Here is a 224,691-nt window from a genome sequence, read left to right as displayed (position 1 = left end):
ACATAAATCGTGTAGAACAAAAAAGTTGCCTGATGTTTGACAATCCTGTCTGAGTTTCTGAGAAGGTCTAAAACAGTTGATCTATTTGGAGTGGAGGGGAACCTGCAGGTCGCTGTGTGTCAAAATAGTCCCCCAACTTATTTATTTATGTATTTATTTTTATCAAGTGTTTAGATTGTATTATTATTATTATTATTATTGTTGTTGTTGTTGTTGTTGTTGTTAATATTAATACTACTACTACCACTACTACTACTACTACTACTACTACTACTAATAATAATAATAATAATAATAATATATTTTTATTGTTGTTGTTATTATTTTAGTTTTTATTGTCACATTTTAATTAATTATTTTTTTATTAATTTACTACAGTAAACATTTATACAGTAAAGAAACCTCAAAAGTGAGCAAGCATCTCACTGAAGAAATTGACATGAACTCTTCAGGTCTTTCTGAATGCCTTTGTTTAAAACTAAAAAATCTTGACTATAATTCTCCTTAAACAGGAGGAGAAATAACATTGTAATGCTTGGGAGTTTGCATTATTATTATTATTATTATTATTTTTGTTGTTGTTGTTAATATTAATACTACTACTACCACTAATAATAAGTAATAATAATAATAATAATAATAATAATAAAAAGAAAAGGCAGAATTGTTGCACAGTTTAAATATTTCAAGTGGTTTCTATGATGTTGCTAAGTGTTTGCTAGGCAGGTATTTGCTAAGGTATTTCAAGCAGCTGCTAGGGTGTCTCAGGTGGATGCCAAGTGGTTGCTGTGATACCCCATGTGGTTGGTTGGGTGTTACTAGTGCATTTGTATTATTGTGACATTAGAAGGGTGTCAAAACCTTTGCACCCCTTTCATTACTATAGGGGGGAAAGATCTTCAAAGATCCATTTCTACATGGAATCCGTGCATCAGATCGAAAAGCTGTAGATTTGACGCAACAAAAGACACATAACAGACTTTTAAACAAAAAGAGAAAGAACGGCTCAGATGTTTTGTAATGATCGTTGCTCCAAACCAAAAACACCAACAGACAACCGGTGTGTGAGTCCTCCTGTGGCTGTGATGACTGCCTCACAGCTCTTTGGCCTGTTTTGCTGTGATCATGTGAATGAGCTCTCAGTGGTGTTTAAAGCTGATGATTGTGTTCTCCCTGACATTGCCTGAACTTCCTCACGCCTCATCCCACTCCATCACTTCATGGACGGTGTGGCAATTTGCACCGTTTTGTTATTTACTGGTCTTAAGCAGAAGTACGCCAGCTGCACAAACACAGACAAACAGGAGCAAACACAAACATCTGGCTGGTGGGTTATACTGGTGTTTGATTGTTGGGAGAACCTCCAGTGTTCTCACCTCCAGTGTTCTCTCCCCGTTCACTCTAGATCATTCTGTTCGGGTTTGTTGGTTCTTTTTCTGGTTATTGCAGAATGCTGATCTGTGTTAGTGTTCTCTGCCCTTTACTGATGAGGATAAAAAAATACTGCATGATAATATTTAGTTTGTATTGAGCAAAAATGTAGAATTCTCAGATTTACACGTGTAAGTAAACTTTCTACTCTTTTATGTAAGAAATTCCCTGGAAATCATTTTGAACTTTTAAACATACAACTGAATTTCGTCTCTCCAAAATGATGACTTTACAGGAGAAGGCAAACATTTAAGTGGAAGTCAATGTAACACATGAGTTTATTCCAAGTAATTTTGAGCAATTCTATTGGTCTATTCAACCAGAATTGTTTAGCCAGTGTACAGAGCAGCTACAGGGTTCAAACCATGGAGAAAACATGGAGATACATGTTTTATTATTGGAAAACAGTGATTTGATGTTATACATTATACATACAACCACTAAAACTGAATTAATGCTAGTAAAAAGTGCATAAATATGTAAAAATAAATATGCATGTGTACATTAAATTCATACAACACAAAATACAACTTTTATTAGAACTAAGACATTTTATTCGCTGTAGTAAAAATGTAATTTTAAATGAATTTAGTTACTTTTTTATTTTATACATCATTATGAATAAAATATTTTATTTATCATTATATTGTATTGTTAGCATTAACACATTTTCCAGTCCTTTATCTACTTATGCATTTCGTCCAGGTCAGGGTCGCGGTGGGTCCAGAGCCTAAATCTAAGTGAACACATCCTCTACAGAGAACATGTTGTCCTCTAAAATAGAAAAAAGCCACATTTGTTTGCTGTAGAAAATCACACAAAACACGTCATTTGACAGGTTGTACTGTAAATACTGTATTCAGTGTCCTTTTTGTCCACATTTGTGTGTGTGGAATGATCAAATATTTAGCATGTAGTGTATCCGTGTGATGGGCACTGCAGTAAACGGCACAGGGTAGAGGTACCTTTGAGCTCTGAATTTGAAGCTTTGCGCTCTTTCATGTAAAGTATTTACCTGAATGAATGAAACCAGGCAAGTCACTCGTTACCCTGTGAAGTTCAACTATAAAATGCCTATTCTTTGCACAGGTGATGGTAATGGTGATGGTTATGAGTTTGAGTGTTAAGGATGAGGTTCGTTTTGCTAGGAATGCTTCAAAATCGCAAATGTAATGGTTCTCACTCAAGAACTGGAGGCCCTATAAAACTGACACAAGGCAGCAGGAGTAGTGCTTGAAAAGTGCAGATTTATTAAGAAGCATCATTTAACCAAAAAATGTCGAAGGTGGGGGTTCCTCACATATGCCTATTAAAGACTTCCACAGAATTTCACACAGAGTAAAATTTGGGGGAACAGCTGTGAAATCTGTGAAGTTGTAGAATCTGGAGGAAGAATGAATAAACGATGGCACACAATTCTAACAAAAGGCAGAGTTGATAAAAAAAATAAAAAGGTTCATGTATACCACAACTGGCAAGGGGCCTATCTGAGCAGTGGAGTCGCCAGGATCAGCACTGTGGAAGCGGATGGAGGAATTGGCCCATCTGTATAAACACACCCGCGTTTCCTTGTCTTCATGCTGCTTCATCAGCTGGATTCTCGCCACAGTCTGATACCTGCAAATCTGCCTTCCTCGGCTCATTTCATAGCCTTACAGGAAACGTTTGATGAAAAACGATGTAAGAGGTAAGGGGAAATCTGTCTGCACCGAATTATTGCTTTAATTAGTTGATTTTCTCTCCCTTTTCTCACTAATTCAAAATTGTGAGACTTTCAGCATTAACACGTGTACTATAGGTGCCCGGAAATACCTCTACATGAAACAGCAAACCCAGACCAGAGCCTTTCTCTGTGCTTACACTAACCTCCTCATAAATGGCCCATTACTCCACCCCCATCTTCTCTATGCTGCCTTACTCCACCCACATCTCCTCAGCGCCCCATTACTCCACCACATCTCAACGTCCATGCCCCATCCACATCTCCTTAACAATCTTATACTTCATCCACATCTCCTCAACACCCAATCACTTAACCCTCAGTGCTCCATACTCCACCCACATGTCCTAAACCCCCTATTACTCCACCCATATTTTCCATCTATTTATCTAGAAAGTGTGGTGGATTCAGATAAGCTGTACTGTGAGAAACGTACATGCTATGCTGCCACAAAAACTCAAGAAAGGTGCTGCAACAAGGCCAACATTGGAAGTGCTTTTCCAAAATGGAGATCATAATTACATGTGAAGGGGACAAAGTTGGACACAGAATTAGCAATGTTCCTCTTGGACAGGTATGTAAATGTAATGCACTGAACTGTTTGAGTGACAGACTTTACGTCACTGATTTGAGACTTCAAAATCTCAACAAAATAAAGCTCTGAGTGAACCTCCTTCTGAGACATACATGTAATACTGTTCAGCTGCAGCTAATGATGCTAACTATCAAACGCCACCACTATACCAAGAAGTCTCGGAATGGGTGTAGCACGTTTGCTCTTGTGTTCTTGGCCAGGAATGGAAGGTGAGCCCAAAGAGTAAAAACTCCAGTGTTCCAGCGTTGTTGTGGTCATCTACTGAACCTACCGTGTTTCTTGAATGTTAAGTAATGCACCAAAAGAAGTCATAATACTTATTCAATTTCAGAACATAGATCTATTCATAAAAAAGTACAGCAAACGTACAGAAACATGCTCTTAGTCACATATAACATTCATACAGTACAAAAACAACAGCCATCAAACTTCACAAAGTAAACAACTGGCACAGAATAAGTGCTAGGAGGTGTAATGCTGTTTCACATTCATTGCAGCCAAATAGACAAACAACCAAACAAAAACTGACCACAGTTACAATCATTCACTGACCATATCATTGATGCTGAAATGACAATGAGTGACATTCCAATGTCAATATCAGTGTCTTTAGCTATAACAACACTACCTGGGATTGTGATTAGCCATTGGAAGCAACCCTCCAACTTCACAACCATTGCTACAATTTGCACCTCATCAAAAGTCTGCCATCTGCTCAGACAGTTCATCAGTTAGCTGATTGATGGTAAACAAACCACAAGTGTTCACAGAGTGCCCCAGGAACACAAGTGGAGCAACACCTCATCAATCCACCATGCCTAATGGAATACCCGATTTGCTGTAAATGTTTCATTTGTGTTCTGATGTCAGATCATCTTTCCACAAGTCTGTGGGATGTTCATGACCCTAGAAGGTCTGTGGAGTCCTTGGTGCTGTGATTCTGTAATGAAACTGGTGACAGAAGTGGACACTCCTCTGGGCCCAAGATCTTGTGTGTATCCACCACTCTAGAATCTGTGCAGAGGGGTGGTGACTGATGAGCTTGTTTGCTTCTAGCTAACTCTACTGTCTTTCTGGCCTTAGAATCACCCGGGGACACAGGAACTGGTACATAACTAGAAGAAACCTGATTGTAGAAACCAGACGTAAGGTTACTTTGATAACAAAGCTCATTTGTGTCCACTGTCCCAGTTACAAAGTCCTTACAGCCTAGAGAAGGCTCAGGGACAGGTACATAAGTAGTAGATACATGGGTGTAGCAACAGGACTCTTCCTCAGAGAAAATGTTGCTTGTGCAGAGAAGATCAGTTGAATCTTTGGCCTCCGTTCCAAAATTGACATAGGACTCAGAGACTGGAAGGTAACTGCTAGTCGATATATTGGTATAGCAAGAGGACTCCTCTAATCTTGATTTAATATTCTTTTTATAGATGAGGTCTATTGCATTCATTCTAAGGGAGAAATCAGGGACTGGTTGACCTCTAGAAGATGATGACTGGATCTGAGAACAGGGGTCTATTCCTGGCACACAATTCCTTTGAAGAGGCTTGTTTACTACATCAATTCCAATATAGGACTCAGAGAGTGACAGACTGCTAGACGATACTTGGGTTTGCGGACATGGCTGTGGTTTTGCCACCGCTTTACTCTTACAGTCAGGATCAGGATCTTCAGGGAATTTTTCAGCATTTAGTTGACTGGATGTTTGTTCAGCCTCTCGCTGGTCTGTTTTGGTTAGAACTGGCCTTTGGAAAATCACAAGAGATTTACTTTCATGGCTTAATGACTTGCTTGGTACTGACTGGTAGCTGAAAGACCAGACTTGGCTGAGGTCATGGTGGTGTTGGTGATCATGGTGGCCAGTTATTCCTCCCAAGTAGATGAGTTCAAAAAGAGAAGGGGAAGGTTTGAAGTCCATGATGGTTAGCTTGTTCTACAGGGCACAAAGAGACAAATATTCAGTTAATTCCACATCAAACACGCCTCACATTTCATTGGTGTTAATTGGCCATTCATCATTAGACTGATTAACTATCTCTAACCAAGGAAGTCCTGAAGAATTATGATGCCGGAAAGGTCTTCTACTAGACTTTATTTATTCATCCAAGTTAGCATTAGGATGAGTGAGGTCAGGATGTTGGATGATCACCACCCACCTCATCCCCAACTCATCCTGAAACTATTAGATGGACCACCATCATTCAAGAGAACACAGTCCTACTGCTTCACAGCTCAATCCCGGGGGCTTTATACCCCTCTTGTCCATGCCTAGCATTGTTCAGGTTTATCGGCTCCAGTGAGTCCTATTCAACTGGATTCCCCTGCATTTCTACAGGGACTAGACAAGTCCTGTGTGTGCACATTTGTACATCTGTTTGGTTATAACTTGAAGTAGTTGAATGCATTCATTAGAAGGAGTGTCCACAAACATTTGGACATACAGTGTATATATTTGCTCTGCAACACCCCCCAGCGCTCAAGCTGCAGAACAACAAGATGGAGTGCTGATACTTCACATTCACACACACTTTTATACATGAATCTGGCAGTTGTCATTTTCTTTGGACCAATAGAAATGCTCAAAATTTACATGGAATAAATTCATAAGTAAAGGTTTTTGCATGACAGCGACAACAATAAGATAACAGTAACATTCAGAGATTCTGGAAAAATCCAAAGCGAAATCTGCTCTCCCATTCTCCCCTCTGCTCAATACAGGTGCAGAAACCTTTACACATTTCTGACATTACCTGACTGGGAGAAACGGGTGGCCAGGTGGACAGGCTGCTCTTTGAGGGGTCAGGGATGGCCGGACAGAGGTGCTGTTGAATCCTGATGGAGGACAACAACAGAGTACACACTGATCTCAGCTGCAGTGGTGTGGAGTGAGCTGAATGTACAGTATACACAGCCCTCTTACTGTCTTCTAAATGTGACAGTTATATAGGGAAGTTGATCTATGAAGGGCAGGTAGGTTGTGTATACATACATATACATGATTTATGGATCAGGCTAATTATTTCATGAATGACACAGGGCGTGTGCCTAATGTTTATGTACATTATGTACATATTTAAAGGCCTTTGTATTTAACAAGCTTTCAGCTGTTGTTGACTTACCTTTCAACCTGGCTTAGCAAGATTACCAAAATCAACAAGGTGCCAGCAGCACACAGCAGAATGGCCGTCAACTGGATGTAATCGTTACCTGTTAAACACACACAGCAGCAGATTTTCAGAGGAAGTGTGGAAGTCCAACACTCAGGTTAACATTTGTGTCATTTGTGACTGAAGCCAGAAGATTTTTCTCTGAATGTACCAACGGCCACAGTCACCCACGGGCCTTCAGCGCCCCCTGCCAGAGTGTGGGCCTTCACACAGATGGCGTACTCTCCAGCCGACAGACCACTTAGGGTAAACTCCTCCATATCGCCCCCTAGCACTCGAGCTGCAGAACAACAAGATTGAGTACCTTTCAGACGTTTTGAAGACCTTTCTCCATTAAGAACACGTGAACAAATGCATTTTCCTAATTCAAGTTGCAACCATTGCTCACATTGATGTGCAAATGCACACACACATATATTCTAGTCCCTGTAGAGAAGTACTACTAATAGAATAGGACTCTCTGCGGCAGATGAACCTACCAGGCTTGGGCTGTGGAGCAGTGGAAGTGGCAGTGTTCTCTGAAATGATGGAGTTCCATCCTATACTTCTGAGATGAGTTGGGGAGCTGGGAACAGAGTGATCATCCAACCTTGTGACCTCACTAACACACACACGCTCTTGTCATTGAATTATTGTTTAAACAATCTCTTGATATAAGATTTTCACCTCAACACCTTTCCTAACTTGTCTCTAAGAATATTCCTCTTCAGTAGAAAACCTCTAAATATTTTACTGCTAATGTATGGTGGGGAGAACTCGTCAGGCCTGCTGCAGGCCGCATATAAACTAGCACTGGTCATTAACCTTGCAGTGTTTAAGCTACTGCCTCTGAGTTAATGAGCATCTAGAGCTGCTTCTGAGGCTGTGTGGATGGAATCACATGTTTTTCTGACCTCTCTGGTGCATTTAATTGACTACAACCCCACCTGCCAGCATACTAGATGATGGTGGCCTTGAAGAGAAATCCATTTCTTATTGAGTGGAGCTTCAAGCTTTTTGCAAAAAGACCACATGCTTGGAGTTTGGACTAAATTATGCAACATCAGAAATGATCTATACAAACACACGAGTTCAACAGGGCCATATCTCCATTTCTTTTCACCCTATAAACAACAATTTGTACAATCCGCCGCCAAACTTCTACAGAGGTTTTTCGAAAATATTTCCAATCTTTCTAAGAATGACAACATCTCAGTCTATGATTTCTTTAATGAAATACACTATATGGACAAAAGTATTAGAACACCTGCTCATTCATAACTTCTTTTAAAATCAATATATATATATATATTTATATAATTATAAGTTAATTCTGTTAACTGTCTCTTCTGTCCAGGGAAGACCATCTACTAGATTTTGGAGCATTGCTATGAGGATTTGATTGCATTCAGCGACAAGAGCATTAGTAAGGTCAGGATGTTGGAAGATCACCACCTCACCTCATCCCCAAAGAATTGGATGGAGCATCCAGTCCACAGTTTCACTGCTTCAGAGCTCAGTGCCTGGGGGGGGGGGGGACTCTCTAGCCCATGCCAAGCATTAGGCATGGTGCCAAAAGGTTCATGTTTATCTGCCCAGGGAGTCCTATTCTATTGGCAATTCTTCTCTACAGGCACTAAACAAGCAGTGTGCTCTGAATAGAAGTTTTTGTTAAATATGTAGCAGGACCTGACTGCCAGCCAGCGACCTAAGTCTAATGCTCTAACCCTAACCTCAACCCAAAAGCTAATCCTAAATGTCATCCTGACTCTAATCCTAACCTTAACCTCAACCCAAAGCCTAATCTCAGTCTCTTGATAATCTACTGAAAGTTCAGATGCTGATGGAGATCCCTGGGATGTTGCTGATCTGTTACTGTGAGTCTGATTAGTGTTTGCTACATCTTAAAAGAAACCACTCCAAATAAAGTGCCACTGAACATTGTTGTGAGGACTTTAAAGCATTCAGCCCACAGGAGCATAAGTGAAGTTAGGTACTGATGTAGGGTGATTAGTTCTGGATAATGGAGCTCCATCACTCCAGAAAACACAGTTCCATGCTACTTTCTCAGCAATGGATGCACCTTAAAGTAGCCAGATTCAACTATTAGAAGAGGTATTTAATACTAATAGAAAAAAGAGAAAAGACTTACATTTCACTTTGCCATTGGTTCTGTATAAAAGTGTGTAGTTTTGGATAAACCCATGCAGCTTCTCCAAAGGAACAGCTTTCCACCTCAGAGTGACACGGTTGCTTGCTATTTGTAGCACTTCCAGATTTGGGCCACCAGAGGGCACTGAGAACCAAACAGACAGAAGAAAATCCCACAGGCCATGTTTTTAATCTCATCTAAGATCAGTTTTGTGATTTGTGTATCGGTGTCATAGTTATTTTCCACATCAGTATGAGGGGAGAGATTTATATATCACACAACATAATATCCTGGTAAGTGCAAACATCTTAAATATGGCTGTAAAAACATCAGGCGTTTATTTACCTTATTTATAGACTTAGTTTAAAGGCACAATTTGTTGAATTAAAATGTAATTAAACTGCTGCATCAAAACTGAAACATCACTGACAACAGATCAATCAGGGATGCTCAATACACCATATGTCCAAATGTTTGTGGACACCCCTTCTAATGAATACATTCAGATACTTTAGGTTGCACTCGTTGCTGTAGAGACTCATACCTTTTTGGGTATGAGTCTATCAGCATGGCACATTCTTGACATGGCAAGGTTTGCCCACTCTTCCTTTCAAAAGCACTCCAAATCTGTCAGATTGCGAGGACATCTCCTGTGTACAGCACTCTTCAGGTTTACCCACAGATTCTCTATGGGATTCAGGTCTGGGCCATTCCAAAACCTTTGTTGATTTGGAGGTATGCTTTGGGTTGTTGTTGTGATATTTGGAACTGTTCATTATTTCCTTCCACCTTGACTAAAGCCCCAGTTGGCAGTGTTGGCTTTGCTCCAAAAAGGTCAAAGGTTTTGCCACATACTTTTGGCAGACTTAGTAGGTTGTGGCAAAACATATCCAGGCTTGGACATATGAAAAATATGGGAGATATCACATGCACTACACGACCAGTACTTCCTGCAGCTCCTTTAATGCTGTCATAGGCCTTCTTCTTGTCTTTTCATACATTTTTGAGGGACGGCCAGTTGGTAAAGTTACTGTTGGGCCAAATTGAATGCACTTCTTGATGACGGTCTTCACTGTGTTACATGGTGCATCTAATGTCTTGAAAATGTTTTTGTACCCTTCTCCTGACTGATGCCTTTCAACAATCAGATCCCTTTCATGCTCCTTATGGGCCATGGCCTAAAATGCAACTGAAAAAAAAAGTCAGGAAGATCCTACTAGAGCAGCTGACATACTAAGTGATCTAAATCACTTTTAATCATGGCAGCTGTTTACTGGCAACTATTTAACATGAGTTTAGATATAATTGGATTATAAGCGAGTGTCCACACTTATGCAACCACATTATTTTAATTTTGTTATTTGAATTTTCCACCTTTGAAAGATTTCAGTTTGCTTTTCAATGGAATTGTACAGATTATGGGTCACATTGAAGGTGGGAATAAACCTGATTTGACTCATCTTGGTCAGACAACAGGGTTGTGTATGACTTATATCCACTTTATTCTCCCCAGACTATCCATGGTAAGAAAAGAGCCAAAAACCTATTAACTCCAAACACAGAAGCTCTGTTGAAGCTACAGCACAGTATATGGTAACATTTCACACACTGCAGTCACGTTTAAAGCAGAGTAGGACAGCAGAGTGAGATGCTATGAGGTAGACTAAAGAAGCATACGTCTAATATCAAATGTCTTGTCTTGGTAGACTGACTGCATCTGTCTACTGGATTGAATATATCTTAAATACATATGAATATACTATAATACAATAAAATATAAAAAGCCCTTCAGTACATCTCTTGCCTGCTTAATTATATGATGCCAACATTTGATAAGCTGTTAATTTGACAAGTGCCGGATAAAGTTAAAGCATTAGTGAAATGGCGTTAGTGAAACACAAGTCATAATGAGCATCATAACGTTGTTATTTAATTGATGCTTTCATTGAAAATGTGCTTTGTTTCTCACCTCCTTCCCTGGTGAAGGCAATGACAGATCTTGCAGCTCCAACTGCCTTTTTGTAAAAAACCTGAACAGACACATTATATGGGACCTCAGGAAGTACACCATCTGTAACACACACACACAACTGCTAACTCAGTGGCAACGAATGATTCATCATCAGATAGCATATTTTCTCAAGAGTTGGGTTTTGCAGCTTCACATGAAAAGAAAAGCTGTGTGATATGGACAAAATATCATATTGCAATTACACTCGCTCTGATTGTGTTTGCAGTATGCCTTGCAATATATTAAAAGTAGGGATGTAGCAATTTAGCATATCAAGGCTCTTGATTCAATTAACACAGATCAGATAGGGTGACTGGCATTGCCTAGTTTGTGGTCTTAAATCATGTCTTTGTTGCTTTGGCAGTTTGCTTGGAATTAGAAATTGTCCTGCTGTAATATGAAGCACCATTTGATTAAAGGCATTTTCCTGAACTGGAGCAGATACAATGTTTCTGTACCTTAGAATTAATTTTGCTACTGCTATCAGCTGCTACCTCATCAATTATGAGTGGGCCAGTACCTGTAGCAGGCTGAGGCAGCCAAACAAGTCCAGGCCATGACACCCCGACCACCATGTTTAACAGATGATGCAGTACCTTCATTATAACGACACTGGGTCTCACGTTGATGAACAGCAAAATAGTGTTTAATAGTAATAGCAAAATAGTGTTTAACATAGCGTTTAATATGTTTTAATTTTAGATAGCATTTCCTTCTCCTAAATGATTGTGCTAGCTAGCTAGTTCTTTTACTATGTCATAGTAACAAACTCCACTCACTGCACAGCCTGCAGTTCCTTCTCCAGCTCCTTCCACAGACTAACACATTAAACTCTGCGTCCCAGTTTTGTTTCGTTTTAGCTTTCTCAGGGCATTTAGCTAGCTACGTTACTTCTTAGTTCATTAGCTAGCTATATGGCTTAAAGCATGGTCGTTCAGTGGAGTAATACAGTGTTTGTGGAAACAGCACGTTATGACAGCATGTTTTTTCCACAAACACTGTATCACTCTGCTGAGCGCCGACACTATAAGTGATATAGCTAATGAACTAAGAAGTAACATAGCTAGCTAGAGCGCTTCTCAACCAATCAACTTACTTTTATGTGAAGCTGAACTTCACATAAACTTCAACTCCGTTTTGTATTTCTCTGTTCTGTATTCTAATAATCCGTTCTGCCTTAGGTGGTGCAGCAGATCATGCTCCCTCTGATTGGCTGAGTTGATTCTATGTCTTAATCCATACTATGTACCCTACCGCACGAATATGATTTTATGAACTCATTATAATTAATTTGGCTGTCTTTTACTTGTATAATTATAGCTAACTGTGCTGCTTTCTTATGGCTGGTGTCTTGTAAGCGCTGGCGTCGTTGCTTGGTTAAGTATGTATGTGGCGAAGTAATACTCGAAGAGCTTTGGTCATAGTGCCATTATCTATGGCTAGGTACTCTATCTATCTATCAATGCTAGGTACTCTTAAACGTCTCACAGCCAATCACACTGCGGGGTTGGGACTAACTGTAACATAAATATAACATTAAATATTTAGCCATTTATTAAAAGGCTTTCTTGGATAATGCAGCCCTAACAGCATTGCAGAGGTCAATACTGCACTAACAAATAACTAACAATGCACTGTCCAGCTACTCACCTTTGATAATAAAGCTTCGCGCAGACCCATTCAGTATCTTCCAGTGTAAACCACTGGCCGTGTTGTCTGGTATAGGATACCACTCCACTACAAAGCTGGCCTCTGACTGGTACACTGCAGCTTTCCATTCCACCTTCAGTTGGAAGTCGTCCAGTTTGGTGACACTGAGGTCTACAGGAGGTGGGAGCACTAAGACATAACAGTTTTAAATGAGTGAAACTTTTACTAAACTGAGAACAAAAGACGCATTTATTTATTAAAAGTGTTTAACAAATTTGCATGAATTATTTGTGGCTAATTTATCCAAAATCCATTCAAAATGACTATAAAGTGTAGTATAGCATACTATTGGTTTTTGTGCACACAATATTCAACCCCCTTGCAAATTAGGTTTACAAGCAAAATTTGAAAAGTAAAAACAGACCTGCAAAAACACTGATCAAAATATACCCCAAAAAGTTCCATTCTGTTCTATGGAGCGATTAAACAAAACTGAAGCTATCAGGCCTATGGATCAGTGGTATATCTGGAGGAGGAGAAATGAAGCATATACTGAAAAGAACACACTGCCTACAGTGAAACATGGCAGTGGCTCAGTGATGCTCTGGGGATGCTTTACTTCCTCTGAAAGCTGTAGCGGAAAGCTGCAGCGTGTGGAGGGCAAGATGGATTCAAGCAAGTATCGGGAAATCCTAGGAGAAAACACTATGCCTTCTGTGATAAAGGGACAAGACAGTGATTCCAAGCGTACCTCAAAAGTCCACCAAAGCTAGGTTTTAGTGGGATTTAAGCAGCAAACCCAAGAATATTAGTGAACTGGAGTTAAGGCTGGGCGATATGTTAAAAATACTACATCACAATATTTAAAGACATTTTTCATGCTACATGATCTGCTGCAGTAAATCCAGTCTAATTACACTGTTTGTAATTAAACATGCAGTTAATCAGTGTTTATTAGACACCAACAATATCCTTAGTCTGCCTAGAAAAGCATATTGTGTATAACGCCAACAAAATGTATCTTGATACAATAACATATCGTTACATTGCCCAGCTCTAATTGGAGGCCACTGCCCATGAGAAATGGTCACCTGCCACAGCTGGTGTCTGGCTATGCATCACATTTACAGCAGGTCAGAACAGCAAAACAGTGCTCTACTCTTGTGTTAAGCTGTTTAAATTGTCCTTGTTAGATTGGGTTATTGCAAACAGCTTATCAATATATCAAAGCTAATAAACTTAATTTGCAATAGGGGTTGAATAATTTTAAGAGCAACTGTATTGTATTAACTTAAAAATGAACATTGTCACATTATTGCTGCTACAGATGCACAAGGCTGCTTGTTGTTGGATACACTATGTTTTTCTGAGCGAGCATGTGAGCATTTAGAGTGAGTTTGGTGCATTTGTGTGACCTATACTGCTTCTTTTCTTTTGTTTTCACAGGTAGTTTTGTTTGTAACCTGCATTAAATCAATGTCCCTACATATTAATTAATATCCAACAACAGCATTTAATAATATTATTAATAGAAAAGAGAGGATAAAACAGCAGCCTTGTCCGTAAAGGGTGAATATGTTATACAATACAATTGAATAATTCAATATAATTTTGAATGGACCGTGAGAACATGCTCAAATATAATAAAAAGATTGGGAAAGGTCAGGTGTAACTGTGCAACTTGATAATAAACCTTGCCAGCCTCTGATGTCCCTGTCTGCAGGTATGTAAACATGAGCCGACGGCGATGTCCCAGCAGAGTTGGATGCAGTCAGGTTGCAGGTACACGGGTGTGAGGAGACAGCAAGAACGCAGGACGTCTTGGATGAGTTCAGGTAACCACAGTCATGGTCACTCCAGCATGAAGCAGCATAGCTCAGAACTACACCATTACTGTCAGGCCATTGGAGAGGCTGAGGAAGAGAAATTTGAGCATATGATTGACAGCTATGTCACGTCATAATTTGTCTTCAAACTTAAAATATATTCAATCAGCCAATACACTGGCACTATTGAGCAAAAACGGCAACTTTACATTAGAAGGAAAAAACCTTCTTAACCTTTAATGGAAATCAATGTTAGTCTTTTTGGAGCATTTCTATTGGTCCATTCATCATGAGATTCTGACACAATGTAAAAATGCCAAAAAATATATATTTAGTGTCTGACGTTTGCCACTTTAATTCTGAACTGGAGAAAAAATGCTAATGTAGCCAACAAGTGCTTACAGCTAAAGAAAACCACAATAATGAATGCTGTGCAAACGGCATACCTCAATTATTACACATTCCACAGGGGGTTTCCCCTCAAACAGACTTTGTTTATGTGGTTACCACCACTGTATCAATTAAAAATCATTTATCAAAGCTACAAACAACCAAAACATGGCTAGCAAGCACATATTTAAACAGTTATAAAAAAAATAAAATTGTAATATAAAATAATGTTAAATATACATTTTTCATTAAAACAAGTGCTGGTGTTATCTTTGTTGTTGCATGTTGATATATGATTGTGTTATATGCTGCAGTGTTATAATTTTCACAGGTTGGAATTTAGGGGTTAAAATCTAGACAGTAACTTAATGCATTCAATGTTTTCGATTTCTAAATTATTAATTCACTATGCATTAGGCTTCATTCATTATACACTTTGTTAGTCTATAACTGGAGGTATGCTTTAAAGTAATCATTAATAATTGCATCATTATTTATATTTTTATATAGTAATAATGCACAATAAACACTATGTTACCACTATGTAATGCAAATAATTGATGGCATGATTGAATGAATTGTAAATTGTAAATGTAAATTTACAACATTTATAACATTTTTATTTAATGTTATTAGTGTGTTGTTAATTCTAGTTAATGGCAGGTTTATGGTGGCTTTAGAGTTGGAGTAACTATCTCTACTGTCTTTCTACTAGATTTTGTAGCATTGCTACTTCTCTTCACCCCCAACTCCCCAACCCATCCCAAAAGTATTGGATGGAGCACCATCATTCCAGAGAACACAGTTCCACAGTGCCACAGCTCAATGCTGGTGGCCTCTTTACTTTTCTGTTGGCAGTACTTCTCTACAGAGACTAGACAAGCTCTGTGTGTGTGGGTACATTTGCACATCTGTGTCAGCAATGTGTGCAACTTAAAGTAGCTTGTATGCTTATTGTGCATTATTACTAACTAATAATGCAATAATTTATAAAACTCATGAAGTATTAAAGCTTCATGAAAAATGAATAAATGTTTTAGATATTTAATTCAGGCTTTATTAAACAAGACTTGTTGCTGACTTTATGCTTTCGATCTTCATGCAAAAAACAGCTCTCGTGGTGTGTTAAACTGCAGTACATTTTGTACCACTCTTCTGCCCACCATGGGAAAAAAACAACACTCATATCTGTCTCTAGTTACTTCACTCCACTTACACAACTTAACAACCTGAGACCTATTTCCTGCTGTCATAATCCATATTCTCACTTCCTTCAGAAACAGATTGAGCAATAACAACGCAAACACCAGCACAGATTAATCAAGCACAGCCCCACATGGAGGCCCATTAAAAACTTATTACACATGAGGGCTGAGGTGTTATTATTATGAGTGGGAGGACGCTAATGAGATGAGACAAGTGTGCTTAGGTTAGGTAATTGTGCTTATATGAAATAATCAGCAGTGATAATCATACATGCATCATACTGGTTAAAAAATGAAGACAGACAAGACAGCAGGGAGATCGACCAAGAAGGAGTGTTTAGTAGATACACTATAAATCCAAATGTTTGTGGACACCCCTTTTAATGAATGCATTCAGCTACATTTGGTTGTACCTATTGACACTGACACAGATGTGCAAATGAACTCACACACAGCTTGTCTAGTCCCTGTAGAGAAGGATCGACTCTCTGGAGCAGATAAACCCCCAAGCATTGAGAAGTGGAGCAGTGGAACCGTGTTCTCTGCAATGACAGTGCTCTTATCCAATACTTTTGGGATAAGTTGGGGAGTTCTGGTTGAATTTGGGAGGTGATCATCTAACATCTAAGAAACAATGAATGAGCAGGTGGCCCAATACTTTTGTCCATATTCACACATATTTACATCAAAACCATCTTCATGTTTTTAGACTTTTATTTTCTACATCATTTGAGTACAGCAGCTGCTCTTTACACTGTCTGGACAGTTCATGGGGATTGGACTGAAAATTGCCTAATATTATGGTGCTAGGTTTTTAGGACAACAATATAGATCTTCTTGATGCCTGCTGGAAGAGCATCCACAGGAGAAGCTCCTTATAAAGCTACTTCAGAGACGCTGCATCACTTTGTTAAGTAATCTCTGACTTCATATGACACTGACACTACACATGCTGTGTAGCTTAACTCAGTAACAGCAGTAATCTGAAGGGGACCTCTGTCTCTACTTAGGTCCAATATTATAAATAATGAGTCAAAACCACAGATTTGAGATTACATAACAACGTGATCCAGTTTGAGACAAGTGTGTGATGTTGTAACAGTATTGCAGGAGGCTCCTGAAGAAGCAGGAAAAATAAGCAAGAATAAGGATCTGCACATTTCTCAGTGAATCTTTTAATCATTTCTTTGCAGCTGCAGTGGCTGTGCTAAAGCAGGAAAACTACTAAACTGCACAGGGTAGGGTTCCTTCAGAACCAGGCTTGAGAAACACTGGGCTAGACAACCAAAATTGCAGGTCCTGGGAAGGGAATCTCCCCAAGATCTCAATCCGATTAAGCATCTGTGAGATTGACAAACTAGAGTTCCACTATGCTGTTTAGTAGGTTTGGGTGTTATAACGGTAATACTGTCTACTGTGGTATTTAAAAATGATGACGGTATCTCAAAATGAGGATGTTATTTCAAAAAGACGTGTCTGATGTGTCAGATTTGGATCTAGTACACGACCCAAATAGCTCCTTCATTCATGTGCATTCAAGAGAGCCACATGGTGGGGTGCTGGGGGAGCTCACCAATGTCATGATGAAAACAAGTGTGGAAAAAAACCCAAGCAGCAGACCTGGATGAACTGCCAATTCACTCCTATGACCATTCGCTCGATTTGAGGCTTCATCTTCTAAATGTGTGTGATTTGAGCCTCAGTTAGTTGGTACATTGCCTGTGCCGTGGCGTTTAGACTGCTAACAGCCTGCTAGCTAAGCTATCTGATGTGAGCTCTGTGTATGTGTAGCCGTGCTACTTAAGCAAAGGATAGCTTAGCAAAGGGGCTACAGAACCAACACCATGGAAAAAACCTTAGCCACATACACATAGAACCATCTGTGCTACTTACGCAACTTACAGTAATATTTTGAAACAGTATGACGGTATTACAAATAAGCCACAATTCTATGGCCCTCCACCAAAATGATTTCAGCCATGGCCTGGACGTATCTAATGCGGTGCAATCTGACAAAGAAACTCTTCCTCAGCATTGCCACATCCTGCTGTGGTTTGCCCAAGGAAATAAAAAGACAAAGTGGTCTGGAGACAGGTTTTACATGATAAAACAATCTCTAAGAACTAAGAGAACACTAAAGTGTACTAAACCTAAAACACACTCAGGAAATCCAAAATCACAGTTCCTCTTTCCCCTAAATTCGAGTGTCAGGTTTAGTCAACCCTCCTTAGCTGTATTTCTGCTCCATGTTGCGTGCCAGCTCTTGTTTTGGATCTCTGAAGGCTTTTGTAGTCTTCTTTTATATCATTAAGCTAAATAATCTCATCAGCCAACACAGACCTACAGTAACAACTTGAACAACTAAAGCAAAGCTGCTTTCACATTGCTGCTTCCAGGTTGACACACATCAGTTTGAAACCAGAAAAGATGAGTTAGATGAGGGGGCAAAATGAATAACCAAGGGGGCTCAGCTAACTTAGCTTCACCCAATGAATGGCTAGGGATATACTAATATCAGGATAACAGGCTAACCTGCTGGGATTGGCATAAACATTATGGTATGTGTTTGATGATATCTCATCAAACACATAGAAACACTTATGTAATTACTGTAAACAGCAATTAGGGCAACAAGATAAATGCCAGATGATGAAAGATAAATTAAAGGCCACTAATGATAAACAATAACATGTATACTATCAGATGGTCTCAGTGGTAGCACCGGACATCGAACTCTTTTTAATACCCTTGATTTCGGAAGAAAATCAATCAGTGAGGAGGTGTCCTAATAGATTTGTCTATATATATATATAAACAAAAGAAACTTAAGCTGGATCTGTAATGGTAATTATAGTGGACTATATTTAACTGTAATTGAGATCTGAAAGACTTTGGTGATCAGGGATCAGTCAGATTTGGTCTAATTTGTTCATATTTTGTGGAGGAGAAAAGCTGCAGATGACGTTAGCTGTTCTTTTTTACACTGCTCCAAACAACATATAAGGAGTGAATGACTTGCTTTCAATACCCTTTTGATCGTTTTATTTGAAGCTTTTAAAACATGTCCCCAGGTGTGTTTTTGTTGCTGGATTATTTAATAGCAGCTTGCTTGTCAACACTTGTCTCACAATTAACAAAGGTCTGTGGCTGTGAAAGGTTGCAAGAGCAGTGGTCTTGGATTTACCTTCCAGAGCAACGTAATGTGCCTCTGTCCTCTCTTGTCTGATGGCTGGATATGACGCCATAGCTCTGGGGCAGCCGATGGAGCTGAGGAATAAAAAAAACACACAAGATATACAGACAAGTCAGAAGAGTATAGCTAATACAGTGTGTCTAATATGCTGCTGGTCATCTATGTGTCAAAAAACCAAACAAGACCTCTGAAGGTGCCCTGCCCCTGAGGTATAGGGTGGTATCTGGTATCTGATGTAGTGTAGTGGATAACACCAACATCTTCCCTGTTGCAAACACCATGCTACATCAATAATAGTCCTTGGGCTAGACTCCTAACACTACCTGTGTAACATGAGTCAAATGTATAGCACTCTAGATCAGAGTATCAGCCAAATGCCATAAATGTAAACGTAAGACTTTACAGATACTTTAAGTCATACTGTAATTTATGAGGTGGATCTGCCGTCTATCAAACTTGTTGTTACAGAGCTTCCCAAAAGTAAACCCTGCACGTGTACCCAGCTGTCCACATGTTGTGAAAGGAAACAGGGGTCATTTGACCAAGGGATCTTCTTTCAGCACTTTAAAGTCCAGTTTTGATGTTTGCAGGTCCATTTTAGGTGCTTTCGACAGTGGACAGGGGTTTGCATGGGCACTTTAACAGGTCTTATGTGCCGTAATGGGGCACCTTTTTTTATTATTCGATTTTCCACCTTTTTCTCCCCAATTTGGACTGCGCAGGCAAGCCCTTCATTTTTTGAACTGCTGCCGAAGCAAATCTTGCACATCAATAAACACTGAGAGCCCAAAACTTTGTAGCTTGTTGGCTATATTTATACAGTTGAGACCAGAAGTTTACATACACTATATAAAAAGACACATGCATTTTTTTCTCACTGTCTGACATGAAATTATTTATATTTGCTAAATGCCAGAATAATGAGAGGACATTTTTAAGACAATTTGTATTACTTTCTTCAAAGTCAAAAAGTTTAAATACACTAAGATTACTACATACTATATACCTATATACTATGCATATGATGATGTTATGTTTTTGGAAGCTTCTGGTAAGTTTATTTGCAACATCTGAGTTCATTGGAGACACACCTGTGGTGCTGCAGGAGGGACTGGTGCACTTCACAAAATAGATGGCATCATGAGGAAAGAACCTGTTTTGCTTGGGCGCAAACAGGTCTTCCAAATGGACAATGACCCGAAGCATACTGCCAAACTGGTTACAAAGTGGCTTAAGGAGAACAAAGTCAATGTTTTGGAGTGGCCATGACAAAGCCCTGATCTCAGTCCTAACAGCCAAGAAAGCCCAGCAGCGTCTCTACTTCCTTTGGAAGCTAAGAAAGGCCCGTCTCCCTCCACCCATTCTCACCCTCTTTTATAGGGGGACCATAGAGAGCATCCTAAGCAGCTGCATCACTGCCTGGTTTGGGACCTGCACAGCCTCTGACCACAAGACCCTCCAACGCATTGTGAGGACAGCTGAGAGGATCATCGGAGTCTCTCTCCCCTCCGTTATGGACATTTACACTGCCCGCTGCATCCGCAAAGCAACCAGCATTGTGGATGACTCCACCCACCCTTCACACAGACTGTTCTCCCTCCTGCCATCAGGTAGAAGGTACTACAGCATCCGGTGCAACACGACCAGACTCTGCAATAGCTTCTTCCCCCAAGCCATCAGACTTCTCAACTCAACTCAACTTCTGACCTGATGTCTTTTCTGCTACATGCACACTCTCTCCAACCATTTACCCCAGATAAAATGGGAAGCATTTTTTGCATAAGCATTTGCACTAATAACCTTACTACCTCACTGGACTCAATATTTATACACACTGCAGAATTTGCACACTACCAGCAATTATTTATTATTCTCTGTCTGTACTGTGTTGTGTTGTCTGTCCGCACTTATTGAGAATTTCCCCACTGCGGGACTAATAAAGGATTATCTTATCTTATCTTATCTTGTATTGTGTTGCACTTGTGTTTTGTATGCACTGTCTATGTTGCACCATGGTCCTGGAGGAACGTTGTTTCGTTTCACTGTGTACTCTGTATGTAGTTGAAATGACAATAAAACCCACTTGACTTGACTTGACTTGACTTGAAAATATAAGCTGAAAAGGCATGTGCGCGCAAGGCGGCCTACAAACATGGCTCAGTTATACCACTTCTGTCAGAGGAAATGAGCCAAAATTCCTGCCAATTAATGTGAAAAGCTTGTGGAAGGATATCAAAAACATTTGACCAAAGTCATACAGTTTAAGAACAAAGGTACCAAATACTAATGAAATGTGTTTAAACTTTTGACTTTGAAGAAAGTAATAAAAATGCCATAAAAATCATTATTCTGGCATTTAGCAAATAGAAATCATTTTGGTAATCCTAATTGACCTAAAACAGGAAAAGTTCATTCTGATTTCATGTCAGTGAGAAAATGTAGATGTTTTTTTTATATATATATAGTGTATGTAAAGGTCTGTATATATATAACCGTGTAATGTGTGTGTGTATAGTTTCTCTTTTTTCATTGCATCCTCTATCTCTCCCCAGTTCCCAAGCCCATCCTCACCAGCCTCCACTGTGGTGGCCTCTCTGACACTGCTCCAGGAGCTCCAGTGCTTGGAGGCTGTTCTGTCCTGTGCTCGGGCCCTCACATAGTGTTTGGTGCCAGGATATAACCCACAAAGCTCCATTTTCCAGTCATGAAAGGCAGTCCTCACTGTCCAGGCCTGGTCCTGAAAATGACCACAAAATAGGACTATTATAGCAGGCTACTACTATTTATTATTATTATTATTATTAATTTAGTGGGTGTCAGTGTTCATATTGTGCCCATAATTAGCAACTTCAGGACTGATATTCTGAAAACACAGCCAAACCTCAGCCATGGTTGACCTTGTAAAAATCCAGATAATCTAGAAAATCTAGTTAGGAATTACTAAGCTTAGCATTGGTTTACTTGCATCACAGTATAACAGGTCATTCTGATAAACATGCTTTCTATAAGGAAATTAAATGGAAAAATTAATAGCTGAGGTTAAACAGAAGATAACACACATTCACACACAAATGTGTTTCTTTGTCTTTGCTTTGCAGATTCCCTCTCATATAAATGATCTGTTTTATAAAACATTTGTTTTACTTCTTTAACATGATAGACCTGGTTAACTAGCCAATGTTGGCTAACATTATCTGCCATAACTACATCTCATCAGCTGTATAGTGTACTGGAAACAGTATATTGCCTAAAACTGAAAAGGCTTTGTATAGTACAGTGCTGTATTGTTCATATGCCCATCCGTCTTTTCCATGGGTCTCTCATTTACTATATTTTGTGGAAAAAAAAAAAGATGATGGAGCGAGGATTAAGGAAAGAGAGAGCGGCTCATGCTCTGAATGCTCTCACTGATATGTTTCTTATAAATTCCAGCGGTTGTTTTTTCCTGCATATTTTGGATTTTAGTGAGCTGATCAAAGATCTATTTGAGAACTTTTATTTAACTGAGCCAGTCTGTGCAGTTCAGGTTTATGGCTTTGCAATCTGAGTACAATGAAAATGCTTGTAACATCTACAGCATTTAGAAATTTAATCAAAGCTCAAAAATTGGATCAAACTGGTAAATCTGTGTATTGTAGTCGGGCATGTTCATGTTGGTCATGCTGCCTTTGTTGTTGGATTTACTACATCAGATTAACAATAAAATGTAGTGGAAGAGTGAACTTTAGTTTAGTCCTACTCATCGGCTTGCAGCTCAGACTTACGTTTGGCCTTGGTAAACCACACTTATCAAAATAAATGCAACAACAGCATTGAACAATCACATTATTAAAAGAGAGGTGTAGTTTAAAAGACAAAAAACCTGTCGCTAACTTGAAAGGCTATCTGTACATGCCTGTAATGTCATCTCGTTTCTTCACCCAAAAGTTTGAAAAGCTCCTATGACAATGTTTTGATAAAAGCCACACCTTCCATGACAGCAGCCAGAAATGCCTGCCATTCTTGAGCCATTACTGCACCTATAATTGCTCTGCAGGCAGTGTAATTAATTGTTCAATAAACCCCTGGGAACTTTTCAGTTGGCAGATTGTGACTTTCCTTTGCATTTCTTTACATTTACAACCCTTTGATCCACTTGTCTGCAAGCATGATCTGAGATGTCATGCAATACTTGGACGCTCACCTCCTGTTTTGACAATACACAGAAGATGGTGTGTATGGTGTGTACGGGGCAGTGGTGGCTCAGCGGTTAGAGCGCCGGGATATCGATAACAGGGTTGTGGGTTCGATTCCCGGGCTCGGCAAGCTGCCACTGTTGGGTCCTTGAGCAAGGCCCTTTACCCTCTCTGCTCCCCGGGCGCTGGAGTTGGCTGCCCACCGCTCTGGGTGTGTGTGTGTACTCACTGCCCCTAACACATGTGTGTGTGTGAGTGTGTGTTCACTACCAGATGGGTTAAATGCGGAGGACACATTTCGCTGTACAGTCCACACTGTACAGTGACAAATACGTGCACCTTACCTTACCTTACCTAAGATGCTTAGGTGCTTAGTGAGCAGGTATTTTTGTGGCGGGATCATACCTGATGAGGAGTGCTGCACTCTATCTGCAGGACGCTGTGTTCCTTCTTAGTTCGCAAATAGACCGACGTGTCTTCGGTCCACTCCACCCTCAGACAGTGGGCTTTCCTTGGTATCGGGATAAGCTTTGTGATCTGCGGAGGGTACATCTTAACTGCTCAAAATGAAAACAGTGAGAGATTAATTAGTGGTCATAAAAGACAAGACAAGTCCTCTCCACTGCTTCAAGATCATACATGTGGTGCAAGAACCGCATGGAAACATAGCCAGTGGGGCAATAAACAAAGCTGTAGCATGTACAGTATCTAAAGTGCTGGAGTGGAAAGGCCCATAGTTTGTATTCAACAGAAGGCACTTGGCTTTGAGATCAAAGGAGTACTGTGAGACTGAATTTCAGATTTTATTTTCTGATTATTACATCTAGATGTGTTAGACAACTTAGAACATGGCAGCACCGATGGCAAAATACCAACAGATAGTCTTACATCATCTAACATTTAATATTCTCGATCTCTCTGTAAACTGACAGAATTTTCCTATAGACTTGTGACTTTATTCTGCTGCTACCATAATGAGTAGCATCATCAATAAATATTAGTGGTCCTGTTTCAGTCTTCCAAAAGCAGCCGTGCAGGCCCAAGCCGTGACACTACCTCCACCATGCTTGACAGATGAGCAGATCATTTCTTATCCACACTTTGGCCTTTCCATCACTGTGGTAGATTTTATTCTGGGTCTCATCAGTTCATGACCCTGTTCACACCTGGTCACTGCATGTGACTAGTATCTAGATTGTACATGACATTTTAGCCACATGCATTTAGACTCTGCAGTCAAATGCATCTCTGGTTATTCAGGCTGAAATCTGATTGCTGTGTGGGATGGGATATGCAAATTTACTTGATGCATGGAATTATTACTGGTGTTTGGATTGTACTGGGAGGGGTTTGGTTGTGGAATGTGTCTTGGTGAGATGGTTGTGTTTACACTGGTATACTATTTGGCTTAAATGCATCTCAGACCACCTCCTGAAGTGGTTTGACTGATTGGATTTGTATCTTTTTAACCATTTTAAAATGAGTCTTTACAGTGTGTTTACATTTTGATGTGGCTTGACTTTAACCTTTATCTAGATATAATATACATGTTTCCAAATTCACTTCTGGCCTTCTAAATTGTTACTGCTGATGAGTGGTTTGTCTTATAGTGATACCTTCATCCCTGTCCTGTGAAGGTTGTTGGTAGTGTCACTGACTGACCGAAGTTCGAAAACACATGCAAATACATGCATTTAGACAAATTTAGTTACACACACAGTGTTTCTTAAAGAACCCTTTAATGTATTTCTGATTTCTGAAGGATGAATAAATTTCTCTGTACACAGAAAAGAAGAGAAAACATGCTGACCATTAACTTCTGTGACTGGAATCAGCAGGTTTTCTGTTCTTTTACAACATACAAGTAAGAAAACCTAAATCACTGCCCAAGGTGATCTACACATCTAACACTGCACATAGAGATTAGGTTAAATAACCATCCATATAAAGTAGAGCTACATCTGCACATCCATAAGCTAATTCACCATGGATTTATCCATACTGGTAAAAATATTACTGGTAATTACCAAGTTTGTGTTGTCATGACATCACTTGGACATAAACCCATCTCCTGATGATATGGCCAAACCCTAATGTGCTATTGTGTAACTATGTATCATCCCCTGTTTAACTGTATAACATCAGAACAGACTCAACTAGGTAATCTCACAGAACCCTTTTAGCACATTTATATTTTTTAGAGTGTGCATGGCGTTGTTTGGAGGGACCCGTACCTTCATTGATGCCGATGAGGCAGTGACGAGCTGATCTGACAGTTCCAGAAGGAGAAGATGCCAGCACATCCACACAAAAGCAGTGAGACACTGATCCAATGTTCACTGAACACTGAGTATGTGTTGTAGTGCAGAAACCAACAGACTTGTAGTTTGTAGAATTCAAACAGCTTGTCCTGCAAAGAATGGGAATTGATTACTTTGAAGACTTTGTCTTGAGCAGTCCAGGCTCAAGCAAGTCAATCAACCAAAGTTGTTTGAGAGCCTTTCATTAAAAGTTAAGTAAATTTAATCTACCTTAAAACTTTATTGAAGTAAATCTCTTTTTGGATTGAGGTCAATCAACCATAAAATTAACTTTTTCTCTTTTAACTTAGATCAAAGTAAAGTAAATAAAGAAAATAACAGTAACTGTTTTATTTTAAAATGAAGTCAATCAACATCAAAGTGAACTATCACTGTTTTAAAATTTACTGTAATTGTTTTATCTTAAAATATGATTAATCAACCTCTAAACAAACTTATATGTTTTAATTTAGAGTGAAATAAATCTGTTTTATTTTACATTTACGTTTGAACTTAGGTTAAAGACCAACAAACAAACAACAAAATGAACATCTAATTTTTAAAATGGAAACTGTTGTATCTTCTCTATTTAACTGTTCAAAATGACATACTGGTTTTATGGACATTACTAAACAATTCACACTATTCACTGAATAACCTTTTTTGGTGGGACTCAACTCAGCAGGACGCTCAGTCCTCCATGCTGGTCCACCCATGTTGTTTACAATCACATGCCTACTAACCACCTTCACTTGTTCTTCACACCTGCTGCTCAGGCATCAATTAGTATGTGCAGTACTGTGCACACCCTCTCTCTGTTCTATTTGCTGATGGCTTTGATGTGGTTGGAGGCCTACATGTTTCCTGTTTGACAAGTTTGCTCAAAATGTGCATAGATCCTGATGTGCGTTGTGTATTCTGACCTCATCAAGACAACCATAATCACATTTGCGTGTCTCCACATTAACCCATTCATGCAATGAACACATACATACACTATAGAGTAAACACATGCCCGGAGAGGTGGTCAGCCATCGCTGCAGTGCTCTGGGAGCAGAAGCGGTTAGGGGTGATTGCTCAAGAGCCCAACAGTGGTGGCTTGCTGAGCCAGGGTATCGAACCCACAACCCTGTCATCAGTAGCTTGCTGTTCTAACTGTTGAGCCACCATAGAAACACTTTTCTAGTCTCAGATAAAGCCAGTTCATACGCAAGTCCTCCCTTGTCCTCAGGCCTGAATGCTGTAGAATGTTGCTTAACCAGATCACAGCTGTCATAAAACACTGAACTTAAACATCCCTCCACAACTTAAGGAGTCATATCTCTGCTGTAGGCTGTGACCACAGAAGGGGCTATTGCTATACACATAATCTTCAGTCCACATCACACACCTTTTTAATCTTCTTGATGAAATGGTACGGCAATTGATCTCCAACAGTATGGCAAAATAAGCTGCATAATTTGACTGTTATGCCACACATAGAGTGCTGATTTACCATGACATTAAGACATCTAACAGTTGATTCAGGTTTTCCGAAGCCGTTCCCCTGCTTATATCCTGCTGCCTGCCCCCTCGTCTTATCTAAACAATTATTTGCATGTTGTGGAGCTCGTCCTCTGTTATGCCCTTACAGGTGTTCGACAAAGGCATGCTGTATAGATGCATCATTGCTGGGAAAAAGTATATTCTGTTATGCTTTTCTGAAGATATCATAAGTACTTATGGCACTGAACAACTTTATGGATCTTAAAAATGTAAAGACAGATTTTTCAGGCTGTCCAATTGTGGACATCAGTTGTGTCATGTTACATAGATGATACAGTTTGGTTCACACCATTGTTTGAACCTCACAGTTTTGGTATGAGTTTGGTACAACAGGAAAAAAGCAATTTAAGCTTTATTTAGACAGCATCAGGTTACATGGGGAGGTAACGGACTGCGCACTCCGACATCCATAAAAATTACGCTGCCTTTTACCTTCTATAAAGCAAGCTGTAAAAATTACCCCAGGATACATTAATCCTGTGCTAACTGACATGTGGGTAACTATTTCAGCATATCCTGTGGCAAAGGAGTTTTCCCACCCCCTTTTTCTCAAGTATGGAGGCGCTCCAGGAGGCATTTAGTGTCATCATGCAAGGTACACATACCTCAGGTCGCTCAAATCTGCAAAGGGACTCCTTAGAGGCACGAAGCTTTTATCAGCTTTAGGAAAGTCATTGGTTATCATCACATTTTTTGAGTAGCCACGTCCTTCTTGGTCATTTATGCCGAGATTTCTTATCCCCTGTCAGGTCATGAATTTTATAGAAAGTACATATAGTCCTATAGTACAATTATATTACTCCACCTCCCCATGATATGTTACTAACTTGCTAACAGCTTACTGCTTAAGGTTTCTGGGTAGAGCTTTTCAATTTTGGTTCTGCAACTTCGCACAGTCTTCACAATCTATGCTCCCACATATTCGCCTGCATGCAGTGAACTGTAATGTGCATATTTTTCCTGTTCAGGACATATACACATATGGCCACACACCCAATAGACGCCTAATGTAATGATAGTAACCAGTGTATGGTTACTGCATAAACTGCATGGTAACAAACAAATGGATGGCTGCCCATTATGCTATTTTTTTTAACTACACTTCTATACAAATTTCTTTTATTTGTTTACCCCCTTAAAGAGCCTATGACCCACCAGTGGACAGAAAGTGTTATTACAAACTTCTATTACCAAAGAATAGCCCCACCAGCTGTACAGAAGTCCCTGTAGTTCCTGAATAATACACCTTATTGTGTAATAAGCCTTAAAGGGTCAATTTCCTGTCATAAAAGTTAGCTATGCACAAGTTATTCAGTTTTCAGGAGGTTTATAATCTGGATTTTAAATAATTGTTAAAATCAATAGATAAACAACAACACAATACCTGGTAGAACAAAAAAAGATGCCACATCGGTTAAACAGCTCTTCAAACGTACTTCTTCATAAGAAAGAGGAGGTAATTAGTTGTTTCTGTGCATTTTTTTCCCTATGGGAGGATGATTCAACCCTCTGGGTCTAAAAAAGACATAGAGCTGACCAAGAAGTCAGAAGTTCCTCCTTACTGAGGAAAGCAAACAGAAGAACATTTACAAGTAAAACCGTTGAAGCTGGTGATGTTCTCAGACAATGGACAGAGCATCCCAGAGCTTCTGGCAGTACTCTGTATCTGGTAAATGTAGTGCTTTCTAACTTATATCGGAATTCATCACATGAAAATGTCATGAAATGTAAAGTGTTCTTATTTTACTCTAGGGCTCAATCACCCACCCTTACTAGAAACCACAGACAGGAAGACCATTTCCAAGTTTCCTGTTACAACTTCCTTCTTTTAATATACATATTATATATATTATGTGAAGGATAATATTTGTATTGTTTGTACTGTATATCTACACTGTACAACATCAAATCAAATCTCAAAATAACACTCGAGCAACACTTATGGATTTCAGTAAAAATGGGTTTGCTAAGAGCATGTTCAACATACTTGCTGCAGCTTGATGTTTCATACTTTGAGTTTTAAGTGTGAAACCACAGCATCCTATGTTTTGACACCTACTATCACTAATGCATCATAATCTTATGAGAAGTGTTAAAGTGTTTAAGTAAATGTCTTATTTAAAATAGCAACAGTAAACACTCGTGAACATGTCTCATCATCTTGTTTGTTAGCTGTATTATATAAATGTCTGTTGTTTTGATGTTAAGAAGTAAGTAACCTGGTTGGTCTGTTATAGTAAGCTAACAGAGCAATAGTCTGGGTGAGTTTGATTCTGTTTATTTACTTATTTTAAGTTGTGCTTTCTCGGACTCCGGCCACTGGTGATGGCACTCGGGACCCCCTAACTCAAATTTAACTGACTCAAACTTTCCTTAACCCAAACGTGGTAAATCAGCCAAAACATATTTAGTGTCTGAGGTTTAGTTTTTGTACTGGCTCTACGAAACTACAATGTCTAAGAAATAACGGACGCTCATACCTTATCAATCAGCACTGTGAAAACAGATCAACAACTCCTCATGGTTTGAGGTAAGTGTGGATGCTAACCGGATGTGGTAGAAACTTTCAGGTTGGAGGGGGGGGGGGGATAAGAATTAGTAAGCCTATGAAAAAGCATGGTAATCATCGCATACATAGCTTGATGCACACATAGCAAACTATGAAAATGTTTGTAGACTGTTTCTTACATGTTGACCGATAGCGTGTAGCTGGTGCTGTCCGAACTGACCGCTGTCCAGTAACACGTGATGTTTGCATGCTCCAGGAGTTCACACTGCATAACAGAGGGTGCAGAAGATGAGGCTGAAAAACAATGAAATGTTATAAAAATGTGATAAAATGTATAGAGTTACTGGGATGAAACCAGCGCAACGCACACTATCACACCAGTACCACCATGTCAGTGTCACGGCAGTGCTAAGAATGACCCACCACCAAAATACTACCTGCTCTGTGGTGGTACTGTGGGCCCCTGACCATTGAAGAACAGGGAGAAAGGAGGCTAGCAAAGTATGCAGAGAAACAGATGGACTACAGTCTGTAATAAGAGAACTACAAAGTGCTCCTAGATGGTAAGTGGAGCTGATATAATGGCCAGAGTTCATTCCAAACCAGGGGTGCTCATAATACACTGATATAACTGTATTTATCATAAGTAATTGTGAGTAGAGAAAAAGAGAACATGACCTTAGAGCGCTCTTGCTATGGATCGTGCCATCATGATACCACTCACTTCAACAATTAATAGAAAACCAAACTAGGACCCCGTATACACCTGGTCACTTCATGCGTCTTGAGAATCAGGCTTATCACTTCAGGCCTGAGACACATTTGAGACACATGTTATAGCATTTTAAACACATCTGGCTCTCATAGAAGCCTTTTCTAGTACAACCGAAACACCAGTAATAACTGCAGTGCAATTAGCTCATTTGAATAATCCAACACAGCAATCGGGTTTCAGTCTCACTAACCGGAGACAAGTTTGACTCCTGAGTGTAAATGCATTTGGCTAATATCCAGATACTGTAACAGGGTCTCTTACCATGTTTTAATCCTCTGCAGCTGTACATAGTACAAATGTGGGGGTGTCCTCACTTTTTCCTCTTAAGAATTTCTATGTATTAAATGATTAAGTCATTTTTTCAGCTGTATGTGTTTAGTTATATTGCCACTATCTCTCAAGACTATTCAAAGAAGGTTCAACTCTCCTTATGGTTAAATATGTTAAAAAGACAAAGGGTTTCATTGGGTGTTCTAACTTTTTTTTTTTTTTTTTACATAACTGGATTAACAGCAACCACACATAACCCACATATAGTGGGTACACCCACATGAACGTTTAGCCCAAAACCACCAAGGCTGGAAAAGACAAATAAAGAGCGTTCCAAAGGTCCAAAGGAAGTAGACATTAGACATGGCTACACGTTACAGCTTTAAAGCCAAACCAAGACATAACACTCCACAAAAGGGTGGCTACACTATGTGGAATTCCTACAAATACATGTACATTCATTAAACCATCTTGTTAAGCTGGTTCTCGGTGAGAACTAGACTTTTGCACAGCCAATGAACTGAGGCTGAGGTTCAGATTTGGGTGAAGTCACCCAACCGAGAAGAACACTAAAGTCCACCAGATCTAACACTTCATTTGGGAGCTGTCTGAACCTCTGAACACAAGCTGGTGCATGAAACTCTGCCCTATGGGCTGTGTTACACAACAATCTGCAGTGAAGAGCAGATCATATGAGCGCTCTGACAGCACAAGTTCTGTTTCAGCTACTGAGTGGACGATTCATCCACACCGCTGTTCACTCTCACCTGAGCCCAGGATCATGCAGACCCCACACATCCAGGAGAAGAAGCCGGGCAAGGTCTGGATCTTGTTCTCCATCGCTTCTCTCTTCAAAAGGTTTGTAGAGCCATGAGGGCTGGAGTAACCCCATAAATCAGCACTGAGAAGTTCTCATCCTCTGTTGCTTGAGCTCATTGTGTTAGCCTGTTGCTACCTGTCCATCTTGGTGCCTCTCTTGGAAGAGAGCTGAATCTCAGTGTGACCCACTTTAGTGCCTAAATGATAAGTTCATATGAAAATAGGCTGATTCCCCAAAGCTCCTTCTTGGTTGCTTTGCTGGCTTTGGTAGACGTTTGAGGAACCTCCAGCACATACATTCAGTGCAACAGGTGACCCGTCTGCCTGGTGCTGCTACCATCCACATGCACTTGTGGACTGCTTCTGCTATCAGACTGCACGCCACTGATCCCACGCACACCTCCTACTTCTGCTTCCTTTAAGCCCTCCCTCCTACTACAACCAGTTCATAACACAGCACACGTGAAGCTCTGGGCAGATCCGATAGGCTGCGCCAAGGACTTTCGTTTTTAACGCGCTGGAGCGCAGAGCTGCCACTCTCCTGCCCAATTGGAGACGCCTGAACTTTCCTGCGTCGTTTCTGGTGGCCTGGAGGCGCACGGATTATTCCCTGAACAGCTCGTGGCATCATGCGGGATTGCTTGCCTACATTCCTTCAGGTTTCCAGCGATTAATCCAGAAGAATTGGGAATTGGGAAGGTTCATCATGATCACAGAACTGAGCGTGGATCCCAGGCTAGCCGGGTTTAGCCTAGCTTCTTCTAATTCTGTATGCTCAGCAGATGGCAGGACGGTGTGGGACATGGTTGGGGACAACAGTGGAGCGTCCAAACTTCTTTGTTAATAAAGCTAAAGCCTTAAAGGGGAACTTCACTGATGTTTTCAAACAATTTCACATGAAATTCTTTTAATGGAAACTTTTAGGTGTTGTTATTCAGGGTGGTTTGCAATTAAAGCCTCTGTCCAACTATTGATTATAGTTGTGATGAATTTACTCTGAAAAATATGATATTGGTCTTTTCTGTGGAGAGATTTTACAAACTATATTTCTGTAGTTTTCTTCTGTTGGATTTTATTTGGGCAGTCTGAGGTCAGGTCGGCCAAAGAATCAACAGTCAGCAGTATTTCACCCTTTACAAATGTCACCTACCTCAGTTCCACTAGATATGTCCACTAGTTCATCCAACCTGCTTTCCCCAGCAGGCAGCGTGTCCCTACACTGTTAAAAGTATAAGATCCTTGAAGAACTTTTGAAGGTTCTTCAGTTTGAAACTGTAGAGGAACCTCTTAAGGTGCTTTGAGGAACCTTGAAGGAACCACTTTCTTTTAAAAAGCTTTCTCAAAGGTTCCTCCACCGTTTCAAATTGGAGAACCCCCAAAGGTTGCTCAGGGATCTTATAATTTGAACAGTGTAAAACAGCAACATGTAAATCAATGTGTCTCAACATACTGAATGTTTTATGTGATTTTCATGGTAATTCCTTTTTTCCATTTTCCACGCAATCTCAGCTTCCTGTTAATATACATATTTTTTCATACAGAAAACGTTTCTATCACCTCATTTCCCTATAATTACCCTGCTAAAGTCATTAATGCTATCCAAGTATCTTTCCAATACATCTGATGGGAGCATTTTCTGATATGATGTTTTCTGCCAATCGAAAAATCCCACCCACTGGTTTATTAAGGCAGCTTCATCTATAAATACTAGACTCCACAAGCCAAAACTATCAGCAGTGTGCTCTAAGAAGCTCTTCTGTGGGATCAGACCAGAAAGGTCAGCCTTTGCTGCCCATGCACATCAATGACACTGTTTACACCTAATAATTATTATTAATAATAAGTATTAATAAGTGTAAGCAAACCCAAGGCGCATTTAAAACAGATGCTAATCTGATCACCCAGTCCACTCCAGGAGGTAGTCTGAGACGCCTTTGAACCACATTATGGCAGTGTAAATACATCCATTTCTCCAAGAAGCATTCTACAACCAAAAGTTCAAAACTCTCCCATTACAACCCAAACACCCATAATAATAATGCAGTGCAATGAGTGAATTTGCACATTACATCCCACACAGCAACAGATTTCAGTCTGACTAACCCAGAGACGCATTTCACTACCGAGCGTAAATGCATGTGGCTAAAGTCTCATCAGGATACAATCCAAATACTAGTCACATGAAGTGATCAGGTGTAAACGGGTTCATAGAGTCATAGGTTAGGTTTAAGACCGGAATTGAACTCCAAGACGGTAGGCTTTAGTAGCAGGATTGGCACCACTATTTTTTACTAAAGTATGTAGCTGTGGCTTTAAGCTCAATGAAGCTGTCATTTTGATTTGCATTGGTGTGGACAATGTAAATGTGTGCTAAGCAAATAGTTCTGTGACTAGGTGGAATGTAAACAGGGTCAACGAGCCTTGGGACCCCATCAGTTTAAACTCACAACAATCTAAGAGACTGATATGGAATGACAGGAAATTATGGATGGTACAGATCATGCAAGTTAGTGGTTTTTAAAAGGAATGTCTTGTTTACAATGTTACATATTAAATAAATGAAATAATATTAATAATAATATTATATTTGTGTGATATGGATTGACATGTTTTTTTTTTTAGATATTTTATGATCTTAAGGGTTTCTACACAGGGGTTAAACCTTGTCCTAAAAAGCTATGCTTTGTATGATGTGTGGTCCAGGTCTACTCTAAATACTATTTCTAAGACTTCTTAAGGGTCCACAGGAGGCCTGCTAGCTAAAGTTGCCTTATTGACTTATAAAGACCTCAGTGAAGTGCTTTTTGGCTTCACTAGTGCTTCACTAGGTTCAAAAAGAACTTGATTTACCCTCAACCCTGTAGTTTCTTATGCACAAGCGGCTTGTTATTTACTTTACTGATTGAATATATTTGATTCTTGTTCCATCACTAGGTGGAAGCTTATGAGCTTTGCGTTGTTTCATAAACTGCCTTACCAGCATGAGTCAAAGGACTGAAAATATAGTCAGGTCTTTAAGTGCTGATCTTAAGGGGTTATGAAGCGCTCAAATGTACCACCTGAGGTAGCATCTGTACTTTAAACCTAATCATAAGCAGAGTTTAAGTTATCAGATTGATGCTGTGGGGGGTTAAAGCAGCTCGTTCCTCATTATGTTCCAATTAGCAATCACCTCATAAACACTAGTGGCATTACCTTCTCATTAAACAACAGAGAACAATTGGTTTACTCAAAATACAAATCACCCTGCTTAAGCTGCTGGTGGTCTCAGAACAATGGGCTGACCACCCCAGAGTCCAGATCTTAAAAAATCTGTTAGAATAAACTTTAGAGTTATGGAAAAAATCTCACAGCAGATTTTGGAGTGAGTATCCTTAAAAGAACGTAAGCTGTATGTAAAAAAGGTAAAGGAAGACTAAATAATAAAGCATTTGCTGTTTCAGCTGTTTTGAGAGTTATTATTATAAAAGTTATGTTTTTGAGAGTTAGTATTATACTACATTATTTATACTCTGCCTATTTTAGATAGACCAACGCTGAAGGAACTTTTCAGGTCTATAGATCAGCGATGTGGCTAAAGGAAGATGTTGAATGAATATGCTGAAAAGGACTTGGTGATAGTCTAGGGCTGCTTTGCTTCCTCTGGCACTGGAAACCCTCTGGAGTCGCCATCACAGTTGCCAGACTTGAACCACATAGAAAATCTTTTACATGATAAAGAATTTGTATATAGTTCATAAAAATCGTAGTTCCTAGATCAATAAATAGAACCTAATTTTCCTTAGAGTTTAAAAAAGGCTGACTAAATAGAAAAAAGTTACAGATTGCTGACATGACACAAGACAGTGACTGCAAAATTATAATGATCATCGTGACCAGGAAATTAGAATATGCAGTGCTGTGTGTTTCAGAATTCGTGCTTATGTACCACATAGCCTAATGACTATTAAATAATTCAACATTATTTGTAAATAAAATTATCCCTGTCCCTGATCTTCTTTCTAGGTTTTCTACGACCACGAGAAGTCATAGACCCCATTAACATTAGGTCACTTCATGCATATTGAGTATCAGGATTATATCTAGATAATGTCAAACCGCATAAAAGTGCAAATGTAATCGCACCCAAGACGCATTTAAACCACATACAAATCCGATCACTCAAATCACTTCAGGAGGTGGGAGTCCTTCCAAGATGCAATTTTTTCAATAACCAAAACCCTTCCAAATTAGAGCTGGAAATTGATATCAGATTTCAGTCAGACTAACCTGGTGACACATTTGACTACAGTATGTAAAATGCAAGTGGATACAATCTCATCAGGATACAGTCCAAATACTAGTCACATGAAGTTACCAGGTGTCATAGAGTCATAGAGATGGTTTTAAAACTGGAGGTAGACTCTGCAAGAAGGTAGGCTTTGGTAGCAGGATAGCTACCACTGGCTCTTAAAAAAGCTATAACAATGTAGCTGTGGCCTCAAGCTCAAGTAAAATGTCTGGTATTTTGAATTGTATTGGCATGGACAATATACATGAATGCTAAGTATTTCTTAAGCTAGAACATAGTTTTGTTTGCATGCGAAGTGGCTGAAGGTAAAAAAAAAATGTTGTGACAGGATCAGACCACAAAGAACTACAAGGTGAACATACAAGCTTTTTGGAATGTGTGTTAGGGCACAGAACACTACAAATGAAAGTATGCATTGCACCAATAAATAGTTGGTGGAACAGCTCAACAACTTTGTTAATTATGAGGGAAAGCTAGCTGGTCCGGTTCTAGACAATCATGCAGTGCTAACTTGCACTTGCTAAGTGAACCTTTACTCACTTACCCAATGTTATCCAGGTAAACCCTTTCCTTTTTTTATTTTTTTCATGTCCACTACCTTGGACTTCCTCTGTGGAGTGGGGGGAATTTCCTGAACTCTGTAGCCAACGTACACTATATTGCCAAAAGTATTCACTCACCAGCCTTCACAAGCATATGAACTTGAGTGACATCTTATTCTTAATCCATATGGTTTAGTATGATGTCAGGCCACCCTTTGCAGCTATAACAGCGTCAACTCCACTGGGAAGGCGTTCCACAAGGTTTAGGAGTGTGTTTATGGGAATGTTTGACCATTCTTCCAGAAGCGCATTTGTGAGGTCAGACACTGATGTTGGACGAGAAGGCCTGGTTCGCAGTCTCCGCTCTAATTCATCCTTAAGATGTTCTATTGGGTTGAGGTCAGAACAGTCAAGTTCTTCTACACCTAACTTGCTCATCTATGTCTCTATGGACCTTGCTTTGTGCACTGGTGCACAGTCATGTTGGAACAGGAAAGGGCCATCCCCAAACTGTTCCCATAAAGTTGGGAGCATGAAATTGACCAAAATCTCTTGGTATGCTGAAGCATTAAGAGTTAATTTCACTGGAACTAAGGGTTTGAACCCAACTCCTTAAAAACAACCCCACACCATAATCCCCCCTCCACCAAACTTTACACATGGCACAATGCAGTCAAGACAAGTACTGCTCTCCTGGCAACCGCCAAATCACTACTCGGCCATCAGATTGCCAGACAGAGAAGCATGATTTGTCACTCCAGAGAACACGTCTCCACTGCTCTAGAGTCCAGTAGCGGCATGCTATACACCACTGCATCCGACGCTTTGCATTGTATGTTTATACTTTTGGCAATATAGTGTAGCTAGCTACTTGTTTAGCTGAATTATATTTCAGTTTACTGTTGTTTTACTGAGGTGTTGGTAAGCTAACAATATTTATGTTTTATGTTATTTGTGTGTGTGTGTGTATATATGTTCAATAATGCCTGGTTTGGAACAAGGCATTTTACAAATGAAGGGATGTATGCTGATTTCAATTTGAACTCATTGTTTTTGGATTTTCCAAGTTCCAAGTAGCAAATTTCAACTGAGAGATTCACTGAGATTCACTGAATTCATTCTACATGCTCTTCACACAAAGCAAAAGAGCGCACACTGTACTGAGCCAGTCCACAGTATCTTATTATCTACTAGCTTACTCTATTATATCCTATTCTTTTATAATCTGGCTGGATCACCTGGATTTTGTACATTTTTACTCCACATGTTGAATGTAAATTCTTACTTTGCCTCCTGCTGGAGTACGTTACTCACATAGTGACAATATACGGTAATAATTCAAACTATGGAATGTGCTTATCTTCAGGGCAAAAACTACTTGAATCCGTTTCACTTCATAAACCATGTAGTTACATTTTATTCAGTGTTATTGGAACGGTAGCATTTGGCTTGTGTAGTAGTAGTGTAAAATACACATTTATAATCAAATGTATCTTTAGAAGAATATATTTTGGAACTTTACAGATTAATTTACTCTTCAGATTTTCATGCTCATCACTTTAAATATAATTTATAATTTTACTAATGCGCCTGAATCATTTACCATATTCACTGTATAGTATATGCCTACGCTAACATGTTTAGAGACAGTTTACTGACAGTCTAACAAGTGTTACAGTCATAAAGCTGGCCTTGCATCTTGGTCCACAGCTCAGGAAGGATTGTCTAAAAGATCTTGCCCTTGTTCTTGTCCTTGTTCTACTGTTAACAACATCTTCGTTGCCTGATTTCATATAAGGCATTTTTGTTCTCACAGGTGTGCAGTATTATGTCATTTACAGCTGTTTGCCCATGTTTTAGTGCTTTGTTTGAGTTAGACCTTGTGAATTCTGCACCTGCGGCAATTGTGAGTTTTAGTCCAGAAGTATCAGATGTTTTGAATGTGCACTGTCTTGATAGCCTTGAGATCTGATCAAGTAAAGTTTCTGTACTTGTGAAAAGGTTGAATCCGATATCTTACAAATGACAACTCAACTTTCTTTACTAACTCATATTAGAAAAACAAATAAAGTTCTAGAGACTTTTAACAAATTGCCAAACAGTGGGCCGACCTGCAGAGACAATCAGAAACTGGCAATTGCTTTTATTTTCAGTTTCGGCTTTCCTCCAAGTATCGCAATGGCAGTAGAACACGTTTTTAAGTTTCCAAAGACGCTGCAGTGCAAAACTATTAAATGATAAGATAACTGTCACTTTAAGAACTATTTAAGTGAAGATAAGCATTTGCACATGACTACCAGGCAGCTTACAATTATAAACTGATAGTTTTAGATACTGGAGCACATTTGAAGCTGCTGTAAAATATGTTTTATGCATAAACCTATTAATTGAGTAGGTTTATGCATATAACACAATTGTATTTAATTTGTTAAGTATTAAAATACAATAATCTTCGACTGTAGTGTTTCTTGGCAGGGTGGGCCCACTAAATCGGTTGGTTGTTTATTTTGTTGGATGTTTTTGGAGTTAATCCTTAACTGTAGTGTTTAGTAGTAGCTTAGCAGTCATAGTTTACTGTCAATGAACCAAACTTGTAGAACTTGTATACAGAACAAAAACAGCCATGCTACAGGCTTGCATACATTCCATCAATCCATCCCTTCTTCATTTTGTCCTGCACCTGCGTGTTGGGGGCAGGGCCAGCTCCTGTAGCCTGGGGGAGGCAGTAGCAGCACGAGCAGCTGAACTCACTTTGTAAGGGTCAAATCCCTCAAACAGAGGTTTCCGGGGTTTGGGCGTAGCTAGCATCTCCAGCCTCTCACTGGCTACAGCCTCCAGAACACACCTCGTCACAGGAGATGAAACAGGCCTGTCTGGAGAGTACTGTGGATGGTGCTGTTTAGGTTCTTAGAAAGGGATAGAAAATTGGGGGGATAGGAAGAGAAAATGAGGAAAAGAGACATACTTCTGGGCTTCAGAATATCATTCAAAAGAGGTAAAAAAGTGAAGTCAATAACACTGATTATCTGGTCACTATAGCACATTTTAAAGAGTGTGATATTCTGTGATATTCAGCAAGTGAGCAATTAATTCTTGAAGTTGATGTGTTGGAAGCAGGAAAAATGGGCAAAGATCAACAAAGAATATTGTGTTGTCTAGACAGGCAGATCATATGCAGTGGTCAATACCTACCAAAAGTGCTGTCAAGTCAGCTTAAAAAATATTAGATTGAGGTACTGTAGCATATTTAACTGTGACATGAGATTTATAAACAGGTCTGAGTAGTTCTATCACATCTTAAGCAACAGCACAATGCCTTACACGCCTGTTAAATTACTCTAATTAACTGAGGGTAAAGACAAGAACTCACTTGCCAGGATGTGCGTGCGAGAGGAGGGCTTGGCAGAGGACAGGGAGATTTCAGAGCTGCTGCATGTCTGAGTCATAGTTGAACATGACATCTTGGGTTGTGCTAACTGGCAGATCCGGGTGTTCGCCATAGCTGTTTTTACTGTCTTATTTAACTGTGTGTGTGAGAGAGAGAAGGCTTGAGACAGAGGTGTACTAAACTGCCTATACTATGACATGATCAGAAGTAATTATTTAAATCAATTTGAGAAACAGATACAGTTTCAGGACCCTGAGAGACAGTGATAGTGAGAAACTGACAGTTTTATCAGGAGAGGGTTCATCAGCGTCCACTTCAGGCAGATATGTGTATGGGTATCAGAAGCTCCGGGACTGTGAGAGAACGTCACACCACATACAAACAAAACGCATGGGGGCAGCAATGGTTGGATTTTATGGCTTCATTGTGTAGTCTGCATGCAATCTGGTACTACAGCCATCTTCAGCTGCTGCTTGTTTTGGGGTCTAGTTTTTGCTTTGTGAAGCATTTTCCAGTGATATGGGGGCCCCACCAGTCCACGTCTGCCATTAGGGCACGTCTGACTACAGGGTCATGTTTGTCTGCTCCAGAGAGTTCTATTCTATTGGCAGTACTTCTCTACAAGGACTAAACAAGCTGCGTATGTATCTGCATATGTATCTGGGTCCAGCTTAAAGTTGCTGAATGCACTCCTTAGGAGGGGTGTCCACAAATATTTGTACATATAGTGTATATTAGTAAATATTAGTATTAAATATTACTACTTTACTACTCACCTCAGGGTAACAGTAAACAGTAACAGTACTCACTATGGGCAGCAGGGGGCGATCAGGCTGCCAGCCATCTGCAGGCATGCGGGGTAGAGCAAGTGCACACACTCGTTCAGAGGGACAAGCTTTTAATGCTGCTGCACTCACTTTCCATTCAGGAGAGCGGCTGTAGATGGATGGATGGATGGATAGATAGATAGATAGAGAGAGATAGAGAGATATATAAAACAATTGCAATACAGTGTGTCAAATTAAAAAGCCTGTTCAGAGGTGTGTATTACACTTAGAATGGTATTACTCCCTCTCTGCCAATGGTCTGTTGATGACAATCTATAATGGAAAGCAATGCCCCTAATTAAAACAAGGCATTTGGGTGCATCCTATCAGAGTGAAGTTAGAAGGTAAATGGGAGGGGCTTATGTTCTGCATGCACCCAAGCTCAAATGACCTTTTTGTAATTAGAGGATTCATCCGTGGGAATTTAATAGCCTCAAGTAATGGAAAGAAATCACAGCATCACACCATGCACCATGCAAAACGTTGGGCAGCCCAGGAAATTCGATAAATTAGATCAAAACCAAGATCCCAGGTAATCAGGTAATTTTTAATGACAGTAGAAAACATGAAGGGTTTCATTCCCTTCCATTCTATTAAAACATAGACAGAATTGTCAAAAAGAGTCAGCGCAGTAAAGGCCAGAGTCTGAGCCAGACTCGCCTACTTATTTGGTAGGCCCGTCCCTTTCTCCTGGACCAAGCATGTCTCAGACCGCCTTCACTGAGCTTACAGTGCAGACGCAACAAAATACCCCAGGATTCCCAGTTTATCTAGTAAGCAGAATGTTTCAACAGTAAAAGTGCAACTCATGTAAGTTCCACTACAACTCAGCTATGCGGGTTTGTTTTCTACATGCATTTATGTTTATTAATCTAAATTATTTAAATGAATAAACTGATAGAATATATCAAATTGGCCAAATCTAATCATCCATCTGATGCTGAAACTCTGGTAATGCTGGCATTATAGGACAGTTACCTGTTGTCCAACTGAGTACTGAGCTTTTTACTCTGTGTAAGCTGGAACCATTGTGGAGTCAGATCTGCAGAGAAACACAGATAACCGGCATATAAAACATCTTTTATAGACGTCTTTTAATATATGGGTCATTCTAGAATTGGGGTTAAATTTTGCATCTCTCAGATAATTTTTGTGTATAATAATATCTTTATTGAATCAGTTTTGATTAATAATACTAATGACATTAAATGTTCACTATTAATAATGCTTGATGTATATTTTAGGCACAATTTATACACACAATATTAACTAAAGAGCTCCCACCACACAATATTATTAAGTATCTTCGCCTCCTGATTCTGACATTCACTTTAAATTTTACATTAAATAATTAAGTCTAATTTTATTTTTTTGTGCTTACTTTATTAAGTTATGGTCAATTACATATAATAGCGATTTTCTCTAGAATATGTAATTTCAGTAATTAAAATTTTAATTTAATAAAAATATGAATATATATATTTTACTTCTGATTTAGAACTGCATAAAATCCACAAACAGTTCTAATTATAAACATGTCCCACACTCCCAAATTAAGTAAATCTTCCATTTAATTTTAATTCAAATGATAATGTGTAAAACATCAATCTAGTCAAATCAATTTCCTTAATCAATCTAGTTTGAAGTTAGCACATAGACTTTAAGTTCTTTAAAGACATTAACTAATTTAAGACTAAACATCACTGTTGATCAGAATCCTTTAGGGTAAATCAGCCATTTGTTATCATTTTAAAAGTACCTTAAAACAACCAAGAGTCATACATTCTCAGTGTGGCTAAAACAGTGTCATGCTTTACGTTACCAAAGGCAGTGGTGGAGCTGTTTGACTTAGCTGGAAGCTGATCCAACCAGTACACAGAGCGTCTGCAAATACATGAGAGAAACCACATAATAAGCATGCCAGAAGGCAGATTCCTTACGAATACTGTTCCAACAAGTCACTGAATCCAAGAGATGCACTCTAAAGGCTGCTGCAGAGGTTTGACTGGTGCATAAAGTCCAAAATCTGTCCCTTCATTTACAAATTTATAAAAGACCAAATGACCCCAAACTCACACAAAATGTAAAGAGTAACATAAATCAGAACAGCTGAACCAAACCTAAGTGCTTCAGGCACTGCCTCGGGTGCTAAATGCTCCAGTTTATTGTCACTGAAGCATGTATACAATTATGCATGTATAGCATGTATACTCATTTTTATGAGTACCTGGTGACCAGTGTTCCCTGCTACTGCAGAAGCCAAATGTCCCCTTGAGGAAATTAGAAGAACAACATCGGTTGTGTTCTGATGAGTGTAATGGCTGGTACAAGCCTATACTGCTAACTCTCCCTGCTGTCTGCAAACAAAGCTTCTCTCATGCCAACTTGCCCAGGGCCTCCCCAGGGCCTATTTTCCATGAAAAAAACATTTCATTAAATTTGATTAAAGTAAGCCAAGACAACCATATTTACCATTTGTGACACAGATGGAATTTGGCTTCTGCCTTTAACCCATCCGTGCTGTGAACACATACATACACACCAGTAAAACATACACAGTGGACAGTGAGCACACATGCCTGGAGCGGTGGGCAGTCATTGCTGCGGCGCCTTGGGCCTTGTTGGGTCTTGCTCAAGGGCCCAACAGTGGCAGCTTGCCGAGCCTGGCTAACAAACCCACATCCCTGTCATCAATAGCCCGGAGCTCTAACCGCTAAACCACCACTGGGTTTAGAATTCCAGAATTCCAAAGCTGTGCTCCAAAAATGTTGCTCCATCAGTTTTTAAATGATGCTATAAATATTGAAATGAAGTGTTCACTACACCAAGTTTCAAGTTAAAGTTTCACTGTAAATTAAAATTTTTATGGTGTCATGTTTGACAGGTTATTGACTTTATTACACACCAAACATACTATTTATGTCAAATTATGCAATATTAAAATGGTAAAACTTGCATTTTTGAGTTTCATGTGGTACTCCTACTTCTACTACATGCCTACTTTCTACAAATTACTCATTACTGTGGATTTCTGTAGGCAATACTTTAACCTTTTTATTATACTAAAAATCAATTTATTGGCAGTTAACCCTATATTTGAACCACTTTAAAGACTAATGTTATTTCATTCAAACTCCCTTTTGACCCTATCAGGTACTGCACAGGGCCTGTGGTCATGAGCCTCGGGGCGTCTTTTGGACATCATGTCACTGCCAAGCCTTTCAATGCCATCAATGTAATATCTATACAACTAAAAACACACTTAGAACAGCTTGTAGTCTGATAAGAAAGGCAAAGCAATGGACCCCTTTCAGACCCGAAGCCATTAAGAGAAAGAGCAATGAAGCAGGTAAAATCACATTCGGTTAGCCTGCCAGGAGTTTACAAACATGACCGTAAGGCACATGTTGTCTTAGGGACCTTCCTCGTATCTCATTTCTAATGTGTCCTATTTCTATACAAATATTAATCAATTGTTCGCTGTAGCAATTTGACAGAACACCAGCAATCACTGGAAACCTCCACCCTTCAAACAGCCTGGATCTATTTAGATCTTAGCAAGTGCAAGGCTGCTTGTGTTGAGTTGTGGCACTGAGGAAGACAGTAAAACACCTTACAGCTGGACTGTGCCATTTGTTTTGGTTAGGCTGAAAACGAAATTACCAAAAGAAACCAACATAAGTGAGAACCCGGAAATCTGAAAAGGGTCCATACCCCCTCATAAAACCTGAAGGAAGATGGTTGACATTTTCTTAAACGGGGAGTGGTTAAAAAAACAACTACAGCGACGACTGGAGGCTAACCTGTCAGGGAACTTGAGCAGGTTGGGTTTAGGCTGGGCGAGTCGGTCAATGCGGGTTGCCATGGAAGAGCAGAGGCCTGCAGTAGGGCCAGACACCTGAGAGGAACACACACTGAATTAAGCTGTATGCCTTACCACTAAGACTAATCAAAGCAAATGAACCCTGAAACATGTACTCTGGACGGCCCAGTGGTTTAATCAGGAGCCCTCTGAGCTTTCAGACACAATGTTCTGCAATAATTGCCCTGTAATGGAGGAGGTGCACAGCAAATCAATGTGCATTATTAAAGGTGGTCCGTTTTGTCGAAAACTGGAGGTGGAGTTTGAATTGATTTGGAATTGATCTGTGCAAATAAATGTGTGGGTTAAGTTAGTTCATTAAACACTGACTAAATAGTGGTAGTTTCCTCAATATTACATTGTACAAATATTACACAGGAACAGGCCTGATGTTGATTTGGCGTGTTTTTGAGGTCTGAACTGATGTGAACTGCTGCTTTTGTTTGTGTAGACTAAAATACTGTCTCATACAAAGCAAATTTGAGCTAAATAATGATTTTAGGTTGAACAAACAGACGTTTTATGGGTTACATAGCTACTTAGCTACACATACTTACTCTGTACAAATCACAATAATTGAATGAGCACAAGAATCACACAAAGTAAATCTAGCTAAATGGCTATAAACTAGTTTATAATATTACCTTACCTTAGTGGAAGTAGGCTAGCTATATTACTAGTTAGCTAGCTAGCTAGCTTCTTTAGCTAGAGTGTCAGTCCGCAGAGGGTCACAGGTAAATATGTAGCTAGCTAGTGCTAGCTATTTAGCTAACAAGTATCTGGCTAGCCTAAATAAAATTAAGTCTTCGCATGTAAACAAGTAATATAGTATAAACTAGCTACGTTTTAAACTTCTTCGGAAACCGAATCACTTCTCCATATTTCTCTGTAAACAGTAGTTAGTGCTAGCTAGCCATGTTGTATTGTTAGCCTGCCTGCTAAGGCGAGTGGGGGTACGGTCACTCGTTACCATGGCAACAAGAGACGCGGCGCGTTCCATCGTGGGGTCGACGATGGTTCCGTCTCAAACGAGCCCCTACTTCCTACATAGTGCACTATAAAGGTAGGCCATAAAAGCTGCAACAGCCAAATGCTGGACTATATATATTCAATATCGCGCCATGCAATGTTCAGCCATCAACGAGAAGACAGTATCATAACACCACTGATGTGGTGTAGGGGTCCTTATTTCCAGGTCTGTCTAGTACACTCTGTGCACTATAAGACGATTTGAGATGAAGCCACGATTTAAGTTCTGGCTCCCTGTGTTATTTTATTGAATAGCAAAATAATACAGTAGTAGGAATATTTCTGTTTTTAGGCTCTGGAGTTTGGGATTTCTTTGTCTGCTGAGATCCGCCAGGCTTCTGCTGACAGTTCTAAAAATAACTTTATATATATATTTTTTATTTATGTCTGTTCTTTCACACTCTTTTGCGATTTATTATTTTATTTATTTATTAGATTTATTAGTCTGAAAGTATATACACGAAAAGAGATAATAATAATAATAATAATAATAATAATAATAATAATTTTATTATTTATTATTATTATGATTAAAAATCGGGCTTTGATATTAATATTAATATTATAACCATTCTTCCATCCAAACGCAGACAAGCCCATTGAAACGTCTTTGCGCCATCCACGCAAGCCATGCCAGTCACGTCCACTAGAGGTGACTGTACCGAGATGAAACGTGAACGCGGGTCAGTCTGTCCTTCCCCTATCCATCAGTCGTGCTGCTCTGAGAACACACACACACACACACACACACACACGCACCCGCGGCAACAGGACACAGCGGCAGATGGAGACCGGGGCTGGGCCTCTATAATGATATTACAGGCCAAAGGGCAAAAGTGAGACAGTTAAAACAAGCTCAGGGGAAGGTTAGTCAATGACTGCAACCCACACTGACTGAACTGAGATAGCGGGGCAGATCCACACCAGCTGCTACGGGCACTGAGTCACTGTCTCCACTGGACCCTGCGGTTGATGGGGTGATGGGAATTGTCTTGACTGGTTTGTGGCTGCTTGGATCTCCCCAGTCAGTGTGGAGATTTCATCACCCGAGAACTTGCTCAAATGACCTGCACTGCTTGGTAATATCCTCTGATTTGTTGAGGCGCTAGAGGGCGCTGCCGAGCGAGTCCAAAACATATGGCTTCAAAAGGAGCATCAGGATCATGCTGATGTTTATCCAGATGGTTCTGCACAGAAAAGGACAAGTTTTCATAGAGTTTTTATTGTAAGGGTCTTCAGAAATGGATCTTCGATTTTTTTTCTGCATTTATTTTGGCTCAGAACTGGGAATTGGCTTGGAGTTCAGAATGACATTATTTAATATGCACATTTGAGAAGGATGAGGAAAATATGGCTATTGTGTTTGCTTTGTCTAAGCAAGAAAACTTACAGACATATGAATAGACATATAAAACAATAAACATATTGTGCACCAAAAAAATAAAATAAAAGATATATATATATATATATATATATATATATATATATATATATATATATATATATATATATATATAACTATAATCTCATTTAAAAGTGGAGAAGTGGTCCATTACCACCATTTGACATCATACACTCAAAGCTCAAAACACTATCCTGACTTTCCGATCAGAAATGTAGAAAGTTAGGAGCTCTACTGGAACGCAGCAATAGATTCACACTGCTGGCTTTTAAGTGTGTGAAGAGAGAAGTGAGTTAAGACACACAAGTGTAGTTTTGTTGGCTGATCTAGCTGACGTTAGCATGTTGGCATTTTTAGTTAGCTACAAAAACGCAGGCTCTGTTTGAAATAGACTAGCCTACATACTGCTCACACACAGACTGGGCCCAAGTAGTAAGCAGTATTCAGGAGAGATGTTACAATACCCAGAATCCAAATTTAGATCAAATAAGGTTGTGTGTTGAAGAGACACACTTCTTATATATGAATGTTCTCCATTTCCACAGTATTTGAACCAAGAAAAAGCCCAACCCTGAGAATAAATATAGTCAATGGAGTTAGTATAACATTTACAGTAGCAGACGCTGTTATCCAGAGCAACTTACAAAAGTGCTTTGATATTTAGTCAAGAAAAATCTCAGCTAGTTTGAATAGACTAAAAATTCACCTAGTTACCTCTTAGTTTAGACACAAGTCATAAGGAGGCCACTCTGCTATTCGCCCAAGGACTCTCTGAAGAGGAGGGTCTTCAGTCTGGGTTTAAAGACAGCGAGCGCTGGACTCTGCTGTTCGGACAGCCAGGGGAAGTTCATTCCACCACTTTGGTGCAGGACAGAAAAAAGCCTGGATGCTCGTCTTCTTTGGATTTTGAGGGATGGCGGGTTGAGCCGAGCCGTACTTGAAGCTGGAAGGGCTCTTGGTGCAGATTGGCTTTTGACCATTGCCATCAAGTACGGAGGGGCTGGCTGGTCCAGTCTTGGTTTTGTAGGCCAGAGTCAGGGTTCTGAATCTGATGCGGGCAGCAGCTACAGGAAGCCAGTGAAGAGAGAATGCAGCAGGGGAGTGACATGGCTGAATTTAGAAACATTGAAGACGACCCGTGCCGCTGCATTCTGGATAAGTTGCAGGGGCCTGATGGTGCTCAGAGGGAGACCACCCAGAAGAGAGCATATTATACATTTATACCATATAAACGTATAACACTTCATTTTCTGGGTTCTAGCAATTGCTAATCCAAACATCAGCGGTTGTCCATGCTAGATGAGCTAAATAAAATCAAAAGCGCTCTATAATTGCTTTCTAACAAATATTATCTGCCACAGTCAGATAAAGCATACTTTCACTCTATAACAGATGCCATAATTTCTTGCCACAAGAAAAGCAATTGCACTTTAATCATCTTACAAGATAGGACATGTCATACAGACTATGTGATGGGCCTGGAAAACCTCACGTTTGGCTGTCAGGAGCTCTGGTAACCTACATAATTCATAAGGTAACTTTTTTAGATCTTAATAGATTATAGAGTTGGAGGTTTAAGGGTATTTTAACTGATTAGAACACAAACTCATGGGGTAAAATGTAAGATGGACATCAGTTTTATTCAGTAAGCTGATAGCTGAAGGCTAGTCTAAACCTGCACTCTCAAATTAAACTTTAACATGATTCAGCCCTTACAAATACTAAATGTTTGGGCTCTAAAGTTCACTTCTTTACTTTACAACAGGAGATGTTAGAAAAGCCACCATCCTCATCTTCATGAATACATGCTCGATATCTGAACCTCTTTCGATGTCTGTCCAAAACACCTCGGGTGTGACAGCAGGTCGATGGTAAACGTATAATATGCTCAGTTAGAAGGTGTTACAATAACTGGAAGAAGAGAAGAGTGCTGTGAGGCACCATATAACTTCAATCCACCGCCTTCCTTCCTTCTGTGGTTGAAGGCACTAAATTTAAAACACCCACCTTAAGGTACATTCTGTTGTTATCATTTTATAGAGGAGGAACCAGCACCAGAACATCCTTACCCAGAGAAATGGCTCGGTTATGAAACACCCGACACGTCCACTTCACAGAAGCTTCATAACCAAGCCATTTCTCTGGGCAAGGATGTTCTGGTGCTGGTTCCTCCTCTACAACACGGTAAGACAGATGTCTTCCACCACATACGCATGTCCACTTCTTCTTTGGATATGATAGCACTAACTCACAAAACTCTGATCTTTTCGTGTTGTGTTGGAAAGGTAGTTAACTCTGCTCTACATAGCGTTAAGCGGCCTGTTGGCCGGTCACTTTATGATCAGTGTCCACAGCAGTAGACTGCATTCACTTTGAATGCATTATGACCATCGACCATCGACACAAAAGCTGAAAAAACAAACTCTTGAAAGTGGGCACGGCGAAATAAAGTGGATATAAAAGGACCAATACAAACGGCCCAATGACTTGACCTTCCTCGAACCACGTTTTTCCTCTTATTCCCCGACAGTGGCCATAAAAAAAAGTACTGCACTTGTAAGCTGCTGTTTACATGTTCCTCTAAGACATGAAGAACTCCACTGTATGCGAAGATTGATGGTTATGTTTGGGAGGGTGAGTGTAGGGGGGCTGGATCCTGTTGAGATGCTGCTGTTGCCGTGGCAACTGCTGCCGCTCCCGTGGTTATTTTGGAGTTTTCTGTGACCCGTCACTGATGAAATGTTCCAGCTCTTTCTGCTTCAGTGCTCTCCACCCCTCACACCTGCTCTTGCGCGGCAAGCCGCCAAAGTGTGCGCGCACACTCTCACGCACATACAGTACACAGAAACATGCACCCCCCATGCTTCAGCGTCCGTCTCCCTAAAGCTCAGCAGAACTGCACAACCGTACGCTGGGATTAGGATCTACTTTGTCTTGGCCTTTATGTTCCGTCTCAACAGCAGAGATGTGAACAGAGTCCAGGACACATTTACGATCACACAATACGAGGATGCGTCGCACATCAACAATTTATATGAGCACTCAGACAGAGCGGTGCTGCCAGATGTTAGCTTTAGGTGGCCTGTTTGGAAGAGAGGAGAGAAAGCAGGCACGTTTTTCTACAGCTCTATACACCAACTGTTCACAGAAACCCCTTTAGACACAACATTGATATGACAGAAACCAAGGGAACATTAAAAATGTTTAAAAAGAAATAAAATAAAGATAGCATGTTAAAGGGGTTCTAGTATAGACAAACTGGATGAACTATATTTATCTTGGCATAGTTGATTAAATAGATTTCCAGACATGGAACCTCAAACACTGTTGTTCTTCCTACGTTCTTCAAAAGAACACCAAACTGGGATCAGTGTTAGGCTAAAAGCAAATGCTAGCCAAGTGGCCTTCCTATTTCTTCTCATCATCGTCCTCTCCCTTAAAAAATAAACTGGACTACCTCAGCTGAACCAAACTACAGCTAAAGAAACATCATAAGAGAAAGTACGGCCTATTTTTTGTTACAGGTAAGACTTGAGAAAACCAAGCCTGGGGAAGCGAGTGAGAGCAAGGCTAAAAGCTTCCTGGCTCCTCGTCAGCTTGCTTACAGCACATTGTGCTGAGAGGACACAGTGAGCGTAACGGTGGACAGTAACACTATCCAGTAAGAGCCAGTAATAATGACAATGTTAATGCTATGATATAATATGCAGCGTCTGTGAGCGGTTACAGTGCTGTAAACCAGACAATAAAAGCAGAGCTTATTGTTTATTTTTCCACAAACCCTCTGTAAAAGAAAGAGTTTCATTTTGGTACCAAAGGCTTGTAAAACTGCATCTGAGCATTTTTCGCCCCAGCCAAATTTACATCTCTGATAGCAAGAGGCCTACTGACTGCAATGCTGACGGTCCATTGTCATTTTGCTCAGTGTTTGTTGGGAGGCACACCGGAAGTGAAGCGTAGTATTTAACAAAAAGCCACTTTTTATCGCTCATACAGCTTTGTTTTTAACGTTGTAACAATAACACTGTTCTTTTTTTGGGGGGATAATTCCCCAAGTCTTATCATAGTGTTGGTGTCCTTGTCTCTGCATGGTGTGGGGTAGAACTGAGATTGAAGCTTGGTTAGCTATTAGCCTAGCATCATATCTAGCTTGATGTAGCAGACCAAATAATTAAAGGACCCCCATTTTTAATTCATCACGATTCAGATGTCACAACCATGAACACACCCTCTCAGGACGGCCTGTTCAGACTAAGGCAACAGAAATGCTCCAGACTGACTTGGAAATAAATCTTTTTTCACTGACTTTCTATGAAAGTTCTGTTTTTTTCCCCCTTCACCTGTTAAACTGACATTTTGGAGATTTTGGAGGAATCACTTGCTCGTAGGGGGAGCTTGTGAACAGCCTTGCTGAGGAAATTGAAAGAAATGGGACACCATAAGCCTACTAGCATAACTAGCAGGGTACAAGTACGAGTAATGGTAATGGGACAGGGCCTTGATGACTAATCCACGGTTAGACATTTTTTATTATTGTATTAAATTAACTCATTACAGTATCATCCTAATAGGTTTGATATTCAGCTTTTCCAATAGTATGCTTACTGTCAGCTTACTGTTTGTAATATGCAAATTGGTAGCAAATTTCTAAGTGAGAAAAAAATAATACACCTCTATTTCTCTCTCCAACACACACACACACACACAAACCCCATTAGCTCCCATATACATCATACCACATATTGGCTCAGTGGCATGTGGGAGCCGTGACCTATTTTTTCGGGCGTTTTGTTTGGAGGCTTGAAGGAACTGTCTCTGCTTTTCGCTGAGCTAAAGAGAGAGAGGGGGAAAAAAAGGCAGAGAGCTAGCTGCATTTGCCCCGTCTGCTTCATGCTTCGCTTCCCCCCCCGAGAATGTATTTACTCTATAAGCTCTGGGTGACATTCACACCCACCCTGCATAGCAGAAGAATGATCGGCGCTGGCTTTATTTCTATTTTATAGAAAAGAACAAATTTTATTCAAAGGAAATAAAACATTTAAAAACAACAGTACAGAAAGTCAGTCAAATTAGTTATTACCAATAACCAGTCGTCATCCTCAAAGACTACAGTGTAGTTGTCTAACGTTACACTCTGCGACAGAGTTGGCTGGGGCTTGCTATGCTGCTAGTGTGCACTATGGGCCTAATAGCTTTACTTAGAAGCGGTGAGGACTTGTGGGGCTCTGTCAGAAGCATTTCAATGATGCAATCTCACATGGCAAGCAGATCTGTTAACTGAAGGTCTCTCAGGTCAGCCATATCTTCAGAAGCGTGCAGTAAACTGTGTCCTCCTTGCCTGATATAAAGCCTGTTATTTCTAATAGACTGGGATAAGCCTGTCTGGGTCTGTTTTACTTTACTGTAGACCATAGAATGTGCTTGGAAAACAGTGTACCCTCTTAAAAATGAAGGTGCTACAAGGGTTGTTTGAACAATGCCACATAAGAACCACTTTTGGTTACATAATTTAAGATTTGTTTGCATAAACCGTGTTTTTAAAGGTGATATATATGGTGATATTTTGAATATACATGAATATAGCCACAAACAACTCATTTCTATGTAAAGATACTGTAGTGGAGTAACGACATTCTGAGCAGAGAATGAAGCCACACGTCCTCTATGTGCTGTGTTTGTAGTTGGTCAGGCCACATGTGCATGTTAGTCTCACCATGTGGAAACATTGGCCCTCCCCATGAGACAAGACAGTGACCGTCCGACACAGCATTGTATATGCAAGATGGCAGAGTGCAGTATGAAGCGTTCAGGTGAAAGGGAGCGTCCAGATATTCCTTCACAGAAACTATATGCTGATATAATGCACTGTTTTGAAAGTTTGGAGCAGGTCACCAGCGGGTTAGCCGTGATGCTAGCAGCTAGGCTAAGCAGAGCTGAAACAGGACAGGTGTGGGAGCACAGCAGTCAGGTGAAAATTACAGGAAATTGCATGACACAGAGTACACAAGCAGAACACATAGGGAGAAGCGGCAGTCACGGAGACACACTAGAAAAAGCGTGAGTGTGAAAAACCTTAAAAGTGGCAAAGAACCTCTACTGCAAACATGGGCCTTTTTTAAAGCCAAAAGGGGGTCTCCTACGGCATCACTAAAAGAACCCTTTGTAGCAACCCTATTTGTTTTGGGGAGGGGGGGGGGGTCTCTTATCTTTCTTGTTCCAATAAACTCTCTGCAGAGTGTAGTAAACTTGTGTTTTGGGTGCCATGCTGTTTGAAGGCCTGCTGTAACCACAAGTTTACTACACTCTGTATTAGAGAAGCCCTTCAGGCTGTTCCTGACTTGGGGGCTTCAAATCTAAATAATACAATCAAATTTCCGATCAACACAAAATTGACAGCAGGGATCAGAAAACAGGTCGACGTAGCAGGAAGTCAATCATAGTTGTTTGTTTGTTCGTTCTTGTAATAAAGATATAAAGCATTAGTATATTTCTTTATTCCCATCCTCACCCCCCCAAAAAGTCTCTATTGCTTCTATTTACAAAGAAATCCAACTAACTCATGGAAACCCTACAATCACGAACAGAGAAGAGAAAAGTGTGAAAGTGTGCTTGACAGTTCAGTAGTTTCGAACAAAGCAGTGCACTTTTTGTCTTGTTTTCAGCTGCGAAAAGTGACTGGTCTCCCGACATTGCCGCAGTCACCTCCGATGAAGTGCAGCCCTGTGGAAAGGGCGGCTTCCTCTCTCCTGCCAGAAAGAATCGAAGTTGCTGGGGCAGAGAGGACACGGGCGGCCAAGTGGAAAGAGCTTGGCTGTGGAGAGGCAAGGGGGCTTTCTCTTCCTGTTTTCACCTCTCTCTCACCACACTCATGTCTGAGTCACTGGCTCCGGCACAATCGGTGCTGCTTTCGGCTGGTCAGCTGCTTCAGGGGAAGACATTCTGCACATTCCATCGCTGCTGCCCAATTTCCTTAAGACAGTCCACTGCTGTTCAGCCTAATCTCAATCTGCTGCATCTACATTGTACTGCTGAGGATCTCTGACAAATGCCTCAAAGCAGTTAAAATAGAAAAAGGCAGTTATTTAGAAAAAAAAAAAAGAAAGAATGTGTGGTAATTGACTACAGACAACAACAGATGGATCAGATAAGAGATTAGACTGAAAAACACAAGAGCATTCCTTCATATCAAGACATTATCAGTAGCCACAATGGCTACAAAAACTCCAAGCTAACTGTGACTGATGGGGGAAAAAAAAGGCATACCTCATTATTAAGCGAGTAGATTTGACCATGCTTGTCCTTTCTGACAATGTACACTCACCAAGCACCTTATAAGACTCAATTAGTTGTAGCAAGGATTGACAACACAGGTCAGGTCCATGGATTCATGCTGTTTGTGCCAAATCCTCATTAGTCTAGTTTTGCTGAGCCGGGGCTCACTGCAGCCTCAGCTTTTCCCGACATGGTATTCTGCTGTTGCAGGCCATCTCTGGTTGGACATGGTGTGCATCCCGAGATGCTTTTCTGCTTATCACAAGTTACTGTAGACTTCCCGTCAGCTTGAATCACTCTGGCCACTCTTCGTCAACCTCTCTCAACAGGAAGGCCTTTCTGGCTGCAGAACTGACGCTCACTGGATGCGTTTTCTTTATTACACCATATTGAGTGAACTCTAGAGACTGCTGTACTCCCAAGAGAATCCCAGAAGATCGGCAGTTCTACAAATACTCAAACCAGCCCATCTGGCACCAACAATCATGTCAAGCTCAAAATTTGATGTGAATATTATCTGAAGCTGCTGGCCTGTATCTGCATGATTTTATGCACTACACTGCTGCCACACGATTGGCTGATTAGATGATTAAATGAATGAGTAGGTTTACAGGTGTTCCTTATGAAGTGCTCAGTGAGTGTACATTTGTCCTTTCTAATTTGTGAGCCTATTCATACTTTGGCAGGTCCTTTTCGACTAAATTATAGATCCTAAAGGTACAGTACAAAGAGCTACAGCTAAACGATACATTAGGCATTTTCAACATTGCAGAAATCAGTGTATTATTTGTATGACAGAACAGCAGGGAGTAAGTGGCAGCCTCCGTCAGGTTAGCCTAACCTGTGTTCCAAAGATCCATTAGTTCAACTGAATATTGTGGGCAAGTAAAAAGGAGGAGAGCACTCGCCCGACTCACGTTGCGTCACAGGTGTCATACAGTTGTAAACTTCAAAACAGTCCAACACCTTCAAGCCCTCACATCCGTAATCACGTAAATACTAAACCTCACAGCAAACTGCCATTCAGAACGGAATCAAATACTGAAAGATCAGTGGTGGCTATTTCTACAAACCCACACAAAGTTCTACACTTCTGATCAAATACAAAGCGCTACTGAGAGTTGATCAAAACCAGGCCCTGAGTGTGCATATATATATATATATCTATATCTGTGTGTGTAAGCAAGCAGAAGTCCAGGCCTGTGTGTGTGTGCATGCGTAGGCCAGTGTGTTCTCAGAGTGTCTGGACCACCACAGGAAAGAGCAGGGAGAGGTGTTCTGCACCACGGATGGGCAGCTTGTGGGTGGTGTAGTAGTGGATGACTTCTGGTATGGTGTCGAAGGGAGGGCTGTTCTCACCAAGGATGTATTTTCCGTCACGAGACAGAGAAAACTTCATATGCATGAAGCCGTGGCAGCTCCTGCAGAGACAGAGGGTCAAAGAGTAGCAACTATTAGCCTACAGTATTGATCACTTCAATCATCAAATGCTTGAACACCTTACTAACCCATACTTGGTAACTTCCCCTTTTGGCAGATCTCACAGTTCGTAAACACTTTCTGTAGGCAGCTTGGAGTCTTTAAATTTTAGTTCTAGAGATGTTCATGTTCTGTAATATATATGGACTGTGTTTATGATATACTCACAGCTTTGAAGGGAAGTCCAGGAACCATGTGAGCCAATCAAAAACACTTTTTGTGTACTGAAGTATTTTAATAGTGGATTTAATTAATTTAATTAATTAATTTTTTGTCCTCCAAAAAGTTCAATTGAACATTTAAAATTAATTACATTTTTGGCAAAACTGTACATAAAAGGTTTACATATTATCCTATTAAACCTGCAGGTTTAAAACAAGAACTTCAGCATTACAGTCAGAAGTGCAGTGGGGTATTTATACCCCTTATCAAAGTGTACGTGGTCTACTGTATGTATGCTATTCCCTACACAAAGAAATGTGCTCAAAATTATGGCTGAATAATGTAATTAGATAGGGTTTGTATCATCAAGCCCAAAGTGCATAAATAGTGCAGAACACACTGGCAACAGTAACCAGCTAAATGGTGTTTGATTGTGTTTTCGTTTAGAGGGTGTTGATATTGGGGTCTGCTGTGGTTGTGGGGATGCTGAAAATGTGTAGACATCAATATTTGAAATCAGACACATCATTTTACCATGGATTTTAATTCCTTTTTTTCAAGGACTCTAAAACACTTCAGTTCAACAAATGCTTTTCCTCATTAACACTAAATAACTGCTACTGAGGTCAATCGTTCTGGCTCCAGTTCAGTCTCCATTCAAAACTACAGTTTCAAAAAACAACAACTGGAGCTGACTTTTTAAAATATGATTAAGAAATAAAGCGTTATGGGTCATCAAAAAAAAATAATAAAATAGAATTCACATACATTTATGCAAATATCAAATATAATGTGATCCCCTGAGAAAAGGAGGCCACCTTGTCACTTCACCTCCACCCAGTTATTTATGCAATTCCAAAATACTGGTGCCGGTTTCCTTTGTTCCTCGTTTCTACTGTGCGATAAAAGAGCAGCTTCCTGCTTTGTGTTTGAACAACTCTGGCGTACATGATCGCCAGGGTCGGTGGAATGTGAGGTATTAACATCAAGCACTAGGTATAAACCAGCCTTAAACATGAATAGACAACAGTTACAGTCGCTTTGCCGTTTCATGTGGCCCATCATCTAGAACGGCACCTGTGTGTTAACTCTTCAGCTGCTCATGCATCATGCGAATGCTGCTTTCGAACCACCTTTTTGTGTTGTGCTAATTTCAGATTCTCTCATACTTTCAATGCCGTGGTTCTGAGTCAGACTCTGCTACAGCCCCGATTGTTTTTTAAAACTGTAGCTTTGAATAAAGCCGATCGGACTGGAGACCAGAAATGAGTAACCTTGTGGAGCCATGTCATTAATAATAGAAACATTTTAAAATATTGATGTACACGCATCTTCAGCGCCAATGTCATCAACTATGGTGACTAATCACAGCAGATAAATACACTGTTTGGAAAACATAAGAACAAGCGTCAGGCATGTCTGTTAAATAATAAAGACATTACACACTGCCTTAGGTCTCCTCAAAAGAACAATATATTTAATTCAGTCCAATTATGCAAGCATAATCTGTGCACAGTTATGAGAAATCAGTTCAATTATGTGCAGGCTTAGAAATAACCAGTGTAGCGCTTATGCACCCAAGGGAAAAAGGAAATGATAAAAGTGAATGCTTTCGATATTGTTCCTCATCTCTGAACGCTGGATCGACTGAGCTAGTCAGTCTCCATGCAAACACACAGAGGAACAGCTGTGCAGGATTAGTCTTTTCATAGAGTGCTAGTGGCGTGGACACAGAGAATGAGCATGGTAGTGCAGAATAGAGGAAGAAGAGGAGAGAGGAAGGTCAAAGATGGGGGGTGGTGGTAGAAAACTGGATGGATTTAATCACTGAGGATTTTATTGAGTTTAGCTCATGGGCTGGCATGTACTAATACTTAGGACATCACCACAATAACCAACAACCACCATGTTTGTTGTAGTTGCTATTACTATGTCACTATCCTACTTGTTTCAGAGTGTGATTAAACCGCAGCAATGATGACACGTTTGGACAAAAGTATTGGGACACACCTCAACCATTAAATTTAAGAGTTTCTTTCAGTCCTAATTCCACAGGAGTATAAAATCCATTTTTGTGTGTGTGTGTAAAGACACACTACATGGCTAGGTGGTTGGTGTGGTGCAACAGATAACACCACCACCTACCATTGTGTTACAACAACACCATGTGGGAGACCAGGGTTTGATTCCCGGTCTGGGTGACTGTGCTGCGCTACACCAATAAGAGTCCTTGGGCAAGACTCCTAACACTACACTGGCCCACCTCTGTAATACCAGTAACCTTGTAAGTCGCTCTGGATAAGAGCGTCTGCTAAATGCCATAAATGTGAATGTAAATGTAGGTGCTCGCTTTTATACTACTGTGGCAATAGGAAAAGAAAGCTATAACATGCTGTACCTCTGTGGGCAATCTGAGCCCAAAAATGTACAATTTTGAGTTAGTGTAATGGTTCTTTGCACTGTATGAGACCCTCAGGAGGTATAGGCTACCATTTAGGATGAGGAGTGGGCTGCTGCACTTGTCTAGGTTATTGCCTCCTAGTCCTACTGCCACAGGTGTATAAAGTCAAGCACCTAGTCATGCAGTCTGCCTTTACACACATTAGCGAAAGAACGGGTGGTTCTAAAGAGCTCACTTAATTTCCAGAGTGGTTCTGTAATAGGAGCCACCGTTGCAACAAGTCAGATTGTAAAATGTCTTCCCTTCTAGAAATTCTACCATCAACTGTAAGTGGTTCTACAAAGTGGGAGCATTTAGGAACCACAGCCACAAAGTTGCAGACCATTTGAAGTTAGAGAGTAGGTTCACTGAGTAAACAGTCTCAATGTAAACAGTCCAGACCTAGTATGTGTATATAATACTTAAAGACCAGTTATCAACAGGCATGGCTGATAAATGATAAAGACACTGCACACTGTCTCAGGTCTACTGAGAAGAATAATGTAGATCAATACAGTATAATTAAAAGCAGTCATAAGAAGCATAATCTGTGTGCAGGAATGAAAAATCAGCTCTATTATTACGTACAGAGTGAGAAGCGGTGTAAATCTTTACTGCAGACATGATGGATGAAATCCTACACCTAAATACTCGCATTTAAAAGCACCATAGACTCTAGGGGCATTAGACATTCCCGCATTCGTGCCGGAAGCAGGAGTTAGGGGCTACTATTTCAGATGAGGAGTGGGCTGCTTTCGTGCAAGACATGGTCTTCCCAAACAGGAACGACTCGTTGCAAACAATGCCCCACAAACAATCATCACATGTTCTGGTCATGCCAAGCCTTGTACATTTTTAAGCTCAGACTGCCCACGAAGGAACAGCATGTTATTGCTTTCAGCACTTTTTTTGGCAAGACGAGTGATTCTGCTTAACAAGTCTGTCAACAATACATGTATGTATTCTAGTTTTTCACAAAAAATGCATTATAGCCACGAGCCCCCTTTATTAGAGGCCTAGGGGTTAAGATTCTGGGCGTGTGGGTGAGTGAGGTTAATGTATTGAAGAATTTGAATGGTAGGTGAATACTTTTGTCTGTGTTAAGTTTACTTTTCACTGCAGGTCATATTTCCCAAGTCTGGGCTTCAATTGCAAAATCCAATCCAATAAAAAAAAAATTGAAAACCAATCCAGACACCAACTATAAATGTATCTAAAATGTGCTGCTTCCTATATGGCTGAGCATTATGCCACCTGTGTTTCATAGCGCATAAATGCGAGAGTATTGTCGAGCCTTCTGCACGGGTAGAAAAGTGAATCAGTCATGTCTGAAAGTCAATATCTGATCCATTTAACTATATTGCGTTTTGTATCAGTACCAAAACCAATGTATGAGTAAAGAAAAAAAAAATTCAACAAAAGTAATAAAAAATAATATCTACACACATTTGAAGTCATGCACCAACCCTTAGAAACCCACACCATCAATATAACCACATCTAATAAAAGACTTCAAATGCCAAACACACAGTCATGGTGCACAACAAAGAACAAAGCCAGTCTGAAAAGTCTCCAGATGTAGGAGTCTTACTGTTCCGTGACTGTCTGAGCAGGCTTAACCAGAGATTTAGCTGAGATACCGTGATTAACAAGCATTACCCACAGGGGTCGGGGGCTCAAGAGCTGTGCGAGTGGATCAATAAGAGGGAGAGAGAGCACGCGCGAGAGCGAGCAAGAGAGAGAGCACAAAAGATGTTATTAAAGTACCCAAGTAAGTGTGAGGGAACACGTTATTGCATTTGCTCAGCGAGTGGCAATATGAGTATGTAACTGTAGCACCTGAAAGACTGTATTAGAACCTGTGTGTGTGTTCTTATAGCCCTGAGACACTGTAGGGTCAGGTCCAATATCAGGATGTTAATCTCTGACCTCATGCATTTGAAACCAATAAATGTGACTGAAATACCAACAGCAAAATCAGTGCATAACATATATATATGAAGTAGTTCAGAGAGATGCAAGGTGCAAGGACATGCAGGGCTTTGAAGGTTAGCAGCAGAATTTCGTAAAACACACGTTGCTGGTAAGCCAATGTGACTGCTGAAGGATGTGAGCAGACTTTCGTGGGAACTAAGAATAGGACTGGAGAGGGGAAAGTGACAGAGTAGGCCATTAAAATATATAATTATAACATATTATTATTACATATATTATATTATTTTTATTATTATTATTATTATTATTATTATTATATATTACAGCCACATTTAGCATTTAAAAAAATACAACTGAATCACTGTCTGGAGATCAATGCATTATAATGTCCTGATGAATTTTCACACCACTACTGCAGCATGTAAGTGTGTATGTATGTACGTAGCTGAGGTGTTCTGCGAGAAGCTCACTGTAGTACCTGAGGGAGAGAGAGTAGTCGTTTCTGCTGGTCTGACTGTTCCTCACCAGGTAGCTGCACTCTTTACACAATGTCAGGAGAGACTCTGCTTCGGAACGCGTCAGTGCACCATGGTACCACCTAACACACACACACACACACACACACACACACACACACACACACACACACACACACACACACACACACATTAACAACATTTACATTTATCTCCCCAGCTTAGTCATTTCTAATTCCCATCCACTAGTTAGCACTCCCTGTGTCGTACAATGCTACCACTTTTGGGAGGGTGAAGGCTAGCATGTGCTTCCTCTGAAGCTTTTTGAACTTTTCTGTGTACTGCTGCTAACAGTTAAACACGTTTGGAGGATAGCATTAACCCTCAATTTGGTTATATCACCTAAAAGCTGTGTCATATATATATATATATATATATATATATATATATATATATATATATATATATATATATATATATATATATATATATACACACACACACACACACACACACACACATACATACATACATACATACACATACACACACACAAATATTTGTTTGTATATTTGTATATTTATACATACACTTGCTGTTCCAACGGTAGGTTGGGATCCACTCTCTCTCCCAGAATGGTGTGAGGGTCGCTGGATTTGCGCAGGCTAGTGGCCTTGCTGGAAGGAGGGCTAGTTCTAGAGGCTCCGGCTCTCCTCTGCTGCTCCATGTGGGGCAATGTGGACCGGTCCCAGTCACCCCCCTCAAACTGAACTAAAACACAAAGACAAGATCCACTACATTTCAACCAGGTCAGATTTAAGTAAAGCGGTCCAGAACACCTGAAATGGAAATAGCCATGTAGCATGACTGACTGGCAGTCTGCATTATTTTTGCAGAGTGAGCACTGCTTTCATTGTGCTGCAGCTCACAGCAGTTATCAAATCACTGCAATCCAGACTAGCATTGCTTGTGAACGCATTAATTTGAGTGGATGATCGCACACACTCGGCCATCATTGTTACACGTCTTCATTCGGCTGACAGGATCAACAGGGGGGCATTCATCTATACAGACTGACAGCAGGCTATCAGTTAAATCCTATCTGCCTTTTTCTTCTCAAACTCCTCCCTAGCCCCCACTGCCCACCCATCCCCCAATTCTCTCCCTAGAGTGTATATATTGGTTTCCCCTGTAGTATCCTTCTAGCTGTCTGTTTTTTTTTTTACTTTATCTTTGCTTCTTTCACCAAATCAGTCTCCCTGTCTCCTGTCTCCCATCCTCCCTTCCCCCTTCCTGTCTCCCCATCTCTTTATAGAGACATATGTTTGCATTATTTTTTCAGTTAAATTCAATTAATAGAAAATTACTATACTTCCACTTCTGGTTACTGGTTACATACATATTACTGCACCATGGTGCTTTTATTTAAAGCACTCACACTATAATGTCCTAATGTTTGTGGACACCCCTTCTAATTAATTTATTTACCTACTGCCTGTAGAGAAGTACTGCCATTAGAATAGGACTCTCTGGAGCAGATAAACATGAACCTATTGGCACGATGCCTAATGCCAGGTGTGGGATAGAGGGGTAATAAAGTCCCCTAGCATTGGACTGTGGAGCAGTGGAGCTGTGTTCTCTGGAATGATGGTTCATGTAGTACTTTTGGAATGAGTTGGGGTGGGGATTATCCAACATCCTGACCTCACCAACCCTCTTGTTGCTGAATGCAATCCTCATAGCTCCACAATCTAGTAGGAAGCCTTCCTTGCACAGTAGAGACAGTTACACCAACAAAAGCAGGATAAACTCTTTTTTAATGAAAAGGTGTCCCAATACTTTTGTCCATAGTGTTTCACTTTAATGCTCTTTTTTTTAAAGCTGTATTTTGCCCAGTTGCCCAATTTACAACCTTAACAGGATACTTCCATGAGGTAGGAGAATGTGGCAAAAGGACATTTTCTGAAGTGTTTAGAAGCCTTACAGAACAGATAAATAGCACTAGTTGTAGGTACCTAGGCACATTATGTAAAAGCATTTCTCAGCAACAAGAGAGCTTGTGCTTAAAACTCCATATCACATTAAAACAGATGCATAAATACATAAATACAATAACAATGAATCATTTCTCATTTTAAAGAAAGTAGTTGTGATCTTTAGCAAGTTTGAAGAACAGGTTCCAGGTTTCTACTAGATGCCCCCAGCCATTGCGTGGGTGTGTTCAATTTCACCACAAGCTCACCTGATTCATCATCATTAAGCACTGATTTACCACACCACGTGTTGGATGATAACTATAAACACTACTAGACTCCCATGAGGAGAGCTTTGGAGATGGTTTAAAGAACACAGTGATGGAAAACTACCGAAAGAACTACCAGTCCTTTTTACTTGCTGTGTTTGTTTCACTTGCATGTGCACACAATGTGACTTTATACCGCTAAAATGTAATTAACTAAACATGATCATGTTGGCTTTGGGTTGAGCTGTTGAGTTTTAAACTTACACAATCAGAAAAAATGAGAAAAAGGAGTAGCTATCCTGCCTAAATCAAGTGTGTAACAGAGCTTAGGATGAGTGGATTTGACACGCAGCCACTTGAATTTTGTTTATGCAACACTGTTGGATTTTGGAGTTGTTGGCAAGTGACAATCAAATCCCAGTCTGCTCCATGAAGGGAAGTGGTGTTGCCCACTGAACTATCACCTGCATAACATCTGATTTACAAACCTCACAAAAATTAACAGCTTTTACTAAAAATCACTAACTGTAAAATAAAGAGTGCGCAAACGTTACAGTAACCCAGCCTTTAACTTAAAGACTGTGAATTGAACATCTCAGCTAAAAGCAATCCCTGCACAGTTCCCTTCCAGCTCTCGCCATGACTCACCGCCCTGCAGGACTGTCAGACTAATTTAGTATCTGATAGACGCGCCAAGGCTGCTCCTTTAGACAAAAGGGGAGCATGCATGGGAGCAGGAGATGACCAGGACCATGACCAAGCGCCTGATGGGCCCGATTAGCAGTTCTCATTAAATTATGAAAATGGTTTACTGGTAAATGGTTTACTGTAAATGGTAAATTAGGCAAGACTGTTCTTTTTTAAATTAAGTGGCCAACAAGACCCACTGGTAAGAGGCTGCTGGCATACTAGGCTTGTGTTTTGCTTCATCTTGCAAACAGACAGCTTAGCCCATATTTTATTAAAGGTGGTTGGCCTTCCAGGTGATTGCAATAGCGTTACTAAGTGGTTCCAAGGTGCTATAATCAAATGTGGTTGCTATGGTATTCCAGGTGGATGCTATTGTGTTACAAAAAGTGATTGCTTAGTGGTTGATCGGATGCTGCTAGACAGTTTCTATCGTGTGCCAGGTAGCTGCCATGGTGTTGCTAAGTGGTTAGTATAGTATCCCAGTTCGTTACTATGGTGAAGCAAAGTAGTTGCTATAGTGTTGCAAAACGATTACAAAGGGTTGCTAGGCAGCTGCCATGATACCCCAGGTGGTGGTTGCTAGATGGATGCTATAGTGTTGCAGGGTGTTTGCTATGTTTTTTTTAGGTGATTTCTATGGTGTTGCAGAAGTGTCCCCATGAAGTAATAAGAAGTATTTAAAAGCCTCAATGCTTTGTGATCATACAGGGCAACCCAATCAGAACAGGGTTCATTTACATATATCAGTCTCAAAAGGCAAATCAGTGACCAAGAAAGGAAGCAGTAAATTGCTGTTTACATGTACACAGATTCATCATAAACGGAAAACTGGAGAGAGACACTCATGACAGATATGAGCTCTTTAAGACAACTCCTGCCAATCAGTGAGAGTGAGAACAACGTGACCCCTGGCACTAACACATTGCCTGCGAGTGTGTGTGTGTGTTTGTTCATGTCAGGGCTGGTGCTGAGGCTGCGTGCTTTACTGTCATTTGGCATTCTCTAATGGATGAGGTGTATGCATGTTCAGACAGACCACTCGGCAAATACACAGCGAGAAAGACAGAGACAGATGCACAGTACAGAGAATGTAGGTTTCCCACAGCACGACCGACTGCAGCATGGCCACTCCCCCTTTCTCCTTCCTTTGTACCGCTTTACTAGGACAGGGATCTGATGGGTTCTGGATGGTTTTAGAGACCCCATGCTCTGCATATCATGTTATTCCCCCTACTCCAAGACCCCATTTGCATCAGGTCACTTCATGTGCTTAGTATGTGGATTGTATCCTGCTAAGACTTTAGCCACATGCATTTACTCTTGGTAATTAAATGCATCTCTGGTAAGTCAGACTGAAATCCATTGTGCTGTGTGTGTTGTATCTTGGAGAGGCAGAGGTGTTTACACTGCTCTAACATGGCTCACAAGCGTTTCATACCACTTTTATGTGACTTGGCCTTAATCCTAATGCATGAACTGACCAGGAGTAGCAGACATTTGTACCAGCACATATGGAGCTTGGTCATTAGCAAGCACTGAAACACATGTATGTGATCAGATTTTTTTGAACACACTTGATATTGTCAAAATTACATCTTAGTGTGACCATAGCCAGCCTTGGTAATGTAACTTACTGGAATATACTAGAATGCACTGGGAGCCCTATTGATAGGTCTTTAACGTATGGTTGTACTAAGATAGAGACTGTTTGCCTGCAGAAAGGGTGGGAACTTTGAGAGCATGCACTGGAGACCTTGTCAGCTTCCACTTTGAACCAGAAGGCCAGACTCCACTAGGCTGACAAAGGTAGAACTAAGAGATGACACTGGATCCACCTCATTCCACCACTCCCACTTTCAAGAGTCCATGTTTGTGTTAGATTTTTGATCATTTCATTTCAAATGGTTTATGGTTGTACTGTGTTCAAAGTGAATGCCGCCTGACGTAGGCTACTACAGTGGACGATCATAAAGTGGCTACCTGTACTAACCCAAAAAACAAAACAACAAAAACAAAACCACCAAAACATCCATCCATCTGCCCTAACCATTTTGTGGAGTGGATAAACTGTGTTATGAACCTCTGGTGAAGTGGGTGCATCGGATGCTTGTGAGGCTTAAGAGTTAAGAGGTTAGCCTATGAGCCAATATACCTACCCAAGAGCCTCACAAGCACCCGAGGACTTTGAGTTGAGGTGTGCTCAACTTTTAGCATCTGTATTTTCCTCTTTCAGTGAAGTTCTGTAAATGTCTGACATTGCTTAGCTGTTTCAGCCCTATTTATAATTTATCATACATACATGAAACTTGCTGGGAGCATGAAAAAAAATTAAAAGACAAAATTATAGGTAATTAAATATGACACTGCACTGTTATGTAAAAAAACTAACAAAGAAAAGTAAAATTACAGGGTTAATCCACTTTAAGTCCTGCATGGGGTTTTTCTTTCCCTCTCAAATTGCACATCCTTCCAGTCACCTCTATTTTGTTCCCTTATCCTCCATCTTGAATCCACACATCCACACCCCCACCCCCCATCCTGACAGTTCATCTCATCTCCCACAATTCCCAGCAGGGACACTCTAACCCTCCTATAATCTTCGCTAAGATACCATCTAAAAGGGAGCAGAAAACTGCAGCACAGCCAGACCATTCTCTCCCACCCAGCCAAGTATGAGCCCCGACTGCCCCATTTAAACAGACATGGTTACACCACAGTTCAGCTCCAATGTCCTGGCTAAACAAACAGGTTAGCATGGGCTGCCTGGCCATGTGAAATATGTTGCAGTCAGCAGTCATGTCAAGCTTGTTTACAACAAATGTCCATATATAGTATAACTCTGGGGGCTACTGACTGAGACTGTATACCTATCCAGGATTGGACGATAATTCAGCAAATTCTTATTACTGAGACTCTGGCAAGCAGTTAAAAATGTGAAAAAAAAATATATATATATTCACCAACTAAACCTCTTTCGTTTCTAGTAGAAACTCTGAGACTATGGGCAGGTATGAATACAGTAATCACACCTGGATGCGAACCAAAAACCAACCGCACCAAGACCCTTGCGAGGACGTGGTCTCAGCCTGGTCCAAAATGAACTCGGTTTGTTTGTGGTGAGAACGTATTGGGTAACTATTGGGTGTTAACCTGGTTTACTGCCTCGATAATTACTGCAGCTATGAACAAATGCCATTTCTGCTGTTGCTCCATATTAAACTGCACAGAGAATCTGCACTAGTCCATAACACAGAACCTTCTTCCTTTGTTTACCTTCTTGCTCCTGCTTTTTTGCAGCTTGCAGCTCTAAGCCTAGATAGCCAGCTGTGAGTCCAAACACGGCAGTCTCGGGTCCTTTTACGCTCTGGCAGACACTAATTGTTATCAGCAACACTTGTGTCAGTAGCTCAGCAGACAGTCAGCAGCACCTGCTCTGGGTTGTCTGATATTCTGTGTATCTACAGCCAAGCTAACTAAACAAAGGCTAGCTTAGCACGTGGGCTACAGATCCCCTCTACAAACAATACAAATAAAATAAAATAATAAAATTACACACACACACACACACACACACACACACACACACACACACAACATGAGACTACAGAAACAAGTATTAATACACTCTGATCAAGTCAGAGGCATCCATCCACAGCTCACCAGCAAAGGCTTTGGAGATGTTCTCCTTCTTCCACTCCCAGGGCTGGTCGTACTCATCTGCAGGCCTCTCGTCATCCTGTGGCAAGCGGCTCTCTCGCTCATCATCTGCTGGGGCGGCCCAGCGGCGGCTTCGCTCCTCATATGGACTATCATACAGCTGGGGGCTGCCCCGGGAGCCAGAGCGGCTGCGCTCTGAACTGTGCTGCAGCTCTACAGTAGGAAATAATAAAAAAAACAAAACAACAACAACAACAGGATTTTAGATTAAGCAGTCTGGCCCCGTTTATATCTTATTGGCAGGGGTAGAATAATAGGCAGTAAACTGTCCATTTGCAGCCGAAGGAGTATAATCAGGGAAAGATTAAGTGCTTTATTAAGTTGTTATAAAGACCTACTAAAGCTTCCAAGAACTGAAGGGCACTATTTAAAGTAATTGTTCGCTTAATACACACCCTTTGCTGAGAGCTGGAGCATTGTGAGAAGCTACACTGTGCCAACATGCAGAATTGTTTTAACTGGCAGCAGTTTTTTTTGTTTTTTTACTTCAAACTGCTTGAACAAGGTTGTGTGAACTAGATTTCAGCTTTTCTAATCATAGTTGGTGCTGTTCAGCTTAATCTGCCCAAATCTGATGAGAGAGGAATTAAACACCTCCAAAGCTTCCTAAAAGATTACATTTTTTATTGACCAATTGATCTGATACAGAATTACTATATTCTCCTACGGGTTAAACACACCACAGGACCATTGTTTCTTAAGTAAGCAGTGTGGAAGAAAAACTAAACAACAATGTACTTAAAAAAAACAAAAAACTAAGGATATTAGGCTTTAGAAATGTTCACAGCTTTCATTAAAACAAGACAGCGCTTTTCCAATAGTCAACTGCGTTAAATAAATGCAGTGCAAGGTTCATTTTCGCATTTTAGATAAAATAACAAGCTGATGGCTATCTCCAACAAATACCAGCACTCCGGCTTTTATTTCAGAAATGGACCTGGCGCTAATGCTGCAAAAAGCTCTTCGTATATAATTATATGCTCTGTATGGGCTTTCTCTCACACTGAAATAACCTACACTTGTCTTCATGGGTCTCAGCAGAGGTCCTCCTGAGTGAATGCTCTTCTCAGTAATGCATCCCTGTTCTTTAAATGGCTTTGCTAATGCAGCTCTTGATGCCCTCCATTCATCTACTTGCATCCCCAAGGCCGCTGTGCAAAGAACCTCACCAGTAATGACTCTCTGGGCTTCAAAGGGCTCCATGTAGCTGCTGCTGTTCTCCACAGAGCTGTGATCCCAGCCTGGACGGGCCCGCGGGTCTGGGCGAGCGTCAAATGGGTCTGAATAATCTGTGTCCCCCACTGCTGGAGCAGAAGGAACCACCTGGTGAGGGGTGGGAGGGGAGAAAGAAAGAGGAGAAAGAAAGAGAGCAAGAGATTAAGGACTGTCTAAGGACAAAAGATGGATGGGCAGAAGAGGAGGCTGTGGGCGGAAGATTAAGCACTGCCTGGGGGTAACAGAACAGAAAAAAACAAGCAGTCTTAGTGCTTATTACTGACCTAGAAACAAAGAAATAATGACTGAGCAGGAGACTTATACAAAGTCTCATTTCATTTCAAAAATCGCATTTCAATTCAAATACCCTAAATGAAGATGCCCAACTGAGACATGAGAGTTGACTGTTTACATCTTTAGTCTTGCACTGGCATGACAGGACTAGGATAACTAACAAGAAATGGAAGCTTAAGAGACACCAGTTGAGCAGGTCTATATCAGTGCACATCTGCCTGAAACTGTGAGGAATTCTTAGATAATCTCAGATAGGCTAGTGTATGTGGTTTCTACTGTTTACTAGGGGTGGGAATCTCTGGACAGCTCATGATTCGATTCGGCTATGATTCAGAGGGTTGCGAGGTGTGATCAATTTTTGATGTATCTTTAAATACTTTATTTAGAAAGCCCAATTAACCAATCCCTGTTCATATGAACTCTACACTGATTTTCTAGCTCTCGTTGTAGAGTGTGGAGATTGCTGTGTCAGTAAAATATCTTAGAGACAGGAAGCTGCTGTATATCGGCTCCAAAGTGTGCAACATGGCGCGAGAGCCTTGGTTGTCAACGACTGAATATGGACACACATCCTGGGCCCTTTTCAATTTGGGACACTTTGCTAAGGTGCTTCTATATGCTACCTTTTAATGCAGATGATGCCAGTCGTATTTCTCATATAGTCATCTAGTTTCATACAGTGTTACAAACCACAAAAACAAGTATTTGAGATTAGCTAATCTGTCATGGTTTGATGCAGTTTTGACGATTTATGCAAGCAGCTTCCACAGTGCTAAATTAGTGGCTAAGGGAAGGAAATACTTGAAATGAATAATTTTCTGGAGAAATTGTGTAAATGTGATTTCCCCCCAAAGGACCACTTTACCACAGCTCACGAATAAAGATCAGAGGGAAATAAAGATTGCAGAAGGCACATGCGAGTCAGGAAAAAGAGCTGTTCAATGCTCTGCTTGCCTGAGGGAGACTATTAGGGCTTTACCAGCACCACACAGTCCACAGCAGTCTGCTATAACGTGGGCAATGCTGCTTCAACTGAGGTCGGCTGAGTTCATGGCCAGTTTTAACCCACTTTTTAAGTTAAGTACCATGTTTGTTTGCTTTTCCCCTGCTGCTGATGCTGCTGCTGCTCAGTGAGGACCGTTTCTGTTCTAGCAGTCACGTCTCGTTTAGCATGCATGCATGAATTCTGATGTTTGAGGCAGAGGGACAGAGGCAGAGCAAAGGTCAGGGCCTGGCTGACCTCACTGTGACCACTAATTAGCATCAATCAGCTTTGAAAACTGACAGGAGGGGGAGGGAGAGAGGGAGCAATTCTGGCCTGAACAATATATGAGAATATATTGTGGGAATTCTGGGGTGCTATTTTAGCAGCAGCTCGTTTATGTCCTGCAAGCTGTGAGGGGGCCATTAATCACATTAATGAGTCTCGGCTCAAAAGAGAGAAAGACCCGGTCACCAGTTCACTGGTTGTTCCTTCATTGGATCACTTTTGGTACCAGAAACACACTACAAGACCTGTCTGATGTTTTGGAGATGCTCTAATTCAGTCCTCTGGCCATCACAAAATTCGGCTCGTCATTAGTAAAGGCAACCGACCTATACAGATTCTTTACCTGTTAGAGCAACAAAGGTCCTATATACAATATATGTCCAAATGTTTGTGGACACCCCTTCTAATGAATGCATTCAGCTACTTTAAGCTGCACCCATTGCTGACACAGATGTGCATATGCAGGCATCCGCACACAGCTTGTCTAATTCCTGTAGATACGTACTGCCAGTAGAATAAGACACTCTGGAGTAGATAAACATGCACGTATTGGCACCATGCCTAATGCTAGGCGTGGGCTAGAGGGGTATAAACCCCCCGGCATTGAGCTGTGGAGCAGTGGAACTGTGTTCTCTGGAATGACGGTACTTCATTTGATACTTTGGGACAAGTTGCAGAGTTGGGGGTGAGGTGGGGTAGAGATCATCAAACATCCTGACCTTACTAAGGCTCTGGTAGCTTGAAGCAATCAAATTCTCACAGCAATGCCCCAAACTCTAGTAGAAAGCTTTTTCTGGAAAGTAGAGACAACAGAAAGAACTAAAGCACTATAAACTATTTTAATATCCTTGATTTCAGAAGACAATCAATGAGCAGGTCTATATAATTTTGTTTATATGGTGCAGAACCTTTTAAAAATGCCCCATCTACAGCATCATACAGCATTTATCAGATTCTGGGAAGCCCTTGTTCAGTACTAGATAGAACCCATGTAGCTAGGAGCATACTGATGTAGATTCGCATTACGAAATGAATTAAATGCAGCTATTTCAGTGCAGTAATCGAGCATCACAAAGATTTCAGCTTGAAATATTAGTCAAACCCAAAGATCTGTCTAATGCTTAGACCCTCCTACTTCACTGTTTAGAATTCTATATATTACCGTTTGGGTGTTTGTAAGCTTGAGCACTGTTGGAGACAGTCAAGTCATCATTATTTGACAATTATCCTGTCTACTAACTAGGTTAGGCGCTTGAGAGCTCCATGGCCTTAGGTTCATGAAGGGATGTTAATACTCTCTAATCAAATGGTGGCTGCTTAAGCATGAGAAAGCTGTGTGTCTAAAATCATTGCCGTTCCAGCAGGCACACGGATTACGCTCTGCCCCTGGGTTAATGAATATAAATCTCCCTCCCTGTCGCTTCAATATTGCATTGCCTCCAAAAGGGTAATTACAAAGTAATGCACCATGATGGTTAACTGCCATCGTGTCATGCTCTTCAAATAAAGCATGAGGGTGTGTGTAATCTTTAAAGAGAAAGACTAAGAAGCTATTTTTTTCTTTCATGGGTCACACATATGAGTCTAAATCAATTCAAAAACAAATCTAGATATTTAATCCAGAAATTGAAATAAACAAACATGCCAAAAGAAGCACCTGCACTAATCCAACATAGCCCCTAACAAAGCAGCAATTTTCTATATATTTTCTATATACAACCCTGTTACGGGCTCACAGAAGACGCATAGCATAGCCTTACTGTAACAAATACACTGCAATTATTCCTGAACCTTACTGGATAGTGTTTGTTGTCCACTGTGCTGTTAGCAAGCTGAAGAGATTGTAGCCGGGAAAATCTTTCTGCCTTGTATCCACTCAATTCCCAAGGTTTGCCTTTCTCTAATCTTAGCTTTAAAAAAAGGTCTGAGGTGTGTTTGGCTCCCGTTTGGTCCAACTAAGATAAAACTAAGGTCCAGTTTGAGGTAGTACAGTTTATTTTTAAGGGATCGGACGATGGAGAGAAGAGATGGGAAAAGGACAGAGTTTGGGAGTGTCAATATAATGAGCATACAGGTACATAACAGTTTTGGGGTTTCGAAATTAGTCGTTTTCCAGCTCTGGTTATTCCGGATTTTCTTTGGAACGATTTGTCACTTCCACTCATTAAAGTATTTAAAAAATCTATTCTAGTCTATGCTGATTAGAAAGTAAATAAGTAAATAAATTCCATTAAGAGTTTCCCGACTTAAAAGGTGCACATGAACACCCCCTTGTCGTAATTTCTAGTGAGACATTCTGAGATCACTTTAATACTCCAGAGAGTTCCAGAGTTGAGGTAACCTTCAACCTTTTAACATGGCGTAAAGAATCAGCATTGGACAGTACATAATTCCTTATTTTTAACAGTGCCTCTGCTGTTAATGGTTGTTTGTGCACATTCTTTTAACAAGTGCAAGTTATTAAAGCTACATTAGCCGCAATATTTCCTGTCGCTTCGATAATAAAGCACTTTAACGTGACATGCTTCCAATTCTGACTTCAGGAGTGGGAAGTTTTAACACAGGAGTTCGTTATAACACAATGTCACAATTAAGCCTCCCCAGAGAAAGAACAGGACATATCCATATCCCCAAACTGTGCTGGAAGCAAAGTTTACATTTCTATTTGTACCAGAGATGCTGGTATTAATCACTATTATTCAGGCTCAGAAAAATTATTTAGCCAAACCCAAAAAGCTGTGCCCCACTATCCCACCAACCTAACACACAGCCTACTTGTAGTGCATGCAGTCAGCACACTGTTCTCATTGAGATCAATGGAAAGAGACGTTCGTTGATGGATACCAGAACGCTGCCTAAACAAGTGAAAGCTATGACATTCCTTAGCACATTTTGTGTGTGCATGCCATGAGAACCTACGCTGTTTTGTGATGCGACAATAACGAGACAAGCAAAGCAGTAGCTCTCCAAGCCAGAAAATCTCTATTCACAACATTCAAAGGAAAGCGGCTTAGACAGAAAAACAAAGAGCTCTTCACAAGCAGTAGTCTTCAGCCCAACAAAGCCACGACACAGACTTAGATACAGATTTGACTATACAGATCAATGGCAGTGTATAGTAGCAAGGCAGACATGCATTGGTGCTCCAAACCCATTTATACAGAGTCTGTTACAGCAGCTGTAAGTGCCTGCTTTGCAGTAATGCAATTTATAGACCACACCAAGATGTTTTGACCTTAGTAATACTATTGTGTTACCATTAGGCTGATGTACACTGGACCCAGTGTTTGATTCATTTATGAACTGTTCAGAGCAAATCCATGTATTTTCCAGCCTATTAGCCTGTACAAGGACTGCATCAGCAAGGAGTTTAATGAAGTGAATGGAGGACTTACAGGGGCATGGGGCTCCTCAAAGGACACAATGCTTAAAGGGATCTTGCAGCGTCCAAATTCTTGAGATTCCACTTTTATCAGTCTGTGTTTAGGAGACACGATCTTGACCTCCACGCCGTTGGGCAGAACCGTTCCAAAAGCAGGAAACGGATCAGCTGTGGCCTGACCGTTCTGCGCCCGGTTCTCTGAGGGTTCGTACGGGTCCTCAAAGTCCAGTTCTTTTTGGACACGGTAGGCCCGGAGAATTTCGCTCTCTGTGTAGTCTGGCTTGGGTGGCTGCGGAGGTCCTTTCCTGCTGCCAAAACTCAGGTAATCTTTCAACCACTTTGCCATGGGTCTGTTAAAGGACAGGATTATGAGAAAAATTGCAGGACAATGGAAAAAAAAAAGTGTATAAAAAAAGCATTTTAGTTTTGCACTAGTGCTACAAGACTAAAATAGCCAACAAGTAGACACTTACACCCAAGCATTACGTTATACAGTGTCAGGAACCACGTTTGTTTATTTTAGATTACTTAACAGCTCAACATGCTATGAGGCAAAAGCGTGATGACTCAGGCGTGCAGCCTGCATGGTGCTAATTGATGGGTATTGCTTCCAACAGGTATGAAACAATGGATTGGGAGCTGTGGGAGCACCCTCGGGGTGGTCCTGGAGGGTATCCAAACTCACAATCAACACCAAGTGTTTACTAAAAGCCTTCTAATAGGGCTAAAAAAGTGGATTTTAAAACTTGTTTGTTGTTTTGTTGATGTGAAAAAATAAACTAATGGAACAGTGAATGAGCTAAAGTGAAGGCTTTAGTGATGAAAATGACAGGGGAACGATGCTTTGCATCAGTGACACTGTGTGCCATTACTCATTCAAAACAACTAAATATTTTGTCTTTGGAAATTATTTCTTAAATTTTTTTTTTCATTTTATACATATATATATATTTTACATATATTTTATTAATATAAACAAACAAACAAAGTCTATACATGCTTTCACTATCTCTCCATCTCTATTGGAAAGATGAGAGTAGTTTAACAAAAGACAGCTGAGAATGCAGTTTAGTGTAGCTGAGAATATATTTTTTATATATTTAAAAAATATATATATGATTTTATTGTGTATTTTATGGTATTCTTATTTGATCATTATGTTCCCCTGTATATTTGATGCTATTAAGCACTCTATAGCCAAAGCACTGCACAAATAGAAGATTATTATTTACAGCTTACAAAAAGGCAAACATATTTTAATTAAATATATATTTTTTAGAGATTGCGTAGAGGAACCAGTGGGTGGTGTATGAGTTTGCAGTACATGTCAGCTTCATCGCTTCAGTTTACAACTAAAGAAGCTATTTTTACATTTCATATACCGAAGTCATTATCCAACATTTATTATATATATATATATATATATATATATTTTTTTTTTTTTTACAAATATATATACACATACATACATTTTACCCCAAATCTTGTGCCTCACAATAATCTGCACCCTGAGACTAAGGCGTGTATCTGTATCTGATCCTGCAGGGTTGATTCACAAGCATTCACACTGAAGAGGATCACCCTGCAGTTTTATGGGGCTATATCTACATCTCTGTGAAATCTGACCAAAAAAAATACTCCATACCTTTAATAAGCCCGAATCATTGATGCCTTAGAAGATCTAACTCTTTCCGTCTGTGATTGTCTAGAAAAGAAAAGAGGAGAAAGACATCAGGAGCTTGAGGCCAGTTGGCGAACACACCAACACCAACTTCACTTCCATGGACTTGGATCCATAAAGGACAACGCCTCCATATCCCGACCTGCCCAAACGCTCTGCATTCCTTCATCTACGACCGCTTCACATGTCGCCGTCCGCGGTTTTCTCTCTACTACCAGCATGTAGCCAGCTACCTTATTTTACCTCTTAAAAAAATAAGCCCTGATATTCGTGCCCCAGCTCCCAGAAACTTTCCTCTGTGATCAGCGGCATTAATAAACACTACTGCTAAAAGCAGCTAGGCTAGCTAGACAACTTATTTACTTTTATGGTCGCTAGCTAGCCACTTTGTATAGCATGAGCCTCCACAGCAAGATTTCTCTGACTAATAAAAACTAAAATTCATCTTCAGTCAGTTTGGGCTTCTGCTTTACTTCATATTACAGCAAAACTTAACTTAACCTAGCTATAGCTATATCTACCTTCAGCGCACGGTGTGAGGCTAGCTCGGCTGTTGGTATAAGTAGTGCTGTAGTATTCAGACGGACCGCGCTAGCTAGCAACAAGCTAACCAAGGTAGTTCTCGCTCGAATTAAACAAAACAAAAAAGCGACAAGAGGAAAAATGCATTTTAAACTGTTAAAGGCTGATGCCAAAACCTATCTTCGTGCCTAAATATGTATTTAAAAAAATTATTTCAATTTTCGAAACCGAACTACTCTCAGCCATTGTGGCAACCCACATAACCCCCATCACCAAATTCCCAAATCGCTGTTCCTTATCCCACAAAGCAGACCCACATCTCATCTAGCTACCATAACCTGCAGATCCTCCTGTCGCTCCACTCACCTCCAAACGCCTCGCCGAGGAAAGGCTAAAAATAAGACACTTGTGAATGAACTCTGGAGCCCATCTCTCTCTCCGGAGCAGAGAGCTGCCTAATCCAAATGTGGGAGCCGATATGGCAGCCAGCTGGTTAAAAACACAATCAGCAGTGAGTTGTAGGAGAAAGCCCACAGGCTTCTTCTCTCTCCTTTGTTCTGCATGGAAATGTCATCCAGCGCAACACATCGCCCCAGTTTCCTTCAGCTCGCACTTCTAGCTCATATTAAGGATGCGGGTTCATGAGGAACAACACTGTAGTGTAAAATGTAAAAGTTACAATGTTTTTAAAACGAGCACAGAAATAAAACTCTTAAACATTTAAACACTACATTCTCAATATGCCAACTTCTACTGGTAAGGATGATATTTTAGTATGTAAGATTTCAGGTATCAGCATTACTTTTTGTAATGGGGGAGCAATTTGTGATGAGCTCTAGTTTTAACAAGATGTGCAACTTCTTTTTTTAACATTTACAGGCCCACTTTATATTGCCTTATATTTGAAGAATAGACTAATAGAAATTTTGCAAATTCACTGAAAATGAAGTTACTGCCATCATTGAAGTGTTAGTGTTACAGTAATGATTACCCACAGATAGTCATTTACTGCAATAATATCTAAAAGAAAAAAAAGACAATGCCACTGAAAATGTGCAATAGAAAATGGCCAGCGCAAAATAAGATGTGATAAAATATAAGGAAAAATCTAATAAATATTCCAATGTATTCCAAAGATTTTTAATTAATTACTCACAATTTGATTTTACTCACAAAAATAGAATCATCCCATGTTAAAATATAATTCACAAAATTCACAAAAAGCTAGTTCTCGTCCATGCTAAAATTTAATTTCTTGTTTAATTTCTAGTTTCTGATGCAAAAAATTGTGCATTAAAAGCTGAAAAAGCTTACAATGTTACAAAACCCCTTTCGTGTAACGCAGTGGCAACTAATGGGGGAATTTATTTGTTTCTTTTTAAAAGCCATAGTAATTTAATGGCTGTTTTCTTGTTGATCAGTCCCACACTAAAATAAGGTTTCAGTACAGATGAAGTGTGGTTACCAGCAATACTGAAGGACTAGTCTTGATGTCTGGATGAAAAAAAAAAAAATGAAAGTCTAAAATGAACCTCAGGCTATTATAAACATAGCCAAATGCATGTTCCATCTGCTGTGCTTGGGTGACACCTCCCCCTTGACAGATAAGGTCAGATAAGCTCAATATGAGTCAGGGTGGATTAGAGATGTTTGCACTACAATAAAAGGCTTATCAATCTAGCTTAGAGAAAGAAAAGCAGTAAAATGACACACCAAAGATAGGGGATGTGTGTGAGCTGTATGATGCATCACGAACACCAAGACAGCTTTAAACAACGGGCATATCTTTGTGAAGGAGATGTGTGAGGTGTGCAGAGTGATGGTTCATGAAGGTGAATGTTACAAGCGCTCAGGAAAAATACAAGATTTTTAATAAAAAAAATGAGAAATAGGATAAACATGACTCAGGAAACCTAGCTTTACTTTAATAACAATAAATCAACAAGCTTGAAAAGATCTAAAACTAAAAGTATTATTAAACACTGTGTTCCTTTAAAATATCCTGGTAGTCCTGTAAGCTTACAATTGGGGGACACAAGTGTTTCTTCTCCTCTGTGTGTTTTAAACATCAAACATGGTCTCCATCAGCACTAATGTGCTGGAGGCTTAATCAGAATTGCTGTCATCACTGTCCGAGTACGCCCCCAGCAGGCTGAGAGAGGAACCGTTCTTAGCCGGCGCTGTTTTGTTGCTGCAGGCAGCAGCTGTAGCACACGTCTCTGCAGTCTTAGAAGCAGCGGCATCTAAATAAGACAGCAGAGGAAACTCGACTTCAATACAAGTCCATCACAACAACGGAATCATTCACAAAACAGGAGCTCTAGAGTAATTGGACAACTTAAGTCAAAGTAATAGTTTGCCATTCTTCTTAAAGGCATAAATTGGACATTTAGAAATGTATGTTGCGTGTACTACACCTTGTGCCGTGGAAGTAAGGAAAGGCATAGGTTAACAGAGTGGTTTTCAACCTGTAGGCTATGAGGGCCACTGGGAGGCTGAGCAACTTCACTAAAACCACCTCCTTGTTTCCACACTTATTGTCCATTTTATTAAAATTACAGACTGTAGTCCATCTGTTTCTCTGCATACTGTGTTAGCCTCCTTTCACCCTCTTTAATGGTCAGGACTCCACAGAGCAGGTAGTATCTGGGTGGTGGGTCATTTTCAGTACTGCAGGAACACTGACTCTGCACACACTCTGTTAGTGTGTGTTGCGCTGGTACGAGTGGATCAGAAACAGCAGTGCTGCTGGACTAAGAATAGTCCACCCACCAGAAATATACAGCCAACAGCTTCCTGTGGACAGCGTCCTGTGATCACTGATGAAGAACTAGAGGACGACCAACACAAACTGTGCAGCAACAAATGAGCTTCTGTTTACAGTCTATAATTACAGAACTACAAAGTGTTCCTTTATGGTGAGTACGAGTTTATATAATGAAAAATAACTATAGAAATAAGGAGGTTGTTTTAAAGAAGTGGCCGGTTGGTGTAGTTAACCAAATATTATATAGGAATTTATAAACATTTCATCATTACTATCTTGGCTGCCCCGATCAATTATATGATCAGTTAAGACAGGTTTGATATTAAACTAGTTTTATTTATATATATATATATATATATATATATATATATATATATATATATATATATATATATATATATATATATATATTTTTTTTTTTTTTTTTTTTTTTTTTTAATAAGATCAGATAGTTAAAATGAACAATAACATATCACACATGACCAACTCTAAAATAAATACTTTGTTGGAAAAAAGAAATCAAGTTGCATGAAAAAAGTGGCAGTGTAGGACCCGGCGTCTGTACCTGTCTGACTTCCAGCTGCAGGCTTCTTCCTCACTACCAGTGACCCCAGTGCACTTTTTCCTCCCAAGCCCCCGACACTTCTCTCCCAGCTCTCAACTTTCTGACGCTTCACCCCAGTGCAGGGGCCCTGTGAAGGTGGAGGAAAAGAACATGAAGCAGGGCTGCTGACACTGTAATGCTTATTTTTTCTGCAATATATATTGCAATATTCTAAATTATCACCAGAAGATAATTATCCAACACCGCACGACGTTAATAATGCACTCTGTGTATCCAAGACTGGAGTGACATATAATGTATAAGTATAATTCAGATACAGTCTGAATGAAGCAATCAATCAAAATGCATGTACTATAAATTATTACAATAATAATAATAATAATAATAATAATGCAACATCTGCCTAAATAGTCAGATCAGAATTCATGTATAATTTACACCAGTCCTAGTCAATTTAACACAGGCGATATTGGTGACCTTAACCCCCTAGACCCTGTAGCCCACACATGTTCACATTCATAACCACATTCCAGTCATATTTAACATCACTTTCATAGGGCCTAATATAGAACCATGTGGGATGTTAAAGATATGCTAAATCAAACTGTTAAAGAATTCCCAACATTCGAAACATGATAAATGACTGAGAAAAAGGTTTAAGGGGTTATACCTTTCCTTTTCTTAAATAAAAGAAGTAAAAAACCCTTCTGATTCCACCATTATTCAGGTGTTATCATGCATCCCTTCATAAGGCAGTAGTAGGTGTCAGTGTTCAATACCTGTGTCTCTGTGGTTCTGTCTGTGGTCAGGAAGTCGGTGGGTTTCTGAGCAGCGGGTTTGCTCTGCTTTTCTTCCTCATGATCAGAGTCTGAGTCGGAGTCCCTCAGCCTCTTTATCAAAGCTCTCTCCAGCATCTCTCTGGAAGGAGGGAAGTAAGGAAGGGAGAGGGAGAAAGAGAATGGATGGACATTTTTGAGATTTTCAAAGGGAATTTAACAATCATGAACATATCGCTAGAGACAACAGACAGTAAGATACTTAACACATACACACTTTATCAAACAAATAGAATACCATCAAAAGTTGGACATTTCCTCCAAATACTGTTTGCATTATTCATATAGGCTTAAAGACTTTACCATACATTTGTTTTTGTTTTTTTTGGTGTACATTTATTTTTTACATTTCACAACCTCCCTTTGTCCACTAAACAGACTGACGTAGAGCTGAGTACTCTGTATTGTATTTTTTACAAGCAGTCAGGGCCGAAACACGCCTTATAACTTGAATACAGAGTGCTGAACTGCAGTAAGCTGTAAAAGGGTTTGTCGTCAAGAGATCATCACTTCACAACGGGCTGTTTTGACAGCCTAGTGTCCATATATGGACTAGGGAATGAACTGTACACTACAGCACACCCTTACTTCTTAACAGTGAGGAAGTTTGGTTTTCCATGAAATAGTCATATTACATAAATAGAAAGGTTGCATTGGGACCATATTTCATTGTTTGCAATTTGCAAATAAATAAATAAATAACAGACTGAACAGTTCTTTATAATCTGCACATACTTGGTCTCTTGTTCATCCTCCTCCTGCTCCTTCTCTTTCTGTCTCTTCTCCAGCTCTTTGTACTGGTCCAGCATGGACTCAAAGTCCACCTGAGCTTGCCGCTGGTTCAGCTCCTTCAGCTCCTGCAGGTTTTCCAGAACCTCCATCTCCATCTTCGAATCCCGTGTACGGTTCTCTAAAACCTTGGGAAAACACCGGATCATGTAGTCTACTGAACAGCATTCTGATGCAGTTGAGAAAGATCTATCGGTTAAACAGAAAGTACTCAACCTTCTGTGAACATGAAGGACTGCTGAAGTTCTGTATGCTACAGATAAAAACAACAAGCTGTTCAACAATACCTTCATGGGATTATTTAGCTCCTCCTCTTCTCGTTCCCTTTGGATTTTCTTCTCTTCTTCCTCTATTAGCTTCTCGGCCTGAAAGTTTCGCGTTGCACCATGCTCCATAGCATAGTCTGTGTTCTCTGGGTCTGTCTATTTGGAAGCACAAAACAGAGAACAATTAATTCAGTGAACACTAAAGATATTTACACTAGAACACACTTTAGATGTAAGAAGAACAGTGTGTACAACCATTAGAATTGAAATTTCTCATCAATCCTGAGAGCTGAAGCTATTTTTTTGTGCTTGACTGGTGTGAAAGGCTACATATATTAATATCAGTAATATCAGACAATATTTCTCCATTTTATAACGCATCTGGTGTGTGAGATTCTGTCTTAGTGCGAATTCAAACAGCATAGCTTTGTGCTAACAAAACACTGGAAGGTAAATAGAAATGCTAATGTAAATTATTCCCGTCATGGGGTAATTTACTAAGCAAAATGTACAAATTAAGCAAAGGCTATAAAATAAACATTCACCATAACAATTTTGATAACAATGATTTTGAAATTACTGCTTTATTCTCTTACCTTAAATGTGATTTCCGCCAGACATCTTGTGCATTTAATATAGAAGCGGAAGATGGGCAGCCCCATATACAGCTCATTCTGTACTGTCTCCTTCCTTGCGTTGAACTTCTTCCCTTTGTAAATGTACTCTCCACACGTTTTACACCTAAATGAAGAGTCATTTGAGATGGGAAGCATTTAAACATGAACAACACAACTTACACACTCATGTTCACGCAGTTCCGTCCAAGTCTCTTACCTCATGTTGAACGGAGCCATCAATCGGACCACATACTGCCGGTCTTTGGGGAGTTTGAGTTTGGGGATTTTAGATGGATCGAAATCTGGGGGGTAGTATTTCTACAAAAGCAGAAAAACATAGATATAGCAATAAAAATAAGTAAACATTAGTAAAGTGTGGATAAATGGCCCATCTCAAAAAACATACACCATATGTCCAGAATGTAGATTTTTTAACCCTTTGCTGTAGTAAGAGCCTCTATTCAAGCTACTGTGAGGTGCAGCCCACAGTAACCCCTGAACTGTAGGACTATTTTTTATTTTATTTTAAGATGTGTTATTTAAGACCTATGACTCAGTAACTACCGTGAACGAACATGAAACCCCGGATTTATTCCAAAACCCCTGAATTAATCAGTATCCACTATGACTGAACTCTCTAACTACTAAGAATTATTCAGTAACCACTGTGAATTATTCTATAACTACAGTGAACTAATCCATAACCACTATGAATTAGGGATGCACAATATTAGAAAAAACTGACATCACAATATGTTGTTAAAAAAAACAAAAAAAAAACCACCAGATTTCCACGTCATAACAACGCACCCTGTGTAACCAAGACCGACGTAAATAAACAATATCGAGAAGATATAACCTACTTAATCTACAGTGTGAATTTCCCTTTTGTATCAAACAAATAGTTGCATGAGGTGCTTAATGCAAGTTGCCTAACGTGACACTGCACATCCTGCGATGTGACTACAGCATATTCACACATCGTGATGTCTATGCGGAGATGATATACTGTCCAGCCCTACAATGAATAACTCCTACTATGACTTATAACATAACCAGGATTTTTTCAGCAATCACAACGTATTATTCCGTAATACTGGTAGTACAATTCATTAATCCGTAATACTATGAATTATTGTGTACCTGATATGGAACTAAAATGTAAGTTATGTTGTTTGAGGGGGAGGAATTGAGGTATAGACCTTGAGGGTCTAAGCTGATCTAAGCGGAGTCATAACCAGTTACTGTGTGTTTCTCTGGTTCTAAACGCAAAGGTTGAGTTTTACAATGAAGTTTAGTAGCTACCTAAATATAAAGCTGCTGCACAAGCACTTTTTATATCTAAACTGGGCTTTTTTCATATGAATTTTAAACACAGATTAAAAGTTGGTTGGATTATGCTCTCTTACTTACACGTGTTTCTGCATTGTGGCATTTTTTTCATAGCTCTGAACTCTGAGTGCAGATTCTCGACCATAAATGCTGTTGGTTCAAGCTTATTATTTCTTATTTGGGATCATAAATAAGAAGTGCAACCTATATAAAAAAAAAGTGAAACACTACAAATATCAGGATTCACAGCCATCTATCGGTGCATCCCTCAGACTAGTATTAGTGTTACACAGTAAAGAGTTTAAACACCAGTTAGTCAGTTAGTTAGTTAGTTAGTTAGTTAATGTATTAATGTTAATGTATTTGTTGGTGTCTGTTTTTACACCCGTGTGCTAGCTAGCTAACAGGCTAGCATATCAGCGCTTCATATGAACACTAACGCCTCCTTTTACGTTTGTCAGCCACGCAGATTCACTTCATCAGAACAAGAAATGAAGGATTATTCAACACACTTACATTTAAAACCTTTCTTTCCGACATTTCTGCTCCTGATTAACAAAAACACTCCCTGAAACACAGACCTTCCTCTTCAGTCTTACTCGATCACAAGCGTAATTTGCAAACCAGTCAGTCGGGCTCTTTACTGCCTCCTATTGACATCGTGGGGGAGCTGCAACGACCCTCTGTGCTGTTAGTGCAGTTAAGAGGCAGAAGAGGGCGGAACTGCATCAGAGCTAATGCTCCTCTCCCTAATCTGTCCAGGCTCAGCACCACAGAGGATCAGTTGCCCTGTGTACTTTACTTTTCTTTCTCTGCAGAAATCTCAGGTAGAACCCAGAATAGACAGATATATAGAGGACCCTCGCTGACCCTTTTTGGTCAACTGAGACCCTCAATTGTTCTTTAATGCAGCCATGCCTAAAGTCAGACGTCAGAACATTTATTCATATTTATCATTTACAAACAAAGAAAAACCCAGAATGTACAGCAATGTCTAATTAACATGCATTCATATTCATTTAATTATAATACTGATTATTATAATTGTTCATATCATACTACTTATTTAATTGTTGTGCTAAATGCTTTTGTCAAACACATAAATGATTAAATTATTGTTTCTATGGTTTAGAGGAAGTGCAATATGGATTCCTGCAACTGTATGTGACCCACTTCTGGGCCGCCATTCCTTGCAGTATGTGGGCCGAATGTGGTGAATGCCACATGTAGTCTGGGAGGTACTGAGGTGCCAGCTGGGATCTAAGTAACATTCCTATTCAGCACATCTAATTAACTTTCATTTACAGCACACATACAGTAACATCTCATTAATTTTCACATTTATCACATATACAGTAACATCTAATTAACATTCATATACAGCACACCTACAAAAACATCTAATTAATGTTCACATTTAGCACACATACAGAAACATTTAATTAATGTTTACATTTAGCACACATACAATAACATCTAACTAACGTTCATATACAGCACACATACAGTAACACTTAATTAATGTTTACATTTAGCACACATACAATAACATCTAACTAACTTTCATATACAGCACACATACAGAAACATTTAATTAATGTTTACATTTAGCACACATACAATAACATCTAACTAACGTTCATATACAGCACACATACAGTAACATTTAATTAATGTTTACATTTAGCACACATACAATAACATCTAACTAACTTTCATATACAGCACACATACAGAAACATTTAATTAATGTTTACATTTAGCACACATACAATAACATCTAACGTTCATATACAGCACACATACAATAACATTTAATTAATGTTTACATTTAGCACACATACAGTAACATCTAACTAACTTTCATATACAGCACACATACAGTAACATTTAATTAATGTTTACAATTAGCACACATACAGTAACATTTACCTAACGTTCATATACAGCACACAAACAGTAGCATCTAATTAATGTTCACATTTAGCACACATACAGTAACATCTAACTAACATTTATATACAGCACACATACAGTAACATCTAACTAACATTCATATACAGCACACATACAGTGACATCTAATTAATGTTTACATTTAGCACACATACAGTAACATCTAATTAATGTTCACATTTAGCACACATACAGTAACATTTAACTAACGTTCATATACAGCACATATACAGTAACATCTAATTAATGTTCACATTTAGCACACATACAATAACATCTAACAAACGTTCATATACAGCACACATACAGTAACATCTAATTAATGTTTACATTTAGCACACATACAGTAACATTTAACTAACGTTCATATACAGCACATATACAGTAACATCTAATTAATGTTTACATTTAGCACACATACAGAAACATCTAACTAACATTCATATACAGCACACATACAGTAACATCTAATTAATGTTCACATTTATCACATATACAGTAACATCTAATTAACATTCATATACATCACACCTACAAAAACGTCTAATTAATGTTCACATTAGCACACATATAGAAACATTTAATTAATGTTTACATTTAGCACACATACAATAACATCTAACAAACGTTCATATACAGCACACATACAGTAACATTTAATTAATGTTTACATTTAGCACACATACAGTAACATCTAACTAACTTTCATATACAGCACACAAACAGTAACATTTAATTAATGTTCACATTTAGCACACATACAATAACATCTAACGTTCATATACAGCACACATACAATAACATTTAATTAATGTTTACATTTAGCACACATACAGTAACATCTAACTAACTTTCATATACAGCACACAAACAGTAACATTTAATTAATGTTTACATTTAGCACACATACAGTAACATCTAAGCATCTAAGACAACAGCTGAGGACAGGGAGGACAGAGACAGTGAGAGCTGTCAGGACTCAGGCACACTCTTATGACAAATGGTGCGCTGAAAATGTGTGACAGGAGTTTTTTTAGCGCGAGGGAGTTTAGTTATAACTGACTGCTTGTTTGGTTCTCAGCCCAGCTCCACGCGTAAATCGCTCATATTCGAATCGTGTATTCCTGTATCTCCATTTTTCTCCAATCTCCCATTTTTGCCGGTTTTTACGTTGTGACACAATGTGAATCTGACCATTGTTCTTTACATTGTGTCAGTTCAACAATTTCTTGATTAAAAGACCAATAGAAATACAAAATAATCTGGATTGAAATACTTTACATCGAATTGGGTTAATTGTATATGAGTCAACAGACCTGAGATACCTGGTTTGGGGTTAAATTTACAGCTTATTTTGGTTTGTCTATGTCTATAAATAGAATATGATCGTTTTGCTTAGCCAATACACTGAAAACACAAAAAAAACACACAAAAATGTTTGTTTATACATCGAAAAAAAACTATAAGAACGTTACTGTGTGCAGACAATGAGTGCAAATTCCAATGAAATATTAATATAATCGAATATAATGTTCCAACTATCGACACAGTTAAATTCACCATCATTAAAACTGATGCATCTATGCGTTTTAGGGGAGCTGAAGTAATAAGACACATTCTCCACATTTGTAGCGCTGCTTGTTGGTGAAGCATGTATCTACAGCACAAAGAGGCCAAAAGAGCAGTTACCGTTGAGTTTCTTTCTTGTCTTGCACACTGTGCGTAAAAGCGCACCATACGCGTAAAAGCGCACCAGACGCGTAAAAGCGCACCAGACGCGTAAAAGCGCACCAGACGCGTAAAAGCGCACAAAATGCGTAAAAGCGCACCACACGCGTAAAAGCGCACAAAATGCGTAAAAGCGCACAAAATGCGTAAAAGCGCACCAGACGCGTAAAAGCGCACCAGACGCGTAAAAGCGCACAAAATGCGTAAAAGCGCACCAGACGCGTAAAAGCGCACCAGACGCGTAAAAGCGCACAAAATGCGTAAAAGCGCACAAAATGCGTAAAAGCGCACCAGACGCGTAAAAGCGCACAAAATGCGTAAAAGCGCACCAGACGCGTAAAAGCGCACCAGACGCGTAAAAGCGCACCACACGCGTAAAAGCGCACAAAATGCGTAAAAGCGCACAAAATGAGTAAAAACGTACGAAGCACATAAAAACGCGCGCACTGCGTAAATACCCAGGAGAGCGCTCGGACTGGCTGCAGAAAAAAAACAAGCACGTGGCAAAAACGTCTCAAGTGTAGATTAAATGCAGCATAGTAATAAGATTAATGGATCCAGACCCTGGATAGGCAAGCATCCAAAAAAGTACAGTGTCTTAAATCTAAAAACAAAACACTTCAGGCTGCAGATCACACAAGGTTCCCTACCTTACTGACACACACTACTGTTAGAGACGGTGTCATCATTGCACCCTTGAGATGGTAACGTTAAACAAAAAGCACTCTAAAAACAGGGTTTTACGCGATGTAGTTTGTTTAAATGTTAGTACATTTGCAACTCAGCTCTGTGCATAAATCCCTCATATCCAAACCTTGTATCTAATTTTTCCCCCTTTTTTCACTTTTGGCTGCTTTAAGGTGCCAGCAACTGTAGGATGTGGCAGTTTATGTCCTGTCTGCTGTTGAATGTTGTGCTGGCTGCTTTAGAATGAGCTGGTTGAAGTGCTGACTGCCCTAGGGTGTGCCAGATGAAGTACTGACTGCTTTGATATGTGCCAGGTTATGTGGTGAATGCTTTACAATGTGCCGTATGATATGCTGTTTCCTTTATTACATGCTGCATGGTGTGCTGACTGCTTAAAACATACCAGATGGTGTTAAAATGTGCAAGTTGGTGTGCCAGATGGTGTGCTGATTGGTGTGCCGGATGCTGTGCCGGGACCTTTAGGATGTTCCCAATGGAGTGCCAGATGGTTTGCCTTCACCTTTAAGATGTACCAATTGGTGTGCCAGTTGGTGTGCTGGATGGTGTGCCGACACATTTAGGATGTGCCAGATATTGTGCTGAGACCTTTCGGATGTTCCTGTTGGAGTGACCTTTGGTGTGCCGGATGGTGTGCTGGTTGGTGTGCTGGCACATTTAGGATGTGCCAATTGGTTTACCAGTTGGTGTGCCAAGTTTTGTGTTGGATTGTGTGCCGGCACATTTAGGATGTGCCAATTGCTGTGCCAGGTGCTTCAAGGTGTGTTGGATGGTGTGCTGCTTGGTCTGCCAGTTGGTGTGCCGAATAGTGTGCCAGATGTTGTGCTGGTACCTTCAGGATGTTCCTGTTGGAAGGACCATTGCTGTGCCAGATGGTTTGCCTTCACCTTTAAGATGTGCCGATAGATGTGCCAGATGGTGTGCCGGCAAATTTAGGATATGCCAATTCCTGTGCCAGGTGCTTCAAGATGTGTTGAATGGTGTGCCGCCTGGTGTTCCAGTTGGTATGCGAAATATAGTGTACCAGATGTTGTGCCTGTACCTTCATGATGTGCCGGTTGGAATGCCCGTTGGTGTGGCAGACGATGTGGCAGCTCCTTTAAGATGTACTGATTGGTGTGCCAGGTGCTTTAAGATGTGTAGGATTGTGTGCCGCTTGGTTTGCCAGGTTTTGTGCCGGATTGTGCCAAGTGCTTCAAGATGTGCTGAATAGTGTGCCAGATGTTGTGCCTGCACCTTCATGATGTGCCGGTTGGAATGCTAGTTGGTGTGCCAGATGATGTGCCAGCATCTATAGGATGTGCCAATTGGTGTGCCAGCACCTTTAGGATGTGCCAATTGGTGTTCCAGATGGTTTGATAGCAAATTTAGGATGTGCCGTTTGGTGTGCCAGGTGCTTTACAATGTGCCGGATGGTGTGCCGTTTGGTGTGCTGGATGTTGCTTTAGGTTGTGTTGGTTGGTGTGCCAGTTGGTGTCCTGGCTGGTGAAGAGTGTGCCAGATGATGTGCCGACTCCTTTAAGATGTGCTGGTGAGTGTGCCAGGTGCTTCAAGATGTGCACGATTGTGTGCCGCTTGGTGTGCTAGGTTTTGTGCCGGATTGTGCCAGGTGCTTCAAGATGTGCCGAATAGCAGTTGATGTCCTTGCTGATGTGCCAGCAGCTGTAGAGTGTGTCGGATGGTGTGCTGGCAGCTTTAGGATGTGCTGGTTGGTGTGCCTGATGGCGTGTCAGCTGCTTTAGAATGTGCCAGATGGTGTGCCGGCAGCTTTAAAATGTGTTGGATGGGGTGCTGGTGCTGGGTGCTGGCTGTGCCGATTGGTAAAGCCAGCTACTTTCAGTGTGCCGGCACTTAAAGACGTACCAGTTGAGGTACTGGATGCTTTCTAATGTGCTGGATGCTGGCTTTGAAGTGCTGGCCAACATCTAGCTGCCGGGATGTGTGCCGGTATTGGCGGCTTTATGAAGTGCCGGGTGAAATGTCCGCTGGCACCCCGCAGAAAAGGATCCAACCTCTTCTGAACGAGTGAAAACGGCAGAAATGGAGCTTTTTTGTACAGTAACCTTTAACTGTTATGTGTTAAAATCAACCAATTCACAAAAAAAAACAAACAAACAAAAAAACACTTTACCTGAAGTCACCCCTACCAAAATACTCCACATGCTCAAGCATAACTACCTCTTCACCTGGCATGTATTTATTCATTCATTCATGTGTGATTAAGAGTGATGAATAATCACAATAATTAAAACAGCAGCGCGGTTCTCGCTGCGTAATCCCCCCTCCAGCTCAGCTGCGCGCGGGAGGGGACGTGTGCGCGCGCGCGCGCGTGTGTGTGTTTTCTGTAATAATGTGTGTGAGCTGCAGGAAAGCGGTCGTGGTCGAACCGTCGTGGTCGCAGATCGTCGTTAATGTGCGTAAAAAGCTGGAACAACTTCACAGAGCTTAGAAATACAGTGAAGCATGCGTACAGAGAGCGGCGCGCGGGCTTCTCTGAGTGGGAGCGTCTGGGGCTGAGAGGAGAGTCCGGAGGCTGAGAGGAGAGGAGAGTCAGCCTTTCGTCAGGTCTTCACACGGAGCTTTTTTTTTTAGTTTAGCTGAGGTCCTCGGCGAAACCACTGTCCACAATGGAGCTATTTTGGATGCTGGAGTTTGAACGAGTTGCTTCTGCGAACTGAAGACGAGGAGAAAAGAGGCAGAACCCGGGGGAAGAAGCTGTGGACGCCATGCAGTGATTAGCAGAGTTCAGGCGTGAGTGAAACAAGCTCCACTTTTCTTATTTCCCAAAGTTAGACAGCTCAGCCGGGCTCTCCTGGGGTAAACATGTGACTAAACTATTATATTAAACATAACCAGCACTTTTTTCCGCAATAAAAAAGGTTTATTTATGTCCTAGTAGCCATAAACTGTCCTAGTATGGTAGCTACTGTTGAATTGGTTTTATTTAGCTCGATAGCTACCTCAAATAAATGTCTTTAATGAGACGTGGGTTTATTTAAGTTGAATAAAAATATATTTAGTATAACAATAAAGCTAATATAATATATATAACACACCCTAGAGACATTTTTTGTGGTGTGAATTGATCCTTCAGCCTCCAAGAAATTTCGTGTGTAAAGCTAAGCACAACAGCTTTTCCAACTTCACTAAAAAAAAAACACCAGAAAAATGGATAGAAATAAAATTAAATACATTTTATAATCAGTACTTTCCTTTTTAGAGCACAAACTCTAGTAATATACGTGTATTTAATTATTTAATTATTTAGTTCAAATCTACCTCTACACCACTGTTACTATGTAGCTAGCGTAATTCACTTATACGACCCCCCCCCCCCCCCCAATGCCTGTGGATTACCGTGGACCTACATGTAGATAAAACGAGGCTGTCTCTTATTGCCAGTATTATATGGACGATTGGAGGAACTCAGCAGAAGGGCAGATAGTAGGAATATGGAAAGCAGTTGAGGACTTCTTCTAAACTAACTTTGGTATTGAAGTGATACAGCAAGGTAAAAAAAACAAAAACAAAAAAAGACCTTCCAAACGTCTACACAATGTGTCCAAAAGTATCCAGACACCACTGCTTTTTAGTGAATTCAGTTCAGCCACTGTAACCCATTGCTGATCAATGTATTTAGCTGCGCACACAGTATGTATAATCTCCACTAGGGCTGGGCGGTATGACCGAAAATGTGCATCATTGTAAAAAAGGAGTTATGTATCTATTTTTTAAATTTATGCATGACTGCAAAAAAACAAAAAAACAAACAAAAAACCCAGAGTGGAACTTGTTAGAAAAGCTCTGCTTGTGTTCGGCAGGGCTCTCACAGAGTCGCTGGTTGAGAACTCACCTCTACAGACTGTAATCGCAAGTAGCGGGGAGTCAGTCTCCTCCAAAACTGCGGGTTTACTGAGTAACGAGCAGGTTTATTTTAAATCAGGCAGACACGAAAAACTGCCTGGGGGTCCTTTTGGGATGGGTGGTGTGCGTGCTAGTCTGCTGTCGCTAGCAATGCATGAGCGCTCAGCATTTGTGCTGTTTGTGATGCCGGTGATGCTAAACCACAGGATGCATTTTAAATGGCAGCACTAATCTCCACACAGAAGCTTTGGAGCAGCTGCACATGAGCCTAATGTCTAATCATGGTATAGAGGGGTATAAAGCCCCGCAGCATTAGGCTGTGAAGCTGTACGACAGCGTTCTCTGGAGTGATGGAGCTCCATCCAATTTCTTTGGGCTGAGCTGGAGTGGCAGAACTTATCACTTATCATGCAGCATCAGTACCTGACTTCACTAATGTTCCTGTGGGCTGAATGCAATCAGATCCTCACAGCTTAATTCCAATGTTGGCTGTAAAGCCATATATATATATTATTTTATTTAAGTGCAGTATTGTGATAGGACTAATTACACCCCCATAATGAAACTCGCAGAGTCTTGAGATATCCAAAATATACTCAGAAATGCATATTGTTTATCACAATAATAATATTGACCATGATTATGATTAAATATCACCATATTGAGTAGTAATTACTTTGTGCTGGTTTTCTTCTATGATCATATTTTATTTTTACAAATTGAAGCTGAGGCCTAAAGCAGTAGTGTGTGGAAAAATACAATTTAGACAAGTTTTCCCTTTTCATCAGATGTAGTTCATAAACCAAGATGTGTTTGGTATCCAGAGTTTGCTGTTTTTTAAATTTTGCACCCACGATGTAGCAAACGAGTAAGGGTGAGCAGTATCGCTAACGCTACTTCTGATCATTTTCACAACATGTATTTCAATATTTTCACATTAGTATTTTCAGATTTGTATTATATTCGGTGAATGTAATTTAACAAGGCTAGTTAGGTTGTCTGTAATTAAACATGGACTTTAAGCACTGAGGATGTCCACTAGGAATGTAATATATCTGCATCGTAGCTGAAATTACAACCGTTCAACAGTTGAAGAGTTACAATGAGTAATGCGTAATAATATCAGAATCATAATGATATTTTTACTTCAACACATTATTGACATACACCATATATTTCCGTTTGACCAGTATTTTGAACTGATATTTGATGATGTATTTATTGAACTCCATAAGCGCATAACATCTAGGCAGTGCTCGGCTGCTACACTAAAATATCTGCATTTTATTAATTTTACTGAATATGCAATGTTCTAAAATGTATGGTTTGTATGTATGTCTGTTCTGATGAAGTCATGTTTAAATATTGTCTTTGTCACATTGACATTGAGAAAATATCATGATCATGACAACAGAAATGCTCTGAAATGATTTTTTTTCCTTTTCCTGTAAAATTGGCATTTTAGAAGTTTTTGTGTGACTTTGATGATATGAATGTCATGTTTTAGCTTCAGCACCAGCAGATATGTACATCAAAAGTATTGGATATCACCATATTCTCATATCAGTGCGCTTATACACAAAGAGTGTTATTTCACCTTATAATCTCAATGAGAACTTTTTTACTGGAGCATCCTTGCAAAGTTAGGCAGCAGTAGATGAATCAAATTGTTTCCCACACAGACAGATATTACAAGATTACAAGATTATATAAACACTCACAAACAGTGTTCCCCACTTCTGCGCCTTGAAGAACATAAAATGAAGTGACGTAATATCTGTTCCTTAGGTTTTTAATCAATCATATAGAGCAGCATATCTAAGAGAGAGCTAGAGACCTGCTAAGAGAGACCTGTTTCAGAAGATGTTGGGAAACGTTGACTGAACCCTTTCCTGAATCCTTTCTGACTAATAAAATGACCTAAGTAAGACGGTAATAAGAGAAGTAGAGAAGTAAGTCAGACACTGCTGCTAGATAAGTCTGCCTAACAAACCCAGGCCTTCTTCCTCTGTCATAGACAAATCAAAAGCCGTTAATGCCAATCTGTAAGCTGCCAAAGTGGTCATGTTGAGTTGAGTCTGGTGTCTGCAGTGTGTGTGTGTGTGTGCACCTGTTTGCTGCGCTTTATTTAGTGCAGTATAATTTATTACTGTTGCACAAGCAATATGTTTCATGAAATCCGCATTGGAGAGAGAAAGAAATTACAGCTGAACAGAAAGTTGAAACAGATTAAGGGAAGTAGGGCAAACGTCACATACTGCGCTCTCCGTAAAACCGGAAAGAGATCGGTAACTGGAGATAGAGATAAACAAACAAACGAACACACAAAATTCCCAGAACTCGGCAGGCACTTCTCTCAGAATGGAATGGATTTGGGGAACTTAAACGTTTTAACAGTTATTGCAAATGGTCGCTGCACACAGCTGACATTGATCTTATTTGTATGAGCTCACGCTCGTGATGTCATGAAATTGGACCAAAATTAGTCTGTAACGTTCTTTAAAAGCCTTATTAACCCATTGAGTGCTAAGCTTATTCCTTTAATAACTATGATTTACATGTACATTTTGTTAACAGCTAAAGTGTGGGCCCACATACAGACTATTTAACATAGCTGATGTATAATATTGGTTGTTTTTTTGTATTTTGATATGTTATATTAAAAATCACACACAAGCTAACCGAATAAAGGTGCACGTATTAAAGGACATATATACAATTGCTGTCAACCAGAATGGAACATTTATAGCAAAATGAGAAACTAATAGTACTAAAGGCATTTTGGGCCATTTCTATTGGCCTCAATTATCATTAACTAATTCCAAACAATGGATTAATAAAAAGTTTGATATGACAGCAATGGTATATGACAGAAGAGCTCATTTGATTTCTGTTAATGTCAAAATGCTGCACATGGGAACTGAAACAGCTTAAAAGATTCAATGGTTGATTGTGTGTGCTGTTTTAGATTTTGTATTTGAGTGCATCTATGTGTGTGTGTGTGTATGTGTGTGTGTGTGTGTGTGTGTGTGTGTGTGTGTTAACGACTACAGTGTTAGTTAAGACGATTAACAGAATCCTGACTACTTTGAATTACATTTGAGAGAATGCGGCAGTCATTTGGGCTGACAGTGGTGGATAGAAAGCCCTAATGATGGACACACACACACACACACACACACACACACACACACACACACACACATACAGATTAATCTTGTACATTATTAGCCACAGGATAGATGTAGCATGAAAACACAGGGATTAATGAAGAACTTCAAAGTATGACATTCATGACATCAGTTTGATTAAAGGTTATGAAATTGTGACCTTTAGGACCTGATTTACTGAAAACAAAGTTTTGAGCTGCTTAACTTGCCTTGAATATTAAGGAATTGTATTTTCTTTAGCATAATTGAATAATGAGAGTTCACTGCATGGAAGTGACAAACCGTGAACCTCAAACACTGTCAAACAATACAGACAGATGAAAGTCATATAACTAAACACAACTATAGTAATGTCTTATCTTAAATGTTTTAATAATCATTAAGTTAGAATACCCTATGCATTAATAGCTGGTATTTCCCTCTTGGCCGAAATAACTTCAGTTTGACATTTCCTATAATGATCGAGAGTCTCTGACATCAGCAGGGGGAAAGTGTTTCCCACTCCTCCATGCAGAATTCATGTAGAATTATTTCAGCTGTGTTCAGCTTTTCAGCTTTAGTTTTTAGACAGATGGTCTCACATTTTCTTCATGCGCCCTCTGATACAATGAAGAATTCCTAGTGTATTGTATGTTGGAGAGTTTTGCTTAGGCCCTCAGGCTGCTGTGTCCAAATAATTCAACATTAGATTCATTTGTCCAAAACACATTGTTCCAGATGTCCTGGTCTTTGTGCTCTCTTGCACACTTCTCATGAAAATTAAATGTATGTGGTCCCTTTCTGATGGTAGATGCTGTATTTCAGCTGTGGCAGGACCTGGCAGGTATCTGTACGTCCCGTGATGACATTTTAGGATTCTTGGGTATGTCTTTATGCATTTTGTGGTCTGCTTTTGGACTGACCTTTCTAGGATGGCTTTACCAGTTGTTGCACTTGTAAATTATTTATCAGAGAGTGGAATGAGATCTTTTTAAATCCCTCATCTGCATCTATAACCTTCTTTTTTTTAAGGGCTCAGAAGGCTCTTTGGATCTCACCATGGTAATAAAACTCACTTTACCAATCAAGAGCAAATCAAACTAAATGTCAGAGGTTTACATTAGACAGGCTCCTCCAACATCCTCTACAATTATGTTTTAATCATAAGTAGCTAAAATGCTGCACCTGATTCTAGTTTTAGGCTATTTGAAATAGTAATACATGTGGCGGTGTCCTTACTTACAGACATGTCATCACTTTTATGTGTTTAGTTAGATTACCTCCCAATATTGGTCAAGGGAAGATCCAAATGTCCATACATATAAATATATTATAAATATAGTAACCAATATAATATTTTGCAGTGTGTCCTTACTATTTCACACAGTCTTGACGCATTTTAATTATGCCACAAAATGAACATACACCCAGCCCACTAGAGAAGGCCTTCTGAGGCTATAGGTTCATGTTTATCTGCTCAAGAGACCTATTCTGTTGACAGTACTTCTCTACAGGACTAAAGAAGCTGTGTCAGCAGTGGATGCAGGAGTGTTGATAAACATTTGGATGTATAGTATATGAGTGATCGTGCAGAAAATGTGAAAAATCTATGGCATTCTTTTTAATAAATGCCATAAGTACTGATGTGTTGAGAAATGATGAGAAGCTGGAGCTTACCAAGGATTCCAAATAATGTAAGAGTCAGTGATTCATTGAGTCATGTCAATGTGTTTTGTTAATGAATTATGTTAAGGTCCTTTTTAGCAGTTGCACTATAGAGTGCAGTTTTGTAATTTCAGCAGTTCTGAGAGGGATATAACGTGAGAGGATAAGGTGGACACTCTAATAAGTAATAGGTGCATATAACTATGCTCCACGGTGCAATAGATGTGCAGAAGATTACTGAATTGTGTAGACAGTATCATGAATCAAATCAAACTGTGGGCTGAGTTTATAATTACACTCCCTAAGATGTAGGATATGAAATGAAAGAACCACTTCAGTTTCTTTTATGCACCCTAGATGCCGTACTCTGTGGTATTTACTTATCATAGAAATCTCATTTGGAAATGGAACTTAAAAGTACTTGGATTTAATTTGAATGATGGGTTTTGTAACCCCTCAGTTGTAGAGAAGACATTGTTTCAACATGACTGCCTAAAACCACATTTAGAATCTTTTACAACTAAGTTACATAAACCTGTTGACGTCAGCACACTTAGTCCACATGCACGGTAAAGCAGGTCTAGCATGAAAAACGCTGATCAAAGGTCAGTGAATTTCGATTTAAAGAGAGCAGTGTTTCCCAGAGGTCTGAAAAAACCTGGAGGGACATGTATGGATATTCATAATGATCTTAGCATTTGTATACTAAATACCAAATACAAATAAGGTGTCAAATAAGTGAATGGAAAAAAAATTCTACGTTTCCTTCCATGAGTGATATGACTAAAAAACTAAGCAACTTTTGATATGCTTAAGAGTAATGGCGATATACAATACGATGGGATGAAAATCGCTGTATAATATACAATTATTAGTACTTATTTGCAACTTTATTATTTTAGCACTTTAGTATTTATTAATTTATTGCAAAAAACAGCATGCCATATATATATATATATATATATATATATATATATATATATATATATATATATATAGTGTACATATATATATAGTATATATGCACATAGTTAAAATCTAACAGTATATGTATATATCGCTGTCTAATAAAAACCATGTGCCTCAAAAATGTTCTTAACCTTGAATTTAAGTCAATGTAAAATAAGAGTTTATTTCAAGTAATTTAGAGCATTTCTATTGGTCTGTTCATCTTTTGTTTTGTAAGGACAAACACAAAACAATTGAATATGGTCATTTTTAGGTCTTTTATAAAATAGTATTAAAATATTGACATATTCTTAATATGGAACAATAATCTGTTATCAATATTCTTGGTAAGATCGCCAGGAATATCCTATTGTAGAGCATGGGCTCACCAGTCATATCCAGAATTGCCAGTGCGGATGCAGGTCTTCAGTCCAATTAAGCTGGAGCACAACCGGTTCTACATTTTTTTTCATCCTTTAACACAGAAAGACTTATTACACACTAAGGTGTATTATTCAATACAGGGACTTCTGGACAGACTGGTGGGTTATTCTTTGTAATAGAAAGTATGTAATAACATTTTTGGCCCGCCGACGAGCAAAACTAGTATGTAAGTTGGTAAGTGTATTATGATATCATTTATTATGATACTGATAACATATCGCCATATTGCCCTCTTGGAAGTCTAGTGCTTTATAATATAAATTAGGGAACACAGTTCAAATTGATGGTCAATCAAACACATCACAGCCTTGCTTTGTCATTGTGTCACATCAGAGCTTCATGTATTTCAGGAATAAAGAGTGGGGAAATCACTGGGCACAGTGCCTAGCACTGCGACAAGGTCAGTTTTGTACTGAAGTGGGCCCCGGTAGACCACTGACATGGTGCGAATATAATCCTCTTTAAAATCCATTTGAATTTGGACTCCTGAGAGTTGACATGGGCTGTAATGGAAAATGTTTGCCTGGTGAATGTTGAATCAGAAAGCACTTTATCCACCCTGGAGAAAGCAGGGGACACAGACCTCATTGAGAGACTTTTTCAGGTAGTTGTTCATTCTATGTAAAAAAAGAGTTTGGTGAAAAATAAAATGATTACAGGGTTCATGGGTCAGTGTAGTCAACCAGCCATGACAACGAATGGGGTTGGAAATTACTTATTTGCTCTTTTTTGTCTGGGGCAGAACCAGTGAACAATAAGTTTTAACAACAAGTGAACAACAAGTTTTAATAGCCATCAACAAGCTTCTAAAAGAAATTTCTAAAAGAAATCTGCTTACATATTTAAGCACTGTTCTTGGCAGGATTCAGTTAAAATTGTTGGCTTTCTATAGAGTTGAGGTCTGGACTTTGGTAAGACCAGTCCAAAAGCTTAATGTTAGCCTGATGTATCCATTATACATCGTCCACTCAATTGTGTCTAGTTGAAACGTTTTTAGATAATGGTTTGAGGTTATGCTGAAGACTTCAGAGGCAGATGCTACCATCACCATGTTTAACATGCGGTTAAATGCTTCACCTTTACTTCTCCAAAGATACGTCTGGGCATGGTGGCCAAACAACTGAATCTTTGTCTCATCTGAGCATAACAGTTTCCTTCAGTCTTTTTCTTTGTTCATGTGGTTGGTAACAAACTGTAGTTGAGCTTAGATGTGTTGTTTATGGAACAGGAGCTTCTTTTTTGGATGGCAGCCTTTTAGTCCATGGTGATGTGAAACATGCTTGACTATGGACAGTGTCTGTTCCTGCAGATTTCAGTTCATGGCAGGCCTGTGCTGTGGCGTTCCTTGGGTTGTTCTTGACCATCTGGCCCAGTTTCTTCTCAGCTACTAGAGGGGTATAAAGCCCCCCAGTATTGAGCTGTGGAGCAGTGGAATTGTGTTCTCTGCAGTGTTGGTTGGTGCTCCATGTCATAGTTTTGAGATGAGTTGGTGAGTTGGAGATGAGGTAGGGTGATGACCATCCAACATCCTGACCTCAGTAACGCTCTTGTTTCTGAATGCAATCAAATCTTCATAGCAGTGCTCCAAAATCTAGTAGAAAGCCTTCCGTGGAAAGTAGAAGAAGTTTTTCTTCAGACCCTTGATTTCAGAAGAAACAACGAATGAGCAGGTGTCCGAATACTTTTGTTCATATAGTGTATATTGTTGAAACTGTTAAAAGCGTTTAGTTCACATGATGCTCATACATTAGTGCAGTATGTAAGACAGAAGTGCAGCTGTTAATGCTGATAATGTCAGCACAGGATGTGATGAAACTGTCAGCAAGAACAGTCCGTCCATACCTACATAAAGAAGGATATTATAGTAGGGCTGGCATGAAGCAAAAACCCCTCATTAAAAAGAAGAACCCACATTTGAGACATTCGGACACCTGCTCAGTGGTGTAAAATCCACAAGCACTGATTTATAGAGATGTGGAAAAAATGAAGTGGTCAGATGAGTCATTCTTCACCACATTCTCACATGTACTGTAGAATGTAAGAATAGGCCTGAATTTTTATTCTCTCCAGTACAGTTTAATAGACTTTCTATTATCTGTCTATTCTAAGGTCATTGAAATGGTTATTGGGGCTTATAGTTACTGAGTCCTTTTTAAAGCAATAATTTAATTGACCCATCTGCATGCACTGTGTACTTAACAAAGTTGAAGCTAATTTCCAACCAGCTAGCATCACACAAACAGCCAGGCTAAATCATCACACTTTCCTTAACAAGTGTCTAGCTGTTGGGCAATCTCAAATGGGCTTATGTGGTTCCTGACACTGTTGTACACATTGATATCAATAAAAAATGTCAAAGGACTTAACTCACATGAGAATCTAAACTGCTGCACAGTTTAAAACGACTGTCTACGCTCTCTTTGAGGGAGGCCATAGAAGAACCACTTTGTGGCCTCCAATTTAAAGTCCAAACTAAAAGTCAGATGAATGATGTGTTTCTAAAACACAGAATTGCTAATTACCAATTGTTACCAATTGTTACCAATTAATTACCAATTGTTAATTACCAAATACCATTGTCCTCATAAAATTGACAAATCCAAAACATTGGCGAGCCTTGTGTATGTATAAAATAGAGATGTGTGAGTACAAAGAACCATGAGCACATGATGTACTTGATAAATAATCTTCATCAATTTAAAAGTTCTTCACACCAAAACCTGTGAACCAAAAGTAGTTATTCTAAGCATCACTCAAAGCAATCACCTTTATTATTAAAAGTGTACACCAAAACGCTTAAATGCCTAAAAAGGAATGTTGAAGCTTGTGCTTCTAAAAGCAGTTTGGTTGGGCACTGTGACTCAAAGAAGGCTGTCGTTTTTAAATCTCTTGACCAAGGCTCTTGCCTGGCCTACTTTGTTTGAGACGGTTGGGTAATGGTGGTTGGCACTGGTCTCTGGGTAAGGGCTTTAAAACATGTCTGGCTGGAAATAGACAGGGACGTTCGCCTCTGTGCCAGTTGCTGAATCCACTTCAAGCCAGCTTCCGACCACCTGACTTGAGCTTCAACAAACAGCTCATTTCAGTGTTCCTTAATTAGTCACTCATGGTATGTATCATTGTACTGTGATATTGATAATGTAATACTGTAACTACTATTGAGACATTATTTACCCAGTGAAGACCTATTACATACTATTATATACCTATATATACTTAAACAATAGAAAGGGTGTGTTTAGGGGGCAAATTAACGCAGCAGTAAAATATTGTGTTTAGAGTTAAACAATATAAACAAACAAATAAAAAAGTGTGGTCATATTGCTGCATACTGCAATATACCTTTAAATTCATTATTGAACCTTGGTGTAGTATAGTTATAGTTATGTTAGATTTAGGGCTGATCTTAGTCAAATGTAGTTTTAAAAACAAGTTTGGATTTCTTTTAGAATAAAAAAAAAACACAACAGGAATCTTCCTAAGTTGTGAAAAAGATTGGCTATTAAGGAAAGGCAATATACAGATACATTAGTAAATAAGGTCAAAAGCCAATCTGCTCCAAGAGCCCTTTGAGCTTTAAGTATGGCTCAGCTTGACCCGCCATCTCTTAAAATCCACGGAAGACAAGCGCCCAGGCTTTTTTCTGTCCTGGCACTGAAGTGGTAGAACGAACTTCCCCTGGATGTTTGAACGGCAGAGTCACAGACCCTCCTTTTCCGAGAGTACTTGGGCGAAGAGTTGAGAATTATGATCTCCGTATTGACTTGTGTTTAGTGGTGTCTAAGCTTAGAGGTATCTTTTTAATTTTCGGATTTTAATATAGAATTTTAGTCTAGCTGAGGTTATTCTTGAGTTAATAGCGGAGCACTTTTGTAAGTCGCTCTGGATAAATATTGTAAATGTAAATAGTTTAAAACTTGTATTCAGTTATACCTTTAATTCAGCAACATGATTTGTGGAAATTATTTGTGGATAATAACATTTAGTTTAATAACATTTTTGTGGCTTTATGTACATTATTGTCCCTAAAACAGCAGCACTGGTTAGATCCTTTAAATCCCTTAATACATCCCTGCCTCATTTGACTGTTTAGAGACTCATCTGCATCCCACACTTCTGTGATATCTGTGAAAGAAGGAATCCCACTTACGGAAAGTTGTTATTAACAGTTGTTGTTTGGAGAATAGTGTGTTTCAAGAGTAATTATTATAATTCGCTCATGGTGATGTGTACTCATGCGTTACCTATTCGAGGTTATGATTCACCTGGTCTTGTGTCACATGCTAATGTATTGGATTAATCATCTTTCAATAATTGTAACAAGGTCCAGGACCTCAGTTATCTTCAAATGCCTGCAGTATGTTTCTAATTAAAGAAATAAAGACAGCACGACTGTTATTAGATGTTGTTTTATGTGATAAATACATAACTAAATAATTTGATAAATGACTTACAAAAGATAGATAGATGTTTTTTTAAGTAAATCATTTCTGAGGTTAATCTGGTGATCTAAAATGCTAATGACATTGCAGTGGAGTTGTTTTACATAGAATATATTTCTTCAGGTTTGTTCAGGGGTCTATTAGTATTATGGTTGTTGTTGCCAATTTCAATACCTTTACTAAGTGGTAAATACTTCTCCATGTATTTGAAGTGAATTTCCTTCTGTTTATTCTCAGATATTGTCTTATTCAAAACAGTAGGAAAACAAAAATTCTAGTTTTCCTTAGCCTTTTCCATTGTAGCACTTTAGAGCACACTGTAGTGTTTGTGCTGGTGCACTTTGTCCCATCTAACTTGTATGATAGCCATGATGGTTTGGCTAGATTATCCACACATACTAACCACTGATTATATAAATTTTTATATTATATAATATTGGCCTCTCCCACAAACTACCTACTTCAGCTACCTACTTCTGTTTAATGGTAGTTTGCCAGTTCGGACCATGCCATCAGCATGTAATGATTTGTGAGGAGACTAAAGAAAGGAGTGAGAACTCCTCCCTCTATAGTAAGTGGACAAACATTACAGAGCTAAAAAGGGGGATGGTGGGTTGGGGTGAGGGTTGCGAAGACTTGTCAAATGGTATTGGGGTGAGGGTTGCGAAGACTTGTCAAATGGTATGGTACAGATGGTATTTATAGGAAGTTAGATTAGGAGCAGAGGCTCCAGGTCTGCCTTCTCCCAAATTGTTGTCATTTTATAACATCACCTTGATTGATCCTATCTTCTCTCCTCTCTCTGGCATGTGCTCTCAGCTGTGAGTAAATTCTACAGGACGATCAGGATGAAAAGATGGCGACCATGCTGCTACCAGCGGGTCCAGACGCCTTGCGGCGGTTCACTCGCGAGTCCCTGGCGGCCATCGAGCAAAGGATTGCTGATGAGCAGGCCAAGAAAGCCAAGGATTCTCCGCCGAATAAGGGGAATACAGAGGAGCCAAAGCCAGACCTGGAGGCCGGCAAGGTGCTTCCTCGCATCTTCGGCGACATCCCCGCAGGACTGGTTGGAGTCCCGCTGGAGGACATTGACCCATTTTACTTTAAGAATCAAAAGGTGAGTTGAGATTGCTTCAGAACTGCAATTATCTAAAATGGTATTTCAGCCATCTTGAATGGCCAACAGTTGCTATCAGTGGGGAAAGGAAGCAGTCAGCTGCAGTGCTTGAAGCCTGCACAGCACAAAATCTGCCTTGGTGCAGCTGCAATGTGCCCTCACAATGTGACAAACATTAAAATTCAATAGTAAAGACTATAGAGCAAAAAGATAAGGTTGAGCTTTAAAGGGTGTAGTGAAGCAAGCTCAAGCAAGTTCCAGACAATCTTCATAAACATTTTACATGGGTGCACTTCTGGTATAGAAGGGAAATTGTAACAGTTAGTTACGCCGTTATTTTGCGCTGTTTCCTTATTGTATAATTTGGCCTATCTGGCCCTGAGAATTTAAATAGTGTTCATCGGTGGACATTCTTTGTAGCTATGCCTACATCTAGTCACTATATTGGCAATTGGCATTGTTAAGGCAAGACCATTTTAGAGAAAAGGTAGAGAAAATTCAATGTTTTTAGTAGTTGCTCAAATGCATATGGTGCTTAAGCAGTGCATTTAGGGTTGTGTCTCAATTTTATAGACTGGACACTGGACTGTATACTGTACACTACTAGCTTCTAGCTGCATTTTGAGTCACCTATGCTTATAGCTTCAAGTTGCAGGTTGAACCAACTATACTAGGCTGATTTACATATTAGTCATTTACTTTTACTGACTGATATGTTCTACTATGTCTGCAAGACACTACACCCTGTGAAATGCAGAGAAGACCTGTTCTTGTTCAGTAAGGCAAGTTCTGTTGGCTCGTTTAGTAAGTCCTGTTGAACACACAAATTGGAATTATACACCTGGCACTGCTATATCAATGCTATTTTCATGACCTAAAAAGGCAGTGATGGGATTAGCACCAATGCGCCGTGACTAATCTCATATATTCATTCATTAATTCTCACTAATGATGTTGTTATTGAGGTGAAATAGGGGCAAGTGTGCAAATAAGCTGTTGAAAAATGTTTTTCAGGACATGTCCATGACATTTTCAATGACTTCCACACATTTAAACATTAATACAGTGACTCAGCAGCTCAACTTTTTATACAAACCAGGAGTTTCCTGGAGTCTCTAAATGTCCAGGTTTTCTAGATTTGCCAGGACACATGGGAGCCTGATAGTATAGTATAGTAGATACTGATAATGGGTTATGGATTACGGATGAAAAAAGGCAAAGGTGCATATATTTGTCACTGTACAGCGAAATGTGTCCTCCACATTAAACCAATCTGGTAGTGAACACACACACCTGTGTGTTAGGGGCAGTGAGTACACACACACAGAGCGGTGGGCAGCCAACTCCAGCGCCCAGGGAGCAGGGAGCAGAGAGGGTAAAGGGCCTTGCTCAAGGACCCAACAGTGGCAGCTTGCCGAGCCGGGAATCGAACCCACAACCTTGTTATCGATATCCCGGCGCTCTAACCGCTGAGTCAGTATGCCATGCCAGTTTCCCTGGTTGTTTTCTGGGGTACCCCAAGCTACAATAGGTCCTACTCAATGGTGCAGTATACTGATATCATGTCATTACACTTCAGATATGCACTTTACAGTGTCCAAACATGCAGCATTACCAATATCATAGACTTCAGACTGTGATTTTTCTTATACAGTTTTTTTATAACTTGTTGCTCAAATGGCTAAAATGTGTGTATTTGCTTTCTCTGCTAGACCTTTATAGTGCTAAACAAGGGGAAGGCTATCTTCCGCTTCAGTGCCACATCAGCCCTGTACATATTTAGCCCATTGCACCTTATCAGAAGAATCTCCATACGAATACTAGTCCACTCATATCCTTTTACTGGCATTTGAACTATGTTTGCATAAGTGTGTCTGTCTATGTTTGTCGATGTCTTAACTTCCTTTCTTCTTTTATCAAAAGTGGCTCCTATACATTGTGATGAAGACATCTTTATAGACGGCTCAAGTGAAATAATATCATATGATAATCCTAAGGCTCTTGAAAGATCTTAAATCATCGTTTGCAGCCTGCGGCCTATACCATCCACTAAGCCAATCGCACATATTTAACATTTCCCCTCTATTCTATTGGATTTTTTTGTATTTTCAGTCCCATTTTTGAAACAGCTTTGTAATGTTCCTCCCTGGCATCGCAAACCAAATCCTCTGATATCCCTCATCTAATCCTCCAAATGAAATAAGAGCAAGGAGATTTGGCATCATGTGACAGCAGCACATCAGGCCTCAGACTGAGCGGAGCAGAGCCACACGCTCACCGCTGGGCCTTTACATGCAGCCATGGCTTTAATGCGTGCCGGTGTCAGAGGCCCAGCCGCTCGCTTCAGCTTGTTCACACGCTATACCGGCCTTCAGCTTTAAGCCTTTTTGGGATGTGAATCCTGTAAAAGACAGAAGCTACAACCTACAACTAGTGATGGTTCTCTGCAACAACCTTACAACATGTGCACTGTGTACACAAATGTGACTGGAGGAAATAATTACTACACAGTTAAGGAATATACTGTATATAATATTATATTATAATCCAAAACTATTGCACACCATAGTTTATTCCAGCTTAATTTTATTTATAAAATGCAAGATTTGACCAATTTATTGGGTTTTGAACCTACTGACCTTATTTAGTGGAGCATTTGTTTCTCCCATACTTGCCATATTGGCTCTTGGAACTGAACTAGCTGCATTATGCCCACAGGGGATTTCACGGCATAGCCTTAAACATCAGAATAACATTATTTGGCAAACGTTATTAGTATTTTTGAGAAAGGCACTCAATGCTGGCTCCGCTTCACAACAAAGCTATTGATTCACAGTCCAAATGATCTTACTAAGTCTGATTCTGCCTCCTAACCAGCCTGCCCTAATATACATTTGTAGCTGTCTATGCAGACAGGGGCTTTACAGCTTTGCACTTTGGTGAAAAAACATACAGACGGATCAAACAGGGCCAGAGTTATCTCACACAGTCCTCAAATACCACTCGCTCAAATCCCCCCTGAGTCCAGGTCAATACTAAAAATTCATTGCTGCCTGAATCTGTAATGCTGAAAATGGATAAAGGATCACCCTACAGGCTCGAAATAAGGTCAGGTTTTTATCCCCAAAAATGATGCGCTAGTGTCAGGAAATGACATCACGTCCTGGCGCTATTATAATGTCAAGGCGATTACCTTACTGACATTTTAAAGTATAATGGGGAAATTACAGTACATCGACTTTGGCTGTAGGTTTTGAAGGATGTAAAAATGTCATGTTGTCTGTCAGTTTCTGTGAGTTTCCTTAACTGTTGTCTACATTATTCAGCTTGTTTATAATGTGCACAATTTTGACCAACTGTTGTGTCATGGCAATGTCAGACCCAGCGCATTGGACGAAATACCTGGAGTAAGTATCATTTTTTTAAGCGTTTTTAACAAATTTCTCAGATTCTTCAGATCTTCAAATGTAGGAGAAGTGAAATCCTTAATAACTTAACATAACAGCTACGTCTTTTTACAACATGCACCAAATGATTAGACTTTATTTATTCACTTGATAAACACATTATATGTCCAAATGTTTGTGGACACCCCTTTACTCATTTAAGTTGCACCCAGTGCTGACATAAACTGGAGGTATTGCCAAATTGACAGGTATTGCCAATATAATAGATCTCTCTGGAGTAGATACACATGAATCTATAGGCTCCATGCCTAATGCCAGTTATGGACTAGAGGGGTATAAAGCCCCCAGCATTGGGTTGTGGAACAGTGGAGCTGTTGAGGATGAGTTGGGGAGTTGCGGATGTGGTGAGATGGTGATAATCCAACATCCTGACCTCACTATCAATCTCACCACTGAATGTAATCAGATCCTCCCAGCAATGCCCCAAAATCTAGTAGAAAACTGTTTTCCCTGGACAGTAGAGACAGTTACTCCAACAAAAGCAGGATAAACTCTTTTTAATACCCTTGATTTCAGAAGAAACAACGAATGAACAGGAGTCCCAATATTTTTATCCATACAGTGTATGGTTATATATATTAATCAGTACACGAACAAGAATAAGTCTCAGGCAACGCTTGATTGTAGTCAGAAATGGTAGAATTGTGTATTCTCAGAAAAATGTCACTGAACTGAAATTTTCATCAATGTGGTGCTCTGCTAGGATGATCCAGCTTGGTCTTTAAAGGGCTAAAGGGCTGGGTAAGATACTGGAATTTAACAGACTTTGTGTGACCGCATGGTTTACTGCAACTGGAATGCCTTCCTTGAATGAAATGTTTGCTTAGTCACTTTCTGACATTCCTTTAAATTGATAGTCCTGTGAAAAATAGACAATTTCAGTTTCCCCCTTATTGTTTCTGCTTAATGCAGACAAGATGTTGGGTGTCTAGAGCTTCTTCACTTTTGCACCAGAACTACTAGTGTTTTGCATGTCCATGAACAGTAGGAGAAGCTTGGAATTGGCCCGTACTGAATTCGGTCCAATTATCTTTTAAACATCAAACTTCTTGAGTACAAAACTAAAGAAGCAAGCATTGGGGAAAACATTTTATTTTTTGCTGAACTATCGTTCTGAGACGCTGACTATCCATAACTTTCGTCTCTTCCCATTATTTCTTTAAGGGTTGAGGTCACTTCTTTTTATACCTTTTAACAACTGCTCATTAAAGGCTTACACTGCCAGCTGAACAAATGAATCAATAAATGACCTCCTGACACAATTTGCACAAAGTAGTTAAATCCTTGATGTGCTTCCTCTGTAGCGGATTATTCAGCCTGTCCTCTGTCTCACATCGCTCACTGGAATGTGAACCTGATTACATAAAATCCAGGCTAAATCAGCGTATTATGGGCCTATTGTGCACAGGTCCTTGCATTGTTTTAGGGTGAATCACCTCATGTGTCTTGTTCACTGATTATACCCTGCAAATTTGGCATCAGAGCCCAACATACATAGACCTTTAATGAATGTGTGCATGGAGATGATTTGGAAGAGAATGTGACTGGGCATGCAGCATGCTGATTTGCTAACACACAACACCTCTCCTCACACCTTCCTGATTCCAAGTAGCCAATAACTGAGAGATTTAATGCATGCTTAGGGAGATTTATACTCACAATAAAAAAAACTTATTTTAGGGTTGAATTTGAGTTTGAGTCCACTTAAATAGGGTTACTTAAAAAATTTTCCCTTTATCAGTATATAATATTCTGGTATAGACGTACGTCTCATGCTTTGCTCTGTCTTATCTTCCTTGTGCTTGTTCAGATACACATTCACTGGTATTTATACATTTGAGTCGCTCATTAAGATCTTGGCAAGAGGATTCTGCGTTGGGCCCTTCACTTTTCTCAGAGACCCATGGAACTGGCTAGACTTCAGCGTCATTGTTATGGCGTAAGTATGTCTCTTCTAGTTACTTGCTGTAAGTGGCCATCAGATCTTCGTATGATTGGAGATTGTATCTGGAATCATTCTGGCTAAGCAGGTAGGGTTCAAGTGGCCCCAGTCTGATCATATGGCATATGTGACATAAATGTGTTATCTGTGTGGCAGTGTGAACAGGAGAAGACACAGTGAATCTGGCATTTTCAGATCCGGTTTGGAATCTGAGACATATCCGATATGCATCAGTGCGGCTTAGTCTGAACAGACTAATCGGAATTCATGTGATTTTCTAATTCAATTCAATTCAGTGTTTATTTATACAGCGCCTTTCACAGCAAATGTTTACAGAGACAAAGCACTTTACAGAGATCCAGGTCCATGCCTCTTATGAGCAAACACCACAGTGAAGGTGGTGGCAAGGAAAAACTCTCTCATACTAAGAGGAAGACACCTTGGGAGAAACCAAGACTCAACCCATCTGCCTTAGGTCGACCCGCATAGCACAAACAAACAAACAAACAAATAACAATCCACAAAGAACTAGACAGATAGATAATAAAGAGCTACAGCTAATGTAGGAACAGGTTATGAAGTATGAGTGTGAGTAGGTGCTGGACATATGCTCAGTGTTAATGTTAAAGTCCTTGCTGATTAAGTATGTGTATGTAAAACGTAATTTTTACATCAGTCCAACTCAACATTCGCTAAGGAGAAAGGAAAAGGGACGACAGCATTAATGGAGGTTTTCAGTGTTGTGCTAGTGAGGTATTTGGAGTCTCTGTTCCAACTAAATTGGAAGGCACATATTGCCACTGCTCTGTGTTTGAAGACATTTTTGAAGAATTTACGCTGCTGCAGCTTCAAATAAAAGTATAAAACTTTAGTAGAACAAAGTACAAACCAAAGACGTTGTCATGGCCGAATACACATGCCCATTTTGCAGTGAGCTCAAACACAGTCTCAGTGAAAAACCCAGCGCACTGGAACTCCTTGATAGCTCCTGTGATGCTGAAGATGAAACCGAAACTTCATGCAATGCACTGCTCTTGTGCACGTCAGTTTATGAGCTTGAAGTGTTCAGATGAATGTTGGAAATAGGTCACTTGAAGTATGAACAACCTAAAAAAACATTGGAGTTGGTGTGAAAATTCAGATTAGGGCCACTTTACCTTGTGGTGGGACTGTAGGTACTGTTGCAGTGTTTTTCTGTTATGTAAAACAGAGAAACCAAACAAGACAAAGACATAATGGTCACATTCAGTCAGCTGTTTGTTATTATGCAGCTTATGCAGTTACTGTACACTAGTTGTTGTTATTGACAGACTGTCTACAGTTGTTTATTATTGGTACTGATGTATTAGCCAGCCATGCCAATATAACCACACATTGCACCATTCCATCTGAGTAGCTTGTGAGAAGCTGGTGATAAAACAGTCAGCTGACGTTTTGTAAGAGGTAAATGAGTCACTTTGCTGTCCGTGGTGCTGAACAGGTGACCTCCTCACAATGGGAGCACCTGAGTGGGAGCGTCTGTTTGATAGATGCGAAAGAGAGGCAGCTGCTTTGTCTTTGGAGGAAAAAGCTCTTAAAGACTAAAAAAAGCTGAAGTGAAAGAGTGAGTGATGTTAACTAAGAGGTATGTAGGTGGATAATGGAGACGGAGGAATGACCATAGTGGGAGACAGAGCAAGTGGTGATTTGTGTGTGATTATGAGCAAAAGAGTGAAATATGGACATAAAAAACAAGAGTGAAAGATGGACTGAGTCATGAGGAGGAAGGGGGTACAGGTATTTAATGAGGCTTTTTTTTTAGATGACCTAAATATTCAGAAGATTGACCAGACGTGCAGATTAGTTACCAGAAAAGCTGAGATGAGAAGAGAGAAGTTTACAAATGAATAAAAATATGTAAGTGATCATTTTGCCACCTGACCTTGTCCAGTCTGGGAGCAGTACCAGCAGCGAGGAGTTTGCATAAGGGCACAATCAGGTGTACACAGTCAGTTCTGGGATTTGAACCTCCTCCTCAAAAAGGTTTGCTGTGATACCTGGCACCAAGACCCAAGACAGCAGCAGATCTCAAGTCCTGAACATTGTTAGGTGGAGCATGGATGGATTACATTAGTAAGCTTTGGGTGCCCATGATCCTGTCACCACTTCACCAACTGTCCTTATTTCAAGCACTATCTACTTCATAGTAGTGAGCACTGCCGTTTTGAAGATGCTCTGACCCAGACATCTAGTCAGCACAGTTTGGCCCTTGCCGTAATGTCTCAGATCCTTATGCTTGCACATTTTTTACTGCTTTCAACACATCAACATCAAGAAATGACTGTTTACAGTTTTTCTATGATTCATGCAGTTGTTGTAAAATATATGATGATGCCCTTCCTCCTGTCCATTTCAGTATTATAGATAGGTCCAGAAAAAGCTTGCACAAGTGTTTATCTTTGCATGTGTAGTAACCCTGTATTTTGAGTATGATTTACAAAGAGTAAAGTACAATGGTATGAAATTGCTCCCTTGTTGTAATCCCCATAATTTGTAAATATAAAGCAGCTCTCTCTGGAGCTCTCTCTCAGGTTGTAGCCTCCAGCCTCCTGCAACCATTCTTCGTTTCCTGTCCCACTTTGTTCTTTTGAAATAGGGCTACATAATATGGACAACATACCATGTTACAATTATATTGGTACATATTAAGGTTACAGTATGTTCAAATGATATGACATGGTTAAAGACCTGTCCTGCATAATTTTAACTAAAGTTACATTGTTGGATAATGTGAATACTTTTATTCATCAGACTATCTGCAAAAGCTCATCTGGAACATTTTTATTCATTGACTTTGTTCATGATGCTCACAGTATTCATAATAAAGGCTTTATTTGCATATTGACCAACATACGGAAATAGTGATTAGAAAATGATTTGTTTCTTATTATAACTTTGACCAAAAGTCTTATTACAAACTTCTATTATCAGAGAATAGCCCCACAAAAGTCCCTGTAGTTACTGAGTAATACACCTTGGTTTATAATAAGCCTTGGAGTGTTAAGGGGTTAAGGGCAGCTAGGACTAAACTCTTTCTGACTCTCATTCTGAACTCTAGGTATGTCACAGAGTTTGTGGACCTTGGCAATGTCTCGGCATTACGAACATTCAGAGTCCTACGAGCCCTGAAAACAATATCTGTCATCCCAGGTAAGAACAATGTTAAAAGACAGAAGTCTATACTTTATATTACATTAATTCAATTACATAAATACCACACACCCGTAACAGATATTTGAAATCATGTAATATCGTTACACTGTCCCAGTAATGTAGTAGCACCCAGAAATGTCAGAAATGGCAATGACCCAGTCCAAAATGTAATAAAACCCAAATACAACTTTTTTTGCGGATTAATAATTCAAAATTCCCACTGTTCTCATTTTCCATGACATATCTGCATTTGCATTTGTTTCTCTCCAATGTTGGATACACAGAGTACATTATTGATATCATGACATATCAGTTACATGTATCACTTGTGAAATCTGGTGTAAATATTGTGTAGCACTAGTTGTTGATGTTGACTTTATTGACAAAGATTTTCCACTAAATACAAAAACATCCATTATTAGAAACAAGGTGCATGAATGCCAGTTCTGCTCAAGCTGAGTATACACACATTGTAATCGGATGTTATGTACACAGCTGTGTAAGTTGTAGGTCACTTTACGCTTCAGAACTGTCAGGTGTTGTCTGTTTGCTATTCTACTTACTTACATAGTTACGGTCACGTGTATATATTATTAACATTCTGTAAACTGTAGTATGTACAAATGGCTAGTGTAGAAGCAGTTCTAACACACTCTTCCCACTTACTGGGCAGGTTTAAAGACCATTGTGGGCGCTCTGATCCAGTCAGTGAAGAAGCTAGCAGATGTGATGATCCTGACCGTCTTCTGCCTCAGCGTCTTTGCTCTGATTGGCCTCCAGCTCTTCATGGGTGTCCTGCGGCAGAAGTGTGTCCGCAGTGCTGCACACTGTGTGAACTCTACGTTCCCAGCAAATGGAAGCTTCGTCTGCAATAACAAAACCTGGCAGTCCATGAAAGACTTCATCACAAGCGAAGGTGCATTAAAAAACGCTGATAGCATCTAAAACATATGGACACTGGACCATGTTTCCATTTCACAACAGTAGCACTTACAGTTGACTGGGGTAGACCTAGCAGGGCAATAATTTCACTAACAGACTCATCTTAAGTGGGATCCATTCTACTACCAGTGTTTGTCTATGCATATTGTGCGGATGTGCTTAATTTTGGCCTTACAGTGTGTATTGCTTATTGTATTAATGATGTGTCATGAATATATGTGTGTATAATTACCATTACCATTTCATAATTTGGCCTGTTATGAAATGTACTCCCTCAAATACATCAATACATATAAATTTGTGTCATTATGATCATGTTATATTAGTTCATAAATGTTTCTCCTGTCATTAAACTGCAGTCTCCTCTTACTCCTCAGAAAACTACTACAAAATCGAAGGAGCCAAGGATGCCTTAATATGTGGATACAGCAGTGATGCTGGGTATGTAAGAACTTTCTGACTGTTGTGTTCAGGTGGTATGAAACTCTTCCCTCCTGCTGTTCAAATGTTCAAAAATCCTGCTGTTTAAAAATCCGTACAAAATATAAGTATATACAAGTGTATTTTTGGAGCTCTGTGAAAAGGGACGAAAGCAATTGTTATGCCATAGTGCCTTCAGGGAAGCCTGCTGGCACTGATCGTTGCCGGTCTCCTCTGTTCTAGTAATCTGTCTAATGTTACAACATGTGTCTACCTGGATTACAATTTATTGTTTCGCATGATTTCACTCTTTCTGTCGATCAGCTCAGTCTCACATGGTCATTAACATCACATTGAGAGAGCATGTAGCCTTTTCTCAAATCCGTTGCAGATATTGTTTCCGTAACCCTGACATAAGACGATTCTGGAAACACTGAGGGGATTTATAAGGGAATTAATGTTTTTTTTTTATGTACAATCTAAACGAATTTTACTATTTTTTCATGGTAAGTGTAGTATCTGTCCCTGACTACATAAAAAGTAAAAGGTTTGTGACATTATAAATTCAGAAAATAATATAAATTACACATGATAATAACATACCAAAAAAGTAGCTACTTAATGTGGTCAAATGTTCTGATGTAAAATCTGATGTTTTAATGTAGCTAGTTTATACCACCTAGTACACAATAATCTGGCTTTGCTGTCATCTATAAATTAACCCCCACAACCCGCATAATCCAGTGCTGATTACACTGGCAGTCAAAATGTGTACACGTACCATTAGATATTGTTCAGAATGGCTGATTTGAGAGCCTGGTCCTTCAAAGGATAACTGTTCACCCTGTTTCCCACCCCACTATTTTTTTTATCCACACAAATTCTTAGACGTTACTTTTAAGCTTATTCTCATTTGTCCCTGTTTGCCCCAGCGAGCTAACTTTTACTTCACCTTGAGTTCACATTTTTAAAACTGCCATCCAAATATTATCTCATATTGTCTTTGGCTATTTTATTGTTAAAATTGCTGCACTCCAATGACTTCCATGTCTCTATATTGAGACAGTAGCATCGGCCTAGCTCGTACTGAATCAGGAGTCCTGGCTGCAGCTCTGCACATCCAAATGTCTCCCCCCTGAAGCAACTGGCCAGCCCTGCACTGCCCATTCTGTAATCCCATAAATCCTAGTGCCTTTCAAACAAGTGCCACGGGATGATGTTTATGTTGCCAGGGCTAGTTCAAGGATTTTATTGAACTAAATACCCATCTGTGTTAATTTTAAATCCTCTGCTGTTTTGGGCCGGTTAGACTATATGCTATTACGAATCTGAGTGAGATCTGAAACATAACTGATGGCAGAAATGAGTGAGATGTACAAAAACTTGTACAAATGTATAAATGGAAACTTGGCTCAATAGCTGGGCTACAGTATTTTTGGCTAAATAGGTGTACATTTCAATTTAAAAAGGGTGAAGCTCATAAGTAGAGGGAGGTTCATGCTTTGGTTGTCGTAGGCCATTATTATCATGTTGTCCTTTTTGTCCATGTTAAACTATAAGATGTGTGAGACTGTTGTGTAAGCTAATGCTGGTGGCATACTGTTTAACCTACTGTGTGCACTCAATAACAGTGACAGCTCTGCAGTCCCTAATCTCTCTCAGTATCCCGGAATATAAAGGCTCAATCTTTACAAGGGCATCTCCAAAAAATCTGTGTTTTTGAACGATGGAGGGTAAAGGGGATTAACATAAATACAGAATCCTACAGTATGAAAACAAAATATGTGATATTTTTGCAGTGTTGTGACTGTAGAAATGACATACAGCAGTTTGAGCACACTTGTGATGCCTAGTTCTAATTCGTTGATATCAGTATTAACACTTTGTGTGAGCGAGCGCTCTGTCCTGCTCTGCTTGCGGCTCATACACACACCCGCTGTGGAGGATTTCCCCTCTAAATTCACATCTGATCCTGCCTAAGCCCTTTTGTTGGTTCGTTAATGGCTGTTTCTACCATAACAGAACATTGGGGATTACGGCTGCTGTTCTTTTCTAGCTCTCTAGCTCTCTTTCACACACACTCACATACATTTCCACCATTTTCTTTCTGTATCTCCCTTTCAGCTGCCCTCATCCTCTCTCTATCTGGCTCTGAATCTCAGGGTGTGAAAATGGCATACACATACACATAAAAACATAGAATTAAAGCCGAGGTAAAATGTTTGGATGGCAGTAAATGCATCCTGCAGGAGCTGTAGATTGGACCACATTTTATGAAATTGCACTCATACTAGCAAAGGCGATACAACAAATATATCTCCCTAGAAGTCTAGAGTTATTAGTGTTGTTCTATTTAAATGTAAATATATTAAAGACATCCTTAATTACAACAGGTTTGAGTTATAATTTTTCCAAGTCATTTTTATGTCAAACATTAACAAATATGTAAAAAAGGTTTTCCCTTTTTTCAAAGCAAGCCTTTTCAAACCTGACTTGTGATAAAATATCTCAACACCAATTAAACTGAATTAAATCTTAAAATAATTGCAATAGTTAGCGAACATTTACTTTGAACACCTTGAGTTAACATTTTTCTCACTCGTTTCTCACTTCTTACAGAATTTCTTAGCTTATTTCGGTGGAAATATACAGTACAATCCCTCCATGCTCATGTAGTGTTAACAATAACTTAATTATAATGATAATTATAATTAATAATAATTAACTTAATAATAATTGTGCTGCAAAATTAACCTATGAAAATCCACAGAACAACTAGCAGTTGCAAACCTGTGTTCTTCAATTCTGTGAATTAAAGGCATCATGTTCAAAATGTTTGCACAATACAAACAGTGGAGTTATTAAATAACTACATTTTGGCAGAAGGCACATGCTGAAAGCCCCCTTCTTCACATGTTCAACTCCCTTTAACTCAGTCATATGTCTTGTTTCTAGCTCCACTTACCAGAGGGGTGTCTGGCCGTGTAATGCAAAGTAAAATCCCCCACAACTTCACCTCAGTTGTTCTCAGAGAGTCCTGACTTTGTAATTGTCATCTCCCACATTACCACGTCACGCCATGGTTGAACTTGCATATTGAGCATTTTCAAGTTCAGGCTAAAAAAACAAGCAAACAAGAAAAGAATATCAAACATCACTGCTCAGAACGTAACTCTGCTCATGATTCATGTTGAACAGTTTGGGTTTGGTCTTAATATTCTAATAAGCATGGTTGATTGAGCGCCCTCGGTGCAACACTCCTAGATGACCTAATCCAACAGTGTGAGTGACCCTGAGAGAAATGAGTGAAACAAGCTCTTCTGCATTTGCAGGTGATGCGGTAGGCCACACTGTATCCAACTCTCACTAGATTAGGTCCTCTTTGTTTGCAGTGAGAGGGGAGAAATATGTTTAAACAGATTTAAAAAGTAGGCCCATACTTTAATTTCTAGTCCTTGAATGACATACCGCAAGTTACACACTAGTTCCATAGCATTTACTGAATACTTTATATTATTGACTGAATAATACATTCATACAGTTTAATTTAAAACTCAGCATATAAACCAAGTTAAAGGGTTTTACGACTCTACTCTTCATATCAGTTCACATAGCTGTGGCTCCATGCTCTTTTGCATAAGAGATCTTTTCTCCTTTACCTGCCTCGCTAATAAAATTCCCCCGCTGTCCAGATATAGCCATCTGACCCTAAGATGTAACAAGACGCAACACAATTGATGGTGCGTGTAGTGTCTGTTTGCGTGTGTATGTGTGATCTGGCTGATGATCAGAGACAGGATAAGGCCTGTCTGCGGAGAGCAGCATGTGCTGTTACTGTCTCCCAGCTGGATGCCCTTTTCCTCAGCAGGACATGTGCTTCACTGACTGCTGGAATCACGCTGAGTTTATGTAACTTTAATCGACAATCGTTTTAGAAACTAAACCTTTTAAAACTCTCATGTTGTAAATGCAAACAATTTTGCCACTGACTGTTTATTTTAAGGATTCTGTATTCATTTAATAAAGTTCAGTAATAAAGTAATACATTTCAAATGATGAATATGCCTGCTTAATATTGAAACAGTTAATAATGTAGCATCTAATTTTTTATTTATTGATTACTGAAGTGTATTTTTATTGCATTCTTTCCAGTGACTTTAGCAACTTACAATTGCTCATATGTTAATTTCTATTTATGTCTCCATACATAACCCACACTTCTTTCGTTCTGTTTATATATTCATCTGATATATATATGCTTTACTCTGAAGACATTTGGTCAATAGTACGCGGTTGACAGACAAACACGTGTTTATACACAATAAAAACAGGTGAACACGATTAGGACTCAATGAGGCTGGAAAGAGTTTATTTAAAAAAAGTGAGCAAATACATTACACATACAGTACATACACAAACACTACAAACACATACACACACATAAACACGCAGACACACACACTACTCTGGAGAGGCTGAACCCAAGAGACACTCTTACCATGGTCTCCACTGGCAACTGCCTCCAGGACTTTGTTACTATAGAGACTCTGAGTGTCCTCATAGCAACCCTGTGCACATCTGATCTTTGCTAATGCACGGAACTTAGACCTGCATACTTAATCTCCCTGCTCTCTGCCAATCTTCACTGAGCTGACCACACCAACGTCTGTTTCCTTAACTCGGACGGACGTAGTATGTTGATGTAGTATTCTGATCACGTCTCTCAGTAACTGTGTTAGTCTGTGTGCTGCATTTTTATTAATGGAGTGTCATTAATGAATGTGTATTCATATATATATATATATATATATATATATATATATATATATATATATATTCTTCTTTATAAATAAACTTGCCTGGCCCGGCCCCTCGTGCTCACTCTCTTCCACTTTACCCCGTCTCCTCCCCTTACCTCCTGTCTGTCTCTCTGTCTCTGCCTTCCCCTTTACCTCCTCCCCTTTCTCTCTGTGACAGATTTACAGATGTCCTCAAAGTGAGGCGGTGCTCTCTCCAGCTGTTGGTAGTTCCATTACTAAATGATCCCTCTTTCAGATTGACACAGCTCTGTCCTCTACTAACGCCTGGCACTCCCAACCTAATGCCGCCAGGGTAACGGAGAGACGGGATGGGCCGAGGGCAATGGGTTGGAAAAAAAAATTCAACTGCAACTTGATACCCATCTGTCTCATCATAATCCCCTTTGGACCTCGATACGTGCTATTGTAAAATGTCTTGTGAGGCCTAGTTTGAGGTTTTCTCTGCTAATTTGATGACACACAAACGCAGCCCCTGTGTTTATTTTTATGGTATTAAACAATGGGATTTTGTTTCATCCTCAGAGTATTCAATACATGTGTAAAGATACTGTGATGTGAAGCACGGTTGTGATTGGCCTATATCAAGCAAGTGTACCATTCAAACCAAACTTTGTTTTGTGGGGTTTGAGGTACTATGCGAATATTGTTAAAGATTCAGAGTGTACCATTCAACCACCAGACGATGCATGGATCGCCATATATAGAAACTAAGCAGTTTGGAACTCATCAGGCTTCTCCTGAATTCAAAATAGAGGATATTACTTTGTAGAGTTTGTAACTGGCAGCTATCCTTGTCTCATCCAGAAAGTGTCCTGATGGGTTTGACTGTTTGAAGACGGGGAGAAATCCGAACTACGGCTACACAAGTTTCGACAGTTTTGGCTGGGCCTTCCTGGCTCTCTTCCGACTCATGACACAAGACTACTGGGAAAACCTCTACCACCAGGTAGGCTGTCACAGTTGCTGAGCTGTATAGTATGTTTTATGGAGAGGGCACAACTGGCCTTGGTTTATACAGGTGGGAGGATGGCTTCCTTTCTTCAGTGTGATGCTGGCCAGCACAGGCATCTGCTAGCCAATGCATCAGAGCTGGATACCTTTCATCAAATCGTGGTGTTGCTTTGAGGAGGACACATTTGTCAGTCCTCACAGTCCTCACAGTGTCGGGAGCACATGTTATGAGGGTAGAGTATCAGTGAGTAGGTTGGGTAATTGGCTATTTAGAATTGGTGAAAAAACAAAAAGATGTCTTTGTGGAAAATTCTACAGTCTACAAGCAGTAGACTCAGACTTGAAGTGGCATTAAGGCCAAGGTAGGTTTCTTTGAAGAACCTAAGATAGGCTTTTGTATTATTTTAGTTCTTTGGTTTCTGCTTAATGCTGTATGTGTAATATTTGCATTAATACAAATAAAAAATGTGTGTCTTTTGACTGACACTGACACATTTCAGTCACACATTTCTTCTCCATCCCTGTGTTTCGGTAGACCCTGCGCTCAGCAGGTAAGACCTACATGATCTTCTTTGTGTTGGTGATCTTCCTGGGCTCCTTCTACTTGGTGAACCTGATCCTGGCTGTGGTGGCCATGGCCTATGAAGAGCAAAACCAGGCCACCATTGCAGAGGCCTGGCAGAAAGAGAGAGAGTTCCAGCTGGCCATGGAACAGCTTCGCAGAGAGCAGAGGGTATTTTTCATAACCTCAGTTTACTCCACTGTTGCTCACTTGTTCTTGTGCTTGAACCGTGAGCCATTTGATTTTTGCCTAACAGTTATTTTGCTAAGGTGGCTATCACACGAGCTTACTGTGGATGAATGAGGAACCATGTAGTCTTAGTGGGACCACTTTGACTTGCTAATTGCTAATATACTCGAATTGACATTGCCAATGCCTTTTAGTCTCTCTGATTAGAAAGCAGCCAATAGAAGACACCGTCTGAAATGTTAGTTTTGAATCCTTGTTAGGCATTAGCAAAAAGAAACAAGGAGGCAGAGTTGGCTCGAGCGCAAGAGGTGCTTCCATCTCCAATCCATCGTAGAGACTCCAGAGATCGCCGGTCCAGATCCAGATCCCATAGAACCATGTCAGAGGAGACAGAGGAAGATACAGACCTTAGATCACCCAAATTTGACCCATTTGACGAGAAGGTAAGAAATCTAAATAGTATAGGAACCTTTTTAGCAGTCTGTCTTAGGTCCAAACATGGCATATAGTCTTATGAAAAGGTCTGGTCAAAATAATCACTGTTTATTTAAAAAAAAAAAAAAAAACAGTGATTCATTTTGTTCAATAAAAAATCCTTATATATTGCAAAAAAGATATTACATATGTTAGGTTTTCCAGTATGTTAAATTTATAAAATAAGAATGGTGCTCTAAAATGTGCAGAAAAAGACATGCATAAAGGGGACTTGTGTCCATGCACTATGTGGAGCAAAGTATTGGGACACCTGCTCACTCATTGTTTCTTCTGGAATCAAGGGTATTAAAAAAGAGTTATCCTGCCTTTGTTGGAGTAACCGTCTCTACCGTCCAGGGAAGGCTTTCTTCTACATTTTGGAGCATTGCTGTGAGGATTTAATTGCATTCAGTGACAAGAGTGTTTGTGAGGTTATCCCAAAATTGTTGGATGGAGCACCATCATTCCAGAGAACACAGTTCCCCTGCTCCACAGCTCAATGCTGGGGTCCTTTATACTGCTCTAGCTTAAACCTGGCATTAGGCATGGTGCCAACAGGTTCATGTTTTTCTGCTTATTCTATTGGCAGTACTTCACAATGGGGAATAGACAAGGTGTTTGTGTGCATTTGCGCATCTATGTCAGCAATGGCTGCAACTTAAGGCAGCAACTTAGTGCACAAATGGGGACTGCCTAGTTTAAAAGCATCCGTGGGTCAAAAAAACTGGCACACATCCAGAACCTTGTAAATCTGTCACTACACCCCCAGTACACCAACCAACACATCCTAAATTTGCTCCCACAATCGTAAGGCCAAAATATTAGCCTGTAGAAAGCATAAAAAAACTAACTGCATCATGGATGTATACTGATCCTGAATAGAGTAGCTGGAAACCTAAAGCTGTAAATGACTCAAAACACCTTTACCTATTCCTTATTTCTCTCTCTTTCTCTTTTCTCTAGCCGGCCCACCCTCTCCTTGCCACGCTTTCCTCTCATCCTCTGAGCACGCGGCGCGGCAGCAACATCAGCATCTTCACTTTCCGTCCACGCAATAACTCTGAGGCTGACTTTGCAGACGATGAGACCAGCGTGGTCGGGGATTGCCGGAGCAGGGCGGGCTCCACCGTCACACCGTGGCACAAGCGTCGCACGGGTAGTGTCCGCAGCCACTGCTCACAAGTCTTCACACCCACCCTTACTGTTAATGGACGACTCAATCTGTCACTAGACCAGAATGGAATAACCGGGATCAGCCTTCACACACCCACGTCACTCCCAGGCTGCAGCATGGAAAAGGTCAAAGAGGACATGGTCAGTAGCAGTTGTTGACAGAAGTGAGGGACTCTACTCAATCTAGAATAGCCATCTATGCTTTCTATTAGGAAAAATGGTCTCATTAACTTTATTAATGCTAACTTAAATATAATCAAATACTGTAATGTATGGTGGCATTGCTCCTGGGCCTGTAGTGTGGTATATTTTCCACATGTTCCATATGGGCTTCCTGGGGTACTCTGGTTTCTTCACCTCCCAAACAAAATTACATGGAAGCTAAACTGGCCATGCTAAATCGACCCTTTCCAGGAGAGCATTTCTGCCTTGAACCCAAAGATTCGACCCTGGTCAGGAAGAAGCTGATAAGAAGACGAATAAATGAAAACAATGTATACATTTTTTTTTAAATACACTCTGTATGTGTGGTGTCTAACAGGAGCTTGTCTGTGCAACTGAGGCACCCAAACCCATTCCAGAAGTGCAGGTGGAAGCAGCACCTCCTCGCAGGAAGAGAGGACTCAGCTCTATCAGCTTCTTCAGTGATGCCATGGACGGTGGGTAGTTTTCATCTGATCATCATTTAGTTTCTTTTATGTTTTCACTATAAAAATCATTGTGGTTCACATTTCATTAAAGCCTGACTTTTCTCACTTTTGAGGATGGAATATTTATACCGAACCAGTCAGAAGTTTTGACACACTTAATTCAGTGTCTGTTTTATGCTATTTTAAGTATTATTTTCTTTTTCTTTTTTTTATGTAAATGTATAAACAGACTGTTGCTACATATTTACATTGTTTATATTTTCAGTGTATTTCCAAAACATGGAAAACAAAGCAAAGATAAACACTTCTGTGGGATGGTGTGTCCAAACTTGCCTGGTATTGCATAGTAACTTAAAAATACCATAAGAAAATCTCATTTTAAAATATTTTCTTAAGCACATAGGGCCAGATTCATTAAACGCTGCACTAATGGCACCACATCACACAAAATGTAACTATTCCTAGAGTTACCCTGTTTAACAGTGTGGTATTGTGAAATGAACACTGTGGTAGTGACCTCAGTAACAGCTGGTCAAAATCAACAGATTCAAATACTAATGCATACTGACCAGTGCTCAGTGCCAGTTTAAGAGTCAAAATGGATCACAAACCACAAAATCAGAGCAAAGTATTCTGGTAGAAGGTACAACATGGCAACAAAGAAGAAAAAAACCTTTGATGTAAATAAAATCTAACCAAATCTAATCAAAACTGTTCAACTAAATGAAGTTGTCGCAAAGCAGCTTTATGGAAATAAGATAACAAAATAACAAAAATCAATAACACATAAAACATTAAACCCCAGACAAGCAAGCCAAACGTGACAGTGGCAAATAATAGACAATATCAAAGTGATATCCAGTGTTACAGTGGGCCTGTTTACACCTGGCATTAACATGCACTTTGTATCTGCATAGTATCTAGGTCTACTTTGACCAGATTCTGTTTACACTTGTCTTTGAAATGTGTCCCCAGTGTGACCAGATGAGATTGAACTTTTATCATTTCTGTTTCTCATCATAATTGTCTTGCTCTGGGAGACTGTGAAAAGTTTAGATCAACAGTGGGGGTTCTGCAATGCTGTGGAACAATAGATGGTTCTCGCATTCCTGTAATTCACTTGTGCAACACACACACAGCAAGGTTAACAGACAAGCCAAGATCTGCAGTAATTATTCATTAACATTGTACACTTATTAAACACTTATTTCTGCTTGCCTGGTAAAATCCGATCACAGGAAGCACATTCCGTTTACACCTGTGTTAAACGTGGACGACCACCTCCGAATGAAGTGTGAGGGATCCGGTCGTAATCTGATCACAATGCGTATTGTTTACACCAGGCTGTTCATGCGGACAAATGAAATCTCATCATTCGATGCTCATGTTAATTCCAAGTGCAAACAGACTCAATGACTTCTATCCACTTTAACCAGATAAAAAACATGGCAAATAAACACAGAGCTCAACACAAACTGCATGTTTGCTCTGAGTTCTCAACACAGTCAGGCTCAGACATTTAGAAGAAGCATTTAAATATATGAGGTAATCAGTTGTGTGTGTGCAGGTGTATCAGGACTGGCCTTTTAGACCATGTATGTTTGTAAACTTAAAGAAAAGATTATTTAATAAACTCCATTTTGACTTTTTATGGGTACATTCCTTCACACACAATTATTTTGCGTGTGGTGTTTTAATCTAATGCTGCATGCAAGTAAGGGAAAGCCTCTAGTAAAACCACTGGTAAACCATTGGTTTATGAACGAGCAAATGTGTTAACAACAGGCTGTTCCCTCTTTACGTGCCAGTGCATTTTATGAATCTGGCCCACTTTATCATAGTGTTAAGATCAACTCAACTGTTAGAGAGTGTTCATAGTGAGACACTTATGATGTTGCTTTTAGGAAACCCAGGCGATCAAATCTTAATGATTCGTCTCTTAATCTCAGAGCTGGAAGAGGCTCACCAGAAGTGTCCTCCGTGCTGGTATGAGTTTGCTAAGAAGTACCTAATCTGGACGTGCTCTCCAGCCTGGCTGAGGCTGAAGGATTGGGTGAAGGTCATGGTGATGGATCCCTTCCTGGACCTAGCCATTACCATCTGCATTGTGCTTAACACACTCTTCATGGCCCTGGAGCACTACCCCATGACGGAGGAGTTCAACGGCATGCTCAGTGTGGGGAACCTGGTGAGAACATACCCATACCCACATACCCATCTTCTTTAGTAGGGATGCTGGTTGAATTGCATCAGTTTTGAAATATTATTTATGAATTAATTATAAATCAAAACAAAATAACTTGATGGAAATGTGGTGAAATGTGAGACATGATTGCTTACTCATTTTATTTCATGTCATTAGCTCCAAAACCTTGTCTGCCGGTTTAGCAAATTTGCCGTTAGATATTTGAGCTGTGTTCAGCAATCTGAACAGGCCAAAACTAGAGTCTGTTGTCTAAACTGGGGGTTTGATGCTATTGCACACACAGCAAGTGGTAAATGTGTAAAGTGTTAATTGTGAGCACTTCTAAGGCATTTAAGGCAAAATAAAGGCAGCCTAAAATTGCAGTAAATTGGGTAAATGTTATTGTCTATTAAACTTCAAACGATTGAACTAAAATCTGATATTAATGATTTAATCTTAATCAAAATTACACAAGCACTTTCTGAGCCTCTGTAAGTCTGTTCATTCTTCTTCAGGTGTTCACTGGCATCTTCACAGCCGAGATGGTGCTGAAGCTTATCGCTATGGACCCATACTTCTACTTTCAAGAGGGCTGGAATATATTTGATGGGGTTATTGTTTGCTTGAGTCTGATGGAACTCGGCCTGTCCAATGTGGAGGGGCTATCTGTGCTCCGCTCTTTCAGACTGGTAAGCACTGGAAATGCTTAAAGCTTCACTTATAATGGAAAGTAAATTTTTTCTGAATCTTGGTTCCAAAGGTACTGAAATTCCATGGCTTTAGGAACCCACTAAAGCTACTGGATTCATCCAGTAACAGCAGAAATTTCTTTAAAGGAGACTATCACTAGCTATCACAAGAGATTATCGTTCCTGTTCATCACTAGATTAAAGATCACAATTTTCCCCTGTGTCTTTATGTGGAAATTATGGCCAATGACAGTTGTAGACCGTAAATATGTTGGAAGTCTGTATGTAAGTGGAATAGCAAGCCTTTTTGTAGCACTATGCAAACTTACACTAGCATGCAAAGCCACTGCATTATAATGATTAAATATGCCATCATGTTACTACTAAAACTGGAGAAAGTGGCTTACATATTCTGTCCACTTCAATCACAACGCATAAACAAATTGTAATACAGGGCATGTGGTGTTTAGCCAAATGGAATGGCTGGTTTCCCGTATAGTTAATAGTTTGGTCCTCGAGGTCATCCCCTCAGCGTTTTACTGACCATTAGATATTACAACTTTCCAGCCTCCCTTACTTAAGCAACGGAATTCACCCTACCTCTCTTCTGGGAAACTTTTCAGAGGATTTATTGCGTGTCAGCATGATAAACGATATAACCTTTTAATCTGCTAATGTCATAGTATAGCATATTTTGATATACTTTATAAAAGCTGCCTGTGAAAGTTACAAAGAAAAAAAAAGATCCTTCCTTTTAAAAACGTTTTTGTTTATATAAAAAGTGTTAAATATTTTCACTACATATAATACAGAATTTCTGCAGTGTGAACATGTTTTGTTCACCTTTGAACACCTTGTTATTTAGGGATCATTTCATTTCATTTGTAGATGTTTAATGTGCTCAGTAAAACATCCTGCTGCATCTCACAGTAGTGTGTAGTGTGCATGTATTTAATGTAAAACACTGATCTCTCTGCTCCTCTTAGCTCAGAGTCTTCAAGCTGGCCAAGTCCTGGCCCACACTCAACACCCTGATAAAGATCATAGGTAACTCTGTGGGTGCCCTGGGGAACCTGACTCTTGTCCTGGCTATCATCGTCTTCATCTTTGCCGTGGTGGGCATGCAGCTGTTTGGGAAGAACTACCAGGACTGTGTGTGTAAGATCAGCAAGGACTGTACGCTGCCGCGATGGCACATGAAGGACTTTTTCCACTCCTTCCTGATTGTGTTCCGAGTGTTGTGTGGTGAGTGGATCGAAACCATGTGGGACTGCATGGAGGTGGCCGGACAACCCCTCTGCATCCTGGTCTTCATGCTGGTCATGGTCATAGGCAACCTGGTGGTGAGTTAAAAAATCTAAAAAATCTAAAATAATGGAAACTGTTACGCCACCAATTTGCATTTTGGATTCACACATTATGATCAAGTTTTAGCCAATAAGTAAGTTATATAGATCAGAAACAGGAGTAACAGCCTGTATGTTGTCTGTACTTTGTCTGTACTTTTGTCCATTGTTATAGCTCACAGCTTCCTGTGTTGTACAGTGTTGTTTTTTAGCTCATGGGCTTCCTCTTCAGTTGGGGAGTGTAATTTATTTTCACACCACTGCAGTAAATACAAATTTGAGCTCCTTCTAAAAGACAACTATAATCATTCATTTAGTAAAGATGAGAGATGCAGAACTGTAATTTGGAGTGAAAGAAGTTGGTTTTACACAAATATCTAGTGTTACCCTGTTCTGGCGAGAGGTCTTGTGCAGTATAAGCGGAAAATCAAAGATATTTGTATTTCGGTAGAGGTAAGGTCTATGTTTTACTACAGCACAGTGAAGATACAGTAATATGTGTGAGGTTTTGTTTAAGTCAAAGCTTTGTCAAAGTGCAGATTTGTTGCAGTGATTTGGAAATAGTTTACGGTGGTTTAGGGGCTGTTTTGATTGGGCGAACCAATCACAGGACTAGTGAGTGGCCCCTTGTTTTGCTTTACAGAAGATGACTGTTATTAGGGCGATACGGTGAAATGTGTTTTAACACACACAGCCCATCAGCATGGCTAATCTGAGCTCGCTCCTAGAGGTCAGGCTATTAGTGAAATTACTCTGACATAGTGGGTTGTGCTTGGCCGGTGCTGACTATGGGATTAACACATCTGTCATATGTTCATCCATCTCTCCAGTTTGCTCTCTTTTGCTGTCACACACTCTGTGCGACACATCTTACACATCTGGTATCATCTGGTTTATTTCTGGCATTGAGCCACAAGGCAGGTCGAAAATGATTTCCCTTATTTTTACTCACATAAGATGTAGAAAACTAGATCAGTTTTTTGCAAGTTAGGACCATGCCATTGGGATATGATGATGTGGGAGGAGACTGTAAGGTGGAGGGAAATCTGTGAATTTGGAGTTTAGCTCTACTTTGAGCTAGAAGGCCAGACCCCGCTCTTATAAGTAGAGATAGATCAGAGATATAGGACTGTCTTAAAGGGCGGAGAAGGCATGGTGGTGGGGTGTGAAAACTTTGTTATGGACACAGAAGGTAGAGATGAGAATTTTTAGGATGTTAGTTTAGGAGAAGGGGCTTCAGGCATGTTCCTCCTCCCACAATTCCACTTAAGAATAATGGAAAGAATTGAATATAGGCACCAACTTCTTTATTAATGATTATGCAAAAACTATTAGTTTACATTTCTTTAAGATTATGAAAAACATTAATTCAGTTAAGTGTTCAAGTTGCGTTACCGACTTAGGCATAGGCTTGCAAAAAGCTAACAGCATTTATAGAGAATAGCTACCATTATAGAAAAACAAAAATGTTTTATTATTATTATTAACAACAACAACAATCACAAAAAAACTGCTACAGTAAAATAAACTAAAACATCAAAGCTGTGTATAAAACCATAACTGAAAGAAGTTGCTATGCTATGCTAGCATTGATTTAGGTTTCAAAGGAACTTTAGACAAATTCATTCATTCCATCTAGTCCTTTGAGTAGCTCTCAGCAGCACAGACGTCATTCGAGTGGAATGACTGATGTCAAGAGCACTTAGCTCACTTAGGCCATCAGCGCCTACTCAGACTAAGTGTTGATGGTTGGCCAAGAAAATACTGTGCTTTGAATGTCCATCTCATTTTCAGTGCTACGTTTATGCCAGGAAACGTGTTGCTTGTAAAAGGAAGGTTTTTTGGAGCTTAAATTAATGATATTTATTTGATTTTCCAAATGCCCTCTCCAGCATGACTTGTGGTAAAACAAACACAGAGCCAGCAGAGTAGTACTCTTCAGATCCCACTGTTCTGATTGGATTAAAAAACGTCAACTCTTCTTTACTTGGATTTTACTCATACGCTGGTGAATTTATTTATACTATGTTTTCTTAAAATGACAAACATCTATCACCTTGCTGCACTACTGTACTGCAGTATATTGCAGTCTGTTGAATCTTAATTCTTATATTGGGAAACTTATCACATCGCCAGATTCTTGTCAACTGGAATTCAAAATAGCATTGGTAATTGATGTCAATGTAGCTGGTAAACATGCTTGGCTCAGGGGGAGCATGTCGATATGATCATATGCTCACCTAATACTAATGTCTGGATTTAGTTGCATGTTGGCAAATGAAATGCTGCAAATACAGGCTTAATTTTGTGTAAAACAACTAAAGAGAAATGGAGAAAATTTTCATACGTTCACATCACCTGAAGAAGAACATCAGCATGCTTTCAGACCAACACTGACGCAGTTAAAAATAACAGGAAGTTCTTTTTTTTCATAAAATAGTTAATAGTCTGAGCTAAGAGTTAACTCTCTCCAGGACACCCCAGCTCTGCATTTGTTCAATCCACCAGTAGCACCTCTGATTTAACCTAATGGATCAAAATATACTGGTCTGCCATAAGAATTAGTTTGCAAATAGTTAAATGAACACATTGACTGGCATAAAATTACCACTTGTATATATTCTAATATTAGTATTTCTCAGAGCAAGTAAACGCTTACCACTAGATTACATAGCCTTTAAAATATAATCTACTCAGGTGCCTAAAATCTTTAAACAATACTGTATGTAACATTTGCCATGTCTTTCTTCATGCAAGATTAGCTGTTAATAGAGGCAGGATGTGCAATGTCATGTGCAATGTCAAATTAAATCAAGTGTGTTATTCTACCACTTTTTTGCTGCTTATTAAAAATGGAAAATTCACACTGTTCTCATTTTCCATGACATATGTACCAGGGGCAGATTATACCAGACCAATGTCAGTCATGTTGCCACAGTATTGGATACAAGCAGAGCATTATTTATATCATGACATGCTGGATCATTGACTTCTAGTGAAATCTGGTAAAGATTTCAGTATTTATATATCACAAAATATATTTTATATATTTTCAGCAGAACTGAAAAAATTGCAATGTCAGTATTTTCACAATATCATGCAGCTTTATTGTATTCTACAATAGAGTGTTACAGTAAACACCTAGCAAAGTTTGGATAAAAAAAAAAACGTCCATGGTTTACTGACGTCCCTTGCCAGGCTGCTACCATACTAATACAGATCTACCATAGCATGAGCAAAGTAGGGCGAAACAACAGAATGGAGAAGTGAACAGACTGCTTTTTGAATGACAGCCACTCAGATCAGAGGTCATTTACATATTCCTAAAGGGATAAGAGAGGTTAGAAAATGTGTAAGTAAAAAGCATTGTATCTTATTTTGCTACACAAAAACACCATAAGTGTCATTAGTTGACTTCGAGGAGAGAAATTATAACGTAATAAAAATCATGATGGAAAATCAATCAGACATTCTGTAAGCTTGAAAAAAGTGCATGTCAAACCTCTAAATGTTCTAATAGATTTTCTTTTGTGGTTTCTGACAGGTGCTGAACCTGTTCCTTGCTCTGCTGCTGAGCTCCTTTAGTTCTGACAACCTGTCTGCTCCAGATGAGGATGGCGAAATGAACAACCTGCAGATTTCCATTGCACGGATCCATGCCGGCCTCACCTGGCTGCTGGCCTTCATCAAAGACCTCTTTAATGGCAACCTGACCAAGCGCAAGCAGAAGACCCAGGAGGCCCAAGCAGCTATAAAGGCTCACAACAGCAACCATTCTGAATGCAATGGGATCGTTGGGAGACTCGGCAGCTTCTGCGAGAAGTATGTAATTACGGAAGAAGAGGACAGCTACATGACCAATCCCAATTTGACCATATGCGTTCCCATTGCACCTGGAGAGTCTGACGTGGAATTCCTCGAGGAGGAAGAGGAAGAGGACACTGAGACATCAGAGGATGAAGAAAACAAACCGGTGAGCTAATTCATCTGTTACTGGCTTATTTGATACTGATTGTTATGGTGGATTTTTTAAAGCTTTTAAACCGCTATCCTCCTTCTGATTGGATGTGAAAGATGGCCCTAAATTGAGGCAGGGTTCGGAGGTCAACGGGAAGACGTGGCATGTGCGGGAGGGCCGATTGCTCTGTGTCTGTGTCAGGCAGGGGAGGGGAGGGGGTCGTGTAGCGGCCTTGGATATGCGGAGGCTGTTCCGGATTCATAAGCTGTTAAGCTGCACCACAGACAAGGTGATCCTAGCTGCAGCACAGTCTCCCTTACATAAGAGCTGAGATGAGAAATACGTCTGCTCAAGTAGGCCAGCTTGTCAAAGGCAAGATCAAGAGCCCTTTGGAAATATTGAAATGAATACTGTGTTCGAAAAGCATGGTTATGCATAGAAATAACTTTTAATTCTAATCCATTATGTTTTAATACATTATCAGCCAGGTGGACATGTACACTCATGACAGGGTTTGGGGATGTGTAAGGGTTTGGGGATGTGTAGAGGCTCCTGAGAGGAGACATTTTCACTGGAAGTTGCTTGCCATTACTTCACAGTGATCTTCAAAACCAAAGACTTCAACAGATTTTTTTTCAGAGAATGATAAAGATAAGACATTGAATGGTCATAAATAATGAGCTACTGTAAAGTTCAGTATTTGATGATCAGGACTATACTATACTGTACAAGACAAGAAGTACAGTACCAGTTTTGGAGAGTAAGATACTGTAACTTACAGTAATAGAGATTTCTGAGTGAGAGACACGGTGGCCCTTAGAGGGGTGGGTTCAGAACCCCATGTGACCAGTTGTATAATCTTAATGCTCAGCAGGCTGGCCTCTTTCGTAATGATCACGTTGCTCACAAACAGCAGCTCTGTTAAAGAGAGCAATCTCAGAGCCCTCACACTCTGTCCACAAGTAACTGGACAGCCACATTTTTTTTTGCTTCTGCCTTGCATTTCAGCACATTGCATTGGAAATGAAACATTGACAATGACAATAATACAGAGTGCAGAGTATCAGCTTAAAGTTTAGAGTATTTCTTTGTAAGGGGAACAATTAATCAGTTCATATATACTTAAGAAGGATCCTCATTTTTACTTTAGGCGAGTTAGAAACAACAAATCCTTTGAAATTCTTCACATTAAAATAAGAATTGTAAGTAAATGTAAAGAAAAAGTAAACTTAAAAATAGATCTTATAGATAAACAAAAAAAAAAAAAACACAATACAATCCAAATCAATTAGAACAATTTAAAGATCAAATAAAGATCAACTAAAAAAAGTACAAATAGCAGTGAAATATGTTAAAAATAAACATTTGAATAGAAGTAAAAGTGAGTATTTTGCAAGCAAAGTACCTGAGTTACCATCGCTGTCAAGACATTCTTAACATCACAAACTCTTACACTGCCAAGATTAAAACTCCATAATGTAAATGAGTTCCTAATGGCCGTGCCCTCAGACATCGCTACACTTTGGCTAGCTTCTCTGGTGATGCTCTTCCAGGCCAAAGCCAGTTCCTGCTTGTTTTGTGACTTTGTGGAATCTGTGTGGTTCAGGTCAGGTCATTCAGTGGGCTAGTCCTGTACTAGCTAAACTACATCAAACGTCTATTCATGAACAAATTGTGATATATTTAAAGTACTCATTCTTTCGTGTTTAATTTATTTACATTATGCTATATATAACTCTTCTGACTCAACGGACGTCTGGTATTTAATATCCTATTTGACTGAGAGTGACAGTCTTCAAAAAGAAAAAGAAAAACAGCCATAAAGTTCAGTTTCTAGATGCTGGATGTACTAAGATGGTCAACTGCAGTTCTATATGTTTATGGTACTTTTGAACCAAGTTGTGTTTTCAAAAAGTTACTTTTATTTGCACTTAAGTGGGGTGTTATGCTACTCATTTCAGGTAGGAATATCATCCATCAGGTTTAGAGGACATTGGTTGGATCTACGCAGTTAAGCTGCATCTGTTTACTTCAGAATTCACCCAGCTGCTACACGTGAGCCAGCTATACTGGCAGCCATACCTCACATATGAGATGCTCTGCTTTGCATCAGAGTAGTTCTTATTTTTCTCCACACTTTCCTCAGTAATCATCAGCACACCTCTCCATAACTCTACTGCATATTTTAATGCACTTTCAGTTCTTGAGACATACTACTGATTTTCATCTTATGCTGAACCTCTGGACCTCTTAATCATTGGACCTCTTAATCATTTGGATGTACCAAACAGTTTCTTTTCACACACTGGATGTTTTGGCTCTGTCTTGGATTCATCTCCTCCTCCTTTTTCAAAAGGTCTGCTTCACTGGAATTGACATTTCTTTGGTTTTCATGTTGAGAGACACTGTCAGCAGACTCCAGATCTAGAAAACACACCTGGAATAATCCTTAGAGCTTTTCTAAGCTCTTCTTTACATATCTTAATGATTTAACAGAACAGCTGAGCAAAACACAACCGAACAGTTGAGCTGAAATGGGGTGACTGTGTATAAAGGACTATGATTCCTATTTTTCACCCAGTATAGCTGTAAATGCTGACATTCAGCACTGTAACCTCATAGTTACTGTTTCCCTTCCTTTGAATATGAGTACAGAGCCAATACAACACTATTAGCTTACAAGTAGTGGCATGGTCAGCCACTTCAGTTACTTTACAGTTCATACATTACTGACACAGGTATTTAGTTATGCATGCACAGCTTGTTTAATCACCTTACAAAAGCACTGCCAATTTAACAGGATGCGATGCTCTGGAGCAGCCACACATGACATCCGGTAGAAAGAAGGGTATAAGGCCCTGCAGCACTGGGCTTTGGAGCAGAGGATCTGACTTCTCTAGAGTGCTGGAGCTCCAGCTGATACCTCTGGAATAAGTTTAACTGACACTTTGGATACATAACTAACCATCCATTATCAATACCTGACCTCACTAATGCTCTCATGGCTAAATGCCATCAAATCCTTACAGCAAGATTCCATATATAAGGCTGTTGCTAATCTAACCCTTAAACCTAACTCTAACACAAACCTACCTTTAACATAAACCTTAAATCTAACCCTAAAATCCTAACTCAAAAATTTAACATTCAACTTAGAGTTGCATTTTATACACATTCAGTTTAAGGTTAGTTCAATGTCAGGCATCTACAATAGACCTTTGTTTCTTCTTTTAAAAGTATTTCAGCCAGTGCTTACTTCTGACATACACCAGCTTTATATAAAGAAAAATCCAAATTAAAATATTCATTTATAAATGCTAGAAATCGTCACTCTCAGACAAAAACCTTGTCTCTCCAAAACGGTAGTAAAATGTTCAATAGAACTTTCAATGGAAATTTGTGTAAAAATATTTTATTTCAAGTTGTCCTGGAGTATTTCTGTTTGTAAACAACAACTTCCAGATTTCAACTATGTCAAAAAGTGAAGAACGGCAAAAATGGAGATGCATGACCGACAGCTGCAATATGTTTATATTCAGCACAAACTCAACACCAGTAACGTGAGAGGAGTAAGAATCTCATTTTGAATAATAATCTAAATTTGACAAGGATGCTGCCATAGATCATATCTGTACTTTGCTATTAAAAGGTTCTTTTATGTGCTTTATACATGCCTTAACATGACAGCAGGATCAACAGGTTCTGCTGACATGACAGAACTGGCATGTTACAATCCCTTCACTTTCTCACTCTCTCTCTCTCTCTCTCTCTCTCTCTCTCACACACACACACACACTGCTTGCTGGCTCCTTAATGTGGGATTATGGAGCTGACATTATTGGATTTTGCCGGCACCTTCGGGTCAGTAATCCTGGTAAATCATTTGAAATATGCTGCCATTACCACCCGCGGGAAATCTCCTCAAAATGGCATTAAGATGGCAGGACTGGTGGCAGTACAGTTACAGCTTGAGCTCCATCAGAGACAGTCACAGTTCATACATGTAGCCTGCAGTTAGCGTTCCTCACTAATCATCTTACATATTGCCACAGGTCAGTCACGTTTAAGGCAGTCTGCTCTTCTGCACTCAATAAACACCAAAAATTTGGTATGGCACGATATGGTGTATCGGTCATCTCTGGTATACATAATGTATGGATTTGTGATTTCCAGTGTGGAAGCTGAATATCATGAATGCCATTGCCGCTGGCAGTCAATCAACATGTTGTAGCTATGAAGACATTTAGCCAATAGTAGTGTTTAATTGCTGTGAATACTGTAATACTGTGGATACTGATGGAACTAAATACCAGCTTATCATCTCTCTCAGGAAGTGATCAGCCTGTCAGAAGGAAGTACCGTGGACCTGAGGAAGTCAGGGGAAGAAGATGAGATGTCTGAGCTGGTTGAGGATACCATGGACCCAGAAGAGTGTTTCCCTGAGTGTGAGTGACCAATAGTGTTTAGTCTAAAGCAAAATGTCAGCAGAATATATATGCGTTTTGTATATGATAATTGTATCATTGTATATGATTTGTATTATAATTGTATTTCAGAAAACTTGATTCAAGTTGTTCTTTGAAGTATACATAGTATGTATGTGACTCGATCCAGTTTTAGACAGCCTTTTAACAACCATATGTTTTTGCCACTTATGTACTGGGACCACAGCAGGGGCTCACCTAGCTGCATAGCATAGCATAGCTTTGGTTTTAGCACTGTAACAAAACCAAGAAGTGTAATTACTTACCAATGTTGCTCAGAGCAGTGACAGATGAAGAGATAATGAAGCCAGTTGACTGTGGTTAGCTTTTAGCATAGCACGAAAACTTGCAGTGCTTTCCCAAGGGGCGCTACCTGTAAGATAAGATAAGATAAGATAAGATAATCCTTTATTAGTCCCGCAGTGGGGAAATTCACAGTGTAAGGCCACGTTCCCTTGTGGCACTTCCCCGAGCAGAGCTTTCTTTAAGTGGGTGCTTTTCCTGGTGATGCTTTTGCTTCCTGACTTGGCAATTTTTAGTTACCTTTTTATGAATGGTGACATTTGAAAAAGCCGCAGTCACAAGGCCTGGTTCATGCAGCAACCCGTATTCCCATAACTATACTGTATCTCCAGTGTTACACAAGTGGTCATTGTATTTTACTGTACTAGCTGTTAATATAGTTTTAGGTATTGGGAATTTACCTGTTTTACAGCTCTGTTTTGGTTATGCCAAGGGTTCTTTTAGCGAAGAGACAAAAGTGTTTGAGGTTTATAGTTTGTCACGTCCATGTACTGAAATTTCATTATTCAACTATGGCAAGAAAAGTTTTCTATTCAAGGGACTATTTAAGCGAGTCTATATACTTGCTATTGCTTACTTGTTTGGAATTATTATGCAACTTAATGGGTCTGAATGCCACACAACTTAACTTAACAATTTGGGGTAAGGGCTTTTTTGCCCAGAAACATCACTTCTGGAAGATCAGTGGCTACTGACTGCACTCCTGATCAACACGTCACATTCTGCAGAGATGGATTAGTTTTGTGTTCTGGAATAAATAAGTTGTGATGGATCATGGTTTAGACTGTTTAAGAAAACCGATGTCCAGAGGAATGGGTAGTCCCTGTTTTAAACCATGTCTGACAAAATAGTCTCCCTAGATGTAGGTCACTCTATCTGCAGTTGTCACTTCAAAACCGGCTGACCCAAATCCAGGTCTTATGACATAAGATAACAAATGAGTATGTGAGGACACGGCCCTCCAGATGTCCTTGATCGGACTGTTTTTGTCGGCTAGTTTTCTTCCTCTTCTTTTCTGTTGCTGACTCTAATAATAATCTCACTTTGTGCAGTCTGTGTGCGTCGCTGTGAATGCTGTAAAATCAACACCACACAGGGCCTGGGCCAGGCCTGGTGGAGGCTGAGGAAGACCTGCTACCAAATTGTGGAGCACAGCTGGTTTGAGACCTTCATCATCTTCATGATTCTCCTCAGCAGTGGAGCTCTGGTAAAAGACTGCTCAAAATCTCACTATCTGTATCTGTCTCAGAGTCCTGTCTGTTCTTATGGTGTGCGAATTTTGTTATGCTGCTAGATGCTACATTTCCTTTGGGATTAATAAAGTATTTATCTATCTATCTATCTATCTACTACCAAACAATGGCAAAAACATGGCAAAAATATATTACATGCAAAATCTTATTATAAAGATTATTATAAAATTATCACATTGGAAGTAAAGAAATCACATTAAACAAATCATAAACAAATCACACACCCAGTTCCTTTCTGTTTCTTTGATGTGGAATGCAATATGTCCAAACTTCAGTTATTGGATTTATAATGACTTACATTTTCTTATTTTTTTCAGGCATTTGAAGACATATATATTGAACAGAGGAAAGTTGTGAAAGTGGTACTGGAGTATGCTGACAAGGTCTTCACCTATATATTTGTGCTGGAGATGTTTCTGAAGTGGATTGCATATGGCTTCAAGAAGTACTTTACAAACTACTGGTGCTGGTTGGATTTCCTGATCGTGGATGTGAGTTTACACCCTGAGCACAATTGTTTATTTCACTAATTTTACTATGCTAAAGTTGCTAACAATACATGCTGTGTCATTAAAATATGGTTTTCCCATCTGAATTCCTGACTTTACGCTATTTTAAACAACAAATGACATTGCATGTTAAACCAAAATTTAATAATATACAAAAAGATCATTATACAGCATTTCAGTGGGTCAGGTGTTTTTTGGAGGTATTGGGATTGACATGCTTTTGTGCTTTGGATCATTGTCTTGCTGCATAACCCAACTGTGCTTCAGCACTAGCTTCAGCTCATGGACAAATTACCTGACATTCTCTTCAATAATGCAGAACAGAATTCATAGTTCCCTCGATTGTAGCACAGCATAGAGGTCTATCCACAAACCACCACACTACCACAATTACGCTTCACAGGCAGTATTAAAAATGATTTCTTTGAAAAGCAGGATTTCACTGGATCCAAATAGATCCACTTTAGATTCATCTGTCAATATCACATTGTTCCAGAAGTGTTTCTTCGTAGTTGAACATTTATGTTTTCCCTTGGTTAACAGTAGTTGCCACTGTCCTATCGTGGGAGAACTGACACATGCGTTAAGACTGTTTTGCTCATAGTTGTGATGCTTGTCACTGGAGATCTCTCAAGGTGAAGGCGAAGATATGCGGGTAACTTCTAGTTCTAATTCACAAAGCTTATCCAAGCTCAGTCTGTTGAACACTGCTGGAATTTTTGGTTGCTGATTCAGTAAGAGTCTTTTGAGCAACAATACTGATAATGTGCATTATACTGCATGTTAACGGAAGCCATTAGCAAACAAGCACAGCATTCCATTGCTGTTCATGTAATAGTTATGATAATGTGAATTATGAAACCCTAATGTCTCATTTTTTTTAAAGCCCCTTAAAGCTAAATGTAGATAACAAAAAACAGAATGTAAAATGACTTGATTCCACACTAACCTGCAGGTCTGGCTTCCGTTCATTTCAAACAGCTTTGTTTTTTTGTATTATTCTTTTCAGCATAGTTTCATATTGGAACATTAGGTGGGCAGTGCTCTGGGTGCGTTGGGGTCTTCCTTTTAGGAATGATTTTGAAACTAAATGCTGCTAATTCAGGGTAAAGATGAACACACACAATGTCACATCCCCACACGCATACCAACATAAGAGTAGCGAGGCTATAGCATTTAAGAATTAGCGCATTTGATTTGCATGCACAAGCCTTTACTGTGTTTCTCCTGGTCTCACCCGCTCGTCTGACCCCATACAGATCTCCACACACACCTCTAATGATAGGGTAAGTTCATAGTTCAAAGGTAAAAGGTGAGTAAACACTCAGGATAAGCTACATCTGCATCACGGCTGCTTTTCCGCTTCACTTGTTCCACTTCGAGATATAAATGCCACTGTCTCTCTCTTTCTCGTAGGAAAAATCCCAATCTGCATTTTACTTGCATTCAAAGTGTGCAGCGTTACAGATTTTGTAACATTGATGCGGTCTCATCTGCAGGACCTTGGCTTTTATATCAAATGAAAATGCACCCATCAACTAAAAGGATGAGAAACAGTGTTTTTATTTTTTTATTGTTAGTAACTTTTTTTGGACTTTTTTTGAGTTATTGCACCAATTTAGGGACAACATTTAGTTTAGGTTTCTAAGTATGATCTCATGTGTATCTTAATTTAGTTTATAAAAATGCTAGATTTTCTTTTGTAATTGGTCATATAATGTTATAGGGAATAAGCTATAATTTTTTTTTACAGTCATGTGCTTGTGTTACTGCATTAAATTATGTAATACAGTTTTCATATTATGTTACTGATGATTGTTTTGTTAGAGCCACAGAAATGCATCTTTTGATATTTTGGAAAAAAATCCATAAAATACCTTTCTTTTATAAAGAACCAGCGATTCTTGGGACTTGTGTAAAGTTTAAAAAATGATCACACAGTATCCTCATTTGGCGTTCAGGATACTATTTGGCCATCTCAAAAAATATATATAATGCTAATTTGGCTCAAATGACTTTTGTTTTACCATTACAATTCTTTATAAAACCTCACTCTATTTAATATATATGCATATAGATATGCATATATAGTTGAGTATGTGGGTATGTGCGCTGATGAAAGTGTATATATGTGCATACTTGTCTTGTTTTGTCTTCATGTCATCTCATTAGCTTCTCACAGACCTCACGTCATTTCCAGCCACAGTCATCAACGGGTCATTCGACAGCGGAATACCATACTGTTCTGTCTCTTTGAATGTAGAATAGAGTGGAAGTGAAACAAACCAAATTATAAACTGAACATCAGAATTTGCTGAATTGAAATGTCCCAATAAGCGTGTTCCTGTAGAATGTCCCAAAACAAAACATATACGTATTGGCTCTACAGTGTTTAACACCATTAATATTGTCAGCATTGACCACATTTCTTTCTTTAGGATATGTTTTAAAACCGTAATGGAAATATTACTTAATTGTTTTCAGTTATCAATGTTGGCTTATTGAATACAGTATAGTCATGATAAGTTAGGTCTCCTTGATCTGTTGTTTTATTGCTCCTGATTGGAGTTATTTAGTAATGTTTAATAATGTAATTCACCTATGAAGTGCCTTCAGGATGATTTGACAGATTCTCTTAGCAGAATGCACTGTTCTACTGTACTTTACAGCGACACAAATATGACCTTAGTAGGCTCGGAAGATAACTTATCCTGACCATACAGAGTGCCCAGACTTTTGCTTCAGGCCTCCTTTGTTGTTATTTTAAAACTGTACAAACAAAATAAAGAAAATAATTATAAGTTATTATTATTGTTATATTTATAAAAAATAAGTTATTATCAGACTGTTGTATAAAGTTAAAGACTAGCTATTCCCATTAACAGATATTTCCACTTGGGTGCCTAAATGTTTGCATGCCACTGTAAGATCTGCTAAGGTGCCAATCACTTGGGTGTGACTTTCTGACATGATAATTTGGGGGAAACTTTTGAATTTATAAAGTTTTGCAAAGTACTTCGCTAATGCCAATAAGTGTGGACTAGTCCAGAATTAGTCTGGATTTATGTTCCATTAAAACATGCTTTGATTGGCTCTGAAACTGCTATTTTAATTCAGCAATGAGTAAGACAAAAGGTTTTAAAGAAGATCATTTTGGGGTTTTTTTATTTGTTTTTTCTTTCTACCATAAATACCAGTGCTGGTTTTAAACATAGATTCTGTAGTAACAGTAATTCAAGGTCACTATCTTTTGCTTTCCTGCTCTAGCAACTGTTGACCATGAATTAGGCATGGTGGAGCTTGAGGTTTTAAACACAAAACTGTGCAGGGACTGGGATCTGAATTACTAAGTCTGTCTATATGTGATTATGAGCTGATATGTGCAGAAATGGTCTCTTGATTTTCAGAGCTTTACAAAAAGTGGTGTAAAAGATGTCTGGTTAAACCTTCTACACATAGTATTCATAAACTACGGGTGGTGTTAGTTAAAAAGTGAAATGAGTTGTTAAGACCACACCTCCTTCCGAACCCAGAACTTACGCCAAATCACTTCAAGTCCAACCATCAAACTGATGTGAAATTATATGACAGGGGTATTTCTGCCAACTCTGTAATGTACTTTTCATTCTGTGGCATAAGGATTAGAAAGAGGAAATATTACAATACAGGTATGTTTCAGGTCCAGGTCCTGCAATACTAATGAAGTTGTTTAAAGAAAATAACTTATCTTTGAGTGATAGTCCAATCAGCTTGTTGTTGATTTAAAACTCAAATATGCTGTGAATCTCTGCCCTCATCCTCCAGGTGTCATTAATCAGCTTGGTGGCCAACTCCCTGGGTTATTCTGATTTTGGAGCTATTAAATCTCTAAGGACCCTAAGAGCACTGAGACCTCTGAGAGCCCTGTCTAGATTCGAAGGCATGCGAGTAAGAACATTTTCTTTTCTCAGCCCTGTTGACTTCAGACTCAAGGTTCTTGGAGCAATGCCATAGAAGAACCACTTTTGGTTGCATAAAGAACCATTTTTGTAATAGAGATGTGACCTTTAAATTGATAAGCAACCTTTACATCAAGAGAAAGTTTTTTGGTCTTACAAAGTTTCTTCACACTCACGCATGTCAATGACTAACATGGTTCTGTATGGAACCAAAAGTGGTTCTTCTATGGCATCACTCAAAGAACCATTTGTTGAACCTTTATTTTTAAGAGTATACTGACAGAAAATTAAACTGTCTGTCAAGCAGTGATCTATGTGTATGATAATAAGTAAAGTAAGTGGAACTACCTGGATTACTGCACTGATTACTATTAAAATGTGCTAAAATGTGGTCTAATCATTATCTAAGTTACAGTTAAAGACAAACACAATTAACTAAACTAACACACTAACTTGTGCTGTGCACAATAGTAAACATCCAAAGTGCAGGCTAGAAAACACAAGTGACCTTTGTGTTAGTGATAATAATTATTGAAAACAAGGATTTCAATAAGGGAGTTGGGATTAAAAGTGTGCATACAGAGACATACAATACAGGATGTTGCATCTCATGTGTTTTGTATTTACTACCTCACACAATTCGTACTGTATCAACTTTTTGGTGTCCTCAAGAAAGTATAGACTGCATGACCACATATTCTAGTGTATTTGTTTCTCCTTGTTTTATTTCCATGAATTTCATGCATTTCCAATCTAGTTCTGCGGTTTGTTTTCTGATGGTGTAATGTGGCTGGCTGTATGATCTAACATGGCTCTTTGCTGTTGATGAGGTGGTGGTGAATGCACTAATTGGAGCCATCCCCTCCATCATGAACGTCCTGCTGGTGTGTCTGATCTTCTGGCTTATCTTCAGCATCATGGGCGTCAACCTTTTTGCCGGGAAATTTGGGAAGTGCGTTAACAGGACAGGCTACATTCACAATGCCTCGATCGTAAACAATAAGTCTGACTGTCAGACAATGAATGACACTCAGTTCTACTGGACCAAGGTGAAGGTCAACTTCGACAATGTGGGCTTAGGCTACCTCTCACTTTTGCAAGTCGTAAGTCCATTATTTACTCTGTTTTGTTGAATATATGGTCTCAGTCATTTCCAGTTCACCAACCAACTATTTTATCATATCCTTCATGCCCTATGTATGTTAAAATTCATTTTATCAATAGAGAGTATTTGGTGAGGTAGCCAAGCAACCGTGCCCCAGGCTCTGCTGAGTCATCTCACCTCCTCCCTGGTCTCAAACCTATCATTTACCACTGGAAATAGTCTGCTTTCAGTCATTCACAAAAGCATGTAATTGCCTGTTACCAAGGCAATGGCTTCCCATGGTGACCGCATCCCATTGGTTTCATGCTGACTCTTGGTTCAGTCGTTGTCTTTCTGAGGGGTTAAATGAAGATAAGGTAGCTGTATATCAGACCATTATTAGAAAGGTACATTTTAAAACATGGATGTTTTTCTAAACCCTTCTCCATAAGGGAGACATGTTCTGTGTTGTGAGGTTAAAATATACACCAATCAACCATAACTTTAGTCCCAATCTTGATTAGGTCCACCTTGTGCTGCCACAGCAGATCTGACCATTCGTGGCATGGACTCTGAAGGTGTCCTTTGCTATCTGGCAACAAGACGTTAGTAGCAGAATATTTAAGTCCTGTAAGTTATGAGATGAGGCCTCCATAGATCGCATCAATGAGCCTATGACGTGCCCATGACGGTGTTGCGGTGTTCAGTGATTGTCAAATTCTTACGCTTGCCCAATTTTCTTGCTTTTAAGAACATATCACCGTCAAGAACTGACTGTTCACCTGCTGCCTAATATATCCACTTGTTGACAGATGCATTTCACCTGTGCTAATGTGCTAATGTTATGGCTGCTTGGTGTATCATTGCTGTCCTGCTATGGTGTTGATCAGGTTTAACTGTATGTTTGTTTAATACACAGGCAACTTTCAAAGGCTGGATGGAAATCATGTATGCAGCTGTGGATTCTCGGGGGGTAATAAGCATTATTAATTTCAGGAACAATCAAAGACAAAAGATTTTCTAGAAAAATCTAAATGCAGCCTTCTAATCCATGTGTTTTTCTCTACACCACAGGTTGAAGAGCAGCCTATTAAGGAGATCAATCTCTACATGTACCTGTATTTCGTCATCTTCATCATTTTTGGATCATTCTTTACCCTCAATCTGTTCATTGGTGTCATTATCGACAACTTCAATCAGCAGAAGAGAAAAATAGGTGCTGATGCTTAACTGTTTTAGCAATATATATATATATATATCTTTGTATGTGAATGAAGTATTCAGTAACAGTAAGACTGATGTGTTATTGCTATTGCAAGGTGGACAGGACATTTTTATGACTGAAGAGCAGAAAAAATATTACAATGCCATGAAAAAACTGGGTTCAAAAAAGCCACAGAAACCCATCCCAAGGCCAATGGTAAAGCCCTAATTGCCTTCAAGTTCATTATTCGATTTTTACTAGCTTAGCTTATCATCACTCACTTTGTTAACCCACTTCTTTGGTTAATCTAGAACATTCTGCAAGGCTTCCTCTTTGACTTGGTGTCCAAACAAGCTTTTGACATCACAATCATGATGCTCATCATCCTGAACATGATCACCATGATGGTTGAGACAGACGAGCAGTCGAGTCGCATGGAGTCTGTTCTCAACAAGATCAACCTGGCCTTCATTGTCATCTTCACCACTGAATGCCTCCTCAAGATCTTCGCCCTCAGATGCTACTTCTTCACCATTAGCTGGAACATCTTTGACTTTGTTGTGGTCATCCTTTCCATTGTTGGTGGGTACAGACAGTCTGAGCATTACATCCACCAACACCAGAGCACAATTGATGGTACCACTGGATTCAGTGGTATTGTTGCCATTGATTGGCTTCTCAGCTTTTGTCCATAAAAATGTAGTGTCTGGTTTTGTTAAATTGTAATCCTTCTAGGGCTGATGCATTGCATCACTCAATGAACAATTAGTGGATTTTCTTGTTCTATCCTGTTAAAAATGTGTTAAAGAATACCATACCTATATTCCTAATTTAACATGGATCTGTTTCTCCTTATAGGAATTGTCCTGGCGGATTTAATTGAGAAGTACTTTGTGTCTCCAACCTTGTTTCGTGTGATCAGACTGGCCAGAATAGGTCGAGTCCTCAGGCTCATACGAGGAGCCAAAGGAATAAGGACGTTACTTTTTGCCTTAATGATGTCGCTGCCGGCACTGTTCAACATTGGCCTCCTACTGTTTCTCGTCATGTTCATTTATGCCATTTTCGGCATGGCCAACTTCGCCTACGTCAAGAAGCAGGGAGGGATTGATGACATGTTCAACTTCGAGACCTTCGGGAACAGTATGATATGCCTGTTCCAGATCACCACATCGGCTGGCTGGGACAACTTGTTGGATCCTATTCTAAACAACTCACCAGAGGAATGCAACCCACACATCATCAACACAGGAACCAACACCAAGGGAAACTGTGGAAATCCCTCAGTGGGGATTACCTTCTTTGTGAGCTACATCATCATCTCCTTCCTTATTGTTGTAAATATGTACATTGCCATCATCCTGGAGAACTTCAGTGTGGCCACAGAGGAGAGCACAGAACCTCTCAGCGAGGATGACTTTGAGATGTTCTATGAGGTGTGGGAGAAGTTTGACGTAGAGGCCACGCACTTCATTGAGTATTCCAAGCTGTCCAGCTTTGCCGATGCTCTGTCTGAGCCCCTGCGGATCGCCAAGCCCAACAAGATTAATCTGATTTCCATGGACCTGCCAATGGTGAGCGGAGACAAAATCCACTGCCTGGACATCCTGTTTGCCTTTACCAAACGCGTCCTGGGTGAGTCGGGTGAGATGGATGCCCTCAAGCAACAGATGGAGGACAAGTTCATGATGGCCAACCCTTCCAAGATCTCTCATGAGCCCATCACTACCACCCTCAGACGCAAGCAGGAGGACGTCTCGGCCACCGTCATCCAGCGTGCCTACAGGAGGCACCTGGTCAAGCGGCAGATGAAGCAGGCTTCCTACCTGTACCGACAAATAAACCAGGAGGGTGCAGATGTAGAGGACGCCCCTGAAAAAGAGGGACTCATAGCTTGTATGATTAAAGAGAATTACGGCCCAGAGGAGGAAGTTGTTGAAGAGTCTCTGCACTTCTCCCCTCCCTCTTACGAGACCATAACTATGGCCCCCAGTGAACACTTCCAGGTACTGTTACCTGACTCCAGGGATCCTGCACCCTCTGAGCCTTGCACCTCTGCAGAGACTTATGACGAGACCTTTCTTTAGGAACTGCTTTTCTTTTTTTTTAAACTTTGTCGTTATGTTGAAGAGTCAGGACAAACTTTTTTCAAGATGAGCACTTTTGATGTTCATAGCACATTGGATTTCATGGAGAAATTATGCTTTTTTATTGTTATTTGCTACATTGGAATATGCAGAGACATACAGGACTTCATTAGTGGACTTTCAAATAAGTCATTTCTGCAGTTTTCTAGGATGCTTTATCCTTGCACAAGCCATGTTATTGTACCTCCACTAAGGACAGCCAGCAACATCACTGGTGTGTGAGAATGACAGGATGGTCAAAGCACATCACTACATCAGTGGACCATTCTGGATCGTATTTACCTCGCAACAAGATGGAATTTGAGTAGAATAATAGATTTGCAATACAACCTACTTATTTAATGAATGATCAGTTTTTATACAGAGTATTTTAAACTACATTTCCCCAAAGCTACAAATTATAACTAGTTTTTGTATAGTTCAAGTGTCTGGAACTAGAGGGGAAAATAACTTTATAAACTTGAGAGTAATTGTAAGTTGAAGAGTGACCTGTCCATGTTTAGGACCTTTATACTCAGTAGCTCATTTTAATGAGCACAGCAGCAGAGTAGAAATCTCTGCTCTCTTAACTGGCATGTGTACCTTTTGTACATGATGAGGACTAATGGTATAGAGGCACATCATCTGTAAACTTTTATTCCCTGCAAAATGTTCACAGAAATAAGTTCTCTTACCGGTCACACTTTGCTTGAGGCCTGCTGTTTAACACTGACTAAAACATGCCATAAACATGTCCTTACAAATATCATATTGTCACTGTCAGATTTAATTCATGCCACAAAGTCGAAAACAGCAACAATGGAGATTCAAGGTTTTTGCAGGATGGACAAGAAATCATCCCGAGGCTTAAAGTGGCCCAGCACCAGACTAAGGTGCTGCCACTATGAGACAAGGATCACTAGTTTGAATTCCAAGTCACCCTGCCTGCCATCAGCAGCCGAAGCCTGAGAGAGCACAATTGGCCTTGCTCATTTTGGGTGGGTAAGTGGCTCTCCCTCCCTACATCACATCAGTGTGATGCTGGCAGTGCTGTGTGATGCCGCTAGCCGATATATTGGTACTCAGCACTTTCCTCCAAATGCGATTCCCTGGTAATGTTCAGTACAAAAAGAGGCAGTAGCTGGTTGCGCATGTGTTGGAGGAGGGATGTGTCAGTCCTCACATCCCAGTGACGGCAGCACTACATGTGATTAGAGGACGGTACTAACATGTGTTGGGTAATTGATCTAAAATTGGGGGGGAAACTGAGTTACATTCAGTAATATACATACTATGATAGATATATAGATAGTTATTTTATGTCATGACTTTAAATTAGCTTGTGAAACAGTTATGACATCAAAACATCGTCGCATCTTATGACAGTTACTTGCAAAAATAACATGACATTGTTATATTAATGGATATAACCTGTCATGCAGACTCAGCGGAACAGCGGATATCATCTATCGAAACATGCTTATGGCAGAGCTGTTAGTTTTATGCAGCAGGTTTTTAACGTAAAGTGTTTTTCATACTTGTTACTATATTTTCATATTCTAAACCAGCTGATCTTCATGGTTCAGATCACATTTTACCCATTTCAGTACTGATTTGTCATATTTAAGCTACCTGGCAGACTATCAATCCACTAACTCTACGCAAAGCCATTATCTTGTTCTTTGGAATGAAACGAATGTGTTCTGAATGGGGTCAAGTTAGGTTTGGCACGAAAAAATATTCAGAGTGTAATCTGGAGCTTTTTTTTTGTGAGATCTGCAATATGTGCCTGCTCCCAGGTTTCGCGTCTATGTACACATGGTCCAGCTGGATGAAGCTGTTCTTCAGGAGCCCCTCGAGAGGGCATGAAGGCACCCCTGTAACCAGTATTCTGATCCCAGTCAGTCAATCTCATGTACACTTATATGCTTTTGTGTGAGATGGACTATACGTTGGAGCCCATACAGTTCATGTACTTTCTTCAGTAGCTGCCCTTGACTACACTGAATTACTCGGAATGGGATCTAGAGGAGCTCAGTGCGCAAAGTCAATTCATGCATTTGTTCAACTTCTGTAATGCATTTACACTCAGAGGAGGAAAGTAAACTAGGGTATATTGACATGTCAGACATGTTCACTAGATGCTATTCCTTTTTATACAATACAAAAGGTTTTCCTATTGCAAGATGTTTTCAATGTTGTATTCAGATGAAGCATTTATGAAATACTACCGTATTCAGTGACAATAAAACATTTGTCATGACAGAACTGTACCTGACAAGAGTTTGGAGCTCTCTTACCAAGGTCTGAGATCCTAATTAGATTGGCTTTATTTCATAGCCTCAAACCAGGCCCCAACAAACCAGGCCCCCAACAGTCTGCAGCAATGGGTTCCTCTAAGTAGCTGCCCAGCCCTCTGAAAATGAAACAGATCCATGCCCAGAAAGCAGGAGAAGTCTTTAAGTAGACAGCAAAGATTTTTCAGGTTTTCTCAGCTTGTAATAGAATTAAGAAATGGCTGGTGAGCCGAACGTGTTATTACAAACTTATATTACCAAAGAACAGCCCCACCAATGTGTACAATAGCCCCTGTAGTTACTGGGTTATACACCTTAGTGTGTAATAAGCCTTTCTGTGTTAAGGGGCTAACAGACCTAAGGCATGTTCAAACCTGTGCCCTATTCACTGTCCCCTAAATGCGAAATCCAGACCACTATATAGTGGTACGGTGCACAATTGCAGTGCACTATATAGTGAATATGGCACGGTTTCTGCTCAGAGAACTGCTTGTAGGATTTCTTGACATGTTTGACTGTGAAAATTCTCTTGGCTTGTGTTGCAGCCAGTGGCACAGGGAGCATTTCACTGCTAGAGGGACGATTGGAAACAGAGAACCAGATGCTAAAAGTTAAATCCTGAGACAGTGCAGGTGAATCACACTAAACTGTGTACTGGGCTCGCATTTTAAATCAGGTAACAACTAGAAGATTGATGGGCTGATGGATCACATTTACCCTAGTTCAGTCCATTACTACAGAACCAAACCATTAACTGTTAACAGCTTTGTGTTTTCAGTTGTTCTTCAGTAGAAGTGCATTTTAGCTCCGAGCGGCTTCAGAGTTTGAAAATGAACACAGTTTTTTTTTTTTAAGGGGTGGGGTGGAAAAAGGAGCCAATTTGGCTTCACTCCCAGAGAGCTTGCCCCTCTCCTGCCCAACGGAGGGTGCTCAAATCCCTCAGTGACCAGCTGGACCTTACGGATTATCCCAGTGCAGAGAGCAAAAATCACTTGTTTTAATTACACACACATACTTCTCTCTCTCCCCAGCTCTCTCTTTCTCCGTCACACACACATACACCAAACACAAACACAAGAGTTCTAGGTCCTTATGTCTGTTGCAAACGCAAAAATGTTGCTCTTTCTTTTCTGGTCTTTCTTTTCTTTGCATTTAATGTCATTTTTTTTGCTTTCTGTCAATTTCGGACTTGATCCGGCCTTACTTTCTCAGTGAGGCTTCCACAAAAACCAAGACTCCTGTTCCTCCCAGGACTAGCTTCCAAACACACTGTCGGTTTTAACGCCAGCATTCGCATGAACTATAAAAACAAATGCTCCTTCATGAATGTGCCTTGGTAATTGATATGATGTTTAAGCATTTGAGCATGTGGCCAGGATTAAGCCTCGCTAGATGGGAAACATTATGAGAGATTAAAAATGCACTATTACTAATTACAAAAATGCACTTGCACATGCTACTGCCCTGTGCAAGTCTGTGAACGCAATCCAAATACATCTGAAATTTGATTTAGAGGGAAAAAAAACAAACAGAAAGAGTCCGGGGTTTTTTTGGGTTCTGTAATCCACTCTTTTTTAAACTGACCTTGTACTGAAACACTGTGTCATGATGGTCACTGAGAACGACCCACGGAAAGGTCGAAAGCTTCTACTGGGGTTTACTCAGACAGGAAATTATGTCCAGATCACAGATTGCGTGTCTGGGTGATGGGTGATGGACACACGCTTGTTCTTTTTTTCATTCTGTTGCTCACAGAGTCACACATGAAGCGTGCTAACACAAGTAAGTGTAGCCTAAGCTGCTGAACACATGCTGTGCCAGAAAAGGCTTCCATGAACTATCCACAAATTATGTAAGGTGGGAGTGGCCAGAGACTTGCAGCACAACCTGAAAGGTTACTGGTTGGAGAGCCACAGCATTGCCAGACCCTTTCAGTAGCAAATATCAATCAAATAAAAATCAAAAGATGTAGCCCAGTGGTAGCCCAATTTGAGTTATATCAAATTCCCACCCACTAGTTAGGGTTCCCTCAATCACACGATGCTATCAGTGCTAGCATGTGCTTCCTCCAAGTCCCATGAAGCCAGACAACCACTTCTTTTTGAACTGCCACTGAAGAACATGCTTGGAGGAAAACACTAAGTACCAGTTCAGTTGTGATCTTTTCTGCAAGGCAATTCAACAGTGTACAACCAGCACACTGTTACAAAAGCTTAATGTGGCATCCAGCCCTGGAATCGTCCCCCAAAACACAACCCATGATCAAAATGACCCATGACCCATGATCAGCCCATCTCTAGTTATTATGTATGGCGTTTGCTTTTGTAGGATAAGAGGGTAAAGGAACACTGTGTACATCTGATTTTTCCCCAAAGCTTTCCATAAACACTCTTGCTTCTGCAATTCCAGGTTTTGGGGCTCCTGTACAGAAAGATCTCTCAGACAAGAGTGACCAGAGCTGTAGGACCTGTTTCTGTATGTGACGTGTAACAAAGACTTATTCATGATAAGGTCTGAAGAAGTAGGAGGTGGAAATGAAAAAAGAGAGAAAATGAGGTGGAAAGAAAGAGTGAAGAAGAATTACGGAGCGTGGGAGAGCAAGTAAAAGAGGTAGGAGCGAGAGAGAGAGAGAGGGAGAGGGAGAGAGCAAAGCACATTCATTTAGTTCCAAGTCATGAGGACTGTGACAGAGAAAAGCCGGGTTAAGCCCTAGAGTCACTTCAGAGCCATTAGACTCATTTTAGAAAAAAATAACAGTCAAGAGAGAGAGAGAGAGAGAGGGGGGGGGGGGGGTGGGGTGGGTGGGTGGGTGGCTGGGGGGGCAGTAGACTCCCAGCTCTGACTGCTTTGTAGGATCTCCTGACTCACATCTTCTCAATCAAAGGCTTCGTGTGCAGGACCAGCTACACGGCAACAAAGATCTCGCTCATTTTTCACCATCAGCAAACTGAGTGACATCTTAAATACCTCTATCTTTACATTGTAGCTCAGTTTTATTCATAATTTTTCATCATGATGACATCACTCAACTGCACAATAGGGAATATGTTATGGAATACTGCTGGAAAAAAAAATGGAAGTAACAGGGCAACCTTCCTGGAAAATAAAAAGTATAATCCATCATAAAACACAGCAGCAATTAACACAGCCCATCTGTTAGTGCAAAGCATTGTAGGCTTAGAGGGACCCTGGCTGAAAGAGGCTGGATTTCTGGCCTGCTGAAATATGATAAAGACTGTGCTTCAGCTGCTTTTTTTTGTTCCCTCTATGAGTGCTTCATTCACTCAGCTTTGACTCTATTCATGCCTAACAGAGATGCCATCACTGGGTATTTGTGTCCCCTGAAAACCCTGGATCGGATAAAGAAAAAACAATGTTTCTGATTCTGTAACAAATCTAAGATTAAGCTCATCAGTTACAGCCACTGCACAGCAGTACAATGGAATTTAACCTCCACGTTTAACCCACGTTCATCCATGGCTGAAAGAACACACACACACACACACACACAAACAGCAGGGCAGTAAGCACACACACCCAGAGCAGCGGGCAGGTCAGCTGGGAAGGTGGAGAAAGTGCTGTTTCTTCATAATGAGTGGACCAATAGAAATGCTCTAAAATGACTCTGAATAACATCTAAATCATAATTACTGTGTACTTGCTTAATTTAACATCGATAAATATTAAATGTTTTACTTTTCCAATATGTTAAATTGAGAAAATACACAGGAATTGTGTCTAAATGTTTCTATTCAAGCCTGCTTTCTGTAGAGAATTTTAAACCCAAACTTTTATATATATATATATATATATATATGGTGAACATTGTACCTCTGCTCTTTTTTTATTGAAATATATAAATGGTCCAATACAAATGCTCCAAAATTATCTGGAATAAAATCTTTCTACATTGACTTCTATTGAAAGTTAATGTAAAGCTTTTATTTAGGAGATACAAGGTTTTTGTGTGACAGCAATGATCACACAAATATTTTCTTTTAATAGATGATATCTTTAATATATGATGTATTAATATTTGGTTAGATATCATCTACAATATAAATACAGACATGTCAGCTCTGCTCTGACAGGGTTTCTTTTTGCTGGATCTTGACGAGTGAGTGGCCTATACCTGAAACAGCAGATGTTACCGGTCAAACTATAAAAATGAAATGCAACATCCCTCCCTTTCTCAACCGCAACCACTTTAAATACATTCATTTTGATCAGGGACAGTGTGTTACTGTCTTTTACAAGCTCTGCTCTTAATGTCAAATACACTGCACCGACACTGGCATTAGGCATGGTGACAATAGGCTGATGTTTATCTGCTCCAGAGAGTCCAATTCTATTCCCAGTGCTTCTCTATATGGACTGGAGGAGCAACTTAAAGTAGCTTTTTTTTTTAAAAAAAAGCTTTATTAGATGGGGTGTCCACAAACATTTAGTGTTAAAGTGAAAAGTAGGGTGAAGTTTTCATACAAAAACTGCACAATCTTTGAGATTGGGAAAAGAGAGAGCCTGAAAGAGAGAGAGAGAGAGAGAGGAGATTAACTGTGAGGATACCAAACACACTAAAAGTAATTACACAACACTTCCTCTCACCACACCATCTGCACACTGTTTGCCCACTATGACTAAGTAGATCTCTAGACCCTCGCACTTTCTCTGTCATGAATGTGACGAGAGGGAGCAACATGGACGGGAAGATTCGTTCATCACTGTATGAAGGAGTATGCAGGAGTGACCTGCAGTTTCGGCAGGGACAGAGATTTAATGCCTGCATGCTTTGACAGCTTTCTGAATGGTCACTTAATACGATGTTAATTATACTCCAACTAGCTACTAGTTCTACTAGTCTTACTTTCACTGATAACCTCAAAAGGATCCAGACAAGGATGCCAGAAAAAGGCATTAACCTTTGGTCACAAAACTCATTTTGATAGAGCAGCTCAGTCAGAGAGGGATGTGCTCTCTTGAAAAGGTTTGAACCTCTGTGAGGATTAACCAAATTCACAAAGATTCTTTATCAAGCCCTGAGAGGTGCAGGCCACACCAATACTGCCCTCTTGTGTGGGACATTAGCCTATGAGCACTGAGCACTGAGCACTGCCATTTCTATTAAAAAAAAACACACACAAACCAAGTCATATGTGTAAGATATTCCGTGAGTAACTCACTGGTGCTCACTGTTTTTTTGTGTGTTTTTAGGCAGAATGGGGAATGGGGATGCCATGAATTTCTACAATAAAGGAGAAGTGGTGAATTGCTGTTCTTTTGTTAATTGAGTTTTGAGGAAATGTGAAATTAAAGTAAGCATCACCGAAAAGCCCTCTCTACAAAAGGTCTCCGGTTGCTAAGGATGTAACCAGGCACAGTATTGGATATCCAGACAAATCAAGGAAACCCAAAATCTTAACTGTACAAGTTAGGCTTCAACCAGCTTAATCCAGAGATGGACCTTCTACTGGCAAAATGTCAGACTACTCAAGACTATTTAACAATATATAATTTTTTTTATCAGTCAAATACAAGCAAGTTTTATCAAAAAAGCAACAAAAAATATATTAATAAGTATATATATATTTACTTATTTATACAACAATTAGCCATAACATTAGGTTTGGATCTATTAGGCACAGTCAGTTCTTGATGTGTTGAATCAGGGAAAAAAAGGGGCAGTGCTTTAAACAGGTGGTCCTGTTCACAAAAATCTGAATATGCTGCCTGTTCTGTGTTGCTTGGCCTTGTGTCCACAGAACCACAGCATTTTAGGAGACAGAAAACAGGTGTTGCCATGGCAACACACAAGAAAATCCTAGGGTAAATGGCTGTAGAGTCTGTGTGCGAGATGTTATGGAGACAGTGAGAACTTTTGTTAGAAAATGTGCTTCAGATTTACTTTGTATTTAGGTCTGTTTTGGCCATTACACTGCTTCTTTGGGAGGCGTTAGCACCCCCTGCTGGGCTGACATGATCTCACACTGGTTTAAGAGCGTTTTTTGCGTTCCGCTGGAGACAAAGTAAATAACTTTTTTTTTTTTTTTTTTTTTTACACATCCTCGGTAATAGTACGAACTGGATTAACTGCTTCTAATAGACTATGAGCTAATGAAGTGCTGCTGTTAACATGCAGAAAGAAGATACGTTTTACAGTCTGTCAGGATTTCTCAACACAAAGTACGCTATGGTCAGACTGACTTGGCAAGTTCGACTCGCAAGTCACGTCCTGATGCCTCCTCGAGACCACGAGTGGAGCAAGAAAACATGCAGGCTTTTGGACTGTACTTGGCTAGAGATGAGCTTTTAATTGGAGCGGAACTTGAGCATCTACTAGAGGGCAGTTCAGCGTCAAACGTTTCTAAAAACAACAAACATTGCTACGGTGGAGGTGGTTGTGAGAAATGTACTTCGCATTACTACAAAAAGACAAAAGAGGAAGTGGGGTAAACGGCTGTAACCAGTGTAAAATTTTTTTTTTTTTTTTTAATTGTTAAACGTTCAGCCATGAGTGACATCTTCGCAATGTTTGGCCTAAATTTTGGCTACACTGTCCCCACAATTTCTGCTCCAGTAGTGCTTTCAGTAGTATTTTAGTAATTCGGGTCAGTACCAGAAACCTAAAATTTTTGACTATCCAGCCCTACTTTGTAGATTTCCAAAAGAGGTCTGAACTAGACTGTTGATTAGTCATTTCACCTACATATAAGCCTACAAACTACACTTAAATAAAAATCGAAATCTTGTCTACATTTTGTTTAAAACGCTCCTAAAAACAAAAAGCCCATGGAAAAAAAACAAACAAAACAAAAGGCCAAACCAATCAGAGAATCCAAGAGGATTATCTTCTCTTAAGCAAACTGTAGCTGGTATTAAAAATGACCTATGGAGAGAGTAAACAACCAGTCCAAAGAGAAGAGCCATGCAACAGCTCAACAAGCAGAAAGATGCTTTTTAGAAAAATCAGCCGCATTTAATGAAATGAAATACTGAATGTAACAAAAAAGATAACATGAAATGACCCGAGAAGGGGCAAGACAACAGAATTACATAAGCAGCAATAAACAACAAATTCAAAAACAAACAAATAAACATTTTCGCAAGGCTTTTTGCTTCCGCTGTCTTCCAGTTTGCTTGCAAGGTGAACAGATCATTGGAGATTAATTATTTATTTAAACGACAAACGTAAGAGCCAGATGTCTGTAGCTTGTGTAGAACCCTTCTTCACTTTATTGGATAAACGCTGAAGGCTCACATTCTCAATATTATACCGTATGTCCTAGCTAGGAGGAGTGTACTGTGATTCAGTGGCCAAAAAAAAAAATCTGGCTAACGCAACTGCCCTGATCGCTGAGGACCCTTTCCAGGGCAGTTAATACTTTTAACAATTTGGCACAAGCCTGCATACAACTGTGATACTTCATAAATTCTGGTTCAAATCCCTGATATCAGTAGAAATGGACAGGAGTATTAGCTAAGCTTATCGAAATGGCTCAGGTAGAGGTTAAGGATGATGCTACTGTAATACACATAAAACAGCACATAAATACAATCCAAAACAGTCGAAAGGGGGAGAGAGAAGGTTGGGAAAGTGAGGTAGGTTACACCTTTTATAGAACAAAAAGTAATAATAATAATAATAATCAAACAACTGATACTGCATGATGACTTCTTATACACAGAAACACAGACCCCTTGCCTTTACATTGGATACATTATGAGCACAAAGAAAAAAAAAAGAAAAAAAAAAAAAAAAAAAGGGGGGGGGGGGGTGTTAAAAAAAAAAAGGTTAAAGAAATCAGTCATATAAAAGCAGCCACACATTAAATTAAATTTCTACCACAAAAACAAACAATATAATATTTAGTCAAAAAACTGAGTAGTACACTTTATATATATATATATATTTACACATATATATGAGGTTGAAGTTGTTCTAGCTGACCAATCTTAGCATCTCCTACTTTGAATTGACCCATCCATACTCCACCCACAAACATGCAGATATTAGACTAGGTTTACAGAGTGGTTTATGCTATCGACACACCCACACTTAAATGTTTTTTTTTTTTTTTTTTTTTTTTTTTTACAAAGCCATCACAAATCGCAGGGGATGTGATTGTTGGGGGTTATTTTGTTTGGAATCTGGTCTGGCAGACAGTTTCTACCACTGCTGCTACTGCTGCTATTACTGCTACTTGGGTACACTTATTAACCTCAGCCATGTCAATCAGAGTGGTTTAGAATTAGAGCTTTCTTCAATCCTTTTTTACGACACAAAATACTGAAAATCACACTGAATCCAGATCTTAGAACATCGTAACAAACCTGGAAATATAGTAGCACACCAAGGTTTTAGCTTTTAATTAGCTTGTTAGGGTTATGGCTTGAAACGGCAGGAGCTGCAAATTTCAAAGCTTTATAAAACAAGTCTTCAATCCTTGTCCCAACAATCAGCAGCCATGGGCTCTTCTAAGCAGCTGCCTAGCACTCTGAACATTAAAATAATCAATGCCCACAAAGCAGGAGAAGATTATAAGAAACGTTCTCAGGGGGCTGTTTCCTCAGTCTGTAATATAATAAAGAAAGAACAGTTAACAGGGACAGAAGAGGTTGAGCTGAGAACTACTTGTAGTGGGATTACAATAAAGGCAATCTAAATCCTGTTTAAAATGAAGATTTAGCAGATTCTGAAAGGGTGGTGCACTGTTCTACTGTGCAGCAGCACCTGCACGAATAGACCTTTGTGCAAGAGTCATCAGCGGAAAACTAACTAAACTAATTATTAACAATAACAATTTTTGACCAGGGGTTCCCCAACATTTGACAGCCATTGCATGCTTTGTTATGACTTTAGTGCACATGGTGCAAATGCAAACTGCAACCTAAACTCTGAGGAGTTACAACATGCCATATTTGTGGGCAGAGAATGTACCTCATCACTAAACACCGCTCAATTCATAGTGTTCTGACCTGATCATACTCCAGGGCTTCTTTTTAAAAAATAAATAATTAATCGGTCCTCAGGGCCAAGATCATGTACTATGTTCCACATTTTTGCTCAATCCCAACCCCCAGTACAAAGAAACAGAGCAAAACTGAACTGTCTAGAGCAGGGGTGGGCAACTCCTGTCTTGGAGGACCGGTTAATGGTCAGATTTAGTAGGTCTGTTAGAGCATGGAAATCAGCGGACCCCTTTGCCCAATCCTGATCTAGAGGGTCATGGGGACAGGTATGAGAACCACTGTACTTTTTTCACACACACAACAGGCTCTATCTGAAGGAGCAGTGAGTTTAAAGCACAGTGCGCTCTCACGGAGTACACAGCAGCTCGATGGACATTCAGTCTTTGCTACATGGCAGAGGCATTGCATACAACACAGACGTGAAATCTGAGCATATAGAGAAGATTCCTACTGAGAGGTCTATTGCTAAAAGCTGAGAGATTAAAAGCTAGCTATACTCACGAGACACTTGTGAGACACACACACACACACACACACACACACACACACACACACACACACACTTACCTGAGTAGTGCAACAGATCACAACCAAAAGCACCCTCATTTATCCTGATGTGTCAATGCTATTGCTCATTTTATAGATAGCACCTGACCACAAAACACACCAAACCTTCACTTGTATGCTCGGAGAGGACCTTCCCTATTGGGCTTAATATGTGGGTGCACTGCTGTTTGCTGTAGAGTACACTCTTAAAAGATGCTTCAGATGGTTCCTTGAGTGATGCCACAGATAAAGCAGTTTGTAACAGAAATGTGCGAGATGTGCAAAAAACCTTCAAATTGCTCATTTACATCAAAGTAAGCTCTTTAAGGAGGTTCTTTAAATGGACTCCATTGGCTCTTTTTGAAAGCAAAAGTGGTTGTTTAATGGCATCCCTCAAGGAAGCATCTGAAGCACCTTTATGTTTGGGTGATACCACAGAATAACCACTTTTGGTTTCATAAAGAACCGTGTTTAAAACAGATGCATGAGTGTGTAGGACCAACAAATTAGTTTACCATTACGTCAATGGAAGGTTCTTTAAATCATCTACACTACAAACTCTTGTGATTCGTCTATGGAATCCCTCAAGAAAACATCAAAAGCACCCTTTTTTTTGCCCCCCCAAAATAAAAAAAGCGTAGTCACTATTCTAAAAACATAACATTGTCTTCTGTGCAACAAACATCTCAGCAACCTGTAGATGCTCCATTTGTGTTCACCAACAGCAGGCTAGGGAATCCTACAGTGGCAAAGCCTAACTGCTGTATTCCAACACAAAATCTAAATATACATGATTGAAATCAGTCTAAAGTAGTTCAGAAGTATTGGTGGACCAGCTTAAAGCTATTAAAAAAAAAAAAAAAAAAAAAAAAAAAAAAACACGCTAAAATGCTTCATCTGTCGATGCACTAACACTGAAGAGAACCAAAAACAGTCCCGCTGCCTTACAATTCCAGTGTTTTGGGTAAATGCCGGCCGTCTCAAAGATTCTGCTTACAAAAAGAAACTAGAAAAAGATCACTGAGTAAAAAGAGGTACGCTCTCTCTCGCTTTCTCTCTCTCTCCAGCACAAGGGCAATTCTCACGTAACAGTCTTTAGCTTCGCCCTCCATGTTCACCAGGTCGCTGGCTGGCTAATCCAACATTGCCGCATACGCAAGACGGGTGAGGAATGTGGTTTTCACAGGCGGAGTCTCTTGGATGGAGGTATTTGTGGAGTGAAGGCAGATAAAGTAGTAAAAGATCCTAAGAGACAATGAAAAAAATAAAAAAATAAAAACAGATGAGGTAACGTGTGCTAATGCTACAGCACTCTGAAGTGGTCACCTGAATGCCCTTTGAGGTGTCAGCTTTCCTGTTCTGTTTTTGTGCTTTCCAGATCGAGGAATACAGTAGACACATAGTGAGAGGCTGGTAAAACTGATCATGTCCATAACAAGAAAATTCCATGAAGATCAGAACAGCAGCAGAGTTCACATTATTATTAACATCATTATTATTGGAGAGGTTTAAAGATCCATCCAGCTGTTATGGAAACAGAACCATGGTGCAGTGGTCCGGTTCCTGGCTCAGTGGCTGAGAGTCAGAGTCAAGTGCTGGACTCTTTGGGTGGCAGTTCTGAGTCACTGTCTGAGGTTACCATGGAGACCAGGCACTCAGAGGTAGAAGTGTTGATGGTGGTGGTGGTGGTGGTGATTGTGGTGGTGGTTGCCCTGGCGATGGTAGCAATGCGCTCCTCCACGCAACCCGCAGACAGACGGGCTTCGGCATCGTGGTCCCAGCACTCTTCCACCGTCTCGCACAGCTGAGCCAAACCCTGAGCCGAGAGAGTATGAAAATATACCAGGAGAGCAAGGTCAGAGAATGAAGGTTATGCAAGTGTAACGTGAAGCATATGATATTGTTAGAAATTGCATATCGGTATCTATGGGTATCAGCATTCAGCAGATATCTGCAGAAAAATGGAAACTGAAATAAGATAGAGGGGGGTATATCCTGCAACACAGGATCCTGTAACAATTCTATCCTGAAGCAGCCATACAATCACACGTTAGCTATGCGTGCATGTATGGTAGCTGATTGAGTAGTTTGATCATTATAGTCTATTTTTAGATGCTTATCCTAAATGAGTCATTTAAAAATGTAATTTTAAAATCACAGCAGTTTTGTTTTTTTGTTTTTTTTTTAAGAAAAAAAAACGTTGGATCAGTATTAGTCGATACCCAAGATTTTAATATTAATACTGGCACAAAAAGGTCTTGTGCCTCTAGGTGCGGTCTCAAACTCTCCAAACTGGAAAAAAGAATTTCCACAAGGCTTTTATTTTCCCCATGTTTCCTTGTAGCCCTGCTTTCAGAGTTCATTTAAATCTGATGAGGCAGACTGCCGCACCAAATTTGAAAGCATACATGGGAGTATAAGCAATTTGGGAATATTTAGTCTTCTAAAGCTCTGATTGCTTTGTTTGATTCAATCAATAGTTGAGCAGTCAAGCCACTGGCTCATTTAAAAAATTCACACCACACCATACCGGGTGTTTAAGCCAGCAGTCCTTCAAGACGGGCCTCATCTTCTTATGGACCACCACATCCTGCAGGTCCTCCAGAGATGGGTGCTGGCCGATCTCCTCCTCGAAAGGGAGCATGTACTCATCTACAGGGCCTAAAAAACAGACAAGATCACAACATTAAGAAAACATTTAAAGTAAATAATCTTAAACTATTTTTTTTAAACTATTATTTAGGTATACTTCTGGCTACACAATTTCTCTGTACTTGTTACACCCCTCACTGACTTCAGGATCAGATGTGTCCTAAGTTTCAAGTACTCACCATCAGCAGCGGTGCACCGGGACAGTAGCTCCCAGAGCACCAGGCCAAGTGCATACATATCTATCCTTAGAAATGCATCCCTGTGAAAGTTAATGGCCCCCTCCAGCACCTCTGGAGCCATGTAGCGCCTAGTCCCAACCTGCATCAGGGGAGACAGCAGAGACACACAAAGAGTTTAAGTTCAGCTTGTTGGTTTTGTTTCTGGAAAATCAAGTAGAGTACCACAAATCTAGGCCTAGCATATATAACAAGTTACTATGAGCCCAGAGAGAAATGTAAAATATACTGTATATGTAAATATAAAAGTATATAATATCAGCATGTCTATTTGAGATTAGAGTTCCACCTATTTTGAGGCAGGTATGTAACTACTTAGGTGGGGAGGTGACGCATGCATGTTTCAACCCTGTATAAACTCCCCTACAGTGACAAAGAGCTGTAGCTTTTACCTGGCCATGAGTATCTCCTGGTGGCTTCCCTGGTTCAAAGCGCACAGCCAGACCAAAGTCTCCAATTATAGCAGTCAAATCGGTCCTCAGCAGCACATTCTTACTCTTAAAGTCCCTGCAGATGAAAAGCAGAGGTTACTTTACACCCTGAGGCCAAATACACACTGTTGATATTTTGATTCTGACTGATTGCAAATGTATTAGCAGCACAGAGTGCAGATCAGTTGGGTACCTGTGCGCAATTGCAGGTTTAGGTCCCTCCAATCTGTAGGAAAGATCCTCGTGTAAGAAGGCCAAGCCTCTGGCCATGCTCTCAGCAATGTGGCACAACTCAGCCCAGCTCACTACACTCCCCTTCAGGTAATCTGTTAGGGAGCCCTACAAAATACACACGCATAAAATGTGTTTTAACCACTATTAAAATCCTTAGACAATACAATAACAAAAAAAGTTTACCCCAGACTCTCACCTGAAAAACCATCTGCCATCTGCTCTAAAATCAACAGTTTATTGTATATTTAACGAGGTATGTCTCTTGGGTTCATATCAGGAATGAACCATAAAAGCAGTGTTTGATAATCATAGAGAAATGCTCAAACTGGAGCAATATAGCAAAATGGTCTAAAACAAGGCAAATAACCTGACAAAAAAAAAAAAGTTCAAAAAGACAAAAAGAAAATTTTAGAAAACATAAGCAAGCAAGGAAATCTGTGTACACTATAACGACAATTATTAGGATACCTGCCCATTCATAATTTCTTCAAAAATCAAGGGTATTAAAAAAAGCTTAGCCCGCTATCGTTTGAGTAACTGTCTCTACTGTCCTGGGAATGCTTTCTACTAGATTGTAGTAAGACCATTATTAAGGTCAAGATGCTGGATGATCACCACCCCACCTCATCCCAAAAGTATTGATGGAGCACCATCATTCCAGAGAACACAGTTCCGCTGCTCCACAGACTGCCATTAGGCATGTTTATTAGGCTGTTTATCTGCTTCAGAAAGTCCTATTCTATTGGCAGTGCTTCTCCACAGAGACTTAACAAGCAGTCACTTGCATTTACATCCGTGTCTGCAATTGGTGGAAAGCCGCTGAATACATTCGTTAAAAGGGGTGCCCACAAACATTTGTTTGTATCAAGACGCTTTTAGCCATGAATCATTTTTGGCCATTTATAGTACAGGATACAGTATGCCAGTCACAACGTCTATTTGAGATTATTTAACAGCATAATGTGACTTCATTTAGGATTTCAGTGTGGACATTATTATGCCTAGATGCATTAGCTTTGTAGCACAAGTGCAAGCCCACAGACTCAAACTTCAGACACTAAAATATAACATTTGGGAAAATTAAGGAGAGTCGACAAACTATAATATCAATCACTGATCTCCAAATAATGTTCAACAGAAGTAAAAATACATGCAGCACTGGGCAGTACTTGAGCAAATCTGACATGTGCATATTAAAGAAATTACAGAAGTTCAGAAGTAAGAACAGAGGACATAGATAATGCAGGAATGAATGACTAACTGACCCTCTCATGAAACTCAGTGATGAGCCAGAGTTCCATCTGCAGATTGGTTCCTCGTTTCTCAGCTGAGATGTAGCGAAGCAGGTTCTCATGTCTCAATCCTTCTGTCAGGTAAATGTCTCTCTCGTTCTGCCAGGACTGCTTATCCTGTACACACAAACAAAGGCAAATGAGAGTTGTAAACACAAAAACTGCTTGTAAGACTGTGGAGCTTTTTCAATTGGTCCATTCGTCATGAAATGTGCACACAGCTACATTACAGGGTTTTTGATACTATAGGACTAATGAGCACATATTCAGAATGATAATGAGATTTAGAAAGATTTGTAAAAGCTGACCTGAATGGGGAAGATCTTGACTGCCACATATTCACTTAGTAGCTGGGCCTTCCACACACACCCAAATCGCCCCCTAGCTTTCAGCTCCAGCAACTGCAGTGGCTTCAGACCCACCAGAGGAGATGGAGGAGCAGCACCCACATCCTACCAGAGCAAAGTGTGGGAGAACTTGTCAAAAAGACGTTTTACTAAGGCAGAAAAACAAATTAAATACTTACAAATAGACAGCTTTGTGTTTTCAGGTCCGTACTGAGCTTGTGTGTGTTTTTGTCTGAGGTGGTTACTAAAAAGTCATACGGAAACAGAAAGAGTCATAATTTCTGTTGCGATGACTGTTTCCTACCTGGCTGATGTCCACATGGCCGTAGGGTGGTTTCCGCTGGTGGTAAGTCCAGCAGGCAAGCACCAGAGCCAGAGAGAGCACTACCAGTGGGAGGAGAGAATACACAAGAACCCCCAGGAGAGAAGGACCCGTTGGTGGAGGCTGGATTTTTACTGTCAAAACACATAGAGAGAAAAAGTTCACAGCCATGCAAACAGATTGAAAATGACCTCGTCATTTGTTTAATTTCGTATTTCTTATTATGAATATACATTCTTATTTTACTTGACATTTAGCAGTAGTTTCTAATCTTACCTGCAGGAGCAATGTTCTCAGGCAGGTGTGTGAATCTCTCGTTGCAGTAATTTCCCTCACAGCAGCAGAAAAAGACCTGAGGGCTTTCCTCTGTGGCAACACACTCCTGCCTGCTCACACATTCATTGGAATAGACATTCACACAATTTAGAAGACAGCGAGAGAACAAGAGAGAGCACGGAGCACAGTTAAGATTCATGAATGCAACATATCTTGAGCACTATTCGAGCTGGATTCATTTTACCAGATGAGGTTCTACAATCTAATCTAAAGCATTTCATTGGACCATCTAGTAGTATTTGTGCAACTTTCCCTTTAAATGATTTTCTATCCAACTTATTCTAGGATGAGCATGCTAGCCCTGTATGGAACGACAGTAGCTCATAAAGAAAGAGCAAAACACCAGGTTTAATCCCAAATTAAAAACACTACTTTCTGTGTAGTGTACTAGGACTAATGTAACTCCAAAAGAGCTTCATCATATTAATCAAGAGTTAATTCTAATAACAAAACTATTCTGTGGTCCACCTCATTTACCTGTCGTAACAGTTGAAGTCATCGAGCCAACAGCCCTTTTTGACCAGGTGGATGGTTCCAGAAGAGTTAAGCCAGGAGGCGTAGCAATGCTGTCGCTTATCCTTCTCTCCTTCACACCTTTCATAGCCGCTCTGATTGGTCCTCTCTGCCCGCCAGTTATCATTATAATAAACACACTCCCTGGTGCCCACCTCTGCTTGACCAGGACCTGAGGGACCAGGAGAGACAGATAGATTAGATTCACAGTATTTCAACAGACTACAAACATAATAAAAGCAGCAAAGAACAATCCGAAACACAAGTTATGCCCTTCTTCCATCCAAACTAATCAAAGCAGGACTGCAAACTGGGCCAATTTTAAAACTCCCAAAAACGTTCAGTAACAGTCTTGACACGGCACACAACAACTAAAAAAAAAAAAAAAAAAAAAGCAAACAAAGCTGTGTGCTAGGCTAAAACCTAATGCTAGCATTTTACCATCTCTTCTCTCCACTGCCTGATCTCTTTAAAAACAAACAAGACTTCATTTGCTGAACCAAACTGGAGCTAAGCTCCTCTCCTCCCTCCCTTTTTTCTTCCCCCACCGAGCAGATTGAATAAAAAAGTGGCCCTTTTTTCCGCCCAATTTGGTACTGCCATTTAGTCTATCCGTTTGTAACTGCCTCTAGCACTAGCAATGCCTCAGACACCAGGAGCGTATAGACTTAACACGTCTCCTCCGATACAGCTCAAGCCAGCCACCGCCTTTTTTGAAGCGGGCACGCTCAGAGGAAACCTCCAGGTCCCTAAATCCACTGCACCAGCTAACAGACAATTGTGCCAACCAATAAAGCTTTACGAGTGATGAGGGGAGAGAGCGCCAACTACCCACCCAGAGAGAGCTCAGCCAATTGCGCTCTCTAAGACTCCAGTTGCTGATGTCAAAGTGGCATGATTTGGGATTTGAGCTTGTGACCTCAGGCCATAGTGACCATGCATTAGACTGCCGAGGCACTCTGGCCCATAAGAGCATTTTTCAACGCAATCAAATTCACATACACATCAAATCTGATCTCAATGCAGGTCTTGTTGCTCCAAAAATACACAAAAACAAAAAACTAAAAATTGACATTATTAATATAAAGTAACTCAGATATCAAACATAAAACCTTAAAAATAAAATCATCAAAGCCACACTTTGTGTACACATCTATCAAAACTATTCTAACTTTGATAATTCCATACTAAAGCCTTTTACACTACAATAAAATGATAACTGTCGTTCATGCCTTATTGCCAGGCTGCTAAAACATCAAAACCCCTTTCAATGAAACCCCAAGGGTTGTTTAACAAGTCATTAAATCCGTGCAGGCCGTAAAATAACAAGCCCACATGCTCGACATGTATGACCCCTTAGGTATGAGTTACAAAAAGCAGCCTAGAATATCAGGAGCTCTTTAAAAAACACAATTAAACTCAGATGTGTGTGAGGCGTCAGTAAGGAAGCCTCCAAATAACAGCATGCTACAGTTTGATCAGCCCCACATACACAAACACACAGAACTGGGTCATGGATCATGTTTATATCGGGTAGGCTGCTATAGGAGGGAACAGACATAACCTTCAGATTAAAATGAATCTTTGAAAAGATCACCAACACACCACTGATAGTAAAAAAAAACCAAACAAACAAAAAAAACACACCACTTCAGCCATTCAACCTCATTTAAACCTTATAAAAATGAGCTGGCCTCATGTATAGTAGAGTTGCCCATCCCCCCAAAAGTGGTAATCTATCTGCCACTAGCCACCTACCCCCCCTTTCACCCCACCAACACACACTTCTTGAAAGGAAGATTGTGGAAAGCCTGTTACTCTGGGAAGCTATAAATATGAATGTTTGCTGCCATGCAAAAACCTTTTATCTCCATTTTGAACATAATTGTGTCTTTATTTACAATGTGTCTAATATTCATTCTGAATTTACACAGGGCAAAGGGGGCAGTAAGCTACAATAAAGCTCCAGATTAGGATGGGGCACTTGTTTAATAAATTAATTTAAATTCATTTTCGACCCGATTTGAAAGGCTAATTACCCAATTCCTGTTCATGCTATCTTCCCCCATTACTAGCAATGCCCCCAACACTACCACATGTCTCCTCTGACACATGTGAAGCCAGGCACCCAGAACGCTCTGAGGAAAGCTCCAGTCCCAGCTCCTATACAACAGTTAACAGACACCTCTGCTGACCAACATCACACTAGGGGTGATGTGTGGAGGAAGTGCAATCAACCCACCCCTGAGAGAGGAAGGCCAACTGTGCTCGCTCGCTCACTCCGGCTGCTGATGGCCTGGAATTTGAACCAGCAATCTTTGGATTATAGCGACGGGGCCTTAGTCCACAATGAACTGTTATCAGTATTGCATAGACTAAAACCAATGGCTGCAATATGAAAATATGCCTTTGAAAAAAGAATGCATGCTAATATATAAATATATATATATATATATATATATATATATATATATATATATATATATATATATATATATATACATTATATATATATATATATGTATTTTAAGGTGATGTTTAGTAAAGTACTTATTAGTGTCAACATCTATATTTTGTATCAGAACTGGCACATAAAGAGAAATACCTTGATACTTAGACATTCACAATATTTTGACTAAAATGGGCACTTCTACTACAATCTTAAACAACTGCTCTCACAAATATATACTAAGTAAAGTCTCAATACTGTGGGTTTTGGTATCATTTCAAATGTTTAGTACTAATAAACCCATGTTTTTGACATCACATGAATGACAAATCAAGGCATTTGAATGAGCCAACATGCACTATTTCAAGCACCTTTTTTAAAAAAAATTAGGAGTAACTGTCTTTACTGTCCAGGGAAGGCCTTCCCCTAGAATTTGGAGCACTGCTGTGAAGATTTGATTGCATTCAGCAACAAGAGTAATAATGAGGTCAGGATGTTAAATAATCACCACCCTACCCTATCCAACCCTAACTCCCCAACTCATGATCACCATCCATCATTCCACAGAACAGGGTACCACAGCTCAACGCTAGAGGCTTTATAGTCTACACCTAGCCCAGAGAGCCCTAAATACAGGGACTAGACAAGCTGTGTGTGTGTGTGTGTTTGTACATCTGTGTCAGCAATGGGTGCAAATTAAACTAGCTGAACGCATTCATTAGAAGTGATGCCCACAAACATTTGACATTTAGATATATTGTGTATGAACACTCTGGAATTTTGGTCAAAATAATGTTTTTGCTGTTCTGCATAAATGTCAATTTTTATTATTTTAGTTCTTGATCTCAATGTGATATCTTGCAGTTGTTCTGTACACTGTATAAAACTGGCCTGATGAACAGACCAATAAAATTTAACCATTTTAGAGATGAGATTTTGCCACATGGCTCACCTCTACCCCAAGAAATTTTTCCAGCAAGCTGTTTATTAGTCCTCTTCATCATAATGGTTAAATAAATGCTTTAAATTTTTTATAACATACCACAATATGCAGCAATAGTTTTGCGAGGACATATCCTGCACACATTCTCCACTCTACCACCCCATTACTGATACAGATCATCCCCTGGTAAGTGCAAATTACAACATCAGCCCCAGGCCAACGACCCCCACACTTTCCAATATCTCACTCCTTCTCTCTCACACACTCACACACACACCCACACAAAAGACAGAGAGGGTGTAGGGACATTATATGCAAGTTTCAGCCCCCTGTGGAGTTCTACACGCTACAGCCCTCTGATCCAGATTACCTCACCACATCCCATCTGACTGAGAGCTGCTGCACAGGGTGTCAAAAGCTCCTTTGTTTTGAAGGGATTCCCCCAATCTCCCTCACACACGCAAAAGAAGCCGGTTCCGGAGTCGATTACAGACCATAAGATTTAGGGATTACAGTAACAAAGCGTCTGCTGTGTTTGGCAATCAGATAAAACAACTGATTAACTATGAAACAGGTCAAAGCACTACTCAGAGAGAGGGGTGAAAGCCTTATTAAACAACAGGATGTAGCTTTCACTTGGATGTGACAGGATGTCATAGGATTCAATTAACCTTAGCAGATCATTCAGCTGCACTGATTTAGGAATTCTACTGTCCATCAAATTGCCACCTACGCCACCTTTCTGTACAATCTGAGGCTGATATCTAGAGAACTAAGAGAAAATCCATAGCCTTTGAGACATGAATTCAACTGCACTGAATTCATTGTTTTTGTGATAGACGTTTATCATGCTTACATATCCATCTATACAGTTTACAGCAGTTCAGCCACCTACCAACACTTAAATCAGGATTTAAGCCAAAGCCCAAAAATAAGCTTTATTAAAAAACCCTAGGTTAGAGGCCTTTTAAAAACTTGCTGGGAGTCTCGGGTTGTACTTTTCACCACATGTATCTAACAGTACCTTCACAAAGCCTGCCTTTTTGTTGACTCCAAATTACCAATCTGCTTCATTACAATGCAAGACAACGCTGAAATTACTCAGTTTAATAACAGCATTCCCAACATTTACTTATATTCCTCTAGAGTCTACATTTCAGCCGCCCACTGAGTCAACACCTAACTTAAGAGTCTTTAAGTCCAAAAAACACCTGTTTATTGAAGTATGGTCAAGCATAAATGAGCACAAATGTCAGAAGTGGAAATCTAGCAAAGCTTCAGGCCATTTCAAACAGTGCTGGGAGTCCTGGGTTGCTTTATCCAGAATGTGTATCCCTCAGGATCTCCAGCCTTACTACAAAACACCTAGAAAGAAACTAACATGAAAATTTCCCAATTTGCTTCATTATAATACAGAAGAAAAAAAAAATCACTCAATTTAATAACAAACCCAGCATTAATTCCAATGTGTTTATATATGTCCACCCACTAACACTTTAAGGTATGAGTATTTAAGACCAGGAAACGACCTGGATTTGGAAATATGGACAAGCAAAATGGGCACAGATGTGGACCTCAAGGGAAAATCTAAGTTCTCCTTTAAAAACACTGCTGAAAGTGCTGGTTAGCTTTCCCCCAAAACGTGCACCGCTCAAGATCTCCATTCCGATCTCCTGCCTTACTCCAAAACACCTAGCTAGATCAAAACTAACCCAAAAACATTCCCAATTTGCTTCATTATAATACAGTGGGAAACCTGGAATTCTGAATTTAATAACCAGTGTGTTTCCATTTGTCCACCCACAACTCTTTAAGTCAGGAGTGTTTAGAAACAGCTGGGTTTTGGAATATGGGCAAGCACAAATGAGCACAGAAGGGGACCTCAAGGGAGAAGGGGGGTGCTGGTAGCTTTTCCCCCAAAACGTGCACCCCTCATGATCTCCACAAAGATCCCATGCTTTCCTCCAAAACAGCCAGAGTAAAACAGCGCCCCCAGCCGGTGCTGCGCTGCAAGCGTGTAAAGCAGCTGTTCATGACATGTCCCACAACTCTTTCCTTTGTGCTTCAGTCGCTTTCTTTTCCACCATGGCTGCTCTTATAAGGGGAATGAGCATGGCTGTCTACGGCTAGAAATCTTAAACCTTAAACTGAGCCTGAATATAACTCCATATTCACAAAATAAATAAAAATAAATAAAAAACAAGAGGACAAAGAAAGAGCAGGCAGCTGATCACTGATTAGTGTAAAGCAGGGGGACAAAAACAACAACAATGGTTAAAATAATTAGGTTGGTTTCTTATCCTACTTTTGGGTCCTCTAGTAATCTTAGATAACGCTCAGCCAGCACTAGCTGGTGCTATAGATAGATAACTCGGAGCACAGCTTAACGCTGGTGAACGAGCTCCAGCTACCTAGCTACGTTAAATCCGAATAAATAAAAAAAAAAAGTCCACTTCTGAATCAAATCCCTGCCCTGTAGGATATTTCCACTCACATCATTCATCATTTTATCATTAATTAATTAATTGCTGTTCGGTTTTGTTCGTGCGTCGTGTTTAATCTGCTGCTCACAAATCACAGATCACTTCCAGCTGAGGTCTTACCTGCCAGCAAACTTCCCCGAATAAGTGCAAGCGTCAGCCAGCGAGCAAACATAGTCCTTCAGCGAGGGAGACTCGAGCAAGACTCTGTCTGTTAAGCTGTTCTCCTTTGGAAAGCATTTACGAAGAAAAGCTGAAAGAGTCGTAACACATGTGAACGCCACCAAACGGCCCTCGGCCTGCGACTCGGTGCCACAATAACAGCGAGTTTGTCAACAGCGCCGCTCCAGCTCAGCCAACCCGCTCGGAATAACCTGTAAATCCTCACAAACGCAGAATTTCATATCGACCAGGGCAGCAGTAATTCCTGAACGACAGAGCAGCGTGTTTAAGCTGCAGCATGAGTCCAAACACTGTCCTTGTTTTCCCCCAGTTCCCCCAGGCTGGAGGAGTTGACATGGGAAAAACTGAACCGCGGCCAAAATGGCTTCTGAATGGAGAGAGGAGTAGCGGAGTGACCCGGATGTTCCTACAGGCTGACCAATAAAAACACGGGAATTCTCGCAGTTTCATAACAGACCAGCAGCATTCCCACATTTATCCATCACATATATGAATAAAACCCGGGAATCCTCACAGTTTAACAAAACACAACAGCATTCACAATCTGATTTGTTAAAATACAGTAAACACGTGCATGTTCTTAGTTTAGTAAGAAACACTAACAACAAAACAACAACATTCCCAAACTGCTTCATTAAAATATAATAAAACACAGGAATTCTCCCTGATCAATAACCAAAACAACAACATTCCCAAACTGCTTCATTAAAATGCAATAAAACACAGGAATTCTCCCTGATCAATAACCAAAACAACAGCATTCCCAAACTGCTTCATTAAAATGCAATAAAACACAGGAATTCTCCCTGATCAATAACCAAAACAACAGCATTCCCAAACTGCTTCATTAAAATGCAATAAAACACAGGAATTCTCCCTGACCAATAACCAAAACAACAACATTCCCAAACTGCTTCATTAAAATAGAATAAAACACAGGAATTCTCCCTGATCAATAACCAAAACAACAACATTCCCAAACTGCTTCATTAAAATATAATAAAACACAGGAATTCTCCCTGATCAATAACCAAAACAACAACATTCCCAAACTGCTTCATTAAAATATAATAAAACACAGGAATTCTCCCTGATCAATAACCAAACCAACAACATTCCCAAACTGTTTAATTAAAATAGAATAAAACACAGGAATTCTCCCTGATCAATAACCAAAACAACAACATTCCCAAACTGCTTCATTAAAATAGAATAAAACACAGGAATTCTCCCTGATCAATAACCAAAACAACAACATTCCCAAACTGCTTCATTAAAATATAATAAAACACAGGAATTCTCCCAGATCAATAACCAAAACAACAACATTCCCAAACTGCTTCATTAAAATACAATAAAACACAGGAATTCTCCCTGATCAATAACCAAAACAACAACATTCCCAAACTGCTTCATTAAAATATAATAAAACACAGGAATTCTCCCAGATCAATAACCAAAACAACAACATTCCCAAACTGCTTCATTAAAATATAATAAAACACAGGAATTCTCCCTGATCAATAACCAAAACAACAACATTCTCAAACTGCTTCATTAAAATACAATAAAACACAGGAATTCTCCCTGATCAATAACCAAAACAACAACATTCCCAAACTGCTTCATTAAAATACAATAAAACACAGGAATTCTCCCAGATCAATAACCAAAACAACACCATTCCCAAACTGCTTCATTAAAATGCAATAAAACACAGGAATTCTCCCTGATCAATAACCAAAACAACAACATTCCCAAACTGCTTCATTAAAATATAATAAAACACAGGAATTCTCCCAGATCAATAACCAAAACAACAACATTCCCAAACTGCTTCATTAAAATAGAATAAAACACAGGAATTCTCCCAGATCAATAACCAAAACAACAACATTCCCAAACTGCTTCATTAAAATACAATAAAACACAGGAATTCTCCCTGATCAATAACCAAAACAACAACATTCCCAAACTGCTTCATTAAAATACAATAAAACACAGGAATTCTCCCAGATCAATAACCAAAACAACACCATTCCCAAACTGCTTCATTAAAATGCAATAAAACACAGGAATTCTCCCTGATCAATAACCAAAACAACAGCATTCCCAAACTGCGTCATTAAAATATAATAAAACACAGGAATTCTCCCTGATCAATAACCAAACCAACAACATTCCCAAACTGTTTAATTAAAATAGAATAAAACACAGGAATTCTCCCTGATCAATAACCAAAACAACAACATTCCCAAACTGCTTCATTAAAATAGAATAAAACACAGGAATTCTCCCTGATCAATAACCAAAACAACAACATTCCCAAACTGCTTCATTAAAATATAATAAAACACAGGAATTCTCCCAGATCAATAACCAAAACAACAACATTCCCAAACTGCTTCATTAAAATATAATAAAACACAGGAATTCTCCCTGATCAATAACCAAAACAACAACATTCCCAAACTGCTTCATTAAAATACAATAAAACACAGGAATTCTCCCAGATCAATAACCAAAACAACACCATTCCCAAACTGCTTCATTAAAATGCAATAAAACACAGGAATTCTCCCTGATCAATAACCAAAACAACAGCATTCCCAAACTGCGTCATTAAAATATAATAAAACACAGGAATTCTCCCTGATCAATAACCAAAACAACAGCATTCCCAAACTGCTTCATTAAAATATAATAAAACACAGGAATTCTCCCTGACCAATAACCAAAACAACAGCATTCCCAAACTGCTTCATTAAAATGCAATAAAACATGGTTACTGTTTAAATAAATTAACATTTTAAAAATAATAAAGAAAAAAATAATATGTTGGAAATAATAGGCTTTGCATTGCTAATCTGCTTTTTCAAATACACAAATATTAACTTACTGCAAAAAACATTATTTTGTAATCTTTTATAATACTATATATTATACTATACTATAGTACTTTTTTTGTCAAATATAATTGTAAAATTTCCCAGTATAAGACACCTCTGAATTCTCTGAAATAAATAACCAGCTCAAAATAATCCAACTTAATTACTTAATTTTCAAAAGTACAAAGAAAATGCATATAATTGCAAACTCATTTTAAATGTATACATATAGTCTAGTATTATTATCTCACTAAATACCCTAAATAACTAAATAAAGATCTCTTCCAGATTCTGTAGGATTCCATTTTTGTACTTTTCCGTAACACTTTGCATGAATCAGCGGTGTAGCACTGCATGCGGACTGTTCCTTTTCTTCTTCTCTCCTTCCCACTCTCCCTCTTGACCATGAGTAGCCTCACTATTAGCACCACAAAGGCTGAGAGAAGACTCAGCATGGACTGACCCCGAAGGTCATGGCTTTGTCCCTTAGCCCCTCGCTGACAAAACTTCAGAGGAGAGGCCATTCTGCCCCCAGGACCCCTGCATGCTCAGCTGTCACAGACAAATCTAGCATATTCCCTCTCTTATCCTGACTAACACAAAGCCTCTCCCTGTTTTCTCACCAAGGAATGAACACGGGAACTGTGTCTTTATCTTTGAGCTTAGTTCAGATAATTAAAGAGGGAAATGGTGGAATGAGTCGGACTAATGAGTAACACTTAGTAAATGAAGTGTCATGAACTGAAAAGTGTGTATAAAAGCTCTAGGGTTGCATTTTTAACAATGCATTAAAGTGTTGTAATATCGCAGGAAAAAAGGGGGACAATTTGCCCCATGGAGAATTTGCTTTCCATTGATTCCATTGCAGGTCCATTGCAAGTACCTCCCAATATTTCACAAATATTCTGGTGTAGAATGGACCTTTTACACAGAACAAAGGGACAGCAGCGGGTTTCTAATACCCTGTTCAGTTCCCCCCAAATTTCTTATATAAGCATTATGCCAACTACAGACTGGTGATATCATTATGAATCTAAATCAGAGATCTCTCCTAACAGTGTGACATTCCACAACATATAAAATAACTAACTACACATTCTGTAAAGCATGTCCAGCCACGGAGCAGTTCCTACAAAAGAACCCATTTGTGGGCAAAGATGGCTGAACCAAGGGCCTCACTTTAGTGAAGAACTAGTGCTCATCCACTGCCACATAGCTGCTTTTGGAGGACCGCCTGAACACACACTGGATATATTAGAGTGGTGTCAGGGGTACTAACACACCCCTGTACATTAAGCCTCTGCTTGTGAAAAGTCTCATTAAGTGTTGCATAAAACACGCTAATTGCCAATGTTTCAGTGTTTGTTCAGAGTTGGTGCAAATGGTGCAGAAGTGCTCTGACAAATGTCAGTATGAAAGCATGGGCGAAATGATAAAGTTGCGGCACTGTAAAGTAACCCAAGACCACAGACCACGACCTAAGACCAAGCAATGGCCAGATTGTGTTCAACAGTGCTGAAGCTTATCACTGCTAACTCTTGCTCAATGCCATTGTCTTACAAGAGATGTCTGTCAACATTAGTGAAGCATATCAGCCACGAGTGTCAAAAGGTGAAAAAGATGGTGATTTAAAGAGGAACTAGCTCTGACAAATGCTATTTCTTAGGATGTGAGTAAAGAATACAAGGTAACTAGGCCAAAGGCGACTTTTGGAATTGTATAGGAACTTCTAAATCTAAAAAAGAAAATAAATGAGCTGAAACACAACTCACTGAATATAAGACATATTTAAATGTTCATGTTTGACCAGTCAAAATAACCTTCTGCGTATATTTTGACAAGCGATAAAAGTTGGGGGGTTCTCTTATGTTAATGTAAGGGTTAAATGTGTATGAACATGGAACCAAAGAATGCATTTATTCAGTATTTTATGTTGTTTTGTGATGTATAAGTAGTAAGTATGGGGACTTTGGTTGGGGTGATAAATGCTCAGATGAGGGTTACTGAACACACCCTACTTACAACCCTATTATTTTTAACTCAGAATGAAACTCCAGTTTTACTGGATAGTGTTGCTGTCCTCTTGTTGTGTCCTCTAAGTGTGATGTGCGATTAGCAAGCTGAAGAGATTGTAGCCAGTTAGCTCTTAGCCTTGCCACCATTCATATGCCTTGGTTTGGCCTTCTTACGTCTTAGTAGTAAAAAAGAATATGGTACCTTTACTGCTGATGTGTGTTTAGCTCCAGTCCAGTTTGTTTTTAAGAGAGCAGATGATGGAGAAGAGAGGTGGTGTTGGCTTGTAACAGTGTTCGGATCTCTGTTTGCTAGGGCTTTTACTACTTGGCTGTGTGTAAAGTTTGAGGGTCAAGAATGTTATGCAACAGTCTTAGGGTTTTGGAATTGGGCCATTTTCCAGCTCTGTTTTGGTTAAGCTGGATTTTCTTTTGAAAAAGGATAAAAGCGTGTTTGCGGTTGATGGTTTGTTGCTTTCATGTACCGAACTCTCATTATTTCCATTTCCATTATTCTCAACTATTCCATGATAATTACAGTTTGATATTCCAATTTAAGCAGCATCAACAGTGTTATATAGTTGCAACACAGTCTAGTTGACAAGCCATGTCTGCAGTATTTTTCCTTTCCCAGCGCTTGAATTGCACTTAACAAATGTCTTCAAAACTACCCTTTTGAAGCCCATTGGAATGAATTTTGGAATTCTGGGATTTTGGCCCACTTCTGTACTTGGCATGCCCATCTAAAATGGCATTCCTGCGCCACTGCTGTTCTTTCTGCTCTCTTTTATTAAAATTCGTTCCTCAGCAAAAGTATGAAAGAAAACACACAGTTTTGACAATGTAGTCCTTAGCTACTTTCATTATGTTACAACTTTATTGCATAGAGATAAAAAGGTATTTTAAGCATATTCATGCTCCAGCATTCGCTTCCACAGTGTAGCTGTTGTTGGCTAGATCTGTTGTTCAGACTTAGCTACAGTAAATTTGCCAGACTGACTGACTGGTCATGTTTCAGAGGTTTAGAAGTAGTTGGCCACTCTGCGGATGGACTGGATGTTGGGGTTTTCAGCCTGCCACTCCATGTGGCTGCAGTAGCTTCCTCTTTCCACAATGTACATGCGCCCACGGTAGTTGGGCTCCTCGTACAGCACCCAGCTAAAGGCAAACAGCAAGTTAACTTTCAGTACACAGTATTCTATAAGTTACTCACGTTAGATACTTACATTAAATTAAAATTTCATTTTCCAGCAGATACTTGGGAGCAGATTATAACAGTAAAAAATAAGGTAAAGAAGTTCCAAACATGATAAATAATACAAAGAAAATGGAACTCTTAACAACCATGCAAGACCTGGTAGACCACCAAAACTGCTCCAATCAGAAAAACTGAACTTTTAAAAAATAGATAGACAGAAAATCAAATAAACAGGATTTATCACATACCCCGGATGAAGACGATGAGCCAAAACATCTCAATTAATAGCTGAACACGAAATGCTAGGCTAACACTGCTAACAAACACTGGACTTGCACTGACACCAATCTCTGCGTAATAACTGCAGGTCATAATCTTAATGTATTTGCTTGAAATACACACGGAAAAGACATGCAAACAAGTAAAAAAATACATTCTATGTCCAAATATTTGTGGACACTCTAAGCACCCATTTCTAACATAGATGTGCAAATGCCCACAGCTTATCTAGTCCCTGTAGAGAAGTATTACCAATACAATTGGACTCTTTGGAGCAGATAAACATGATCAAGGTGACCAGGGTGTCTGTGGTAGCGTGGTGATCATCCAAAATCTTGACCTTACACTCTTATCGCTGAATGCAATTAAACATCCTCACAACAGTGCTCCAAAATATAGCAGAAAGCCTTCCCTGGGCAGTAGAAAGCAGCACAGAACAAGCAGAACTCAATGAAATAACAGGTGTCCCAATACTTTTGTCCATAAAGTGTACATTAGTAGTAATGAGCGATGGATATACCTAATTTAAGCAGTTTTTTTGACTGAAATAAGGTAAGGTAAGGGATCTAGAATTAGTTGAGAGAGGTTTTTGGGCATGCATTCATTGAGATGGGTTTGGTGACAGTCTAACTATAGTTTTTGTTAGCAATGTTAGCCTAGCATCTCCTATTCTAACCTAAAGATGCAAACTTCAAATACCACAAATGTCATGGCTGATCGACTCCATTTGGGACCTGTGATCAATTATGTTCATTAAACTTTTAGCTAAACTATTCCTTTAAACCTTTAATCTTTGAAAGTGTGGGTGGCAGTGAACACAGCTCCATTTGGGACAGCACCTGTGGGACAGAAGTTGTGGACCTTATAAGAATCCTGGCACTTACGCTCCATCTCCATAAACCTTAAGGGAGTTGATGCAGGTCTTGGTGAGGCCTGCACTTTGGAGGAAGGGACAATCCTCACACAGCTCCACACACTGACCAGTAAATTCTGGACCATCATACATCTGTATTCTGTACTGTTCTCCATGCTGAGAAAGAGAGAGAGGGAGAGATAGAGAGAGAGAAAGAGAGAGAGAATGTAAATAGGCATTCATCTGTGTTTTGAAATCCAGATTAAGAAGAAGATTTGCCTTCTATATGATTGGGTTATTGGATCCATATTGTCACAATATGAACAGTGTGAAGTTTTGCGCCTCTCACCATTTTGATTGGCTTGCATGAGCCCATGTGATCATTGTGGGCATTCCAGCGCTGAAACTCTGGGTACTCTCCTCTCTCCAGCATGTACTGCTGACCCTTAAAGTCTGGGTGGTCAAAGCAGACCCAGGCTCCGCTCTCCACGCGGATGGAGTTGACCCTGTTCAGCAAGCCGCGGTCCTGGAAGTTATCACATTCTCCAAACACTTCCAGCTTCCTGCCCGTGAAACATTTTCCTTCATAGAACACTATCTGGGGGAAATACGGTAGATCATCAGATTAAAGAGTTTTTCAATAACTCAGGCATAACAATGAGACATGTTTAATGAGACAGAAACAGATTGCCATGAGAGCCAATGATCATCACAGTGGTTGACACCTGTTTTTGAGCTGTTTCCTCTGTGTGTGGTCAGAGTTCTGCTTTCTGCAGAAATGACAGCACTGTAATACTAAATGCAATGACTATTTAGTTGGAGAACATTTCACAACTTTATACAAATGCATGCACTCATGCTCACAAGCATGCACACTGGTACGCATGTTTAATAACCACACGTTTTAATCATACATTTGCTTTCAGATTGATGTTCCCATTTAAAGTTGCTTTATTTATATTTGCATGCTAAACATGTTGACAACTACATGCATACATGTTTTTCATGAACAGAACAAAAAGTCTTAGGATAATGTAACTGCTAAGCAGGAATTGTGCTTGCAACTAGCTGTTACATGGCATCCAGCATCTGCAAGACTGTACATTGTGCAAGGTGCACAAATAACCCACTTACACAAGTAAGCCAATAATAGCAATATAGTAAAATGTTAATAATGAGAAGAGTTGAAGCATCATAATGAGATAGTAGAAGGGTCTTATTAATGAGATAATAAGAAGGCCATGACAATGAGATAGTAAAGAAGTCATACTAATGATGTAATAAGAAGGTCATAACATTGAGATCATAAGAAGGTGATGATGAGAGGTTGATAAAAAGTTGAAAATAACGAGAGGTAAGAAGGTAATAATACTGAGATAATAAGATCATAATATTATTGTAAGAAGATTAAAATAATGAGACAGAAAGTCATAATAATGATAAAGTAAGAAGGTTCTTGTAATGATATGAAGGTCAAAATAAAGAGATAATGAGAAGGACATGATACTGAGATAGTAAAGAAGGTGATAATAATGAAACAGTAAGACATTCATGACATCATGTCATTGAGATAGTAAGAAGGTCAAAACAATACTAATCATAATAATTATATAGTAAGAAGTTCATGTCATTGAGATAGTAAGAAGGTGATAATAAGAGTCAAAACAATATGATCATAATAATGAGATAGTAAGAAGGTCATAATGATACAGTAAGGTCATAATAATGAGACAACAAGAAGATCATAATCATGAGATTGTAGGTTGTTAAAATGAGAGAGTAAGGTCACACTAATGAGATAGTAGTAAATCATAAAATTAGGTCATAACAATAAGATACAAGTACAAGTATGTTCAATGTTAAGCCATAATAATTATAAGTTATAGTAGATACGTCATAATAGTAGGCCTATAGTCAGAAATAGTAATTCTGTGAATCCACAGTGTACAGAGCAGACGTGCTGAATCACTACATGCTTCGCCTCTGTAAATGCTGGCTCTGTGCACATACGCTCCACTGCAGCTTTGTAAAGTGTGAGTTTTTTTTTTCCCCCAAACTGAATTCAACACTCACCTTCCCTGAATACTGAGACATTGTAGATGCAGTCCAAACTATCCTCTAGACAGAGAGAGGGGGAGAGAGACAGAGAAAGCAACCGGAGGGAAAATTTGGACAGTCTGATATATATGGCCTATAGGCCATGGTGGGTTATCGCAAGGCTGGCACTACAATGGCACTATAATAGAGGGCTTAGTGGTTTTCGCCTCATGGACAATTTCCCTTACATTGCTCTCTGCTGATTTCGGAATTTGGCTGTAGGGGGTTAGACAATGTGCCGAATGCATTCCGCTTTTGGCTGCCGTTCAGGGCCGTGGGATGAACCGCGCTGGACACTGAGTCAACCACCTGTTTGGGTTTGTTTGGCCAGCTACAAACAGATGGTCAAAACAGGGCAGCCAGGAGTTTGCGAGAAGTCAACACACTACAGAACTGAAGCAATTAAAGGTTTCATGATGCAGCCAATCAGCACCAGGCAGATAAAGTGGACGGTACAGCAGGACCACTCAATAAGTGCGCTGCATTACTGCAAATAAAATACTGTACCCACAGGTTACTCACTGTTTACTCTGCCTGTACCTTCATCTGCAACATCAGCAGTCCTGCCTCACAGCATTCAGTGGCCTGCTCTATAAAGACCACTGAAATTCACAACTTTAGACATTGTGGAGATTATACACACCCCACATATGTACATGCATGCACACACTGCTGTAAATATGTGCAAGCACACTCACACTAGCTCACGAGCGCGCACATATTCATACACATTTACACACACAGGCATTTTCACACACACTCAGCTAAATGCATACACATACTCCTGCATGCACATGCACATGCACACATGTGCATACATATTCATGCAAATAACACATTGAGCTCAATGGTTAGAATGCTGGGTTACTGCTTACAGGGTTGTGGGTTCTATTGTGGTCTCTAAAAGTAGAATATTGTTGTACTGTGTACGTATAATCAAGGTTAGAAATACTACTTGGGACCAGAAGGTTGCTGGTTTGATACCATGTGAAGGACATAGCAAATAATTCATTTTATACACCGTGATGAAATGGCCATGGATTTCATCTCCTTTAACCCAGCACCCAGCTTTTCCCTGTTTCTCCCAATGAACTCACCCATTCCTATCTCCCCTGAGCACTAGCAATGCTCCCGACACTGGAAGGAAAAGAACTTCACATACATGCAAAGCCAGCTGCCACCTCTTTTCAAACTGCTACCAATGATTATTTACACTCTCTGAGTAGTACACTCTCATAGTAGTAGTGCATTAGACTGCAGGGTCAATCTGAGCCCAAAACGTAGCCTTTTGATGAAGCCTTTTTCACACAATGGGTGCCTCTAATTCTAATTCTAAGGTGGATAAAAATGTCTGTTTACTAGTATGTCCCTCGCCTTTAATGACTGAAAAAGGGAGAGAAACTCATAGGGTTTTTAATATTGATTCTAGGTAAGTGTTTGAAGCTGAAGCCCCTCCACTAGAGAGCTTATTTGTTTGGTGCAGTGATGGAGTGAGACTGAGGGTTTATATTTGGGTTTATAACATGTACACTTAGTGCACATGTTGGTTAGCGTAGTGGATAACCACACTGCCTTCCCTGCAGCCCACCATTCTCAAGCCTAACTAATTCATATACATGATTCGTATGTGAGCCCCTCTGGATAAGAGCCTCAGGCAAATGCTATGAATGTAAATCAATTCAGTGCAGTTTTTCTCACACAGGTTCTCAGGTCCACATATCTCCTGGACACCAACACTTGGAGTAGTTGAATTGCACTCATCAGCCAAACCTGGAGTTGGATAATAACTGCAAATAATACTGAGCTTCCATATGGGTTACATTTCTTCTGTTTGTATCTGTTCTAATACTAGATACTCAGAGTTTCTCTGAGTAAATAAATACTTACTGCTCACAGCCAAAAGCACACATACATTAACACACACACACACACACACAAACACACACAGAAAAATGGAGCTATGCCATTAAGCAACACTTTAAATATTCAGTTGCTGCAACAGATGAAAGATATAGGCACATGTGTGTGAGGAGGGGTTGTGTTCACATAGAAAGAAAGAGAGGCAGAAAGAAAGAGGAAACCTTCATTGTGCATCAGACTCTATATAAAGGGCAAAGACAGAGGACTGCAGGAAAGGTAAGTTTAGTATAGCTTTTCTTTCTGAATTCATTAAAGTTTGCAGTTCACAGCTTTCCTGTAGTCAAGCCAAGAGGCTTTATTGTCATTTCAGCTATATACAGATTATACAGTCAAACGAATCAACATTCCTCCAGGACAATGGTGCAACACAACACAGTGCAGACAGAGCACAAGTGCAACACAGAACAAGTGCATACAGACAGTACAACACAGTGCAGACAGTGCAGACAAGACACAGAGTGTAAGAACGTTAGTAAACAAACAAAATTGGAGTAAAAATTGCACACATTGTATATATAAATAAAAGTCAGGAAAACAAATTGTGTAATATATATAAAATATATGGAAAAAAGTTATAATTGAAAATTTATTCAATTACATTATTATAATTCTTGGAAAAATAACATTTAACAACTTAAGACAATTCTATGAATCTGGCCACCAGAATGTCAACTTTACAGGAGAAGAATTTTTATTGGTCCATTCATCATGAAACTCAAAAATAGAGATGTTTTTAAATATTTTCTTAACCATGTGATAGTCTCACACTTCAGGGGGTCAATCAGGGGCCAGATTCAATGCAACTTAACTCAATGTTAAGTTATTCCAAGAAATCCTGACATTTAAGAAGTCAATAAATGTGGCCCCATTGTGCCACAAAGCAACTGATAATTTTCTGTTTCTCATTTTAGCAGAAGAATGAAGGTGCTGTTTTTTGCTATTGTTCTGGGGCTAATGGTGTCCAGTGGTGAGTGAACATTTTACCAGGAAAGAAACGCTCCTATTAGGCAAACAAACTCATTAGATATTGTCCGGATGGTCATTCACCTTTCAAACCTCAAACATACTCTATAGTGTCTTGCTCACAGCCATGGTGTACAAAAACCTACATAGTCAGCTTTCACTCAGAACAGAGGTGCCTAAACCTTTGCATAATACTGTATGCGCATGATCCTGAGCTCCATATGAGCCTTTATATGTACTTTTATTCAAGGTCTGGCTCTGGACTGCTACCACTGTGTGCCTGCGAGAGCGGGCGACACCTGTAAGGTCACCACGGTAACCTGCCCGGAAAAAAAAAAAGCCTGCGCTTTGATAAAATTACTTTCTCCCCCATGTGAGCTTGAACACACACACACACAGACACACACTCAATCATTTTAAACTACTGATTTACTGAAGAGACTGTAGCAGCTTAGCTTTTAGACTTTAGACAGTGATTGAGATTCACAGTATGTCAGTTTTATGATCCGAACTCTCATTATTCAGCTATGCAAAGAAACATACTAGGGCACATTTACTACAGAATTCAGCTGATTTGTGTAGCCATATTTACATCAGTGTATGGAGTACTACAACATTGTCAAGCAAAAACCTTGTATAACCTCTATTCTTGTCTTACCTTTTGACTTAATGTGAATCTGGCAGTTGTTCTTCACATTGTGTCAGATGTAAATGAGTGGACCAGTAGAAATTCTACAAAATATTTTTACATTGACTTACATTGACTTATCTGAAAGATCATTTTGGAGATTTAGCAATGATTCCCAGCTTCAGAAGAATCTGAACTAGCCTGTTTATACATCTCCATTATAAGACTATTGTCAGTAGAATGGAGAACACCACCTTTCTTACGAATTGGAGGGCTTGTCTCTTTTCTCTAACACAGATGGAAACTATCAGAAGTGCATGCCCAAGTTGGGCTGTGAATTCATGAAGATGAATGCCCATGTCAGGATGACATGCTGCCAAGAAGACCTCTGTAACACTTTCTGATTATTGCCGCCATCCACAACTGGTTTCCATTGATGGCTTTGATGTTTTAGCATGAATAGATGGAAATGTATGTATCTGTGTTTAAGAAAATAAAAGCATGAGACAATATGCAGTTATTCTTTAAATTTCATATATATATATATATATATATATATATATATATATATATATATATATATATATATATAGTAGTGCATTGGGCCGCTAAGCCAGGGACATTAATTCATAGGGCTTTTGATGCTGATTCTAGGTGAATGTGTGAAGCTGAAGCCCCTCCACTAGAGAGATGAGTTATTGGTGCGGTGATGGAGTGAGACTGAGGGTTTATATGGTGCTAAGTGGGAGGAGTTTGGGACATGGGCCACCTTGCAAAAATAAGTTATGACGTAACTCCACTTAGTGCACATGTTGGTTAGCGTAGTGGATAACCACACTGCCTTCCCTGCAGCCCACCTAACTAATTCATATACATGATTCATATGTGAGCCCCTCTGGATAAGAGCCTCAGGGAAATGCTATGAATGTAAATCAATTCAGTGCAGTTTTTCCCACACAGGTTCTCAGGTCCACATATCTCCTGGACACCAACACTTGGAGTAGCTGAATTGCACTCATCAGCCAAACCTGGAGTTGGATAATAACTGCAAATAATACTAAGCTTCCATATGGGTTACATTTCTTCTGTTTGTATCTGTTCTAATACTAGAAGAGTTTCTCTGAGTAAATAAATACTCACTGCTCACAGCTAAAAGCACACATACATTAACACAAACACACACACACACACACACACACACACACACACACACACACACACACACACACACACATACAGACAGAAATGGAGCCATAAAGTTAAGCAACATGTTTAATGTTCAGTTGCTGCAACAGATGTATACAGAGATATAGACAGGGTGTGTGTGAGGAGGGGCTGTGTACACATAGAGAGAAAGAGAGGCAGAAAGAAAGAGGAAACCTTCATTCTGCATCAGACTCTATATAAAGGGCAAAGACGGAGGACTGGGTGTTGAGAAACGCTGCAGCAGAAAAGGTACGTTCAGTACAGCTTTTCTTTCTGAATTCATTAACGTTTGTAGTTAACAGCTTTCTTATCACCTTAGACTCCAGTGTGAAGAACTGTAAGAATGTTTGTAAACTAAACTGCAGAACATTTTTAAAAAGTGTTGTAAAGGCTTCACAAAATGAATGATAAAACATCTATCCAGTGTTCTAATCTCAATCTGTCACACCTGGATCATACCTTCGCTTTTAATTTTTTACTTTTCATATCATCGCTGTTGCACAAAAATGTTTTTATTTTATTTTATGGATTTCAATGTAAAAGGATTTTATTCCAAGGAGAGATGCACGATGTTGAAAAAAAGTAGTCAATGATTTCTCCAGTAGTCAATGATCCAACATGCCATGATTAATATTAATATTTATAATGCACTCTGTGCAAAAAACAAACAAACAAAAAAAAACACAGAGTAAAGAATTGCAGATATTTATCTTAATATTTTTCTTAATTTTTTTTAAGAAAACATTTCGTGAATCTGGCCCCTGATTGACCCCTAAAGTGTGAGACTATCAAAAGGTTAAGAAAATATTTAAGAACATATCTCCATTTTTGACTTTTTGACAAATTGTGAATCTTTAGTGTCAGTGTTCCATGATAAATGGTACAATCAACTTTTTTGTTTATATAAATAAAAGTTAAGAAAACAAATTATGAAAAAATACATTTACAAATAACAAATAATTAAATTATGTTATAATTCTTTGAAAAACAACATTTAACCATTTATCCCAATATTTATATCTTAAGTTTGGCATTAAGAAAAAACATATGTGAAAAGATTTGCTTTCTTAAGACACTTTACAGGAGATGAATTTGTATTGGTCCATTCATCATGAAATTCTGACTCAATGTTAAGTTATTCCAAGAAATCCAGACATTTAAGAAATCAATAAGACGCCCCAAAGCATCTGATATTTTTATGTTTCTAGTTTTAGCAGAAGAATGAAGGTGCTGGTTTTTGCTCTTGTTCTGGGGCTAATGGTGTCCAGTGGTGAGTGTGCTAACATTTTACCAGGAAAGAAACGCTCTTATTAGGCAAACATACTCATTAGATATTGTCCGGATGGTCATTCACCTTTCAAACCTCAAATGTACTAACAGCCATGGTGTACAATGGCTTGATATACTAATATATTTGAGTGTTCAGTCATAGCAATTTCATTTATCAGATATTTCTATTTTCTTCTTACATAAACTGATCTCTGTTATTGCTGCAGTTGTTTTCAATCAATACCATTTTATTTTCTTTGATTTAACCAAACAGAAAGATCAAGATTCATTTATGATTTTTCTGTCTGTATAATAATAATAATAATAATAATAATAATGATAATAATAGTAATATTAATAATCATAATACTGAAGCAGAATGGGGTGGCCACGTCAAAGGTTTATTTACTAATAAAGGATACTTCTTAGGTTACACATTTAAGAATAACCAAGTATATCAAAGCTATGAAATGTCACCCATGGAATTATACAGTGGCCAAAAAAAAAAGGTTAAATTAAATTTGGTTGTAAAACAGAACAAATTATAAACAGCATATTGTCGCTGTCATGCAAAACAATCGGCCAATTATGGTTATGGTTATGTCTTTATTATATTAAGTCAAAAACAACAAACATGCATGGGTGACTGTTACATACCTGTTTACTGCTATTTATTGGCACATGATCCTGAGCTCCATATGAGCCTTTACATGTACTTTTATTCAAGGTCTGGCTCTGGACTGCTACCACTGTGTGCCTGCGAGAGCGGGCGAGGCCTGTAAGGTCACCACGGTAACCTGCCCGGAAGGAAAAGACGCCTGCGCTGCGGCAAAATTTCTTTCTTCCCCTTGTGAGCTTGAACACACACACACAGACACACACTCAACCATTTTTAATGCAGTGCACTAAGCGGCTCATAATCTACATTAGTTGATGTTTGAATTAGTAAGGAAGCCTATTTACTGAACTACCGATTTACTGAAGAGACTGTAGCAGCTTAGCTCTTAGACTTGCCCCCACTCGCTTCCCCTGGTTTACTTTCTCTTCTAAAGTGAGTTTAGCTCCAGTTGGGTTCAGCTGAGGTGGTCCAGTTTGTTTTTGAGAGAGCAGATGTTGGAGAAAAGAGATGGTAAAAGACTAACATTAGCTTTTAGGCTAGCACAGATCCCTGTTTGCCTCCCTGGCTGCCAGCGATGACAAGCTTTCTCCAGTGGGCTAAGTTTATGTAAACTTGGGGATGTAAATATAATGAGTCAGCCATTTTGGGGGTTTGGCCCGGTTTCCACCTCTGTTTTTGGGTTTTGTGTAGCCATATTTACATGAGTGTATGGAGTTTTACAACATTGTCAAGCAAAAACCTTGTATAACCTCTATTCTTGTCTTACCTTTTGACTTAATGTGAATCTGGCAGTTGTTCTTTACATTCTGTCAGATGTTAATGAAGAGTGGACCAGTAGAAATTCTACAAAATATTTTTACATTGTTTTACATTGACTTATCAAGGTTTTTGCCTTGATTTATCCACGATTACCAATTTTAGAAGAATCTGAACTAGCTCGTTTATTATCTCCATCATAAGACTATTGCCAGCAGAACGGAGAACAGTGCCTTTCTTACGAAAGGGCTTGTCTCTTTTCTCGAACAGATGGACACTATCAGAAGTGCATGGCCATGTCGGGCTGTGAATTGATACAGAGGAATGCCTACATCAGGATGACATGCTGCCAGGGAGACCTCTGTAACACTTTCTGATTATTGCCGCCATCCACTGCTGGCCTCCATCGATGGCTTTGATGTTTCAGCATGAGTAGATGGAAATGTGTGTATCTGTGTTTAAGTGTTTATGGACTGTAACAGGAGTCGAACCAGGACTGTAACAGATGTGCAGAAAATAAACGCATGAAACAATATGCAGTCTGTCATTCTTTAAACCTCATATACCTACATGCACATGTGCATACACAGTACAATAAAGATGAGACTTAATGAGATTAAAACCACCAGCCTAAAATTGTGTAGGCTCTCCTTGTGAGGAGGCATGAACTCCTCAGCAGCTCTTCTGTGGGATTGTAGCAGACGGGCAAGTCTTCGCTCCCCACTCGCAACAATGAGCCTTGCGTGCCCATGACCCTGTTTTTAGGTCACTGGTTGTCCTTTCTTTGAGCACTTTTAGTAGGTACTGACCACTTCCTACTGGGAAAACCCACCTGATGTTCTGGGGATGTTCTGACCCAGTTGTCTAGTCATCACAATTTGGCCCTGTCAGACCTTTTGGCTTAGATCTTTTGCAAATAATTAAACTGCATTGCAGCCACTGGGATTTGACCTCATTTATTGGCTAGTACAAAGTTTGATAGATGAGTCCTTAAAGGTGCAAGGGATCGACATCAGCAACAGAACATGCCCAGATATCATTGTGATGACATGCAGTTTTCATTTCATATCCTAAACACCCATATGGAAAAAAATATTTTCACAATGTATTTATCAAATGTATTTTAGCAGTGTATGAAAAGGGGTAATAATGTCTGGTGCCAGTTAAAACACTAGTTAATATTGGCGATTAATGTTCAGAGGTTCAAAAAAACCTACAGTGTGGTCTGGAAGTATTTGTTACTTTGACTCCATACTCTACATTTGTGGAGAACTGAGGTTGTGTTGTTTTGGTTCATGAGTTAGCAACCCCTACTGATGTAGCCTTCTGTGAGCTGCAGGTTGTCTACCAAATTTTAGTTCAGAGGTTTGAAACCAACAAATCTGGATTCACTATTTAAACGTTTAAAATGAACATTGTAGAGTACAGTTGAGAATCACTATCATAATAAAATAAGGAAATTGTCATTGGTAGATATCAGCTGCCAGCCCCATCTGCTGATATTTATAACCGATGTGAGACACCTACTGGTCTGCTTTCTGTTGGGGAATTAAAAACTGGAGGACAATAAAAATGGGCACATTTCCAGGGACAGCTCCAGCAGGAGACAGGCTAACAAAAACTGTTGCTGGAAAACAGGGACGTCTGATCACTCTAGTCTAGTCCAGTCACTTTGCCTCACTGCTACTAGACAGTTCATTGGCCTGGATGAAACGCATTTTTTCATATTGCTATATGAAATGAAACTATAAACAAAAACATATCTGATGATTGTTTGATAATAAAACATTTTTAAATGTAAAGAAAATACTTTAGGAATGCAAAAGTGCCAAAAAGATGCTTTCGAGTGATTCACAGATGTTATTTCCTCAAACCATGCATAGAAGCCAAAAAAACATTTAAGGGCTTTTACTGTTAGGAGTATAAACTGGGGTGGATGAATGATGTGAGGGTTACACAAAGGTTTGAGAGCGGCAGAGTGGTAACCCCCTGGTAATCTGATCTGCTGTCAAACAGAAGGAAGAAACTGGGGGCATTCTCATGACTTCAGATTCACTGACGGTGATATGAAAGCAGTGACCAATGGATACGGTATTTTGAATGTGTAAGCATTTCTTTAAAAAAAGAAGATAAATAAAACACACTGCTGTGTGATAAAGTGAAACATATGATAAGGGAAACTGCAGGATTATGTTTGCACTCGATTACCACTTAACAGTAAAGCTATATTGTATCCAGATCATTGGATCGTTATGGCTGTAGTGCCAGTTGGAACACTAATTTGGCGATTAACGGTCAGATGTTCAAAATTACCTACAGTGCGGTCTGGATGTATCTGGACGTATCTGAACAGAGACATTTTTGTAACTTTGACTGTTTACTCCATCTTGTGGAGAACTGAGGTTTTGCTGTTTTTTGATCAGTTAGCAATCCCCACTGCTGTGACTTGCTGTGACCTGCTGTGATCTGCAGGCTGTTTTTCAGATTTTAGGTCAAAGGTTTGGAATCAACATTATAAAACTTGGAACTGTAAAGTTTTAATCACTATGGTAAAGTATGGTAACGTATGGTAAAAATTTCATAATGTGTGAAAGAGTAATGTTTGGAATCACCCTTGAAAAGTTTGAAAATTGTCAAATCAGCAATCACTGTTGTAAAGTTGGGATCTTCAAAGGATAGACAACAGACCACATATACACTAGTTTACAGTCGTAGTTCAAAAGTTTAAAATTGACATTGTTATGGTTGGAATCACTAATAAAGTCTGAAATCACTATGCCAAAGTTTAGGGTTACCATCATAATGTTTGAAGTTGTAAAGTTTGGAAATTCAAAGTAAGAAAATTGTTAAATGAGGAATCATGTGGGGGACAACAGCAGCGGACCCCACATGCACACTAGTTTAGAGTTTGTAATCAACTGTATAAAGTTTGAGATCACTATTTAATGGTTTGGAATCACAGTTTGAAGTTTAAAATCAATATTGTAAAGTTGGGAAACACCATGGTAAAGTCTGCAATCTTTGTTACAAAGTTATGATGAATTGTTAAATGAAAAATCACCACTGTAAAGTTTGGATCATCATGTGAGAGACAACAGCAGACTCCACATGTACTAGTTTGGGGTTCAGGTTCCAGATGATTAGCAGTTAGTGAACTGTCTCACATTTGTGTATTTAAATGTGGCAAAACAAATAAATGCTGGACAACATGCAGGTGGGATCATAAGTGGGTGGGGCTACAGGTGGAATTACACATGCACATGCAGTGTTGCAGTCATTTCAATGTGTGTGCTTTCTTCTCCTAGAAACCTTCTTCACCTAAGAACACCCTAGCAACAGTACATCACCTACACTGCAACACCTTAGCAACCACATGAAATACCATAGCAACTGCATAGCGGCACTCTGGCAACCCTTAGGAACACCAGAGCAACTGAATAGCAACAACCAAGCAGCCAAGCCGGAAACCACTGCAATCACATAGCAAATACAGTTTTACCCTAGTGATCACATAGCAACAGCCTAGCAACTGCTTGGAACTGGCAACCAATTAAGCTCTGCAACCCTTCTGTATTTTCTTCAGGAGATGCACTTTTCTTAGATATGTTTTTGTTGTTTTTTATTTGATGGGGTGTTGATTCTACAGCGATCTTACATGTCGCTTCTTCTTTTTAATATAATAATAATAATAATAATAATAATAATAATAATAATAATAATTATTATTATTATTATTATTATTATTATTATTATTATTATTAGTCATAATATATATTATTATATATATTATATTATAATAATATATATTATGATTATTGCAAGTTACTTTAATAGTAATGTATTTGGTTGTAGTGGCTAAGGTTATTTGGTTGTAGTGGCTTCGGCAAGTTATGAAATGCTAATTTAACAAAATTAATTGAAAGTTTAGTCGGGTACAACATGTTCCAATTGTTGCTTTAATACTTGACTTATTCGAACAATAATAACACACACACTTATGAATCATAAGCAGATCACTTTTATTACTAAATCTACACCCTTTGTCTTTTCTACATGCCTAATTTGTCTTTTTCAAGCTAGTAAGCAAGCAAGTGAGCGTGGTTGAGTCTTTACACATTGCAAACATCTGTAGTACAGCACCGGACTTCAAAGCTGCGACTGTACTGCTGGTCGAGGCAGTCAGTCAAATGCATGCAGCTCTTTTTGGTGAAAGCTGAAGGTAGAAAGAGAAAGAAAACTTTAAAAGACAGCAAGTCACACAGTCCACAAGTAAAAGAGTCAATCTACAAAACCCAGGCAATTTCTGAAATTTTGAAATGTGTGTTTTCAAAGCTGAAAGCTGCACCAGATGTCTACATGCTTGCAGACACCCCTTCTAACGAATGCATTCACTATAAGTTGCATCCATTACTGACACAGATGTCAAAGGCACACACTCCCATAGCTTGTCAAGTCTCTGTAGAGACGTATTGCCTCTCTGGAGCAGATAAACATGAACCTATTGGCACCATACCTAGTGTCAGGTGTGGGCAAGAGGGGTATAAAACCCCCCAGCACTGAGCTGTGGAGCAGTGGAACTGTGTTCTCTGGATTGATGGTGATGGTGCTCCATCCAATACTTTTGGAATGAGTTTAGGATGAGGTGGAGAGGTGATCATCATAAAGCATCCTGATCCCACTAAAGCTGTTGTGGGAAATCCTGACTCCAGACCCGGTCCTTGGAGGAATCACTGTCTCCGTGTTTAGCTTGTTCTTTCTGCTTTCTATCACTTTCATGTTGCTGGACTTTTTGAGTGTGAGAAGTGTGGCATGTTTAGTCTAGACCCTTTTCCCACCGCTAGTGATAATGATAGTGTTTGTACTGAATGTGAGTTAGTTAGCTCTCTGGTGGAGAAAGTGGAGCAGTTAGAGGTGTGCATCATGGGGTTACTGAAGGATAGAGAGCAAGAGTCACTGGTAGCAGCCCCCGTTGCCTCAGGGAGAGCTAGCACCCCCCCACTCCGGTGTTAGAGCCCTCACAGCTAAGGAAAGCTAAGGCTAATGCTAGCGCTAAGACCGAAGTTAGCCCACCAGAACACCACGCTCCCCCCCCCCCCCCCCCCCTGCTGACAATCCAGAGCCGAGACCAGGCCGCAGATAGACCGGCTAAACCGACCGTCTGCGAGCTGCTTTGAGGAGTCACCCAGGTTTCACTGTATTGAGACTGTGTCTGTGCCCCGAATTAAACCCAAACATAGAATATCTAGATCAGCTCGTTTTAATAATTTAATCAGTGTTAATATCTCTCATTTCAACGATAACAGCAGCACCTCAGACCAAAAGCACGGTCTACTTAACATTAGATCACTATCCTCAAAAGCAGTGATCGTAAATGAAATTATATGTGATCAGAAACTAGATGTTTTCTGCCTAACCGAAACCTGGATTAGACCTGATCAATATATAGCACTAAATGAAGCCACCCCCACAGGCTATAAATATGTTCATAGCCCTAGATTATCAGGCAGAGGAGGTGGAGTATGTATAATCTATGAGAATACACTAGAGATTATTCAAAAACACTGTAACACCTTCACTTCTTTTGAGCTTATCTACATTAATATATCAAATCCTGCAGACTTGGCAGTGTGCAGCAACAAAGTTATAATAGTAGGAGATTTTAATATTCACTTTGAAAAAGCAGACGATCCATTAACAAAGGCGTTTGTATCAATTTTAGATTCTGTTGGCATTATACAAAACGTAACTGGACCCACACATTACTGTAATCATACCCTAGATTTAGTCCTGACCCTGGGTGTTGGCATTGATCAGCTAAATATTCTACCTCAAAGCTCAGTAATATCAGATCATTATCTAATCTCCTTTGAGCTACATCTAAGGCAAAATGTTAATTCTTCTCCCCAACACTGTCTAAAGCGCACAATAACACCAATGACAGCTGTACAGTATACTAAAAATCTCCCACCCCTATCAACCTTAGCTTACACTCCGTCAGACCAAACGGAGCTCGTTAAATTAACAAACGATCTAGAGAATACCCTTCGATCAACCTTGGACAAAGTAGCACCGTTCAAAAATAAAATGATGAGGCAAAAAAGGCTCGCACCGTGGTACAGTGATCAAACTCGTACCTCAAAACAAACAGTGCGGAAACTAGAGCGTAAATGGTGGACGACCAAACTAGAGGTGTTCCACTCTGCGTGGAATGACAGCCTTAGTCAATATAGAAAGGCACTCATTAAAGCTCTCTCAGTGTATTTGGCCTCGCTGATCGAGAAAAACAAAAACAATCCCAGAGTTCTTTTTAATGAGATCTCTAAACTTACTAAAAGCCAGGCAGATACTCAACCCCAGATCCCAACATCTTTAACCAGTCATGTTTTTATGGACTATTTTAATAATAAAATAGAAAATATTAGACAACAAATCCAACCCTGCTTATTAAATCAAACATGGCCGTCACCTGATGTAGTTGCTTTAGAACATAACTTAGTTGTAGACCAAAGGCTGGAAGCCTTCTACCCACTTCCACAGCCTGAACTAGAAAAAATTATATCCTCAGCTAATTGTACAACATGTACACTTGACCCGATTCCCTCTAAATTGCTAAAAGAAATTCTCCCAATTATAATCGGACCTCTTTTAACAATTGTAAATTAATCCCTTAGCCTTGGGCATGTACCCCAAACCCTTAAAATAGCAGTTATAAAACCTTTAATCAAGAAACCAAATCTTGATCCTAGTGTATTATCTAATTATAGACCCAAAGATATTAGAAAAAGCTGTGGCCCAACAACTCTGCTTATACCTGAGTAAAAATGTACGAGTTGAGAAATTCCAGTCTGGATTTAGACCCAATCACAGCACAGAGACAGCCCTAGTGAAGATTACAAATGATCTCCTTCTTGCCTCTGATCAAGGCTACGTATCTTTATTAGTCCTACTAGACCTTAGTGCAGCCTTTGATACAATAGATCATACTATATTACTAGAAAGATTAGAGAAAATGGTTGGAATCACAGGGACAGCCCTATTATGGTTCCAATCATATCTAACGGGACGCTATCAATTTGTAAAGATAAAAGATTTATCTTCAAACTACGCAGAAGAAAGATATGGAGTTCCGCAAGGCTCAATTTTAGGACCGCTATTATTTACATTATACATGTTACCACTGGGCTCAGTTATAAGCAGACATGGCGTTAATTTCCATTTCTATGCAGATGACACACAGCTCTATATATCAGCCAAACCTGATGATAAATTTAGACTACAGAAAATGGAGGACTGTGTAAAGGATATAAAACTCTGGATGTCACATAACTTCCTTCTCCTCAACAGTGACAAAACCAAAGTTCTCCTTTTAGGTCCAAAAGACTCTAGAAATAAACTATCAGACTTAATGTTAGACTTGGCTGATTCTTCCATCATTCCTGGTTTAGCAGCTAAAAATCTTGGCGTCACATTCAACGCAGATTTATCATTTGAGCAACATATAGCCAATATTAGTAGAACAGCCTTTATGCAGCTTAGGAACATCTCCAAACTAAGAAACTCCTTATCACTACAAGATGCAGAGAAGCTAGTACATGCTTTTATTACCTCAAGGCTAGATTACTGTAATGCATTTTTGTCAGGTTGTTCCAGCAGGAACCTCAATAAACTTCAGCTGGTACAAAATGCTGCAGTCAGGGTCCTTACTAAAACTAGAAAATTTGACCATATCAGTCCAGTTCTATCAGCACTTCATTGGCTCCCAGTTAAATTCCGTATCGAATACAAAATTCTTCTATTAACATATAAGGCCCTACATGGCCTCGCTCCTGAGTACCTGCAGGATCTTATAGTATATTACGAACCATCAAGACTACTTAGATCTCAGGGTGCTGGCCTCTTACTCGTTCCCAAAATTCAGAAAACCTCAGCAGGGGGAAGAGCCTTTTCTTATAAAGCCCCCCAGCTCTGGAATAACCTTCCAGATAATGTTCGGGACTCAGACACAGTCTCAATCTTTAAACCTAAGCTGAAAACTTATATGTTTAGTTTAGCTTTTGGTAATTAATGTTTTTTAGATAAAGGTTGCAGGTCCAGGGGTTCGCGGACCCAGGGAATTGTAGTACACTGAGATGCTGGAGCTGTCGTCTCGCTGCTTACACGCGATCACTCAGGTTTGTTGACGGTGGAGCAGATAGATGCTGGTGTTCTTAGGGTGCGCCCGTGTCCGTGTTACCTTCTGGCTCTCTCCTTTTAATTATGCTGTGATAATCACACCTGCTGGAGTCGTCAGGCATACCCAGATGCTGATTCTCAACATTCTCTGCCCTCCATAAAATTCCTCTTAGAACTAACTTTTCTCTTTTTACCTTCTTCGAGTAAATGGCCACCCAGCCCGACCTGCTGGAAGATTGCCCGCTGAGGTCCCCTCTACCTGCGTTTAACCAGCTGCCACCTACCAGTCTGGCCAGCGGGTCCCCCCCAACCCGTCACCACCCATGGCTCACCCGCCTGCCGCTGCTGCCTGTTTGGTGGCCGTGCTGAAACCTAGATGGACTCGTGTCTGTCTGACACTATTAATATCACCACTATCAACTTTCTGTTGTATCTGCTTTGGTAATTTTTATCATTAATGTTTAAATAGTCTGGCCAGAGGAGGATGGGTCCCCCTTGAGAGTCTTGGTTCCTCCCAAGGTTTCTTCCTCCAGCTCTGAGGGACTTTTTCCTTGCCACTGTCGCCGTTGGCTTGCTCACGGGGGTCTTTGACCCTTCATGTTATTTCTTCTTTCTTCTAATTATGTAAAGCTGCTTTGTGACGACAACAGTTGTAAAAAGCGCTATACAAATAAATTTGACTTGACTTGACTTGACTATTGCTAAATGCTGCAAAATGTAGTAGAAAACTGGACAGTTCCCTGGACAGAACAGACAGTTACTCCAATGATTTATAAAAACTTTGATTTTGAAATAAACAATGCACAAACAGTGGTCCCAATACTTTTATCCATATAGTGTATTTATTCATACTTGTTTATTTTCTTAATGATATATTAGAAAATTATGTCATAAAATATAATATTACAGTAGCACTCAATTTGTAATAATTTGTCATACGTTCATGGTAATTTTTTTATGTTATCTTGTCCAGTCTTAATATCTCTGTATTTATTTTTATATTTATTTTATTTTATTTCAACAAATTTTGTTTTCATTTTTTTTATTTTATCCACTTATAAACTTTTTTTATTTTATGTGAGTGAACAGTTCTCAAAGCATTTCACTGTTTGTTGTGATGTGTATGATTATGTACAGTGAGTCCAAGAAGTATTTGATCCCTTGCTGATTTTCTTCGTTGGCCCACTAATAAAGACATGATCATTCTATACTTTTAATGGTAGATGTATTCTTACATGGAGAGACAGAATATTAAAAAGAAAATCCAGAAAATAAATCTAAGGAATATATATTAATTGATTTGTATTTCATGGAGTGAAATAAGTATTTGATCCCTTAGTATTCATTAGCAGTTCTGGCTTTTACAGACCAGTTAGACACTCCCAATCAACTTGTTACCTGACCTGAAGCCACCTGTTCTCACTAATCACTTGTGTGAAAAACACCTGTCCACAGAATCAGACAGATCACACAGATTTCAAGTCTCCAACATGGGTAAAACCAAAGAGCTGTCACAGGACCTCAGAGTCAGAATTGTTGACCTTCACAAAGCTGGAATGGGCTACAAAAAGATTAGTAAGGTGTTGGATGTGAAAGTAACAACTATTGGTGCAATTATCAGAAAGTTTAAAGAGTATAACATGACAATCAACAGACCTCGGCCCGGTGCTCCAAAGAAGATTTCGCCTCGTGGGGTGGCAATGATGCTGAGAACAGTCAGAAATCGTCCTGCAACCACTCGGCAGGAGTTAGCAAATGACCTGAAGGCAGCTGGGACCACAGTTTGCAAGGAAACAATTGGCAACACTTTGCGCAACAATGGATTCACATCCTGCAGTGCCCGAAAGGTACCCCTGCTGAAGAGAGCACATGTGGAGGCGCGCCTCAAGTATGCCAATGATCATTTGAAAGATGAACCAAGTTATTGGGAGAAGGTTTTGTGGTCAGACGAGACCAAAATTGAACTTTTTGGCCTCAACTCCACCCGCCATGTGTGGAGGAAGAAAAATGCTGCCTATGACCCCAAGAACACTGTGCCCACCGTCAAGCATGGAGGTGGAAGCATAATGTTTTGGGGGTGTTTCTCTGCCAAGGGTACAGGGCTACTTCACCGCATCACTGGGAAGATGGATGGAGCCATGTACCGCACAATCCTGAGGGACAACCTCCTCCCCTCTGCCAGGGATCTGAAAATGGGCCGTGGTTGGGTCTTCCAACATGATAACGACCCTAAACATACAGCAAAGGCAACAAAGGATTGGCTCAAGAAAAATCACATTAAGGTCATGGAGTGGCCCAGCCAGTCGCCAGACCTCAATCCGATCGAAAATCTATGGAGGGAGCTGAAGGTCAGAGTTGCCAAGCGACAGCCCACCAACCTTCATGATTTAGAGAGGATCTGCAAAGAAGAGTGGGCCAAAATTCCCCCTGGTGTGTGTGCTAAACTTGTGGTTAACTACAACAAACGTCTCACCGCTGTGCTTGCAAACAAAGGCTTTGCCACTAAGTATTGAGTGTGTTTGGCAAGAGGGATCAAATACTTATTTTCCTCATTGAAATACAAATTAATTAAAATATATTCTTTAAAATTATATTCTGGATTTTTGTCTTGATATTCTGTCTCTCCATGTTAGAATATATCTACCATTAAAAGTGCAGAAGGATAGTGTCTTTATTAGTGGGCAAACAAAGAAAATCAGCAAGGGATCAAATACTTCTTGGACTCACTGTATGTGACAAATTAACTGATTTGATTTGATCTCCTAAATAATGTACTGTTGCTTTAAATTACATCACAGGAGATGACATCATTTAAGCCTTTTAAGAAATCTGACCATCTTTGACACTGCTTATTTGCTGCTTTTTATATGCTTTTAATTCATATTCTGAGGGGTGAGTAATTGTTTAGTTTAATACACACACACACACACACACACATATATATATATATATATATATATATATATATATATATATATATATCTGAACAATTAAAATCTGAACAATTAAAACAATAACATACTCATAATGAAAAAATGCTTACTACTCAGTTCATACATATTTTGAGTATCAAAATATTGATGATATATATTGTACAACTTAAAACATTTCATGGGTTGCCATTGAAGACCCATGTTTGTATAAGTGATGTATGTGTGAAGAACCAGTTAAGGGTTTAAAGAAGTAGTCGTAAAGGTTCTTTACCCATTTAAAGGTTCTTCACACTCGCATCTCTTTTATAAATTTATATGAGATACAGCTATCTCAGAGTTACAGCTCATTATATAGATGAACGGTGGCGACTTCATTCACATACTTTAACGGTCATGAAAGCAGAGGAGAGGCATCGTGCTGCGACCTGTGCCGAACATTGTATGAATGTGGTGAAACAGTGGAACATCAAAAGTAAAGTGAGCACCCTAAACCCTAAACCCTAAACACTAAAACCTAAACAGATGTTTAGTGCAAGGAATATGATGACACCTACATGGTATAGATAGACAGAAAGATAGATAGAAAAATCCTTATTTCCTATAACATTTACACAGATAAAAATGTGACAAATCCCGATTAACGATATGAAATTCTAAAAGTAATCGGGATTCGTTTTTTTGTTTGACAGAAAAACGAATTGTTTGACAGCTGTATTTTAAATGTATCGTCAGTAAAGGTGCACGTATTTGTCACTGTACAGCGAAATGTGTCCTCCGCATTTAACCCATCTGGTAGTGAACACACACTCACACATGTGTTAGGGGCAGTGAGTACACACACACACCCAGAGCGGTGGGCAGCCAACTCCAGCGCCCGGGAGCAGAGAGGGTAAAGGGCCTTGCTCAAGGACCCAACAGTGGCAGCTTGCCGAGCCCGGGAATCGAACCCACAACCCTGTTATCGATATCCCGGCACTCTAACCGCTGAGCCACCACTGCCCTTCTACAGAAAGAGGGCGTGTCCTTACTTTTACTTAGAAAATCAACATAACATCACTTGAACAAGGGCGTCCAAACTACATGGGGTGTCTATCGTCATGCCCTCGGCCTCTCCCACTCCCTCCACAGACTCTACAAACTTCAGTTCCTGAAAACCCTGAGTCTGACATCTCCACCATGTGTCCCATCTCCACCAATCATAGTTCACATGTTCTCTGTCCCCAGAATTCAACAGCATTACCTGTTTTTTATTATCCCATTTGTTCTTAAACCTCTCTGTTTCTCTGTCACTGTGCAAAGTATGGCCAATCTGTCTGTTGCATAGAGGATGTCCTGTGTTGGACCCTGCTTACTGGTCTCCCCTTTCTTGGATTGTTTTGTTTGCTGTGTTTTGCCTATCTTGTTCATCTCTGGCTTGTCATTGTGCCTTATTGTACCTGTTTATTCTGACCATTGATATACTGCTTGGTCTTTAGACATTGTTTTACATTTGCAAGCATCTGGTTGGTTTGTCCATCATAACATCTATAAGACTATATAAAGTGTTCTACAGAATGAACGGGTACTGATTCATTGTCATGAAACAAAAAAGGAGTATATTGTGTATCAGTTTAATAAAAAAAGACGTTCACTGAAACACATCAGATAAATGTTTGACTTTGAAATAAAAGTTTCAAAGTCAAACAATAAACAGAAACATTGTTATTGAGTCTCGGGGAACAAGTGGCCTAAAATGTTACACTAGTATGATATGATTTAGAACATAGGATGGACTTATTCTTAGGACCAAACAATAAGTTCCACATAGGCTTTGTGGAGTTTAGTAGCCCATTTGTGTTATACCTTTTGGTTATAGCTGACCAACATTAGCCAAACAGATAAGTTCTGTGGCTAATTTAGCTAGTTAATCAAACAAATTAGACTTTATCTAGAGTGAGTGTTTCGTATGTTTGTTGGGTGTCTGTTTAAAGGTTATTTTCTAACTATTCATCTTCTCCTTGGAGGAACTGTCTGCAGAAGCATGCAAGAAAATCTGCAGCTCAGAAGGAGCATGAATATTAAGATTTAATTCATTGAACTGCTCGTCATTACTGAGTCATTGTAAAAGTGTGTGATGTATGTAATGTGGTGCATTTGTTAAATCACCACAGGGTGTAATGCCATTTCTTTGTCTACCTGACTTTTACATGATTTTATCAGCTGATGCTTGGGCCCCTCGTATTGCTGCTTGTGGCTATGTTCATTTATGTTGCATTTTATGAGGTGTCTACTTAGCAGTAAGGAACTTTGCTTATTCATGGTGTTGTTGGTCCTAATCTCAGATATTTCCAGTTATATTAATAATAGTGAATGAGTTATTTGCCTTTTAGCACATAAATAATTCAAACTGTAACACAAACAGCCATTTGAGTCATAGGCAGATCATCTTTATTACTAAATCTACAGTTTTGATTAATTTGCCATGTCCAAGACGGTGAGTGTGGTTGAGTCTCTGTGACCTAATTGCAAAGGTCTGTCTGGCAGCATATAACTTTCTCCGGGTGCTGCTTCTGTAGGCGGAGGCACTGAGGCATAGTGTTGCAATACTTTGTGACATCTGAAGAGAAAAAGGGAAAGAAAACACTTGTAATAGTCAGCAAGTCCCAGTTCACAGGTAACACCAGAATTATTATACTTTACTAAACTTTATTTAATAAAGGGTTGGGAGTTTGTTCCAACTGGATGTGATGGCTCCACATTTAGAGTAAAGAACACTGCTTAAGAAATGTCAAGATCCTTTTAATGCTGGTACACTATGCTGGTAAATGTTCTGGGTCGTTTTTTATATACCCCAATTCTAAAAACCACAGTGCTGAAAAGTGGTTTGGTAGTGTGGATGTAGCTCAGGTGACTGGGGAGCAGGTCATCACAATAATGCTGCTTTCCATTTACCATGGAAGTCGGCGCTGATATTACACCAGAGTTGTGACAGCGTTCCAGTTAAACATTCAGATAATTGTAGACCATTTTAAAACCTTTAAAACCTCAAAAACAGTTGATTAAAGACTTTGGTGTTTAGCACAGCCAGCTGGTTTCTGTTACTGGTGTTGTATTGGTGAATCTAAACAAAATACCATTAATTATGTCCCATGTTATCATTGCTATGCTATTGCCATACCAGTTAAGAATATTGCATTACGCTGTATTTTGCACATCCAAAAACTATGGAAACACTTAGTTTAATGAGACGCAAATGGTGCTAATAAACAAGTGTTAATAATCTGTATAACACTGATGCTTTCATCATTTGATGTGTGGTGTGGCCATCTTGCATTTCCAAGTAGGAAATTTTTGGAGGTGTTTCAGTTGAGATTTCCCACTTGGAACTCAGAAAGTCTGACATTTCAATTCAAATGGAACGAAGCATGATTATCCAGTGAATCGATTAATTATCAGAATTAATGTTTCAATGTTTGTTGGGTGTCTGTTTTGAAGGAACTAAGACCTAAGAAGGAGCATACATAAATAAATAAAGATTTCATCCATTGAACTGTTTGTATTACTGAGCATTTGTGTTAGACTAATAAGTAGTAAGTAATTAAAATAACAAAAATCTATCAAAAAAGGTAACCTTATATGTGGGTAACAATGTTCTGAGTTCTGGAAACCCATATTGGGTTTGTTTTAAGCTAACATTTTTTTAATATAGAAAGAAACTGAGTGGCTGAGATAAAAGACTTACGGGGTAGGAAGGGCAAATCAGCAGACATGCAGACGTCTTTGAAATAGGGGCAGTTTTCTATGGTAATTGCGCATGGTTTTCCTTTCCCCAGAACCACACAGTGGTTGCATTTCAGGGCAGAACCTGAAACAGTTTGAACACCAGAGCACTCAGGAATGGCAACATATTTGTACACATGAAAGAGTCAATAAGCAAAATTGTAGATTTTATGGTACTATGAACATTAAGGTTCATTTATTGTGCTGTATCTGCAATGATTCCGATTGTTTTAGGATCATAAAGTCTATGAGATGCAGAGGCAGACTATTGACAGACTATGACATACATATAGATTTTTTAAAATGCAAGATTTGTTGATCAGCTGTTACGATATCAAATATAGCTTTAACAAATGTTGTATCTCCAAAGTGGCAAATTTCTAACAGAAGCATAATTTAAACTTTCATTAGATGCCAATGTAAAAAGATTTTATTGATCCAGTTATTGGTTTTATTTAATTTCTATTGGTCCAGTCGTCATGAAAATTGTAAATATTGTCCACAAACACAATGTGACGGACAGCTGATGACATCAGGAATTACCGACATTGGCTTATAAGTGTGAAACAGATTTAACTGAAGTGAAACCTTCAACACTCACCACTAATTACCAGCCCAGCAACAAGCAGAGTCATCAACAGGATCTTCATGATTGATTCTACAAGTAAGTTTACTGCCATGTTACTATATACAGACTATTCAAATATATTAATGGCAAAAAATGAATAAATGCTAGTGACATGTCATTCAACAGCTACATTAGTGTGAAAATAGTTAAAGATGCTTAAAAGCATTTGAGAACTCACACACACACACACACACACACACACACACACACACACACACACACTCTAAAAGAGCTTACCTTGAATGGTTCAGCGATGTTTCTATCTGAGCTTTGATTGTGAACCAGATTTGAGACTCACTGCTTCACCTCCCACCTTTAAACAGCCAGGCCAGGCCAGAGGCCACCCCTTTGATCACATGTAGCTTGAAAACCCCATTAATAAGATGTTCAGTCCTTCAGCAAGAATGTCTTATTATTGTTATAAATATTAAATGGTTAGTTTTTGTTGTGAACAGAAATAATCCCAGCTAACCTGACCATGTAGGGCTGGTATGGAGAACCCAACTGGGAATCAGGACAATTTGTTCTTAGATTCCATGCCGCATGTGGAAGCCCACCAGGGTCAGTGATAGTAGCTTTTAACAAGCTTAGCGTTCCCAATACATAATTTTAGGCAGTGCTTATGAGTCATAAAGCACAAAATATGACTGATTGTTGTTGATTGTCAGAATGTGAGTCTGTTCTGTGTCAGTCTATCAAAAAGAAAGAAAACTGTAACAGTGCTCACTGCCACACATCAGATAAACTGATGTCAAGCTTTAAGGACAAGTAGTAAAATAAAAACATTGCCCTGCTGAAAAAACCCCACCCTGGCCAGCTTAGATCTTGACCAGCAAAGGGTTTCCCAAAAACCCAAAGTATATTGACCACAAATCCATTTATGAAAGCAACAAAGCAGGAAAACATCCAAGTTTTCTCTGAATGTAAAGGTAATTCTTGCAAGTGATTTAGCAGCGTGTTCAGTATTCAGGTTAATTTAAAGAATCATGTTTGTAGCAGATATTTATGGGTGTAAAGAACCTTTAAGCTGGTAAAAAACATCAGGTCATAATTAATTAGACTGTCATGCTCACACACAACTTCTAGATGGCCAGTGTGCTCTTTATTTTTAATTATTGTAACTCAAAATACAAGCCTGTTCTGCTTTAATTGAAACTCATTTTTAACTTTTACAAACTGATATTCCTTGTTTTAAAAGTGCTGTCAAAGTTAAAGGAGACTATAGGTTGTTCAAAATGAAGAGTAAAGTTTGTTAGAATTTTCAGAGCCAAAAAAGTTATTCAGTGAACAAGATCATACATTCAACAATTGTTGGAATTGCAAACATCTGTACATTTTAAACAGTAAGGTACTGGTAATAAACAAACAGTTGTTAATTCAATCAACACTCTTAAAAGAAATGGAGGATGCCGTTGAAAAATTATTCCATAATAGTTCCATAATGAGCCATTTATCTAAAAGTGATGTGTGAAGAACTTAAGGGTTTAAAGAAGTAGATATAAAGTTTCTTACCAATTTAAAGGTTCTTTGCACTCACATTTCTTTTAGAAAAATGGTACTTAATGAAAATAAATAACTTATAATAATTATAAATAATAAATAATTTTTTGTTGTACTTTTTTATTTTTATTTTATTTATGAGTACTTTTAAATTAACATAGCATCACTTCAGCAGGGGTGTCCAAACTATATGGTATATGGTGTCTAAAAGCCTGTATACAGGGTACTATACAAGGCAGAGGTGAAGTGGTACTGAAGTCTACTCTGTATCAGTCTATGAAAAAGAAAGGAAACAGTAACGAGGAACAGCTCACTGGCACACATTAAGGCCAAGCTTTAAGGTCAAACAACAAACAAAAACATTGTTGCTAAGTCTCTGGTAACAAGTGGCTGAAAATTTAACAGAAGTATGATATGATTAAAAACAAAAGATGAACTTGTTCTTTGGAACAAAACAACCTTTGCAAGTATACTTTGGCAAGTATAGATTATACGTGTTCCACATGTACCTTGATGCTCTGTCATATGCCATCCACTTTTGCCATCCACTTTTGCCATGCAAAAGTGGCTGATGTATGTAATATGGTGTATATGTGAGTATAATGCTATATCTTAGTCTACCAGATTTTTACATGATTTTACCAGATCGTGCTTGGACCCCTGTCATTGCCGCATGCAGCTATATTTCTTTTTGTTGCTGTGTTTTAATATAAATCCTGTCCAGAGTCCACCTTTGTGATTACATTATCTTCACAGTCTGAAGAAAACCCTGATTGAGTTTACAAGGTCAAGCAATGAACAAAAACATTGTTATTGAGTCTCTGGTATCAAGTGGCCTCAAATGTTACAGAAATATGATATGATTTAGAACATCATGGTTCAGGGAAGCTTTGCTGCCTCAGGGCCTGGATGCCTTGTGATCTATTGAGGGGGTTCAAAGGTGTATCAATGGAGAATGGCAATAGCTGCATCTTTTACCCAAACATCACCTACCCGTGTCTGTGACTCCCTGCAAACTACAAAACATATAGGTCTGCAAATGACAAATTGGTAAAAGGCTCAGTGCTTGGTCCTCTTCTGTTCTCACTCTACTTTCGCTTTCTTGGTATAATAACATCCTCGTATGGGTTCTACTATCACTGTTCTGCTGATGACACTCAACTCATCCTTTCTTTCCCACACTCTAACACCCATGATGTTGGCTTCTCCTTTAAGAACTCAAATATGACTACAAATATGACTCAGACATGCAAAACAATCTATTTGATTGTGTTCAGTGACAGGAGCTGTAGAAAAGTCGGGATGTTGGTTTATTACCAACCTACCTCATCCCCAACTCCCCAACTCATCCCATGAGTACTGGATGGAGCACCAACTTTTATTCCAGAGAACACAGTTCCACTGCTTCTCAGCTCGATGCTTGGGGCTTTATACCTCTCTTGCCCACACCTGGCATTAGTCATGGTGCCAGTAGGTTCAAGTTTATCTGCTCCAGAGAGTCCACAAACATTAGGGCATATAGCTTAGCTTGGGCCTCAATTTCCACAACAAAAAATATTGTGTTGAAAATGAGTGGATTGCCCTTAGTTTTGTCATGGCTCACTGGTGACATGCTGTTCTGCTGACCTAAAGGAACATTCTGTGTTTGAAACCCAGTTTATGTGTAATTTCAAACCAAGGCAGTGTGATTCAAATCTATGTTCGTCACATTTCACCTCACTGTCCAGGTTTAGCTAATTACATTGTTGCTAACACATAGTAACACTGGCAGTTGTGAACAGTCCCAGGTCTACCTATTGAAATGGTGTGTTTTTAAATTGTTATTTAAGAGTCACTGAAAAAGTGATTAATGTACAAATTATGGTGCATATTGTTCAAATCACTACAGAGTATAATATGATTCCTTGGTTTACAATAATTTTACTTGATTTTATCAGAACTGCTTGGACCCCCTTGTATTGCTAATTGTGGCTTTATTTTTGTAGTTGTGTTTTACTGAAAAATAGCACTGGGTGTGAGTGGATAAATGTGTGTGGCACCCTGTCCACAGGGTATTCCTGCATGAATTAAGTCATATTCACAGACAATGCAAATTATTCAAATAGTAACAGAACCACAGCCATTTGAATCATCAGCAGATCATCTTTATTGCTAAATCTACATTTTATTATTCATTTTTCATCTAGTGAGTGCGACTGAGTCTCTGTGAGCTAATTGTGCACTGTCTCATGGCATCAGGTCTGATATAGCGACTGAATAGTAGGTAGAGGTACACAGACATGGGGATGGACCTCATCTGGCTGGAAAAATGAAGGGAAAAAGAGAAAGAAAACAAAAATCTAATTAAAAATCAAACAAACCTTTAACAGCCAGCAAGATTATTTCATTTACATTGTATCATTTTAAGTATACTATTTAGTAGTTGCACATTTAAAAAAATGCATATTTCTTCTTTCTCTTTATCTTCCTTTAATTTCTAAAAGCAGCCTGAAATACTGTTTTGTTTATTTGTTTGTTTGCTTGTTTGGTGTGTGTGTTTTAGACCTTGCAATGCCTCAAATGTGATGCAGGCATTTAATTACAATTGTATTCTCCTATTACAGGCCATTACGGTCATATAAACCACTTAGAACACCTAAGCAGCCAGTTCTGGTATACCAGAACACCTAGTAGCAACACCATAGTAGCAACACCTCAGCAACCCCATGAAATACCATGGCAAGTATAAGCAATGATAACAAAACCACAGCCAACTGAATCATGAGCAGATCATCTTAATAAATCTACACTTTTGATTAATTTACCATTTCCAATCTAGTGAGAGTGGCTGAGTCTCTGGGATCTAATTGCAAAGGTCTGTCCGACAGCATCGAACTCTTTTGGGATCCGCTAACTGCGAGCGATGGCACTCATCAGGGCTGGCGCACATCCTCTTGATATCTAAAGGGAGAAAGAGACAGAAAACACCTTCAGTGTTCAGCACGTCCCAGCACGCCAACATGCAAGGAGGGCTATCATGATCACTCAACTTCTCGATCAAAACGATATGTGGTTTAGAGTTAGATCAATATTTGTTAGAATGTTTTTCCTCTTAAAATACCTTATTCAGTTCTGGGAGTTTTTTCAACCATATGACTTAGAGCTCTACACCTGGAGTAAGGAAAACTTTTTTTGTTTAAGAAATGTCCTTTTCATGCAGATTTTAACGGTTATGCACACTAGCTAATTAACAAACTCTTTCTGAGTAAAGGATGAGGTATCGCCACCGATTCCCGTCCCGATTCACAAACTGAGCAGGGATTGTCGATCGGGATCGCTATCCTTGCCACAAATCGGGTAGTGACATGGTGTGTCAGAGCAGGAAGCCACTAAAATGTGCTGGATCTCCAGGGGGATCTCCAGGACCAGAGTTGAGAAACACTAAATTAGTCAATCAATATCTGTGGTGTTAACTAAATTTTTGGGTTGAACTTTTTGGAGCTGTTGTGTGACTGTTAAAATTAGCTAATGTTGACTCGCTCTGAGCTTTTACTGGTAGTTGTACATATAGTGGAGTTACTGGTAACTCTTTTAATGATAATAGTTAATTGATCATTGAAAATTAAGTAATTTTATCTGTGTTACTGGTATCAAATGTTGATATGGCTGACTAACATTAGCCTTACCAATGAGCTAAGTTAGCTGATCTAGCTAACTAGACAAACAAACCTGGTTAGATTAGATATTTCCCTCACTGCTCTCTTTAAGTGTTTGGTACATTGCTCTAGAAAAGGTGTTTTTGAGTGTGAAATGTGTCACATGGTTGTTGGGTGTGTGTTAAAGGGTATTTTCTAATGTTATTTATCTTCTTTTTGAAGGAACTGTTGGGCAAAACCTGACATTACATCTGCAGCTCAGAAGAAGCATAGATATTAAAAATTTTGATTCACTGAGTATTTGTGCAAATAACTAATTTTATTAAAAAAGAAAAATAATATATAATGTCAATTGACAAAATAGTTAATTGTGGTTTAAAAAAACATACATAGGGGTGATTCTTATGGCTGGGTCAGTTTATCCCAGTGTGTGTTCAGTTCAGAGACTAATAGAGCCTTACAGAGGACGTTGTTCACTATGTGAGACATGCAGACTTGATTCTCATGGCTGCAGTTTTCTTTGTAGAATATGCAAGCCCTTCCATGCCAACTCCAATATGATCGGCAGGCCTAACACAGCAGACCAGAACCTGAAACAGTGTAAACACCAGAGCCCTCAGGAAAGCTGGATCCAGACACAGTGTAACAGAGAACTGGCATTGGAATGGAAATACAAGGTTTTATTTCTGATAGCGAGCACATGCAGCATGTATAACACTTATTTAGCAGTAAAACAGTAAAACACTTATTTCTGGTCAGGAATTATGGACATAGGCTTGGTTTTCTGCGGCACCGTAAACACTCACCACTCATCACCAGCCCAGCAAGAAGCAGAGTCACAAGCAGGATCTTCATCGTTCTACAGCAGAAAGAGGCATTTATAAGAGGCATTAGAGGCATTAATATGTGTTCATATTCATATGTGTTAACATAAGTGTCAACATACAACCTACTCAAAGATAAAAATATAGAAAACAGTCCTATTTATATTAAATTCAGCAGTAGGAAAACAGCCCAAACATACTTGAAAGTACTTGTGTATAAGAATTCAGTGAAAGTGTACTGCACACACACACACACACACACACACACACACACACACACACACATTAGAGCCTACCTTTATTTGATTCAGCAAAAGTAGACATTTTTATCTGAGCGTTGATTATGTACCTGGTTTGAGTCTCACTGTTTCATCTTTCATCTTTAAATAGAGCAGCCAGGCCAGAGTCCACCCTTCTGATCACATGTCTCCATGACTTGAAAACCCCTGATTCAGAATTTACAAGGTCAGGTGCAGTCCTTCAGCAAGACCTGCTCTCATCAAACCACACCACACTGAGTAAAAATGCAAGAGTGGTCACTGTAGCAATTGTACACACCCACACAGCTTATCTAGTCCCTGTAGAGAAGTATCGCCAGTAGAATAGGACTCTCTGGAGCAGATATACATGAACCTTTTGCCAGGCATGGGCAAGATGGGTATAAAGCCCCCAGCATTCAGCTGTGGAGCAATGGAACTGGGTTCTCTGGAATGATGGTTGGTGCTTCATACAATACTTTTGGGATAAGTTAGGGAGTTGGGGATGAGTTGGTGAGGATCATTCACCATCCTGACCTTGCAATGCTCCAAAAATGTAGCAGAAAGCCTTTTCTGGACAGTTAATGTTTGAACAACCAACAAAGAACCTCAGGCAAGTGCCATGTTATCTTTTTTTGTCTCAGCAGTCAGTAGAGAGTCCTATTCTTTTGACAGTACTTTTCTACAGGTACTAGACAAGCTGTGTGTTTATGCGTGCATTTGCGTCATAATCTGCATCTGTGTCAGCAAGGGGTGCAACTTAAAGTAGCTGATTGCATTCATTAGAAGGGGTGTCCACAAACATTTGGACATGTTTGGACATGGTGTACCCTGCGTCTTGTGGTGGCTCACTGGTGACATGCTGGTCTGTTGATCTGAAGGTTCTGGGCTCCAGTCCTGAGTTTGTGAACTTGAACATTCTGTGTTTTAAGTGTCTTTTCAAAGCAAGTAGGTGGGAATTAAACCCATGTTCATTACATTTCACCTCACTGTCTAGATCTGTAGATCAGATCAGATTACTTTCACTGACAAAAATATCTTTGAAATCAAACCAGTCATGTAAGGTTTGGCATGATGCAGTGGTAAAGGATGTGTCTGTTGCCTCAGAGGTTGTGAACAGTCCCAGGTCTACCTATTGAAATGTTGTGTTTTTAAATTGTGATTTCATAGTCACTGAAAAAGTGGTTTGTGTGCACAATATAGTGCAGATTTTTCAGGTCACCACAGAGTATAATGTGGTTCCTTGTTTTATAAGAATTCTACTTGATTTTAACAGAAATGCTTGAACCCCCTAGTATTGCTGAGTGTGGCTTTATTTTTGCAGTTTTTTTTAATGCACTATTGTGCTGAGTGTGCGTGTGTGAGTGAATGGATGTGTGTGCAACCCTGCGATGGACACCCTGTGACATCCTGTCCAGGGGGTATTTCTGCTTTGTATCGGGTGATTTCAGGTGGGCTTTGGACCCATCGCAACCGCGGACAAGAAGAAGCCAAAAAGAAGATGGATGGATAGATGTTTTAATTGAATTTTTTTTTCAGGTGGTGTTACAAAATTATTGTTATTATTATTATTATTATTATTATTATTATTATGTGTTGTAGTAGTAGTAGTCAAGTCCTAATCACAGACATTGTAAGTTATTCAAATAGTAACAAACCCAAAGCCATTTGAATGATAAACAGATCATCTTTATTACTAAATCTACACTTTTAATTCATTTGTAAGATAGCTTGCGTGAGTCTCTGTGAACTAATCGCAATGGTCTGTCTGTCAGCATCGGTCTCTGATGTGGCGACTGGATTGTAGGTAGAGGCATTCAGACATAGTGATGCACCTCCTCTGGAAAATGAAGAGAAAAAGAGAAAGAAAACACCTTTAATATTCCCAGCACACAGGTAACACAGTAGAGAGGGCTGAACCATTACTCGATTAATTGTTTAAATTAATATATTGTTTAAATTGTACCTACTTAATGAACCAGCAGTGATTAGCTGCATGTTTATCAGGCATATGTTCAATTCTAAGCAGCTGGAAACACATTTTTTTAATTATTATTAGGCTTTCCTTTAAATGTAATTCAGTCTGATGACACGCAGGCTTTAAATTCAACGTGATGTACAGTATTCTTCATTTACACACTCTGACAACAGTCATAGTCATAGGGACCACTTCAAACACCTTAGCTTGGTATACTATACCACCTATCACACTTTAGCAACACCATAGCACCCACTTAGCAACCACTTGGGACATTTTAGTGGCCGCATTAAAAACAATGGCAAATGCATAACAACACCTTAGTTTTCCCCAAGTGACAGAGTTGCAACTACCTTGAAGTGGGAACTACTTAACCTGCACTACTGAACAGTACTACAATTACTACTACAACTATTGCACATTACTACAACTACTGCACGGTACTACAACTACTGCATGGTACTACAACTACTGCACGGTACTACAACTACTGCACAGTACTATAATTACTACTACAACTACTGCACAGTACTACAACTACTGCACAGTACTATAATTACTACTACAACTACTGCACAGTACTACAACTACTGCACAGTACTATAATTACTACTACAACTACTGCACAGTACTACAACTACTGCACAGTACTATAATTACTACTACAACTATTGAACAATACCACAACTACTGCACAGTACTACAACTACTGCACGATACTACAATTACTACTACAACTACTGCACAGTACTACTACTACTGCACAGTACTACAGCTACTGCACAGTACTACAACTACTGCACGGTACTACAACTACTGCACAGTACTACAACTACTACTACAACTACTGCACAGTACTACAACTACTACTACAGCTACTGCACAGTACTACAACTACTGCACAGTACTACAACTACTGCATGGTACTACAACTACTGCACAGTACTACAACTACTGCACAGTACTACAACTACTACTACAGCTACTGCACAGTACTACAACTACTGCACGGTACTACAACTACTGCACAGTACTATAATTACTACTACAACTACTGCACAGTACTACAACTACTGCACAGTACTATAATTACTACTACAACTACTGCACAGTACTACAACTACTGCACGGTACTACAACTACTACTACAACTACTGCATGGTATTGTGTTCAGGAGATGCACTTTTCTTGTTATCCTACAGTCCGACACCACTCCTCTAATTGTATTAACCACATAAACTCCTTGAAATCAACACTTGACACCTCCCCTGTGAATGCGTTTAGGTGTTTTTGTGGCTTCAGCAGGTTATGAAATGCTTAGGCTTAGGTTTAGGCTAATCTGAAACAGTTAAATAAGTAGCTACTTTATGTTTATACTGTTACTCATACATGAATGCTTCAAATAGCAACAAAACCACAGTCATTTGAGTCTTTTTTCAGAATCAACGCTTTTTATTCGTTTACCATTTTCAAGCTAGCAAGCGTGGCTGAGTCTCTGTGACCTAATTGCAAAGGCTTGTATTACAGCATCGAACTTTGGTGGGCTCCAATAACTGTTGTCGGAGGCACTCATCCAGAGTGCTGCACTGTCTCTTTTTATCTAAAGTGGAAAAGACAAAGAGAACACATTTACACCAACCAAAGAGAGATTAATATATTTATTAAATATCAATTCAATTGTACCTTCTTTAGGAACCTGCAGTGTTTATCCTGCAGGTTCCATTATTATAATGCATACTTTAAATTCTCCTCTGTTTCTTAGTCGAATGTGGAGTGAGTTCATTTATTATAATTTCAATATCAATTTAATGTCAGTTTATAGTTCTCAATTAATATTTCATAGTATTATGGCCCTCCTGCCTCCATTTGGCTCTGCATCAACAGTGCAGAGATCCAGGATGGTAGCAGGTTTGGTGTTGTATGAGAGGATGGTGTAAAGGGAGATGTCTCGTCCATTCCCCTCAGTGTGTGTTGGGTTTTACAGTAAGCCAGTGCTGGGTAAAAAAAAAGACACGGGGTGACTGAGATAAAAGACTACTAGAGACTTACAGGGGAATAATTTCACTTCATGATACATGCACATTTGCTTCTCAATGGTGCAGCGCTCTTCGAAGAGCATGCATGCCTTTCCATACCAAGTGTGAATTGGTCGACAGTTGTAACATTTCAGAACCTGGGCAGAACCTGCAACAGTTAAACACCAGAGAGTTTTTATACACCACTGATATTGAACTGGATTTATCTGACTCAACCCATTGTTCGATTCAAAGTATTTATCTGAGTGAAATAAACCCAGTTCAATTGCTTGTTACCACAGGAAGTCATTAATAACAGACACCTTTCTAAAGAACACATAGAGTTGCCATTTTGGAGAGACAAGGTTTTTAGGTGACATCAATAATATCATATAGGGAAAATTGCCCTAATGTGGGACATCTAAGTGTTATTTAGTGTAGGTCTTCCTCTAATTCACCCTACCTGTTGTTTTGGTCAGAACCAATGGAAGTGAATGTAAAAAAGATTTTATTCCTGGCCATTCTGGGCCTTTTCTTTTGGTCCATTGATCATAAAAACTGCAAACATTGTACACAAACAATGTAACGGACAGCTGGAGTTTCCAAATTGCCTATGAAACGGCGATAAAGGGTTTTGTTCCGACAGTGACCACATGCCGCATGATTGCAGCTTGTAAATACTAACTTCTGGTCAGGAACAATGGACATTGGAGACATCGGACATTGAAGTTAAATCTTCAACACTCACCACCCATCAGCAGTCCCACAAGAAGCAGAGTCACAAGCAGGGTCTTCATCACTCTACAGCAGACAGAGGCATTTTTCTTTTAATGTTGATTTGGTCATTAATGAGGTATAATATTTCATTCAACAGCTACATCAGTAAAAAAAACAGCCTAAACATACTTGAAAGGACTTGTGAATAAGAATTTAGTAAGTAGTAAGTTTAGTACTGTTAAACACACACACACACACACACACATACTAAAAGAGCTTACCTTGAATTGTATTCAGTAAAAGTAGATGTTTATCTAGGAGCTTCGTTTGTGAACCAGATATGAGTCTCACTGCTTCATCTTTCATATTTAAATAGACCAGCCGCGCCAGAGTCCACCCTCCTGATCACATGTCTCCACATTTAAGACATTTGAACCAATATAGTTGCCAAATTATTTGAAACATATTGGTGTAATTTGTAGATTTACAGTCTGTAGACCATCTGCTGCTGCACATTTGATCAGCCTCCTCTACTTCTGTCCATTAGAGCAAAAATACCATCATATTGTCTATACAATGTTGAGTGGAAATGTTTTTTTTACATTAGAAATCTAAACACTGTGGAGAACTGAGGTTGGACTGAGGTTGTCATGCTTGTCATTAATAATGAATGGTTAGTTTATATTGGAAACAGAAGTTAAAGTGACATCACCAACACAAACCAATACGGGGTGGTTCTAATTAACAGCTGAAAAGATGAAGCATACAAGACAGACTTTTTCAAAGGTTTTGATATATTTCACGTTTATTTACGCTTGTGTCATTAAGATGGTAAACAGGGGTGTTAACAATATTAGGTGTTCATTAGACTGTATAAATGTTTCTGCACACGGCAGAGTTGAAATGGTAGAGTCTATTAGCACACATCAGCAGGGGTGCTATATGGAGGTGGAGTAAGGACGATTCTAAGGGCCTGTGACTACTGTCATTTCTCTTCTTTGGCAAAAAAGTAAACCTCATCTTTTCAAATAAAGGCTAGTAGTCTTTCATCAAACTGTGAATTTCACTGTATGCTTATTAGGTTATATTTAATGGGTTGGTGTGGCTTGGGGTGGTGTGGCCCAGTGTAATATCTTTTCATGGGGCCTAAAATCTCTGGCAATGCCCCGACGCATCAGATCAAACTTATGCCAAGGTCATTAATGATCCAAAACATTGAGTCTTGGGTAACAAGTGGCCTAAAACGTTACAGAAATATGATGATTGAGCAGAAGATGCAAGAAACTGGAAAATGCTACAAAAGCATCGCTAAAGACCTGGGTGTACATCAATCCGCTGTCACATTACCCGATTGCACAGACGCCCCATTTATAGTTACAGAGTAATACATCTTAGTGTGTAATAAGCCTTAAGAGTGTAAAGGGGTTAAAAGGTTGTGGGTTTGAGTCCCAAGTCTACCTACTGAAGTGTTGTGTTTTTACATTGTGCTTTTAGTCACTGCCAAATTGGATTTTCAGAGCTTTAGAGAGAGTTTAATGCAGTTCCTTGTTCTGATTTAATACACAAATGATTTAAATAAATAAAAACAGTCATTTGAATGATAAACAGATCATCTTTATTTCTAAATCTACACTTTTGATTAATTTGCAAGATAGCTTGGGTGGTTGAGTCTCTGTGAACTAATCGCAATGGTCTGTCTGTCAGCATCGGTCTCTGATGTGGCGACTGGATTGTAGGTAGAGGCATTCAGGCATAGTGATGCACCTCCTCTGAAAAATAAAGAGAGACAGAGAAAGTAAACACCTTTAATATTCAGTGAGTCCCGGCACACAAGTAACACAGTAGAGAGGGCTGAACCATTACTCCATTCATCAAGTAAAACATCTATTGAAACTTCTTAATGAACCAGCAGTGATTAGCCTGTAGCTTCCATGCTTATAATGCATATATTAAATTCTACTTTTTTATTAGACTTGCCTTTAAATGTAGCTCAGCCTTATGTAATAATTTAAATTTAATGTGATCTGATGTACACTTCTGTGCAGTACTTCTATTTCACACCCTGACAACAGTCATAGCAACCACCTAAAACACCTTGGCAGCCACCTGGCATACCACAGCACTTATCTAGGAACATTTTAACACCACTATAGCAAGCACCTGGGACATCTTAACAAACAAATAAAATCCCATGGCAAATGCATAGCAACATCCTAGCAACCACTAGTAAAGCCATGGCAACTGCGTTGCAACAACCTAGCAGCCACCTGGGATACCATATATAGCAACCATAAAAACAGGTTTACCTGTAAGTGTGGCTGAGTCTCTGTGACTTAATTGCAAAAGTCTGTGGTACAGCATTGGATTTTGGTGCGGTACAGGGACTGTGCAGTGAGGCACTGAGCTGGACTGATGCACTTCTTCTTGTAATCTGAAGTGAAAAAGAGAAAGAAAAGTCCCAGCACACAAGTAACACTTCAAACAACCCAAAATCTGATTCGGGCTGGCAGTCTGAACATAGCCTTGGAGCAGGAAACAGGGGGTTCTTCGGGACCAGGGCTGGGCTGGTTAGCTCACTATGAAGCAATGATCTCAGCTAACATGTTCATGTGGGGAATGTATGGAAAAGGTGCACGTATTTGTCCAGCAAAATGTGTCCTACATACACTTAACCCATCTGGTAGTGAACACACACACTAGTGTGTTAGGGGCAGTGAGTACACACACACCCCCAGAGCGGTGGGCAGCCAACTCCAGCGTCCGGGGAGCAGAGAGGGTAAAGGGCCTTGCTCAAGGGCCCAACAGTGGCAGCTTGCCGAGCCTGGAAATCAAACCCACAACCCTGTTTTCGATAGCCTGCCACTCTAACCGCTGAGCCACCACTGCCTGTATTGGTAGTCTAACTGGGAACCAAAAGGTTTTGTCCTGATTTCCCTGTTGGGCCCGCATAAGGATGCCCACCAGGGTCTGTGATGGAACCAAGAGGGGTTACATTTTGGCCCTATCTGGGTTGTACACTGCCTATGGAGCCTAGATGGACCCATGTGAGATTAGGGTGGGCTGTAACGATTTGAGAAACCCAATTGGGTGCCAATAAAAACACACGTCCATGCCCACCAGGAACCCGCCTAGCCCATGTGAGCCCCACATATGCATGTTGGCTGGGGTGTTTGTTTCCAAAGTCTTAGTGGAGGTTCACTGATAGTTGTAGCTTATTATATGATATTTCTGAAAATGCAGTTGTTAGACGGAGAGATTAAGATAAAAGACAACTAGAGACTTACAGGGAAAGTAGTTCACTTCTTGAGAGATGCAGGTTTGCTTGTCAGAGCTGCAGGTTTCTCTAGTGATTACGCATGACATTCCAAACAAAGTCCAAAATGGTTGGCAGTTCCAACATTTCAGGGCAGAACCTGCAACAACGCGAACACTAGAGCGCTCAAAGATTACGTTTTGGCACACAAGTTGAGTTTACTCACCACCTCCTAGTTTCTCCACTTATTGTTTATTATATCAGCTCCACTGACCATATAGCAGCACTTTGTAGTTTTATAAATACAGACTGTAGTCCATCTGTTCCTCTGCATACTTTATTAGCCTCTCTTAACCCGGTTCTTCAATGTTTAGGACTCTGTTGCGGCACAGTTTGTATTGGTCATCTTCTAGTCCTTCATCAGTGGTCACAGGACGCTGCCCACAGGACACTGTTGGCTGGATAATTCAGGTTGGTGGACTATTCTCAGTCCAGAAGCACTGCTGTGTTTGATCCACTCGTACCAGCACAACACACACTAACAGACCACCGCCATGTCAGTGTCTCTGCAGTGCTGAGAACGACCCACCACCCAAAAAGTACCTGCTGTCAGTCCTGTGGGGTCCTGGGCATTGGTAAGTGGAGCTGAAATAATGGACTAGTGTATAAATAAGGAGTGGTATTAATGTTATGGCTGTTCTTGTTTTTGTCAGAACCAAACCTTGATGGCAAAATGTCAAATTTCCAGCAGAAACAAAAATCTTCTAAACGTTCTTTTTACCTAAAAAATGGAGATACACAGTTGTGTCCTGATAGCGAGCACATGCCGCATGATTGCAGGTGGTAAAGACTAGATTCTTGTTAGGAATGACAGACATTGACTTTTGAGAATGAAACCGACTTTACTGAAGTGAAACCTTCAACACTCACCACTCGTCACCAGCCCAGCAAGAAGCAGAGTCACCAACAGGATCTTCATGATTCTACAAGTAATAAAAGTTTGCTGGTGTGTCACTAAATACAGACTATTCAAATATATTTATGGCATGAGCTCAGTTAATATCAATCACACACGCTCACACTCACACTAAAAGAGCTTACCTTGAAATGTATTAAGCAAAAGAAGATGTTTCTATCTGAGCTTTGATTATGAACCAGTTTTGCATCCCAATGCTTCATCTTTCGTCTTTAAACAGACCAGCCAGGCCAGAGTCCACCCTTCTGATCACATGTCCCCACAGTGAGAACTTAAAAAACCCTGACTGAGTTTACAAGGTCAAGTTCAGTCCTTCAGCAGCAAGAGTGCAAGTTTCATTATGTTACAATGTTAGTGTAGTATATGTGTGTGTGTGTGTGTGTTGTATTGGTACTTATTAAGCACAACAGTAAATAATAAATAAAATCGAATTGGGTGTCATTGGACCTTGCAACAGGACAGCTATCCTAAGCATACCTCGAAGTCCACCAAGGCTTGGTTTCAGAAGAAGTCCTGGAAGGTTCTGGAGTGGCCTGACTGAGCCCCATAGAAAATTCTGCAAAAATGGAACGGTTGCTGCATGGAAAGATTATTAGTTCTGCCAGAAGACTCTGGAGGTATGAGTGCAAGAACTTTTAATAATGGTAAATTATATTAATGAAAGAACAATGTCTGTATGATTTGATTATTTAGTGCAAGTTGAAGCCTTTGATGTAAGCCCCATCTTTGGCCCAGGTCCTGCTACATCTGGACCTAGCAGATCCTGCCGTACGAAGCAGGCCGGGATGGAGCCAACCCCCAGGGCAACATTGCAGGACCAACCTGGAGGCTGAGGGTAGGAAGGAAAGAAGAAACATGACCTCAGCAGCATCTCAGCAGTCTTTTAAATGCAGGCCGAAGCTGGGGATTGGCTGAGGAAAAGGAGATCCAGCTTTTGAGCTCTGGCTATGCATCACGTTTGCAAGACTTGTCATGAAGAGGTTGAATAATTCTGTAGTCGTCATTAAAGTGACAAGTTTTGTTGAATTTAGAGAAAGCGCTTGTTCTACTTGTTCAACCAATTGTTTATTGGTTTATTGTTTGTACATTTAGGGAATGATTTTGAGTGGAATTGTAGACTTGGTTGGACGACTACTGCAGTATGAATGAAGCTGAGCGCGTCTAAGGAAGCAGAGAGATCCAGCTTTGACTGTGCTCTCAGTTTTATAAATGATATATTTATCGCTTTCCTTTTTAATGTTACAAAATAATGAAGGCCTTCTTGTCTCTTTGGGCTGTTGACGAGTGGCGAGTGAGTTTAAAGACATTTGGATCCTGATCTCGAGGTCAACCTCAACAAAATGCTACATGCTGTACCTGATGTCTCCCAAGAAATGTCCTGTTGTGTAATAAGTTCATCTGCTTGACATTCTTAAGCCATACAAAAGGTCCACATGTCCAAATGGACAGTATTAAAGCTTATGATGCAGCCAGCAATGTAAAGGTAAAAAAAAAGGAAGGGGGAGTGTACACTGTACAGCAAAATGTGTCCTCCGCATTTAACCCATCTGTGGTAGTGAACACACACTCACACACACACACACACACGTGAACTAGGGGCAGTGAGTACACACACACCCAGAGCGGTGGGCAGCCAACTCCAGCGCCCGGGGAGCAGAGAGGGTAAAGGGCCTTGCTCAAGGGCCCAACAGTGGCAGCTTGCCGAGCCCCGGAAATCGAACTGCATCAAACTCAGAAATGAAGATGTAACACAAGGTGCAAACATGAGACTTTGACCAGAATACCTGCACTCTGCCATGTTCATCTAATCTGTAGATGAAAATATACAAATTTCTAATGCTGTGTTTACTGCACTGTTTAGTAGGTTTACTATAATGCTGCTATCATTTCACTCTCAAACCTAAACAAGAACTTTCCATGCAAATCAAAAGCCTCCATAACTTTTAATGCACATCAATGTAAGAGTGAATTGCATGCAATTTGGGACTATTTCTGCTGGTCCATTCATTATGAAACTTCCAAACAATGTGAAGGGCAGCTGTTATTTTCACTGTAGCTTTAGAGAATTCGGTGTGTAGTGAAATCTCAGGAGAGGGAGTGGGTTATCATGAAATAACAGCAGGGCTCTGATTAGGCAGACATTTCAGATTTTACACACGACCTCCAACACACCAACTGTAGCAATGCCTCCCTCTTCTGGCCTCCGCAGGTACTGCACTTGGGCGGAAAAAATTAAGCAAAGATGTTTAATGTAAGAGAGTTTGAAATTGACAAAGCTTATAATTGTAATTGTAATTGTAATACAAGCTAATGCTCTAAAATACAGATATGTTAATGTTTGTCCTGTAATTTATTAAAATAACTGAACACGAGAGTGGGTGTGTTATCGTGTAGGTAAAGCACGCTTTTCATCACAGACCTCGAGTTTTCTGTTACTTTTATAAAACAGTTCGGGAAATAAATAAAGTGTAAAATAAATACATTGAGCCGTGAACGAACATTTTAATGTTTTTAATGATAACATATCCTTCCGCCAAATTATAGTCCCCTAACAAGCAGCTCCCTGCTCGGTGCTGTTATTTCACACGGGTTTTTCACAAATACTGTATCACTCCGCTGAACGCCGGTTTAATCCCATATGTTTGCTTATAAACCAAGAAGCGACGCAATTAAATGTACTGAGCAAAGCAAGAATGGCGAAAAACACCAAAACAAAAATAAACGGAAAGAAAGAAACTGTGAGTGAGAAACGGAGTTTAATGTGGTGGTCTATGTAAGGAGCTGCAGTGAGTGGAGTCCGCTGCTTGTGAAGGAACTAGCTAGCTACGATTTATTTCAATTTATTTATTTTCTACTTTATTTATTTTCCGAATTGTTGTATAAAAGTACCAGGATCCTCAAAGCCATGTGTGCTGTGATGAAGTGCTCACTCGACTCGTGTCTGCTCTGTCACAGCCATGCTTTAATATTTACAGGACAAACATTATTGTATCTGCCAATTTTGTAGCATCACTTTGTATTGTATACGATTAAAAACAGTCAATTTCAAACTCTACTACCTTTAACAACTTTATTTATTCAACAGTTTTATTTTCCGCCCATGTGCAGTACTAGCTGAAGCCAGAAGGGGGAGTTGGTGAGTTAGAGCAGAGAAAACCCCAGTTCTCCACACCTGGTGTAAAGAATTATTAAGAGTAATATTTTTACTTCATTCATTAAACATCCAGGTGGTCTTAGGCAAACTTTCAGGTGGGCCACAATAGTATTTATATACAGTATACATTTATATGGACAGTGTTGGGGTTCAGTGTTTTTCTAGTGAACAAAGGCTTTTGTAGGGCTTTTGCTGTTACCCCTGCCCTGGTTCTTTCTAACCTCTTTCAGGAATGCCCGTTGTACTTTTGAAGTAACAACATGACGCCCACTTCTAGGGATAGTAGCATTGATAACTGATGTGCACCCAGTTGTTTAGCCAGGCTTTTGTAGCCTTTTCCAGCTTCACACCTCTCTATCACGTCTTCTGAAGCTGTTTGCATCAAGGCATGGCATTCTTTCATAAGAAGATGAGATTGGTCAGTAGCCAGGCTTTGTGTGCCTTTATTTAATGGACAAAGCCCCTGTGAAACCTGCACTTTTGATCACATGTCCTTCATTAAAACAATGGCAGACATGAACAGTACCACTGTGTAATATTCGTTTACTTTAGATCAGATATTATTCGTAATCAATGCAGAAATTCTGGAAATTCCAAATGATTCACTTACTTTTTCTTGCAACTGTGTACAAAAGTATGTAGTAATTACAGCTTCCCCATCATCAGCAGTACATATGGGACTCAGAAGACCCCCCCCCCCCCCCCCTCCTCCTTATTCCAGAGACTGTGGCAGTTGAACATGGTTGCAGTAACAGAAATGCAACCCCCCTAACAGGCAGGAAATTAGTATCATAATCTGCTGGGATAACGGCTTATTACATCACTCAGAGGAAACCACCAGTGTGCTCAACAATAACAACCAGCCTGGAAAATACACTATATGGACAAAAGTATTAGGACACTTGCTCAATCTGTTTCTCTTTAAGGGTATTAAAAACAATGTAACCTGCTTTTGTTGGAGTGACTCTGTCTCTACCTCCCAGGGAAGGCTTTCTACTAGATTATGGAGCATTACGTTGAGGATTTGATTGCACACAATAGCGACAAGAGTTTTAGTGAGGATTTGATAGCAACAAGAGTGTTAGTGAGGTCAGGGTATTGGATGATCACCACTCCGCCTCATCCCCAACTCATTACAAAAGCACTGGATGGAGCACAATCATTCTAGAGAACACAGTTCATTGCTGGGGGCTTTATACCCATCTAGCTCACGCCTGGCATTAGGAGGCATGATGCCAATAGGTTAATGTTTATCTACTCCTATTCTATTGGCAGATCTTCTCTACAGGGACTAGACAAGCTGTGTGTGTGTGTGTTTGTGCACATCTGTGTCAGCAATGGGTGCAACTTAAAAAAGCTGAATGCATTCATTAGAAGAGGTGTCCACAAACATTTGGACATATGTTGTGCATAGGATTATAAGATGTATATAAATGAAACTTTCTGTAGTTCTCTAACCAAATAAAATAATTTTCAAAGAAGATATTCATAACTTTATTCAAACAGTAAAAGCAGGTAATACTGGGAAACACATATGTGATCATAAGTGGGCGGAGCTATTGCTGAAACTAGCCAGTAAGAATGGAAAGCAGATAGCAGATACCAAAGCAACGAAGAGCTTAGCAACTGCCTTGAAGTGGGAACCAGTTAAACTGGGAAACCATTCCTTGCTCTTTTCTAGTTGTGTTTTGTGTGTTTTGTCACAGGGTGTTTATCCTTTTCTTCTTCTTCTTTTTATTATTATTATTACATTGTATGTATTAATAGGGTCTCATAAGTGGGATTAATAGTAATGTTTTTGTGACTTCAGTTATTAAATGTTAATTTAATTATTAATAATTAATTTGTTTATGCTGTTGCTTTAATACATGAATGAAATGGCAACAAAACCACAATCATTTGAATCATGAGCAGATCAACTTTATTACCAAATCTACATCTCTGATTTGTTGCCATTTCCAAGATAGCAAGCGTGGTTGAGTCTCTGTGACCTAATTGCAAAGGTCTCTCTGACAGCATCGGGCTTTAATGTTGGGGGTCATCTGCAGGATTAGGCAGTCAGACATTGCAATGCACCTGCGGAAGTGCGAATCTGAAGAGAGAAAGAGAAAGAAAACATCTTTAATATTCAGCAAGTCTCAGCACACAGGTAACACCTGGGAGGGTGTTCTACTATTCTAATGTTTGTTTAAAATGGAGTTAATTCGTTTATTGTTCAAATCTGAAGTGTTTCAGTCTCAGAGGTAACATGTTGATGTGCACATGTGCCAGTCCTTTTTTTCTGTAGTCCTTTGGTTTTTTTATATTTAATGGAGGCTATGTGTTTGTTTTAACCGTACATTACAGCCCCACACAGAGTAAGGGACTATGAAGTGCACTCAGCTTACTGAAACGTCCAGGTAATATTTTAGGATGTTGAGCATGCCCATTGGTATGTTTACAGTGTCTAAGGGTGTGGCAAAACATCCTAAAACCTGGTGAGTTGGATTCCATAGTGCTGGGCAGTGTTGGGATAGTGCTTTTGTAGCTCAGTAACTGGGTTCCTGACAGTCACGGAAGACAGACAAGCATCTGACAGAAAATACACTTCCATTAAAAGTAAGTAAATGTTCATAAAATATACAATAAAATATTATTTTTCTATAATTAATTATTAATACAGAAAACAACCCTGTTCTGGTTTATAATATAAGTGAATGTGGACCTAGGTATGACCTAGTGAGCTGGGTCAGAATGCATTTATTCAGCATGTTCTGTCAATTCTTTGATGTATACAACCATGATTTACAACACTGAAATTCATTTTTTATATTCACTTATCTTACCAGATAGTGTTGCTGTCCTCTTGATGCAGTGTGAGGTTAGCTAGACAAAAATACTATAGCTGGTCGGCTGCATTAGCTTTTAGCCTAACACCTGCCAAGCATCAGCTTGCGTCACTGGTTTTCCTGTGGCACACAGAATATACACACTGCACGGATATCTGCACCAGTCCACTAGTCAACCTTTATCCCTTCTCTGGTCATTTTGGGGGTGTAAATATAATGAGTCAGGACTGTTATGTGACAGTTTTGGGGTTTTGGAATTGCTGTGTTTACAGAACGTTTTTTGTTTAACCGGATTTTCTTTTGAAGGAGGTACCCTCCCGAGGTACATGGTATGTCAGGTTCATGTCCTGAACTCTCCAGGTTCTACTATGCCAAAGGAAATACAGTGTTCTATTGTAGGGCACCTTTAACACAGAGTGAGTGTTGTTAAAGACAGAGTGGTTGGTGTGGCACAACAGATAACACCACTACCTGCCGCTGGGTTACAACACCATGTGGGAGACCAGGGTTCGATTCCCGGTCTGGGTGACTATGCTGCGCTACACCAATAAGAGTTCCTGGGCAAGACTCCTAACACCACATTGGCCCTCCTCTGTAATACGAATAACCTTGTAAGTCGCTCTGGATAAGAGCGTCAGCTAAATGCCATAAATGTAAATAAAAGACTGCTGGACACTTACAGGGTAAGGTGGTGAACCTGGCAGAGACGCAGGCATCCTTGTTATAGCCGCAGGTTTCTGTGGTGACTCTGCAACTGTTCCCACTTCCCTGACGTGAAATACAGTGGTTGCACTTCAGAGCAGAACCTGCAACAACACCAGAGTGCTCAGGAGCAGCAAGATTGTATATACCCAGTTAATTTTTGGTGCTGTAACTGTGATAACTCACACTGTTTTGGGTTCTGGGGATGCATGACATTTCTGAAGGCTATCACTGCATCTCTATTTCTAGATTCAAGGCACTCACAGACAATCTAGCTTGAAAATAACTGTTCCAATCTGGGATAAAGCCTAGTCTTTGACTAAAAGTGCATTTCAGTCTGGGCTCACTTACATCTCATTTGTGGCGTTTAGGTTAATAAAACACATGAGTGATTCTTCTTTTCCACCCAATTTCACATAATAAAGGACCAATTGGATAAACAAGGTATTGAATGATAACTTTATAAAGCTCTGAAATTTGAAAAAAAACGTTTTCTTGGAGCTCAGATCTCCTTTTTGTTTTTAAGTCTAAAACTGTACCAAACAAAACAAACACACTAATCTTTTAACATAGTTTTAAGGAATGCTGTATCTTTAATTGTCTTTTGCAGATCAGTTTATTTACAGTAGCAGATGTTTTGAATAGGGCTGTCCAAACCTTTGAATGCCACCTACAAAAAAAGGTTTCTTCAGTTGGATTTGTTAGGCTAACAAACAAAATATCATACATTGTTTACTGGTATTAATGTTGTATTTATTTTAGAAGCAAACAGAAAATGAAACAGAAAATTTTTAAAACCCAGAACTTCATCATTTGGCCTAAGACTTCTATCTAGTACAGTATATCATATACACATTGTTGCTGACTGAACAAAACCTCCTATCTCCAATATGGCAACTGTATAGGAGAAGCAAAAACCCTTCTCTACAAAGCGTTCTTTGAGTGATGCCAGTTTTGGTTCTATTAAGAACCATATTTATACAAGGATGTATGAGTGTGAAAACTGTAAATTGGTAAAAAAGGGTTCTGCACACTCACACATGGCTCAAGCATGGCTGTTTAGTAATTCAGAATGGCATCCTTGAAAAAATAATGGACAACTTAACTGAAGTAAAACCTTCAACACTCACCACTCATCAGCAGCCCAGCAAGAAGCAGAGTCACAAGCAGGATCTTCTTCATTCTACAGCAGAAAGATGCATTTCTCTTTTAGTTTTGATATGGCCGTTAATAAAGTTTATGAGAATATGCAAATTAGTTACAACACACACACACTATTCAAAGATAGAAAATAGATTTCTATTTATATTAAATTCAACAGCTGCATCAGCAGAAAAACAACCAAAACACAAGAAGAATCTAGTGCACACACATACACACACACTAAAACAACTTACCTTGAATAGTATTCAGTGAAAGCAGACGTTTCTATCTGAGCTTTGATTGCAGGTTTGAGTCTTAATGCTTCATTTTTCATGTTTTAAACAGAACAGCCAGGCTAAAGTCCATCCTCCCGATCACATGTCCCTACAGTCAGGACCTGAAAACCCCTGATTGCACAATC

The 224,691-nt window shown here is 39.6% G+C and overlaps 9 protein-coding genes across 14 annotated transcripts; 2 read left to right on the top strand and 7 right to left on the bottom strand.

Annotated features, from left to right (window-relative positions):
- Nucleotides 1–4,136: 4,136 nt before the first annotated feature.
- On the bottom strand, nucleotides 4,137–31,733 carry LOC140546100 (interleukin-6 receptor subunit beta). The gene is made up of 14 exons (XM_072669244.1): nucleotides 31,661–31,733; nucleotides 30,028–30,142; nucleotides 25,729–25,904; nucleotides 23,900–24,051; nucleotides 21,891–22,056; nucleotides 19,311–19,393; nucleotides 14,399–14,618; nucleotides 12,706–12,894; nucleotides 11,014–11,115; nucleotides 9,045–9,188; nucleotides 7,065–7,193; nucleotides 6,866–6,953; nucleotides 6,497–6,578; nucleotides 4,137–5,679 (listed from the first exon to the last, which is right to left on the bottom strand). Exons 1-14 carry the CDS (start codon nucleotides 31,731–31,733, stop codon nucleotides 4,645–4,647), a joined length of 2,754 nt encoding a protein of 917 aa, XP_072525345.1. The 3' UTR covers nucleotides 4,137–4,644.
- A 6,226-nt stretch (nucleotides 31,734–37,959) lies between these two features.
- spmap2 (sperm microtubule associated protein 2) lies at nucleotides 37,960–45,574 on the bottom strand. The gene is made up of 7 exons (XM_072668964.1): nucleotides 45,272–45,574; nucleotides 44,564–44,658; nucleotides 42,583–42,644; nucleotides 41,739–41,802; nucleotides 40,743–40,869; nucleotides 39,916–40,069; nucleotides 37,960–39,451 (listed from the first exon to the last, which is right to left on the bottom strand). The coding sequence occupies exons 2-7, from the start codon at nucleotides 44,623–44,625 to the stop codon at nucleotides 39,210–39,212; spliced, it is 711 nt and encodes a 236-aa protein (XP_072525065.1). The 5' UTR covers nucleotides 44,626–44,658; nucleotides 45,272–45,574; the 3' UTR covers nucleotides 37,960–39,209.
- Nucleotides 45,575–52,038: 6,464 nt separating this feature from the next.
- Nucleotides 52,039–76,394, bottom strand: shda (Src homology 2 domain containing transforming protein D, a). The gene is made up of 8 exons (XM_072669231.1): nucleotides 76,197–76,394; nucleotides 75,273–75,332; nucleotides 73,641–73,977; nucleotides 68,636–68,789; nucleotides 67,410–67,619; nucleotides 61,408–61,588; nucleotides 60,820–60,939; nucleotides 52,039–55,746 (listed from the first exon to the last, which is right to left on the bottom strand). The coding sequence occupies exons 3-8, from the start codon at nucleotides 73,971–73,973 to the stop codon at nucleotides 55,560–55,562; spliced, it is 1,185 nt and encodes a 394-aa protein (XP_072525332.1). The 5' UTR covers nucleotides 73,974–73,977; nucleotides 75,273–75,332; nucleotides 76,197–76,394; the 3' UTR covers nucleotides 52,039–55,559.
- A 664-nt stretch (nucleotides 76,395–77,058) lies between these two features.
- On the bottom strand, nucleotides 77,059–116,173 carry yju2 (YJU2 splicing factor homolog). Of its 2 annotated transcripts, XM_072669236.1 has the most exons (8): nucleotides 83,519–83,612; nucleotides 81,888–81,988; nucleotides 81,650–81,794; nucleotides 81,075–81,209; nucleotides 80,734–80,915; nucleotides 79,942–80,080; nucleotides 79,163–79,289; nucleotides 77,059–78,073 (listed from the first exon to the last, which is right to left on the bottom strand). In XM_072669236.1, exons 1-8 carry the CDS (start codon nucleotides 83,540–83,542, stop codon nucleotides 77,937–77,939), a joined length of 990 nt encoding a protein of 329 aa, XP_072525337.1. In that variant the 5' UTR covers nucleotides 83,543–83,612; the 3' UTR covers nucleotides 77,059–77,936. The 2 variants fall into 2 exon arrangements, with proteins under 2 accessions (XP_072525337.1, XP_072525338.1); XM_072669237.1 differs by lacking the exons at nucleotides 81,888–81,988; nucleotides 83,519–83,612 and adding an exon at nucleotides 116,169–116,173 and having other exon boundaries at nucleotides 81,650–81,796.
- Nucleotides 89,971–147,054, top strand: scn12aa (sodium channel, voltage gated, type XII, alpha a). Its single transcript, XM_072669230.1, has 27 exons — nucleotides 89,971–90,141; nucleotides 102,722–103,019; nucleotides 104,732–104,850; nucleotides 106,337–106,426; nucleotides 108,297–108,425; nucleotides 111,526–111,617; nucleotides 112,294–112,536; nucleotides 112,940–113,003; nucleotides 118,607–118,748; nucleotides 119,289–119,486; nucleotides 119,765–119,947; nucleotides 120,942–121,292; nucleotides 121,693–121,810; nucleotides 123,751–123,989; nucleotides 124,502–124,675; nucleotides 125,662–126,018; nucleotides 129,566–129,994; nucleotides 134,310–134,424; nucleotides 135,819–135,973; nucleotides 136,337–136,510; nucleotides 140,333–140,455; nucleotides 141,297–141,569; nucleotides 142,470–142,523; nucleotides 142,625–142,766; nucleotides 142,870–142,970; nucleotides 143,066–143,336; nucleotides 143,613–147,054. Exons 2-27 carry the CDS (start codon nucleotides 102,759–102,761, stop codon nucleotides 144,839–144,841), a joined length of 5,826 nt encoding a protein of 1,941 aa, XP_072525331.1. The 5' UTR covers nucleotides 89,971–90,141; nucleotides 102,722–102,758; the 3' UTR covers nucleotides 144,842–147,054.
- Nucleotides 147,055–157,577: 10,523 nt separating this feature from the next.
- On the bottom strand, nucleotides 157,578–169,417 carry acvr2bb (activin A receptor type 2Bb). The gene is made up of 11 exons (XM_072668469.1): nucleotides 169,049–169,417; nucleotides 163,018–163,225; nucleotides 162,481–162,590; nucleotides 162,187–162,338; nucleotides 161,844–161,987; nucleotides 161,509–161,652; nucleotides 160,203–160,348; nucleotides 159,971–160,085; nucleotides 159,522–159,660; nucleotides 159,221–159,351; nucleotides 157,578–158,506 (listed from the first exon to the last, which is right to left on the bottom strand). Exons 1-11 carry the CDS (start codon nucleotides 169,098–169,100, stop codon nucleotides 158,279–158,281), a joined length of 1,569 nt encoding a protein of 522 aa, XP_072524570.1. The 5' UTR covers nucleotides 169,101–169,417; the 3' UTR covers nucleotides 157,578–158,278.
- Nucleotides 169,418–175,030: 5,613 nt separating this feature from the next.
- On the bottom strand, nucleotides 175,031–178,432 carry crygn1 (crystallin, gamma N1). The gene is made up of 4 exons (XM_072669130.1): nucleotides 178,412–178,432; nucleotides 176,688–176,936; nucleotides 176,370–176,515; nucleotides 175,031–175,166 (listed from the first exon to the last, which is right to left on the bottom strand). The coding sequence occupies exons 1-4, from the start codon at nucleotides 178,430–178,432 to the stop codon at nucleotides 175,031–175,033; spliced, it is 552 nt and encodes a 183-aa protein (XP_072525231.1).
- A 4,906-nt stretch (nucleotides 178,433–183,338) lies between these two features.
- LOC140545998 (CD59 glycoprotein-like) lies at nucleotides 183,339–186,329 on the top strand. Of its 5 annotated transcripts, none has more exons than XM_072669110.1 (5): nucleotides 183,367–183,401; nucleotides 183,891–183,947; nucleotides 184,370–184,422; nucleotides 185,149–185,271; nucleotides 186,067–186,329. In XM_072669110.1, exons 3-5 carry the CDS (start codon nucleotides 184,374–184,376, stop codon nucleotides 186,171–186,173), a joined length of 279 nt encoding a protein of 92 aa, XP_072525211.1. In that variant the 5' UTR covers nucleotides 183,367–183,401; nucleotides 183,891–183,947; nucleotides 184,370–184,373; the 3' UTR covers nucleotides 186,174–186,329. The 5 variants fall into 5 exon arrangements, with proteins under 5 accessions (XP_072525209.1, XP_072525208.1, XP_072525212.1 ...); XM_072669109.1 differs by having other exon boundaries at nucleotides 183,370–183,401; nucleotides 184,361–184,422; XM_072669108.1 differs by lacking the exon at nucleotides 183,891–183,947 and having other exon boundaries at nucleotides 183,339–183,401; nucleotides 184,367–184,422.
- A 35,166-nt stretch (nucleotides 186,330–221,495) lies between these two features.
- On the bottom strand, nucleotides 221,496–224,590 carry LOC140545996 (CD59 glycoprotein-like). The gene is made up of 4 exons (XM_072669105.1): nucleotides 224,525–224,590; nucleotides 224,258–224,310; nucleotides 223,106–223,231; nucleotides 221,496–221,689 (listed from the first exon to the last, which is right to left on the bottom strand). Exons 2-4 carry the CDS (start codon nucleotides 224,307–224,309, stop codon nucleotides 221,589–221,591), a joined length of 279 nt encoding a protein of 92 aa, XP_072525206.1. The 5' UTR covers nucleotide 224,310; nucleotides 224,525–224,590; the 3' UTR covers nucleotides 221,496–221,588.
- Between the last annotated feature and the right edge of the window lie 101 nt (nucleotides 224,591–224,691).

The sequence above is a fragment of the Salminus brasiliensis genome, chromosome 23 (assembly GCF_030463535.1).
Source record: "Salminus brasiliensis chromosome 23, fSalBra1.hap2, whole genome shotgun sequence".
NCBI lineage: Eukaryota > Metazoa > Chordata > Actinopteri > Characiformes > Bryconidae > Salminus > Salminus brasiliensis.
This window is presented reverse-complemented; position numbering and strand designations above follow the sequence as displayed.

What these genes read in the sequence shown, in the direction of transcription:
- scn12aa (XM_072669230.1), top strand. Translation starts at nt 102,759, where the DNA reads ATGGCGACCATGCTGCTACCAGCGGGTCCAGACGCCTTGCGGCGGTTC. An exon ending in TCCTCAGCAGTGGAGCTCTG is followed by an intron (nt 135,974 to 136,336) that starts GTAAAAGACTGC and finishes TATTTTTTTCAG; the next exon opens with GCATTTGAAGACATATATAT. An exon ending in ACCTCTCACTTTTGCAAGTC is followed by an intron (nt 141,570 to 142,469) that starts GTAAGTCCATTA and finishes TTTAATACACAG; the next exon opens with GCAACTTTCAAAGGCTGGAT.
- crygn1 (XM_072669130.1), bottom strand. Translation starts at nt 178,432, where the DNA reads ATGTCTCAGTATTCAGGGAAG. An exon ending in TGTCTCAGTATTCAGGGAAG is followed by an intron (nt 176,937 to 178,411) that starts GTGAGTGTTGAA and finishes TATTTCCCCCAG; the next exon opens with ATAGTGTTCTATGAAGGAAA. An exon ending in CATGCAAGCCAATCAAAATG is followed by an intron (nt 176,516 to 176,687) that starts GTGAGAGGCGCA and finishes TCTCTTTCTCAG; the next exon opens with CATGGAGAACAGTACAGAAT.
- LOC140545996 (XM_072669105.1), bottom strand. Translation starts at nt 224,309, where the DNA reads ATGAAGAAGATCCTGCTTGTGACTCTGCTTCTTGCTGGGCTGCTGATG. An exon ending in TGCTGGGCTGCTGATGAGTG is followed by an intron (nt 223,232 to 224,257) that starts GTGAGTGTTGAA and finishes GTGTTGTTGCAG; the next exon opens with GTTCTGCTCTGAAGTGCAAC. An exon ending in CAGGTTCACCACCTTACCCT is followed by an intron (nt 221,690 to 223,105) that starts GTAAGTGTCCAG and finishes TTCTCTCTTCAG; the next exon opens with ATTCGCACTTCCGCAGGTGC.
- spmap2 (XM_072668964.1), bottom strand. Translation starts at nt 44,625, where the DNA reads ATGGCAACCCGCATTGACCGACTCGCCCAGCCTAAACCCAACCTGCTC. An exon ending in AGTACTCAGTTGGACAACAG is followed by an intron (nt 40,870 to 41,738) that starts GTAACTGTCCTA and finishes ATCCATCTACAG; the next exon opens with CCGCTCTCCTGAATGGAAAG. An exon ending in ATCGCCCCCTGCTGCCCATA is followed by an intron (nt 40,070 to 40,742) that starts GTGAGTACTGTT and finishes TCACACACACAG; the next exon opens with TTAAATAAGACAGTAAAAAC.
- shda (XM_072669231.1), bottom strand. Translation starts at nt 73,973, where the DNA reads ATGGCAAAGTGGTTGAAAGATTACCTGAGTTTTGGCAGCAGGAAAGGA. An exon ending in TTGAGGAGCCCCATGCCCCT is followed by an intron (nt 68,790 to 73,640) that starts GTAAGTCCTCCA and finishes ACCCCTCACCAG; the next exon opens with GTGGTTCCTTCTGCTCCAGC. An exon ending in CTACCGTTGGAACAGCAAGT is followed by an intron (nt 60,940 to 61,407) that starts GTATGTATAAAT and finishes TGTGTGTGTTAG; the next exon opens with GTGGTACCATGGTGCACTGA.
- acvr2bb (XM_072668469.1), bottom strand. Translation starts at nt 169,100, where the DNA reads ATGTTTGCTCGCTGGCTGACGCTTGCACTTATTCGGGGAAGTTTGCTG. An exon ending in GCCATGTGGACATCAGCCAG is followed by an intron (nt 161,988 to 162,186) that starts GTAGGAAACAGT and finishes TTGCTCTGGTAG; the next exon opens with GATGTGGGTGCTGCTCCTCC. An exon ending in CCGGTGCACCGCTGCTGATG is followed by an intron (nt 159,352 to 159,521) that starts GTGAGTACTTGA and finishes TCTGTTTTTTAG; the next exon opens with GCCCTGTAGATGAGTACATG.
- LOC140546100 (XM_072669244.1), bottom strand. Translation starts at nt 31,733, where the DNA reads ATGGAGAACAAGATCCAGACCTTGCCCGGCTTCTTCTCCTGGATGTGT. An exon ending in AGTGCAGCACTCCTCATCAG is followed by an intron (nt 22,057 to 23,899) that starts GTATGATCCCGC and finishes GGTCATTTTCAG; the next exon opens with GACCAGGCCTGGACAGTGAG. An exon ending in AACCAATGGCAAAGTGAAAT is followed by an intron (nt 7,194 to 9,044) that starts GTAAGTCTTTTC and finishes GTTGTTCTGCAG; the next exon opens with CTCGAGTGCTAGGGGGCGAT.
- yju2 (XM_072669236.1), bottom strand. Translation starts at nt 83,542, where the DNA reads ATGTCGGAAAGAAAGGTTTTAAAT. An exon ending in TGGCGGAAATCACATTTAAG is followed by an intron (nt 81,210 to 81,649) that starts GTAAGAGAATAA and finishes GCTTCCAAATAG; the next exon opens with ACAGACCCAGAGAACACAGA. An exon ending in TGCAGCTGGAAGTCAGACAG is followed by an intron (nt 78,074 to 79,162) that starts GTACAGACGCCG and finishes TGTCTTATTTAG; the next exon opens with ATGCCGCTGCTTCTAAGACT.
- LOC140545998 (XM_072669108.1), top strand. Translation starts at nt 184,374, where the DNA reads ATGAAGGTGCTGGTTTTTGCTCTTGTTCTGGGGCTAATGGTGTCCAGT. An exon ending in GGGGCTAATGGTGTCCAGTG is followed by an intron (nt 184,423 to 185,148) that starts GTGAGTGTGCTA and finishes CTTTTATTCAAG; the next exon opens with GTCTGGCTCTGGACTGCTAC. An exon ending in AAAATTTCTTTCTTCCCCTT is followed by an intron (nt 185,272 to 186,066) that starts GTGAGCTTGAAC and finishes TTTCTCGAACAG; the next exon opens with ATGGACACTATCAGAAGTGC.